General features: G+C 43.6%; 2 protein-coding genes across 2 annotated transcripts in view; both read left to right on the top strand.

Moving 5' to 3' along the window:
- The window catches only part of LOC128782878 (transportin-1-like), a 150,986-nt gene extending 131,428 nt beyond the window's left edge, over positions 1-19,558 (top strand). Inside the window, exon 24 of the mRNA XM_053933382.1 lies at positions 17,972-19,558. The gene's annotated coding sequence lies outside the window, so the exon portion shown is untranslated. The remainder of the gene's footprint in view (positions 1-17,971) is intronic.
- A 48,107-nt stretch (positions 19,559-67,665) lies between these two features.
- LOC128782877 (F-BAR domain only protein 2-like) lies at positions 67,666-268,084 on the top strand. The gene is given in 19 exon segments (XM_053933381.1): positions 67,666-67,682; positions 68,133-68,224; positions 105,397-105,471; positions 109,762-109,903; positions 109,987-110,057; positions 110,059-110,137; positions 137,554-137,658; positions 145,818-145,916; positions 147,320-147,416; positions 220,337-220,381; positions 222,634-222,706; positions 239,915-240,009; positions 250,179-250,290; positions 253,244-253,399; positions 255,943-256,075; positions 257,479-257,678; positions 266,012-266,076; positions 267,668-267,832; positions 268,062-268,084. Coding segments are annotated over 19 exon segments (1,830 nt in total). The 5' UTR covers positions 67,666-67,679.
- The last annotated feature ends 20,274 nt before the right edge of the window (positions 268,085-288,358 follow it).

Raw genomic sequence — 288,358 nt, 5'->3', positions numbered from 1 at the left:
CCACGGTATCTCTGGGTGTACTCTGCGCTTGCGCCCTCTGTTGCTAGGGGGTCTTCTTTTACTCTCTGGTGGTCGTTTGAGGAAGGCTCCTCTCTTCTTCCTCGGTGAAAGTCCACTGCCTTGTAATGATCTTTTCCATATAAGGTTATATGTTATATGCACCTAAGTTCTAGTTACACAATCAGCTTAAGTAATCAACATACTAGCTAGTTTCTGTCTGGCGGTTTTCTGTTATCTACACAAGGCTTCTCCTTTGGTTTCTGTCTTGATGAACAAAGAGTCTTTTCTAACTTATCACAGTGTCCTCTTGGGAACCTGTGGAAAGGCTGCCTCTCTGCCCAAAAATCCCAGAATATATCTAGGTGGGAATGCTTAGCTTCTCCCCCCTGTGCAGAGCATCTCAAAATGGGCTGATGTCATTCTGAGTCATGCCGTGGGTCCTTGATCACCTGTTAAACAGAAACAGCTCCTGGAGGGAGTTATCTCTGAGTCATGTGCCAAGACATTGATGGGCCCATTAATCGGAGAAAAGGAAAACTGCCTAGAAGACAACTGCTACACAGATGGCGATAGAAAACATCCTGATTTTCAATCTTGGACAATAGCATATGTCTTTCGTGTTATGAACATGAAGGCAAGATAAAAGCAAAAAAATACGTGACAAAACAATAAATTTATACTAAGTAAAAATAAATCAGATAATATGTATAATTAGTAGTACATGAAAAATAGAATGGTGACTTAAAACAATGCATTATCAATTGCTTAAATATTATACTATTACTTAGAGTCTGTAGTAATTGGTGTGAAAAATGCCAATCACTTGTTTTATTAAATTTTAAAAGTTTATTAGTAATAAAATAGTTATAAAAATAGTAATACAGTTAGAGTAATAAAAATTTGGACAATTAGGATTAGGACACTACAAGACAATAAAAAGCAAAGAATTACAGATGTCTGGATGTTTTTGGGCACTAAGATGCCAAAATCATGCCTTGTGAACAAAGGAATAACCCTTAAAAGCAATAGTCTGTTGCATATTCATATATCTCATACATGATGCATAAATTCCTTGCAAATTAAGAATTTTTCTGGTTTTTGTCAACTTTTTCCCGTTAATCCTGGTGGTCCCATAAAGACGGAAAGAAGGTGGAAGAATGTTTGTCTTTTCCAATAAGGAGGCAGTAACTCTTTATGTGTCCTGTCGCTGTTATCTCTGTGCGAAGAATTTCTTGATTATCTCATCTCTTTCTTGAGCTAGTTAAAAAGTATCTTACATAGCATAGTTTCTATTTTAACATTATGTTATAACCGAAAACTATATTTAACACACTACTTAAGAGAATTATACAGCATAACTTTCTAACATAACACATATAATATTCATTTAAATATTTGCGAAAAGCCAATCATAAAATACGCATTTTTCACAATCGGCAAGCTTCATTTTAAAGTGAGGGCTTGGAGAACTATTCCTGGGTAAGTTTTCCAAGTTCACTTTAAAAGGAGGTTTAGCTTTTATAGGTCAAAATTTGGCAAGTCAAAATGACTTGAGTATAGTTTTGGTGTAGAAAACACTTGGGTTTATTCGTATATTTCTCGACTAGTTAAGGCTAGGACTTGGCCAGGGCCCAGGCCCTAACTGGAAGAGGCTCTTGAATATATTCTAAAAACCTCTTAGTAATAGTAGTTAGGAAAGTTCTTTAAAATAATACGTGTCTTATAAATAGCTATACAACAATATGTGAAGGTTTGTAAAGCAGCTGGCTTTGTCATTTATCTTCGCTAAATAGTAACAAAAAAGGCATTAAACAGCTTACAACTGATATCAATCATAGTATAAAATTGTTACTCATTCTTCAGTACCACTTATAAATAATAAAATAAAAAATTGTTCCTATTTGTATAACAAAATAGTTTTATCTCATAATTTAAATGAGCAAATTTTGACAAAAATTCATTCAGGCTTTATGTCATTCCCTTGTATAGCAAAGAAATTATATCTTATAATTCAAACAGGTATACTTTAACAAAACTTAAAATCAAATTCACTAAAACTTAAATTCAGTAAATCATAACAAAAATATATTTAACAGAACTTAAAGTTAATAACCCTGAGACTAAACAAAAATTAATCTTAGCAAGAATTAACTCATTTAAATTCTATTATTACAAAAAAGTTATGGAAAATTTGTCATATAACAGTTAAACACTAAGGTAATTGTGAAAAACACCAATCACGTGGTTTTTAAAATTTTTAAAGTTTAATAATAATAAAATGGTTATAAAAATAGTAATACAATTAGGGTAATAAAAATTTAGAGTTAGGACAATTACAAGACAATAAAAAGCAAAGAATTACGGACGTCCGGATGCTCTCAGGCCCTTAAGCCCGATAAGCATGCCTTGTGAACAAAGGAATAACCTTAAAAGCAATAGTCTGTTGCATATTCATACATCCCATACATGATGCATAAATTCCTTGCAAATTAAGAGCTTTTCTGGTTTTTGTCAACTTCTTCTCCTTAATCCTGGTGGTTCCATAAAGACGGAAAGAAGGTAGAAGAATGTTTGTCTTTTCCGATAAGGAGGCTGTAACTCTTTATGGGCCCCGCCACTGCCATCTCTGTGCGAAGAATTTCTTGATTATCTCATCTCTTTCTTGAGCTAGTTAAAAAGTATCTTACATAGTATAGTTTCTATTTTAACATTGTGTTATAACCTAAAAATACATTTAACACACTACTTGAGAGAATTAATACAGCATAACTTTCCAACATTACACATATAATATTCATTGTAACATTTGCGAAAAGCCAATCATAAAATATGCATTTTTCACAATCCCTCCTCTTATTCTTTATAAATCATTTGGCTTGAGCAATATTTCTTATCCACTTGCATTCTTTGGACTCTGTTGGTAATTAAATAAAACATGGGATTAAACAAGGAAGAAACATCAAAACAGTTGTAACACATAAACGGAAGTATCCTAATCCACCATCCCATTCTCAATACATTACCCCACCAGTTAGTTTTTGACCTTGTTTTCCCATTTTTGGACTGATACCTGGGTTATAATTTTTTTATTATATCCTTTGTTTTTCCCAGGATGACCTCCCTATTGTCATCTGTTTTCAACAATCTGATATATTAAACTTTCCACAAACACCCCCTTCGACAGCCAATAAATAGTCTAAAGCCAACCTATTCTGATACACTACAGTTTTTGTTTGGCTTTGCTGACTCGATATTAATTTCAGTGCCTGAGCGGCTTTGTTTGTTATCATCTTTATAACTACTTGGAGTCCTATAATACTATTCAGTATATAATTTGGGGTCAATATAGAGCTAGATTGCTGTGCTGGTATCACCTTTTTTTTTTACTAATTGCCTTTTTACTGAATCTTGGACTATATCTCTGAGATCAAATGTAAAACAAATCCATCTCTCTCCTTTTGGACATTCAATGCCCCATCTATTACCGCTTTTTCCTAAGTTCCTTGTAATCTTGTATTTTTCCCCATTTTGCCTGCAGGTACTTAATTTGGATGGGTCATAACAGTGGCTGTTGACATGGGTGTGTGTAACAAAAAAGGAACGTTGGTTTCTTTCCATGTAATACTTTCTGTAACATTTGTGACACGATCTTGCTGGTATCTCGAAAGGTAAAAGACAACAAATGAGAGACAGAAACAGGAATAACAGAGGTCTGGTATGGCTTATACCCCCACCTCCCCTGCCTATGGAGTTGCTTCCCATAGCAGGTATGTGTGATCTTCTCGGTGGCGAGTACAGTGGTCAATCCAGGCTTGCCCTCTGTTTCCCTTATCACTCCTTTTGATTAATTTTTTTTTTTAGGCAAGTCCTTTTTGACACTCCTTAACTGTGGTTTCCCACCCTTCCTCAGGTATCTCTCAGTCAACAGGCACTGATAATCCCTATCCACAAAACAAAGTTATTACTTCAGTTGTTTTGAATTCTATCTGTATAGCGGATAGATTCAGTACTCAATACCTCTTGCAATGAGAACATAGATTCTGTGAGCTCCAATACCACTTATTCCCATAATTTAAACATTTACTTATAACCCAGCTAGCATGTCCAGTAATGGGATGAATCAAATGAAGTATACAGTATAGTATTAACGCTAATTTCCCTTCTTCCCTGTACAAGTCGCAGGCTAACGCCAGAATATAAGAACTCTTTGACTAAAACAGTCCCGATCCTCCTGTTTGAAGTGGCAGTATTCCTCTCCCAAGGAGGTATCGGAAGTGTCTCAGGGCTTATTCAGGCAGTGCTTAAAACCAGTGATGTAAGCTTTGCCTTATTTCTCAGTTAGGTGTTATTCTTTGTACCTTCCTTGGATCATTTGGGTCTTCCCAAACTGTTACCACCCAGTCCCAGTTGAAAGTCAATTTGGTTTCACCCGGTTTAGATGTGATAGTCCATTCCTCAAGTTTCTTCACAAGTTCTTTGATTTTGCTGGCATGAATTCACCCTCTTTCTGTGATTCGGATTGCTGCTTTAGTAGTACCTGGAAAGGACTTCTTAATAACACAGTGTTAAAAGAAAGACAATACTGCATTAACTTTTACCATTAGTTTTCTTCAAAGCTTCCTGGGTTTAACTAAACTGTTTTTCTACAGCTGCCTCTTGTATCCAGCTGTGTTAATAGCTGCAGAGGCCAATTTTTCTTCCTGTGAGCTATAATTAGTTAACACAAGATGTATCACATCTCTTGCTTTTTACTTTTTGGGTGACATTTAACTGTTTTAGCCTTACAGACCCATTCTTTAGAACAAAAGCCTCCTCTTCTTAACAACAACAAAAAAAAACAGAAAAAAAATCTTGTCAAAAAAACCTACTTTGTGAGGTTTTGGAGTGCCAACTATTTTTGCTTTAATCCTTATCTCTTCTTTTTCACAGCTTTGCGTTTAACTCTGTTCTTGGCCTCTCCTCCTACCCTGTTGTCACTCTACCTAGCGGGGGAGAACTTACAGACAGCCACGGGCATGGTGACTTTCTCTCTCTTTCTCTCCCTTTCTCTCTTCACATTTCAACATCTACATTCCAACATCAGTCCACCTTCCAACATCAGTCTTCATTCTAACATCTCGGAGAGGTGAGTCTGCCAATCACCCCTTCCCCCTTTTTCAACTTCTTTACAAATTAAATTACCTTTGTTATATGTGTTCTGCAAGCATGCAATTCACAGCACCCTTCCCTTAGGCTACTAGCTGGTCACAGCTGACACAGTGCTAAAACTAAAGACTTGCTTTGCTATCACAATTTTTCCATTCACAAGCTTGAAAAGGTCGCAGGAACAAGATAAACAACAACTTACTTCCAAAGTGACCCTGCCTGCACTAAAAAATTTAAGGAAGTGTTAGTTAGTGTAATACAATTTGCAACGAAGACAAGGTTTGATTTGGGAAGGGCATCTGAGGACACAGAGTATGAGTTTTACAAATCCATATTTTGAAGAGGAAATGGACAAAATATGAATACAGTGGGGGGACAGCAAGTAAGGAATTCGTCTCTGCAATACTCTCCCTTTGACTGCCAGGATACATTGTCTAAAGAGGTTCCTGTGGTACAAACAATAACTGGATGGGAAGAGGCACTCTTGAATTTAAACCTTAATGTCATAATAGGAAACAGCACCTGAGCACTGCAGTGGTGAAGCATCTTGCCTGCAAACTCACCAGAGGCAAGCGACTGCTGCCATGCTGCAGGGCTACCTGCAGCACAGAGGGAATCATGGCCAAGCCCTCCCTGCAGGCCTGGATAAACCACACAAGGAACCCACAACTTCCTCACAGCTCTCCAACTCACTCAAGAAATAAAACCTACAGCAAGCAGAGACCCCCCCCCCACCATCTTTTTTATGTGTGTGTCACACACCCACAGTAATGCTGAAAGTAACAAATTAACAGCTTCCATTAGAAGATACTGAAACCTTTTTTTCGTCTAGCTTTGTAGGTTCCCTTTTATATATGTAGCCACCTCCAATTCTGGGTAAAAAAATGAGCCTTATTTTTCAGAAGTGCTATGTATGCACAACTCTAGCTGCTGTTCCAGGTGCACTGCAAGTAATCAGTACTTCCAGAAAAGCTAACAAACAAACAAAACAAAAACTAAGACAGCAAAAACACCTTTGGGTACCTGAAAAAGGACTGGCTGGAAGGAAAAATGTTTCTCATTGACCTACTAATCAGCTGGTGTTACCTTTAGTTTAACTTTACACACTGAGAACCACTTGATTGAATAGCCTTGCCTCGACTCAAAATAAATTAAAACCAGGTTTTGCTATGTCACAGCTGTAAACTAGTTTTTCAATCCTAGAGTACAGCAAGTTATGTATTTCAAGATGAAAAATCACAATGCAAATTGGAATAAATAGTTTAAACTACTTGTACACAGCAAAGGAAAAAGAATTAGCTGAATCAACAGCTCAATGAAGACATCTGGTCCATATGAAGCATCCTCCCCTATTTCCTTCTCCAGCCCAAACTTCCTTGTTAATTTTTCTTTATCCTCTTGGCCTAATTTTAAAACTCTAGCTGTCATCTTCCCATCTTCTGGGATAACCCCTATTCCTAATTTCACTTGTAAATCTCGTCCTAATAAGTTGCTACCCTCCCCTGGGACTAATAAGACATCCCTTATTTAAAATTTAGTTTCTCCCTCAATTGCCATATTTTTAATGACAGGAACTGTGAAACTCTCTTCTCTTGCCCCTGTTACTTTACAGTATTTTTGCTCACACTTTAACTTTTTGGAATATTTAACAGACAGGTTCTTTCTGCCCCTGTGTCTACCACAAATTCCAATTCTTCTTCTTGGGGACCCACTTTTAAAGTCATCACAGGCTCCAGATGGTATTTGTCCCCTAGAAAATAGAGCCTTTGACACCCCTATTCTTCCTCTGTGTTCATCTCTTTGAAGATTTTCAGATCTTTTGCCCGTTTAGGACAGTCCCTCTTATAATGTCCTTTGCCCTGACAGTAAAAACAGACATTCCTGGAATGCTCCTGAGGCTTGGTTTGTATTGGGGTTTTATTCTTTTCTGTTCCCCTGTCTCTACAACCGTCATATCTAGGAGAAGTGCCTGTGTGTTTTTGATTTTTCTTGTAATTGTTTTCTCTCATGGTGACTGCCATAATTTTTGCGTTCTGTTTTGCTTTTTCCTCATCTCTCCGGGCATAAACTTTCTGAGCTTCCTTCAATAAGTCATCTAATGGTTTATCATGCCAATCCTCAATTTTTTCTAATTTCTTTCTAATATCTGGCCAAGCATTTGTAACAAAGTAAATTCTTAACAAAGCTTTTCCCACATCAGTTTCAGGATCTATTCCAGAATATTGTTTTATATTTCTCCTAAGTCTGTCTAACCATTCAGTTGGGGTCTCTTCTTTCCCCTGCTGTGCCTCAAAAGCTGTTTTCCTCGAGGTGCTGCCCCTTTGGGCCTGTCGGGCAGCCGCGAGCAGCGATGGGGGGGCCGGTACCGAAGCGGCGGGCGGCGAAAGAGAGAGCGGGGGGGACTGCTGCGGGCAGCGGGGCGGGAACCTGCAGAGCCGCCGCCGCGGGCAGCGAACTCGCGCCTGGGACAGAAATTGGGGCATGAACACGCGGCAAGCCAGGATCTGGGGTAGGCGCTGGGACCGGGACAGGCACCAACACCAGGGCCGGCGGAGCTGAAGGGAGCAGCTCGCTAGGACCTGAAACCGGCGCTGGGGCCGCAGGTGGTGCAGGCGCGAATGGGAAGGGAGGGGGTAGAACTTGTAAAGGATCCCATTCTTTTTCTTTTCCTCTTTTTCCCTCTTGCTCCCCTCCCTTCTCCTTCCCTTTTTTTCTTTTCTTGTTTTGTTTCGGGGATTTCTGCTACCTTAAAGTTTTTTATTTTCCTAAAATCCCCTGTCCAACATGTGGCATATTCTCTTTCTTCTGGATTAAACGGTTCCTTTGAGTTTACAAATACATTTAGAGCCTGACAAATCCATCTTTCAAAAGAACCATATCTAGGCCAATAAACGTGGTCAGATCTTATTTCCTTTGTTGGCCATTCAAGCATACAAAATTGTATCATCTTTTCTTTGTCCTTTTTTCTTGTACAAGGGTTATTTTCCCAGTTGGCTAACATAACTCCCAGGGGACTATCTTGGGGTATCTCTGTTGATAATTTCTTACTCCTGGATTTCTGTCCCGTTTTTCAAGATCTTATCTATTCACCCCCTGTCTCTGTTTTTCACTTTCCTCTCACTACCTAAATACCACTTTTCTTTCGACTATATTGTCAAAAAACCTCCTTTTTCTCACACTACTTTTCAATACAATACAGTTTCCTCCGAGGAACTATAATAAAGCTTAAAATAAACAATCTACATTACATATACTTTCATTCGTCCACATTCACTCAACTTTATTTTTCACTTACTCTTACACACAACGAAACAACCACAACAAGGTACCTTTTATTTTTCATCACACCTATTACACTTTTAGGTGTCCCTGGCCAGTCCCGGTGTTCTTGGATACCCCTCAATCCAGCTCTGTTGTTCCCAACCCCAGATCCTCTCAGGCTTATCCTCAAACCGGCAAAATTTTTACTCAATCCTGGGTGCTCTCGAATATTAATATCTCAACCCAGCAAATTTAATTCTGGGTACTCTCGAATAATAATATCTCAACCCAGCAAACTTCATTCTGGGTACTCTCGAATATTAATATCTCAACCCAGCAAACTTAATTCTGGGTGCTCTTGGAATATTAATCCATCAACCCAGCAGGTTTAATCCTGGATGTTCTTGGGCATGCTTATCCCTCAATCCAGCAGAATTTTTAGGGGCCCCTCCCACACATTTTACCTTTTATTTTTCCCCAATAGATTATGCCAAGAAAACCCTCTTTTTACCTTTTATTATTTTTTTCTTCCCAATTAATTACCTTTTATTTCCCCCCCCCCCCACCAAGGGGTCCCACTTTTTCCCTGAGACCCAGTCCCAGTTTCCCCGGGGGAGGGGGGATTCTCTCACTCTTTTTATCACTCGCTTCGTCTCTTTACTGGCCGCTTTTCTCGCGAAAAAAGACGGAAACGCAGCATGGGAAACTACTGCTCTCGCTTAGCAGGTCTGGGATAACCAGCCCGCCTCTCATTCACACACATTCATCCCCCTTTATCCGCCCCGTCCCAACAAATACGTGTACACTTTAGTCTTAGGGGCTAATTACCGCGGTTTTAGGGAATCCCTTCCCTTTTCTTTGTCTTATTGTTTCCTTTTGTCCATCGGATCCTAACCTGCGTCTGTCGGTCACACCAGGGGAGCACAGTGAGGCTGCCTAACAGGGCAGGACGCGTCTCCCTCACTCTGACTCTCCTAAGGCACCGGCAGAGAGGTGTTAAGAACCATCCTCTGCTACCATAATTGTGAAAAACGCCAATCACTTGGTTTTTAAAATTTTTAAAGTTTAATAATAATAAAATGTTTATAAAAATAGTAATACAATTAGAGTAATAAAACTTTAGAGTTAGGACAATTACAAGACAATAAAAAGCAAAGAATTACGGACGTCTGGATGCTCTCGGGCCCTTAAGCCCGATAAGCATGCCTTGTGAACAAAGGAATAACCTTAAAAGCAATAGCCTGTTGCATATTCCTACATCCCATACATGATGCATAAATTCCTTGCAAAATAAGAGCTTTTCTGGTTTTTGTCAACTTCTTCTCCTTAATCCTGGTTGAAATGAACAGGGCTAATGCCTTTATTAATGTTCAGCTCTTTATTAAAAAGATCAGCTGGGCAGGGGGCTCGACGCAGAGCTCGCCCCCGCGGTTGTAGCTTTCCCAGGCAGCCGGAAGGAAGGAGGCGCGCAGAGCCGGTCACTGGAGTCCCGAGCAGCAGCTGTCCTTTCTCCTTCCTTGTGGCACACCGGTGGCCCGAGGATGAGGAGGCGTGGTGTGCAGAGTCTGTTGCTGAAGTCCAGAACAACAGCTGTCCCCGCTCCTTCCGTGGTGGCAGCACCAGGGCTCTCTGTCTCTATCTCCCTGCTTCTCAGAGCCTAATATAGTCTGTTCTCTCTTAGGTGATGGCGACGGTTAAAAGCCAGTCAGGGGATGTGTTTCCCTCTTCCTCAGCTAGGGCATTTATCTAGACTCCTCTATTGTGTTCAGTTTTTGATTTATATTCATTTTTATCTCCTAAAAATACTCCCATGATCCTAAGGGGTTTTTTATTTGCATGTTAGTCCCAGAATGGCAGCGTGGAGGGGTGGGAGGCCAGGTAGTTTAGAGAAAACAAACAGAGCAATTAGCTAATTAGCATTTCAATATCGGTACTTAGCTAGAGTTAGTAGTTTTCTTTTAGTGTTGCCATGGGAACTAGGAAAGCCCTGCCCGCGTCTCTGGGGAACACCTGGAAACTGTTCATAACACTGGTGGTTCCATAAAGACGGAGAGAAGGTGGAAGAATGTTTGTCTTTTCCGATAAGGAGGCCGTAACTCTTTATGGGCCCCGCCACTGCCATCTCTGTGTGAAGAATTTCTTGATTATCTCATCTCTTCCTTGAGCTAGTTAAAAAGTATCTTACATAGTATAGTTTCTATTTTAACATTGTGTTATAACCTAAAGATACATTTAACACACTACTTGAGAGAATTAATACAGCATAGCTTTCCAACATTACACATATAATATTCATTGTAACATTTGCGAAAAGCCAATCATAAAATATGCATTTTTCACAGTAATTATGCAAGTGAACAACTGTATTGAAATTGTAGCAACATGAATTTACTGTAAGAATTAAACTCTTGTAGCTTTTAAAGATTGCTTGTGTGATAGATTTAAGTTCGGCTTAATAAAAATAATGGGATATAAACACTGAAGGCTAAAACAATAAAAATTTAGTTATATAGTACTAAATAGCTGTACCAAAAGATTCACATTAAAATTACTTTGTTAAAAAGGAAAGCAACTGGTAATATAACGGGTTTGACTAAAGCGAGGTGTCCCTCAGGGCCTTTAATTTGCACTAAGTGTTGGCTCTGCAGGCTCTGGCTATTCCCACCCATGCCTGAGAGCACCTGAGGCACAATCGTTAATGGCCAATCACTGGGCCATTGGCTTTTTGAGATAACAGTCACATCTGCACCACTATCAAGGAGTCCTGTTAAAATTATGTCCCTGCCTTTCAGAGTCACTTTGCATTGGCATGTGGGATGCTGAGATGTAATACATTGTGTCCAAAAAATCTGTGTGACCTCTATGGAACCAAACCCCCCTCCCCTCTGTTCAGCTATCGGGGGTGCAGATAGGGGTGCTGCCGGGACAAGTATGAGTTGGGCTATATTGCTCTCTGCCGGGACCACACAGGGCAGCTGGGGGGTCCAAGCCATGATCATTATTTCCCCAACTGACTCAATGACCCGTGGCAGCACAAACAACCCTGGTACTGAGGTAGATGATCTGCCTATAAGGAAAGCGTGGTTACCAGGTTTTAAGGGTCCATAGATTCCTATAGGGAGACAAAAAACTGAGCAATCAGACAACTTTACCGTGTTATTGGTTGATATGTCCAGTCCTGCACTGCCTGGAGTGGCTGCACATAGGTTGGCGACAGTCTGGTGGGGGCTGCTTGTGGTCCGGCAAAGGCTGCTTGGGGCGGCGACTGGGCTGAGGCTTGTGGGGGTCTGCTCTGAGGCATCGGCTGGGGCATCTGTGTCTTTGCGTGGTGGTGCTCCGCACTTTGGCTCCGGTTTCCTGATATCGGAACATTTTTTCCTCACCCTTTTTGGAACAGTCCTTTTTCAAATGCCCAGATTTCCCGCAACCAAAGCACGTTCGGGGGTCCTCCTACTTAAGAGCCTTTTTCTTTAATTGCATCCAGTTATCATGAGGGTCAAGAGGGAATAGATCAGTCTCATAATCTGAATCTATTGGTTCTGGATCAAAGGGCTCCCCCTCCTCCTCACTGCTAGAGCTGAGGTCAGCAATATAAACTGCTAACGACTGTGAGAAAGGATGCCTTCCCCTCCTTTGTCTGGGCATGGGTGAGGTTGATGACTGCGGCCCTCTTCAGTATCAGAGGTGCCAGTTTCAAGTGGGCAGGGAGAGACAGAGTGAGGAGAGACAGAGCAGGGTGGGGGGCCTTGGCGGTATCTGCAGAGGATACAGCCTGAGACTGCTCTTGCTTTTTGTTATATATGAAAAATTATCCAGCCGAATTTAAAAAAAAAATTTAAAAAATTATTTTAGCAATAGAGATCTAACTTAGCCAGCCACAAGGAAAAGGACAGTGCCGAGCCCGGGATCGGCACTGGGTGCGAGACACAGAGATCAGCCTCAGCAGAGGTTTCCCCCTATGCTCCCACACCACCATCCTGGTACAAGCGATCTTTATAGGGAAAATTTTGCCTGAAGCCAGGATTTCGGCATTCAGTCCTTTGTTTCATTCAGAGTCCCATAAGTTGATGAGATTTCCTTCTCAGCGACAAGGTAGAACAATTCGAAGTCCGTTGTCGTTGAAACTCTTGATGAAATTTACGGGAACACGGTATTCACATGTCTCGGCCCGGGGGGATGTTCCTGATGTCCATCTCAGGTCGTTCACACGATGATCAGCGCCTGGGTGTCTCCATATCGCTTCAGATAAGGCCCATCTCCTGGCGAGCCACATCCTTTTGCTTGTGAATCGGGTTTCAACACACACCTGGTTTTGCCTGAGAAGGGGGGCTTCTAATGCAAAAGGGTACATTCTAACAATTATTTAATATTATATATATCATGCTAAAAATGGCGCGAATTATACCTGTTGCATATAACACGTTTTCAATGTCTCAAAAATTATTCTCCAGGACGGGAGCATACACATTGCTGGCTCATATCCCGTAGTAGCTAAATCATAGAGCTTCACCCCCACATCATCCCAAACAGCAGTTGTAAAAATAGAGGAGTCCAGGTTTGGCAAAAATTTGCCATGTTTCACAAGCAAAGCACACATTACTTCAAAAACGCCTCTCTTCTTTAGACATACTTTGTCCTACGTTTCCCCTGGCTCACCTCCTTTCTCCGTGGTGGGATTGTTTTGGGCCCGCTCCTGGTTCTCGCACCAGCACTTCCAGTTCCAGGGGACTCATCGACTGCAGCCAGATAGGCTGTTCCTTGCTGTCATGGTTGGGCACTGGCGCAATGCCAGCGTCCCTATGAAAATGCACCTTTTCTAAATAAATGTTGTGAGATGTTATTAGGAATAGAGCAGAGCAGGCCTAAGCTTAATAACAAAGGGAAAAAAACTTTATTAAACTACTACTAATACAGAAAACACATAAACTAAATCTAGGATGAAGACCTTTTAAACCACCCCTCCTCTTCTTAATTCTAAAAATACCTAGCCATGAAACATCACCCGGGATTCTTGATTAAATTACCACTTTTCAGGTAATCTATACTTAAACTATCAAGGGAGAGAGAAGTCTCTCTTGCACTACAGACCCCCCAGGAAACACAGCTGCTCCCCTGTGTTTCCCTGTCACACATGGCAACTGCCCGGAAAGAAAAAAAAATCTGCCAGTGTGACACTCTCTATTCTATGTCACAGTGCTTTCACCACCGTGCATGGACAGACTGCTCATAGGGCTCCTTCAAGGATGCTTTGCTACGGACTCAAAAATACAACTGTTCAGTTTCTCATCTTAGGACTACAGTCCCCCCCATTTTCCCCTGGGGCTGAGGGGTCTAAAAACAGGACTCATCTTCTTCCCGAAGACAGAGGGTATCACTATTCCTTCTTTAGCTTTTTTCGTTTCTCACTATTCTTGTGCTGTTTGAAGCTGAAACAGGTCTCTCTGGGTCACCACTGCATCCTTCTAAAATGCAGTCTCTATTGTAGGAGATTTTGGTTCAGTCTATGGCTAACAAGAAAAGTCTAGCTAAAAGCTACTTCATCATCTCCTCCTACTTAAATATTTCTTCTTTTAACATCTCAAGTCTTGGACTATCTCTCTTTTACTACAAATTAAGGAGGAGTAATATTTTTAAAAAGCCCTCATTTCCTGGAAAGGGTTAAACGTTCAGACTCCTTGGACGGCTGATATCTCAGTCCGGTGTTCTGCCGCCTCCCACGCTGGACATTCCCCCCCTTCTCTTTTTCTTCTGCCGGCAAATTTCTAGGTGCCGCCAGGCTCTCTGTCGCTTTCTCTCTTGGGGGGGGGGAACAAAGGCATCTCTGCTCTTTTCTACCCTTTTGTCCAGGAGCTGGCTCGGTTCCAGACTCTCAGCCTCTCGGCCTACCTGGACAAGGCCACGTGGCTTCCCCTCCCCCACCCAGCCCGTAGCTGGGCAGGGGAGCGTCTGCACTCTCTGAGGACTGGAACTAAAAAAGAGAGTTCCCCTGGGAGTTCTTGCTTTTAACCCCCTGTGTTCTCAGAGGCGTGTCCATACTTTCAGTGGTCACTCCAGGTGCCAATATCTAAACCTGACCACTGATTGGTTTGACCCAACTTCCTGGAAAAAATTCACTTCTATGTCAAAGCACGACACTTGCTCCTCACGTGGGGCACCAATTATCGGTGATGGAGAGAGACAGGGAGACTGTTGATCAGAATTCGAATTTATTGTGGACTACGTATGTTTATATACTATTCTAGGAAGGCTAGTAATTTTTTACTACAATGATTGGTTTATCATCACATAAACAAAATTATACATTTTGCAACGTCTCTTGCTTGCAGAAGTTGATTCTTCTTTTCCTGTCAGCCAGTCTTGATTCAGTCTTCAAAGATCTGTCTGTTCTTGCCAAGGCATCCTAATTATCAGATCTCTTATTCTAATCAGGTCCAAAGTACTTCACAGCGCCTTGGAGACTCTTCCAAGGTAGATGCCACTCACTCACTCACTCCCTCTCCTTTCACCTTCCCCTTCCCATTTCAGGGATGGAGTTGAGAATTGGAGGCACAAAAATGTGAAAATCACAGGTCCAGATAAGAACAATTTACTGGAAACAGCAATGAGATAAGGAAACAGTAACACCAACATTATTAATAACAAAAGGTATAAGACAAAGAAATCATTTACATAGAAAGTCAAACAATGCTGGATCATTTCACCTGCCACTGGAAAGGAGAGAGTGCCACTGGCTGGAAAGGAGAGAGTCCCTACTCCCTTCACAAGTGAGGTGAGATGATATCAAATAACATTAGGGTCTGGGCATGCCCCCCTGCCGGCTACTGTAAAAAATTACCCTGTCCTGGCCAAAACTAGGACACAGTGATGCCATACCTCAGGGACTGGGCCAAGGGTTTGAACTCCTCTTGCTTGTTCCTCATTCTGTGCGCATTGGTACAGAAACATTTCAAGTGTGGTTCACTGTAGCCAATACGTTGTGTGGCAGATTGAAGAATCTCACTGGCACTCAGTCCCTCAGATTTGGGTGTGCCATCCCACTGATCATCTCTGACAAGCCTGGTTTTGTCCCTTTCCCCATTTCAGTCTAGTTAAAGCTCTATCAATGAGCCCCACTAACTCCAGTGCAAAAATCCTTTTTCCCCTCTGAGAAAAATGCATGCTGTCAGGTGTAAGCAGGCCTGGTGTTGTATGTAATCTGTAACTTTCCTGACTGTAGACATTAATGTTTTGTGCATGCTGATGTGTTTAATATTTCCGTGTTCCACTTTATGCACCAATTCATAATTGTTATAGTTCTGTCTGGAGAATGATTCAACTTCAGAAAAGAACAGTGATTGTGCACTCTAGAATATTTTTATTCTTATACCACCTTGCTTTGTATGCTGTTTGTTCACAATGTATAAATCAAGCTTTCCACATGTAGTGTGATACTGTGAAGAGATTATTATACTACCCAGAAAAAGAGGGCAAATTATGTTTATGCATTCAGTCTTTATATAAATTTAATACTTGCTCTAGAATTTTTATGCTGAAATTATGTGAGTGAATCATTCAATTCTGTTGTATTGTTGAATGGACAACTATTTAAAAGACAGCCTAAGATTTGTCAGTCAGTGACATAAGAAATTGAATTACATTTTTATCTGAAAAATTGATAAAAATGAATCATTTTCAAGCATTTACATATTTATAAATTAGGCAATTTTAGTTCTGAAATAAGTGAGTTTTTTCATCCTAATGGAGAGGATTCCAAAGTGGTAAAATTGGCAATTAGTCTCAGCCATAATGGCTCCTCAGTACAAAACATCTTGTTTAATCCATCTAAAAGTGAAATTGTTAGGTTAGTATAAGGTATGTTTAATATTCTTTCTCTAACTACCTGTAGTGGGTTCCGTGTTGGTTAATCACTAGTGTATTTATTAGAATGTGCTTACTTATTTTCTGTTGTGATATAGGATTAGGAGAAAGGTAAAGTAGGCTCAAAACTTTAAAAGGGTATAACAAGAAATTTATTAACAGTAACTAAAAGAAAAAGTAATAGGATCCAAAACAAAACTTTCTGGATACTTCTCTTACCCCTAGAACTTTTTCTTTCTCAATGACAATGTAAAGAAACAAAACTTAAAATTTCACTTAGTTTATCACTTTTAGAATAGTCTTTCTTTAGTTTACCTAGGGAGAGAAGTCTCTTTTGTTAATGTTATGGAGACTTCTCCACAAGAAAACAGTTTTCTCGTGGCTTTCAATTCTCAGGAATAGCAGCCACCCGGGAAAATTTGCAATCATGAAATCCCTCTCATTTTCTACAAGTTTTTCTCATAGTTGTGTTTATGGTTTATGTCAACTTATGGGGTACTGTTTTAAAGATGAGTTGTTTAAAGGCAAAGGTTCTTATTATCTATCTCTGAAATCACTTTCTTTTTGGGGGCACAGGATTTTCATCACTCTTTTCTCCTTCTCTGTTCAAACTTATAGGATCACAGCTACTTTAACATTTGCTTACTTATCATGGAGTTTTTTGTTCGATATTTACAATTTGAACACTTTTATCTCCTCATACCTTCATGCGTTATAGGGAAAGCTTTTCTCTATAGCTTTATAAGAGGATTTTAGCCCCAAGATGAAGGCATCTCCTCATCCCTCCCATCTGGGACTTGACTTTTTCTTCATTGACTTCAGTGTTTTCATGTTGTTCTTCTATATTGTCTGCCTTTTGTTATTTTCTCTCACTCGAGGGAGGATTGAAGTAATGAAAGAGTTAATATCTCGCCCGGAGCTTGCAGATGGTCACCTGACCCCAGTTGGGTTTGGTAGCTTGCGGCGGGAACTGCAGCCAGGGGGAGACTGATGGCGTTCTCCTCTCCCCTGCCCGGTGGTTGTGGATGAATCTCAACGGTGGTAGAATTTTGGCCGAGCCGGCCCGGCCCGGGGCTGTTCCTTGGGGCTGGCAGACTCAGCTCGGCCCCGGGCTGGCGGCGGGCTGGCCCAGCAGCAAGATGTTAGAAATCACAGCCATGGCCCGGCCCGGTCCGGCAGCTGATGGTGGGGGCCCAGCGGGCGCCCCGCGGCAGGGGCCATCCGGCCTCAGCCTGGCCGAGACAGGGGCTGGGCCGGCCGTATTACCTGGTTGCCGGAACGGAAAGTTCTCGGGTTTCTTTCGTCTTTAACATGTGTTTTTTACAGAGGCGTGTACAGCTTCCTAGTAGCAGGAAGCTTTGCATCACTTCCGTAAATGCCTCTCATGCAAAACCACCACATTACCTCATAATCTTGTACTAAAAAGGCACAGGCTTGTTAGAATATATAGGACTGCTTTTATCTTAAATCTAAGCCACAATAGTGGAATTGTCAGTCTAACTTTAAAGTAAATGGTGTTGTTTAATGAATTTATTTGGTACAAATGGGCTCTTTCCTTAAAAGAGAAAATCTAGGCTTAAATTTGTTTTTGCATTAAAGGTTGGCACCTACCCCTTAAAAAAGGCAAAAAGCTCTTTGTTTATGCACTGATCTGTCAGTTAAGGTTCAAGATAAGATTTAACTATACCTCTATATTTTCCTTTTACAGGTCCTTCAGTCTGGGAGACTATGAGGGAGACTCTGCACCCAGGGAAAATGTTACCCTTTACTGGGGGGAAGGGTAAACCAGTAGGGAATACAGTACAGTCCCAACCCTACTGGGAGGGGTGGGAGGGAGGTGTTGCTGTCACTGTATTAAGTCGATGTTGGGAAATGTTTTAACATCTGGAGCCTTTGTCGGTGGAAATAGTCTCCTATTACAACTCTGCACTGGATGTGAAGAAGAAAAAAAGTCTATTAACAAAACAGCACATTCTGGATTATTGTGGGGAATTGTACCGAAATAAGAACCATATAATTCAACCATAGGGATACATAAAGAGAAAAACTATTTTACGCACAATAAAGGAAACCTACAAATTGAGGTCACAGACAGTAAAAGGCTTTCTTTTTTCAATGTTTTTTTTTAAGTAAGGATTTTCTACATTATTTCATCCTGCTTAATGGGACTCCTAGATAATTTGCATGTTAATGAATAACTCAAATTAAATTAGTACAGTTAAAATGCAGCTTGTGTCAGTATTAGGAGCAGGCACTTGCAGTGTACAATATAGAAACCCTGTCGAAAATTAATAGAGGTTAAGCTGGACAAAATGAAGTAACCTGCAAGCTGCAAATGAGTCACTCACTCCTTTCATTTTTGGGGTAAGGGGAGGGACAAATCAAAGGAAAGAGTCACATCTTAATTTTTGCATTTAAAAAAATTAAAGTAGCATCATTTGGTTATTGTAATTAATTAGCTTTAATTTCTAGAGTAAGGCATTATTCTTAACATGCAGTGTAAGGTTCAGGCATGCATTCTGGCTCATAGTGATCAGAGGTAATTTAAATTAGTGGGAAAGTAGCATGCTTGCATCACATAGAATGAAATTGGTATACATTTACCTCTACGTGGCATCAGTCTTATGTTGCAGTTTACCAATTCAATATAGCCCTGCAGTTAAAATTATTTTTCTGAGATTCTGTGGATCTTATTTTTATTAAGAATATAGTTATAAAGTACTGTAGTTAACAATTAGGCCTTAAAATACCTTTTTAGGATCTGTTAAGATTAAGATTCATATCGTATTGTGTGTAACCTGCACAATGTGGAAAGCTGATATAACTGTGCAAAATATTTGCCTCTGTGCTGTCAGTGTGATGTGCTTTCTGCATGGTTATATGCTAGTGATTTTTAGCAGAATCTCTAAAAATTATTTACATGGTAAGACCTGTTAAAGGCTGCATAAATGTTAATTCGCACATAAAGACAATTGTAGAAGTTGATGACAGTTGCTATATTTGTGTTTATTCCCACTCAATGTATTACCTTTTATGCTTAATTTTTGTTCACAGCATGATCTTAGAGATGTTTAAGTTAGTGGATGTAATACAGGGTATCTATAATGTATTGGCATGTGTTGGTGGCCCTTTGTGATATAATTAAATGCACAAGGGTGCAAGTTTAAAGCTAAAGAGTGAAAGTTGGTTTGGATCCTCTTCATTTCATTTGTTTAGCTTTTCTGTTGATTTTTTTCTTTTTTTCCTCTACTTACATGTATTCCTGTGAATAAATCTTTGTTAAAGTAATCCTTTACTTTTCTTTCAATGTGTTTTTTCTTATGTACTGTGAAGGTGAAATCCTAACTGGTAAACTTGATCTTGTGTTTATCTGAAAATGGCAAGTCTCTATTTAGATTGCCTAAAGTGTATCCCATGATGTTAAAGGAAAATGGAGAGACTTAACTGTGCTGGTCAGAGGTGAAACTGCAGCTTTCCATTTTTCAAGTGCTGCATAATTAACCTGCAAAACAAAACTAAGCCATAACAGCCTTTTTATAGATTTCTTTTCTCACCTTTGCATTGCAAAATTGGTTATTGGATAACAGTTTGGGGTTTGGGTTTTTTTGGTGTTTTGTGGTTTGTTTGTGGGGGATTTTTTGTTTTGTTTGTTTGCAGTTGTTGTGTAGTATTTTTTATGAACTTGCTACTCTTTGCATGGTTCTGTTCTTTGAGTGTTAAATGATGTAGCCATTGCACTGAAGTTTGAGCTGTATGACTGTGGACTTATAAATGCTGTTATGCTGTTTTAAAAATTGGGGGGGGTTACATGCACATTTTAAATGTGTCCCGCTCTCCACCCCATCCTTTTTTTTATTTTTGTGGCTTTGCAAATATGAATGGATTATGCCTGAAGAATAGTTTGAACATGTACTGTATGAAGTACATTCACTAATGCTTAGTACATAGTATTTATTCAAATTGGTCAAATTTGCATATGATAACTTCCTTTCAAATTACATTGCTTTGGTAGCAAATACAAAATTCTTTTTTAACTAATAGCACTGAAGAAAATTTGTAAGAGTTTTAGTCACTAAAAAAACTGAAATCAATTTTGGAAGAAGAAAAAAAAAAACAGTAGGATATTATTTTAGACACAAATTGGCTATAGTTTTGAGTGCATTTGAACATTAGGGAAGAGTTTCAGAGAAATGACATTAAAACAAACTGTAGAATAGAAAAGCTACCTAAATAATACTGTAGCATTACAGCTAGAATCTGGGTTTAACTAACCTGTTTAAATTTCAGAAAGCCCCTTTAACCAAATAAACCCACTTCACCTCACATTACCTTAGGATACCGCTTTTGTACATAGTATTTTAATAGGTATTTGTACAGATATGAACTGATCTAGTATAACAGCAAAGAAAATAATTAAGGCAGAAATAAACAGTACTGACAAAATAGTCTGTTGTATCAGTAAGTTCCCTTGTGGTATATTTTAAAGCAAATAAACTATATTCCTAATGCATAATATAGTGCAGAGATTTGCAGAAACCATTTCAAGTCTAATCTGAGGCAAGAAAAGTTCGGAATCAGCATTAACAGTTATAATTCAATTATTGCATCATGGGATAAATAAAAAGCATTTCAATTCTTGTAGTGTAGGCTTGGCAGTTCTTGAATGTTGACTGAATGTTTATATTGGTAGAATTGTGAGTTTGTTACGTTCCAGTGTTTCTGCCTCTTGGCATGCTAAAAGTACGGCTTGATTTGCTCCTTACATACTGAATAAAGTGCTGTTAGTCTGCTAAGCTACAAAAATAGCAGCTGCTAAGTAATGGTGTAGATTTTCTACTTGAATAGTTTTGTTGTAGGAGCCTCAGGAGGTCAGTGTTTACTGTTTTACATATGTCTTTTTCCTGTTTTACGTTTACCTTTTTGAAGGATTCAGAGTGAAGAAAAGCTGCTGATCAACCTAAATTGATAACAGAAAGGGTATTTAAAATCCTTATAAAATACATCTTTTTGGCAGTTCTAAATTGCTGTGAAATTATATGTTCAATACTAAATTTTTTTTCTTTATACATTCAGGAAACAACTATTTTCATTTAGGAAAGACTTATTAGAATAGTTCATTATTCTAAACAGGACAAGAAAATATAATCAATTTTATAATTTTTTTCCAAAGCTTGATTATTTTCTAAATTGGTGAATATGTATATATTTAAACTGTAATGAGCTAATTCTTATGCTTTTGTTTATTGCTCCTTAAAGCTTGTACTCAAAAGATCAGTTTTGGAAGAATGAGTTTAAAATTTATAACAATTATAATTTTTAAAAGTTATGAAACAGCATAAGTTTTGTAACTAGAATTGGTGATACACTGTGGATTTGGTGGGGTTTTTTTAGAACTTTTATGTAAACATCAATTTTATTTACTTATACTGCATATATTGTATAATAATAAAATGTATATTTTAAAACTTCAAGTAGTTTTACTCAAGTGAAACTCATTGCTACTTAGAAATATTCAAATACTAGCTTTATCTCAGGTGAATACTCTTGTACCCTTTTTGTTCAGAACACATGCTTATAAAAATGTGTCAATTATATCAGTTTATGTATTTCATATTACAGAGCTCCTCTGTCTTAAACTTACTCTAAATTAACCTTCTACTGTTGGACAATAATGACTTTTGCTTCACCTATTTTATTCATATTGAATGTATTAACAGATAAAAGTGCAAAAATCTTCTTCCCTTGAGGAGAATGCATCCATATTCAAACAACTGAAATATTTCTTGAAAAATGCTTTTAAGTAACATTGTGTTAGAAATCTTTTCTTTCAGATTTTGTCAAGGAAAGAAGTTGCAAATTAAGACGAATTGCTTTGATGGTCTCTCTTTTATGAGCATAAATGCATAAAGCTTCTACATAGGGTCTGAAGGATAACTTTTTATCTTAGATAAAGTTTAAGCTCTACAGTGAAATGACTGCTGTAAATTACAAAACATTCTGCAGTTACTTCAGGTAGATACTGATATGGTTTGCATACATATTTGTGATATATTACATATTTCCAGTAACCTCATCTTGAAGTAAGTAAAGCTTGATCAGTAGCTGTGTATTTCACTCACCTATGCATTCACCAGAATGACTTGCACCATCAGTCTACTTTTTTTTTGGTCTGACACTGATGCTTGCTCTTTGCATGTAATGGTTGGAGCAAGCCAGTTTTGGAAAATTAGTTTAAATTGAAAACTCTGAGGTGAATACTCTTGTTGCTTGCCTTGTAGAGTATATTCTCCTAAAATAATAAGGATACTTACTTGAATGTATTTGTGAGGGCAGTTAAAATGTCTCTATAAAAGGTAGATCCCTGTCTGGTGTTAGACTATCCTTTTTAAGTAAGTCAAGTCTGCATCTCAAAGAATTCAGTGCTTATAGTATATCACTTTTCTATAAGCTGGTTCTATTATGCTACTTTCACCTAAGGTATCTAATTGCTTACTTTGCGTGAACAACAAAACTGAGAAGGCCTAGGTGATCTTTGTGGGAAAGCGATTAGAAAAAAGAGATGGGTATAAGCAGGTTTCTCTGTCTGTTGAAATCTTCATTGTAATACTTTCTTTTTTCATGGGAAGAAATAGGTAGCTATGTATTGCTGACTTACTAATACTGAGCACATCTAAAATTTTCAATTGGATGCAGTATAGAAAATAAATTAAAGATGACTGATCTTTCTGCTGACAACTTAGGTTGTATGAGTTTTGCTTAAAAGCTTTAAAACTGATGTTTCTGTATCTGCCACAATGTTGGAATGTATCCTTCAAACATATCCTCCTGCAGCCTTTTAAACTGTACTAAATTGAGTGATATTTCTTGAAGTCTGCCTATTTGCTAACAGAACTTCCTTTAAATAGAATATTGTTTTAATTTTTGATAAGCTGCTGAATTTTAGAGCTTTTGGGGCCACCAAATATTTTGAATCATGCAGAGCATATATATTGTACTGTAGTAATTTTGTATCTACATTTGTAAGATGTGACATAATAGATGTGGATGGCAATCACTGCTTGACTATGTTAATAAAGTCGTTAAAATATATATGTTGCATTCCAATTTTTAATGATAGATGAAAATGTCATGTTCAGCTTGTGTTTTGTCTGACTCAGTATGTACTCTTCTGGTTCACACATGTAAGTTCTGGAGTCTCTTGAATAAGGAGGATTTTAATTTTTTGTGAATGAAAATAATCTTTGGATAAGTTAAGGTCAGTTCAGTTTAGATATTTTATGCTGCTTGGGGGCCGATAAATGTAGACATAGGAGGTTTACCTGAGCTGAAATTAATGTTCATGGGGTGATACTGGTAACTGCTCTACTACTGAGAAGTTACATTGCCTATATTTTTGTTTGAAACAGCTGAGACTAGCTAGCTAAATCTGGCCAAATGAGGATGTTGTCCTGTAATAAACGCCAATCACTTGCTTTAAAAATTTATAAAAGTTTAATAAAAATAAAATGGTTATAAAAATAATAATACAAGTATAGTAATAAAGGTTAGACAATTAGAATTAGGACAATTAATGAGACAATAACAGCAAAGAGTTACAGCCCAGACTGGGTACCTCTTTCTGGACAAAATGAGCCAGGAAAAAGGACCCTGTTAAAAGAGAATTTACCCCTTAAGAGGGGTAACCTGTTGCATATACAAAACACTTCATGATTATGCATATATTTTATTTAAAACAAGAAATTCGTCTGGTACTTGTCAAAAAGTTTCTGTTAATCCCCAGGCGCCTTCGAGTCTAAGTCAGGCTCTTGAGGAAGTTTGTTTCTGTTGATAAGGAAAGCCATAAATTCCTCTCCTCTGGAAAATGTAGGGGTTTCTGTAATTGTTATCTCTGTGCGAAGAATTTCTTGATTATCTTATCTCACACACATAGTTTCTATTTTAACTACTAAAGCTTAATTTTAATTACAAAACTACATTAACTCTATTATTAAAATGTTAATACAGCATAACTTTCCAACATTACACATATAATATTCATTGTAACATTTGCGAAAAGCCAATCATAAAATATGCATTTTTCACAGTCCCAAATATAGATTCTACCCAGTGTGCAAGAAGCCAATCCACATGTCTGCATAGAGATGGGTGCTGGGTGATGAATCCACAAAGCTGGCACACCTTCAGTATGCTAGTTACCTGCTTCCATAAACTTCAAACATTGAATGATCATAACCTGCAGTATATGTAACAATCTAAAACTACATACATTGGTGTCATGATTTTGCATGAGAAACATTTAGAGAAGTGATGCAAAACTTCCAACCACTAGAAAGCTAGACACGCCTCTGTGAAAAACCCATGTTAAAAGACGAAAGAAACCCGGGAACTTCCTCTTTCCCTTCCGGCTGCGAGCGAAATCACACGGCTGGGCGGCCCCTGCCACGGGGGGTCGGGCCGGACGGCCCTGCCGCGGGGCTGGACCCTCTTCCCCCCGGACCGCCTGCTTACCCCCCCCATCAGCTACCAAGCAAGGAGAGAGGGGTGCCATGGGGCCAGATAGAACCAGCCTGACTAACATCTAGCTGCTTACTAAAACCCCTCCCAGCCCCCGAGAGCAGCCCCGGGTCAACACCGAGATTTTACCCCCATAGAAGTTACCCGCAACCATCAGGCAGGGGGAAGGAGAAGGCACCCCCCACACACACACACACCCGGAGTGCTGCTGCTACTAGGTTCTAGCCTGGCTAATTAGATCCGAGCCACCCCCCCCCCAGCCGCAGCTCCCACCGTCTGTAACACCCAGCCCGACCGGGGTCAAGTTGACCATCTACAAGCTCCAAACAAAATGCTAACCCTTTCAGTGCTTCAATCCTCCCTCAAGTAAGAGAAAAGAACAAGATACAAACATGTAAAAGAACATGAAGACATCATAGTCAGTGAGAAAAAAGTTAAGTCCCAGATAAGAGGGATGAAGAGATGCCTTGATTTTAGAGCTGAAATCCTCTTGTAAGCTATAGAGAAAAAACTCTTTTCCCTATAACACATGAAACTATGAAAAGATGAAAGGTTCAAATTGATATCAAGCAAAGGCCTCCATGCAAAGTAAACAGATATTAAAGTAGCTGTGATCCCATGAGAAGTTTGAACAGAGAAAAAGTAGTCCTGTACCCCCAAGAGATCTCTGTTGCCAGAGATAAAGATAATTTTTAAAATAGATAATGAGAACTTTTATCTTTGACCAACTCATCTTTAAAACAATACTCCATAAGTCAACATAGCCCATAAACAAGCTGTGGGAAGGCTTGTAGAAAATGGGAGAGACTTCACAATAGCAGATTTCCCCCAGGGAGCTGCTATTCATGACCAAATTGAGAACCACAAAGAAACTGTGTTTCGTCTTATAGAGAAGTCTCCATAAAATTAACAAGAAAGACTTCTCTCTCTAAGTAAACTGAAAAAAAGGACTATTTTAGAAGTCATAAACTGACTGAAAATTTTGTTTCTTTACATTGTCAGTAGAAAAGGTTGTGAGAAGAATTGTTCTGAAAGATTTATCTTGATTCTTACTACTTTTTTCTTTTAGTTACTGTTTATAAAATTTTCTTTATACCCTTTTGTTGGGGAAGATGAAACAGGAAAGCCTTATAAATATGACTGCCTGGCAAAAGATTTTGAGAATATGGAAACTATAAGCGAGATTGAAATGATATCAAGCTTTGAGATACCAAGACTTAGTTACTGAACAACTGGAAAACAATAGTATGGCCGGCTGTCCTGGTTTAGGGCAAATTTGGGAGAAAACCTCTGGAAGGAGCCCCCAGAAAGCAAACGCCCATGGCCCCTCCCCCCACCTGGTTCGGGAAGAATTTCCTCAGAGAGAAGTGGGAAAAAACCTGTTTATTTAACAAGCAAAGCACTCCCCAGCACAAAAAAAAAAATGAACAACACCAGATGACAAAAACTCTTTCATCACTCTGAAGAGATGACAAATTCAGAAAGTCTCTCCTGGGAGTGGTCGCTCAGTTATCGGTCTCCAGCGCTGGGGATGGCTGCTGCAGGTGTTTCCCAGGTCCCAGTCTGGAGCAGGTTTGAATGGTATTCAGGAAAGGGAAAGAAAACAGTCCAGGGAAAAAAAAGTGGACTGCGTAGCTAAACTAACTAATAAGCAAAAGCAAGGCCAAAAGCAAAAAGCAGGAGCGAGAGCAAAGTGAAAGCAAGCAAGCCAGCAAGCAAGCCCTAGCCTTCCTCCTAGACACCGACTGTGGAGGGAGGTGAGCCAGCTGATAACAAGACAAAAGAAATCTTCACTTTTCGGAGCCAGTCCTGAAGGCACAGAACATAACATCAAGCATAAACAGAACACACGATTGGGGATACAAGCACCATAATGTCACCCTAGGACACCAGCTGAAGGTAATCCCCTTTTGATTAAACAGTACCCTCTGCTTGCAGACAGGTCCAAGGGTCAGAGCAGACCCTAGTAGCTTGGCAGAAGGGGTCCAAAGAGTAGTTTTTAGGGTTTAAAATGTAACACGGTATGGTAATGTAATGATTCTTATAGGCTGTATGTAAATGCTATAGGATTTGTATATTGTATTAGATTGGTTAGTGAAAATTAGAATATTCAGCACAGAAGAAGATTTATTGTATTGTAACGGGAACTTCTCTCTCTTGCCTCTCTTGCCCTCTTGCTCCTCTCTTGCTCTCTTGCTCTTTTGGGTCTTTCTTTCGGGCTCCTCTTTCAGGCCTGCTCAGAGCTGCGGCTGGCAGCTCCAAACAGGGCCCCTGTACCCACACCCTTTGCAATAAACCACAAGTTCCAAGACCTGGCTTCAGAGATCTCTCGTCTCCATCCATCCCGATCGTCCTACACACCGTCACTCCTACACCCTTTTGAAGTTTTAAGCCTACTTTACCTTTCTCCTAATCCTATCTCATAGCAGTAAGTACATTAGTGATTAACCAACACCAAATCCCACCACACTCTTTAGTGCATTAGCCGAGAAATCTTAAAATTAAAGAAAATCTTAAATTAACAAACCAAAACCACTACACAAAATTAGTGTTTCTGCCCAGTTTCGAACTGAAACTATCACAGTTGGCTAAACATTTTTTCACTTTCACTTAAAGACACAGTACCCATTTATTTTATCACACATGCTCTATAGGGAAGGAGCTTATGTGAGTAAGGGGCTTCTATAGATGTGAATTTTGCTATGCTGGTTATCTGACTAAAGTTAGAACAAAAGTTCAAGCCAAAGACTTGTTTGGTCTTATCAATAGTTTGTTCCTGCATTATCTCCTTGTTTGGTAAATTTATGGTGCCATCCTCCTCTGCTGCTCACTTATTGAGTAGATGTATGGTGTTATATTGTTCTCACTTTTCAGTGGGACCTTGTGGCGTCATTCTCATTACTTGTGTTTGTCAATAGTTAAGTAAAAATTGGAATAAGCTAAAACTAAATGAAAATTATTCAAGACCTTGAACCAAATCTTGCAATGGTCTTATTCTAATTTTATCTAGCTTTTATGGGGTGATAATGCAAACTGTTTAAAGGTCTGTTCTTAAACTTATTTATCTTCCTGATACAGAAGTCTCTAAAATGAAAGTATGAAACTAACAGTAGTAGCTCCCTGTACAAAATTTACCCATGTTAATTTGATTGTTTATATTTGCTTCCAGGTGGTCAATAACATAAACAATCTAGACAACTACATGTCTAGCACAGGGACCTTCTGTATTGTAACAAATTCAATAAAATACATTATCATGATATAACTACTGAGTAAATTCATAATAAAATGTATAGTAGAAATTAGTTGCTGCATATTTGGCTGAAAGTCTGCTTAAATAAGGACTTTGATTTCTGCCTCCAGAAAGAGAAGACCATGGAATAGATGCTGACAGCACAGTAAGTGTGTAGAGACCGAGTTGATTAGAAAAGAGATCAGTTCCTGTTGGCTATAAGACATGAGTAAACCAGTGACTGGGAAGGCAGGGTGTAGTTTTTGTTTTGTCTTCATTCAAATAGCCCTCTCCACTCCCATTCTGTCATGGGGTACTTGTGTTAGAGCATGCTGCTGTCAAGGGGGAATTTGAACAAAACATGTGACTATTGACTCAGGCCTGAGTCTGAGCTTAATTACTACTTCTATATACAAACAAGATGAGTAGAGTAAGTACTAGCATCTTAAATGAAAAGAATGTTATCATAGAATCAGAATTACTTGTGTTAGAAGGGACCTTAAAGATCATCTAGTTCCAACCCCCCACCATGGGCAGGAACACCTTCCACTATCCCAGGTTGCTCCAAGCCCCATCCAACCTGGTCTTGAACCCTTCCAGGGACAGGGCATCCACATCTCTGGGCAACCTGTTCCAGTGGCACACTACCCTCTGAGTAATTAATTTCTTCTTAACTTCTAATCTAAATCTCTCTTCTTTTAGTTTAAAACCATTCCTCCTTGTCTTTTCACTATCTGCCTATGTAAAAAGTTGTGCTCTCTCTTTATATTAAATATATTTATGTCATATCACTCTTCTTATATCCAGCAGCACTTAAAGTAAGGCAATCAGTAATCTAGGACTTTCTTAACCAGCCCAATCACAAAAGGAATAGTGTGCATAATAGGATTGTCCTTAGTAAGGATTTTTCAGTATGTGCTACTTTAGAGACAGATGACAAGATCAGCATACAGAATATAGGGAGGCAAAATTTAAGAGCAGCTCTTTGTTGCTGGTAGAACTCATTATTAAATGAGAGGGCTGGGCAATCACCAACTGTATGAAGTTCAACAAAGAAAAGTGCAACATTCTGCACCTGGGATGGGGGAACCCTACATGTACAGACTGGGGAATGAGATGCTGGAAAGCAACACCGTGGAAAGGGACCTGGGGGTCCTGGTCAGTGGGTAGTTGGATTTGAGTCAGCAGTACCCTGGCAGCCAGGAGGGCCAACTGTATCCTGGGATGCATCAGGCACAGCATTGCCAGCCAGGCAAGGGAGGGGATTGTTCTGCTCTGCTCTGCACTGGTGCAGCCTCACCTCTAGTCCTGTGTGCAGTTTTGGTCACCACAATATAAGAAAGATATAAAGCTATTAGAGAGAGTCCAAAGGATGGCAACAAAGATGGTAAAGGGTCTAGAGGGGAAGCCATACGAGGAGTGGCTGAGGTAACTTGGCTTGTTCAGCCTGGAGGAGACTGAGGTCAGACCTCATTGCAGTCTACAGCTTCCTCATGAGGGGAAGAGGAGGGGCAGGCACTGATCTCTTCTCTCTAGTGACCAGTGACAGAACCCGAGGGAATGGCATGAAGCTGTGTCAGGGGAGGTTTAGGTTGGATATCTGGGAAAGGTTCTTCACCAAGGGAAGTGGTCACAGCACCAAGCCTGCCAGAGTTCAAGAAGTGTTTGGACAATGTTCTCAGGCACATGGTATGATTCTTGGGGTGTCCTGTGCAGGACCAGGACATGGACTTGATCCTGATGGGTCCCTTCCAACTCAGGATATTCTTTGATTATATAATTGTATATGGATTTCAAGAGAAAGTTTGCTCCTGAAGAAATTAATTTTTTTGAGGGTAATTCCAGTGTGGCTTAATATAACTACTGAGCCCAATCTTCATCCTTTATCAAAATAATTTTCTAGGTAACTGAATATATGCTGCAGGATGCCTTTAAGTTCAAGGCTAAGATTTTGCATTTCATTCTGATTTTTGTGGAAAGCTGTTGTTGAAAACCCAAGAATGGGTTTGATACCTGTGTGATGATAGATTGTTGCAGCACTGGAGTAGTTGCTGCACATCTTGATGTAGCAGTAGATAAAGGATTGCTATATACCTTTGAAAATGTGAAAGATGTGGACTTCTCTCTGAAATGTAGAAGTGAATCTGATTCTCCTTCCTTCATCGCATAGTATTTGTCCATGTAAAAGGTATTTGGGAAAAGAATCCCAAAGCTTCAGCTCTGATCATGCAGCTTTTGTCTCATTGTTTGCCCTGTTGTATATCTTTACAGATAGCAAGACAGACTGCAAAAAGTACTATAGTAATGTCTTCCATAAGGCTAAGATAATTATAATGCAGGCTGCTTACTTATGTCAAACAAACAGATACATAATGTACTTTTTTTTTTTAATGTAGTCCTATAGCATGTTGTTATTGTTTAAAATACACATGCTTACTCCTATTATCAAAAGAGAGAGATCCAGATCTAGGTCTTGAGACTTTTAAAGAAGTTTTAACTATGAAAGGAGTCTGGAAGTTTTTTCTGTTTTGGCATTGGCAACTTAGCAAACTTTGCATATACCAAAACTTTGGGAGAATGTTCCTAGAAAGAAAGGAACTCCTAAAGTTACCATGGAGCTACAGGAAGTGGTGTACTAAAGGTATAGCCAGTTACCAGTGATTGTTATACCAATTAAAAATGATATTGTTCATCTTTCATGAACATATCTTTGGTAAAGATAGTTGAAATTTCATAATGTAGAATGAGTCATACTGACTTATATCAGTAATACTGATTTGGCTGTCTTAAGTTTACCCTAATATTTTTTTGCCTGATGAATTTGTATAGTCCTGTAAACTTTTGAACTCCATTTTTCCTAACCACTTGACTTTCATGGAAGTTTTTAAGTAACATAAATTTGACATAAGTTGTGGATTCATCAGATTCTTCGGGATGACTTTAATGTTCTGCTATATGCCTTACCTAGTATCTTGCAGCACAAAGGGCAAAGGACATCAGTGTTAAGATGGGAGCTAGGGGAGATTCTCAAACCAGAACTGATAGAATTTCCCTTGAGGGGGAACCCAACATAGAATATGATATTCTTACTTTTTTTTTTATCTTGGATAAAGCTTTGTGCTGACAAAATCATAAATAAAATTTTGATAAAACAGTTAACCACTGGTGTGCCTAGGACTGTGAGCTGCAGCCCCTTACATCATTACTTAGATCTGGACCACTATTTTCAGTTAATAATGAAAAACTACTGCTGTCTTGAACATTGAATTATCTTCTTAAGGTAGAATAAGGAAGTCTTTGGTGTCTCAGAAAGAGACCAGTAGTGCTGACTCTCTTATGAAGAATATCTAAAGATATTCTTACTGAAAAGCAGCAGCCCAGGTACAGACTGGCCGCAGACAGCAATTCAATGGATCTGTATTCCAGCAATCAATATGATCCAAATTGGCTAATAATCCACATCAAGCCAAAGAAGAGTCTGGAAAACTGAACTATCATTGAAGCAGATAAAGGTTTGAAGTAAACAGTTTCTTCAGACTCTGACTTTAGATGAAGTGTATACTTTTTAGGAGCCTGTCACTGAAACTGTAAAATACTGTAAGAGTAGGTACTAGAGAGGGTAAGCTACATTTTGTTAATAAAGTGCCTAGTAGTCATCAAATGCCTTGAAAGATCTTATCATATTGTAACTGAAAGTTGGGAATAAAACTCTCTAACACTCTAATTTCAGTATTAGAAAGCGTCATTCCTTTACTTTGGCACCAGACATGCAGGGGATCTCCCCTCCTATCACACATACCACAGCCATCTAACAGACTAGTTTATATCTATGTAACTAATGCATATTCATTACATTTTCTGAAACTCATACATATATGCTAAACATGCTTGCAAATTCATTTGCATATTTAAATCACTTTTCAGAGCTTATTTGCATTAGAGTAGGGGGTCTTTTGAGGGTCTCTGTTGGTCAAGTCACTCCTTAGTGGTAACTGAATATTTTAGAGGGATTTTAACTCAAGATTTCAGTGTGCCTTATGCAAGTATATTCATACTTCTATAGAGATCAGAGTTTCATACTTCTAAACTGCAGTAGTGATTTACTAAAATATGAATATCGATCTAATATTGATATCCAACTGAGATGGACAAAAACTCTCTAAGAGTTTAAAGTTAGAAAGTGTATGTTTTATTACAACGGCCGGGCAGTACATGGGATAATTCCCTAATGCGGACTGCAAAGATCACAGGTATTACAAAGCCTTTTTATTTACAGAAGTCTTGAATACACAAAATATGAATGCATATTCATATCCCTGTCACTTCCTCTGCTCTGCTTCATATGCTAATTGGCAAAAAGGCTATTAAGCATGCGTAGTTTTGTTCCCTGAAATGAGTCGGGGGTCCATTTTGGGGAGGGGTCTCCAAAAGAAGAAGTAAAATAAGTCTTCCTCGTTCTGACCTTTCTACCTTTCCCATGCATACATGACAAATGAGTCCTTGTGGTTTTCCTGTGTTCAATGGATTCCTCAAGTATAGGAAGTCTGCAACTGTTTTTGTGTCCCTGAAATCTGTTTATCACATTCTGGTTTTCATGATAAGCACAGCTACCCAAACATAAAGTTGACAATCAATGAGTTAATAGATCTGGCTACTGTTACCTATTAACAAAGCCTATTTATCTACTTCCGCTAACTCAGCAACATCTAATTTAACTATCATCTTAACTTTCCTAAAATTCTGAATTCTTCAAAATTAATGTCTCAGTAGGGCCAATGCTCTGGGTATGCGGTAGCCGTTCCTTCACCCGGGGGAATGCGACACGCCTGCGCAGGAGCCACGGCGCCTGACGGCAGCTGAGCACATGCACGGGACTTGGGGTTGTGAAGCTGTGTGGAAGGAGGCAGTTCCATCGTAACAGGAAGGTTGGTGCGCCGTGGCGGCTCCTGTTTCTCTGTTGCGTCTCGGTGGCTGAGGCTGGGCTCGCTCAGGGCTGTGGCAGCGGGGTGATGATGGCGTACTTCGTGGAGAGCTTCTGGGTAGGGAAGTGCCGCGAGCCGGTTCCTCCGTGTCGCGAATCGGACAGGAAGGGCACGCTGCGGTTCAGCGCAGTGCAGAGCAGCCGGCGTACTTTTTGCAGGAGCAACTTCGACTCTTACGTCACCTTGGGGACTGGGTTTGGGCCTTGCCGCGGGGAGTGCGGTGGAGGGATGGGGATTGCTGTTCTCACTGCGGCCTTCTCTGCCTCCTTCGCCTGCCGCGCTTAGCCTCTCCTCGGCCAGGCTGGGCCGTGGGGGAAGCGCCCTGCCCGGTGCAGTGCTCAGGGGCCCATTAGGGAGAAACAATGGGGGAAAGGGTTTGCTGGTCCAAGAGATGTGTAGCTACGAGGAGGACAGCATTCGCTAGGGGGTCTTAACACTTGCAGCCACTGGTGCATAGATGGGGCTTCTACTGCAGTCTGATCTCTCTTCGTTGTCTCCCATACAATGCAGTTGTTTGGGGGAACGGCATTAACTGTAACAACTTACACAGTTCTTTCATGTCAAAGCAAAACTGCGTCTCGGAACTTTATACTTCTGTACTGACAACTCAGTTCTATCTGCATGACAGAAGGTACAGTCTGAACAGCAGTCAACTAGAGAAACTACACTTTCCAGTCTGTTTTAGAAACATAATTTGTTAGTAATTTCTGTGCAAATATTTATATTTTAATTGGATAGTTATACATGGGGGAAAAACGTAAAATCTGGATTTGGATTATTGATCCTTGCATGAAATGAAACTTGTTTTCATTGTGACTGTAGCTGGTTTGAAACATTAAAGTGTTCTTGTAAGTAATTTCCATTATACATAGCTAGGTTTTGTCATTTTGAGTATACTCATACTGGTACAGTATTCATTATCTTTCACTTACTGTTTTCTTAGCACTACTTGGGAACTGTTGCATAAGCTTTGACATAAGTTTGATTTTTTTTTTTTTAAACTGACTGGTGCAGGCACCCTTGTTAATTGTGAGTCTATTAAAATGCTTCAGGTCAACCAAAATAAACCACTTTTTAAGCCAGTCAGTATAATTGTTTTAGGTTTTGTAAGTTCTATATATAGCTGAGATTGGTCTCTCTGTAATGCTGTACCATGCTCTGAAAATTCTGGGATATAAAAATGTGTTAAAAATAATGAATCAAAAATAATTTAATTTTATCTTTTTAATTGCTGATGTTACCTGTAGATTTTTGAGAAATGGTTGTGAGGAAGATTCCTTTCTTTTCAAGTTCTTTTGTAACATGTGGCTGTGTCCAGGGTTAATTATTGTGAAGATGCTCACTCTATTACGACACATTCTCTTATGCACTTATGTGATATGAGTGATAATTGTTATAAATGAGCAATGATCCAGCCGAATTAAAAAAATAAAAAAATTATTTTAGCAATAGAGATCTAACTTAGCCAGCCACAAGGAAAAGGACAGTGCCGAGCCCGGGATTGGCGCTGGGTGCGAGACACAGAGATCAGCCTCAGCAGAGGTTTCCCCCTATGCTCCCACACCACCATCCTGGTACAAGCGATCTTTATAGGGAAAATTTTGCCTGAAGCCAGGATTTCGGCATTCAGTCCTTTGTTTCATTCAAAGTCCCATAAGTTGATGAGATTTCCTTCTTGGCGACAAGGCAGAGCAATTCGAAGTCCATTGTCGTTGAAACTCTTGATGAAATTTACGGGAACACGGTATTCACATGTCTCGGCCCGGGGGGATGTTCCTGATGTCCATCTCGGGTCGTTAACGCGATGATCAGTGCCTGGGTGTCTCCATATCGCTTCAGATAAGGCCCATCTCCTGGCGAACCACATCCTTTTGCTTGTGAATCGGGTTTCAACATACACCTGGTTTTGCCTGAGAAGGGGGGGGGGGCTTCTAATGCAAAAGGGTACATTCTAACAATTATTTAATATTATATATCATGCAAAAAAATGGCGCGAATTATACCTATTACATATAACAATAATGAAACTTGTCTTGTTTCCACCTGGAGTTCCATTCACATATTTACATGGTGCTACTCTTCTACTTGGCATACAGTTGGATGCTCTGTTTCAAGAGAGCTGTTGTGCAATATTTGCTCAGTCTCTTCCCTTCGTGTGTCTATTTAGCATGAGTTGGCAACTTTTCATCTTTTTGTTGAACATAAATATTTTTCATTATCTAGAGGTAGATAAAATATCTATTCTTCATATACATAGAATTTCTCTGGAGATTATTTTTATTTAAATTATTGCAGCTGGAAGAAGAAAATTGAAATTGCCAGGTTGCTTTTGTGTTCAGACTTCTCAAAACTTTCAGAACTGAAAATATGTTGCCAGTATAAACATCGGGTGACTATTTTTTAAAAAAAATTTGATGCTCTCAATTTTATGTAGCTCTTTTGGTCACTTGGTAATTGAAAATTACTGTTAGCTAGCTTTCAAAAATATTACACCATAATATTAATCAGAGGAATATTTTCATCTATGCAGGGTCAATTAAGTCATTGCCTAGGTGGAATGTATGAAACATGTGTTACATATTTGAAACTGCAGCAAGCAACAACAGTTTTAAACAAAATGTGATATTTATCAGAGCATCTAAAATGAGTTTAAATTTACCTGGAGTTAGATGAATGAAAAGAAGTTGACAATACAAATGAACAAACAATAATGACTAGTATATGTCTTTCTACATTTTTGGGTAAAGAGAAGATTGGTTTTGGTTGATATTTGAAACTTTCATTTTAGAATCACAGGAACGTACACCCAGTTTATTGATCTGTTGCACTAAATTTTGTAAATAATTATTAAATGGGGTATCTTTTAAGCAGCATAAATCAAATCTTGTAGTTGTTGAAAAGTTGTACCTAGTTACAACAAATACTTTATTTCACCCATATGAGGGAGTTGTGTATATTGGTGCAACTCTGGAACAACTCTAGAATTTTCTTGATACGGACAAACTTTTTCTGCCAAAAGGACTTCTATGCCACTATCACTTATCTGTATTAGTATTCTTACATGCATGATCTGTTGGCCAGGGGTGTGTGGTTTTGTTTTGTTGTTTTTTTTTTTCATTCTGCTATCTGACAGAATAGTATGGGTAGTACTTTTACGTGTAAATCTAGATGTAGGACAGCTTCTCTGGAGCTGACCAAAACAAGAGTCAAAGGATACCAATTTTTCAATTCTCACCCTAGCAATTGAAGCAAGTAATTATTTCCTACATTCATTCTTTTCTAGGCTTTTCCTATTTAGAGTTTATCTAACAAGAGAGGATGGGTTTTTTGGTCATATTTCATTGATATATCATGTTTGTTGTAGGCAGTTGTAAGGCTTAACTAGGGTTTGGAAACTTAATTAGGAGATTATCCAGTTTTCATTTTATGACAATTTTAAGTAAATTAGGAACCTAAACTTTTTATGGTTGATTGCCACTTCCAAATGTTGCAGTTGGAATACTTGTCTGCTTGTTTCCTGGAGAATAAGTTGTGGGCTTGGTAGGCTATTTTAAAAAGAGGATTAAGCAGGTTATTTATTTATAATCAAAAGTATAGTTTTTTCTCAGTCTGATTTATTCAGTGAAATGTGCTTATATGGTCATGTTTAAAGGGTTGAATAAAGATGATTGTGAATGTTTAACCACTGCTAATGCACATTATAAAAGCATAGGTCAAAATGATAGTAATTCAATTACTGTCAAATGTTTCTTTACTTGCTGAACTGTCTGAACTTCTCTCATCAAGCTTTTGCAGTTTGACCAAAGACCAAGGGCCACAAACCTGATGAGAGAGCTGGAGCACCTTTGTTATGGACACAGGCTGAGAGTTGAGGCTGTTCAGCCTGGAGAAGAGATGGCTCTGGGGGGACCTTAGAGCACCTTTCAGTGCCTAAAGGGGCTCCAAGAGAGCTGGAGAGGGACTTTTCACAAAGGCCTGTAGTGACAGAACAAGGGGGAATAGCTTCACACAGATGGAGGGGCAGGGTTAGATTAGCTATTAGGAAGAAATCCTTTACTGTGAATGTGGTGAGGCCTTGGCACAGGTTGCCCAGAGAAGCTGTGGATGCCCCATCCCTGGAAGTGTTCAAAGCCAGGTTGGATGGGGGTCTGAGCAACCTGGTCTAGTGGAAAGTGTCCCTGCCCATGGCAAGGAGTTGGAACTAGATGACCTTCAAGGTCCCTTCCAACCCAAACCATTCTGTGATTTCATAAAAATAATGTGTTTGAGAACTGCATGTTCCTTTCATTTTTTCATCTACACTGTTTTTTCTGTGCAATCATGTAGTGGTTTTGGTTAGCCAATTTGAGATTTCTTGGCTAACGCACTAATTAGTGTGGTGGGTTCAGTGTTAGCTAATCACTAGTGTACTTATTAGAATGTATTTACTTATTTTTTGTTGTGAGATAGGATTGGGAGAAAGGTAAAGCAGGCTCAAAACTTTAAAAGGGTATAAAGAAAAAAATTATTAACAGTAACTAAAAGAAAGAGTAATAAGAATCAGAACAAAACTTTCAGAACACTTCTACTCCCCCCACAACCTTTTCTTTCTCACTCACAACGCACAGAAACAATTCAGTTAGTTAAGCACTACTGGTGATGCTGAGAGAGACGGGGAGACTGAAAGATGGTCAGAATCCAAATTTATTGTGGACTACATATGCTTATATACTATTCTAGGAAGGCTAGTAATGTTTTACTACAATGATTTGGTTAATCATCCCATAAACAAACTTATGCATTTTACAATATCTCTTGCTTGCAGAAGTCTTGATGTAATTTTCTTTTCCAGTAAGTCAGTCTGATTTAAACTTATTGCAATCTTCAAAGCTGTTTGTTCTTGCCAAGGCATCCTGATTATCAGATCTCTTATGCTAATGAGGTCCAAAGTACATAATCTGTCTTGTGTGTCCCAATATCTCCCCCTTCTCTTTTCAACCAAAAATACTCCTTTAATGGCCTTATTAATTAATCTCTGAACACATTGAAACAAGCAAGGTCGCATGATTAATACAATTATTATCAAAATCATCACATACATACCCATCTTAAAAAGAATCTTTTAGCTAAGGTGTTGAACTCCAGCCACTAAATAGGTTATTGGCAGCTGCAGAGGGGACATTACTGGATTTAGAAGGTTTGCCAGAAGTATAATTGCACCAAAAGGTTTGATTCTTATACACGTGGTGATAGGGAGAAACATTTTAAAAATTTTAGACTGATTTCTTCCCATGTATTTAAAATTAACACAAAAATCCATGTTTCACAGAACACAGGAGCTCTAATTCTTAGGGCTCCAAGGGTACTTCAGGAGGGTAAGGGATTAAATTTGATCTGATTTGATTTGCTTTCAAAAGTTTTAGTGTAAATATTAGTGTAAAGTTTTTGAGCAGCTATATTCCCCCCTAATTTTTTTTGTTCATTTAAACCGTGTATTTTTCGTTATGAACATGAAGGCAACACAAAAGCATAAGAATATGTAACAAAACAGACTTATACTAAGTAAAAAGAAATCAGATAATATATACAATTAGTAGTACATGAAAAATAGACTGGTGATTTGAAACAATGCATTATCAATTTCTTAAATATTGTACTATTACTTAGAGTCTGTAGCAATTGGCGGGCTTTAGTTTAAAGTGAAGGCTTAGAGAACTATTTCCGGGTAAGTTTGACAAGTTCACTTTAAAAGGAGGCTTAGCTTTTATAGGTCGAAATTTGGCAAGTCAAAATGACTTGAGTATAGTTTTGGTGTAGAAAACACTTGGGTTTATTGGTATATTTCTCGACTAGTTAAGGCTAGGACTTGGCCAGGGCCCAGGCCTTAACTGGAAGAGGGTCTTTAATATATTTTAAAAACCTCTTAGTAAAAGTAGTTAGAAAAGTTCTTTAAAATAATATGTCTTATAAATAGCTATGCAACAATATGTAAAGGTTTGTAAAGCAGATGGCTTTGTAATTTCTCTTTAGCTAAATAGTAGTAAAACAAAAAAGGCATTAAACAGCTTACAACTGATAGCAATCATAATATAAAATTGTTACTCATTCTTTAGTAGTACTTTTAAAAAATAATAAGCAAAAATTGTTCTTATTTCTATAACAAAATAGCTGTATCTCGTAATTTAATTGAGCAAATTTGTATAAAATTAATTTAGGCTTTATGTCATTCACTTGTATAACAAAAATACATCTTATCATTCAAACAGGTATATTTCAATGAAATTTTAAATCAACTTCACTAAAACTACAGTAAAACATAACAAAAATATACTTAAAAGAACTTAAAGTTAACATCACTGAGACTAAACAAAATCAATCTTAAGAAGAATTAACTCATTTAAACTCTATTATTACAAAAAGGGTACTGAAAATTTGTCATATAGCAATTAAAAATCAAGGTAAGCAACAACTGTTCTGAAAAATTTGCAATACAATTACTTTGTTAAAACTGTGGAGTAGAAGTAAGCAACTAATAAAGCTGACAGTAGAGTTTATATACTAATTATAGTTAAGTCTCAAATAACTACTACAAATAAAGTCCAAAGTTTGTCTTGTATGTGTTATAGATGGATAATGAGATTATTGACTCTTGCAATTAAGGGATGAATATTGTGTGAATATTAAGAGAAGCTTTATTGATGTATAGTTATGTTATTGTAGTTTAGATGTCCTCTGTTCTCCCCATAGTTCCCTTCCCCCCTCCCCCCCCCGCCCTGTAGTGTTGCCATCAGACAGCCTGGGTTGCCTAGGACAGGTAGAAAGAAGGCGTGCACATGTGCCCCTTACATGGGGTAGTTGGGAATGGAAAAGCTTGTTGGTAGGGGGGCACGGCATGACAACACCTGACCCTCCAATCAAGTTGCAAGAAAGCAGTCTCCACCAATAAATGGCAAAGAAGACTTGACTGACAGATTTTGGGAGGGGCCAGGGTTGGCTGATGCAACCCCCAGGAGTATAAAAGACTGAGCATCCATCTTGAAGATGAACCGGCCATGTGATAGGCAGCCTTATTTAGTCCTTTGCTGAAATTTTGTTAAGGTTTGTTATAGGCAAAAATTGACCCAGCCGAATTAAAACAAGAAAAAATAATTTTTATTATAAAGATCAAATTCTATCTGAGCCAGCCACAAAGAAAAGGACAGTGCTGAGCCCGGGATTGGCGCTGGGTGAGACACAGGTTCAACCACTCTAGCAGAGGGTCTCTCCTATGCTTCACACCACCCGTTCTGCGTGAGCAGTTCTTATACAGTTTATTTTACTTGAGGCCAGGATTTTGGTGATCAGCCTTTTCTTTCCATTCAAAGTCCCACATATTCACAAAGTCCCTTTCCTCTGCTCTGGGTTGAACAATCCGAGGTCTGACCCCCACCAAAGATAGGGAATTTATTTTTCAAACTCCTCTTTCTCCTGTTTAAGGTCTTGTATAAGGGAGCCCCTAGTGAACTGCGCTCAGAACAAGGGACAGTAAAGAAAACAGGTCTTATTAATCCTACCGTACATGATCCCTTCCATCGCTGAGGTAACTCGCTGTATGCCTTCTTTCCACAAATCCAATACAAGCCATTCGGGACTTTCCACTTAGTTTTTGTGCTTTCAGGCTCTTTCCAGAATTTACTTAATTCATTTAAGGACTGGTAGGGGTGAGCTCCAGGGCTTTTGTTCCAACAGAGTCCGATCTTATCACTCCATTCACACTGACCCCCTTTTTCTCGACTCCAGTATCCTGTCGGACTTTCTGGCTGCCAGATCCGGCTTTTATTAAAAGAATTCACAGTTAAAGTGGATATACATGGGGTGTATCCCACCACTTCAGTGTATTCTTTCCCTTCCCGGCTAAGGCAGAATATTCCAATTACTCTTTTGTCCAAAATCCATCCCTCAAGCCTCTGAACTATTCTTGGGGTTTTGGTATCCTCCCATTTTAACAGTTGCTCCGGTGCTAAACCCTCACCTTTCCATGGCCACTTCTCTGCGGACTTGAGTCCTCCGCAGATCCAACAATTAGTCAGACCTAATTCCGTGGCAATTTCTTGCATCAGATCTACAAATAAATTTTGATCTGATGCGGGTAAGCTCCCGTTAGTGTATTGTTTCTCTAGCTGGTCATATTGTTCACTTAAGGTTTTTAACTTTTCCTGTTCCATTCTTCTCTTTCTTACCTCTGCCTCCTGTCTTTTTAACTCTTGTGTGACATGTTTTATCTTGCTTTCTGGGTCCACCCCTTCCCTATTCTTTGAAAAACAAAATATTCTGTCACACTGGAAGCAAGCTCTGTCATCTCGATCTCCTAAAAGATCAAGGATAACAGGTTCATTTCCGAGGGACTTCTTGCTCTCATAGTTCAAATTCTTCCCCACCCAGTATGTCTTACCCCCCATTACACACATTCTTAACTGATTGTTGTCATAGCACAGGGGGTTTGCCTGGAAATAAGCTACAAACACAGATTCCATTTTTCCCCCAACCCATACAGTACGGTTGCACTTATCACAGGCTGAGAGGGACACAGGTTCAGCACTCCTCTTATGCATTTTATGTATTGGCTGCCCGTCCTTAGGGGTCGCTCCTTGCAAATAGAATTTGGTTCTTTTTATTTTGTTTTCCCCCTGTTGAGTGCCATCCTGGGAACAAAGTTCCTTTGCTCCATCCCTGCCGCAGTTTCTTGGGGCTGGGGATGTCGGAACCTTCAACTCCCCCTGTCCTTCTCGGACAGCCAGTACGCTTTGTCCGCACCTACCGTTGGGGCACCGCCCCTCCAGGTCGGAAGTGTTACTTATTGGCGTACTAATGTTGAGGCACGTTGCTAGACTCTGGTACATTCCTCTGCCTATACCAATGCCCACCGGGTAGCAACCAGCGGCAGGGCAACCCATCTTCTTGGCAGCAGGAATAGTTTCCTGTGATTTCATGCCAGGACCGAGCCGCATACCTCCGTTTGAAAATGCCCCACCAGTGTAACTTAACAGCGTCTGTGCTGCAGGGGACCTTGTTTAGCCTTCGGCACTCAACAGCAATGATTCGGGCCTTTGACCGTAGTTTACCCCTTAGCCCGTCCTGAAATAAGCAAAACCAAATTGCAGAATCTTGCTCGATTATCCCCAATCTCGTAACGAGCCCTTAGACATGGCTAGTCAAGTACTGTTCCTGTTCCTGACACTTATCACACAACCCTCCCAGCCAGTTTCCCCTTCTGCAGTGCTTCACCCAAACCTCGCCCCAATATTCACAAATAAAATGCACAAATGGGTAGCATACACAATCTGGTACAGAGCACCTTATCAGGTCCCTATCAGTCATTTACTTGGCCAGCGCAGGGTTAATTTCAGGTCTCCCGGGGGGGAGGTGACTCTCCACTCTGGTGTCCCTTCCCAGAGTTCAATCTTCTTCACTCGTGATGCGTGTGATTGCCGTATCTGTGGTCAGTAGGACGAGAAAGGGGCCTTCCCAGTGAGGTGTTAGTGTAGCCTCCCTCCATGTTTTTATGAGTACCTTGTCCCCAGGTTGTCTTTTGTGCATGGAGAAACCTAAGGGGGTGTTTTGCATTATTATTCCTTGTTTCCGTAATTCCTGAAGGTTCTTGTTTATGGCTATAAGGTAGGGCTGTAGCTGCCCATCCTCTATGTTTGGATGTCCCACCAGCATGCCATGTTCATAAGGCATTCCATATAACATTTCAAAAGGGGAGAGCCCCGTCTCAGAGTGTGGCATAGTCCGAATGTTTAACAGAGCTAAGGGGAGGCATTTTACCCAGGACATTTTGGTTTCCATAATTAATTTTGCCAGTTGGGCTTTTAATGTTTGGTTCATTCTTTCAACTTGTCCGGAGCTCTGGGGGTGCCATGGGGTGTGATACTCCCAGCGGATTCCCAGAACCTCGGCCAGTTGCTTAATCACGTTTGAGGTGAAGTGTGTCCCTTTATCTGAGTCTATACAATTTCCTGCCCCAAATCGAGGTATGATCTCTTCCAGTAGGAACCTCGATACTGTTTGGGCTGTAGCCCCGGAGCATGGAAAAGCTTCTACCCAATGGGTCAGCTTATCCACTATAACCAATAAGAATTTATATCTCCCCACTTTACGTAAATCGGTAAAATCAACCTGAATCCTCTCAAAAGGTCAGTATGCTATAGGGTGGCTTCCCAATGCCCCCTGCCGGGTTTTTGCCCGCTTAACTTTTTGGCAAATCAGACACCCCTATACCTCTTGTTTTGCCAATTCATAGATTCCTTTACACACAAAGAATTTTAGGAATTGTTCTGCGAGTGCCTGGGCCCCCCAATGTGTCTGTTTGTGCAACCTCCCCAGTATTTTTCTGGTATAATCTTTGGACAGTAATTCCCTCCCATCTGGTAATAGCCACTTACCTTGTCTCAGCTGACCCCCAATCTTCTGGTATCCTTCAATCTCCTTCTGAGAAGGATGGGGGGGTATTCTCGGACTACCCCTTCCCCGATCTCTGGACTGCTTACCTTCAGTAAAGCTGTGCTCTTTGCCTCCTTATCTGCTAGGTGGTTTCCTCGGGTTCTGAACTGCATCCTGGTCTGATGTCCTTTTACGTGGACTATGGCAATTGCCTCCGGCCCCCTGATGGCCGCCAAGATTTTCCTGATTATTTCCTCATGCACCAGCCCTCGCCCACGGGTATTAAGCAGTCCCCTTTCCTCCCAAATTTTCCCAAAGGTGTGTACTACTCCAAATGCATATTTCGAATCTGTGAAGATTGTTCCCCTTTTCCCTTTTGGTTTCTGTAAAGCCCTATATACTGCATAGAGCTCACATGCTTGGGCTGACCAGCTGGCACTCAGGGGTCCTGATTCTACCACCTCCCCAGTTTTTCCATTTATTACAGCATACCCAGATTTCCTTTTCCCATCCACAACCCTTGCTGACCCGTCCACAAACCATTTTTCCCCATCTTCTAGTTCTTCCTCTTCTAAGTCAGGTCTGATTCTGGTTTGTAACTCCACTACCTCAGCACAATTATGAGAAGGAACTCCTGTGGCTTCCCCAAACATGAACTGGGCAGGATTTTGTGCCGAAGTAGTCCATAGCTCCAAATCATGAGAGCGAATAAGGATGGCTTCATATATCAGGAGCCTAGCGTCTGTCAGCCACTTATCCGCCTTCTGCTGTAAAATGCTCCTTACATTGTGGGGGGTGTAGACTACTAATGAGGCCCCAAAGGTTACTTTCTTGGCCTCTTCTACTAAGATTGCCACTGCCACAATGGCTTGCAGGCAAGTGGGCCACCCCCTGCTCACAGGGTCCAGGAGTTTTGATACAAACCCAACCGGCTTTCTGGCCCCCGCCCAGTCCTGAGTTAGGACTTCATGGGCAGTGTGATTGCTAACATCCATAAATAATTGGAAGGGCCTTTTTACATCTGGGAGGCTTAATACTGGGGCTGCCATGAGGGTTTCCTTTAATTCCTTGAAGCCCTCCTCATCCTGTTTTGTCCACTTAAGCCTGTCTGTGGTAAGCTTCTCGTAAGGAAATCTTACCATCTCGCTGTAACCTTCAATCCATTGCCTGCAGTAACCCAAGAGCCCCAGTAGTTGTCTGACTTCCCTCTTTGTTTGTGGTGGAGGCAAGGTGAGGATCCCTGCTACCCTGTCTGGGTCTAGTTTCTTTTTGCCTTTTGTTAGCTAATGTCCGAGGTATTTCACCTCGGGCTCCATGAACTGTAGTTTACACTTTGAAACCTTCAGCCCCTTTTCTCCCAGAAAATTTAACAAAGCTATAGTGCCAGCCCTTACATCATCCTCTTTGGGACCAGCTACCAGCAGATCATCCACATATTGCAGTAATTTGGTCCCCTGTACTGGCACAAACTCACTCAATAGTTTTTCAAGGGCCTGACCGAAGAGATTTGGTGAATCAACAAACCCTTGTGGCAGGGTGGTCCACCTTAGTTGCTGCTTCCTTTTTGTCTCCGGGTCCTCCGACTGGAAGGCAAAATAGTCCCGACTTTCTTTGGCTAAAGGACAAGTCCAGAAGGCATCTTTTAAATCTATGACACTATACCAAGTGTACTCCGGAGATATGTTATTTAACAAGGTGTAGGGGTTTGAGATCATAGGGAACAAGGCTTTTGTTCTCCGATTTACGGCCCTCAGGTCCTGCACCAGCTGGTAATTCCCATCTGATTTTTGCACTGCCAGTATAGGGGTGTTATGCCTCGACATACAAGGCTCCAGCATACCCCTTTTTACTAAATCCTCTATTATAGGTTTTAATCCCCGTCTGCCTTCCAGGGGGATGGAATATTGTTTGATCCATATAGGATCCCCCGGCCTCTTAATCTCAATGTGTATGGGTTCCATATCCAACCTCCCTGCCTCCCCTTGAGTGTGCCAGACCCTGAGGTTTATTTCTTTTTCATCCTCAACAGGTAAATTATATAGACTCACTGTGAGCTGTGATTCCTGTGCAATTAGACTTATTCCTAGGGCTACCATCAAGTCCTGCCCCAATAAATTATAGTCCGCTTCTTCTACTAATAAGATATTCCCGAGGCAGATTTTATTTTCAGATTCTATTTCCACATCTTTTAGTATTGGTACCTTGAAAGGTTCCCCCTTTGCCCCAATAACCACCATTGAATCTTTACTTTTTGTACACCCGTATTGTGGCCTAGTGTCCCAGGGGTCCGTCCGGCCCCCCGGGCAGCAGCCGCCGTAGGCCGTAGGTGTCCTGGATAGCGCTGTGCTGATGAGGTGCAGCCTGTCTGGGCCCTCAGGCTAGCTTCCAGCCGCAGGCAACTTTAGCGAGCAATTGTGGAGTGATTTCAGCTCTAGTGAGTTCAGCTCTTAGTGATTTCAGCTCGCAGCTCGCTATGTGCCTCGGCAGACGCAGGGATGGAGAGAGGAGAAGCCTGTATGGAATTCCGCAGCAGTGCCCTGCAAAGGGTTCCAGTGACAGCTCTTCTGCTGAACTGGGCAGAGGTGGGGGTTTAAGTAGGCTACTGGGGGATTGGAAATTGTCCAATGTCTAGGGTTGAGGAGAATACGACCTATAGCCTTACAGAGAGATAACAAGGGTCTGATGGTGGAAGAGGGGCTGCTCTGGTCCACTCATCATGACTCTGCATTTCTTATCTTAGGCTAGTGACCGCCATGGAGGCCTTTCAGGGCCTCTGACTGCTACACATCCGGGCTGCAGTTTTTGGACCGTGGTCCTTTCTGCCCCTGAATCAACCAAAAAAACCAACTCCTGTTTCTGGGGTCCTACTTTCAGCTTTATCAAGGGCTCTCCAGGTGTTCTGGACCCCAAGTTATAGAGCCCCTGTCACCTCTAATCCTCCTGAAAAATGGTTTCATCCTTTATTCTTTTCTTGCATTCCCTCTTAAAGTTTCCCCTCTGCAGTAAAAGCACTCAGGGCCACTTACCTGTTTGCTTGCGTCCTTCTTTGGCTTTCCTTGGGGCCAATGAGCTTGTGCTGGCTTCCCCGGGGCTTGACTTGCTCCTGTTTTTGGGCTTCCCTGACCGCCACTACCAACACCCTTGCCTGTGCCTTTTGCCTCTCATCCTCTCGTCTCATATAAATCTTCTGGGCTTCCCTCAGTAACTTCTGCATGCTTTTCTCTTGTCAATTTTCTATTTTCTCTAATTTCTTCCGAATATCCTCCCATGATTTGGCCACAAATTGGGTTTTTAACAAAATTCCCCCTACAGGAGAGTTAGGGTCCATCCCCGAATACATTTGGAGGCTTTTCCTATGCCTCTCTAGCCATTCGGTGGGCGTCTCGTCCCTCCCTTGACACTCCCCCAACGCTTTACTGATGTTTTGTCCCTTTGGCACAGCCCCCCGGATACCTTGTATTACCATGTTCCTCAGTCCTAGAATTTTGAGTCGGTCCTCCTCCGCCTGGGCATTCCACTGTGGCCTCTGTTCCGGCCATTTCGCGTCCCCACTCCCACCCTGGGGGTTCCTGAATTCCCAGTCCTTTATAGCAGCCTGTCTTATCATATCCCGCTCTTTGGCATTGAACAAGGACCTTAGTATAACGGTGATATCATCATATGAATAAATGCTCTTTCCCAAGAACTCATCCAACCTCTCTGCCACTTCCAGAGGGTCATCCATTAATTTTCCCATTTCCCTCTTAAAAGCTCTCACATCCCCCGTGTTAATCGGTACGTTTACATATCCGATAACTCCTGGAGCCGTGGGTACTTCCCTTAGGGGGTAGAGGTTGGGTCTATCATCCTAACCCTCATCTGTATTATCCCTCCTCGTTTTCCGCCGGGTTCTACTGGCGGGAGGAGATGCGGATCCCCCAGTGTGAAGTCTGTGGCTAAAGTCACCCATGTGTTGTGTGGGGAGGGGAGGTTGGGAAGGTCCTGGTGCATCCGAAACCGCCGGTGCCGAAGGCTGTGTATTAAGTGGCGGTGCAGATACCTGTGTGGGTTGCGATGGCGGGCCTGCTGAGGCGGGTGTGGGGGCTTGTGCTTGAGGAGGAGGGACCTGATATGGTGGCGGGAGATTCTCTAGGGGTTCCCACGCATTGCTAGGACTTACCTTGTTGCCAGAGGTCTTAACCGGGAATAGCCTTGTACTGGCATATTCCCATAACCTAGCGTATTCCATTTCCTCACTGTCCGGCCCGTTTTCCCCGTATAGATAGTCAAATAGGGCTTGGCACATTCTAGTGTCAAAAGTGCCATGCATGGGCCAAAACATGCACTTCCTGATTTCCAGGCCCCCCCATACTTCTACACAATAATAGATCTTTTTCTCCTTTAACTTCCTCTGCCTTGCAGGAAACTCCTCCCAATGTTCTAACATCCATCCCAAGGGGCTTTCCCTCGGGATTTCGGGCACCCCGTCCCTTTTTCCCTTGTTCGACTTCCCTAATTTCTCTGGGGTTTTTCCCTGGATCTTACTTTTCTTTTGACCCATTTTTAAAATTTCCTTACCATACCTCTGTGTTGACCCCCGAAAATGACTCCAAAACCAACCGGCTATCACTGCGCGTGTGACTTGGTCCTCTCCCGACCGAGTCTTATCAGCCTACTAGCCACACAGCGAACCGATCTGTGGGTTTTTGGCTGATAAAAATTAGCTCTCTTACCTCTTTTTTTCCAGACTCCCAAGTCCCAGGTTGAAGGGGTTTTTCCAATCCTCGAGTATCTGAGAACGCTCCTTCCTCCTCTGATCCTCCCGTGACCAAACCCCTCAACCCCCCTTTTGAGTTGCAGGTTTTATTATGTGATGTGAGTTCACCTGATTTCAATCGCTTTCCCCACAACCAACCACTTTCCTCGCAGAAGAGTGGAACTGCGATTTTGGGGTCTGCCCTCGCCCCGTGACGATGTCACATCTCACACACACGTCTGATCACACCCCACTCAACCACGCGATATTTACGGTCCTTTTTCCCACGTGGATTCTTCGTGCACGTAGATTTTTATGAGTGAAAAAGTTGCTGCTGCGGCTTCAGAGGTTCCGACTCCAAATATCCGAGAGCTCTGGGCCCGTTTATCCCTTTCTGATTGTGGCTTTCCCTTTGGCTTTTAGTTCGGAGTCTGATTGGTTCCACGGGTTTCACGATCCCATCCGGCCGCTGAAATCAGCGGGGTGCCACCCAGACCGAGGACAGGGAGCCCTTGGATGGCCCAAGTCAGATCACGTCTTGGGGTCACCAAGATTGTTATAGGTAAAAATTGACCCAGCCGAATTAAAACAAGAAAAAAAAAATTATTATAAAGATCAAATTCTATCTGAGCCAGCCACAAAGAAAAGGACAGTGCTGAGCCCGGGATTGGCGCTGGGTGAGACACAGGTTCAACCACTCTAGCAGAGGGTCTCTCCTATGCTTCACACCACCCGTTCTGCGTGAGCAGTTCTTATACAGTTTATTTTGCTTGAGGCTGGGATTTCGGTGATCAGCCTTTTCTTTCCATTCAAAGTCCCACATATTCATAAAGTCCCGTTTCTCTGCGCCGGGTTGAGCAATCTGAGGTCCAGGAAGCGATGTACATCGATGATGGAGTTAGGGAACCTGACATTGAGATGCATCTCCCGGAGATTCCAGCGATTCCAATCTCGGGTACTTGTCATCGCTTGTGCGTTCCTAGATTATCTCAAGAAATGGCCCATCTCCAAGTGAGCCACTTGTATTAACTTGTAAATGAAGCCTTGTCTACAATGGTTTCGACATATATGAGACAGCCCCCCCCCCCTTTGCCCTGGCTCGCTTGCTTTGTGTCTATATTTAATCATATAAAAACTCCTATCCATATATCACTTTATAGGCACGAATTATGCCTATTACACATAACAGGTTTAATAAACCTTTTAAAATTTCTTAAGTGAGCAGTTCTCTCTCACATATGTGAGCTAAAGAATCTTGAATTTACGACTTATCTAATTACTCTCAGTGAACTATGCAGTTTTGCTATGTTACTAATATGTAGGAAGACACCACTTTTACACAAACACCTTAGAATTTTTCTAGCACAAATCCTGTTAAAAATCGCAAATCACAAGTTACTAAAATTAGGAGGCAAATTTTAACACTGGCTGGTGCCAGGCGAGGGGGCCCACACCCCCTGCAGCAGCTTTTAAAGATTGCTTGTAGGATAGATTTAAGTTGGGCTGAATAAATGTAACGGGATATAAACACTGAAGTCTAAAACAATAAAAATTTAGTTATATAGTACTAAATAGCTGTACCAAAAGTTTCACAATAAAATTACTTTGTTAATAACACAAGTAACTGTAGCAGAAACGGTTTGACTAAGCTATCACTCAGGGCTTTAAATTTGTATCAAGTGTCGCTTTGATAGCTGGGCTGCTCCTTCCAATGCTTGAAAGTGCCTGAGTGTCCTAGTTTAGGGCAAAATTTGGGAGAAGACCTCCAGAAGGAGCCCCCAGAAAGCAAACCCCCCACGGCCCCTCCCCCCACCTGGCTCGGGAAGGATTTCCTCAGAGAGAAATGGAAAAAAACCGTGTTTATTTAACAAGCAAAACACTCCCCAATACAAAAAAGACAACACCAGATGACAAAACCCTTTCACTGTTCTGAAGAGATGACAAATTCAGAAAGTCTCTCCTGGGAGTGGTCGCCCAACTATCAGTCTCCGGCACTGGGGATGGCTGCTGCAGGTCACAAAAATGCAGACTCTCGGTGTTTCTTGATGTTTCCCAGGTCCAGGTCCAGAGCAGGTTCAGATGATATTCAGGAAAGGGAAGGGAAAAAGAAACAGTCCAGGGTAAAAATTGGACTGCCTAGCTAAACTAACTAATAAACAAAAGCAAAAGCAAGCAAGCAAGCAAGCAAGCCAAGCCAGCCAAGCCTTTCCTAGACACAGACCATGGGGTGTTGGGGAAGATGAAATAGCAAGGCCCTATAAATATGATGGCCTGGCAAAAGAATCAGAGAATACAGATATTGAGATGAAAACAAGGTTTGAAATACCAAACCTTAATCACTGAGCATCTCGAAAACAATAATGCAGCCAAGCTGAAAGCAATCCCCCCTTCTGATAGATCCTAAGGTCAGATGGAATGTCCTGTCTCACTCCCCAATGTATGGTTCATCCCATACCTGTAACCCTCCCCTGAAGTATCAGGTGTCTGTAACCCCATTGGCCCAAGTCCTGTCCCAGCCCACCTTGAAGCCCCTGATAAGGTGTGGCCGAGGGACCGGACGCTCTCTCTTGGACCTTCCTCCTGGGACAGTCACCTGGGACTCTCTCTCTCTCTCTCTCTCTCTCTCCCCCCGCTCTCCCTGGGCCTGCCACGAGTTGCGGCTAGCAACTCTAAGCAGGGCCCTTCATCCTTTACAATAAACCATATGTTCTAAAGACCGGGCTTCAGAGATCCCTCATCACCACACATCCAAACCGTCCTGGAGCCCAGCAGTCCCCGCAATGGGGGGAGGTGAGCCGGCTGATAACAGGACAAAACAATCCTTCTCTTTCAGAGTCAGTCCTGAAGGCACAGAACATAATATCAGGCATGAACAGAACACACGATTTGGGATACAAGCACCATACCGTCACCCTAGGACACTGAGGCACTTCAGCCAGGAACCATTGTGGGGGTGTCACAATGACTCCTATACAAAATATGAATGCATAAAAATTCCCCACTGTGTTAACACATCCCTCCCCCACAAAACCAGGGGGACAGATGGCACAAAAGTTTTAACTGTGGCTATCTGGCCATCGGGCCCTGTTATTTGCAAAAAGTGTTGGCTTTGCAAGTTTTGACTATTCCCACACAGCCAGAGAGTACCTGAGGCACAGTCATTAATGGCCAATCACTGGGCCATTGGCTTTTTGAGATAACAGTCACATCTGCACCTCTATCAAGGAGTCCTGTTAAAATTATGTCCCTGCCTTTCAGAGTCACTTTGCATTGGCATGTGGGTGCTGAGATGTAATACATTGTGTCCAAAAAGTCTGTGTGACCCCTGTGGAACCAAACCCCCCTCCCCTCTGTTCAGCTATCGAGGGTGCAGATAGGGGTGCTGCCGAGACAAGTATGAGTTGGGCTATATTGCTCCCTGCCGGGACCACACAGGGCAGCTGGGGGGTCCAAGCCATCATCATTATTTCCCCAAACAAGTCAGAGTCAATTACTCCTGGCAGTACAAACAACCTTGGTATCAAGGTAGATGATCTACCTATAAGCAAAGTTGGTAAGCCAACTAAACAGGTGGAAAAGGGGTTGTCAGGGGTGGCTACTGACAGACACAGGGTTTCCTGCTTGGTGATATTTAAGGGAGCTGCCAGGGCATGTAGAAAAAAAATTAGGGAGGCTCAGTTTGAACTTAACTTGGCAACTTTTGTTAAAAATAATAAAAAAAGTTTTTACAAATATACTAATAGTAAAAGGAAGGCTATAACCGACCTCTGTTCCTTATTGGATGAGGCAGGCAACCTAGTAACTAAAGATGAGGAAAAGGCGGAAATGCTTAATGCCTTCTTCGCCTCAATCTTTAGTGGTAAGACAGCTTGTCCTCAAGACAACTGTCCTCAGGGGTCGGTAGGTGATGCCAAGGAGCAGAATGGTCCCCCTGTTATCCAGGAGGAGGCAGTCAGAGAACTGCTGGGACACTTGGATATTTATAAATCAATGGGACCAGATGGGATCCACCCTAGGGTGATGAGGGAGCTGGCAGATGAGCTTGCGAAGCCGCTCTCCATCATTTATCAAGAGTCATGGCTCACTGATGAAGTCCCAGATGATTGGAAGCTGGCCAATGTAACACCCGTTTACAAAAAAGGTAGGAAGGAGGATCCTGGTAATTACAGGCCAGTTAGCCTGACCTCAGTACCAGGTAAGATAATAGAACAATTCATACTGAGTGCTATCACACAACACTTACAGGATGGCCAGGGTATCAGACCCAGTCAACATGGGTTTACAAAGGGTAGGTCATGTCTGACCAACCTCATCTCCTTCTATGACCAGGTGGCCTGTCTGGTGGATGCAGGAAAGGCTGTGGATGTTGTCTATTTAGACTTCAGCAAGGCCTTTGATACTGTCTCCCACAGCACACTCCTGGAAAAGCTGGCAGCCCACAGCTTGGACAGGAGCACTCTTCGTTGGGTTAGGAACTGGCTGGATGGCTGGGCCCAGAGAGTGGTGGTGAACGGTGCTGCATCCAGCTGGCAGCCAGTCACCAGTGGTGTCCCTCAGGGCTCTGTACTGGGACCAGTTCTATTTAATATTTTTATAGACAACATGGATGAGGGTATCGAGTCCTTCATTAGTAAATTTGCAGACAACACTAAGCTGGGAGCTTGTGTTGATCTATTGGAAGGAAGAAGGGCTCTGCAGAGAGACTTAGATTGGTTGGATGGATGGGCAGAGTCCAACAGCATGAATTTTAATAAGTCTAAGTGCTGAGTTCTACATTTTGGCCACAAAAATCCCCTACAACATTACAAGCTGGGGACAGTGTGGCTGGACAGTGTTCAGGCGGTAAGGGACCTGGGGGTGCTGGTCGACAGCCAGTTGAATATGAGCCAGCAATGTGCCTTGGTGGCCAAGAAGGCCAATGGCATCCTGGCCTGCATTAGGAATTGTGTGACCAGCAGGAGCAGGGAGGTCATTCTTCCCCTTTACTTGGCGCTGGTGAGACCGCATCTTGGGTACTGTGTCCAGTTCTGGCCCCCTCAGTTTAGGAAGGACATTGAGATGCTTGAGCGCGTCCAGAGGAGGGCAACAAGATTGGTGAGAGGCTTGGAACACAAGCCCTATGAGGAACATTTGAAGGAGCTGGGGTTGTTTAGCTTGGAGAAGAGGAGACTTAGAGGTGACCTTATTGCTCTCTACAACTTCCTGAAGGGAGGTTGTAGACAGGTGGGGGTCAGTCTCTTCCCCTGGGCAGCAACTGTCAGAACAAGAGGACACAGTCTCAAGCTACATCAGGGATGGTACAGGTTGGATATTAGGAAGAAATTTTTCACTGAAAGAATAATAAAGTACTGGAGTTGTCTTCCCAGGGAGGTGGTAGAATCACCATCCCTGGATGTGTTTAAAAAAAGACTGGACATGGCACTTGGTGCTATAGTCTAGTTGAGGTGTTAAGGCATAGGTTGGACTTGATGATCTTAGAGGTCTCTTCCAACCTCATTATTCTGTGATTCTGTGATTCTGTCATTCTGTGATATTCACTAATATAACCCAGACATTTTTCTTTGGCTGTGGGACTTCTCAGGTCTTAGCGAGGAGCATGGCATCAATCAGGATGGCTGTAGCGAACAGGAGTCTTTTAAGAGTCATGTCCGGCAGAACAACCTACAGATTAAAGTCAAAAATTAATAATGCTTAAGGAGTTAAGAAAACAGTGGCATTAATCAGCAGTAGGTAGGAGGTGAGGGATGGCTATTTGCAAGCCTCAAGGTGTCTTTACTGCAAGTTCTTCTCAGGGTTCCTCCTGTAGAGCTTCTTGGTGATCTTGCAGAGGCTGCAGATATGGCTTGATGTTCTTTGCTGGAACCCACCAAGGTCATTTACCTGTAGAGATACAAGCATACCCTTTTCCCCAAGTAATCAGAGGAAAGGGTCCCATAATTTGGCCTGTTTCAAGATCTTTAATTAACACTGGTGGTCTCTCTTTAAATTGTGCCTGCATTGTATTAGAAAAATGCCTGATAACTGGGGGATTTGCTTCCATAAAGGAATTATTCAAAAAATTAAATACATATGTGGCCTTAGCAAGCATTTCAACTGAGGATAACATTTCTATTTCTCTTTTTTTGTTGTTCCAGCAGGCGTTTAAAAGACCCATGTGTTCTTTCAATAATTTATTGGCCTGTGGGAGAGTGTGGAATGTCTGTGATATGTTTGATTCCCCACAGATTAAAAAAATGCTGCATTCTCTGGGAGACATAGGCAGGTCCATTATCTGTTTTTATTTCTTGTGGGATGCCTAGAGTTGAAAATGCTCGTAGGAAATGTTTTAATAACATCTTTTGCCACTTCACTTATGTGAGCAGAGGCAAAGATTGTTCCTGAGAAAGTGTCTATTGAAACATGTATATATTTAAAGTGACCAAAAGATGCATAATGGGTTACATTGCTCTGCCAAATTTGTAAACTGTGAAGCCCTCTAGGATTTACTCCTGCCCCAGTAGATGGCAGAGAATATTTTTGGCAGTCAGGGAATGTAATGACAATGGCTCTAGCTTGATCTTTGGTGATATTAAACATGCATATTAGGGCAGGTGCATTTTGGTGCAAGAATGCATGGCTGAGCCGTGCTTACTCGAAGATGTTTGGAATTGTAGTATGTATGGTCATAGCCAGGGTATCAGCTTGTGTGGGTATTCTCAGCTCAGTCGGAGAGAAAGAGAAAGGTTTTCTAACCAGGCAAGAGCCTGGGAAACAGTTGGGAAAGAATGTAAATAATTCTCTAATCTATCTTGTTATTCACATTGTTTATAGATATGTTCTGCTACTGTGCGTCATTCACTGCACACCAATGGTGTGACATGTTTTTACTCTAAGACCAATGAAATTAGTCTTCTCGATTGCCGGAGCCTTCCCCGGCTTGGGGTGACTCCGGATGGTGGTAAAGTCTCTCCTCCAACCCGTGCCTTCAAAGAAAGACTCAGTAGTCTTCAGTCGTCCGGTCTCAAGGCAGTTTATTGCATGTTATCTCAAGGCACACAGACTCCCTGACATTGTCCCTGACTCTGTCTGTCCCCGTCTCTGGCTGTCTCCCGTCTCCCCTCCCCGAGGGGCTGGTGCCATCTTTTATATCACACATTACGTATTAGGTGTTTATAGTTTTTCCCCAATGCCTACTACCTATGTTGAACAGTGACTTTCTACTCTAAACCAATCTGTGAGTGCCAACATCACCAAGAACATGGAGAATAGGAAGAAGAAAGAAGGAGGACAGGGCACGCCCAAATCCCTCCATCTTAGAACTTCTGACCCCCATGTACAAAACTCAGACCCCCCTGTACAAGGCCTAAAACCCCCCTGTACAGCACTCAAAAATCCTACCTTTCACTTTGTGACTACTTCTATTATAATATCTAAACTTTTGTGATTTCTTGTTCTTCCTGTAAGGTTGGTAAATTGTTCCATGGGTCAAGCTCAAAACCACAGGGGTCCCTGGCCGCCTGCCAGGGTCTCAGAGGCTTCTGCCCTGGGCCCAGAACATCCAAGAGTGTCTGAGGGACACCTTGGGTTCCGACATCTCCCCCTCCTGTTTGCACCAAAAAGACCTGTCTTGCCACTTTGTCCATGACCCGCCGAGTGCATAGAAAAATGCACGGCAGAACAAGCAGGAGAACTAGAAACCCTGTAAGAATATAAAATGCTATCTTCAAAAGCTCCCTCCACAATGGTGAGAGACTAAAAAGGTTGATGAAATCATCCCACCATGATCCTGTAACCTTTTGCAATTTGTTGATGCTATTTTGCATTTGTTTTATGTTTTCATGGATAGATTTCGAATGATCAGACAAGTTCATGCAGCACATTCCCTCAAATTCTTCACACCCATGTCCGTGTGATAGCAGTAAATAATCAATTGCCGCCCTGTTCTGAAGTGTTGCTTGTCTCGCACTGTCGATATCTGTTAACATGTCGCTCAGTGCAGAGGAAATGGCACGAGTGTGTTTGCTCAACCAACACGCTATGTGGTCCAATTGTGTCAAGGCCACCCCCGATGCTGCTTGGGGTGAGAAAATTGCTACTGCAATTCTCCGAGCCTTGTCCCAGGTATAAACCTCATCATCACAATTTGGGCCATATTGTTCAATGGATCTTATTTTTCTGTGTGACTGTTCCCTCAAAATTTTCAAATTGGGTGTTATCAATGAGAGTTCTCCAATGCTGCATGGACCGCCCCTGATTTTTGCAGGGATAGCAGGCCAAATTCTGTCCCCACAAATCAAGAAAATTCCTTTTGGTAAAACGGTTGGATTCTGGAGGGATAGTTTGCTCATCATCTTGGTGTAATTGCACCAGGATGATGCATTTCTGTAAAAAAGCTGGTTTGGAGTGACATCTATCGTGTGGTTATCTGTCTCTGTCACTCCCGATGGGTTGAATATGATGCAAAATTTCATTCTTGTTGACCCAAAAATGTCCAATTCCTGGGGTTCGAAATGAGCCACAGGAAGGAACTGTGTCCAGACATGCCATCCTTCCATAGGATCCGAAAAAGATTTCAGAACCTTTGGAGGGATGTTTTTTGGGATCGGCCATTCCTTCACCGGCACACCTACCAAACATGTCGAGAATGGTTTCCCTGGCCTTGAATGAGTCAGACAAATGCTGTCCAGACCTGCTGCCTTTGCCAAAGTTTCCCACACATTTCCCTTTGGCTGTCTCATGGTAAAATGTGCCCTATTGCTCATGGCAACAGGCAAAAGAATGAAGCACATGAACACTATCTGTCTGAACCCCATGCCCATGTCCTCACTCTCTGCGAGAAACCTTGCAGTGCAGCAACACCCGAATGACACTCGAGTCCCAAGAAGAACCCCAAGTCTCTGAGTTATCAATCGTTGTTTGATGAGATGTTTGCAGCGCCGTTGTCTGCCTTCGTTTGCGTGCCCGCGTCTTTGCTTCTTGGATCTGCGTCCGCTTGCGTCTGCACCCGGTAAGGTTTCACGTGCCTTGCTGACACCCACTTCAGTCCTCGCCCTGTGGAGACACAAGCGAAACCCTTGCCCCAAGTGATTAGTGTGAATGGGCCTTCGATTTGTCCTGTCTCTGGGTTTCGGATCAGAACTAAAGGATTTTCCCTTAGCTTTGCTTGCATGCTGTTCGTGAAGTGCCTGATAATTGGTGGAGTGGGCTCTGAGAAAGAGCCATTTAAAAAATTCAACACATACAGAGCTTTGTTCAACCGCATATAAGGTGTTGCACCTGCCTCCCCCCTTTTCTGTTTATCCAAAAGGGATTTCAGGGTATGATGTGTTCTTTCAATGATTGCTTGACCTGTGGGAGAATGAGGAATACCGAAAATGTGTTTGACTCCCCATCTTTTCAAGAATCTGTCAAGCACTTTGCCTGTGTAGGTTGGTCCATTATCTGTTTTTATTTCTTGTGGCACCCCTAATGATGCAAATGCTTGTAAAAAGTGTCTGCAGGCATGTTCTGCGGTTTCCCCTGTATGTAATGATGCAAATGTTGCCCCTGAGAATGTATCAACTGAAACATGGATGTTTTTGAGCCGCCCAAAAGATGGGTATTTTGTGACATCAGTTTGCCACAGCTGGAGACTTTGCAATCCTCTTGGATTGACTGCTCCTGTGGATGCAGGTGGCTGTACAAGTTGACAATCTGGGCAAGCACTGATGATTTCCTTCGCCTGGCTTTTTGAAAGGCGAAAGGATTCCATCAATGCTTGAGCATTTTGATGGAAGAATGCATGGCTCAATTTTGCTTGCTCAAAAATGTCTGGCAATGTCTGCAAGATGGGCATTGTGAGCTTGTCTGCGCGAGCATTCCCTTCTGCCAAAAACCCTGGAAGTGAGGAATGCGCCCTGATATGTGTAACAAAGTATCCGTGTTCCCTATTTTCTAGGATTGTTCTCATGCATAATAAATATGAATATAAGATTTCATTATCTGTGTGTTTCAACAGTGATCCCTCCAATCGTTTGATCACATTCGCAACATATGCTGAGTCTGTGATCAGATTGAGAGGTTCCGGAAACAACTGGAAAGCCCTGACCACTGCTGCCAATTCTACAATTTGTGGTGAACCCTGCACTGTCTTGATGCCTGATTCCCATTCCTCTGTTTTTGGGTTTTGCCATGTGATCACTGATTTGTGGGTTTTCCCTGAACCATCAGTGAACACTGTCACACCTTCCACTGGTTCCTGACTTATTTTTGGTTTTTCTCTAAAACTTATTTTTGCATTTAGCATTCTGTGAGGTGGGAAATGAACTGTACAAACCCCTGAATACCCTAACAACGCAATGGAGATATCTTGTGATTTTTGCATTGCCCATTCAAAATAATCTTTCTTTAAAGGTAAATGAATGATTGAGAAATCCCTGCCTGACATTGTCAGCAACCTTGTTCTTGCTTTGATGATGATCTGAGCCATCATCTCTAAATTTGTGAGAATTGTTTTTGAGGGCCTATAAGCTAAAAAAACCCACTCTATCATCAGTAGAGGGTCTCCTTGAGATGAATCCCATTGAAAAATCAACCCATACAGTTGTGTTGTTTCCCCCAACACTGCTAAGTGGAAAGGCAGCGATTCCGCAAAACGATGTGCCTGTCTGTGTTGAATCATGTCTGTGATCTTTTCAAGATCTTTCCGTGCTTCAGGTGTGAGAGTCCTGGGAAATTTGATGTTATTGTCTCCTCTCAGGAGATCGAGCAGTGATGAAATGTCATCATTTGTGATTCCCAAGATCGGTCTCATCCAGTTGATCTCCCCCAAAAGCTGTTGTAAATCCTGCAGATTGGCGATTTTCGTGTTGATCTCCAGTTTTTGTGGCCTTATTGTTTGCTTTGTGATCTTTCATCCCAGATATTTCCAAGGCGCAATTTCTTGTATTTTTGAGGTACTAATTTCCATTCCTGCCTTTTGAACTTCTGCGATCACACAATCGCGGACTCTCTGCAACTCCGGTTTTGTTGGTGCCGCGATGAGCAAATCATCCATGTAATGAACAATTTTTGTTTTCGGATGTTTCTCCCGCGCTGGACGCAAAGCTTGAGCCACATACCATTGACAGATGGTCGGAGAATTTTTGAGACCCTGTGGAAGAACGGTCCAATGGTATCTTTGCAGGGGTTCCTCCCTGTTGAAACTTGGGACGGAAAATGCAAAACGTGGAGCATCATCTGGATGAAGCGGAATGCTGAAAAAACAGTCCTTGAGATCGATGATGACAAGCGACCAATCTCTCGGGATCATTGAGAGAGATGGAAGCCCTAGCTGGAGCGGCCCCATATCTTCGATGACCTCGTTGATCCTCCTAAGATCGTGAAGCAGCCTCCAAGATCCTGAAGTTTTCTTGTGAATGACAAACACTGGGGAATTCCATGGGCTATTTGTTGGTTTGATGTGTCCCTTCTGCAGCTGTTCCTGGACTAACTTTTTCAATGCACTCAATTTCTTTCGTTCAAGGGGCCACTGATCCACCCAAACAGGATCATTGGTTTTCCAAGTCAATTTCAAAGTGGTGAGTGCCACAGTGACCCCTGTTAAAAATCCAATTCCAATCTCATTCCCCACTGTGCTAAGAGGTCTCTTCCCCACACTGTAATGGGTTTTTGCACAATGAAAGGACGAATGATTGCTGCTTTTCTTCCTGGACCTGTGACGACGATTGCGTTCTCACTCTGCATGCATAGAGAACTTCCTCCTATGCCTGCGAGAGAACCCAAAGGTACGGTCAAGTCCCATTCCTGGGGCCAAAAAATGTATGAAATAACTGTGACGTCTGCCCCTGTGTCGAGCATCCCTGTAATGACGACTGTCTTTTCGTTGCAAGTCAACCGACAAGTAACGATGGGTCGGTCTCGGCTCAAATGTTTCACCCAGGATGCATGTACTTCCGCTTGATCACTAGAAAAGAAGCCTTGCCTGTCAAGCACTGGCATAATTTGTTTTTCTGCATGGGACGGCAAAGCCATGGCCTGGGCTATCGGTGTATTTTTTGGAATTGTCAAAGGTGGTTGAAGGGCTTTTGCCGTGACCATCAGCTCCTCTTTGTAGTTTGCTGAAATCAAGGATGGATAAACAACAAGTCCAAGAATACTGCTTCTGTCCCTGGCCATTATCAAAAAATCTTGCCTTTTCCAGGAAGTCCCAGTTACACCCGTGGGTATCACCGTGTGGCTGTTGTCCAAAAAACACGTCAATTTGGTGGTTGCCAGTACACATTGGAATCCGGGTGGTACCAAGTCTGGGTCGCTGGGGATTTTGGAGATTGTTCTGCTGAGGGGATCTGCTTGTTCTTCTCCGAGGGTTGCTCCTGCTGGTTTTGTGTCACCGCCATGATTTGTGTCGGAGCGCGCTGGCGATGATTCGCGCTCTTCTTCCCGTTTCCCGAATGCGGTAGAGGTTTTCCGTCCACATCTGTCTGCGAATGGCATTCACTCGCAAGATGCCTTCCTCTCCTGCATCGAGGACAAAGATCTGGTGATTTATTGAATTTTGCAAATTGTGGGCATTTCTTTTTAATATGTCCTTGTGCCCCACATCCAAAACATCGCCTCCCTGTGTTGCCACTGTTCTTTGTGTAATCTGCAAGAACCTCCTTGACACTGTTCTTAATCTGCTCTCCTAACTCTTCTTTCACGATGGATGCTACATGTTGTGGTGTCCCCACCTTGCTGCATGCCTCTATTATGTCTGCCAAGGTGGCCTGATGTGGCATCAGGCTGATGATCCGCCTGCATTCCGGGTTGGCATTGGAAAACGCAAGGCTTTTGATCAAATGTGGTTTCGCTCCCTCTTCGACTACTTGTCGTTCCACTGCTTGGGAAAGACGATCCACAAATGAGGAGAATGGCTCCGAAGGACCCTGCTTGATCTCCGTGTAGATGCTGTCCTGGACTCCCGCCGGAGCAATCTGTAGGATTGCTCTCCGTGCCGCCTCCTTGATGTCGCTGAGCACGTTCCGTGGGAGCCTCACCGCTTGTTGAATCGGGTCGTCTTCGGGAGGATCACCAGCAAGCTGCACCATGGTGAGGTTCGCGTTTGGTCCGCCCTGGTATCTGGCTCTCAGCTCCTCCAGGGATCTCCTCCATGCCTTTTGCCATACAAGAGCCTGGGTGTCTGTAAGAACTGATGTTGCAAGATATTTAAGATCATAGGGTGTTAAATCATACATACCAAAAATGCTCTTCAACATTTGTTTGAAGTACGGTGATGACAACCCGTTGTCTCGGATGGCTTTAGCTAAGTCTTTGATCGCACCACGATCCAGGCGTTCCCACCTTGGGTTTTGTCCCTGAGCATCATAGCTCACTGGCATCATGATGTTTCCCGAGCCCTGCAATAAACCTTTTTCCTTTTCTAATTCTGCTCGAATGTCCTGCCAGTCTAGCTTTGCGTTCGGTAAAGCTGGAAATTTTGTGGGTACTTGCCTGTAGAGTGGAGTTATTTGTTGTGATCGAGGCTTTGGTGCAGCAGAACTCACCGACATCTGTGGCATCTGCAAGGATGAGGGCTGGGTGATTGCGGATGAGAATGGAACATCTGCTGCAGAGGAAAACACATGGCTGCCCTGTATTGTTTGAGAAATTTTCGAAAGATGAGTCAGCAGCTCCGAATGTGACTCCAAGGCTGTGGTCAGATACTGTAAAAGAAACTCAACAACTCCTTTTGATATTATAATTGACTCTCCCTGACGTGAGGAATCAGCAGACCTTAATGTTGGAATTGTCCAGACTGGGATACCCTCCGAAGCAGTAATACATACAGTATCATCCTGTTGCTGCGCCTCAGCAGGAGTGTCCTGAGTCTCATGCCGTTCTGGAATCAGCGAAGGTTCCTGCTGTCGTGCAGGTGTAGTCTTCCTCGCCCTAGACTTCTTCTTATATAAAACTGGAAAAAAGTGTTGCAATGTTACAGACCCACCACTGGGTGGCGCAATGGCTTGGGCAACCGGCTCCGGCAAAACCTCCTGCAATATTGCAGTCCCGCCACTAGGTGGCGCTGTCGTCTGACCGGCTGAGGTCGGCACTGCAAAAGACTCGGACGTTTGTTCCCCTATCTGTATCTCTGATAAATCCCTGTGCAATTCTTGTAACAATTGATTTACACTTGCAAATCCCGCAGTCTGGGATGTCGACTCTCGCTGTATCAACTGTTTCAACTTTACAATGTCTGAGACTGGCTGGGATTGGCTGTGGGCACAGACTGAGTGCGCATGAGTCGATTGCCGTGGGAACGGTGTGGAGGCGGTGCCCTGGTAAACGTTTGCACCCTGGACACGCCCCATCCCTGCCTGTGTCACCACGGGGGTGTGGACACTCCCGCCCCGGCCCTGGCCGCGCCTCCTTGCTTTTTCCAGCGCAGCCGCGATCTCGGGAGCGCTCTCATCCTCCCCGAGACTGACGTCGCCACCTTCCCGATCCCACTCCGGCTCTGATGTATCCACCCCATACTGCCCATCACTGGGACATGCCTCTCCTGACTCTGCGCCAACGCCCACAACCCGGGCGCGTCCCTTCCGTCCCGTCTGTGCTCGTGTCGCGCCCGCCGCACGCGAGGTGCCCTCCCCCGCCCCGGCTTCTGGGTTTCGCGTCTCCATTCCACGCATGCGCGTTGCCGCTGCCGCGAGACGAGCCGTAGTTTTTCGCTCTGTCTCGGCCTGCTGCCTGGCCAACGCCGCTGCTGTGGTTTGGGAGCCTTCACCCTGTGCCTGCCGGGCGGCTGCCGCTACGGCAGCGCGGGCTCTCGCCATGGCACGCGTCACGGGACCCTCAGGACGCACGACCGCCGCGCCCGCATCCCCCGCCTTCTCACTGGTCCCCTTTGCCCTCACAGTCCCCCCCGCTCTCCCTGGCGCCGCGGGCTGTTGCAAACTGCCCGCCGCCGCTGCTGCGAGAGACGGCTCCCCCTCCTCTCTGGGTTCTACACTCCCATCTGCACCTTCCCCAGCCTGTGCTGCTACAGCCCCCCCCCCGTGAGTGTAGACTCGGGGTATTCCCGATCTCCTCCCTCACCGAGGGTGACAACTATCCCCGGCTGATCTGCAACCGACTGAGGGGTTTCTGCATCGGAGGACCCTAGAGATTCTGGGGGTTCAGGGGAATCTGAGGACCTGTGGGAATCCGGGGATCCTGGGCGTGCTGGAAAATCATCCCCTTGCTTTTCCACAGGAAGCGATTCTGCTTCCTCTTGATCTGTGGTGAAGAGAGCTGCCCCATGCTGCTGGCTGGGCAATTCTCCCTGTGCTCCTCCAGGAGCCTGAGCTATTTGGTGTAAAACAAGAGACCCCTTGCCGCGTTGTGAAAACGACTCCAACATTATTCTCGCGGAAGGTAAAAGTTTTGCGGCATTCTTATCTCTTTTTGTGGCCAGATAATGCAAATGCCTATTGATCTCTTGCCAGAAATTTGGTTCGAACAAGAGATGTGTCTCTATGTGCGGGTAATTACACCGCACCCACAACAACAGAGCCTTTAGCTCTTTTGGAGCCATCTCCACAGGATGTGTGGATGCCACCCTCTGTAGGGCTGACAAAACTTGGATCTGCTCTTGGGAGTATCCCCCCCCCATGTTCTTAATCTCAACCAATCTCACCAAAAACCGAGTCAGCGCAAGGTCGGTCCGGAGATGATCCTGATTACTGTGCAGCAGCTCACAGGCGAGAAATTCCAGGCGCGCTTCTGGTTTTTCTCCTCTCCGGGCTGTCCTTGGGATGATTTGTTTTGGTGAAGGTCAGGATGTTTCGTCTGGAGCTGTCCGCTCTCTCTCTCCTCGGAGTCTTCAGGGTGTGCCTGTTTCTCAGGTGGAAGTTGGAGGTCGTCTGGTAAATTAGTCTCTTGTCAGTGCCCACCCAGGGACGCCAGATGCCGGAGCCTTCCCCGGCTTGGGGTGACTCCGGATGGTGGTAAAGTCTCTCCTCCAACCCGTGCCTTCAAAGAAAGACTCAGTAGTCTTCAGTCGTCCGGTCTCAAGGCAGTTTATTGCATGTTATCTCAAGGCACACAGACTCCCTGACATTGTCCCTGACTCTGGCTGTCCCCGTCTCTGGCTGTCTCCCGTCTCCCCTCCCCGAGGGGCTGGTGCCATCTTTTATATCACACATTACGTATTAGGTGTTTATAGTTTTTCCCCAATGCCTACTACCTATGTTGAACAGTGACTTTCTACTCTAAACCAATCTGTGAGTGCCAACATCACCAAGAACATGGAGAATAGGAAGAAGAAAGAAGGAGGACAGGGCACGCCCAAATCCCTCCATCTTAGAACTTCTGACCCCCATGTACAAAACTCAGACCCCCCTGTACAAGGCCTAAAACCCCCCTGTACAGCACTCAAAAATCCTACCTTTCACTTTGTGACTACTTCTATTATAATATCTAAACTTTTGTGATTTCTTGTTCTTCCTGTAAGGTTGGTAAATTGTTCCATGGGTCAAGCTCAAAACCACAGGGGTCCCTGGCCGCCTGCCAGGGTCTCAGAGGCTTCTGCCCTGGGCCCAGAACATCCAAGAGTGTCTGAGGGACACCTTGGGTTCCGACACTCGATGTTCTCTATATATAGAGTGGTACATTTGAAATAAGCAGAGAGTTCATTTTCTTAGCCTTCTGATCTGGAGTCCTCTGTTCCCGTCCTGCTCAACAGCGTCAAGCTTGTCTATTACGTTCTGCTAGAAATCCTGGCGAGGAAGTGTGAGAACGAATGTGCATAACAAAATAGGGATGCTGTCTCTGAGAAAGAATAGAAATTAAAGTTTTAAGCAAAGAGTATAACTGATCATTAGAAACTGTCTTTAGGTACGAATTTTCAGCTCTCTCGACAATGCCTGCAACATAAGCAGAATCAGTTACCAGGTTAAAAGGACATGTGAACTTAGAAAAAGCTCTAACAACCGCAGCTAATTCAACTATTTGGGGTGAACCTTCTACTGTTTCCATGTCATATTCCCAATCATGTGTTACAGGGTTTTGCCAGGTTATAACAGATTTATGGGACTGTCCTGATCCATCAGTGAAGATGGTTAGTGCATCAAGGGGTACGACACTTTTTAAAGGTTTAGGAATCATGCTAAGGGAGGAATGCAGCAGCCTATGGTTTGGGGTAATGGATTGAAATTTGCCCAGTAATTTTTTTGAGTGCAATTTGCAAGCATTCTGATTGTTATAATAGCCAATCTAAATATGGAGTAGTTGTGGGTAGGAATATAGTAGAGAAATCTTTTGCTGCAAGAGAAAATAAGCATGACCTGGCTCTTATAACAACCTGAGCTATCATCTCTGGCTTTGTTGTTATAGTTTTACTAAGCTGGTGGGGTAGAAAAACCCATTCTAAAATTAACAAAGGATCAGATGCCTCAGGGTCCCATTGAAAGATTAAGGCATAGGGTTGGAGTCCCTTTCCCAAAACAGCTAGCAGTAATGGTAAGTTTGGATTTATCCTGTGTGCCTGATGAGTTTGAACGGCATGGGATACCTTATCTAAGGTATCCCTTGCCTCGTCTGTTAGCTGCCTAGGTGAATTTAATTCAGAATCCCCCCTTAACAAAGCAAACAACGGAACCAAATCTTTGTTAGTAATTCCCAGCAGAGATCTGACCCAATTAGTTGTTCCCCAAAGTTTTTGTAAATCATGGAACATTTCTGGTTTCTCATTTAGTTGCAATGGCTGGTGCTGTACAGTCTGAGAAAGAATTTTGAGTCCCAAATATTTCCAGGGTGATGTTTGTTGTGTCTTTTCCTCTGCGATGGTCAGTCCTGCCTGTTGGATAGCTGTGACGATGGCTTTTAAAGTTTTATCTAAAGATAGATCATTTTCAGCTGCAATAAGTATATCATCCATATAATGGTAAATAATTGCTTGTGAATGATCTTGGCGAACTGGAGCTAAAACTTCAGCCACAAACCATTGGCATGTGGTTGGTGAATTTTTCATGCCTTGGGGTAGTACCATACAGTGGTACCTCTGGAGAGATGCCTGTCTCTTAAGGCTTGGAATTGAAAATGCAAATCGAGGGGCATCATTGGGGTGAAGGGGAATGTCAAGGAAACAGTCTTTTAAATCGAGAACAGTCAATTTCCATTCCTTAGGGATTATGACAGGGGATGGCAGACCAGGTTGTAACTTGCCCATGTCTTTGATGACCTCATTAATTTTACGTAGGTCCTATAAGAGCTGCCACTTATTGCTGTTTCGTTTTTGGATGACAAAGACGGGTGTATTCCATGGGCTTGTGGTCGGTATTATGTGACCCTTTTGGAGTTGTTCTTGCACTAGAGACTTAAGCATGATGAGTTTTGCTTCAGGGAGGGGCCTTTTTGATCAATCCACATGGGTTTATCCATTTTTCAAGTTAATTTCAGGATGTCATGCTGTTCAATGGCTCCAATTAAAAATTTGTTTCTAGGCTCATTCCCCACTGGGACAAAATGTCTCTTCCCCACAAAATTACAAATGGTCTGGTGGTAACAATGACGCCTTCAGGTCCCTCGAACTTAACTAGCTGCATACTCCTCAGGCTGTCACTGGTACCTCCAATCCCTGCTAGCATTCCTGGAGCAGGTGTAAGAGTCCAGTCGGGAGGCCACTTGGACTGTGAGATGACCGTCACATCTGCACTTGTGTCAACGAGTCCTGCGAGAACAATCTTTTTGGTGTTAAGTTCTAGAGTACAGGTTAGTTGAGGTCGATTGAGGCTTATTATCCTAGTCCACATTACTAAGGACTCTGGTGTGTTGTTAGAGTCCTGTTTGGGGAGCAAAATCACTTGAGCAATTACCAGTCCCTGGGGGATAAAGCAAGGTGGGTCAGGGCACATGGCTAACACAGTGATTTCTTGTTGCGATGTCACTGATAACACAGAGGGTAGCACAAAAAAATCCCTTGGTCTTTGATCTGCACTTTCCCAAAATTAACAGTTCACAGGTCTGATCTTTGGGCCCAAACTTACCTGTTGATATGGACATGGTGTATTTATTCTGTATCATGATGAACTGTGATTAGAGCTCTGTATCCATCACTTAACACATTTTAGTAGTCGACACAGGTCATGGTGCTGCAGTGATCTGGATCATTGGTCTTTATTTACTAGCTTTATTTTTAAGCTGTATAATTTCCCTGATCAGGTGTGCCTTATGGCTGCACAAACATTTTTTTCCAGAATAAAAAGGACAGAAATTGAGAAATTGAGTCGTGCCTGACCAAATCTTTCACTGGAGATGTAGAGCTGCCATTGTGAAAAGTCCAAGATTCTGTTTCTCATCCTTTTTTTACCTTCAAACATGAACATGCATGCAATTTTCCTGAGGGTGTGCTTCTGGGTCTAGTAGCAGCAGTGTTATGCATCTGAAGCGTTTGGAAGGCAGGAGGGGAATGGATAGTTTGATAGGAAAACTCTTCTAGTAGCAGTGTTATGCTGTGCCTTGCCTCACTTTCATTTATTGTTGCTTTCTTCTTTTCAGGGGGAAGGTCACCATGGTGCCAGAGATGATAAGCTGGCTGAATTTATTAATCAGTATTTTGGGCAGTGTCTTAGTTTTAATGGTAAGATATGCCTTACTGATGGAAAAGTGGTTTATGTTTTGAAACTAAAGTTAAGAATAGACAAAGGGGAGTTACCTATGAGAAGGAAGAAGTTAATGATCTTTACCAGTTTAAAAAAAAAAACCAGAAATATCCATGAAGTATGAAGAACTGGGGAGGTGGGAATTTTAGTTCATGGGAAATAAGGAAAAATACGAGGGAATGCAGTATTAAGAATGTGTTTAATGAGATGGGAAGTGAAAGAATACAAGACCTGTAGAAAACTAGAAAATAAATGGCTTTAAATATAGTCTAGAAATATGTAATCAAAGAGTTGTCATTCACAGGGTGGTAGTGGCTGCTAAGGTGAAAATGCATATTTATATTATTAAAATTCATATTTCTATACTTTCTGTAGTTGTTTTAGCTTGTGATTCACAGTTCTGCTTTCTTTTTGTTATTAATCATTAGGGGGAAAGGAACAGTGGCTTTGATGTCCTCTATCACAACATGAAACATGGACATTTGTCAACAAAAGACTTGGCCGACTTTATAAGAGAAAGGTAAGTATTCATCCTTGCTAATCCTGTCTCTTTAATATACAGTTTGTGTTTTTTATTTAAGTTTATCATTATGTATTACAGTAACACACAAAACATAAAAAGCAGTGGGCATTTTGAAATCTCTCCTATCCTACAAGAATATTTGGGTTTATTCCATTCACTTAGAACTGAATAATGATTTCTAAGTCACTGATTAGTAACTTCTAATAACAAGCTTCTAATTTTTAGGTTTGAATTAAAAGATAAGTAAAAAGCAATAAATATCACAGTAGGTGTCCATTAGTTTATTTAAATTAATCACAAATTTTCATCATGTTCGGAAGAAAAGCAATAATTTAAGTAGAAAAAATTGACCATAGATGTAGAATTAGGATATTAGCAAGTTCTATTATGATCTTAAAAACTTATACTTTTTGATTAAGGTTTTGAGAAACTAGGTTGGTTAAAGAAAAGGGAGTGATACCTATGGACAAGAAAATAATTTGCAGAAAATAACCCAGGTCGTTCTTTATGGGATGAATAGGACAGAACTGAAATCTGAAAATGTGACAACTTCCTAAACAGATCTTCTTTATAGAAGATGACTCCTGCTGCTACTTTGAACATAAGAATGTCTGTTCTGGATGAAATGAATGATATGTCTGCTTCAGAATTCTGCCTTACTCAGTTAGCAATACCAGATAATACATGGAAAAAACATGCAAGAGACTAATTGAGGACCTGTTTCAGTGAAGGTTTCTTGCAGTAAAAGCTGTCAAAATAACCAGCCTTTGTTTTCTGAAATTTTCCATCAAAACTTTAGTTTTAGCCCAAAATAGACCTCAATGAAGAATTTATTTTTAAATTTCCACAAAATGTAACCACCATCGATCTGACAGATACTCAGTGACACTGACATTTGTGTGGTTTCTATGTGAGTTTAAATGGAGACAATGACAAAAATCTTTCCACTAAGTGAAACAGGTGAATTCCAGAGTCCACGTGATGGGAAGTCTCCTGTTGGAAGGACTGCACAAACCAAGGAATGTTGTTTCAAGAATCCCTGATTCCAGAGAACACATTATGAAGCCAGATAGGTATCCGGATTTAGTGGATTCTGGATTTAGTGGAGGGATATCATGCTGTTGATGCTTAGTATGAAATGTTTAGGGCTTCATGAGCTGTGAAAAATGTTTTTTTTTTTCCTAAACTGCTTTTAATATTGACTGTTAAAAAAGTTTGCCTTGTGTTATCTTTGTGTATGCCTGGATCTTTCCTTTGAAACCTGCTTTAATTCTTGTAATCAGTCTTTTTATATATATATACATATAGTAATAAGTCATAGACTTAAGCTGTACATCACCTGGAGACATGTAATTTTATTAGTTTTATATCTGTTGTTTTGATTCATCTCCACATTTAGATCAGAAGTTTGCTTGCTCACTCTTCTTATCTCCATTAAATTGTATTCTTTGGGCATGCTTCATTTTATTCATACTGATCCTAAGGTTAAAGATCTTATGTAAATGGGTAAAAATAACTTGATGCTGTCTGTCTTGGATTCTTTATTATGGTGACATAAATAAAACTTGACAGTTCATTCTACACAAAATTACCAGTAAAAAGAATGTGGCATTCTAGTTTATTTTTCATTCTATCAGTTTCTTCAAATGCAATTTTAAATGAGACGTGCCTTTACAATCAATAAATATTTGGACTTTTCTCCACATATTAAAAATGTTTTAGCTGAAATTTCTGAGATCAAGAAAGGTAGTTTCTCTTGTGAATAGATCAGGACATGCCAGAGATGTGCAACCATCTTATCTACAGCATTTTTTTGTAAAATATATGAAAAATTTTAGTTCTAATTACCACACTGAGATTCACTAGAATCTTAGCACTAAATTTTAATTTCTTTGATAAGGCTTCAGTATACTTCCTTAAGAACAACTTGCCCTGGAATTAGAAAATATCTGTGATGTAGACTCGGAGCAATAATTTCAGACCTTCCCTGTGATCCTCTCTGTATGAGATATTAAGCATGATATCTATGATATCTGTTCCGTTGTGTCTTCTTCAGCTCTGCTTTACTGATCCATTAGGTATGCCAGGCTGCCATTAAAAAAAAAAAATTGAATGCCAAATAGATGCTTCTTTTCAAGGCAAGGGTGCATTGCTGATCAATCTTAGACTAAGCTAGTGACACCTTGTGGCATATAGTTTGTAGTTTCAAAGAAATAGATGGACTTTAAATATTTGGTGTCCTTGCTTTAGTGAAAATATTTGAGTGTCCATATCTAGGCAGTGACATCCTTCCACGACCACTGTGAGGTTACTGCAGTATGTCAGTCTTATTTCCCAGGAAATAAATATGATTCAGTAGCACACATTTATTCATGTGGGTCAAATTCTTGATCTCAGAGTTTGTATTGGGCAGTACTTCAACAGTGTTTTGCAACAGTTTGATTGTCTTGACTGTATTGTTTTGCATCTTTGTTCATTGCAAAGAAATGAAGAGATGTTGCTGACAATTATCTGTTCCCCTCCTGTAATCTGAATATTATTGTGCAGTACTCTTTTCTCCTAGAAATGTGTAAGTAGATGAGCAAGATATATTAGGAACATCCTAGATCTAGTGTTTTTATGCACTACTTAAACCTCATTTTCTGATCTGCTCCCTATTGTGTTGGATTTGCACAGCCTGGTTTTTAATAGTGGGGGGGCACAGAGGTGACTTCTGTGAGAAGCTGCTAAAGCTTGCACCATGTTGTCACAGTTTGACACTGGCGCAATGCCAGCGCCCTTATGAAAATATACCTTCTTAAAATAAATGCTGTGAGATGTGATCATGAACAGAGTAGAGTAGGCTTAAGCTTAGAAATAAAGGAAAAAAGAACTTTATTAAGCTACTTCTACTATCAAAGACGCACACACTAAATCCAGAATGAAGACTCTCTAAAACACTCTTCCTCCCCCTAATTTCTAAAAAACTACAGTAAGACACTACTCGGGATTCTTGATTAAGTTGCCACTCTTCAGATAATCAATACTCAGTCTTTTAAAGGAGAGAGGAGTCTCTCTTGTACCATAGACTTTCCAGGAAACACAGTTGTCACCTCCTGTGTTTCCATGTCACACATGGCAACCGCCCGGAGAAAATCAGCCAGTGTGACACTCTCTTTTCTGTGTCACAGTGCTCTCACTACTGTGCATGGACAGACTGCTCATAGGGCTCTTTTAAGGATGCTTTGCTATGGACTAAAAGAGACAACAGTTCAGTTTTCCATCTTGGGACTACAGTCCCCCCCCATTTCTTCCTCCCCTGGGGCTGAGGGTCCCAAGAACAGAGATTATCTTTTTCCTGAAGACAGAGGGCATCACTACACTGTCTTCAGCTTTCCTCTGTTCTCTCTACTCTTGTGTTGGTAGTTGCTGAAACAGGTCTCTTGGCTTACTATTGCACCTCTCTAAAATGCAGTCTCTGTTGCAGGAAAATTTGGTTCAGTCTATGGCTAACAAGAAAAGTCTAGCCACAAGCCACTCCATCATCTCCTCCTACTAAAAAATTCCTTCTTCTAACATCTCAGATCTCAGACTGTCTCTCTTCTACTTCAAATTGAGGAGGATTAATATTTTACAAAGCCTTCATTTCCCAGGAAAGGGTTAAAAGTCTCAGACTCCCTGGACAGCTGAAATCTCTGCCCAGAACTCTAACTCACACACTGGTCACCTCCCCCTGCCCCTTCTTCTGCTTTGCCAGCAAGTTCTAGGTACCGTCAAACTCTCTGTCTCTTTCTTTCTGTGGGGAGGGGAACAAAGGCATCTCTGTTTCTCTCCACCTTTCTGTCTGCAGGACCTAGCTCAGTTCCAGTCCTTTAGTCCTCTAGGCCTACCTCCCTCAGGCCGCATGGCTTCCCCTCCCCCACCCAGCCCATGGCTGGGCAGGGGAGAGTCTGCACTCTCTGACGACCAAAACTAAAGAGTCAGTTTCCCTAGGAGTTCTTGCTTTTAACCCCCTGTGTTCTCAGAAGTGTGCCTATACTTTCAGTGGTCACTTTAAGTACTAATATCCAAACCTGACCACTGATTAGTTTAACCCAACTTTCTGAAAAAATTCACTTCCATGTCAAACCACAACACATGTCTGGCAGAGCCAATCCCTGATGGCTCTGAAGATGGACATGCTGTTGGCCAAGGCTGGGCCAATTAGAGATGTTGGTAATGCCTCTGTGATAACATATTTAAGAAGAAAATCAAAACAAAGAGGGGCACTGTTAATTCCAGCTAGAGAAGAGGAGGAGGTGAGAACATGTGAGGGAAACAACATGGAGACACCAAAGTCAGTGGAGAAGGAGGAGGAGGTGCTCCAGGCTCTGGAGCCAAGATTCCTCTGCAGGCTGTGGTGGGAACCATGGTAAAGCAGCTTGTCCCCCTGCAGCACATGGGGATCCGAGTTTGGGACAAATTTGGAAGGGAACTTCCAAAGGGATGATTCCCTGAAGGGCAAAATTCAGCGACCCTTCCCCCCACCTGTGTCGCTGTTGAGGCAGGACGGGGATGAATATGACTCCAGATCAGAAGGCAAGAAAGATCTGTTTATTAACAAGTACTTTGTTCTTTTATAGAGAACATTGTGAGGACCAACTTGATTGGTCCTAGAGTAAAAACATCTCACAGCATTGGTGCACTATGAATAGCACACGGTGATAGAACATATCTATAAGCAATATGAACAGAGAGAGAGATAATAATTGTTTACATTCCTCTCGGACTTTTTCCCAGGCTTAGCCTGGTAGAATCTCTCTCCTTTTCTCTGACTGAACTGAGAATATCTATACACCTGTTTGGGAGATGAACCTCCTTTGAGAAAAGTGGAAAAAACTGTTTATTTAACAAGCAGAGTATTCATAAACATGAGAAAATGAATAATATTAAACAATGGAACCTCTCGTTGTTCTGAAGAGATGGCAAATTCAGAGAGAGTTCTTTTTGTGGGGTGTAGCTTGGCTTGCTCAGTCTCTTGTCAGTCCCTCCTGTGCTGGAAAATGCTGCATCCCGGGCCCTGGTGGGCCACAGGTGTGAGCTCACGGTGTTTTTCTGGGTTTTTGGTCCAAAGCAGGACTGAACAGTTACAAGAAAAAGAAAAGCCACAGTCCAGGAAACTTCTCTGTCCCACTAGCTAAAAAAACTAACTAAAAGCAAGAGAGAGCTCACTCCTGTTGTCTGTGCTGCAGACAACGCAGTCTGTGAGAAAGAATGCGGGAGAGCAAGTGCAGTTTCTGCAGGTGAACTTCTCTCCCCTTTGCTCTCAAAACCAGTCTTAAAGGCACAGAATCACAGCTTCACTAGGTTGGAAGAGACCTTCAAGATCAAGTCCAACCCATGCCCTAACACCACCTCAACTAAACCATGGCATCAATTGCCATATCCAGTCTTTTTTTAAACACATCCAGGGATGGTGATTCCAACACCTTCCTGGGCAGACCATTCCAATACTTTATCACTCTTTCTGTAAAAAACTTTTTCCGAATATCCAACCTATATTTCCCTTGGCACAGCTTAAGACTGTGTCCTCTTGTTCTGTCAGTTTCTGCCTGGAGAAAGAGACCAACCCCCACCTGACTACAACCACCTTTCAGGAAGTTGTAGAGAGTGATAAGGTCACCTCTGAGTCTCCTTTTCTCCAGGCTAAACAACCCCAGCCCCATCAATCATTCCTCATAGGGCTGGTGTTCCAAGCTCCTCACCAGCCTTGTTGCCCTCCCCTGGACGCGCTCAAGCATCTCAACATCCTTCCTAAACTGAGGGGCCCAGAACTGGACACAGTACTCAAGGTGCAGCCTCACTAGTGCCAAGTACAAGGGACAAACTGATGCATTGAGAAGGCTGACCTAGAACATAGGCTAGACAGAGTTAAAGAATAAAGTAGGTATTTATTAAAAGGCCTTAATGGATACACCTTGGGCAGTACAAGAGCTTGTTCGGAGCTACACCCAAGATGAACCCCAAATGGTCACTGTCGCACTACGACATGAAATAACTCACTCATTCACACTAGATGCAAAAGAGGGAAAAGAGAGGAAGTTTATTCCTGACCTCGCAATATATAGAATTCCAAAAGTGACAGTGGATTGGAGGATCAAATTGCCACCTCTCCAACCACACTGGTCAAACCAACAGCCCATCAATTCTCTCCTCCCACAAAGAAGAATGCAAAACAATCATTATTTACATGAACAGTGCGTGAGAAACTCCAGTAGAAATATGTAAACATCAGAAGGCATAGAAAACTTTTAAAAGAACAGGGCGACATCTCACCCTTTTTCCGTTAAAAAAAGAAAAAGAAAAATTAACAATGTTAAAAGGGAAAAAAATTGAACAATGTTCAGTGTTCACTCGTGGAGGAATCATCGGAGTGATCACTCACATTGTCTGCATCTGAGTCATCACTCAATGATTCATCCACGTGATAACTTTCAGTTTGGTCACGGTTTCCATTTTGCCTGTCAGCTGGATTCTGTCTCTGCGGTCGCAGGTCAGGACGAACACACTTCGAAGGTACCCAGCATACCCCAGTATCTGTGGATATGCACGCATACCCACGCCCCAAAGCAATAAGGTCATAGGGACCTTCCCACTGTTTGGTGACTAAATTCCGTACCCGAACCTTCACTCAAGGCTGATGTGTCTTGTCCGAAGCCTGCAACGAAAGGAGATGATTCAAAATGACAGGGTTATTTGAATTCTGCGGCACAGTAAGATGATTGATGGTATACAAAGCTTTTGCCAACCGACTGTGCGGGGTTTCACCCTGCATTCCCCGTTTTTGTTTTTAAAGAACCCACTTCAGAGTACCATGAGCACATTCTACAATAGCTTGACCAGTCAGAGAATGAGGGATACCAAACTTGTGCGACACACCCCACGACTGCAGGAACTGCCGCACCTTCTGCGATGTGTAAGCAGGACCACTGTCAATTTTCACAGCAGAAGGTATGCCCAGAACGGCAAAGGCCTGCCTCCAGTGGGCAAAGACATCGCGGGCCTTTTCTCCAGTGTGAGCAGAAGACCACATCACAGAAGAGCACATGTCCACAGTGACATGCAGATACTTGAGCCGGCCAAACTGGGCAATCTGGGTGACATCAGTCTGCCAAAGCTGCAAGGCCCTAAGGCCTCTGGGGTTTACCCCTGCTGGCAAAGGCGCAGCAAGCGCATGACAGTTGTCACACAACTCGACAATGTCACGAGCCTCAGTTGGCATCAGCTGAAACTGCTTCCGCAAGGTATGTGCGTTCTGATGGAAAAACCCATGCAATGCCTTGGCCTGCACGAGTGTGTCTGGCTGAGGTGCTACCTATGCTGCGTTAGCCAACTTGTCAGCCCTCGCATAACCTTCTGCTACAAACCCTGGCAAACTGGTGTGACTCCTTACATGCAGAACGTAGTATGGATGAACCCGGGCCTGAATGGCACACCACAAGGTCTTCAGTCAATGAAACAAGGCAGGATTACTGACCTCCTTCAAAACTGAATAACCCAACCGCTGTGCAATGTCAGCCACATAGGCAGAATCCGTGACCAAATTGAAAGGTTCCTGGGAAAATTTCTCAAATGCCATGACAGCAGCCCTCAGTTCAACCAATTCGGCTGACCCATCCTCACGACCTTCCAGAACCTGCCACTCAGATCCATCCCTCCAAGTAACAATGACCTTCCCTGTCTTCCCAGAACCATCAGTGAAGATGGTCCTTGCACTGGCTCCTGACTATTTTTGGGCTGCAAAGAGATTTGTGTGAATTTCACCACCTGCAGTAGCTTGTGGCTGGGCAAATGATAAGTGATCTGCCATGAAAAGTTTTCCAGAGCACTTTGCAGGGACACAGTGTGCAAAGCTAAAGTCAAAATCCTCCCACTGTACCAGGAGTATGATCTTTGTGGGATCCGCACTCATCAATTGCAAACACGATTGCCGGCATTTGATTATCAAGCGAGCAATTAGCTCAAAAAATGTGGTTGCTGTCTTCTGCGGCTGATGGGGCAGGAAAACCCATTCCAAGATGTGCAAGGGATCGGACCATTTGTCACTCCATTGGTCAATGATGCCTGTGGGATGCGAATTTGGAGTGGTAATGAACACAGTGACATCAACGGAAGGATCAATGCGATAAACCTGGTAAGCAGAAACAGCTTGCTGAACCTCCTCCAGCACCTGACATGCCTCAGGGGTCAATGTGTGAGGCAACTTTAAATCAGAGTCTCCCTTTAACAAATCAAACAGAGGAGACAGTTGTGCATTGGTCAGTCCCAAGTATGGACGTAACCAAGTGATGACACCTACCTGCGGCGTCGCACTCTTTCTTCCAGGTCCGGAGTAGCTCCGGCGCCGCCTCCCCCTGGACGCCTGGGTCCGCCGCTTCTCTCCTGCGTGCCGCTGCTGCTGGCACGCCGGTCAGGGTCTGCTGTGTTCTGTCGCCCGCGCGAGGGTCCGAGGCAAAGAGGGAAGGAATGTCCAAATCACCCAAAAAGGAAAGTGGGAAGGCTTTATTGTCGCAGAGAGCTGCGGTGGGGGGGGGGGGGTAGCGACCCGTGCTTCCCACTCCACGTGGGGGAAATGGCGCCGGGACCCAGGAAGGAGCAGGATGATATAGGGGATGTGATAGGGAGGGCAGACGCCCCCCTGCCCAAATGGTGTGGGTGCCGTGGTGATAACGTGAGACAGCGACCAACCGAAACATCGCAGGGATGGACACTGAGCTTCGGGTTGAGTGGGATCGTGGGAATGGGGCAGCGGACACGGGATTCCAGGGGCCGGACGGGGGAGTGGTCACAGGAGTGGCAGGGGGGAAAACCCAACGGCAGGCAGCCTGGGGCTAGACACCGTGGCGGGGGGGAAGACACGGGGGATGTACGAGGATACATAGAACTCAGCTAGCTAACACAAATAAGAACCCCTAATCTAAACCCAATCTCAGGATGCAACACCTACCAATTTCTGGGCATCATTCAGTGTCTTCACCGAATGCACAAATTGCACCTCCTGGTGTCGGATTGTCCGTTCCAGAATTTTGACTCCAAAATACTTCCAAGGAGGTTGCTGTTGAACCTTTTCTAGAGCCACCTGCAGCCCATGAGAATGCAAAGCATCGAGCAACTAAGGCTGTATCCTCAGCAGCTCATCCTGGGTGGACTCAGCCACCAAAATGTCGTCCATATAGTGATAAAGATGGGCATCAGGAAACTGCTTGCAAACTGCAGACAAGGCATGGGGCCACATACCATTGACATATGGCAGGAGAATTTCGCATGCCCTGGGGCAAAAACTTCCATTGATATCGCTGTGCAGGCTCAGCATTGTTGATTGCTGGCACCTAGAAGGCAAATTTTGGTCTGTCATCAGTATGCAAAAGAATTGTAAAAAAACAATCCTTCAAATCCACAATGAGGATCGGCCAATCTGCAGGAAGCATGGTAGGTGATGGCATGCCTGTCTGCAATGTTCCCATGCTTTCCATCACGGCATTGACCTTTCGGAGGTCTTGTAACAACCTCCACTTCCCAGATTTTTTCTTTATGCAGAAGACAGTAGTGTTCTAGGGACTGGTAGAAGGCTCCAGATGACACCAGATTTTGAAGGGGGACTAATTTGTCTTGAGGGAAGGGCCACTGGTTCTCCCAGGTGGGTTTGTCCACCAGACACCATAAAGTAGGTGTAGGGCACTCTGCACCCTTCATCGCAGTGGCCCCCATCAAAAATCCGTCCCGATGCGCACCCCCCACGCGGATAGAACATCCCTCCCCCAGAGGTTAACACTAGTTGAAATAGCATGAGGCCGAATCATGGCCGTCTGTCCCTCTGGGCTCGCGATCAGCACGGGCTGCTGGCTCAGGTAGCAATGCACTGTTCCTCCCAATCCCACAGTAGATGTCTCCACCGGATCCAAGGGCCACTCCAGGGGCCAGGCGGCAAGGGAGAGAACTGTGATGTCCATGCCGCTCTCAAGAAGCTTGCAGAGACAGATCTCCAGCAGCATTGCACCAGGGATGGACAGGGTACACAGCATCTTGGGATGTTTTTCGGTCAGGACAGCAAACCAGCAAACTTGTGGCGGCCCAGTGGATCCAAAGCCGCCATCACCTTGCGACCGATCAACTGTCCTGTGAACAGAAGACTTAAAAGGCAAAAGTTAAGCAATTTGTGTCCCTTTTGGGATAGTGACGGGGGGGGGTGGGTGTGGAGACCAATGCACAAATCTTTCCCGTGAAATTTGCAGTCCTACGTGTGCAATGATGCCCTGAAGGGTGGCACTAGATCTCCCCATAAGGAGAGCACTCATGCCCTCACCCAAGCGACCAAAGGCATCCAGGGGAACCTTGTGTATTTTGCAAGAATCTATGACAACTGTTGCTGCGGTGCAGACATCAACACCTGCTGAGCCGCAGGTGCTGGCTGCAAGCCGGCTAAGCAGACCTCCATCGGCACTGGGGCTTGGACAGAAGCTTGTGTCTGGGCACATCTCCCCTTTGCGCTCTGCTTCCTGTTTCCCGAGCCCAGCAACGCCTTGCCATTAGCATGCACAGTTGCCTAACAGACATTTGCAGTATGGTTTGGCCTTCCACACTGACCACACAAAAACAGGGGAGTTGTGACCTGCTGTACCTTCTTTCTCCGTTTCTTGCTGGCCTGAGCATTCTCCTGCTGTCGCTGCCTGCCCTGTGGCATCACCCAGACTGGCTGCACTGCAGTAGCCACGGCAGGCTGCACAGCAGTAGTCAAGGCAGCCATCTTATGACCTGAGGTGCTGTCATGGTTTGACACTGGTGCAATGCCAGCGCCCCCATGAAAATGCATCTTCTCCAAATAAATGCTGTGAGATGTTATCAGGAACAGAGCAGAGCAGGCCCAAGCTTAATAACAAAGGGGAAAAACTTTATTAAACTACTACTAATACAGAAAACACATAAACAAAATCCAGGATGAAGACCTTTTAAAACACCCCTCCTCCTCCCAATTCCTAAAACACCCACCATGAAACATCACCCGGGATTCCTGATCAAATTACCACCCTTCAGATAATCAATACTCAAACTATCAAGGGAGAGAGAAGTCTCTCTTGCACCACAGACCCCCCAGGAAACACAGTTGCCACACCCTGTGTTTCCCTGTCACACATGGCAACCGCCTGGAGAAAATCTGCTAGTGTGACACTCTCCTTTCCATGTCACAGTGCTCTCACCATCGTGCATGGACAGACTGCTCATAGGGCTCCTTTAAGGATGCTTTGCCACGGACCCAAAGATACAACAGTTCAGCTCCTCATCCTGGGACTACAGTCCCCCCCATTTTCCCCTGGGGCCAAGGGTCCAAGAACAGGAATCATCTTCTTCCCAAAGACAGAGGGCATCACCATTCCCTCCTCAACTTTCTTCTGTTCTTGCCATTCCTGTGCTTTTAGAAGCCGAAGCAGGTCTCCTTGGGTCACCACTGCATCCCCCTAAAATGCAGTCTCTATTGCAGGAGATTTTGGTTCAGTCCATGGCTAACAAGAAAAGTCCAGCCAAAAGCTACTTCATCATCTCCTCCCACCTGAATATTTCTTCTTCTAACATCTCAGGTCCCGGACCGTCTCTCTTCCACTACAAATCAAGGAGGAGTAATATTTTACAAAGCCCTCATTTCCTGGAAAGAGTTAAAAGTTCAGACTCCCTGGATGGCTGATATCTCGGTCCAGCGTTCCGTCTCCCACGCTGGGCATCACCCCCCCCCCCCCCCTTCTCCTTCTCCTCTGCCAGCAAATTTCCAGGTGCCGCCAGGCTCTCTGTCACTTTCCCTCTGGTGGGGGGGGGGGGGGAGGGGAACAAAGGCATCTCTGCTTCTCTCCACCCTTCCGTCCGCAGGAGCTGGCTCGGTTCCAGACCCTCAGCCCCTCGGCCTACCTGGACAAGGCCGCGTGGCTTCCCCTCCCCAACCCAGCCTGAGGCTGGGCAGGGGAGAGTCTGCACTCTCTGACGACCGGAACCAAAAGAGACAGTTCCCCTGGGAGTTCTTGCTTTTAACCCCCTGTGTTCTCAGAGGCGTGTCCATACTTTCAGTGGTCACTCCAGGTGCCAATATCCAAACCTGACCACTGATTGGTTTGACCCAACTTCCTGGAAAAAATTCACTTCCATGTCAAACCACGACAGGTGCCTACCTTAGCACAGGCGTCTGCCATCTGAGGGACAGAAGGATCACCAGGAAGAGCCTCTATGATTCTCCTACAATTGGCATTGCAGTTACTTCTCGCAAGGTGTTTAAGCAAAAGCTTCCTTGCCTGAGGATCTCCCACCTGCTTCTCCACAGAGGCAGACAGACTGTCTGCAAATAGTAGGAAAGACTCATCAGCTCCCTGGACAACAGTCACAAATGACTCCTTTGGAGCAGCCACTTCTATGGTCTGAATCAACGCTGCCATGCCTGTTGTCTGGCACTGATCCAGAACCAGGGGAGCAAAGCCAGCCTGCCCCTGAGGATCAGCATAATTGCCTGTGCCTAGCAGCACATCAGTGCCAATCACACGTCTGGGATCCTGTTGGCCCAACATAGCATTTCGCTTCACTGCTCTGACTGCCAGCTGAGTCCATTTAGACTCAAAAAGGTCGTATTCTACAGGCTGAAAAAGAACATGAGCCAAGCTTCGAATATCATAAGGTGTCAGTAAACCAGCAGCAAACACTCGAAGCATCTGCATGACTTCCACAGAGCCTAGACCATATTTTCCAACCTTATCATGGAGTTCCATCAAAGCTTTCAATGGTAAAGGCTGATGGGCGTTATGAGCAACGCCCCTGAGCACAGGGAAAGCCTGGAGACCCCCTGGTAAGGCGGCAGCACCTGCTAAGTCTCATCCCGTGGACTCCACAGGGACAGAAGCAGATGCCTGACTGGGAATTGGCTCAACACCACCCGATATTGGATCCCCTGCAGCATCAGCAGGGCCAGAGCAGCCAGCTCTGCACCTCGGGAGGCTACACACAGAGGCACAATCAAGCACATACTCGTCCTTAGCTTTGACTTCCCACCAAAACCACTCGTGTTCCCTCAGACGTACAGTCACCTGACACGGCGGAAGTGTCGACAAGGCCGAGGAAGAAGACCCACGGCCCCAGGGAAGCACAGGTCTCCTGCCGTCCGCGTCACCTTTTGCGGCAAAGGTAAGCACCGCAGTGCCTTCACTCACTGCAGCCCCGGTACCTGCAGGAGGGATGGGCGGCGGAAACGTGCCAGCCCCCGCCGGGGCCCCCCCAGGGCCACCCTCCCTTGGCACGGGGGAGAACGTTGCGCAGAGAGAGATGCAGCTCACAGAGCCGCGCCATTGCTCTGCGCCCCGGCCACAGGGCCCGGCACAGGCTGTGCAGGGACAGGGCTGTCAGGCACCATACCCAAAAGAGTCCCGCCTGTGTCGCGGAAGCCCATAGCAGACATTGTCTCACGGGGGTAGAGTGGGCCGGGCCACCTGCCCACCAGGACAGGGTCCAATAGAAAGTCGACCAATGTCCCGCCTCCTGCATCTTCCTCTGTCTGTGCGTGCCCGGCAGGGTGCGCAGACACAGAATCCATCAATTACGTCGACCCTGAACGGGAGAGTGGTGGGGGAGCAGCTGACTCCGCTCCTACCGCCTCCAAGGGACACGTTGTGGAAACCCCGCAGTTTGGACAAAGTGTTGTCACCGAATCAGGCTCCAGCAGAGGTGGAGGCTGAGCCAGGGGCTCCCCGTATTCCCCAAACACCGGAAAGGCACGGAGAGAGGGTGTTTCAGCCCCGCTCCACCGCCCCCCTGGCACAGAAAGGGACGGGGTCGTCACCGCCGACTCCACAGGACCCCCAGTGGCCCGCGGGGCTCAGCCCATCCGCTGGCCGGGAGCCCAATCCACCCCAGAGGAATCAGAGTTGTGATCCGAGCTGGAACTGTCACCCAGCGCAGCGTCCTGGGGGAAGGGGAAGGCACCGATCCGCGCAAAGACTCAAGATTCACCTCAGCCTCCGAAAAGACTTCAGCATCACCCTGTTCAAAGGCTGGGGCGCTGGAGTCCTGCCAAAGACTATCAATCTGTCTCCATTTCAGCAGCATTGCCACCATGCCTGCACTATAACCAGCAGAGAGAAAGCCCATGAGGTGTTCTCCTAGGAGACCCCACGCCTCCCTGGAGAACGCCTTCTCAGGGGTTGAAAAGAACCCATGATCTTTGCCCCAGTAAAACAGTTGTTTAAAGCCATCCCAAAGAACAGAAGCCCTCTTTTGCTCAAGAAGAGCTTTCCAGACATCCAAGACCAGGAAGTCCTCCATAGAAATCACAGGGGTTGCCCTTACCAGAAGCACTGCAGGCAAACAGGAAAGCAGGAAGGCTGAGAAGGAAAAAAGGCAGAAAGAATTAGAGAGAGGGTCAAGAATTAAAAGACCTCACCCACGGCTGTCCTACACACGGCGGCCACCAGATGTTGCACTACAACACGAAATAACTCACACATTCACGCTAGATGCAAAAGAGGGAAAAGAGAGGAAGTTTATTCCTGACCTCGCAATACATAGAATTCCAAAAGTGACAGTGGATTGGAGGATCAATTTGGCACGTCTCCAACCACACTGGTCAAACCAACAGTCCATCAATTCTCTCCTCCCACAAAGAAGAATGGAAAACAATCATTATTTACATGGCAGTGCATGAGAAACTCCAGTAGAAATATGTAAACATCAGAAGGCATAGAAAGCTTTTAAAAGAACAGGGCGACAGGTCACAAAAATGGATGACCGATCACAAGGTCTCATACCCCTATAAGTTTTGGTCCATTTGCATATTGGAGTTAGTTGTCCAATTACAGCTTTAGGTTATGAAGTTCCATCCTCCTTGTTTTTCTTTCTTCAATTCACCGTTGTTTATAGTTTTTGGGCCTGGAGCTTGTAACGATTGTCCTTAGTCAAGGTGGAAAAGGATTGTTTTGTCAGCCTACCCTGTGAAGAGAACTTGCCAACACTCAACATGAAGCCCAAAGCTACACACCAAAGCAGCACAGAATCTGAAAAACATGAAAACTAAAACTTAAGGCATCAGAATTACTTCCCTGGTCCTGCTGTCCACACTATTCCTGATACAGGCCAAGATGCCATTTGCCTTCTTGGCCACCAGGGCACACTGCTGGCTCATGTTCAGCTAGCTGTCGATCAGTACCCCCAGGTCCCTTTCTGCCTGGGCACTGTCCAGCCACACCGTCCCCAGCCTATAGTGTTGCAGAGGGTTATTGTGGCCAAAATGCAGGACTCGGCACTTGGACTTATTAAATGTCATCTTCTTGGATTCTGCCCATCCATTCAACCGTTCCAGGTATCTTTGTAGACCCCTCCTACCTTCCAACAGATCTACACATCCTTAGTGTAATCTGCAAATTTACTAATGAAAGACTTAATGCCCTCATCCATATCATTAATAAAAATATTGAACAGAACCAGCCCCAGCACAGACCCCTGAGGGACACCACTGGTGACTGGCTACCAAGTGGATGCAGCAGTGTTTACCACCACTCTCTGGGCCTGGCCATCCAGCCAGTTCCTAACCCAGAAAAGAGTGTACCTGTCCAAGCTGTGGGCTGCCAGCTTTTCCAGGAGTGTGCTGTGGGAGACAGTGTCAAAGGCCTTGCTGAAGTCCAAATAGACAACATCCACAGCCTTTCCTGCATCCACCAGGTGGGTCACCTGGTCATAAAAGGAGACTAGGTTGGTCAAACACGGCCTACCCCTCCTAAACCCATGCTGGCTGGGTCTGATACCCTGGCCATCCTGTAAGTGCTGCATAATGACATTCAATATAAACTGCTCTATTACCTTACCTGGTACTGAGGTCAGGCTAACTGGCTTATAGTTACAAGTATCCTCCTTCCTACCCTTTTTGTGAATGGGTGTTACATTGGCCAGCTTCCAGTCATCTGGAACTTCATCAGTGAGCCAGGACTGTTGGTAAATGATGGAGAGCAGCTTCACAAGCTCATCTTCCAGCTCCCTCATCATCCTGGGATGGATCCCATCTGGTCCCATTGATTTATGAACATCCAAGTGTCCCAGCAGTTCTCTGACTGCCTCCTCCTGGATAACAGGGGGACCATTCTGCTCCCTGACACCATCTACCAACCCAGGAAGACAGTTGTCCTGAGTACAAGCCGTCTTCCCACTAAAGACTGAGGCGAAGCAGGCGTTAAGCACTTCAGCCTTCTCATCTGCAGTTACTAAGTTCCCTCCCATATCCAATAGAGGACAAAGGTTGGTCTTACCCTTTATTTTACTATTAATCTATACGTAAAAACATTTTTATTATCCTTTACAAAAGTGTACAAATTAGGTTTGAACTGAGATTTGGCCTCTTTATTTTTTTTCTACATGCCCTAGCAACCCCTTAAATACTTCCTGAGAGACCTGACCCTCCTTCCAAAGATGATACATCCTCTTTTTATTCCTAAGTTCCTTCAAAACTTCGTTGCCTATCCAGGCTGGATGTTTGCCTCATTGATTCATCTTTCAGCACACAGGGACAGTCTGTTCCTGTGCCTTCAAGATCTCTGTTTTGAAACACGCCCACCTTTCCTGGACTCCTTTGTTTTTAAGGCCTGCTTCCCACGGAACTCTCTGAATAAGTCTCCTACATAGGCCAAAGACTACCCTCCAGAAGTCCAATGTAAAAGTCTTATTGGTGTTCCTCCTGATTTCACCAAATATCAAGAACTATGTCATAATCACTATGCCCCAAGCAGACTCCAACCACCACATCTCCCGCCAGCCCATCTCCATTTGCAAACAACAGGTCTAACATAGTCCCTCCCCTGCTGGGCTCACTCACCAGCTGCAACCACAAGTTGTCCTCCACACACTCTAAGAACTTCCTGGACTGCCTCTTTTCCGTTGTATTAAGTTCCCAGCAGATGTCTGGTAGGTTAAAGTCACCTACAAGAACAAGGACTGGTGATCCTGAAACATTGTCCTGCTGCTTATAGAATAAGTTGTCCACTTCTTCTTCCTGGTTGGGTGGTCGATAACACACTCCCAGTAGGATGTCAGCCTTGTTGGCCTTCCCCTTAATTCTCACCTATAGGCATTCAAATTCACCGTCACTAGTTTCAATATCCATGGCATCAAAAGCCTCCCTAATATAAATTCAATATCCAGCATGAGCAGAACAGACAATTGGGGATATCATAAAGTCACCCTAGGACAACAGGGGATGCAGAGGTCCACCTGCAGCCCTTTGGGGGAGGTGCCTACATCAGAGTGGGTAGATGCCTGGAGGAGGCTGTGATCCAGCGGAAGACCTGGTGGAGAGAGGAGGCCCCTGCTTCCAAGCTGGAGCAGCCTGTCCTTGGAGGACTGCACCCCATGGAAGAGTGACCCATATCGCAGCAGTTTTGGAAAGACTGCTGCTCATGAGATTGGACCCATGCTGGAGAAGTTCACGGAGAACTGTGTCCCGTGGGATGGGACCCCACAGCATAGCAGGGCAAAGACTCCTCTCCGAGAGCAGCAGATGAAAACCTCGGGTGACTAACTGACCAAAACCCCCACGCCCTGTTTCCTGCATTGTCGGTGGGAAGGAGGGAGGGTGTCCTGTCTTGTGAGATAAGCATATATTCCATTTGCCATCTGTCGGAGGTGGGGCAGATATCTTCTGTTAAGTTGGGCAGTTTTCTTATCTCTTCCAAGAACAATGTCTCCCCCCGGGGAAATATCTTCTGTTAATGGGCCATTGAATGGCTCACTGCATGACTGATAAAGTTACATCATCCCATTGTGAGATGCTCAACCCAGAGGGAGGAGCCAAGCATCCCTACCTGCATAAAATCAGCATTTTTTGAGACATCAGATCAGCCTCTTCACTGGATTCCCAGAGGAAGACCAGGCCCATCTACTCTATCACCAGACCTTCAGAGAAAACTATACCCTTCTACGGGATCACTGCTTCGGCCACATTTCATCTGCCACTCCAGGAGGAGCAGCCACCATTTAACTGGACTATCACCAACACCCTGACTCCTCAGGGTGTCAGGTTTCTGACTCTATCAGTAGTTTTGTTTGTACTAATTACTTTTTTTATTATTATTATTTAGTTTTTTTTCCTAGTAAATAACTGTTATTCCCATTCCCATATCTTTGCCTGAGAGCCTTTTTATTTTGAAATTGTGGTAATTCGGAGGGAGGGGGTTTAACTTTTCCATTTCACAGGAGGCCCTTGCCTTCCTTCACAGACTCCTGTCTTTTCAAACCAAGACAGAGGGGTTGGGGAAGGAAAAGATGTTTTTAAGGGCTTATTTTACTTCTCATTATCCTCCTCTGATTCTGTTGTTAATAAATTCACTTTGTACCTCGAAGTTGAGCCTGTTTTGCCCTTGGAGTATTTTCTCCCAGTCTTTATCTCACCTCATGAACCATTCATTATTTTTTTCTCTCCTTTGCCCAACTGTGGCAGGGGAGGGTGAGTGAGTGACTTTCGTAGGTGCCTGGCTTTTGGCCAGTGTCAAACCACGACACCTATGAAAACTAAACTTGCACATATTTGCAATTTCTTCATTTCTCCCATTCCTTCTGAACATATTGACCAGTTTTATTCACATATGGAGGAATAGGAGAGTGAAAACTGAAAATTTCTGGCTAGGTAAAGGAGAGACATCTCATTTGGTGATGATAATTCCAAAAAGTTGGAGTACTGTCAAACATTATATACAATTGTCAGCCTGTCAGTCAGCATTGCTAGAGTCTCCAGAAGAATAACCAAAATATTTGCTTTATTTTAAGGGAGTGGCATAAATGAGAGAGAGGAAAGATGCTTGAGTATATTTGGATGTACAGACTGCTTAGGGCACAAAGGACATGTCTGAATGAACTCTGAAAAAAAAAAACCTGGATCTTCCTAGAAGGAGCAGAAGATTTCCCCTTTGGATGTGTTCAGTTAATCAATACCAATTCAGTTTTTAAGTGTGGTGTTTCAGATTTTTGATTTTTGAGTGTTTGTTAATGGGTTAGTACTAAAAGAAATGAGGGACAATTGGATCTATGGTTCTTTAGTGCCTTTTGTCCAGCTATTCTGCTACTGTTAATGGGAAAGACTTCCTCGGTCAGTAGTTATTGCTTTCTAGGTGGTTCAGATATGTCTCCTGAATGAGCAGATTGTCTGTCACAAAATTCATTCTATGTTGACAAATCTTCAGGGGGGGCAGAATATCTGCTTAAATGTAGGTATCTTTGTTCTAGTCTTGATAAAGCATGTAGAAAATATATTTTTAAAGAAGTTAACATATAAGATTATGATTCCCTTGCAGTGTTTTTTTTTTTTTTTTTTGATTTGTTGTGGTGGGTTTTTTTTTTTCTTTAAATACTGGTAAGATTTTGTAGGTGAACTGTCTTTTGTGCATTTAACACCTTAAATGTTTAAGAAACTGCTGTGCTCAACTAGGAACTGAATAGGGATTGTTGACTTTTCTACAGAAGTCTTTCAAACATTTTTTTGCACGAGTTGGCTATAAGTGTCATAAAAAAACACCAAACTTCTTGATCAGAACAATCTGACAATGCACATATTCATTTCAGTTTAAATTTTTAACAGATTCCAAAGACCAATTTGCAAATCAGTGAAAATTAATTTACTCAGATGTTCATAGTGTGTTACCAGTACATCAGAATGCTCTGGGAAGTCAACTGATAAAACAGATGTAGATATACATGCTACACTGATTAGCAACAGTGTGTTTTGATTATTAGTCTTTGTAATCATTGTATGTAGATAATATGTAGTAAGTTAGGGAACTCCAGTTTTGTGGAGATTGCTGCAAAGAAAGGTATGGATTTTGGTCAGAAATCTTGTGTTTAAAAGAACCCAAAACACAGAGTTCTCAAATCTATAAAACTCTGATAGAAACTACTGTTAATTAAGCAAAATATATTGTTCATCATGGTAATTTAAAAAAGTGTCACTTCCTGGTTATTGTGATTTAAGCCCAGCTGGCAACTAATGTTTTTTCTAATGTTTTCATTGCAAATATATTTGATTTTGTTGCTTTGTAAATCCCTGGTATTTTGACAGTGTTAGGTTTGTGATTGTTATGCCACTGTGTTCTGACTCTTACTAAGGAATGTTAAATGCAGAAGGGAACAGCAGAGAGTATAGGAAGGAAGAAATTTTACAAGTCTCTTGCAAGTCTTGAGCCCTGATATGGTTACAAAGCCAGGGACTGGAGCATTGGTTTTGAATATTTGATACCACTCACATCACTGCTGGGGTGTGTGGTTTCAGTAGGAAAGGCTTGGGGACCAGAAGCCAGAAGGGGGCCATCTTGCCTTGTAGTCTTCGGGGAGAAGGTATCGGGGACAGTTTAGCAGACCTAGCTCCTCTCAGCCACTGGTGGTCCCTTTCCCATTCCTCCAAGCTATGGCTTTTGTGGTTTGGTGCTGAAGGACAGTGATGGTGAGCCCAAGACTGGGCTCCGAGAAAAAGAAACAATGAGAGAGTGCCAGCGGCCCATAGCAGAGCCCAGCTGACCCTTGTGAAGCCCAAGTCACAGCAGAGCCCAGACAAGCCACATGAAGTCCAAGCCTCAGTGGAGCCCAGCCAAGCCATGTGGAGCCCAAGCCGCAGTCACCACTGCCACGGGATTGGTTGCTATTTTTCCTTTGTTTGGAGATTATGTCAGGTGCTGTCTTTGGGGAGTGTTCTTCTTTGTTCCCAGTGGTACATTCTTCTTTCTGGGTAGGGCATCTTCTTTTTGTGTACTTTTTGCTATTGATGTCAGTATTGTTATTTGTGATTTTAGTAAATTGGTATTTTAATTTATAATCTCTCCATATTGTCCCTTCATTGTCGGAGGGGATGGGGGAAAGGGGAGTGACTTTTTTAGAGTTTAGTTTCCCTGTTGGTTCTCAAAACCAGCACATCAATTAGCACCTCAATGTGGGGCATGAGAGAGAAGGTAAAAGTGGTCAAAGCATTTGTGTATTAGGTCCAGAACTCCCTGGTTAACATGTTGCTCGGTCTGTTCATGTGGGTGTTGCTCCTAGTCCTGTATCTATTCCCATATGTGCTCTTCGTGATAACATTTGTCAACATAGGGACAGGGATCAGGATTGCTCTGGTAATGTACTGTGTGATGTTGATTTATGACATGCTAACATCAAGGGCAATGAGGGCTATTTAGGATGTGTATTTAGTGTTGTTTGCCTGCCCGGGCCTTGGCTGCTACCTCTGGGGATTCATTAATGATTGTACCCAGCCTGTTGGGGGAACAGGAGAGGATTATTTATCCCAGCCTTCCATGTCCTTCTCCTCCTTCAGGTCTGCTACAACAGTTTTTGAGAATGTTGAATTCTCTCTGGATTTTAAGGACAGCATAATCTTGTTGTTAGTTCTGCTGTGTCTCCTCTGTATGGTCTACAACATGTTTAGAGACAGGACAAAGATTTGTACGGAGGTTGTCCAGAGGCCTGCCCTGGGGGTGGATAGTCATGAGTGGCATGGAATGTGGGAGTACACAAGCCAGTATTTGGAGGACTTCTCCAGTGGTTTTGAAGTTCACCCCTGAACAACTACAGGACCCTGTTAAAGTGTTAAAATGTGTGAAGGAAAAATGCTGTGGCAGTTTCAGAGGTGTGGAGTTATGCAACATGCTGGGCCCTGACCACTGCCTACCAGACACTGCTTGTTATGGCACAGCACCTTCAGGAGAGGGGAAGGAAACCAGATCAGCAAGCACTGTGGCCACTCAAACTGCAGCTGAACCAGAGGGACAGCCCAAGCCAGTAGCAGTCGCCCCTATTCAGAAGAGGAAATCCAAGATCAAATCACTTTGCGTACTGAGGGATGAAGAGGATGCAGGACCCTCACAACCAGTGGAAGAGAAAGGGCCAGAGATAATCACCCAATCCCTATCCTTGGGTAAATTGCACGGTATGTGGAAAGATTTCAACCACCAGCTTGATTAAAAATTGACCCAGCTGAATTAAAAAAAAGAAAAAATAATTTTTATTATAAAGATCAAATTCTATCTGAGCCAGCCACAAAGAAAAGGACAGTGCCAAGCCCGGGATCGGCACTGGGTGAGACACAGGTTCAACCATTCTAGCAGAGGGTCTCTCCTATGCTTCACACCACCCGTCCTGTGCGAGCAGTTTTTATACAGTTTATTTTGCTTGAGGCTGGGATTTCGGTGATCAGCCTTTTCTTTCCATTCAAAGTCCCACATATTCATAAAGTCTCTTTTCTCTGCTCCGGGTTGAGCAATCTGAGATCCGGGAAGCAATGTACATCGATGATGGAGTTACGGGAACCTGACATTGACATGCATCTCCCGGAGATTCCAGCGATTCCAATCTCGGGTACTTGGTGGGATCGCTTGTGCGTTCCTAGATTATCTCAAGAAACGGCCCATCTCCGAGTGACTTGTAAATGAAGCCTTGTCTACAATGGTTTCGACATACATGAGGCAGCCCCCCCCCCCTTGCCCTGGCTCGCTTGCTTTGTGTCTATATTTAATAATATAAAAACTCCTTTCCATATATCACTCTATAGGCACGAATTATGCCTATTACACATAACAGATTTGATTGGTTATTTAGTTAATACATTTCACCTGATTGGCTAATTAACAAGACGCCCTTCTTATAAACAATCTTTGAGAAAAACAAGAAAACAGAGAGTAGGAAAACATCACCTGCATGTTGTTTATAATAATAAGCTATAATTGTTTATCTTCAACTCCCTAAAGCCTCTCAGGCCGATTCTGAGAAAACTTATCTAGTTTTCTCGCTCTCTGACCAGGCTGTCACATCCACACAGGGGGATCCCAACAACTGACTGTACTGAAAGCTGAAGTAAGCCCTGACCAGGAAACAGTGGCAAAAACACCCCCTTGTGACTGGACCAGAGGCTCTGTGTATCCTTGGCATAGATTACCTCAGGAGCAGGTATTTCAAAGACCAAAAAGGACATAATTGGGTGTGGATGTGAAAATGAGATAAGTTTTCCCATGGCAGACTTGTGAGAATTTTAGGGAGTTGTAGAGAAACTATGATAGCTTGTTATTGTAAACAACCTGCAGGTGGTGTTTTTCTACTCTTTGTTTTTCTCTTCTTCTCAAGAATTGTTTGTGAGAAAAGTGTTTTTGTTAATTAGCCAATCAGGTAGAATGTGTCGGGTCAGTCTATAAAGAGAAGATTTTTTCGCATTAAAGCTGCTGTTGTGCAAACCCGCCTTCTTGGAGTCTGTGCCGCTTTCTTATTCAGTAGCAACAACTGGGCTTTAGGGATAACTGCTGTGGAGACCGAAGCAACACAGATTAATACTGTGCCTGGCCTCTCATAAGACCCTTCTGCTATGGGAGTGCTGAGGGTTGACGAACAACAAATACTGATTGCTGCAACAGCAGTGCATCATTGGCAATACCACACCAAGCAGGACTCGATGATTCCCATCCATGAGATGATTAGTGAACTGGAGAGCCAAAGAGTGGTCAGCAAGACTTGCTCACCCTTTAATAGCCCCATATGGCCTGTGTGTAAATCTAATGGAGAGTGGAGACTGACAGTGGACTATCAAGGCCTGATCCGAGTCACACCACCACTGAATGCTGCCATACCAGACATGCTGGAGCTTGAGTACAAGCTGGAGTCCAAGGCAGCAAAGTAGTGCCACCACTGACATTGCTAATGCGTTTTTCTCCATTCCTGTAGCAGCAGAATGCAGGCCACAATTTGGTTTCACCTGGAGCAGTGTCCAGTACACCTGGAACCGACTTTCCCAGGGGTGGAAGCACAGCCCCACCATTTGCCATGGACTGATCCAGGCTGTACTGGAAAAGGGTGAGGCTCCAGAACACTTACAGTACACTGATGATATCATCATATAGGGAAACATGGTAGAGGAAATTTTTGAGAAAAGCAGAGAAGATAATCCCAATCTTCCTGGAGGCTGGTTTTGCCAAAAAGCAAAGTAAGGTCCAGGAACCTGCCTAGGAAATCCAGTTTTTAGGAGTAAAATGGCAAGATGGATGTCATCAGATTCCAATGGATGTGGTCAACAAAATAGCAGCTATGTCCCCACTGACCAGCAAGAAGGAAACACAGGATTCCCTAGGCACTGTGGATTTTTGGAGGATGCATATTCCAGATTACAGTCAGATTGTAATCCCTCTCTATCATGTGTGTTGGAGGTTAAAATTTTTCCTTTTTTTTTTCTTTTCTTTCTCTCAGTGAATTTTGTCCCATTTGTTGCCTAAGAGATGGGAACAACCAATACTTACGAGACAAAAGAAGTGGCCAAGGTGGGGGGAAGGGTGCAGCCTCTTAGCTTGAAGGCTTTCTCTTGGGAAGTGCAGAGATACCACAAGATTTTGCCGGGGGGTCAGGGGGCTGGGGTCCGCTCCTCCCTCTCTCGCTCTCAGGATTGGAGTGGAGAGGTGTGGTTTTGGTTCCAGACTGTTGCTGCCCAGAGGATTCACTGCCACTGCAGAGTTTTCGTCCTGCACGGCTTCTACTTACTGTGGGTGAGCTTCCACTTGCAAGAGCAGCTGTTTAACTGGGACACGTGAGCTGTTTAACAGCTCATGCCACAGCGCCCCCTGCAGCCACGGGGGAATAATCACACCTGCCCTGCCTGGCCAAGAGCCAACAGTGCCCCTGCCAGCTGTGGTCATAACTACACCAAAGGGGAAACTGCTTGACAGCCGAGAGACAGCTGTTAATGGGTTTCTGTTTTCTTTGTTGTTGGTGCTGTTGTTGTTTGTTTGCCTTGTCGTCTATACTTATAGTCTAGTAAAGAACTGTTGGGGTTTAGGATTTTTCCTTTTGCTTCTTTCTCTCAGGGAATTTTCTCCCATTTTGTTGCTAAGGAACAATAACAACCGGGTATTTAAGAGAGACAAAAGAAGTTGCCACAGCTCAGGGGAGGGGTGCAGCTGGCTATTCTCTCTCTTTACCTGGGGGTTTCTCTGGGAAAGGCAGAGATACTGCAAGAATTGGGCTGGGAAAAGGGGTTGGGTGCAGCTCCTAGCTCTCTTCCTGTGATCTCCGCATTTGGAAAGGAGAGAGGCTGCAGTTGCTGTGGGATGAATTCCTTACCACTGCAGGGTTCCGTCTCCTGCTGCCTTTCTTCTACCGTGAATGGAGCTCTGCTCATAAGAGCAGCTGTTGCAATGGGACCTTATTAACACCCTACCACACCAAACAGAGGACTCTTCACCATCTGATCGGGTGCCTCAGGGGAAACCCCGGGATCCATGAGCCCCTTCCCCCCCCCCCCTCCCCCAAGGGAGACTCTCTGCCATGTTCAGGAGCCAGGCTGCTGCTGCCCAGCCCCCTGCCATTTCTTTGCCACTGCTTCAGTTTTTCTACTACACTGTAGCCCTTCACCCTCTGCCTGCCGGGACATCTCACAGTTCCAGCTACAGCTGCGGAGTTTCTGATACATCTCATCTGCCACCCTGAGATTTTGCTCATTCCTGCTGTTCCAGCTTGCTGCTTCTGAGGGTCCTGCTGGGGCACTGGGATCGACTGTTCCTGGGGGTTTGTAAAGCAAGTTTTTTTTCCCATTCCTTCCCATCTCAGTCAAGCAGCCATAAACTGCATGCTCACCAAGCTCACACTGGAGCGCCCCCTGCAGCTATGGGGGAATCATTGCACCTGCCCTGCCCCCCAGGAGACTGCCAGTGCCCCTGCCAGCTCTGACCATAACTACACCAAAAGGGAAATTGCTTAAAGAGCAGGGAAGAGACTGTTTATTGGGTTTTCTAGGTTTTTCCTTTTGTTTGTTGTTGCTGCCATTGTTGTTGTTGTTTGCCTTGTTATACATACACATACTAGTAAAGAACTGTTATTCCTCTTTCCATATCTTTGCCTGAAAGCCCCATAATTTCAAAGTTATAATAATTTGGAGGGAAGAGGGTTACATTTCCCATTCCAAGGGAGGTTCCCTCCTTCCTTGGCAGACACCTGTCCTTCAAACCAGGACAATACGATGTGAAAGAAGAATGGTTTCAAGTTGGACCCTGAATAACAACAAGCTTTTGAAAAAATTAAACAGGAGATTATTCATGCAGCAGCCCTTGGGTCAGTCAGGACAGGACAAAATGTGAAAAATGTACTCTACACCACAGCGAGGGAGAATGGTCCTTCCTGAAGCCTCTGGAAAAGAGTACCTGGAAAGACTTGAGGATGAGCCCTGGGGTTCTGGAGTCCAGGATACAAAGGATCTGAGGCCTGCTACACCCCAACTGAAAAGGAGATCCCAAAAGCTTATGAAGAGGTTCAAGCTGCCTCAGAAGTGATTGGCACTAAAGCACAGATCCTCCTGGCACCTTTACTGCCAGTGCTGGGCTGGATGTTCAAAGGAACGGTCCCTTCCACATCATTCCACTAATGCCACATGGAGCAAGTAGATCGCTCTCATCACACAGTGAGTTCAGATGGGAAATCCGAAGCACCCAGGGATCTTGGACATCATCATGAACTGGCCTGAAGGTGAAAATTTTGGACTCATATCAGAAGAGGAAGAGGAGCAGGTAACACATGCATAGAAGGCCCCACCATATAACCCAGCTACCAGAAAATGAAAAGGGATATACTCTCTTCACTGATGATTCTTGCTATATATTGTAAGGATACTTCAAAAAAGGAAAGCTGCCATATGGAGTCCTACACGATGACTCATAGAAGTGTGATAAATTGAGGCGAATAATTTGATTCAGCCTTTTTAAGGTCAATTAGAATTTATTAATTACAGCAAGCAGTAGCAAGCAAAACAGCGCTGGGTGGGTAGGGGTCTCCTAACCGCCCCTCCTGCAGTGTCCCACACTGCAGTGCCCCACACCCCACTCCCTTATTCAGTTTCTTTTTATAGTTTCTTGGAGGTTTCTTCATTCGTGTCTTTTTGCGATAGCGGTGTGCGTAGCTTGAGCATCTCTCTGCGTCGTTTCTGCGTTGTGTCGAGGCAGGTGATCGCTGATTTCACAATCGGCTCCGGACAGTGATGGGCGTACCTGGAGCACTCCTACGTTGTCTAGTCCGGTAGCCGTTGCCTGGTGGTCGCTGATTTCATAATCAGCTCCGGCCATCCCCCGACATCCTTAGCCTGTGTCTGCAAAAAAGCTAAGAAAAGCTCCCTATATGGTGATTAATCATACTTGTGATCTTGCGGTTTTGCAATATGTCTATAGCCTTGCGGTTTGTAGCAGTTGCTTTTTTATTGTCCTCCCCTATCTCCTAACAAGCAGGCTAGTCCCTTATACTTTAATTTTTATATTTCCTCCTTTAATATTCCAATTCTTTTGATGAACAAACAAGTTACCACAGTTTATCACAATCCCCCATTTTCTCTTTTACCATTTTGTTCATCAAATCGCTTTGCTGCTTCGTAGGCTAGAAGTAAAGTGTTCAGCATTGTCCTGACTAGAAACACCACTAGGACAGAGCAATAGAAAACTAATAATTTGCCAATAAGGGTGGAGTCCTAGCCTTGTTTTTGTTACGTAATATCCTGTTTTCCCCTTTTTGGCTTGCTGCTCCCTTGGTGTTTCGGAGGCACTTAGACTGGTCCTTTGAGGGATCCTAGTACTCGGCTGGCAATAGTTGGAGCATTTCAGCATTGTTCCACTTAGAGGGGGCTTGGCCTTTTCCTCTCTGCCTCGCTCGCCGACTCGGGTGCTTCGAGCCGCGAGGTAAACCATCTTCTCGGCAGCAGCAGTACTCGCCTGAGCGTCCCCTTTTCCGCTCCTGCCTAGCCCTGTACTGTTCCCAGTTCTTATCTTTGACCAGAGGTGGGTTGCAAGGAATCCCCTTCAGTTCCTTTCGACAACACCCTTTTATTATCTGAGCAGCAAATGGAGTGGGCTCGTTAGTATGAAAACAAGAATATTTCCCACCACTCAGATCCAAAACTGACCCACCGATTTTCCAATTCTCCCATCCTTAGCACAGTTTCAGTTAGTTTTCGCTGAGTTTTATAGCACTCAGTACAAACCCCAATTGGTGGTCTTCCCCTCTGGCAATGGACCCACCACCGTTCTTGGCAAATTTTACATATAAAGCACAAAAAAGGATAACAATCTCCACAACCTTCCTTATTACAAATCACTATATAGTCTTTAGCTAGTTTGTAATTGTATCCCTTTGCTTCCCCTTATGGTTGATTTGGATAATGTCCACAGAGTTCATTAGTTTTTCTTAAGAGTCACTTTCAAGTTCCCAGGCTGGCTAGTCACTCTCCACTGGTTATTTGTGGCAACCGGGCCTTTCACTCGGCTGGCGTGAGTCCACCCCTTTTCGGCCGTCCTGACTGCCGTTTCTGTGGTAAGCAAAACAAGAAAAGGACCTTCCCCACATGGAGTTAAGGAATCTTCCTTCCAAGACTTAATAAGTACTTGATCCCCTGGTTTTATCTTATGGATTGTGATATCCAGAGGTGGTCTCTGTGCCAACACTCCTTTCTTCCTCAATTCCTGCCTTCTGCTCATATTTTGGGTAATGTAGAATTTAATATGAGAATCTTTTAGGCAGGGGTGATCTGTGGGGGCTTCCATATCATAAGGCATTCCAAATAGCATTTCAAATGGGGAGATTCCCACATCAGTTCGGGGTTGAGTTCGAATGTTCAATAAGGCAAGAGGTAGGCACTTAACCCATGACATTTTTGTTTCCAGCATTAACTTTGTGAGTTGTTTTTTTATTTCTCCATTCATTCTTTCCACCCTCCCCGAGCTCTGTGGATGCCATGGGGTGTGATATTTCCATTGAGTCCCCAAAGCTGTCAGGACATCTTTTGCAATTTTAGAGGTGAAATGGGGTCCCCGGTCTGAGTCTAAACACTCAATTAATCCATACCGGGGGATAATTTGCTCTAATAATACTTTTACCACAGTGTTCGAAGTAGCTCGGGCCATAGGATAAGCTTCCACGTAATGGGTTAAGTGGTCTACCAGTACCAATAGATATTTATACCTCCCCACTTTTGGTAATTCTGTAAAACCTATTTGTATATGTGAAAAGGGTCGTTGTGCCAGTTCCCTTCCGCCCATTGGTCTTTCTCTTAATTGTTGTTTATTTATTTTTTTTTGACAGGTTAAACATTGTTGGGTTACCTGTTTTGCAAGATTATAGACCCCTATACACATATATTTAATTGCAAATTGGTCAACCAGGGCTTGAATTCCCCAGTGGGTTTTCCTATGGATTGCTTGCAGGACCCTCATTGCTATTCCTTTTGGGAGTACCTCCCGCCCGTCCGGTAGTATCCACTTGCCTCCCTCTTTTTCCTTCACCCCCATTTGGTTTAATTTTTGTTTTTCCTGTACCATGAAGGCTAACACATGGTTAATGGGTCCATGGAACCGGCAATGTTTGTCTTGGGGGTTATCACAGGCACACTGTATCGAATCAATCCCGTATGCATCCCAACAAGCCCAACATGGTTCTTCCTCTAAGTCAGCTCCAAAAGTGGAGCAATCTTCCCTTTGTGTGACCCCCCCCCCACTTATATGGTTTTAAAATCATTAGAGGTGCCTTTCTCGCCTCCTGGTCGGCTAAGTTATTTCCCCGTACTGAGTTTCCCATATAGAAACTGGGCTGGATTTTGTAAGCTTGTGGTTTCAATACTTAACCTAGGAGAAGAAATTAGGATGCCTTCATACTTTAGGAGTCTGGCATCTGTCATCCATTTATCCGCTTTTTGTTGTAGTACTCCACGGATGTTATGAGGAGATAAAACCTTCAGTTCACTCCCAAAAGTTATCTTTCCTGCTTCTTCTACCAAAAGGGCAGCAGCCACTATCGATTGCAGACAGGCAGGCCACCCTCGACTAACAGGATCGAGAAGCTTTGAAAGATATGCCACTGGTTTCTTTCCTCCAGCCCATTCCCGGGCTAACACCCCGTATGCCACCCCTTCCTTGACATTAATGAATAAAAAGAATGGTCTTTTTAGATCCGGGAGGCTGAGAACCGGGGCATTGACCAGTTCAGGTTTTTTTTTAATTATTTTAACCGGGTCTCATCCTCGGAGCTCCATTTTAATAGCCCATCTGTTGTTAATTTTTCATACAGAAATTTAACTTTCCCACTAAAATTTTCAATCCATTGTCTGCAATACCCAAAAAGTCCCAGTAACTGTCGAACCTGCCTTTTAGTTTTTGGAGCTTCCAGGGAAAGTATTCCCTGGACTCTATCAGTATCCAATTTCTTAGTCCCCTGAGTCAGCCAGTGTCCGAGGTATTTAACTTCCTCTTCCACGAATTGTAATTTCGACTTTGAAACTTTGAGTCCCTTAAGGCTTGAATAATTTAGGAGTTTTATAGTTTCTTCCCTTACTTTTTCTTCTTCTTTCCCTGCAATTAATAAATCATCTACGTATTGTAGAAGCACAATCCCCTCCCCCTGTGAATATTCTGCTAATATTTGTTCCAGAGCTTGCCCAAACAAATTTGGGGATTCGGTAAACCCCTGGGGAAGGACTGTCCACCTCAGTTGTTGTTTTCTATGTGTATCCGGGTCTTCCCATTCAAAAGCAAAATAATCTCTAGAAGTTTCCTTAAGGGGACAGGCCCAAAAAAGCATCTTTAAGATCTATTACACTATACCACTGGTTTTCTGGGCCAAGTTGGCTTAAAATAGTATGTGGATTGGCTACGACCGGGAATCTTTCAACTGTTCTTTTATTGATTTCCCGCAAGTCATGCACCAATCTGTAACTGCCATTCGGTTTCTTTACCGGCAGAATGGGGGTATTGAAAGGGGACATGCAGGGTTCTAAAAGTCCCTTTTCCAAAAGTCTCTTTATTTCTGTTTTTAGTCCTTCCCTCCCCTCTTTGGGTATGGGATATTGCCGAATCCTGACAGGGATTTCTGGGTTCCTGATAGTTACCTCAAAGGGTTCAATATTTAATTTCCCCACACTGTCGGGGGTATACCAAACTTCTGGGTTAATCTTTTTCTCGTCTTCAGCCCGGAGAGGATATAGTTTTACTGTTAGTTCTCCCTTTTTTGCCTCTATCCCTATCCCCAACTCGACCATCAAATCTCTCCCTAATAGATTACAATCTGCTTCTGGAACTAGTAAAAATGACCCAATTCCTAATTTAGAATCACTTTCTAAGAGTACATCCTTAATTACAGGTACTCCAAAGGGTTCCCCTTTGGCCCCAATCACCTGTATTATCTCAGGTGAAATCTTACACCCTTGGGGAAGGGTCTGGACGGTTGATCTCTCCGCCCCTGAGTCCACAAGGAACTCATATTCTTGTTGCTGGGGACCTATCTTTAATTTTACCAGGGGCTCTGTTCTTTCCCTTGTCCCCAGCAGATAGAGCCCCCGACCCCCCTAATCTTCTTTGAACTGTTCCTCATCAGCAATCTTCTGCCGGCACTCTTTCCTTATGTGTCCCTTCTTCCCACAATAGAAACAGACAATGCTCTCTCCACCTCTCGACTTCCCCTCAAACCGACTTCGCTGGACGTCAGTCCGACCTCTGGACTGACCTCCAGTTCCCCTTTGGGGATTCTGTTGTCCCCCCCCACTGCTGCTAACACGATTCCAGACTGCTTTTTAAAACTCTCATCCTCTCTCCCAACACACACCTTTTGAGCCTCTCACAACAACTCATCCAATCCTCTCGCCTGCCATCCTTTTAATTTCTCCAACTTCTTCCGAATGTCTACCCAAGAATTGACTACAAAATGCACCTTCAAAAGTGTCTCCCCTTCTGGGGTATTGGGGTCCACCCCTGAATACAACTGGAAAGCTTTCTTCAATCTCTCCCACTATCCAAAGAGCTGCATATTCACTCTCCTCTTGGTTAAAGGGCTCTTTGGAGTTAATATATATATATATTTAGAGCTTGACAGATCCAATCCTCAAACGACCCAAACATGGGAAAATACAGCTGGTCTTCCCTTATTTGTTTACCTCCCCAAATTTCCATACAATAATGGATCATTTTAACCTTATCTTTTCCTTTTCTAGAAGGAAAGGCATCCCAATACTCTACCATTAAGCCTAGTGGAAGTTTTACTGAGATTCTCCCACCCATGGGTTCAGCAGATTTACTTTTTCTCTGACCCATCTTCTAGAGTGCCTTCTCACACTCAACACAAACAATACAACAGTCGCTTCCCCCAATTCGTGGCCCACTCCGTCGCCGGATATGGGAAACGCACTACTATGGGGTCCACACTCACTTGGGGTATCTGAGCTGCCAGTTCCCCTCTCACACACATGTTCGCATTTGCTACACTCCAGGACTCCACCCCTGACCGAGCGACCGAGCAGACCGGACTACTCACGTCTTTCCGGCACCTCCGTTTCTCAACCGGGGCTTCGCCCTGTGTGTCTTCTTATTCACCTCAATCACCCCGGGACTACACACCCCTAAACGACTCTTAAAGACCCCGTTTCCAGGGTCGAGGCTTTGTCCCTTTCACATGCACTCCGGAGCCCGCTTGTACGGGGCCCACCGTCTTTTTCACACGCACACGCATTCCGGAGCCCGCTTGTACGGGGCCCACCGAGCACATACACTTATACTAAATTAGTAAGCCGAAACTTGGGGAAGTTTCTCCGGGGATCCCCTGCCCCAGGAACTTTGACGCAGTCCACCTCCACGTCTAGGTTAGGCCCGCTTGCTCTCCTCCTAACCCAGGAGCCTCCCCACCGAGGGTAACTCGACGCCGAGGGGGGTGCAGCTCCCCTCCTCCTACGTCCCCCAACCCTGGATGCTCTTGGAACATTAGTCCCTCAATCCAGCAGGTTTGAATCAACCCTGGATGCTCTTGGAATATTAATCCCTCAATCCAGCAGGTTTTAATCAACCCTGGAAAAAGGAGGCCCACCACCCACCGGGAAAAGAGGCCCACCGGGGGCTACTTACGCGTCCTGCGTGTTCACTCTTCCGCGGTTCTTCGTGCACAAAGATTAACGGGGGTACCTTTGCTTGCTACTGAGTTTTAGGTTCGTCGGTAAAGGCCCAAGGAGGAAGCCCCCCTTAGGTCCACCGCAAAAAGGCGGTGGGGCGCCTCACCCTAGTGGGGCCTCCCTCCCGGGTTTCCTTTATCCGAGTCACGGCACCAAATTGCGATAAATTGAGGCGAATAATTTGATTCAGCCTTTTTAAGGTCAATTAGAATTTTATTAATTACAGCAAGCAGTAGCAAGCAAAACAGCGCTGGGTGGGTAGGGGTCTCCTAACCGCCCCTCCTGCAGTGTCCCACACTGCAGTGCCCCACACCCCACTCCCTTATTCAGTTTCTTTTTATAGTTTCTTGGAGGTTTCTTCATTCGTGTCTTTTTGCGATAGCGGTGTGCGTAGCTTGAGCATCTCTCTGCGTCGTGTCTGCGTTGTGTCGAGGCAGGTGATCGCTGATTTCACAATCGGCTCCGGACAGTGATGGGCGTACCTGGAGCACTCCTACGTTGTCTAGTCCGGTAGCCGTTGCCTGGTGGTCGCTGATTTCATAATCAGCTCCGGCCATCCCCCGACATCCTTAGCCTGTGTCTTCAAAAAAGCTAAGAAAAGCTCCCTATATGGTGATTAATCATACTTGTGATCTTGCGGTTTTGCAATATGTCTATAGCCTTGCGGTTTGTAGCAGTTGCTTTTTTATTGTCCTCCCCTATCTCCTAACAAGCAGGCTAGTCCCTTATACTTTAATTTTTATATTTCCTCCTTTAATATTCCAATTCTTTTGATGAACAAACAAGTTACCACAGTTTATCACAGAAGCTATTGAGGGACAAGTTGGATCAAGTCAAGTTGCAGAGCTGAAAGACATCCAGATGTCTTTAGATATTGCTGAAAGAGAGAAATGGCTAACACTTAACATTGATTCCTGGATGGTAGCAAATGCTCTTTTGGGGTGGCTGGAAGAATGGAAAAAGACCAATTGTCAGCATAGAGGGAAACTCATCTGGGCTGCTGAATTCTGGCAAGACCTCACTGCCCAGGTAGAGAAGTTAACTGTGAAAGTATGTCATGTAGTTGCACATGTACCTAAGAGCTGGGCTACTGAAGAACATCTCAGCAATGGACAAGTAGATAACGCTGCCAAGATTAAAGTATTGCAGGTAGATCTTGATTGGCAACACAAGGGAGATACATTTCTGGCTCGATGGGCCCATGACACCTCAGGTCATCAGAGAAGAGCTGCAACATAGAGATGGGCTCATTATTGAGGGGTGGACTTAACCATGGACACTATCTCCCAGGTTATCCATAACTGTGAAACATGTGCTGCAGTCAAGGAGGCTGAGCAGGTAAAGCCCCTGTGGTATGGTGGTTGATGGTCAAAATATGGGAAGGCCCTGCAGACTGATTATGTCACACTCCTGCTAACCTGCCAAGGCAAGCGGTCTGTTCTGACAGTGGTGGAAAGAACCACTGGATGGCTGGAGACATACCCTGTGCCTCACACCACTTCCTAGAACACCATCCTGGGCCCTGAAAAGCAAGTCCTGTGGTGACATGGCAGCCCTGCAAGTATTGAGTCAGACAGTGGGACTCATTTCAAAAATAGCCTCATAGACACCTGGGCCAAAGAACATGGCATTGAGTGGATGTATCACATTCCGTATCATGCACCAGCCTCTGGAAAAATTGAACAATATAATGGACTGTTAAAAACCACATTGAAAGCAATGGGTGGTGAAACCTTCAAACACTGGGATTTACATTTAGCAAAGGCCACCTGGATAGTTGACACTGGAGGCTCTACCAATCAAGCTGACCCTGACCAATCAGAAGCCCTACATACTGTAGAAGGAGATAACATCCCCATGGTGCATATGAGGAATGTGTTAGGAAATACAGTTTGGATTAGTCCTGCCTCAAGCAAAGGCAAGCCCATCTATGGGATTGTTTTTGCTCAAGGACCTGGATGCATTTAGTGGGTAATACAGAGGGACAGTGAAACATGTTGTATACCTCAGGGTGATTTGACTTTGTGTGAGAACAGCCTGTAATATTGAATTGCATATGTAATTCTGGTTTCTGAATGACTCAGTGTCCTAGGGTGACGGTATGGTGCTTGTATCCCAAATCGTGTGTTCTGTTTATGCCTGATATTATGTTCTGTGCCTTCAGGACTGACTCTGAAAGTGAAGGATTGTTTTGTCTTGTTATCAGCCGGCTCACCTCCCCCCATGGTCTGTGTCTAGGAGAGGCTTGGCTGGCTTGGCTTGCTTGCTTGCTTGCTTGGTTGCTTGCTGGCTTGCTTGCTTTTGCTTTTGCTTTTGCTTATTAGTTAGTTTAGCTAAGCAGTCCAATTTTTACCCTGGACTGTTTCTTTTTCCCTTCCCTTTCCTGAATATCATCTGAACCTGCTCTGGACCTGGACCTGGGAAACATCAAGAAACACCGAGAGTCTGCATTTTGTGACCTGCAGCAGCCATCCCCAGTGCCGGAGACTGATAGCTGGGCGACCACTCCCAGGAGAGACTTTCTGAATTTGTCATCTCTTCAGAACGGTGAAAGGGTTTTGTCATCTGGTGTTGTTTTTTTGTATTGGGGAGTGTTTTGCTTGTTAAATAAACAGGTTTTTTCCATTTCTCTTTGAGGAAATCCTTCCCGAGCCAGGTGGGGGAGGGGCCGTGGGGGGTTTGCTTTCTGAGGGCTCCTTCTGGAGGTCTTCTCCCAAAATTTGCCCTAAACTAGGACTGTATGTTGTAAATACCATGGACAATGAGTATGGACTGCTCCAGTTATACCATCCATGGACTAAATGAACTCTACAAAGATTTTGGGGGGATGATCAGTGACTATTGAAATCATACCTGTGCCTGTGCATAGTTATATGTGTGCGCATATATATGTATATAGTTGAAAGGTGTAAATCTGGGCATGATGTAGATGGTATAGAATAAGTGGTGGATAATGTTATGGTTTCAAAGCTAGGGGATGGAGCTTTGGTGTTTAATATTTGATACCACCTATGTCACTGCTAGGAGGTGTGGTTTCATCAGGAAAGGCTGAAGGCCAGATGCTGGAAAAGGTATTGGGGACAGCCCAGCAGACCTAGTCCCTCTTTGCCACTGGCAGTCCCTTTCCCATTCCTCTGGTCTACAGCTTTTGTGGTTTGCGGCTGGAGGACAGCGATGGTGAGCCCAAGATGCCACTTTGAGGAAAAAAAAGAGTGGTAGTGGCATGTAGTAGAGCCCAGCTGAGCTGTGTGAAGCCCAAGCCACAACAATGCCCAGCTGAGCTGAGTGGAGCCAAGCTGTAGCTGCAGCCACAAACCAACGGCGCAGCTGCCACTACCATGGGATTGGTTGCCAATTTTTAATTTGTTTGGAGATCCATGTCAGGTGCTGTCTTTGGGTGATAAGGACAGTAGAACAGAACAGCATAGCTTTGGAGAAATAAAGAATGTAACTTAGGCATACAGAAGTTATGCAAAACAATATTGCACTTATTCAAAAGTGGGGATTGAGGAACAGCCACCTAAAAAGGACACCAGACATTGATGACAGATTCCAAAGAACCATATAAGGACTAAGAGGTATGACAATGTCAAATAAAGTAAAACATATAAAGCAACTAAGTGGGGATAGCTAATGAATATGTAATCAGAGTGTAGAATAAAAACTCTGTTTACCCGACACTCAAGGCACTCAGGGGGAGGATCCTCCGAGTAACCAGCACTGCAATAAAGAATGCCTGCCTTCTAATGCTCAAAACTGTGTTAGAAAGTTTCTCTCTCTGGCCTATTTCAGTATCATGAGAAGTGTTTTTCTTTGTTCCTGGCGTTAAATTCCTTTTTGTGGGTAAGGCATCTTCTTTTTATGTATTTTTTTATATTGATGCCATTGTTATTTGTGATTTTAGTAAATTGTTATTTTAACTTATAATCTCTCCCTATTGTCTCTTCATTGTCTGAGGGGGTGGGGGAAAGGGAGTAGTTTATTTGGAGTTTAGTTTCCTCATTGGTTGTGAAAGCCAGCAGAAGCCCTTAGGTTTTATTTGTTTCTGTTCCCTGCAACCTTCTATCAATGTTCTTAGATTATTTTTAAAATATATTTCTGTGGTTTTACATATCGTTGTTGAGTGGAGTAATTTTCAGTTAAAAATTCCTATGCTTTGCATCTTTAGAGTGCCTATTCATTTTTCTTTAAATATCTTCACAATTTCAATTATGCTTTTGATTGCTTTCTTTGACAGGGCTGCAATAGAGGAGACATATTCAAGATCAATGACAAAACTAGCCAAATCAGTGAGCAATTACACACAACTTGGGTAAGTCTGTAGAAGAGAGAAATAGTTTAACATGTTAAGCATCAAGTTTGATTCTATTTTATTGATGATGTTCAAGGTACTATAACTTTTCTACATTTAATGATTCTTAGTTTTTCAGTTACTGTGCAGCTATGCAAAATATCACACAGCTATGAAAAACAAGACTGTATAGTTCTTTATTCACAGTTTAAAAAAACCAACTCAAACCAAACAGCCCAACACCATGGAGGAGTTGCCTGTTCCTCTGTGTTTAAGGTTGAGGTTTTTTCAGACATAATAAAGAATGTGATTTTCTATTCTGTGTTCCCAAGCCTATGGCAATTAATTTGAAGAAAGAACTTATGCTCTGCAAATGTGACAGTGAATTTTTTTATTATTTCTACTTTTTCAAGTGTTTTCTCTGTCCTTGGACATGTTAAGAACAAGAGTTTTCAATATATTTACTCCATAGCTTAATTAAAATTTAATGCACAGGATATATTTTTTAAAAATTGAATGTTAATGATTTTTTTAAAATTAGAAATATTATGCCAACAGTTCAGACTTCTTACATGAGGCTAAAGATTATTTTTATTTGTAGTAATCACACCTAGAAATGTGGAGAGCTTTCCTCACTGGATAATCTGATACTAGTTGTTGCTGCTCTTCAAAGGTTCTGTATTTTCATGTTAGTTATAACATTAGTGCTTTAAAGGTTATACATAGTATTGATTTTTCAGCCACACTGACCTAGAAATTGAAGTAGGAGTGTATCTTTATAATAGCTGGAGAAGTCCATGCAGTATAGAAATCTGAATCTGAAGAACTACCTGTCTTTCACCTTCCTCTACCATATGGTTAACCCTGTGGCCGTAATGATGTAAGACAACTGAAAACTTAATTAGTCAAGTAACTTTTGGGTTCTTTTCACTATTCAAGTATGAACATAAAAATACCTGTACATGTTCAATTTTTTGAGCTGCTCTTGTATCATCTTTAGGAATATGATTTGTCATTATTGTGTTGCTGATGGAGAAGAATAAGTTAATTTGCTGCATTTTAATCAATAGAATCAACACAGGTAAAACATATAACACTGAAAAATTAAGTAAGATGCCAAGTACATTTAAAACATCAAATAATATTTATAGCAGTTGCTGGGTTTTTTATTTGCTTCAGTTTTAGGAACAGAACTGAAATTTTGTAGACATGTCAGTTACACTGTAGCACTATTTTGAAAAAAATATAATCAACAAAGGAAAAAAACCCCACAGAATAATTAGGGTTGAAAGGGACCGCAGGAGATCATACCAACCAACCCCCCTGCTAAGGCAGGGTCACCTAGAGCAGGTTACACAGGAACACATCCAGGTGGATTTTGAATGCCTTGAGAGAGGGAGACTCCACGACCTCCCTGGGCAGCCTGTTCCAGTGCTCTGCCACTCTCAATGGAAAGAAGTTCTTCCTTATGTTGAGGTATAACTTCTTGTGTTTTAGTTTATGGCCATTGCTCCTTGTCCTGTCACTGGGAACCACTGAAATGAGTCTGACGCAATCCTATTGGCACTTGCCTTTGAGATATTTATATGTATTGATGAGATGCCCTCTCAATCTTCTCTAGACTAAAGTGGCCCAGCTCCTACAGTCTCTCCTAAGAATGATGCTCCAGACCCCTCATCATCTTTGTGGCCTCTGCTGGACCCTCTCCAGTAGTTCCTTGTCTTTCTTATACTGATGAGTCCAGAACTGGACACAGTACTCCAGGTGTGGCCTCACTGAGGCTAAATAGAGGGGCAGGATCACCTCCTTCACCCTGCTGGCCACACTCTTCCCAATGCACCCCATTATACCATTTTCCCTTGTGGCCGCAAGGGCACACTGCTGGCTCATGGTCAATTTGTCATCCACCAAGACTCCCACATCCTTCTCCACAGAGCTGATTTCTAGTAGGTCAGCACCCAATCTATACTGGTACTTGAGGTTATTCCTCTTCAGGTGTAGGACCCTACACTTGTCCTTGTTGAACCTCACTAGGTTTTTCTCTATCTAGCTCTCCAGCCTATCAAGGTCTTGCTGAATGGCAGCACAGCCTTCAGGTGTATCAGATACTCCTCTCCGTTTTGAATCAGCAGCAAACTTGCAGAGGGTATATTCTATCCCATTGTCCAGGTCCTTGATAAACAAATTGAATAAGACTGGACCCAGTATTGATCCATGGGGAATGCCACTGACTACAGGCCTCCAACTGGATTCTACTCTGCTGATCACAACCCTCTGAGCTCTGACATTAAGCCAGTTCTTGATCCACCTCATTGTCCATTCATCTAATTTACGAGGATGTTATGGGACACTGTCTTAGGTTGCAAATGTAAGATGTGGCTGGGGGTGTACATTCTACTGCCATCTGTTAGAGGTGGGGCAGTTGTCTTCTGTTAATTGGACCACCTGTTAAAACCAGGTGGAGCAGTTTTCTTTATCTCTTCCACAACCAATCCTCCAGGAAATATCTTCTGTTAAGTCTGCCATTGAGTGTCACTGCATGACTGATAAAATTACATCATCCCATTGTGAGATGCTCTGCCCAGGGGGAGGAGTCAAGCATTCCTACCTGGATATAATTGGAGATTTGGAACACCACAGGCAGCCTTTTCCCACTGGATTCCCAGAGGAGCAGCTTTCTTTTCCACTGGATTCCCAGATGAACACCAGGCCCATCTACACCACCACTGGACCTTCAGAGAAAAACTACACCCTTCTACAGGATCACTGCTTCAACAAAACCACATTTGTCACTCCAGGATGACTGCAGCCACCATTTATTTGGACTGTTACCAACCAACACTCTGACCAACAGGGTGTCAAGTCACATTCTGACTCTGTCAGTGTTGTTTTGTATTACTGCATTTTTTTTAAATTATTTTTCCTAATATAGAACTGTTATTCCTACTCCCATATCTTTGCCTGAGAGCCTCTTAATTTCAAAATTATAATAATTCGGAAGGAGGGGGTTCACAGTTTCCATGTCACGAGAGGCTCCCACCTTCCTTAGCAGACACCTGTCTTTTCAAACCAAGACAGAGACAGTGTCAAATGCCTTGCTGAAGTTAAGGTAGACAACATTTACTGTTCCCCCCTCATCAACCCGTTCTGCCATGTCATCATAGAAGGCTGTCAGATTGGTCATGCATGATTTCCCCTCAGTGAATCCTCGCTGACTACTTCTGATGGTTTTCTTTTCTTCTACATGCTTGGAGATGACCTCGAGAATGATCTGTTCTATCACCTTTCTAGGGATGGAGGTGAGGCTGCCTGGTCAATAGCTTCCTGGGTCCTCCTTCTTGCCCCTTTTGAAAATGGGAGTAACGTTGGGCTTCCTCCAGTCATTGGGCACCTCCTCCATTCTCCATGAATTTTCCAAGATGATGGAGAGTGGCTGAGCAACAACATATGCCAACTCTCTCAGCCATGGGTTCACCCCATCAAGGCCCATAGATTTATGGCTGTTGAGCCTGTTTAGCCAATCTCTAACCCAACCCTCTACGGCCAGGGGGAAGTCTTCCATTCTCCAGCCTTCTTTTACCTCCAAGGTCTGGGATTCCTGAGGGCCATCCTCAGCAGTAAAACTGAGGCAAAGTGGCATCCAGTAATTCCACCTTCTCTGTGTCTTCCATTGCCAGGACATCCATCTAATTCAGCAGCAGACCCACATTTTCCCTAATCTTCCTTTTGCTGCTGATGTTCTTGTAGAAGCCCTTTTTGTTGTCCTTGATATCCCTTATCAGACTCAATTCCAAGTGGGCATTGGCCTTCCTCATTGCATCCCTGCATATCCTGATGATGTTCCTATAGTCCTTCCATGTGGCCTGTCCCTTTTTCCACATCCCATAAAGTTCTTTCTTCCATTTGAGATTTGCTAGAAGTTTCCTGCTCATCCATGCATGTCTCCTGCCCCTTTTGCCTGACTTCTTGCTCATGGGGATACACTGCTCTCAAGCTTGGAGGAAATGGTACTTAGATATTGACCAGTTCTCTTGGACTCCTTCTCTAGAGCCCTATCCCATGCAATTCCTTGAAGCAGGTCCCTGAAGAGGTAGAGACTAGGTCTCCAGAAATTCAGGGTTCTAGTCCTGCTTACTGCTTTGCTTCCTCCACACAGGATCCTGAGTTCCACCATCTCATGGTTGCTACAGCCAAGGCTGCCACCAGCCTTCCTATCTTCAACCAGTCCCTCCTGGTTAGTACAAGTCCAGGTTTTAGTACAAATCCAGATGAGCATTATACTTTGTATTATTTTTTGTCCCCTCAATCTAGGACATTTGCACCAGTTTGGGATGTTTTCAAAATCTCAACAGAAAAACTGGCAAGCTGTCACTTGGACCTCATGCGGAGATTACAAGAGCTAATAAAAGAAGTTCATAAGTATGGAGATGAACAAATCAAAACTTATAAAAAGGTTATTAATTATTTTTCTTATGCATGACCAATGACTTTTTAATGTTAATTTTTTTTTTTTGACAAGTATGTGATATTTGGCAGACTAAAGAAGATGTTTCATGAACACTAGAAGCAGTGCAAAATATTCAAAGTATCACTCAGGCCTTACAGAAAACAGGAAAACTACAATGCAAAGTTTGTCGAACAAGAACGTTTGAAAAAGGAAGGAGCAACACAGAGAGAAATTGATAAGGTAGTTCTGTGACATCTTACTTAAATTTATTGTATTGTCAATCTGTAACATTCACTTTGTACTAATGAAATGCTCAAAAAGGACTAAAAGTGGTTATGGCTATTTCATAATGTGCATGCTGCTTTGAATGCTTGGTGATGTTTTGTTTACACTTCCTTATCTGTTCTAACTGCACTGCAGTTTTAATTCTTTATTTTGTAATTACCTGCATCATATGATAATTTTGTTCAGTGGCCTTTACAAAAATTGTATGTTTCAGCTTCTGTTTTCAGATGGATTTTATTAAGTAAATATGCAAACATTCAATGCCTTTGTTCATTAATTAATGAGCAGGAAGTTTTGTGTTGTCTCTTCAAGTGAGATAAAGCAGCTAATTATGGGAGTATTTGAAGTCTGTTTCATTGGGAAGAAAAACAAGTTAACATTACTTTCAATGATAATTTAAGAGGTTTCAGTAACATGGACCAAAACTCCAAGGGATTGCATTTAGTACTCTTCTTGGGTCATGGGGGAGCTTGATCCATTTATAGAATCACAACATGTTTATGGTTGGAAGGGACCTTAAAGAAGATTTGAGTGTCCCACCCCTAGAAGTGTTCAAGGTCAGGTTGGATGGGCGTCTCAGCAATCTGGCCTAGTGGAAGGTATCCCTGCCCATGGCAGGAGGGCTGAAACTGGATGATCTTTAAGGTCCCTTCCAACCCAAACCATTCCATGACTTCTGGAGGTCATCTTGTCCAATCCCCCTGCTCAGGCAGGATCACCTAGGGCCTGCTGCCCTGGACCGTGACTAGATGGCTTTGAAAATCTCCAAGGATAGACGTTCCATAATCTCCCCGGACACACTGTTCCAGTGCTCAGTCAACCTTACAGGAAAAAAAAAGTGTTTCCTGATGTTCAGGTGGAAGCTCCCATGTCTCAGTCTGTGCTCATTGCCACATGTCCTGTCACTGAGCACCACTGAAAACAGCCTGTCTCTCCTCTTTGCACTCTCCCTTCAGGTATTTACATGCATTGGCAAGATCTCCCCAGAGCCTTCTCTTCTCCAGGCTGAATAGCCCCAGCTTTCTCAGCTTTTCCTCATGGGAGAGATGCTCCAGTCCCTTGATTATCTTTTTGGTCTGTTGCTGAACTCTTTTTAGTATGTCCATGTCTCTCTTTAAGTACATTAATAGCAAGAGGAGGTCTAAAGAAAACATTGGACTGATACTTGATGAAGATGGTCATCTGACTAATAGGGATGGAGAAAAAGTGGAGGTATTCAGTGCTTCCCCTACCTGCCAGTCTTTAATAATACTGATGGGTGACTGGGCAGTCCAAGATCTGAGTCAGAGGACCATGACTGTGGGAACAGTGCCTTTCCATTTGTGGACACTGAAATTGTGAGAGACCAGCTGTATCAGCTGAATGTTCATAAGTCCACAGTGCCTGATGGGATTCGTCTCAGAAGGAGCTAGTAGATGTTACAGCAGGACCCCTCTCCATCATCTACCAAAGGTCTGGGGAGTCTGAGGAGGTGCCTACTCACCAGAAGCTAGTCAACATTATTCCAATTTACAAAAAAGATGAGAGGGAAGACCTAGGGATCAATAGACCTGTTAGTCTAACCTCAGTATCTGGTAAAATTACGGGAAGATTGTACTGGGTACTATTGAAAGGCATTTCAAGGACAATGCAAGCAGGCACAGCCAACATGGGCTCACAAAGTGAAAGTTCTGTTTAACTAATTTGATCTCCTACAATAAAGTCACCCACCTAGTAGATAAAGGAAAGGCGGTTGATGTAGCTTTCTGTGTGTAGTATGGGGACCTTATCTCCTCCCACAGTATGTAGGGATTTTATTTGGGCAGGACCAGGGCAGTTAGCAGGTCCTCTGGTGTTAACCATCCAAGTGGCTTCTGTTAAATTTGCATCTCAATGCTTCCATGCCCCATTGCCCAGTGGTCTCAATATAGTCTTTAACAGTCTCAATCTTTCCAAAGTGGGTAATAAGGGATGTTATATATCTACTCAATACCATGTTTCTTTGCCCAGGAGTTTATGAGGTTATTTCAGAAATGAGGCCCATAGTCTGATTCAATTCTTTCTGAGGTACCATGTCACCACAAAATGTGCCTTACAAGACCTGAGATGGTGTTTAGGAAGTGGCATGGTTTACAAGGTGTGTTTCCAGCCAACCAATATCTGCTTCCATCATGGTGAGTATGTAGCTCTTGCCTTGGCAGTGGCAGTGGTGGCTCTTGTCATGGCAGTGGTCCAATAGAGTCAATTTGCTAGGTGTAGTGGGTTGACCACTGGCCAAATGCCAGTGCACTCACGAAAATCATCTACTCATCTTCCTCTGCTATAATTGGAGCAGAGGAGGCGAAAAAAAACCCAGTTAAAATAAAGTGCATAGGGTTGAGATAAGGATTAGGAGAAAAGTCTTCAAGGACAAGACAGGCTCAAAACTTTAAAAGGTATAAAGAAAACTTTATTAACTGAATTAAAAGAAGAATGATAAGAACTAAAATAAACTTTTAGAACACCTTTCCTCCCCCCAACCCCTCTTTCTTTCTCACTGACAATGCAAAGAGACAAAACCCAGGATATTCAGTCAGTTTATCACTTCTAAAAAGTATCCTTCTTCAGTTCACTTAGGGAGAGGAGTCTCTTTTGCTAGGACATAGAATTCTTCCCACTACTTACAGTTCTCCTGTGGTTTTAATTTCATGACTAAAAAGTCCGCCTGGTACCTGCTCACAGCGTGAAAGTCCCTCCCATTGACTTGTCAGTCTTCCCACAACTGCTGTCGAGGGCCACTGGCTTATGGGGTACAATTTTTAAGGATGAACTGTTGTAATCTAGAAGCAGAGTCCTATCTCTGAAAGCAAAAGTTGTCTCTCTCTCTCTCTCTCTGTTCAAGTCAGATCACAGCTTTTTCAGCATCTATATTCTCCAGTTCTCATGGGCTGCGGGTGAATGCTGCATCCCCTCATATGCCTTATGAATTACAGGGAAATAGTCTGGTGTACTATAGTCTTCACCATTGTTTGCAGAAGAATTTCTGCTCCGAGGCTTGAAGCATCTCCTCTTCCTCTTCCCTCTCCACTGACCTTGGTGCTTCCATGTTGTTCTTCTCATGTCTTCACCTTTTTCTTTTCTCTGATTCTGGAGAGAATTGGTGTCTGTAGGTTTGTCTGTTCTCAAGCTCTGTTAATTCAAAAAACTATAAAGTTCTGCAGTGCTGAAAAGGTTAATCTTGTCCAAGCTTTGCGTCGGGGAATTGCCTCTTGCTGTTGGTGACGTGATCTTTGCTGGGCAGCAGCCGCGGAGCTGCTTGTGGTGTTGATTTTGGCTGCATAATTACTCGTCGCTCCAGGATGACTTCCCAGTGGCAGAAATCTCGGCAGCTGTGCTGGGGGGCTGCGCCGGGGCCCAGTGGCTCCCCCCCTCCCCTCAGCTGCAGGAGCCCCCAGGCAGAATCTCAGCAGTTTAGCTGGTTTTTGCCAGGACAGCTCGGCTTGGGGCCCAGCAGCGGGGCAGGGCCCAGCCTGTCCTGGGGCCTGCTGGGCCCACCAGCCACCTCTTCAAGGGCAGAAAGAAAAAAATGAATTTCCTGCATTTTCTTCCTTCTTAAATATGGTCTCATAGAGGTGTTTCTAGCTTCTCAAATTGGCTTAGCAGTGTGCCAATTCTCAGAGCTAGCCAGCAATTGGCTTTTGCCAGGCACAGAGGAAGCTGTTAAGCAGCTTCTCTCAGAGAATTACTTCCGTAGCTGATTTATTCCTCTTCACCAAACATTCAATTAATGCAAAACCAGGACACTAGGCCTCGCCATATTGGAAACCCAGCCACGGCCCTGTATTCCAGGGAGATTTCACTTGCATGGTTTGCTTAATTGCAGCACGTTTCACATTTGTAAATAACCTGTGTGATGGCCTCCATGGTCAGGTCCACTCCTCAATCATGAGCCCATCTGTATGTTGCATCCCTTCTTAGATGTCCTGTTGTTTCATGGGCCCCTTGGGCTATAAATAGCTCATCCTTTCACTCCCAGTCTAAGTCAACCTGACCTATTCCAATCTTAGCAGCCTTATCTACCTGTTTGTTGTTCTGATGTTCTTCAGTGTCATGACTTTTGGGTGCTTGAACATCTACATGACATACCTTCAGAGCCATGTTTTCTACTGGTGCAGCGATGTCCTACCACAATGCAGCAGTCCAGATGGGTTTACTTTTGCACTGCCAATTGGTCTTCTTCCACTGCTGCAGCCACCCCCCATGAGGAATTAGCCACCATCCAGGAGTCAGTATAGAGTACAAGCCACTTTTGTCATTCAGCAATTTCTAGGGCTAGTTGGATGGCTTTCACTTCTGCAAACTGACTCCACACAGCAGCTTTCCACCTCCGATGGTTTCCTACCATGACAGGATCCATCAGTAAATAGAGTATAACCTCTTTTGTCTTCCAATAACTTGTTATATGGTAGTGCTTCTTGGAAGCAACATTATCAGTACATTATCCCTTCCAGGATTCCTGGGCTGTTGGGTTTTCCCAGTCAAGCTTGCTGCATGATCAATGCTACCCACTTACTCCATGTAGTGCTGGTTGCATGATGTGCCATGGGGATGTTTCCTTTGAACAGCCAGTGTAGCATGGGCAGTCGTAGTGCCAAGAGGAAACATGCTTCTGTCCCAGCAATTCCTGAGGTGGTTTGAACCCCCTCATTGGCTGCTAATATCTCTTTTTCAGTTGAAGTGTACTGGGATTCTGATCCTTAAAACCTCTGCTCCAAAACCTTAATGGTTGACCTCAGGTTTTTCCTGATGTCCTTTGACAGAGGCTCCAAGTGAGACCATGGTCCCCAGCTGCAGTGTAGAGTATGTTTTGCAAGGCTGGTCCTGTCCAAACAGACCCAAGAGCTACCACACAAACTATTTCCTGTTCGATCTGCTCAAAGGCCTGTTGTTGCTCACGGCCCTACTCAAAATAGTTCTTCTTCCAGGTCACTCGATAGACGGTGCTCACAAGCTGACTATAACCTGGAATGTGCATTCTCCAGAACCCCACAAGGTCTAGGAAAGCTTGTGTTTCCTCTATGTTATCTGGTAGAGGCCTAGTTGCTATCTCGTTGCCAACATCCATAGGGATGTGACAATGTCCATCCTACCATTTTATTCCCTAAAACTGGATCTCCTATGCAGGTCCCTTGACCTTGCTTCTTGTTATGGTGAAATCAGCTTTCAGAATGTTATAGGTAAAAATTAATTGAGCTGAATTTAATATTTAATAAAAATAGATTTTTATTTCTCGACCGAGATTAGGTCTGAGATAGCCACAATCCAATCAAAAAGGTCAGTGCTGAGCCCGGGTATCGGCACTGGGTGAGACACAGGTCCGACCTCTACAGCATAGGGTCTCCTATGTTCACACCGACAGTCCCGTCCAAGCAGCTTTTATACAGTTTATTCTGCCTGAGGCAGAGTCCCTTTTCTTCCTTTCAGAGCCCCACATATTCATGTGGGTTCCTTTCTCCACGACGTCCGGGGGAGTGATGTACGTCCATGACTGAGTTCCCGGAATCCGGCATTGAGATGTATCTCTCTGATGGCTCCGGCTATCTCAATCTTAGATATTTATCATGTATTCATCGCCCGGGAGTTCCTCAGATCACCTTGGAGAGCGATCCATCTCCAGGCTGGCTACATTCATTCGTTTGCAAATGAGGTTCTCCTTCCTCTTGTCCACGGTGGTTTCAACACACTGTGAAGCAATCTCCTGACTCTGGCTTGCATGCTTAAAATCTTTTATAAGAATATTTCTCACCAGCATAACATATTATATACATATCTTTTTATACGCACGAATTATCCAAGTTACACATAACAAGAATTTGAATTATTCCTTTTCCATTCTCAAACACTTCTGATTTGTTGCCCCACACAATGATGTCACTGATGTATTGCAGATGTTTAGGGGCATCACCATGTTCCAGTGCAGTCTGAATCAGTTCATGGCAGATGGCTGGGCTGTGTTTCCACCCTTGGGGCAGTCAATTCCAGGTGTATTGGACACCCCTCCAAGTGAAAGCAAACTGCCCTGCATTCTGCTGCCAGAGGGACTGAGAAAAATGCATTAGCGATATCAATTGTGGCACCATTTGGCTGCCTTTGACTCCAGCTCATACTGAAGTTCCAACATGTCCAGTATGGCAGCACTCAGGTGGTGTTATACTTTGTTCGAGCCATGATAGTCTACTGTTAGTCTCCATTCTCCATTAGACTTTCCCACTGGACATATGGGGCTATTAAAAGGCAAGTGAGTCTTCCTGAGCACTCCTTGGCTCTCCAGTTGATGGATCAGTTCATGGATGGGGAGCCAGAGAGTCTCGGTGCAATACTGCTGGTGCACTGGCCTGGTAGCAATTGGCACCTGCTATTCTTCTGCTTGCAACAATCCCAGAATGAAGAGATCTTCTGAGAGGCCAGGAAGGGTAGATAACTGCTTGATCTTGTCTGTATTCATAGTAGCTACACCAAAAGCCCATCGATACCCCTTTGGATCCTTGAATTACCCTCTCCTGAGATAGTTGATGTCAAGGATACAAGGGGCCTCTGGGCCAGTCACAGTGGGGTGCTTTTTCCATTTGTCCCCTGTTAAACTCCCCTCAGCTTCCAATACAGACAACTTCTGGCATGCCCCTGTCACTCCAGAGATCCAGATGGGTTCTACACTCCAGTGCCTTGGTGGCATCAGTGTGCACTGTGCACCAATATGTTGCCTTTTTGAGCCCTAAAATCAAGAGCCAAACAAGGTTAGGTGATAAAAAGCAGTTACCATTTTAATGAAGGTCCCTCCAGGTGCACAACATGCCGAAAATGTGCAGAAGATGCACATGTGACATAGGGCACATACAGTTTTATAAGTTTAGCAAATTAGCATAATTGACAAGAATCCCCATTTAGAAACACAGGTTACTGGTGGTACCAATATTGAGAACGGGATGTGCCCTGGCTTGTCTGGCCCCTGCTGCTGAACCAAATAGCAGCAACTGTGGTGTTTCACCCCAGAGACACCTTTGGCTAGCTGGATGTTGCAGATGGACGCGTGGAGACAAGTCCAGGCAAGCCGGTGCTCAGGTGGTGGCAGGATGGGGCTTCCTCTCACAGAGGGTCTGCTCCTCAGGTTTCTCTCCACCGGAGAAGCCTTTAAGGCTGTGGTGAAGGGAAGGAGTCGGTTCTGATGGAGGGTTTAATCCAGAGCTTTTATTCTGGCCCACAGGCCTCTGAATCCAGTCACAGCTCCATCAGAACTCCTGGACCGCGTGGTTCCCCTCTCTTTTACCTGAGGGAGGGGGGAAAGGATAGGGAGCCCACCAACCGGGTACAGGAGAGGAGGTTTCAAGGGACAAAGGACACCTGGATGGTCCAATGCCCCCCTGGGGGTGGAGGGCATCTTTTGAATCTGCCCAATCACTCGACACCCTTTCTGGAATTCCAGGAGTGACAGACAGTGCTCAGCAGGGGTCAGGGTGGGGAAAGGAGGAAATCCTCAGGGGGGAAGCCCGGGGTTCGGGGGTAAACCATGAAATCACACTGCAACAACAGGTGATGAAATAATTCCCTCTCTTGGTTCAACCCCTTCTGAAACCCCCCTTCCTTGCTGGTTGCATATGGGAAAGTGTCTTGGAAAGGTGTCTTGTCCTTGATTCCCATAAGAAGTGAGATTAGAACTGGCCCTCAGGAATTTGTTTGTCTAATAGGAAAAGTACCAAAATTAGGAAACTATATAATAACACTTAAAAATACAGATGTTGAATGGTGGGTGCTGCTGCTTATTATCTGTTCCAAACAAACCTCTCCTGTAGAAAAGCAGGCTGGGTTAACATTCAGGCAATGCAGTCAGACCCCCACACAACACTCACCATAGCTGGCTCAGCAAGAGAGGCAAGAAAGGCTCTTTTTGCAAGGTTTTATTCCAGCAGAGTGTATCACACGTGGCTGAAGGGGACCCGGTGAGAAAGAGAACAACCACGTGGTGCAGGCAGCTTAAGAAGGGGAAGGGGTGGGGGGTGGAGCTAAGGGCAGGGCAAAGGAGATTGGTCTCTAGGGGAGGGAGGGCAGCCACCAGTGGTACCAAGCCAGTGAGGGGACAAGGAAAGGGGAAACCCGGGGAAGTCCATGTGGGAGTCTGTCTTTTCCCCCCAGGAGGACTACTCTATGGTAGGTAGTCACTGCCGTTGCCAGGGCAGAGGACTTGGGAATTGACTGAGAGGAGAGAGTTCATGGGATGCTACAAACAGTGTACAGAGCTATGAATATATATGAAGATTATATAAAAAAGGAAAAATAATTTTGGCATCAGTATCTACTAAAACTTTATACTTCTGTGAATCTGATGTGCCAGGCTATTGAATCCACACAGTCCAGTATGCCCAGCCATCCTTTTCCTCCTCCTGGCTGAAGACAGGGACCCTCTATTCCTGTTCCTGGTCAGAGTATTCACTGTCTGACCCTTGTAGTGTCAGACCGGAAGTCCCCTCACCAGGTTCAAAGGAGGTAATTTCAGTTCTTTGATTTGCGGAAAAACTCCACAATTCGTAAAAGTTGTAAAGTAGGTATGTATTTATTCAGTGCTGGGCACATGCGGGATTGCTCCACAAAGGGATGTGCACCTCCCGAGAATTCAACCCCTCTTTTATCCACTAAAATGTTGCATATGCATTAAGTTTTGCAATAGGTTCATGCATATTCAAATCCTAGCCCAGCCCAGCCCCACTTTGTATTAAAATTAGCTTATCAGTCCTTCTGCGCTTGGACAGAGCTCTCTGGTGGTCATCAGGTGGTCCTATGGGATGAAGTCATGACTCTTCCTCGAGGATGAACTTTTTACCCCGTCCTTCTATGCGTGCCCCCTTGGTCTCTTGTCTGTAGCCCAACCTCAGTTCTGGTCTCCGCTGGTTTCAAGGTTCAAGGAGCCCTTCTTATCTCTCTCCAGCTTAGAAACTCACATTCTTTTCACCTTGTTTGGAATAGAAGACTCTTCTTATCAGGGCCTTGCATTCCTTTGTTCATCTCTGCAGGCCTTTTTGAGCACAGCAAGTCACAGACTAAGCAAGTTAAATATTGCATTTCATCTAAAACAGCTATCCTAAATCCAAAATTAATTTCTACTCTAAGTTAATTTATGACCCCCATGTCTCATTCTTTTATGTCTGGGAGATTGCTGATTGCCTTCTTGTCTCTCTGGGGCAACTACACTGAAAGCCTTCTTGGGTGATCCTTTCTCAACAGCTCTCTTCCTTCTCAGTCCATGGACACAGGCTTCCAGCTTTAAGGTGGGCTCACCATCCTATTTCCTCATGTCCTCCCCCGGGCTTGCAGAAAGAGTCAGAATTCACCACATGGCCTGTGCCTGGGGCTTCCTTTCCCTCTGGCCAGGGCAGGAGAGGACTGATTTCTTGGGGTGCCCCTGACAGCTGAGGTGCTTGCCCAGGGGGATGAGGAAGGACAGAGATTTTCTTCAAAGTTTTAGAGCCAGGAAGACTCTCTGTGGCTGATGTATCCATTTCTGGGTAATACATTGCTGCCAAGCTGCTGGAATATGATGCTGGGGCACTTTGAATCACCTTCCTCCACATGGCCATTGTGCAAGGGACATCCTCTGGATCTTTAGAGACATTAAAAATTTTTAGATCACTACAGATGACTTACAGCACTGCTAATTCTCTCAAGTACTGGATACCTTCATCTGCAGTGGTCCACTTTCCTAGGGAGTTCACAAGATCTTACTTAAATGGATATCTTGCCCACATGCTTAAGAGGAGTCATCTCCAGAGACTGCAAATTACTGCCTCCTTTACAATTATGCTCTCAATTCCCCAGTCTCTAGCAAGGGATCCCAGCTGTTGCGCTTCATGACCTTCCAGCTGCTGACTGTCAGCTCCATTATCCCAGCATTAAAGCAGCCAGGCAGAAATCCACTCACCTGGCTGGTGGCTGTTATCTTGCTGCATGTCTCAAAGTTCTGATGAGGTCAGGGACTGAGTAACCACTGTTTCCTGTTTGAATTGTCTCACTCCTTTCTTCAGTTTCTTTGTTGAAGGACCAGCTTTGTGATCAGACCCTTCTTTCCTCATTCTTTTCCTTCTTCTTCTTCCTCTTCTTCCTCTTCCTCTCCATCTTCCTCCTTCTCCTCCCCCTTTCTAATCAATGATATAGACCTCTCCTTGTCCACCTTTTCTTTTTCACTACTGCAGCAATTACTGTAGTTGCTGTGGTTTGAGTCCCTGTCTCAGCTATAGTGTCCTGAAATGCAGTTTTGGTTCCTGCCTCAACTACAGTTCTCTCAGACTACCAAGCTATGGCTCCATAGACACAGGGCAGGCCCCAGTACAGGGCGAGAAGCTGCTGGTTTTCATTGGGGTAAGCAAGGCACCCTTTTATCAGTTTGTTAGGGTTCATTGCCTGTTCAAGTGTAAAGTCCCAGTTAATGGGAGGTGATAACTGCCCTAGGAAACTTCTCAAATCCTTCCACACACACTGCCACCCAGGAACTGGATGCCTCAGGCTGCATTTCAGTATGGCCTCACTGAAGAGTCATCTCTTACAGGAGGGCGACACCACATTCCACAAACATTGTAATATGCCAACAATATTTATTAGTAATATCAAATAAATCATGTAAGGGTGAACAAGGACCTCTGGAGCCTGCATAATAAAACCATCCACATTAGACCCAGGTAGGGAGAGGGAGATGTATTCCCTCATCTTTTTCACAAGACAGTTCCCACAGCACAAGGCTGTCAATGCCAGGGCAAATCACAGAGCCATTGTCTGTATTAACATGTTCCCAAATTCAGCAAAAAAAGAGGTAAGTGATGTAGCTGACAAACTCCATGTCCTGCACAGGAGCTTGTTACTCGATAGCTACTATTACTATAGCATGTAATATATATATAACTGCCTTTGTCTCACCCTATGTCGGGTGCCACAAGGACTGTGGTGAGTTGGCCTTGGCTGGATGCCAAGTGCCCACCAAGCCACTCTATTGCTCCTCTCCTCAGCTGGGGGAGGGGGAGAAAATATAGCGAAAGGTTGTAGGTCAAAATAAGGATGGGGGAGATCACTCATCAGTTACAGTCACAGGCAAAACAGACTTGACTTGGGGAAATTAACTGAATTTATTACCAGTCAAATCAGAGCAGGATAATGAGAAGCAAAACAATTTCTAAAAACACCTTTTCCCCACTGGGCTTAACTTAATTCCTGATTCTCTTCCTCCTCCCTGCCAGTGGCACATCAAGATAAGGAAAGTTAGTTCATTATGTGAAAAATGCCAATCACTTGTTTTAAAATTTTAAAAGTTTAATAGTAATAAAATGGTTATAAAAATAGAGTAATAAGAATTTGGACAATCAGAGTTAGGACAATAAAGGACAATAAAAAACAAAGAAATACAGATAGTCCAGGTGCCTTCCTAGGGCAATTTAGCCCTGAAAGCACACATGTTAACAAAGGATTAGCCCTTAAAAGCAGTAGCCTGTTGCATATTCATATATCTCATACATGATGCATAAATTCTTCTCAAACAAAGGGTGTTCTCTGGTTATTGTCAACTTCTTCCCCTTAATCCTGGAGAAGAGGTGGAAGGATGTTTGTCTTTTCCAATAAGGAGGCAGTAACTCTTTAGGTGTCTTGTTGCTGTTATCTCTGTGTGAAGAATTTCTTGATTATCTCATCCCTTTCTTGAGTTAGTTAAAAAAATATCTTACATTGCATAGTTTCTATTTTAACATTATATTATAACTTAAAACTATATCTACCACACTACTTAAAAAGGATTAATACAGTACTATAAAATAACTTTTCATCATAACACATACAGTATTCAGTTTAATATTTACGAAGAGCCAATCATTTAATATGCATTTTTCACAATTATGTGTTGTTTCTGCTGCTGCTTCCTCCTCAGGGAGAGGATTCCTTCCCCTGCTTCAGTGTGGGATCCCTCTCACAGGAGACAGTCCTCAATGAACTCCTTCCCACAGGCTGCAGATTTTCACGAACTGCTCCAACATAGGTCACTTTCCATGGTGTGCAGTCCATCAGGAACAGGCTGCTCCAGCATGAGTCCTCCATGGGGCCATAGGTCCTGTGAGGAGCCTGCTTCAGTGCAGGCTTCCCACAGGATGACGGCCACCTTCAGACATCCACCTACTTTGGCATGAATCTCCTCTGAAGGTGGATCTCTGCTCCTTCATGAATTTCCATGGGCTGCAGGGACACAGCTGCTTCACCATGGTCTGCACCACAGGTTGCAGGGGAATCTTTGCTCTGGTGCCTGGAGCACCTCCTCCCGCTCCTTCTCCACTGACCTCAGTGTCTGCAGAGATGTTCCTCTCACATACTGTTACTCCGCTCTTGTCTGGCTGCAATTACTTCTGCGGCATAACTTTTTTTTCCCTTCTTAAATATGTTACCCCAGAGGCTTTACTACCATCTTTTATTGGCTTGGCCTTGGCCAGTGGAGGGTCTGTCTTGGACCCGGCTGGCATTGGCTGTGTCAGATATGGCGGAAGCTTCCAGCAGCTTCTCACAGAAGCCACCCCTGTAGCCTCCCCACTACCAAAACCTTGCCATGCAAACCTAATACTCCCTTGCAGCATCCTTCTGGACAAGTTGTCCAACTGTGGGATGAGCAGGTTCATGATGCACTGGGTGAAGAACTGACTGAAGAGCAGGGTTCAAAGGGTTGCAGTGAATGATGCTACATCTGGCTGGTGACCGGTCGCTAGCAGTGTTCCTCAGGGCTCAGTTCTAGGGCCATATCTGTTCAATATATTTATCAATGATCTGCAGGCAGGAGTTGAATGCACCATTAGCATGTTTGCTGATGATACCAAACTGGGAAATGCTGTTGACTCTCTCGGGGGACAAGAGTCCTTGCAGAGGGATCTGGATATATTGGAGCATTGTGCTATGATTACTGGAATGAAATTTAATAAATCAAAATGCCGGATTCTGCACCTGAGACAGAGAAATGACGGGCTCAAGTATAAATTGGGAGAGGAGTGGCTGGAGAGCAGCCCTGCAGAAAGGGATCTGAGGGTACTGGTTGGCAGCAGGCTCAGTGTGTGTCAGCAGTGAGCCCTGGCAGCCAAGAGGGCAAACTGTGTTCTTGGGTGCATCAAACACAAAAGAACCAGCTGGTCAAGAGGTGATTATCTCACTGTATTCAGTGCTGGTGTGGCCCCACCTTGAGTGCTGTGTGCAGTTCTAGGCCCCACCATTTAAGAAGAATGTGAAGGTCCTTGAATGCATTCAGAGGAGAGCAACCAAGCTGGTGAAAGGGCTGGAAGGCATGTCCTGTGAGGAGTGGCTGAGGACTCTGGGTTTGTCTAGTTTGAAGAAAAGGAGGCCGCAGGGTGACCTCATGGCTCTCTGCAGCTCCCTGAGAAGGGGAAGTGGAGAAGGAGGTGCTGAACTCTTCTCCCTGGGATCCAGTGACAGTATGCATGGTAATAGTTCACAGCTGTGCCAGGGGAAGTTCAGGCTGGACCTAAGGAAGCATTTTTTACCAAGAGGGTGGTCAAACACTGGAATGGGCTTCCTAGAGAGGTGATCGATGCCCCAAGCCTATCAGTGTTTAAGAGGCATTTGGACAATGCCATTAACATTATGCTGTAACTTTTCATCAGCCCTGAAGTGGTCAGGCATTTGAATTAGATGAGTGCTTTAGGTTCCTTCCAATTGAATTGTTCTATTCTATTGTATCGGGGAGCCCAGAACTGGACACGGGACTCAGGTGTGGCCTCACCTCCCTCGACTTGGTGGCAACATTGTAACTTTTTCCAGTTTTCACAAAATGAAGTAGTAGAGGAAACAAGTTATCTTTCCCTGCCTCTAATGATGTCTTCTCTTATTCATAGAATCATTAAAGTTGGAAAAAACCTTTAAGATCATCAAGTCCAACCATCAACCTAGCACCACCACCATGTTCACCATGTTCTAAAATGCCATATCCACATATTTTTGAACACTTTCAGGGATGATAACTCTACCATTTTCCTGGGCAGTCTTTTCCAATGCTTTACAACCCTTTCAGTGAAAAAAAAAATTCCTAATATCCAATCTAAACCTCCTCTGGTGGAACTTGAGTCTGTTTCCTCTCATCCTGTTACTTGTTACCTGGGAGAACAGACTGAGCCCTGCTTCGCTACAACCTTCTTTCAGGTAGTTGTAGAGAGTGATAAGGTCCTCCTGAGTCTCCTTTTCTCTAGGCTGAGCCCACTAAGCTCCCTAAGCTTCTCCTCATCAGACTTGTGCTCCAGACCCTTCTCCAGCTCTGTTGCCTTCTCTGGACATGTTCCAGCACTTCATTGTCTTCTTGCAGTGAGGGGCCCAAAACTGAACAAAGTACTTGAGGTGTGGCCTCACCAGTGCCAAGTACAGGGGAAGAAATACTTCCCTAGTCCTGCTGGCCGCACTATTTCTGATGCAAGCCAGGATGCCATTGGCATTCTTGGACACCTGGTCACACGCTGGCTCATGTTCAGACATTGTCAACCAGCACCCCCAGGTCCTTTTTTGCCAGGCAGCTTTCCAGACACTCTTCCTCTAGCCTGTAGCACTGCAGGGGGTTGTTGTGATCCAAGTACAGGACCTGGCACTTGGCCTTGTTGAAACTCATACAATTGGCCTTGGCCCATTGATTCAGCCTGTCCAGATCACTCTGTAGAACCTTCCTACCCTCCAGCAGATCAACACTCCTGCCTGACTTGGTGTTACCTGTGAACTTACTGAGGGTACACTTGATCCCTTCCTCCAGGTCATCGATGAAGATATTAAACAGGACTGGCCCCAGTACTGAGCCCTGGGGAACACCACTAGTGACCAGGTGCCAACTGGATGTAGCACTATTCACCACCACTCTCCAGGCCTGGCCATCCAGCCAGTTTTTTACCGAGCTGAGATTACACCTGTCCACACCATGAGCAGCCAATTTCTCCAGGAGAATACTGTGGGAAACAGTGTCAAAGGCTTTACTGAAGTCCAGGCAGACAACATTCACAGCCCTTCTGCCATCCACTAAGTGGGTCACCTGGTCAGAAGGAGATCAGGTTGGTCAAGCAGGACCTGCCTTTCATAAACTCATGCTGGCTGGGCCTCATTCCATGGTTGTTCTGAACATGCCGTATGATGGCAGTCAAGATGGTCAGCTCCATGACCTTACCTGACACCAAGGTCAGGCTGACAGGCCAGTACTTCCCTGGATCTTCCTTCTGAAACTCCTTATAGATTGACATCATGTCACAGTAGAGACAGAAAAGATACTTATTTCTTCATACACAATAGCCAATCTTTATTCTTCATAGCTCATATTTATATGGTTTTCTAAAGGCATCGTATTTAACTCTAATTGGTTAGTAACTTATGGCAATTCAGTTCATTGGTTAGTAGTTACTAGTGTACGTGTCTGTGAAAAACTTTCCTCTCTTAACGATGTTTACATTTTTGTTTCCTAAATAGAAGATGTTTCACAGGGGTAAAGTCTTTCTTCTCACAGGTGCAAATTCCTTTCTCACGGGAACTTATCAGGCTAGCTGTTAGCTGTCCTTAGTTGAAGTAGCAGGCCTGAGCCATGATTTTACAAGGGTAACAAGGCTCTTATTTTATAAGGCTTTACCTATATGCAACAGACATCACATTTGCTAACTCAGTCACCTGGAACCTCCCTGGTTGACCAGGACTGAATGATTGACTAAATGATTGAAAGTGACTTGGTGAGCTCTTCTGCCAACTCCCTCAGTACCCCTGAGTGGATCCCATCTGGCTCCATGGACTTGTGGGTGTCTAAGTTGTGGCAAGCACATTTCTCTCTCTCTCAGGATTTTTTATTGAGGTGCACAGAGAGAAATGAAAGAGAAAACAATTTCTATTTCTGCTCCATGTTTTTCTCTTGTGGAATGTGTTTGGAGAATTGTTTACCTGGAGTGAGCTCTTGGTTGGATCATGGTGGATTGTTTGGGCCTGAGAGCCAATCGGATCCACCTGTGTCTGGGCTCTGGAGAACAGGGTCACGAGTTGTGAGTTAGTTAGATATGATAGTTAGAGAAAGTAGCATGTAGTATTTAGTATCCTCTTTTATATAGCATATTAATGTGTTATAACATAATTATAATAAAGCAATCATTTAGCCTTCTGAAATGGAGTTAGACATCATCATTCTTCCCATTGGGTTCGCCGACGTCAACAACACTAAGTGGCACAACAGGTCACTGATCATTCTCTCCTGGATTATGGGGGCTTCATTCTGCTCCCTCTCTGACTTCCAGCTCAGGGGATGAGTACTGTCCTGGTTTAGGGCAAATTTTGGGAGGAAACCTCTGAAGGGGTCTCCTCTAAAAAACAGATTTCAGCGGCCCCTCCCTCAACCAGTTCGGGAGAAAAATCTCCTTGGAGAAAAGTGGAAAAAACTGTTTATTTAACAAGCAAAGTGCGAAAAACGCCAATCACTTGTTTTAAAATTTTAAAAGTTTAATAGTAATAAAATAGTTATAAAAACAGTAATAAAAATTAGAGTAATAAGAATTTGGACAATCAGAGTTAGGACAATAAAGGACAATAAAAGCAAAGAATTACAGATGTCTGGATGCTCTTGGGCACTAAGCCACAAAAAGCATGCCTTGTGAACAAAGGATTAACCCTTAAAAGCAATAGCCTGTTGCATATTCATATATCTCATACATGATGCATAAATTCCTTGCAAACTAGGGATTTTTCTGTTTTTTGTCAACTTTTTCCCTTTAATCCTGGTGGCTCCTAAAAGACGGAGAGGAGGTAGAAGGATGTTTCTCTTTTCTGATAAGGAGGCCGTAACTCCTAGTTGTCTTGTTGCTGTTATCTCTGTGTGAAGAATTTCTTGATTATCTCATCCCTTTCTTGGGCTAGTAAAAAAATATCTATTAGTTTCTATTATAACATTATGTTCTAACCTAAAACTATATCTACCACACTACTTAAAAAGGATTAATACAGTACTACAAAATAACTTTCCAACATAACACATATAGTATTCAATTTAATATTTGCGAAGAGCCAATCATTTAACATGCATTTTTCACACAAAGTACTGGCAAACATGAAAAAAATTACTAATATTGAACCATAAAACCTCTCGTTGCTCTGAAGATATGGTAGATTCAGAGAGAGTCCTGTAGTTCAGAGAGAGTCCTTTATGTGGATGTGTCTTGGCTCAGCTCTTTCTCTGTCCCTGCAGGGCTTGGGTGTCTCTCCGGGGCTCGGATTCGGTGTCCCGGCTGCAATGCAGCTTGGGGGGCCCCCGGGCGATAGACCTGGTGTTCCTGGACCGAACAATAGCGGAACAGTTTAAAAAAAACTTCTGGCCTCAGCTAGGTAGAAAAAAATAACTAAAAGCAAAGGAGAGCTCTCTCCCGCTGTCCGTGCTGCAGACATCACAGTCCATGAGAAAAAAAAAATCCAGGGGAGTAAAATGAAGCTTCTGCAGACAAACTGCGTGCAGCTTCTCCCCCCGCCCCTTCGCCCTCTCTGTCTCTCTGGGCCTAGCTTAAAACTACAGGACCCATTTCTGGGCAAGAGAACAGAGGATGAGGATACCATCATCATAAAATCACCCCAGGAGAAGTACCCTGAGAACAACTGATCCTGGTATTAAAGACTGAGGCAAAGAAGACATTAAGTACTTCGGCCTTTTCTTCATCCTTTGTCACTATGTTTCTCCCCACATCCAACAAAGGATGGAGATTCTTCTTGGCTCTCCTTTTTTTGCTGATGTATTTGTAGAAACACTTTTTATGTCTAAGGTGGCAGTTCTTCTGGCCCCCCTCCTTACTTCTCTGAGAAGTGAAAACTCTGATTCCTCTTGATTTCCTGGTTGATGTTTCTCCATGTGAACAAGCGATAACACTATTCTTAGTCACGATTTTCTTTTTTTTTTTCTCTTGAAAATTACATAATATAACTATATATTTTCTGAGTACATTTAATTTTAATTCATTTGAAAATTATCGATAGTGGTCAGCTTTATAAGTAATTCCATGTGAAAATTAGTTGCCATTTTCCCTGTGGGACACATGAAATTTTTTAAAAAGAGCTGAGTATTTAAGAATATTTCAGATCCTGGGTTCTGAGGCAGAGTTGGTTTATTTCAGCTCGAGCTGGTGCCTCCAGAGAGGGACCATGACAAAGAAATTCTTTATACCTTCATATTCTGTGCCCCCAGTCTTCACATGCCCTGCACGCTCCTCTTGGTCCAATGGCGATTTATAGTCTGGGGTCTTCTAGAACTTCATTGGATTCTTTCTCCATGTCCATGTAGCCAGGCCATTAACTGCTCTTATCTTCCAGCTTGGGCCAGCCTTGAGGCCCTCCAGGGTCTCAACTCTTATCTGAAGGTATCCAGTCTTTCTCTGTTTCCTCCCCTGCATAGCCATTCATGCTGACAGAGTTCATTTAGAGTTCACCTATGCCAAGCTTTGAGCAGGGCCCACTCGTGCTACGCTGTGAGAAAGTTACAATTAAACTATAGAATCACAGAATCATAGAATATGCTGAGTTGGAAGAGACCTACAAAGATCATCAATTCCAACTCCTGGCCCCGCTCAGGACACCCCAAAAATCATACAATGTGCCTAGGAGTATTTTCCAAACGCTTCTTGAACTCTGGCAGACTTAGTGCTGTGACTACTTCCCTGGGGAGCCTGTTTTGGTGCTCAACCACTCTCTGGGTGAAGAACCTTTTCTTAATATCCAACATAAACCTCCCCTCATTCAGCTTCATGCTGTTTCCTCAAGTCCTGTCACTTGTCACAGAGAGATCAGTGCCTGCCCTCCCACTTGCGCTTGTGAGGATGTTGAAGACTGCAATGAGGTCACCCCTCAGTCTCCTCTTCTCCAGGCTGAACAGACCAAGGTGACCTCAGCTGCTCCCCATACAGCTTCCCCTCCAGACTCTTCACCATTCTTGGGGCCCTCCTTTGGATGCGCTCTAATAGTTGAAATGTCTTTCTTATATGGTAGCGCCACTTAAACCTACACAATTAATTTCTAATATTTCTAATATTGTATAAGTAAATTTATTTTAATCCCCAGTGGTGACAAAAGCAATTCAGAGCTAGAACAAATAATAAATACCTTATTGATGTCATTAACAATTCATAAATATTTCTGAGTTACAACTGATGGGAATTTTCAATGAGATAAATAAAATAGGCATGTTGAACACAAGCTACAAAAAGGCTGATGTTCTAGGCAAGCAGTTTTTATTTTAATTTGTGGAAATAGCAAGATTATAAAAATTTTGAAAAACTTCATCTTGTGTTTGCTATGCTGTGGACTTTGAAAATCACTTTTTCTCTACCAAAAAAAATCATTGAGTTTTGTTGTCCATGTACTATTGGGATTCTCCTGTATTTCTTTTTGTCTTTTAGGAATATTAAGTCCACAAAAAGAACATTTTGATTTATTTGCAACAAACAAGGAAACAAATTAAAAATTTACAAAACCAAAAAGGACTATTATAAACAACTCTGTTCTGCATAAACTTGGTCCTCAGTATGTTCTGCATTAACTTCATTTTCAAATCTCTCTTAAAATTTCCATTGACAGAACACCTGTACTTTTGAATATCTTTTCCCTTATATTTCTCCCTTCACTTCTAAGAAAACTGTACTGCCTTGTGTTTTTTACCATTACCTCTTTCAGAATTTCCCTAATAACTGTTTGTTCTGTATTCCAGCCCTGTTCTCTTCCTGCTTTTCTGGCGCAGATCTAAGTATTTGACATGAGCTATTTAGTTAACTCTGATAATAAAAACAAATTAAATAATGTCCTAGGGTGACGTTATGGTGCTTGTATCCCCAATCGTGTGTTCTGTTTATGCCTGGTATTATGTTCTGTGCCTGTGGAGTTGTGTTTTTAGGTTCCACTGTATGTATGTTCAAAATGGTTTATCCCTCTGTACCCCCCTTGTGCCTTTTTGGTTCATCCCAGGTTTTCCCATCAGCACCTGTGTGTCCATCAATCCCAAAAACCCTGACTCATGCCCCTGACCCCTCCCAGGTGACTTGTCCACCCTTCCCCTTTGTCTGGAGGCTTCTGCCGGGGTCGCTGGGTGACTGGACAATGGCCTGGGGTCCCTCCCCTCCTCCCTCCTAAGTGGATACCCCGGTTGCCCTTCCCTCAGAGGGCCACTCCCATGACTTCTCCCATTGGCTGATCGGGTTTCCCTGCCCACCCTATATCAGGGCCTGCTCGAGGCCCAGAGCTCACTGTCTTCTGGGACTTTTTCGAGTGCTGTTGGGCTCTGGGGCTCTCCTCGGAGTCACAATAAATCTTGGACCTATCCCCAGAAGAGTGTCGTCTTTTTCCTTGCCAGTGGGATCAGCAGTGTCCTCGGACCCACGAAGGCACTCTCTAAAGCCCTGCTGTGTTCAGCCTCTCGCTGCCCTATCGACCCGAAAAGAGTTATTAGTTAGTTTAGCTAGGCAGTCCAATTTTTACCCTGGACTGGTTTTTTTTTCCCCTTTCCCTTTCCCTTTCCCTTTCCCTTTCCCTTTCCCTTTCCTGAATATCATCTGAACCTGCTCCGGACCGGGACCTGGGAAACACCAAGAAACACCGAGAGCCTGCATTTTGTGATCTGCAGCAGCCATCCCCAGCACCGGAGACCAAGAACTGGGCGACCGCTCCCAGGAGAGACTTTCTGAATTTGTCATCTCTTCAGAGCGGTGAAAGAGTTTTGTCATCGGGTGTTGTTTTTTGTATTGGGGAGTGTTTTGCTTGTTGAATAAACAGGTTTTTCTCCACTTCTCTCTAAGGAAATTCTTCCCGAACCAGGTGGGGGAGGGGCTGTGGGGAGTTTGCTTTCTGGGGGCTCCTTCTGGAGGTTTTCTCCCAAATTTGCCCTAAACTAGGACAAATATTTATTCCACCCCTTATCTCCAAATCGTCAACATAACTACCAAACATCATGTAAAAACATCAAGTAAAACTTCCATCTTTCACTTACTCAAACACATTTCCTTCCATCTCAATTGCTCAAACCTATGACACTTAGACATGTCCTTCTATCTCACTTGCTCAAACCTTCAACACTTACACATTTTCTTCTGTCTCATGTCTGTGTGGTTTAATGTACAAACAATGGCAGTAACATCCAGCAAACAGTGATCTTTGCATATGAGTCTCACCCCACAATCAGGTCTCCCTGAGGTACACATCGTGTTGTTCCATCTCTCTGCATTATCCACCATGTACAACCTGGTCCCTGAGCAAAGACAATCCCACGAATGGGTTTGTCTGTACTCGAGACAGAATTGATCCACACTGTCTTCCCTAACAAACCTCTGATATGTGCCACTGGGAGTTTATCTCCGTCTGCTATATTCAGGGACTCAGACTGGGCAGGACCTGCTCGATTGGTGGAACCTCAGCTGTTAACTAACCAGGTGGCCTTTGCCAAATGCTGCTCCCAGTTTTTGAAAGATCCCCCACCCAATGCTTTCAAGGTGGTTTTTAACAGTCCATTGTACCTCTCCACTTTGCCTGCAGCTGATGCATGGTAGGGGATATGGTACACCCACTCACAATGTCATGTTCCCTAGCCCAGGAGTTGATAAGGCTATTCTGAAAATGAGTCCCGCTGTCTGACTCAATTCTCTCAGGCGTACCATGCCTCCAAAGGACCTGCTTTTCAAGGCCCAGGATGGTGTTACGGGCTGTAGCATGAGACACAGGGTAGGTTTCCAACCATCCCGTGGTGGCTTCCAGCATTGTGAGCACGTAGCGCTTGCCTTGGTGTGTCTGGGGCAGTGTGATGTAGTCAATCTGCCAGGCCTCCCCATACTTGTACTTGGACCACCGTCCCCATACCATAGGGGCTTCACTCACTTGGCCTGTTTGATGGCAGCACACGTCTCACAGTCATGGATAACCTGAGAAATGCTGTCCATGGTTAAATCCACCCCTCGGTCTCGTGCCCACTTATAGGTGGCATCTCTACCCTGATGGCCTGAGGCATCATGGGCCCATTGTGCTAGGAACAACTCCCCCTTGTGTTGCCAGTCTAAATCTATCTTTGACACCCCTATCTTTGCAGCCTGATCTACCTGCTGATTGTTTTGCTGCTTTTCATTAGCTCTACTCTTGGGGACATGGGCATCTGCATGGCAAACCTTCACAGGTAGTTTCTCTACCCGGGTAGCAATGTCTTTCCATTCTTCCGCAGCCCAAATTTGTTTTCCTCTACGCTGCCAGTTAGCCTCTTTCCATCTCTCCAGCCATCCCCACAGAGCATTGGCTACCATCCATGAATCAGTGTAGAGGTAGAGCTTTGGCCACTTCTCCCTTTCTGCAATGTCTAGGGCCACTTGAACGGCTTTGAGTTCAGCAAGTTGGCTTGATCCACCCTCTCTTTCAGTGGCCTCTGTGACCCATCGTGTGGGGATCCATACGGCTGCTTTCCACTTCCGATTCATCCCTACAATGCAACAGGAACCGTCAGTGAAAAGAGCATAGTGTGTTTCCTCTGCTGGCAGTTGGTTGTAGGGTGGAGCTTCTTCAGCCCGTGTCACTGGTTCTTGTTCTTCATCTGTGACACCAAAACTTTCACCTTCAGGCCAATTCATAATTACTTCCAAAATCCCAGGGCAATTCAGTTTACCAATACAGGCACGCTGCGTGATGAGAGCAATCCACTTGCTCCATGTAGCACTGGTGGCATGGTGGGTGAAGGGAACCTTTCCTCTGAACATCCACCCCAGCACTGGTAGTTGGGGTGCCAGGAGGAGTTGCGCTTCTGTACCAGTCACCTCTGAGGTGGCTTGGACTCCTTCGTAGGTGGCCAAAATTTCCTTCTCTGTTGGGGTGTAGTTGGCTTCAGACCCTCTGTAGCTCCGACTCCAAAATCCTAGCGGTTGGCCTCGAGTGTCATCAGGCACCTTCTGCCAAAGGCTCCAGGACAGACCATGGCTCCCGGCTGCAGAGTAGAGCACGTTCTTCGCATCTGGTCCCGTCCTGACTGGGCCAAGGGCTACTGCATGAGCAATTTCCTGCTTAATCTGGGCAAAAGCTTGTTGCTGCTCAGGGCCCCAATGGAAATCGTTCTTCTTGCGGGTGACCAGGTAAAGAGGGCTCACGATCTGGCTATACTCAGGAATGTGCATTCTCCAAAAGCCTATGGCGCCTCAGAAAGCTTGCATTTCCTTCTTATTGGTTGGTGGGGACTTAGCTGTGATCTTCTTGATAACATCCGTAGGAATCTGACACCGTCCATCTTGCCACTTCACTCCCAAGAACTGGATCTCTTGGGCAGGTACTTTGATTTTACTCTTCTTGATGGTGAAACCAGCTTCCAGGAGGATTCGGATGATTTTCTCTCCTTTCTCAAACACTTCTGCTGCTGTGTTCCCCCACACAATAATATCATCAATATACTGTAGATGTTCTGAAGCCTCACCCTTTTCTAGTGCAGTCTGGTTCCAGGTATACTGCACTCCCCTCCACGTAAAGGCAAACTGAGGCCTGCATTCTGCTGCCAGAGGAATGGAGAAAAATGCATTAGCAATGTCAATAGTGGCATACCACTTTGCTGCCTTGGAGTCCAGCTCATATTGGAGTTCCAGCATGTCCGGCACAGCAGCGTTCAGTGGTGGAGTCACTTCGTTCAGTGCACGGTAGTCCACTGTAAATCTCCATTCTCCTTCAGATTTACACACAGGCCAGATGGGGCTGTTGAAGGGTGAGTGGGTTTTGCTGACCACCCCTTGGCTCTCCCACTCTCGAATCATCTTATGGATGGGAGCCACAGCATCTCGAGTTGTTCTGTACTGTCGGCGATGCACTGTTGAACTGGCAATTGGTACCTTTTGCTCTTCTCCCTTCAGAAGTCCTACTGTAGTTGGATTCTCGGACAGTACAGGCAAGGTGTTCAATTGCTGGACGCCCTCTGTCACTACAGCTGCTATCCCAAATGCCCACCTGAGTCCTTTTGGGTCTTTAAAATACCCCCTTCGGAGGTAATGTATGCCCAAAATGCATGGGGCCTCTGGGCCAGTCACAATAGGGTGTTTTTTCCACTCATTTCCAGTCAGGCTCACCTCAGCTTCCACCAAGGTAAAGTCCTGTGATCCCCCTGTCACGCCAGCAATGGAGACAGATTCTGTTCCCACATGTCTTGATGGGACTAATGTGCATTGCGCACCAGTATTGACCAAAGCCTTATATTTTTGTGGTTCTGATGTGCCAGGCCAATGAATCCACACAGTCCAGAAAACATGGTTTTCCCTTGCCTCTACCTGGCTAGAGGCAGGGCCCCTCTAAGCCTGGTTATCCTTCTTTCCTTGGGCATATGTCTTAGAGGTTCCTTCCAGGGGATCAGACATATCATCATCATCATCATACCTGGAGGCTTGGCTATGGGCAATTGGGGCTGCTTTCCTTTTGGTGGAACTTCCTCTCTGAGTCTTGCCTTCCTTCAATTCACGCACCCATTGTGCCAGAGCAGCAGTAGATTTTCCATCCCATCTCCTCATGTTTTCTCCACAATCACGCAGGAAGAACCACAGCTCAGCTCGTGGGATGTACCTTCTCTCCCCATCTGGGGAACGTCTGCGTTGGATACCAGGGCCTCTAATTTGTACTGCTGAGATTTGGAGAAGGTCCTCTTTAATCTCCTCCCTGAGTTTCTTATGATTCTCCTGTATCTTATCTTCTAATTTCTGCAGACATGCTTCCACTGCTGCGATTCTGGCATGTGTTGGGCCATGTACAGCATCTGCATATGTTCGGAGTTTCTTTGCCATATCAAGCATGTTCTCATCCCTCTCATCCCGCTTCATTATTGCTAAAGCAGAAGCGTATTCATGTGGCCCAAGCCGTACAAGTTTTCGCCACATCACAGATGTACATGGTACAAAGTCCGGATTCCTAGTTGTTATGTCATCTGAGAAGATAATCTCTGCCACTGCCATTTCTCTCAGGCGTTGGATCCCTTGTTCTATAGTCTTCCACTGGGTCTGCTGCATATAAAGATCATCTGCACACAGGTGTCTTTGTGCTACACTTTCCAGGACCTGTGCCCAGAGGCTGTGAGGATTAGCCCCCTTCATCATTCCTTGGTCAATGACAGGATCATGTGACAGGGATCCCAAATGCCTTGCTTCAGTGCCATCCAGAATTGTAGCCTCGCCTGCAGCATCCCAAAGACGGACCAACCAACTAATTATAGACTCATCAGGTTGTCGAGTGTAATCCTTTCTCAGATCACGGAGGTCCTTTAGGGAAAAGGACTCAATACTGGCCTCTGATCTTATACCAGTTGCTTTGACTCCAGATTTTATGTCAGGAGGCGTTGAGGGTCCTTCTCCTGCATCATAATCATCATCGTCATCCACTGGTCAATCGGTCTTGTCTGTGCACTTTCCACTTCTCGTGCTAGTAGCAACAGCCATTGGTTGAGGCTTACAGTCTGGTTTAGCTGCTGGCTTCGAGCCTGGGCTGTTGGCTGCAGCCTGAGTGGCTGGGATAGCTGCTGGTTTATTTCCCTGCCCCCCTTCCTCTGTCTGCTGCCCTACAGTATCTAGCAGAGTGCGATAAGCATATGCCAGGGCCCAGCTCACTGCAATGATCTTTTTCTCCTTAGGTGTATCATGGCACTTCTCTTTCAGGTACTTTGCCACCTCAGCTGGGTTCTGAATTTGTTCACATGGAAAGTCCCAGACTATAGGGTCAGAAAACTCCTTTAGGATTTGGCCCATATCCTCCCATTTCCCACGCCACTCAGGATTTCTCACACCTGGGTCTACTCCTGGGTCAGGGGTCTCATCAGCCCTTCTAGAAATCTCAGCCCTCATTCTAGAGAAGCTGTAGACTGTATAGAGAAAGCTTACCAAATTAAATACCAGAAAGATGGTTTCTTTAACATTCAGGGGGAACTGAACATTCTCCAATAGGGATGTAACAGATTCAGAGGAGAAGAAGGAAAGCAAAGGCTGAAAAGCCTCATCTCCTGCTTCTCCTCTAACAAACTGGGTGCACAGCCATAACCATGAACCATACATTCCTGGAACAGACTCCAGCACCTTTATAAAACCTCCTGCAAGCCATTACAACCAAGCCTAGCCTGATGGATATTCTGGTCAGTGCCCCTCTACTGCAAAAACTATGTATTAGGGACAATACCGGAGCTATTTCTGGATAAGAAAATAAACCTAGGGACCATAGAGGTATTATGACCACAAAAAACCCTAGGGACCAGAAACACATGCAGGCCTGCACCCCAAGAGACATTATGAATTCAAACAACATAGCCAGTAACTGCTCTATACCAGCCCAGAGTAATTGCAACCAAAATATGATTAGAACAGGGTTTTTTCCACACTCGAGCCCTGAGTTGGGCGCCAAAATATTTGTCCTAGTTTAGGGCAAATTTGGGAGAAAACCTCCAGGAGGAGCCCCCAGAAAGCAAACTCCCCACAGCCCCTCCCTCACCTGGTTTGGGAAGAATTTCCTTAGAGAGAAGTGGAGAAAAACCTGTTTATTCAACAAGCAAAACACTCCCCAATACAAAAAACAACACCTGATGACAAAACTCTTTCACCGCTCTGAAGAGATGACAAATTCAGAAAGTCTCTCCTGGGAGCGGTCGCCCAGTTCTCGGTCTCCGGTGCTGGGGATGGCTGCTGCAGATCACAAAATGCAGGCTCTCGGTGTTTCTTGGTGTTTCCCAGGTCCCGGTCCGGAGCTGGTTCAGATGATATTCAGGAAAGGGAAAGGGAAAGGGAAAGGGAAAGGGAAAGGGAAAGGGAAAGGGAAAGGGAAAGGGAAAAAAAAAACCAGTCCAGGGTAAAAATTGGACTGCCTAGCTAAACTAACTAATAAGCAAAAGCAAAAGCAAGGGCAAAGCGAAAGCAAGAAAGCCAGCAAGCAATCAAGCCTAGCCTCTCCTAGACACAGACTATGGGGGGAGGTGTGCCGGCTGATAACAAGAGAAAACAAATCTTCACTTTTCAGAGTCAGTCCTGAAGGCACAGAACATAATATCAGGCATAAACAGAACACACGATTGGGGATACAAGCACCATAACGTCACCCGAGGACAAATATTTATTTCGAAATAAGTATAACAGTCATTACTGATAAGAGGAAGGTATTTAAATGAGGCAATTGCTTTGTTACCTTTTTATGTGGTTTACATATAGATTTAAATAGGAATCTAATGGCTTAAATCAATTATTTAGTGGTGAAATTTTGTTATGAAACTTCACTGTTTGGTATGCCCCTGAACATTTTTGTAGGTCATTCTAGGCTTTCTCTTAATAGTGACTTTAAAATTCTTGGATCATGTTGGATGTGTGACATTTGACACTTTTTTTTTTTTTACTAATCTATAGGCTGCAGTTAAATTGAAAAAAGCTACAGATACCTATAAACTGTATGTGGAGAAATATGCGGCAGTTAAATCTGCTTTTGAACAGAAGATGACCGGAAGTGCACAGGTAAGTGTTATATTAAATGACTTTCCTTTAGAATAAATTAATCTGTTTTATTTTACCTCTCTAATGATATCTGAAATTAAAGCTTTTGAAAAATTGGTTCAAGATAGAATGATCTCCATGGGAAATTGATATGAACAATAATGTCAGAAGTAATATGTCTGAAGGGCAAACACTGATCATGTATGTTGTGATGACAGTGTCCTTGAATGACACAGTTGAACACTAGCACTCTGAAAGACTTTTTTATGAAGAAAACTTTTGAAAGTATTGTAGATACATTGAGATCATGTGGGAAATTTTGTGAATTGCTGGAGAGATAAATTCATTCATAGGAGTTTAAAAACTGAGATCCATCATGTTTTCATTATCATTCTGGCAAAACACTTCAGTAACAGCTTGTGAAAGTGACTTTCCAGGGTTTATGTGAGGTGGTCAAAAGCACATATACTCAAAATTTTGGTTTTGTTTTTTTAAAGCTGTTTAAATCTGTATTTCAGAGGATATCAAGTTCTCTGTATTATTTCATGTGCTGCTGCTTGTTATGTTTTAAAGTTTCTTTTTCAAATTTTTTGATTTTGTTGATTACCTTGCTCTGGAAGTTACTGAACCCTCACTGAAATAGATCCTGTGAATGGTTCTGATTCACTTCAGAGCAAATTCAGTCAGGTTGATTTAAATCTTTATTTAGTCTCAAAAAAGCTGTCTGCTATCTATTCATTACCTTACAAGAAAGAGATTGTGTTTATAGCAGTTGACTTACTGCTCTCTAAAACAATAAGATAAAAATTACCAAATATTACGTTAATAGACTGGACTTGCTAAAATTGCACTTCAAACTTGTCTATAACAAGCAAGAAAGCTTTTGTTTAGAACCGACAGAAGATAAACATGAAAAGTATTTGAAATAGATTTTATTGTCAGTGAAGGAAAATTTAGGATATTTTAGCAAGAAAATTAGCTGGGCTTTTCATAATATCTTAAAAATTCATTTGAATAATTCTCTGCAACAAAATAATGAAAAAAGTAGCAGGTTCTTTTGTATCCAGAGACTGAATATGAAGATGCTTTTTGTTCAGCTTTATTTCTGTTATTAGGTAGGCATGAGTTATTTAAAACAGGCTGAGGTGTAGAGAAAATAAATCTTTTTACTATACCAGATCTTACAGCTGGAAAAATGTGGCCATACTTTTGGGCTGTTTTGTTTTTCAATACAGAAATTATATAAATTTATGTCTCACTGCAAACCAGACTTGCATAAATAATCTTAGTTCATTAACTGCAACAACCCTTTTACTCATAATTTAAATTTTCACTTAATATGATAACGGACACCTGGAAACTCTGAATACCTTCCACAGCTATCCATATTGGAAATGAAAATTGGTATTCTATCAGTCTAAGTCCTATCTGTGAACTCTGTTTTAAGTATAATGGTGTAGCTGCATCTACAGTTTGGTTGCAGGGGGGGTACTTTAAAGATGATGCAATAGGAAAAATAACACTTGTGAATATCATAGAATGGCCCGGATTGGAAAGGACCTTAAAGATCATCTAGTTCAAACCCCTTGCCATGGGCAAAAGCACCTTGCACAGATCAGGTTGTTCAGAGCCCTGTCCAGCCTGGCCTTGAACACTTCCAGGGATGAGGCATCCACAGCTTCTCTGAGCAACCTGTGCCAGTGCCTCACCACCCTCAGAGTGAAGAATTTTTTCCTAATATCTAATCTAAACCTACTGTCCCTCAGTTTGAAACCATTCCCCTTTGTCTTGTCACTACGTGTTCTTATAAAAAGTCTCTCCATCTTTCTTGCAGACTCCCTTCAGGTACTCAAAGGCCACAATTAGGTCACCCTGAAACCTTCTCTTCTCCAGGCTGAACAAACCCAACTCCCTTAGCCTTTTCTCATAGGAAAGGTGATCCATCCCTCTAATCATCTTGGTGGCCTCCTCTGGACTCCTTCCCACAGGTCCATGTCCTTCCTGTGCTGTGGCTCCCAGAGCTGGATGCAATACTCTAGGTGGGGTCTCAGAAGAGCAGAGGGGCAGAATCCCCTCCCTTGACCTGCTGACCAGGCTGCTTTTGATGCAGCCCAGGATACAATTGGCTTTCTAGGCTGCAAGCACACATTGTCATCTCATGTCCAGCCTTTCATCCACCAGCACCCTCAAGTCCTTCTTGGCAGGGCTGCTCTCAATCCATTCATCCCCCAGCCTGCATGATACCAGGGATTGCCCCAACTCAGGTGCAGCACCAGCACTTGGTCTTGTTTAACCTCATGAGGTTTCTGTAGGTCCAGTTCTTGAGCTTGTCCAGGTCCCTCTGGATGGCATCCTGTCTTTCAGGTGTGTCAGTTGCACCACTTAGCTTGGTGTCATCTGCAAATTTGATGAGGATGCATTCAATTCCACTGTCTATGTCACTGATGAAGACACTGAATAGCCCTGGCCCTAATATGGGCTCCTGAGGGACACCACTTGTCACTGATGTCCATTGGAATTCTGAGCCATTGATCACTTCCCTTGATTCATGAAAAAACTCCACAACTCTTAAAAGTTGTAAAGTAGCTATATATTTATTCAGTGCCAGGCACATGCGGGATCGCTCCACAAAGGCATGTGCACCTCCTGAGAATTCAACCTCTCTTTTATCTGCTAAAATGTTGCATATGCATTAAGTTTTGCAATAGGTTCATGCATATTCATATCCTAGCCCAACCCAGCCCTGCTTCGTATTAAAATTAGCTTATCAGTCCTTCTGGGCTTGCACAGAGCTCTCTGGTGGTCATCTGGTGGTTGCACAGGAGGAAGTAAATGGTCTTCCTCAAGGATGAACTTTTCACCCCGTCCTTCTATGCATGCTCTTTTGGTCTCTTGGCTGTAGCCCAACCTTAGTGATGGTTTGCGCTGATTTCAGGGTCTGAGGAGCCTCTCTTATGTCCCTCCAGCTTGGAAGTTCACATTCCTTTCACCTTGTTTGGGATAGAAGACTGTTCTTATCAGGGCCTTGCATTCCTTTGTTCATCTTTGCAGGCCTTTCTGAGCACAGCAAGTTACAGGCTAAGCAAGTTAAACAGCACACTTCATCTAAAACAACTATCCTAAATCCGAAATTAATTTCTACTCTAAGTTAATTTCTAACCCCCATGTCTCACCCTCTGGATGCAACCATCCAACCACTTTCTTATCCATCTAACAGTCCACCTATCGAATCCATCCCTCTCCAATTTAGCGAGAAGAATGTTGTGAGGGACTGTGTCCAAGGTTTTACAGAAGTCCAGATAAATGACATCCGCAGCCCTTTCCTTGTCCACTGATGTAGTTGCTCCATCATAGAAGGCCACAGGTTGGTGTGGCAGGTTTTGCCCTTGGTGAAGCTGTGCTGGCTGTCCTGAATCACCTCCCTGTCCTCCATATGCCTTAGCAGAGCTTCTAGGAGGATCTGTTCCATGGTCTTCCCAGGCACAGAGGTGATGCTCATAGGTCAGCAGTTCCCAGGATCCTCCTTTCAACCCTTTTTAAAGATGGGTATAATGTTTCCCCTTTTCCAGTCACCTGGAACTTTACCTGACTGCCATGGCTTTTCAGATATCATGGAGAGTGACTTGGCAACTACATCAGCCAATTTCCTTATGACTCTGGGATGCATCTCATTGTGTCTCATAGACTTATGTATGTTCAGGTTCCTCAGGTGGTTATAAACCTGATCTTCACTTACAGTGGTGGAGACTTGGTTTCCCCAGTCCCCATCTTGCTGTGCATCCACTTGAGAGGTGTGGGAAGAGAGGTTGCTATCAAAGACTGAGGAAAAAAAGTTGTTGAGCATCTTAGCCTTTTCCTCATCTTTTGTTTCCAGTTCACCAGCGTTGGGTTTTGGGGGAGATATGCCTTCTTTGACTTTCCTTTTCTAGTTGACATACCTGTAGAAGCCCTTCTTGTTATTCTTTGTGTTCCTTGGCACATTGAGTTCCAGTTTTGCCTTGGTCTTCGTAACCCCATCCCTACACAATCCAACTTCATTTTTATACTCTTCCCAGGTCACTTGTCCTTGTTTCCACTGCCTGTGCATTTGTTCCTTTCCCTTTAGATTGACCAGCAGGTTGCTACTTAGCCATGTTGATCTCTTGCCTTCCTTGCCCAATTTCTTGCTCCTGGGGATCACAACCTCTAGTTCTCTATGAAAGACTTCCTTAAAGGTCTGCCAGCTGTTCCACTCCCCTGTCCCTGAGGGCAGTCTCCCAAGGGATCCTATTGACTATCTCCTTGAAGAACTGAAGGTTTGTTTTCCTAAAAGTCAGGGACCTAACTTTCCTCCTTACCTGACCCTTGTCCCTTAGGACTGCAAACTCCACCAGTGCATAATCACTGCAGCCCAGGCTGCCTCCAGTTTTGACATCCCCAATTAGTTTGCTTACATTGGTGACCATCAGATCCAGTATCGCATTCCCTCTGGTAGGGTTGTCTATTACCTGGCTCAAGAAGTTATCCTCCATGCATTCCAGTAATCTCCTGGATTGCCTACAGCTCTCCTTGCTACTTTCCCAGCAGATGCCAAGGTGGTTGAAGTCCCCTGGCAGGACAAGAGCCTGTGAGCGCTATGCCTCCTGCAGCTGGAGCAAGATGGCTTCATCAATAGGCTCCTCTTGGTCAGGCAGCCTGTAGTAGACATTAACCACTAAGTTCTCTTTGTTGCTTTGATCTGATTCTTACCCTCAGGCTTTCAACCTGTTTGTGGCTGTTCTTCAGAGACAACTCTTCACACTCAATCCAGCTGTTGATGTAGAGGGGAACCCCTCCACCTCTCCTTCCTCCCCTGAACAGCCTGGAACCATTGATAGCCACACTCCAGTCACGGGATTCATCCCACCAAGTTTCAGTAATGGCAACAAGATCATAGCTTTCTAGCAGTGTGGTGGCTTTCAGCTCCTCCTGTTTGTTGTCCATGCCACATGCATTGGTGTAAAGGCACCTCAGCTAGGCTGTCAGCTGTGTCACCTTCCTAGAGGATCACCCTTTAATTCCTTTGAGATAATTCTCTGGTGTTTCCCTGTTGGCTTCTGTTACCTCAGGAGTCCCTGTCTCATCTCCGTAAAACTGCAAGTGTGTTCCAGTGCAGCCAGCACATTTCAGAATCATGGGCAAAAGACCCTCACTAGCACCCTGTGCCAATCAATCACAACCTAGATTATCTTAATTTGCAGTACATCTCACATTATATATACTAATTCTAAAAACAAAATAAGTGAACAATGTGAACATTCTCAGCTGTTTCAGTGCAAAACCAGTTGGCTTAACTTTAAATCTGTTTTAGACCATTCAGATAAAATTTTTCTGAGGATGCAAACACCTTGACATGCTGGGGCTATATTCTAGGTAATCATGTAGCAACATCCTCACTTAACTGTCCTCTTTTCGTAGTTAAACTCCACCAATACTGTTCTATAAATTTTACATTTTTTCCTTTATTCTAATTTATTAAATTTCCTGCTATTATCAAAGTGACATGGCTTGTGATATATTTTTTGAGAAGTTGAAATTAGAAACATGATCTTCCTAATATTAAATTGCAGATTATGTGGTTTTTTTCTGCAATAAACATGGAAGGATTTTTATTATTAAAGACATAGGAAAATATAATTCACTTTCTGTTTCAGATATTGGATTTGGCAGAAATTCTTCATGTTGAAAGTTTTTCTGAATAAAACTATAGTTGCATTATACAATTGCTATGCACTTGTTATGAAAACATCTCATTTGTCAGTTATTTCACCTTTTTAGAAGCTTTTTTTATAAACACAGTGCAGTCAGTTATTGGAATGAAACAAATAACTGGAAGTGCTAAGTTATTCTTTGAAAGTCCTGTCTTAAATAGAACTGAGTGCAGTTGACTAGATAACTGCTGTTGAGCAGTTTTTATATACATAAAGTTCAAAAATGAGTAATAATTCTTCACATTTTAAAACCTACAGGAAAATGTACATATTTATAAAAAGGAATAATGCTTGCTTATGCTGTGTATGATGAGTTGAATAAAGAACCTATGGATGACTTTTCATTTTTATTGTAGCTTAAAATGCTAAGAATTGACTTGCATTTATTGGGTCATTAACATTACAGATTTGTTTCAGTACATCTTTTCAAAATGGACTGATCTTTCAAAAGTGAAAGTAAACAATTTGGGTAATGATTATAGCTGGTTGTATTATAGTACCTAGATAGCCTTAGTCTTTGATCAGACCTGTCTGTGTTATCTCCTGTGCAAGGCCGAGATGACAAAAGACAAAAAAAAAAAATCTCTGAATGGCTGGTTGCTTTGATATACACTATAGAGAAGAGTTTAAAGGAGAATGTTTTGCAGAGTTTTATGGAGACCTCAAACCAAACATGAAGGAAGTGGCATTGGCATAATCTCAAAAGTTGACTTTGAGTTTAGGTAAAGATTAGGTAGTTGTGGTTTAACTCCAGCTGGCAACTAAGTACCATGCAGCCACCCACTCTCTCCTCCTTCCCTGGTGGAATGGTGAGGAGAATTGGAAAAAGGTAAAACCTATGTTGAGATAAGAACAGTTTAATAATTGAAAAAAATAAAATATTACATACCATATTATTATTGTTATATCCCTTTGGCCAGTTCGAGTCAGCTGTCCTGGCTGTGCTCCCTCCCAGCTTCTTGTGCAGTTCCTCACTGGCAGAGCCTGAGACACTGAAAAGCCCTTAACTCAGGGTAAGCACTGCTCAGCAACAACCAAAACATTAGTGTATTATCAGCATTATTCTCATACTGAATCCAAAACACAGCACTGTACCAGCTACTGAGAAGAAATGAACTCTTATCCCAGATGAAATCAGGACAGTAGTGAAAATAGGCTGGAACATCACATTGCGTACAGATGTCGACACCCTGATAGTGGTTGAGAGTAGATATTATAGAGATGGGCCATAGATAGCTTTGAAAGTAAAATAATACAGCTTATGTAATCAAGCAGTCAGTAAAAGAAATAACATCCTAGAATAGGCTACAGAGGATGACCACTTGAGGAAAAGAAAAATTTATCTGCTTGATTGATGGCTAGAGAGAGGCATATAAGTATGACAAAAGAAAGAAAGGCTGAGAGCTTAGAAGAGAGATTTGATTTGTCTGTATGAAGTGGTACTTGTTTGTGAATCAAGAGTACCAGGAGGTATGAAATGTGAAGAGATGATCTTCAGAAAACCCTGGAAAAGTTGGAGAGAAGATTAAGTGGTGCTCCAAAGTTTGGACAGTTACAGAAGTAGGAAGATAACTAGGACAGACCTGGAGTAAAACACGGATTTCAAGATGATTATGGTTTGCTGTTGGAAAGGATGATCTTTTTAGTTCTGATCTTTGTCTAGGAAAGTGTAATTGAAAATTATTTGAAAATTATTTTAATTATTTCCAAGTGACACTGGAAATTATTTTAAAATGGGTGTCAGGTGAAAGCCTGGGTAAGGTCGAACAGGAGGGCAAGTTTATTCGTTAAGTTGGTTAGAGCATGGTGTTATTAACACCAAGGTTGCAGGTTTGATCCCTGTATAGGCCATTCACTTCGGAGTTGGACTTGATAATCCTTGTGCATTCTTTCCAACTCAGAATATTTTGTGATCCTGAATTCCAGACAAACTGCAAAGCTTTTATACAGTGAGTTAAAAGATCAAACAAATGAATCACATTTAAAGAAGCAAAGGATATAGATTTAACTGAAGAAACATAAAGTATGTGTATATTGTGAGCCGGAAAAGAGGGTGATGAAGAGTTGCAAAACAGATTCAGAAATGGGATTTCTGGAGTTAGATAAATAAACTAAACTCTTCAGATATGAAAAAAAGTTATGTTGTTTTTTTTTAATTAACATCCTTCAATCCTATTTTCTTTTGGTAGAAATAAGTCAGACTAAAAAAATCAAGATAGGTGAAGGTTTAAAGAGTAAATAGAAAAGTTGGATAATGCCTCTAAAAGGTTATAATAAAGTATATTATTTCATAACTATGAATTCTGCACCTTCTTTTCGTCAACATTGTCATTACCGTGATCAAAATCTGAAAAAACCCTGGTTTTCTGTTTATTATATTTCTTAAAATGTAAGGTTTAGTTTTTTTAATAATTATTTTCATTATGAATAACTGTTTGTATTGGTTTACAGAAATTTCAAGACATTGAAGAAACACATCTTCTTCATATGAAAGATATTATAGAATCATTGTCAAATAGCATAAAAGAAATTAATTTGCAAATAGAAGAGGTAATTTTTACCTTATCATTTGTTTGGATCATGCTACATATATTTCTTAACTCTTAAATGGAACATTTCTTACTGTGTTTGTGGTGATTGCAGGATCATATCTTTCAAATTATTGTAGATTTAAAAACCAGTATGAGTAGGTGATAGACAGAAATGATCTACAGCATTCAAAAGACTTTGAAGCAGATATGGTTCTTTTTACCACAGATATCAAACATTGTGCAAGTATTCAACTTGTTTATGAGATGTCTGAAGGAGATTGAAACATCTACTAAATTGCTGTTTTGGTCTTTTGTGATGTTTCTACATGTGTATTTTCTTTTGTTATTCAAGCTTCTCTGAATTTTTTTATTAAATGGGTCATCCTCTAATTTTGTTCATTGTATTGCAAATCTTTTTAATATCTAAATTCAACATAACCTGAATCTTTTATTGATTCCTGGAGTAGTTATAAGTTCAGTATCACAAATTTTACAGAATAAGACTGAATAATTGTTACATTTGGTGTAAACCAAAAAGAATATATTGATTGACAAATTTGAATTCTTTTCCCTAGATATTAATTAGCATTCATTTCAAACATTTCAGGATACTTGTGCTTTTCTTTAATTAAAACTTGAAATTATATCATTCTGAAAACTTCAAATTTTTGTATGCTTTGGTTTTTATGAGCAAAAGACCTTCAGTAACAGTACTGAAAGAAGCTTTTATAGTGTCTTTTCTCTAGATGCAAGTTGGTTTAATTAATAATATTTATAAGTAGTCCTTAATTTTTGATGTTCTGAAATGTAGGTTTATTTGTATACACCTAATTTGAGTCACTGTTTTCCTTGGCTTTGAGGTTTTCTGCTAATGAATGGTAGTTGCAAGGGTCATGCTATTTATTTCTAAAACATATACATACTGCCTTGCTGGAAAATCTTCTTATTAACCATGTGGTTGTTCCTTTGTCAGACTAAAAAACATTACAAGGGTAATGCTTTTACTCAAGCAGGTGGGGATTGTGAGAATACAGTAGTAATAGTTTACACCCTTAAGTGGTGCTGGCTTAAGAGACATTGTAGTGGGAGATGTTGTGGACAAATTCAGAAAATTATGGATTACAAAACTGGCTTAGATAGAAGAAATGGAAGCAAATCTTAAATGCATCATCAAGCTGTATTCTTTCATTCCTCATTTGCATCTATATCTTAAATACCTTTGCTAATACTAAAGCAAAGAAGGGATTTCCGTGGTAAAATACCTGCAAATATTTGGAAGCCCTGTAATATATTTTAAAGGCAAGTATTTTGAACCCTAACTCTAGAGAAAACCACATTTTAAAGATGATTACATTCTTTCAATTACTGGTTTTAAAATTCCTTTTGTGGAGTGTATTCTCTTTTTTTTTTTTTTTTTGACAGGTACATGAAGAGTTTATTGATAATATGACAAATACTACAGTTAAGAGTTTAATACAGACATTTTCTGAGTCAAAAGGAACTGGCAAGGAAAGACCTCGTAAGAGATAAAAAATAACAGTGTAGGAAATGTTAATATAAAAACTGTAGATTTCCACTCCTAAGAAAAGGGCAAACCCTATTTGTTAATGTTTTATAGGGGTAATGTACTTACAATTTCAAATTCTTAGAATTAATTATCTTTGATATTAAATGATTCATGGAATTTTATCAACACAATTTCATAGAGTCCTAAAAATGGTTTGGGTTTGAAGGAACTTCAAACATCATCTAGTTCCAACTCCCTGCTATGGACAGAAACACCTTCCACTAGACAAGGTTGCTCCAAGCCCTATCCTGCCTGGCCTTGAACACTTCCAGGAATGGGGCATCCACAGTTTCTCTGGGCAACCCGTGCCAGGGCCTCACCACCCTCACAGTAAAGAATTTCTTCCTAATATCTAATCTAAACCTTCCCTCTGGCAGTTTGAAGCCATTCCCCCTTGTCCTGTCACTACAGGCCTTTGTGAAATGTCCCTGTCCAGCTCTCTTGTAGTCCCTTTAGGTACTGGAAGGTGATATAAGGTCTCCTCAAAGCCTTCTCTTCTCCAGGCTGAACAGCCCCAACTCTCTCAGTCTGTTTTCATAGCAGAGGAGCTCCAGCCTTCTGATCATCTTGGTGGCCTCCTCTGGACTTGCTCCAACAGGTCCATGTTTTTCTTGTGTTGGGGACCCCAGAGCTGGATGCAGTGCTCAGGTGGGGGTCTCACCAGAGCAGAGGGGCAGAATCCCTTCCCTTGACCTGTTGACCAAGCCACTTTGAATGCCACGGCCCAGGTGTTATGAATGAGTGCTTTAAAATCACTTAAAGAATCACTGGCAAAGGTATCAGTAAAAACATTTAATATAAAAGCGACAGCACAACAAAGTTCATTGGCAAGGTTTACTCTGCTACTTACTAGATGGTTATGACACCCCCAGGAAAAACAACAAGCAAAAAATTCAGAGTGAATCAATCCAAACCAAAATAAACCAAAAAATATCTATGTGGAGGGGTGTGGGAGTGTGTGTATGTGAGAGAGACAAAAGGATAGAAAGGGTAAGGATAAAAAGAAATACAGCCTAATGGTCCAACAGCACATAACAGCATTTAAACTTAACAGTACTTATCCTGACTTATAACTTAAGTTAAACAATTTACCAAAGGATTCATATAGGATTTACTATACTGCAACAGTACCTTTCTTACAGGCCTAACTTACAAATCTATAGTGTTATGAACAGTTTCCAGGTGTTCCCCAGAGACGCGGGCAGGGCTTTCCTAGTTCCCATGGCAACACTAAAAGAAAACTACTAACTCTAGCCAAGTACCGATATTGAAATGCTAATTAGCCAATTGCTCTGTTTGTTTTCTCTAAACTACCTGGCCTCCCACCCCTCCACGCTGCCATTCTGGGACTAACATGCAAATAAAAACCCCTTAGGATCATGGGAGTATTTTTAGGAGATAAAAATGAATATAAATCAAAAACTGAACACAATAGAGGAGTCTAGATAAATGCCCTAGCTGAGGAAGAGGGAAACACATCCCCTGACTGGCTTTTAACCGTCGCCATCACCTAAGAAGGAACATACTATATTAGGCTCTGAGAAGCAGGGCGATAGACAGAGAGAGAGCCCTGGTGCTGCCACCACGGAAGGAGCGGGGACAGCTGTTGTTCTGGACTTCAGCAACAGACTCTGCACGCCACGCCTCCTCATCCTCGGGCCACCGGTGTGCCACAAGGAAGGAGAAAGGACAGCTGCTGCTCGGGACTCCAGTGACCGGCTCTGCGCGCCTCCTTCCTTCCGGCTGCCTGGGAAAGCTACAACCGCGGGGGCGAGCTCTGCGTCGAGCCCCCTGCCCAGCTGATCTTTTTAATAAAGAGCTGAACATTAATAAAGGCATTAGCCCTGTTCATTTCAATTTGGGGGCTCGTCCGGGATAGCCACGCCCAAAGAGGACCCCCGGACAGCTGGACAGCTCGACCACCTGCTTCGAGGGACCCTCGGGAGTCGCTGGCTACCTTCGGACCCTAGGATCAGCGTGAGACGAGCAACACAGAGGAGCATCGGATGGGTAAGAAAAACCGGGAGACGAGCGAATGAGTGAGTGAGTGAGACGGGGGCCGGCAGCTCGGACCCCCGAAGTGAGAGGGGCCCGCTAGTACCGCGTTTCCGGACTCCTGCGAAGGGGCCGGCCGGGAACGGGGGGAAGCGAGTGGAATAGAGGAGCGACTGAGGCGTCTCCTTAGAAGTAAAGCAGGCCCTCCTCCGAGCGTGTGGAGGTGCCCTATGGGCAAAGTAAGTCCCTGTCAATCAGGGCAAGGGGAATATCCCCAGCAGGGCAGGTGGGATGTGGAGGTCCTGGAGGACATGTCCCCGGCGCTGGCAGGATGGGATAGGACGGCAGGTGGGATATCACTGGCCGGTAGGGCGGGCTGTCCTAGCAGGCAGGAGTGACATGTACCTGGCAGGCAGAGGGCATGTACCTGGCAGACAGAGAGCATGTCCCTGACAGGCAAAAGGCATGTCCCTGCCAGGCAGGACAGGACAACAGGGCAGGTGGAATGTCCAAGCAGGCAGGAGCGTCATGTCCCCCGGGCAGAGGGCATGTCCCCGCCAGGCAGGACAGGATAACAGGCATGTAGGGCGGGATGTCCTAGCAAGCAGGAGCAGCAAGTCCTGCCAGGCAGAGGGCATGTCCACAGCAGGCAGGACAGGATAACAGGGCAGGTAGGATGTCCATGGCAGGCATAGATGGAGGTCCCCATCAGAGCAGATAGGGGGGAATGTCCCTGGAAGGCAGGGCAGGATGTCCCCGTCAGAGCAGGCATTAACCCGAGTAAGCAGAAAGGCAAGAAGGCAAGCAAGCCTAGTAGGGTCAGGCAAGGGGGCTTGGCCGGAGTTCGAGTGTAAGGCTCGGCAGGACGTTCGACCTTACCTCGGCAGGGAGACCAAGCTTCCCAAGCCTAGTAGGAGAGTCAGGCAAGGGGGCTTGGCCGGAGTTCGAGTGTAAGGCTCGGCAGGACGTTCGACCTTACCTCGGCAGGGAGACCAAGCTTCCCAAGCCTAGTAGGAGAGTCAGGCAAGGGGACTTGGCCGGAGTTCGAGTGTAAGGCTCGGCAGGACGTTCGACCTTACCTCGGCAGGGAGACCAAGCTTCCCAAGCCTAGTAGGAGAGTCAGGCAAGGGGGCTTGGCTGGAGTTCGAGTGTAAGGCTCGGCAGGACGTTCGACCTTACCTCGGCAGGGAGACCAAGCTTCCCAAGCCTAGTAGGGTCAGGCAAGGGGGCTTGGCCGGAGTTCGAGTGTAAGGCTCGGCAGGACGTTCGACCTTACCTCGGCAGGGAGACCAAGCTTCCCAAGCCTAGTAGGGTCAGGCAAGGGGGCTTGGCCGGAGTTCGAGTGTAAGGCTCGGCAGGACGTTCGACCTTACCTCGGCAGGGAGACCAAGCTTCCCAAGCCTAGTAGGGTCAGGCAAGGGGGCTTGGCCGGAGTTCGAGTGTAAGGCTCGGCAGGACGTTCGACCTTACCTCGGCAGGGAGACCAAGCTTCCCAAGCCTAGTAGGGTCAGGCAAGGGGGCTTGGCCGGAGTTCGAGTGTAAGGCTCGGCAGGACGTTCGACCTTACCTCGGCAGGGAGACCAAGCTTCCCAAGCCTAGTAGGGTCAGGCAAGGGGGCTTGGCCAGAGTTCGAGTGTAAGGCTCGGCAGGACGTTCGACCTTACCTCGGCAGGGAGACCAAGCTTCCCAAGCCTAGTAGGGTCAGGCAAGGGGGCTTGGCCGGAGTTCGAGTGTAAGGCTCGGCAGGACGTTCGACCTTACCTCGGCAGGGAGACCAAGCTTCCCAAGCCTAGTAGGGTCAGGCAAGGGGGCTTGGCCGGAGTTCGAGTGTAAGGCTCGGCAGGACGTTCGACCTTACCTCGGCAGGGAGACCAAGCTTCCCAAGCCTAGTAGGGTCAGGCAAGGGGGCTTGGCCGGAGTTCGAGTGTAAGGCTCGGCAGGACGTTCGACCTTACCTCGGCAGGGAGACCAAGCTTCCCAAGCCTAGTAGGGTCAGGCAAGGGGGCTTGGCCGGAGTTCGAGTGTAAGGCTCGGCAGGACGTTCGACCTTACCTCGGCAGGGAGACCAAGCTTCCCAAGCCTAGTAGGGTCAGGCAAGGGGGCTTGGCCGGAGTTCGAGTGTAAGGCTCGGCAGGACGTTCGACCTTACCTCGGCAGGGAGACCAAGCTTCCCAAGCCTAGTAGGAGAGTCAGGCAAGGGGGCTTGGCCGGAGTTCGAGTGTAAGGCTCGGCAGGACATTCGACCTTACCTTGGCAGGGAGACCAAGCTTCCCAAGCCTAGTAGGAGAGTCAGGCAAGGGGGCTTGGCCGGAGTTCGAGTGTAAGGCTCGGCAGGACGTTCGACCTTACCTTGGCAGGGAGACCAAGCTTCCCAAGCCTAGTAAGAAGGTTAGGCAAAAGGCCAAGTAAGAGTTTGGGCAGGACTTAGCAGCGGTACAAGGCTAGAAAGTCCATCAAGGAGTTCAAAACTTAATCCAAAGAGAAAAAGTACAGAAGACAATAGATGAGAGTGTGACTAGTGATTGTCCTGGCCAAGAGACAATGTAAAGTGCCAAGAGGGGAATTTAGTTAAAAGAGATTAAGTTTAGTCAAGTGATTCAAAATACGAAGTTGGGAAGGGTCAGATGAGCTTTAGCTGCCTGTCAGTATATTCCATTTTAGATAGAAGCACCCTATTTTTTTTAGTTTTGAGGCCTGAAATTGGGAAGAGGTTATAGCAAAGGAGCAAATCCTTCCAAAGCAAAGAGAATTCCCCCTAACAGCCCCTTGATATAGAACAACTATCTCATGCAGCTTGCTGGCTGGAGAATTTTATAAATAATGAGACTGTGAGAATATGCAAGTTACAAAGAAATAGAGAGGAAAACAAAGGGAATAGAGAGGGGGAGACTAGAAAAATAATGGAATGGGACCCCCTCGATTGCCTGTCCCCTTCTGCTCCTGTTACTTCTCCAACAGTTTCCCCAGTTGGTCCTTCAGCCCCTCCTATTGAGTCCCTGATTCCTTTCCCCCGTTTTCCCACCTCTGTTTCATCGCCCCTTCCCTTAGTTTCCTCAACCATCTCCCCAACTCCCTCTTCCCCTTCTCCAGCTGGAGTTTCCTTGCCTCCTCCCACCTGGGAGCTGAGGCCACCTTTGCCCAGGGTTGGTTCATCACCTGGCATGCCCCCTGGCCTCCAGTGTCTGTCTCCACTACTATTTCCCTGCCTGGTGTCTTAGAAAAAGGGCCGTATGGTGGCACCCAATCCAAAGCACCAAGGGTGGAGGGGCTCTTTCCCGTTAGAGGGGTTCCTGTGGGTAGAGCAGCTGGGGGAGTTAGGTTTGTGGATGCACCTTTGGCAGTTTCCAAAGTCCGGGGATTTGGGAAAGAGCTAAGAAATTTAGTGGAAGACCCCGTTGGAATATCTAGCCAGTTGGACCAATTTCTAGGGCTGAGTATTTGTACCTGGGGAGACCTGAGCTATTCTAAGCATTCTGTTCTTTCTGAGAAAGGTCCAGATGATCTGAGCGGCAGGGGTGAAGATATGGGAAAGAGAGGGTGGATTGGGGCCCCCAGGGAACCAGGGGATGCCCTTGGTGGACCCCAACTGGAGTCCCAGCCAACAAGAAGGTAGGCAAAACATGAGAGACTATAGGGCCCTCATGATAAGAGGGATCAAAGAGTACCCATAGGGGAAGCAACACGAAATTGGCCTTTGATGGTACTCAGGAGAAGGATGAGACCCCAGCAATTTGGCTTAACCAACTAAAACGAAATTTCCAGTTATATTCACATATAGACCCAGATAGCCCAGAGGGTCAAGTCCTCTTAAAGGTCTAGTTTGCCACCAAATCCTGACCCGATATTAGACAAAACCCAGAAAAGATAGAGGACTGGCAAGCAAAGAACATCAATGAGTTGCTCAAAGAAGCCCTAAGAATGTATTTAAGTGGGAAAGTAATCGCAGCAGCAGCAGCTATCCTGATAAAAGAAGCCCAAAAATTGACTCTGCAAGGGAAAATTAAAGTCCACACCCCCCATGATCTCAAAACAGTGCTAAGCCAAAAAGCTCAGCAATGGTTGACTGACTCTAGAATATTGAGGTATGAGATCATCTTAATGAACACAGGGGACTTAGAGTTAGTCACCTCCAAATGTCTAAACCCTGCACAATTTCTTACCGGAGAACCCCTAGCAGATCTAGAACATGATTGTGTTGAACTCATAAATCTACAGACCAAAGTGAGAGAGGATTTAGAAGATGTACCCTTGCCATACGGGAGATCCCTTTTTATAGATGGGTCCTCAAGAGTAGTAGGAGGGAAAAGAGCCTCAGGATATGCTGTCATAGATGGGGAGGACATGAAAGTCACGGAAAAAGGGAAACTGCCCTCGAACTGGTCAGCCCAGTGTTGTGAAGTCTATGCTTTGAAAAGAGGACTAGATCTGTTAAAGGGAGATCAAGGAACTATTTACACAGACTCGCAATATGCGTTTGGGATCATCCATACCTTTGGAAAAATTTGGGAGGAACGTGGCTACTTAAACTCAAAAGGGAAGAACCTAGTACATGAGAAACTGATAAAACTAGTATTAGAATCCTTACAAAAGCCCGCAGAGATAGCTGTGGTGCATATAAACGGACATCAGAAAGGACACACACGTGAAGAAAAGGGAAACCGATTAGCAGATCAGATCGCTAAAGAAGCAGCCTTAGACCCAAGAAACCCAGTAAAAGCCTTTAAAATAGAAGTAGGACCAAGTAGAGAAAGAAAAAAAGAAGAGCCGAGATTCAGTGAAAAAGAATTAAAAACAATAAAAGAGCTAGAATTACATCAAGGGAAACAAGGAGAATGGTTAACTCCTGATGGGCGTAGGTTCCTAAATAAAGCCCTAGCTCGAAGGGTGCTAGTAGAGTTACACGAATTAACCCACTGGGGAATCCAAGGTTTGTGCGACCACTTTTTACGGGAAAATTTATGCCTTGGAGTTTATGATCTGGCAAAAGCAGTCACAAGAGGGTGTGCGATTTGCCTGAAAACTGACCAAAAGGTAATGAGAAAAATTGCGTATGGGGGAGGAAAAATTGCTTTGAGACCTTTTCAAAACATACAAGTAGATTTCACTGAAATGCCCTCTGTGCAGGGGTACAAACATTTACTAGTGATCGTAGATCATCTCACTCACTGGGTGGAGGCCTTCCCAACCAGAAAAGAAACTGCGCAGGAAGTTGCAAGAATAATCCTAGAAAACATCATACCACGATACGGGCTGGTCAATAACATTGACTCGGACCGAGGTCCACATTTTGTTGCTCAAACTTTGCATCAAGTAACAAAAGCCCTGGGGATAAGGTGGAGATTACACACCCCATGGCATCCTCAGAGCTCTGGAAGAGTAGAAAGGATGAATAGAACCCTTAAAAATGTGTTAACTAAATTAATTGAAGAAACAAAAATGAATTGGCTCAGGTGTTTACCTCTCGCTCTCTTGCGCATCAGAACCAGACCTCGGTCCGACATGAGGGTCTCTCCGTATGAAATGATGTTTGGACTCCCTTTTTTAATCACCCCTTTCAGTACAGCAGATTATCTGGAAGGGGAGGCAGCAACCCAGAAATATCTAGAGGTCATAGGAAAACCCCTAGAAGGCCTCAGGAAGAAGGGGTATCTTCCCCAAACCTCCTCTCTAGACACCAATGCGCACAACATCAGTCCTGGGGATTGGGTGTTGATAAAGTCCTGGAACACTACCACTCCATTAACCCCCAAATTCGAAGGACCTTTCCAGGTACTACTCACCACACACACTGCAGTGCGGACCCAAGAAAAAGGCTGGACCCACGTCACCAGAGTCAAAGGACCAGTGCCACCCCCGGATGCCGGACCAGACCCAACAGCGTCACCCGCCTCCTCTTGTGCATGGACAGTAATTAAGAAACCAGAGGACCTAAAATTAACTTTAAGGAAGACTTGCTAGAGACTGATATACAGTAAGGTGTTAAGAACTGTTTCTGAGTTAAAGTACCATAGAAAAGGTTTAAGTACTTGGTAATTGTTTAATAAGACTAAGTGTCCTTTAGCCAAAGGAGTTACAACTTGGTTTCTAAAGAACACTAGAATTACCCTCAGGCCTGAGTAAAAGCATACAAATGCCAAAAGAAGTTAGCCCTCAAAAGACTGTAAGTTGATGCGGGCTTAAGCCCGATCAAAGAAGTAGAGGAGGGATTTGTTATGAACAGTTTCCAGGTGTTCCCCAGAGACGCGGGCAGGGCTTTCCTAGTTCCCATGGCAACACTAAAAGAAAACTACTAACTCTAGCCAAGTACCGATATTGAAATGCTAATTAGCCAATTGCTCTGTTTGTTTTCTCTAAACTACCTGGCCTCCCACCCCTCCACGCTGCCATTCTGGGACTAACATGCAAATAAAAACCCCTTAGGATCATGGGAGTATTTTTAGGAGATAAAAATGAATATAAATCAAAAACTGAACACAATAGAGGAGTCTAGATAAATGCCCTAGCTGAGGAAGAGGGAAACACATCCCCTGACTGGCTTTTAACCGTCGCCATCACCTAAGAAGGAACATACTATATTAGGCTCTGAGAAGCAGGGCGATAGACAGAGAGAGAGCCCTGGTGCTGCCACCACGGAAGGAGCGGGGACAGCTGTTGTTCTGGACTTCAGCAACAGACTCTGCACGCCACGCCTCCTCATCCTCGGGCCACCGGTGTGCCACAAGGAAGGAGAAAGGACAGCTGCTGCTCGGGACTCCAGTGACCGGCTCTGCGCGCCTCCTTCCTTCCGGCTGCCTGGGAAAGCTACAACCGCGGGGGCGAGCTCTGCGTCGAGCCCCCTGCCCAGCTGATCTTTTTAATAAAGAGCTGAACATTAATAAAGGCATTAGCCCTGTTCATTTCATATAGTACTTAATTTCAGAGAGCAGTGTTTCTCCCACATTTGCTATAGCATATGCACACTTACATGCACACAGATATAAAGAGTCTGTACAAGGTACCTGTGAAAAATACCTCTCAAAGGTAGTGAAATACTGACTTCTCAATGGGAAAAGGGTTGAGGGAGGTCTTATCACTCTCTATACCTGAAAGGAGGTTGTAGTCAGCTGGGGGTCGGTCTCTTCTCCCAGGCAACCACTGACAGAACAAGAGGATACAGTCTTAAGCTGTGTCAGGGGAAGTTTAGGTTAGATGTCAGGAAAAAATTCTTCACTGAAAGAGTGATTGGGCACTGGAATCATCGGCCCGGGGAGGTGGTGGAGTCACCGTCCCTGGATGTGTTACAAAAAAAGACTGGAGATGGCACTCAGTGCCATAGTTTAGTTGATGAGGAGGTGTTAGGTCATAGGTTGGACTTGATGATCTCAAAGGTCTTTTCCAACCTAGTTCATTATGTGATTCTGTGTTCTGTGATTCTGTATCAGCCCAGGATTCACCATTGTTCGGCGATCCTCCGAGTATAGCAAACTTAAGAGTTCACTAGCTCTCAGAGGTCCCACTCAGGGAGGTTGCTGGTTGCAGCTGCTGCAAGCCAGGAGAGCTCAAAAGATCTTACTTTGGACTGCTGTTTATAGGGTTGCAAGAGAGTGGGCTTTGGTTATAACAGTGTTTCATCCTAGCCTCACTTTAAGTCATAAACTTTCTTTGAAAGTGTGAGAACAAAAATATCGTTCCACTTGGGTTGTTATTCAGGCAAAAAAGTTTCCAAGGCTGTTCATTAAGAAAACCCCAGATGCTCATTAGCCAGCACTAGTTCCTGGGAGCAGACTGTTTCTGATAAGCTCAAGAGGAGCTGAGCCCAGGTCCTGTTTATCAAGGCTGAGGCCTAATGAGCATTTCTCACATCATGGCGGGGAGCGGGGGGAGGATGCACCACCATAAGCTACCCTGTGACTAAAGTCAAGTTCTCTTGCCCCACAGAGTGGTGGTATGGTCACCTCTTGCCTCTTTGCCTATAAACAGAGATTTAATTATGTTGCAATTATAAATTCAGGGAAATTTTTTAACAGGTTATGTACTTTTTTTTTTTTTTACTTCTTTGAACACGATGGAACAATATTATCCATGCAAAGAGGTCTGTGTGACAGTGTTACCTGTCTAGCCAGTATCCACACTAATGTATAGGACAATATTCAACAATGAGCATAATATGTCCAAAAATCAGCAAGATTACAATAGAATGCAACATTAGATCTAGAATTCCTGTTGTGGTTGGTGACCACCTGAACAAAATGTCCCACTTGTGATGTTCTCCATCTCTCATCACTCTTTCCAAGACATGGTGTGTCACTTCTGTATCGTGATGTGTGGCAGCAGCTCTCTGGCTACAGAGAGCGGCACACAAGTTTCTGAGGCATCACCTGAGAAAGGCTGTGAGATCAGAGAAAAGAATGATAAATAATTTTTATCTTAACTTGCTGCACCTGTTATTGTGAACATGTGGAATGTGTTATGGAGATTTGTTTACCAAAGGGTAGTTTCTTAATTAGCCAATGGTGATGGTGTTTGGATTAGAGGACCAATTAGGTCCAGGTGTATCGTAACTGTCTATAAAAGCAATGGGTTTCTTAATAATGATATAATATAATAAAGAGATTGATCAGCCTTCTGTGAATCATGGAGTCTATGCTAATTATTACCAGTTCAGGGATGCCTTGCAATGACAGTGATGAACAGTGATTAGGGTTCTGTGTCCATTGTTTCAGACATGTTTCAGTAGTTGGCACGGGTTGCCGTGCTCCAGTAATTTTTTCACTGGTGTAAGGTTCATTCCAATGGGTGGAGGGAAGTAATTCTTCATAGGATCTGTAGGCAGATTGTAGTAATTCATGGGTTGTGACAGGAGCTGAAAAGTGGAAGTTGCATCCCCTAATTCAGGAAAAATTGCAAAACAAATGTTCGAGTGATTGCCCATTTCTATGGTGGTGTGGTCTATAAGTATGGAATCACAAATTGTTCTCATACAAACACAACCTTTTCCAACGTACACAAGCACAGTTTCAAGGATTTCATCAGGGTGTATTTCAAAATGACAAACATTTTGTTCAGTGTCAAGTCAAATGTCTCAGGCCTTAATTGTGTTACTGTCACAAATAAATCCCTGTTCTTGCACAACACATGCATCAACGTTGACAGTTTGCCACTTGTTCCCATTTTTGGGGGGCCATACTCTATGTTGTATTGGATAGAGTATAGTTCCGTGGTGATTTAACCCCAGTGCAATTATTGGGTATATAGGGTATACCAAAGTACTGCGTATTGTTAAAACAAAAGCTGTGGCTTTACTGTTGGTAGGGTCATAGGTGAAGTTAACTAGACACCACCAGGATTAAAACTCTCTTTCAATTTTTTTTGTATTGTCCCAGATTATCTTATGAATTTCAGTGGGCAGTGTACCTTCATAGCCCTCTCTTATAATTGCTGCTGCAGTAAATTGTATCCACAATTGAGCTTGGATGCAGTTAAGAGCATAAGAAGTATTGGTTTGGGCTGCACCGAGAGCATTCACTATCAGCTGGTGATCCTTTTCATCAGTTCTTTCCAAGTGAGGTAATATATCTGATGAGCTGTAGCAGGCAGAGGCCCTGCAAGGCCTCCCTGGCGGTCACTCGCCTAAGATAAGAAATGCATAGTCATGATGAGTGGACCAAAGCAGCCCCTCTTCTGCCCTCAGACCCTTGTTATCTCTCTGTAAGGCTATAGGTCGTATTCTCCTCAACCCTGGCTATTGGACAATTTCCAACACCCTAGAATCCTACATAAACCCCATCTCTGCCCAATTTGGCAGAAGAGCTGTCACTGGAAACCTTCGCAGGAGCTGCCAATAAAAGACACCACTGTGGAACTCCATACAGGCTTCTCCTCTCTCTATCCCTGCATCTGCCGAGGCACATAGCGAGCAATGAACTGAAATCACTAAGAGCTGAATTCACCAGAGCTGAAATCACTCCAGAGTTGCTCGCTAAGTTGCGTGCAGCCAGGAGCTAGCCCGAGGGCCCAGACAGGCTGAGCTATTAGCACAGCGCTATCCGGGATACCTACGGCGGCAGCTGCCCAGGGGGCCGGACGGACCCCTGGGACCCCAGGTCAGCATAATGAGCCATTGATTAGTTCCTAATGCAAATAAGATTGTAATGGATGTTTAAATGGGTATAGGTCACTTGTTACTGAGTTTATTTTGTTTGCTAGGACTTCAGCAGCCATGCTATTTAATACTCCTAATCCTGTCCCCAGCATACTAGTCATATCTCTCCTTGATCATTTTGGAGAGGTGAAGGTGCGTGCATGCAACCATGCCAACCACCCTGCATAGGATGTAGACAGGAATGGTGAGCAGGCAGGTTTGATTGCAGAGATATTGATTTGCATTGATAATTCCAATTGTTTGATGGACCATTGTTACGGTCCAGTTTAATAGTTATTAGAAATGTCACTGCCTGAATTAAGGTGCAAATGAGACCATATGCCAAAGTCAATAGTATGGGTTTTATTTAACAATAAAAATGAGACAGCGAGAAAAAGAAAAAATAGAAGCGAAAGAAGTAGAGAAGAGGCAGGGGGACAAAGACAGATTAAAGAAAATATCACCACTTCATGGATCCCAATGATGCTCCATTGATCCTCTCCAGCTAGTCTTCTTGGTGGTGAAGGTCCCCTGAAAAGCATAAAATCCAATCGATTAATATATGCTCAGGCCAGGTGGGAATGCTGCGGTACCTTCCTTTGGGCAGGGGGAGGGGGGAGAGCAGTTTGACAGTCTCTTGCAGCAGACTCTGAATCTGTTGCATCACTTTTCTTCACATGCAATGTTGTGGTCCAAGGCCTCAGGAATAAGTTTTGGGAGCACTTTGGGGGCTCTTAGATGAATTATGGCACCCCATCAGCTGTGTCTCATGTGAATGTACCATGGATGTGGCCTGTGGGGTTGGGGGTTTCACAGCTGGGCTGATTTGTGTAAGGGAGGATGGGTGTTCAGTGCCTCTGACCAGAGGTTTTGCCAGACACTCGAAACCTCCTCCCCCGGCCCTCAATTGGGGGGGAGTCTGTGTAAACCTGGCCTTTGTGGGCTGTGGTCTCCCCCACCCTGCTATGGTGGAGCAGAAACGAAGAGGGAGCTTGTCAAGTTCTGTACACAGTGGTGACCGCTATATAGACTTGATGAGGGTGTAAAATGGCCAGCAAGTGTTACACTGGACTATGAAACATTATTGCAGCTAATGCTCTTCCTGTGCTGTGAACAAAAGTGGCAGGAAGTGGCTTATGCTGATATGTTTTTCACTCCTAGGAATCACCCTGAGTGGCAAAGAGATTGTGGAATGAGGCCACCTTCTGACCCGCTAGTACTGGCTTTGGAAAAAGATAATAAAACCAATAAAGCAAAGCCCAAACAGTGTTGTAGTGCATGCTCAATAAATCAGAGGTGCACACATCCTGACAAAGTATAAGAAAATGAAGTTTATGATTAAGCATCATTCCCCTGATTGGGCGGACCTCCAGGTATTGCTAGATGCTCTAACAGAGACAGAGAAGCAATTAGTTTTGAAAGTAGCTGGGGATTTGGCTGAGGATGATTGTAGAACAACAGAAGAAGATGTTAAAGATGCATTTCCCCTTCAAGACCCAGGCTGGAATCCTAATGATGATGAAGGGTTAAAGCAGCTAAGGAGGTACCAGGGACTGATAGTAAAAGGGCTGGAAAGAGCAATCCCTAAAACCATAAACGGGTCAGCCTTATATGCTATCAAACAGGGCCCCTCTCAAACACCCTCTGGATTTTTAGATCACCTGCGAGATGCCATGCGCCGACACACCACCTTGGACCTGGATAGGAAGAAGGGACACAGCAATTACTAAATTTATTTTTAGGTCAATCTATAGGAGACATCAGGCGAAAACTCCAGAAGATCCAGGGCCAAAACAGCTGGAACTTAGAGACTTTATTGGATGAGGCGTGGAGAGTTTTTAGTAATCGGGAAGAAGGATATAAACTGGGGAACAAGGAAAAAGAAGTGAAATTTCTAATAGACACAGGGGCAACTTTTTCAGTGCTGAATAAGACCCTAATACCTGTAACCAATGACTGTGTTATGGTAAAGGGGGCAACTGGCCAATCTGAAAGAGCTTATTTTTGTAAACCACTGAAGTATAAATTGGGGAAACAGTGGGGAATTCATCAATTCTTCTACATGCCTAATGCTCCATCTGCCCTTTTGGGCAGATCTGCTGGAGCAGCTGGAAGCAAGAATAATATTCAAAAATGGGGAAATTAGTTTGGAGGTAAAAGATCAACAATATGTAGAACTGTTAAGTTTAATGCTAATAACCAAAGAAATTTAAGTTGCAAAGGAAGAGGAAAACTTTAAGAAAATAATGGATCAGGTATTTCCTGGGGTGTGGGCTTCTGATATACCAGGAAAAGCTAAGAATTCACTACCAGTGCAAGTCAAGCTCAAAGAGGGAGGACAGCTGGTAAAGATTAAACAATACCCTCTTAAGAAGGAAGATAGAAAAGGGATTAGTCCAATTATTGAAAACTTTTTGCAGATAGGACTACTGAGAGAGTGTCAATCTGAATTTAATACTCCTATTTTGCCAGTGAAAAAGCCCGATGGGTCATACAGGTTAGTACAAGACTTAAGGGCTGTTAACTGGGTATAACTGAAGACTTATACCCAGTAGGTGCCAACCCTTATATCCTATTAACCCGTTTAACACCTGAATTAACCTGGTTTACTGTTCTAGATTTAAAGGATGCTTTCTTTTGTCTACCTCTCCACAAAGCCAGCCAGAAAATTTTTGCATTTGAGTGGGAAAGCCCTAAATCTGGACGTAGAACACAGCTCACATGGTGCGTACTACTGCAGGGTTATAATAACTCGCCCATTATATTTGGAGAGCAGCTTGCAAAGGATTTGGAGTCCTGGGAACCTCCTCCAGGAGAAGGACAGCTCCTTCAGTATGTGGATGACCTCTTAATAGCCACCCAGACTCAGGAAGCATGTCTGGACTGGATGGAAAGCCTCCTAAACTTTCTGGGCCTGCAAGGGTACCGAGTATCCCAAAAGAAGGCTCAACTGGTAAAGCAGACAGTTATTTACCTGGGCTGTGAAATGAGTACTGGACAAAGGACCTTGGGACAAGATCGCAAATATGCAATATGCCAGATCCCAAGCCACAGACTGAAAGAACTCTGAACTTTTCTGGGCATGACAGGGTGGTGCAGACGATGGATTTATAACTACGGGTTACTTGCTAAACCACTGTATGCCTTGATCATGGAAGGGAGCAGGGATCTCCAATGGACAAAAGAAGCAACTCGATCCTTCGACCAGCTAAAGAAGGCCCTCATGTCAGCACCAGCCTTGGGACTTCCAGACATGAGTAAGCCATTCTTTTTGTTTTCTCACGAGAAGCAAGGAATTGCTTTGGGAATACTAGCACAAAACCTAGGCCTGTACTGGAGGGTAGTTGCCTACCTCTCCAAACAGCTGGATACAGCAGCTAAGGGATGGCCAGGGTGCCTCAGAGCCGTTGCAGCAGTAGCAGTGAATATTCAAGAGGCACGAAAATTTACCCTAGGCCAGAAGATGACTGTGCTAGTATCCCACACAGTGTCTGCAGTCCTGGAAGCGAAAGGGGGACATTGGCTCTCCCCACATATATTTCTGAAGTACCAAGCCATACTGGTAGAACAAGACGATGTTGAAATTTTGGTAACTAACATTGTGAACCCAGCTTCCTTCCTCAGTGGGAGTATTGGAGAACCGGTAATCCATGACTGCCTGGAGACCATCGAAGCCACCTACTCCAGTTGTCTGGATCTGAAGGATACCCTGCTTGAGAATGCCGAAACCTGGTTTATGGATGGAAGTGCACCAAAAAGTGAGCTCTGAACTAGAAGAGGGAAACATGCTGGCAGATAGGGAGGCAAAAAACGCAGCAAAATGTGAGATACCTGATGACACAGTAGAGGCAGCATTGATTCCAGATGGAAAAAATTCTATTGAAGGTAAGCCAATATACAATAAGAAGGATAAGAAACTTATTAAGGTAGAACATTTGTCTCATCATTGGTGGGATGTGCTTTTTGGGTGGTCACCGACAGCAACCGGTATACTGAATGCCTTAGTCCACCCTATAATTGTGTTGCTTATTTTGGTTAGCATAAGTTTAGTGTTATCTGTTGTAACACTGGTTTGGAATCGGAGGATGCTACGACGAGTGGCAGCCTTAACATCACTATCAAAGGCATATGGCTTGGTCTTGAGAGACACTAGCTGTACGTCTTGGGTAGATGAGGAAGACTCTGTATACTGAGTAAAGGAATTTACTCATTTCAAAGAAGAAGTGGGGAATGAGACATTAATTTTGAAGAATTCAGAATTTTAGGAAAGTTAAGATGATAGTTAAATTAGATGTTGCTGAGTTAGCGGAAGTAGATAAATAGGCTTTGCTCATAGGTAACAGTAGCTGGATCTATTAACTCATTGCTTGTCAACTTTATGTTTGGGTAGCTGTGCTTATCATGAGAAACAGAATGTGATAAACAGATTTCAGGGACATGAAAACAGTTGCAGACTTCCCATACTTGAGGAATCCATTGAACACAGGAAAACCACAAGGATTCATTTGTCACGTATGCACTGAAAAGGTAGAAAGGTCAGAACGAGGAAGACTTATTTTACTTCTTCTTTTGGAGACCCCTCCCCAAAATGGACCCCCAACTAATTTCAGGGAACAAAACTACGCATGCTTAATAGCCTTTTTGCCAATTAGCATATGAAGCGGAGCAGAGGAAGTGACAGGGATATGAATATGCATTCATATTTTGTGCATTCAAGACTTCTGTAAGTAAAAAGACTTTGTAAGACCTGTGATTTTTGCAGTGCGCATTAGGGAATTATCCCACGTACTGCCTGGCCGTTGTAATAAAACATACACTTTCTAACTTTAAACTGTTAGAGAGTTTTTGTCCATCTCAGTTGGATATCGATATTAGATCAATATTCATATTTTAGTAAATCATTAGTAGCACATGAAAAATAGAATGGTGATTTAAAGCAATGCATTATCAATTGCTTAAATATTGTACTATTACTTAGAGTCTGTAGTAATTGGCAAGCTTCATTTTAAAGTGAGGACTTGGAGAACTATTCCCGGGTAAGTTTTCCAAGTTTATTTTAAAAGGAGGCTTAGCTATTATAGGTCAAAATTTGGCAAGTCAAAATGACTTTAGTATAGTTTTGGTGCAGAAAACACTTGTGTTTATTGGTATATTTCTCCACTAGTTAAGACTGGGACTTGGCCAAGGTCCAGGCCTTAACTGGAAGAATCTCTTTAATATATTCTAAAAACCTCTTAGTAATAGTAGTTAGGAAAGTTCTTTAAAATAATACATGCCTTATAAATAGCTATACAACAATATGTTAAGGTTTTTAAAGCAGCGGACTTTGTAATTTCTCTTTAGCTAAACAGTAGTAAAACAAAAGGCATTAAACAGATTGCAACTGATAGCAGTCATAATATAAAATTGTTACTCATTCTTCAGTACTACTTATAAAAAATAAAAAGTAAAAATTGTTCTTATTTCTATAACAAAATAGTTGTATCTCGTAATTTAAATGAGCACATTTTGACAAAAATTCATTCAGGCTTTATGTTATTCACTTGTATAGTAAAAGAATTATATCTTATAATTCAAACAGGTATACTTTAACAAAACTTAAAATCAACTTCACTTAAACTTAACTTCAGTAAAACATAACAAAAAATATACATAAAAGAACTAAAAGTTAGCATCACTGAGACTAAACAAAGATTAATCTTAAAGAGAATTAGCTTATTTAAACTCCATTATTATAAAAAGTTACTGAAAATTTGTCATACAGCAGTTAAACATTAAGGTAAATAACAACTGTCATGAAAAATTTGCAATAAAATTACCTTGTTAAAACTATGGAGTAAAAAGCAAGCACCTAATAAAGCTGACAGTGGAGTTTTATATACTAATTATAGTTAAGTCTCAAATAACTACTGCAAATAAAGTTCAAAATTTGTCTTGAATGTGAGCCAAAGAATGTTGAATTTATAACTTAGCTAATTACTCTTAGTGAACCATGTAGTCTTGATATGTTATGAATATGTAGTGTTATAGGTAAAAATTGACCCAGCCGAATTAAAAAAAGAAAAAATAATTTTTATTATAAAGATCAAATTCTATCTGAGCCAGCCACAAAGAAAAGGACAGTGCCAAGCCCGGGATCGGCACTGGGTGAGACACAGGTTCAACCACTCTAGCAGAGGGTCTCCTGTGCTTCACACCACCCGTTCTGCGTGAGCAGTTTTTATACAGTTTATTTTGCTTGAGGCCGGGATTTCGGTGATCAGCCTTTTCTTTCCATTCAAAGTCCCACATATTCATAAAGTCTCTTTTCTCTGTGCCGGGTTGAACAATCCGAGGACCAGGAAGCGATGTACATCGATGATGGAGTTACAGGAACCCGACATTGAGATGCATCCCCCGGAGATTCCAGCGATTCCAATCTCGGGTAGTTGTTGGGACGATCATCAATCATCCCTTGTGGTTCCTAGATTATCTCAAGAAATGGCCCATCTCCGAGCGAGCCACTTGTATTAACTTGTAAATGAAGCCTTGTCTACAATGGTTTCGACATACTTGAGACAGCCCCCCCCCTTTTCCCTGGCTCGCTTGCTTTGTGTTTATATTTAATCATATAAAAAATTCCTACCCATATATCGCTTTATAGGAGCAAATTATGCCTATTACACATAACAGTAAGAAGACACCACTTTTACACAACACCTTTGGATTTTTCTAGTAACAATCCTATTAAAAATCACAAATCACAAGTTATTAAAATTAGAAGGTAAATTTTAACACAGTTCGGATAGTATGCAACATCAGTTGGTATTTTGATGTGCTATAGCTTCAGCATGCCGTGCAGGTTAGACCGTGCTGGCTGGTGCCAGGCGGGGGGCCGCACCCCCTGCAGCAGCTTTTAAAGATTGCTTGTATGACAGATTTAAGTTTGAAATAATAAAAGTAATGGAATATAAACACTGAAGGCTAAACCAATAAAAATTTAGTTTCATAATACTAAATAGCTGTACTGAAAGATTCAAAACAAAATACATTGTTAAAAAGGCAAGTAACTGTAAATGTAACCGGTTTGACTACTGTGAGGTTTCCCTCAGGGCTTTAAATTTGTATTGTGTCGCTTTTGATATCTGGGCTGCTCCTTCCAATGCTTGAAAGCGCCTGGGGCACTTCAGCCAGGGACCATTGTGGGGGTGTTGAGTGTCCCATTTGTTATGAACAGTTTCCGCGTGTTCCCCAGAGACGCGGGCAGGGCCTTCCTAGTTCCCATGGCAACACTAAAAAAACTACTAACTCTAGCTAAGTACCGATATTGAAATGCTAATTAGCTAATTGCTCTGTTTGTTTTCTCTAAACTACCTGGAGATAACTGGCCTCCCACCCCTCCACGCTTCCACTCTGGGACTAACATGCAAATAAAAACCCCTTAGGATCATGGGAGTATTTTTAGGAGATAAAGAGGAATATAAATCAAAAACTGAACACAATAGAGGAGTCTAGACAAATGCCCTAGCTGAGGAAGAGGGAAACACATCCCCTGATTGACTTTTAACCATCGCCATCACCTAAGAAAGAACAGACTATATTAGGCTCTGAGAAGCAGGGAGATAGGGACAGAGAGCCCTGGTGCTGCCACCACGGAAGGAGTGGGGACAGCTGTTGTTCTGGACTTCAGCAACAGACTCTGCACACCACACCTCCTCATCCTCGGGCCACCGGTGTGCCACAAGGAAAGGAGAAAGACAGCTACTGCTTGGGACTCCAGTGACCGACTCTGCACGCCTCCTTCCTTTCGGCTGCCTGGGAAAGCTACGACCGCGGGGGCGGGCTCTGCGTCGAGCCCCCTGCCCAGCTGATCTTTTTAATAAAGAGCTGAACATTAATAAAGGCATTAGCCCTGTTCATTTCACCAATGACTCCTATACAAAATCTGAATGCATAAAATTTCCCCACTGTGTTAACACATACCTCCCCCCCAAAACCAGGGGGACAGACAGCACAAAAGGTTTAACTGTGGCTATCCACCCATCAGGCCCTGTGATTTGCACCAAGTGTTGGCTTTGCAAGCTTTGACTATTCCCACACAGCCAGAGAGTACCTGAGGCACAGTCGGTAATCACTGGGCCATTGGCTTTTTGAGATAACAGTCACATCTGCATCAGTATCAATGAGTCCTGTTAAAATTATGTCCCTGCCTTTCAGAGTCACTTTGCATTGGCATGTGGAATGCTGAGATGCAATACATTGTGCTCAAAAAAACTTTGGGATCCCTGTGGAACCAAACTCCCCTTCCCTCTATTCAGCTATCAGGGGCGCAGATAGGGGTGCTGCTGGGAAAAGTATGTATTGAGCTATATGGCTCCCAGCTGGGATTACACAGGGCGTCTGGTGGGTCCAAGCCATGATCTTAATTCCCCCAACCGAGTCAGAGTCAATAGCCCCAGGGAGAGCAAACAATCCTGTTATCAAAGTGGATGATCTGCCCAAAAGCAATGCATGCATATGCTGTCCAGGTGGTCTGAAAACTCCTGTGGGAAGTAAATGAACAGATGAATCAAGTAACGTTACTGTGTTGGAGGTTGCCAGGTCCAGTCCTGTACTCCCTGGTGTGGCGGGTTGTAAATCAGAGACAGTCCGGCCAGGGCTGCTTGTGGTCTGGTGAAGGCTGCTTGGGGCGGCAGCTGGGCTTGTGATAAGTTAGAAAAGACTCTTTGTTCATCAGGACAAAAAGGGGAAAGCCTTGTGTAAATAACAGGAAGCCAAAGGGGAAGCCTTGTGTAGGTAACAGGATTTGAGCTTAGACGCATATAACATATAACCTTATATGGAAAAGACCATTACAGGGCCGTGGACTTTCATCGAGGAAGAAGAGAGGAGCCTTCCTCCAGCGACCACCAGAGAGTAGAAGACGACCCCCTAGCAACAGAGGGCACAAGTGCAGAGTACATCCAGAGATACCGCGGACACGGAAGGAAGAGAGTATAAAAAGACTCTGGGGAGGGGGAAACGGGGTGCGCCGTTTGCGGAGCAGGGACTCCCCGGCTGCACCCAGTGCTGTTTGCTTGCCATCGCTTGCTGTAATCAATAAATTTCTTATTGACCCTCGAAAGGCTGAACAAATTATTCGCCTCAATTTATAACAGGCTGAGGCTTGTGGTGGTCCGCTCTGAGGCATCGGTTGGGGCATTTGTGTCTTCGCATGGCGCCGTCCCATGCTTTGGCTCCAGTTTCCCAATATTGGACGCCCTTCAAAATCATACTTGGACTGACATTGATTAGCATAATGCCTCCCCTTATGGCACCGAGGGCAAATACCGGGAGTTTTGGATCTGGTCTTCCCCTTTTTGGAACAGTCCTTTTAAAAATGTCAAGATTTCCCGCAACCAAAGCACGTTCGGGGGTCCTCCTTCTTAAGAGCTTTTTTCTTTAATTGCATCCAGTTATCATGAGGGTCAGGAGGGAATAGATCAGTCTCATAATCTGAATCTATCGGTCCTGGATCAAAGGGCTCCCCCTCCTCCTCACTGCTAGAGCTGAGGTCAGCAATATGAACAGCTAACGACTGTGAGAAAGGATGCCTTCCCCTCCTTTGTCTGGGCAGGGGTGAGGTTGATGACTGCGGCCCTCTTCAGTATCAGAGGTGCCAGTTTCAAGTGGGCAGGGAGAGTCAGGGTGAGGAGAGACAGAGCAGGGTGAGGGGCCGGCAGTATCTGCCGAGGATACATCATGAGACTGCTCTTGCTTTTTCAATGTCTCAAAAATTATTCTCCAGAACAGAAGCATACACATTTCTGACTCATATCCCGTAGTAGCTAAATCATAGAGCTTCACTCCCACATCATCCCAAACAGCAGTTGTAAAAATAGAGGAGTCCAGGTTTGGCAAAAATTTGCCATGTTTCACAAGCAAAGCAAGCATTAGTTCAAAAACACCTCTCTTCTTTAGATATACGTTGTCTTATGTTTCCCCTGGCTCACCTCCTTTCTTTGTGGTGAGATTGTTTTGGGCCTGCTCCTGGTTCTCGCACCAGCACTTCCAGTTCCAGGGGGCTCGCCGATTGCAGCCAGATAGGCTGTTCCTTGCTCCTCACGTGAGGCACCAATTATCAGCGATGGAGAGAGGCGGGGAGACTGAGTTGTGGTGATCAGAATCTGAATTTATTGTGGACTGTGTATGCTTATATACTATTCTAAGAAGGCTAGTAAGTTTTTACTACAATGACTGGGTTAATCATCACATAAACAAACATACATTTTGCAATATCTCTTGCTTGCAGAAGTTGATGTACTTTTATTTTCCGTTCAGTCAGTCTGATATAAACTTCAGCTAGTCTTGATTCAATCTTCAAAGCTGTTTGTTCTTGCCAAGGCATCCTGATTATCAAATCTGTTATGCTAATCAGGTCCAAAGTCCAACAGGGGTTGGCTTCTGTGGTTGTAGCTTATTTATACAGTTTTTTGCTATAATGGGCAAGACTCCTTCATTACAATGTTTAAGGCACGAACCATTTCAGTCTCTGACAACCATGACGGATTAAAGAACACTTGCTGACCTGAATTTTTGATGGCATAGGGTTCAATTTTTGAAATTTTTGGAGATAAGGTTTTACCAATCTTATCAGGAGCCTGGGAGGTAGTGGCATGCATTGTGACGGTTAAATTAGTTTTTCTCGTGCCAATATACATTAGCCCAGTTACAGCTGTGGATACGTTATACCTCCACATGCTACTACTTCCCTTTCCATATTTTGTTTCAATGTCATGCTCACAAAGCAGCCACAGGTCATGTAACATCTGTTCTGTTTCTCGAAGGAGGTATATTGGAAACTAAGTAAATTTCCCCTTCAGTGGTTGGAGGTTGTGTTTCACAGATTATAGTGAAATTTCCCTCTGCCAAATCCATGTTATTAGATGGAGCTCCTAAATTTGTACAATTTTATTGTAGCAGGGCATCTCTGATGCTGTAATAATTAGCATTGACTCCATGGTTCCAGAAGGCTGATCAATTGCTTTATTATACTATACTATACTATACTATACTTTTTCAGAAAAACTCATTGCCCTTACAGACATTCCGATACAGTCAGAATGTTAGCATTCAGGAACACACATAATCACGGGATATGATTATATGCAGGTGCTTTTATTGTAGAGCTCTGGGAATCAGGGGTACACACCCAAATCTGACTCTGACATGGCTTTCGAGCTGAACATATTTTATATTCTATCGTTATATAACTTACATATTAATTATTAAACTTATATTGTTTTATTGTATACATTGACTTTATTCAAGCATGAGTTTCTTGTGATCTTTCTCAAGCCCCTGACCACAGTTTCTCATTATTATTCTTACGATTAAACAGTAATTATATCAAATTACTAAACAATCATCACATCTAACAATTATACCATTTATCATATACTAGCTACACAGGTGCAGTTCTAGCAAGTACAAGGCCTATACTTTCCCAGGGTATTTTCCCAGGGCCTACTAAGCTTAATTTTCCTTCTAACTCCCCAAATCCCCATGATTTTAAAACCATTTTACTATCAAGACCAGATTGGTCCTTGAATCCAAAACACCATCACCATTGGCCAATTAAGAAATCACCCTTTGGTAAACAAATCTCCATAACACATTCCACATGCTCACAACAACAGGTGCAGCAAGTGAAGATAAGAATTGTTTCTCATTCTTTTCTCTGATCTTCTCACAGCCTTCCCCAGGACAATGCCTGGGAAAGTTGTGCCTGCTCTCTGTGGCCAGAGAGCTGTGGCCACAGAATTATAGCTTGTTTCATTAGCAATTGTCATTGAAATGCATTCAGGCTCAAGTGTGGCTACAACTGTTACCATAGTGACCATTACAGATAGGAAAAGTGAGGGTCTCTATCCCATGGGTTGGCTTGGTGATGTATGTGCTCAGCCTGGTTCATTCTGATGCTGATTTCTTCTGTGAGAAGAATAAGCAGTCCTTTGATCTTCAGTGGAGACCTGCTGTTATCATACCCAGTATTATTTTCTGAAAAAGTTAAATAAAACAAGTCTCGGCAGGATTTTCCCAGACAGGTCACCCCATGAAAAGGAAGGAAAAGTCCACTGTGCACTAATTCTATGTTTTGTACCACTGTTGTCAGTAGCTTCCCAAGCAAGTGGGCCATGAGGTTTAGTCAGGGTCATAGGCACAGTTCCACAGTTTGTGGTAATTTTACCATAACAGGTTGTCCTGGTTGTAATGCTGTCAGATGTTCCCCTTTGATGAAAGGTGGAGCACTTTATTTGGGTTTTACAAAGAATGCTTGGCTCACAGGGCTCCCTGTAGATCCATACTGATTATTTAGTTGCTGAAGTATTCTGGGAACTCCAGCATCCCATCCACTCATTTGTGGTTTAAGGCTCTTTCTCAATAGGCCATTAGCTCTTTCTATGATTCCATTTGACTGGGGATAATATGGGGTGTGAAATACCCATTGAATTCTTTCCTGTTTGGCCCATTGCTGTACCTCCTTATAGGAGAAATGTGAGCCATTATCACTTTAGATGGTATCAGGAGTAGGTAGACTTGAGAACCAAGATGACAGTTCCATCTGACCATTGGCCTTTTCTGTCTTTTGGCATTTAGCTGCCATGAGTAGGCCCGAGACTACCTTCACACCTGTGAGGATGTATCAGTATCCTGCATCGGGTCTGAGTGGCCTGATGTAGTCAGTTTGCCATGCAGACCATAAAGCTTTGCCTTTACTGATGTGTAGGGGTGGTGCTTTAGCAGGGTGATCTAATTGTAATTTTAATCTACACTGAGGGCATTCTGTAAGAATAGTTTCATAGGTTTTCCTGTTATGGGGATATCCTGGTTTATAAGACAGGTAACTGTTAGGGAAGGCAGAAAAGCTTCCCTTAGAATGGAGAATGTAAACCCTTTCCCTCCAAATTATTAGAATTTTGAAATTAAGGGGTTCTTAGGCAAAGATATGGGAATAGGAATAACAGTTCTTTACTAGTGTGTATAATAAAGCAAACAAACAACTATGGCATTAACAATAAACAGAACCCAGAACCCAGTAACAGCCTTTTTGGCTGCAGCACTTTCCCCTTTGGTGTAGTTACAGTCACAGCCGGCAGGGGCGCTGGCAAGCTCCCAGTGGACAGAGTAGGTGTGGTGATCCCCACATGTCTGCAGGGGGTGCTCCAGCACGGGCTCATGGAGCACGTGGTAATGGTGGCTTTGTCCGAGACGGGAAGGGACAGAAAAGAGGCTTTGCTTCACAAACCCCTGTGGCAGCCGATCCCAGTGCCCCAAGCAGGACTCTTGGAAGCAGCAGGCTGGAAAGGCAGGAGGGAGCAGAAATCCAGGGGCAGTGAACAAGAATGTCCCAAAACTCCACAATAAATAGCTGGAACCTGCAGGGCGTCCTGGCAGGGCAGGGGGATGTGGGGTGCAACAGCAGAAGAAATGTTCCCCACTGGGTTATGGTGGTGGTAGCAAAACTCCCCTTCTTTTCAAGCCACAGGTCCGACCATCCTCGGTAGGAGAAGGCAGCAGGGACAGAGTCTCGCAGTGGTGGCAAATTCGAAACTCCCAAAAACTAAAGGTGTTCCCCCTTCCCACCCATCTCAAGCACCTAGCCATCAGTTTCCATTACCAACTCAATGGGAAGAAATTTCACAGGTGATAAGGAAAGAACAGGAAAAAAAAAAAACCCCAAACAACCCCCAGCAGGGGCCAACCTTTGCTCTGTGCAACAAAATAAAGTGCTTCTCTATCAGTGTGACCTAATTTCTGATGTAACCATTCTCCTAATCAGTACCATTCCTGATTTGAGGAGTCTTCTATCTTTATTTCCTTGATTTTAGTTAATTCCTGCAACTTTCTATTCAAGTTTGTGGCTGGTTTGTTATCCTTGGCATGGTCTTTAACTCTAAACCAGGACACCATCCTATTCTGAATTATGTTTTTCTGGCTATATTTAATAATAATTGCCAGTCTTAAGATCTCCAAAGGGGAGGTCTATTTACTTCTCCATTTAGTGATTCCCATAGGCAGAGCCACTGGGTAGCACCAGCCTAAACAGCACAGGAGTCCACACAGATTATTTTTGCTCCATTCTGAGCTGCTCAAACAACTGCTCTTAACTCTCCTACTTGTCTACTACCTTCACCTTCTGTTTGTTTGTTTGCGTGGATTTTTGATGCAACAGCCTTGTATTGCCATTGACCATTTACCCTTTTTGCTGAGGCAACAGTGAACCAAATATCTTCTCTTGGCATCCTCTCAGCAAGGGGAGGTGCATCTAAAATTGATGAGGGTTTAAAGGTTGTTGTAATGTTGCAATGGATCTGCATTTATAGTAATTTATAATTTAGAAACTTTAGTAGGTCCTTCTCTTAATTTCATTCTTTCTGCAACTGCCATTATGTAGGCATACTATTTCCTGACTAGATTTTTGTGTAACTTCTGGGGTAGTATACCCCTTTTAAAATAGATTCCAGCAAATTTAATGGTCCTCTGGTTTGTACAGGCTGTTCCTGATGTATCTTCTCAGCTTGTTTCCTTGCTTAAAGTCCCTTTTCCCATTCAGAATATCTCTATTCTGTCTCTTTAAATGCAATCTAACTAAATACTAAAGGTCTCTTTGGTCCATCAGGGCCAGTTTGAAACCAGTTACAGGAAGTACCATGCTCTACAAAACCCCATTCTGCTATAATAGGATCATGGGGGTGTACTGGTCCCAGTGACTGATGTGTTTTTAATTCCAGTATTAGGATTCTGACTGCCTCCTCATGTTCTGAATTTCATTATCACTGTTTTCCTTTTCGTAAAAGTGAATACTGAGGGCAAGCAATGATAGAAAATCCAGGTACATGTTTTCTCCAATAGCCTAAAGTTCCCATTAAATGTTATAATTATTTCTTTGATTGGATCATCTGTATTTGTTTTATTTCTTTTCAAGTGTCTGGAGGAACTGTTCCCAAAAATTCAGTAAAAATAAAAAACTCCTTAACACCAATCTATCATTAAAAAGCAGGAATTCTTTATTCATCTGGATGTATGAGGGGATATCTCCTCTGAAATACCATGCATGCTGAGTACAGGAAAGTTCCTGTTTATATATTATATTTTACATACATATTCATTGATTGTCCCAGAATAAACATATATATGGTAATCATTTCCACAAAATCATTAGCATATTTTCCCTCCCTGCATGCATTCTTCTGTCCTGGGGGTCTCTTTGGTGGGCCCTAGTGGTCAGGGACCCCAAAGTTATAGCTGACTGCTTGGTGAATTGGTAAAGTTGGCAGAAACTGGGGCTGGTTGCTTTCCAGTTCTTCTTACACAATGGGCATTGTGAAATTCCTTGGGCCAGTGGGATTTGAAGCATAAACATTGTGTTAGCTCACCAGGTGTAGACAATTTTTCATCAGGCAACATCTTCCCCCTTTGAGGCTTGTGAAGCTTGTCTTCTTTTCAAGCCTTCATATGCCTGACTTTGCTTTTTTACTACCATCATATAAGTTCCTCGCATTGCATTAGCAATCATGTTTTTTATGCATCTTAAAGCATGTATCATAATCACAATTATTACTATGATCACAATTATACTTTGCAAAAGTGAGACCAACCAACCACTCAGAGAAAATGCAACTCCTTTAAATATTTTATTTAACCAGTTACTTTCTAATCCTGCCCTTTATTCTGTGCTGGATGCAGCATCCGATTTTATCCTTTCTATCTGATCATCCAGTTTAGCAGTCACATTTGGAATGTGCACACAAGACTTGTTGTTTAAATTCAGGTAACCACATACTCCATGTTCATGTAACAGCAATAGGTCTTAAGCCAATCTATTCTGTAAGGTCATTTTAGTTGTGGCTTGCAATTGTTCATTTATTTCAGCAAACCTCAATTGAGTTGCATTTGCTAAAGTTTCCAGTTGTAGAGTCAAATTGTGTATGGCTGGTCTGTTCCTAAAGGTAAATGTTTGAGGAGGAGTAAAGATGGATTCTTAAATCCATCCCACTATAGCTGCCATACTGGGATGTTTGTAAGTTTCATCACATTTAACTTTTCCCCATAGTTGGGTATCCAATGGTGACTCCTTCCATAAGGGACATGACATTAATACTCCTAGTGTCCGTTGTACTCTTGATTCTCCTAAGGGCAAATGTATGGTCCAAATTCCATTACTTCCTACCCATACTGTGGGTCCTGATGATTTTACCTTGTCCTGCTGACAGTCTATACTTCTCCATGTTTCATTGTTTGTTAGATAAGACCAGGTGTCATTAAAAAAGGTAGAATAATTTCTACAAACACATCTGAACCTTAAAGCCTGGGCCAAAGTCATGAGCTGCTGTACCTCAGGATTCCTACTAGTATAAGTGAATATTTGAGTGCGATTCCACTTTTCCTTTGCCCTTGGATCCTTTTTCCTTGACTTTATTAAATCAGGATGTTTTATACGGACCTGTAAGGGGTCCTCTGGGAGGCCTGGACTCACTTTCCAGTCCAGACACCACTCAACTGGCTGGATATAATCCCACTGTCCTGTCTGAGGGCTATTCCATATTTCTGGTATTTCGCTTCCCCAACTGGTATTAGTGCAATCTGTCTGCTGATAGATATTTCCTGAAGTTGTTTTCAGATCTGGTTTTGAGATATTACAATTCTCAATGGTATTGTTCTCATGTGCCCATTGTAAGTGTTATAAGGAAAAATTAATCAAGCCAAATTTAATATTTAATAAAAAATATATTTTTATTACGTGACCAAAATTCGGTCCAAGATAGCCACAATCCAACCAAAAAGGTCAGTGCCGATCCCGGGTATTGGCGCTGGGTGAGACACAGATTCGACCGCTAGAGCATAGGGTCTCCTATGTTCACACCGACCGTTCCGTCTGAGCAGTTTTTATGCAGTTTATTCTGCCCGAGGCAGAGTCCCTTTTCTTCCTTTCAGAATTTCACATATTCATGTGGAGTTCTTTCTCTGTGATGAACAGAACAAAACCATGTCCGGGAGTGATGTACATCCATGATTAAGTTCCTGGAATCCGGTATTGAGATGTATCTCACCAATGGCTACAGCTATCTCAATCTTAGATATTTATCACGTATTCATCGTCCAGGCGTTCCTCCTTCCTGGGATCACCTTGGAGAACGACCCATCTCCGGGCTGGCTACGTTTATTCGTTTGCAAATGAGGTTCTCCTTCCTCTTGTCCACGGTGGTTTTGACACACTGTGATTCAATCTCCGACACTGACTCATGCACTTAAAAATCTTTTATAAGAATGTTTCTCACCAGCATACTATATATAAGATATATATATCATTTTATATGCACGAATTATCCAATATACACATAACATTCCCTCCCCTTGTACATAAACACATTAATTCATGCTTTTTCTAAAAATTTCTACATGATTACGTGTGAATTTTCCTCTTAACCTGTACATATATCCCATTTTCTAGTTCTTTAGTGCTCAAAAAACTCTTAGTTCCCTCCAGGCTCATCATCCCACTCTTCCTTTGGAATTTCTTGGTGCAGCTTGTAAACATCCCCTTCTCCCTTTATTTGCTCATCGAATCTGGCCAAGGCATCTGCTGCCCTGCTGTGTGGATTTTCCTCCCCTAATTTCATTATTTTAAATACCTGATTTATTTTCCCTGTAACACATTCTGGGTCTGTGGGCATGGCAGCCACCTGCATACCCTGCACTACTGAGTGTATTAGCCTGATAAAGCAGGGTACCAGGCAGGGCAGGAATATGATTCCAGCTATTGAACACAATACAAAGAATATCACCTTTTTCCACCAAGCTCTGTCAAACAAATGGTCCCACCAGGATGCTTGGAGAATGGAATTCCATTTTTGTACTGGGACATGTGCTACCCTTTTAATTTTGGTCGCCAGGCCTCTGATGGTCTCTCTATAATCATTGATCTCTATGCAACACTCTGATTCACTAAATTTCCCACAGACTCTCCCTTCCTCGGCTAGCAAATAGTCTAGGGCTATCCTGTTTTAATACATGAAGGCTCTCATTTGGGAGTGTTGTTTGGATAGCAGCTTGAGGGCATCTGAGGTGTGGTTCGAAACAATCACTACCACTGCCTGGAGCCTTATTAGCTGGTTTAACAGATAAATCAGGGTCCTATATCCCCAACTTCCATCCTGGGCCCATGTTGCAGGACTATAATATTCTATTATTCTCTCCGCAGGCCACTCCTCCTCACCCCAGGTCTGACCCCCACCAAAAATAGGGAATTTCTTTTTCACTTCCCTTCTCTTTCTACTCAAGGTTTCATATAAGGGGGCCCCTAGTGAGCTGCGTTCTGATCGGGGCAGTGTAAAGAAAACAGGCCTTATTAATCCCACAGTGCATGACCCTTTCCACCGTTGAGGTAGTTCACTGTATGCTTTCTTCCTGCAAATCCAATATAAACCATTGGGGGCTTTCCATCTAACTTTTGTGTTTTCGGGCTCATTCCAGTACCCTCTTAATTCATCTAAGGATTAGTAAGGATTAGCTCCAGAGCTTTTGTTCTAGCAGACTCCAATCTTATCACTCCACTCGCATTTGGCCCCTTTTTCTCGGCTCCAGTACCCTGCTGGGTTTTCTGGCTGCCAGATCTTGCTTTTGTTAGAGGAGTTTACCATTAAAGTGGATACACACGGACTGTATCCCACTATTTCATTATACTCCTTTCCCTCCCTGCTAATGCAAAACGTTCCAATTATCCTCTTGTCTAAAACCCATCCCTCAGGTCTCTGAATTATCCTCGAGGTTTTAGCATTATCCCATTTTAGGAGTTGCTCCAGAGCTAAACTTTCACCTTTCCAAGGCCATTTTTCAGCGGACTTGAGCCCTCTGCAAATCCAACAACTGGATAATCCCAATTCTGTTGCAATTTCCTGCATCAGATCTACAAATAGGTTTTGGTCTGAGGCAGGTAAACCCTAATCAGTATATTGTTTTTCTAGCTGATCATATTGTAAAAAAGGGTTCTCAACCTTTCTTGTTCCATCCTTCTTTTTCTCATCTCTGCCTCCTGTCTTTTTAGTTCCTGTGCTACCTGTTTTATTTTACTCTCAGGGTCTACTCCCTCTTTATTCCTTGAGAAACAGAATATCCTGTCATATTGCAGACAAACCTTGTCATCTTGATCCTCTAAAAGGTCAAGGATAACTGGCTCATTTTTGAGGGACAATTTGTTCTCATATTTTAAATTCCTTCTGACCCAGTATGTTTTTCCTCCCATCACACACATTCCCAATTGATTACTATCATAACACGGTAGGTTAGCCTGAAAATAAGCTACAAATACTGATTCCATTTTCCCCCTAATCCATACTGTGCAGTTACATTTGTCACAGACTGGGACAGATATTTGTTCAACATTCCTCTTATGTATCTTGTGCTCTGACTGCCTGCCCATCCTTAGAGGTCGCCCTCTGTAACACTTCATCTTTTCTTTTAGTCTGCATATCCCCTGCTGAGTGCCATTTATGGGACAGTGCCTGCTTATCTTACCCTCGCTGCAGTTCCTTGGGGCTGGAAATGTCGTAGCCTCCGATTCCCCTCGTCCTCTCCGGACAGTCTGTATGCATTGTCCGCACCTGTTGCCAGGGCCTCGCACCTCCGTGTTGGGCGAGTTATCCAAGTGCATACTAGTCTTGAGGCACGTTGCTAGACTCAGGTTCATCAGGATCCCCACTATTAATATTCCTCTGCCTCTGCCTAAGCCCACTGGGTTGCCACCAGCAGCGAGGTAAGCCATCTTCTTGGCAGCAAGAATAGTCTTCTGTGGTTTCATACCTGGACCGAGCTGCACACCTCCGTTTAAAGATGCCCCACCTTGATAGTTTAACTCTATCTGCGCTGCAGGGTACTTTGTTTAACCTCTGACACTCAACAGTAATGATTTGAGCTTTTGATCTTAGTTTTCCCCTCAGCCCGTTTTTGAACAAGCGAAACCAGCCAGGAGTCTACTTTGATTATCCCCAGACTAGTGGCAAGCTCTAAGACCCAGTTAGTCAGGCACAGTTCCCCTTCTAGGCACTTATCACATAAACCCTTTGGCTAATATCCCCTTCTACAGTGTGTGACCCAAACCTCGTTACAGTACTCGCATTTGAAATGTGTAAATGGATAACATTCACAATCAGGTTCAGTGCACCTTATCAGATCCCTATCAGTCATTTACTTGGCCGACACAAGGTTATCATCAGGTTTCCAGGGGGAGAGGTGACTTTCCACTCTGGCGTCTCTTCCAGGTGCCCGACCTTCTTCACTTGAGACACGTGTGTCCAACCCTTTTCTGCCGTTTGTATTGCTGTATCTGTAGTTAAGAGGACAAGAAAAGGGCCTTCCCAGTGAGGGGACAGGGAGGCCTCTATACAGGTTTTTATGAGCACTTTGTCCCCAGGTTGTACTTTATGTATGGAAAAACCCAAAGGGGTACTTTGTGTTATTATTCCCTGCTTCCGCAATTCCTGCAGATTCTTGCTTATGGCTATGAGATATCCTCGGGTGCCCCACTGGCATACCATGTTCATATGGCATCCCATACAGCATTTCAAATGGTGACAGTCCAGTCTCAGAATGAGGCATGGTCCAGATATTTAGCAGGGCTAAGGGGAGGCACTTTAACCAGGACATTTTTGTTTCCAAAATCAGTTTTGCCAATTGAGCCTTTAATGTTTGATTCATTCTTTCAACTTGTCCAGAACTCTGAGGATGCCACGGGGTGTGGTATTCCCACTGGATCCCTAGAGCGTCAGCTAGCTGTCTAATGATTTTCGAGGTGAAGTGTGTCCCTTGGTCCGAATCTATGCATTTTACTAACCCATATCAGGGTATGATTTCTTCCAGTAGAAACTTCGATACTTCCTGAGCCATAGCCCAAGAGCTTGGGAGGGCTTCTACCCAGTGGGTTAGTTTGTCCACTATTACCAATAAAAATTGATATCTCTCCACCTTAAGCAAATCGGTGAAGTCTACCTGAATTCTTTTGAAAGGCTGATATGCCACTGGGCGACTTCCCAATGCCACCTGCCATGTTTTTGCCCGATTAACTTTTTGACAAATCATACACCCCTGCACCTCTTGTTTCGCCAATTCATAAATCCCTTTACACCCGAATAATCTCAGGAATTGCTCTGCCAGGGTCTGGGCTCCCCAGTGTCTGTTGATGTAATCTCCCCAGGATTTTTCTGGTATAGTCTTTAGACAACAGCTCCCTCCCGTCTGGTAATTTCCACTTACCTCTTTCTAGCTGGCCTCCTATTTTTTCGTACCCCTCAATTTCTTTCGGGGAAGGGTGTGGGGGATATTCCTGGACCTCCCCTTCCTCGATTTCCGGGGTACTTACCTTCAGCAAAGCCGTGCTTTTGGCTTCTTTATCTGCTAAGTTATTCCCTCAGGTCTTGAACTGCATTCCTGTTTGGTGACTTTTCACGTGGACTATCACAATTGCCTCTGGCCCCCTTATAGCCTTTAAGATTTGCCTGATTATTTCTTCATGCACTAATCCTTGTCCCCAAGTATTGAGTAACCCTCTTTCTTCCCAGATCTTTCTGAAAGTATGTACCACCCCAAATGCATATTTTGAATCTGTGAAGATTGTTCCCTTTTTCCCTTTTAATTTCCGCAGGGCCCTTAATACTGCATACAGTTCACAAGCTTGTGCTGACCATCTGGCATTCAGGGGTCCTGATTCTACTACTTCCTCTGTTTTGCCATCTACTACTGCATAACCTGATTTCCTTTTCCCATCTATGACTCTCACAGAACCATCTACAAACCATTTCCCCCCTTCTTTTAACTCTTCTTCTAAATCTGGTCTTATTTTGGTTTGCAGCTCCACCACTTCAGCACAATCATGGGTAGGCACTCCTGTGGCTTCCCCAAACAGGAACTGAGCGGGATTTTGTGCCGAGGTTGTCCGCAATTCCAAATCCTGGGAGTGGATCAATATAGCCTCATATTTTAGAAGTGTGGCGTCAGTCAGCCACTTGTCTGCCTTTTGCTGCAAAATACTCCTTACACTGTGCGAGGTGTAGACTACCAATGGTTCTCTGAAGGTCACCTTCTTAGCATCCTCTACCAATACTGCCACTGCTACAATTGCTTGTAAGCAAGTAGGCCACGCCCTGCTTACAGGGTCTAAAAGTTTTGATACATATCCCACCGGTTTCTTGGCCCCTGCCCAGTCCGGAGTTAATACTCCATGGGCAGTGTGATTACAGACGTCCACGAATAGCTGAAAAGGTCTCTTTACATCAGGGAGACTCAACACCGGATCTGCCATGAGGGTTTCCTTCAACTCCTTGAAACCCTCTTCATCCTGCTCTGTCCACTTTAGCCTATCTGTGGTAAGCTTCTCATAAAGAAGCCTTACCATCTCGCTGTATCTCTCAATCTATTGCCTGCAGTACCCTAGAAGTCCCAGCATCTGCCTGACCTCCCTTTTTGTTCATGGAGGAGGCAAGGTGATAATCCCTGCTATCCTGTCCGGATCTAATTTCTTCTTACCTTTTGTTAACCAGTGTCCTAGGTACTTGACCTCAGGCTCTGTGAACTGTAATTTAGATTTCGAGACCTTCAATCCTTTTTCTCCCAAAAAGTTAAATAATGCTATAGTACCTGCCCATATGTCCTCCTCTTTGGGACCGGCCACCAGTAGGTCATCTACATATTGCAGTAATTTGGTCCCTTCAACTGGCACAAATTCACTTAATAGTTTTTCAAGGGCCTGGCCGAATAGGTTTGGTGAATGTACAAAGCCCTGAGGCAAGGATGTCCACCTTAGTTGTTGTTTTCTATTTGTTTCCGGATCTTCCCATTGAAATGCAAAATAGTCTTGGCATTCCCTGGCTAATGGGCAAGTCCAGAAGGCATCCTTTAAATCTATTACACTGTACCAGTTGTCCTCCGGAGATATGTTATTGAATAGTGTATAAGGGTTCGAGACTGTAGGAAACAAGGTTTTTGTCCTCTGATTTACTGCCCTCAAATCTTGTACCAGCCTGTAACTACCATCCGTCTTCTGCACTGCTAAGATAGGTGTGTTGTGTCTTGACATGCACGGTTCCTGTGTGCCTTTCCTTATTAGGTCTTCTATTACAGGTTTTAGTCCTTTCCTACCTTCCATGGGAATGGGGTACTGTTTAATCCTGATTGGATCCTCCAGTCTCTTGATCTCAATGTGGATTGGCATATGAATATATGCTATTCCCCAAGAATTCATCCAGCTGCTCTGATACCCCCAGAGGGTCATCCATTAATTTTCCCATTTCCTTTTTAAAGGCTTTCATGTCCCCCGTGTTAATCAGCACGTTTATGTACCCAATGATTCCGGGAGCGGTTGGTACCTCCCTTAGAGGGTAAAGATTGGGTCTATCTCTTTCCTCCTCACTATCATCGTTTTCTCTCCGCATCTTACGCCGTGTTCTGCTGGCTGGGGGAAAAGCAGTCTCCCCGGCTGGAGGTGTGTGTCCGAAATGGTCTGTCTGTTGTTGCGGTTGCGGTGGGGGCTGGGAAGGATCCTGTGGGTTCGGCAACGCCGGAGCCAAAGGCTGTGTGATAAGTGGCGGTGCCTGTGCCCGTGCGGATAACCCGCCGATGCAGGCATGGGAGCCTGAGCCTGAGGAGGAGGAATCTGATATGGAGGTGGAAGATTGTCCAAAGGCTCCCAAGTTTCACCTTGGTTTACCTTACTGCCATAAGTTTTGACCGGGAATAGCCTTGCACCAGCATATTCCTACAATCTGGCATAGTCCCTCTTTTCACTATACAGCCCACTCTCTTTGTATACACAATCAGATAATGCTTGACGCATCCTTGCATCAGAAGTGCCAAACATAGGCCAAAATAGATATTTCCCAATTTCTCTTTTCCCCCATACCTCCACACAATAGTGAATAATTTTCTCCTTAGATTTCCTCCGTCTCTCGGGGCAGTCTTCCCAATGTTCTAGCATCCATCCCAATGGGATGTCCCTTGGGATTTCGGGCAAACAGTCCCTCTGCCCCTTTCTAGGTTTACCCTGGGTTTTTCCCTGAATCTTACTCTTCCTCTATCCCATTTCTTTAAGATTCTCTTCCCGTAATTCCTCAAACGAAGTCCTTAAAGAAATCCTAGTTGGTACCATGGTTCTATTCTATTCCCTATTCCGATTAAATGTGCCAGCCTATTAGTCGCACAGTGAACTGATCTGTGGACTTGTGGCTGATAATGAGCTCTCTTACCTTTTCCCCGGACTTCCAAAGTCCTGGACCGAAGAGGTTTACCAGTTCTCAAACACCCGAGAACATACCCTTCTTCCTCGATCTGCCCATAATCGAACCCCTTGAACTCCCCGAGTTACAGGCTTTACGCGTGAGATGAGTTTACCCAGTTTTATACGCTTCCCCTGCGACCGACCACTTTCCTCGCGAAAGAGAGGAACTGCGATCTTGTGGGCAGCACTTGCCTTGTGACAGTGTCACGTCTCACACACGCGCTCGATTACACCTCACTCAACCACACGATACTTGCGGTCCTTTTCCCGCGTGGATTCTTCGTGCACGTAGATTTTAAGAGTGAAAAAATTAGCTGTGGCCTCAGAGATTCTGCTCCAAGTTTGCGAGAGCTCCGGGCCCGTTTTTATCCCCTTTTTGATACTGGCTCTGGCTCTGAGTTCGAGATCTGATTCGTTCTGCGGGGTCTCCCAATCCTGTCCGACTGCCGAAATCGGCGGAGCGCCACCCGGACTAAAGAAGGGGAATCCCTGGACACCTAAATCAGATAATGTCGGGGTCACCAAGATTGTTATAAGTAAAAATTAATCGAGTAAAATTTAATATTTAATAAAAAATAGATTTTTATTACGTGACCGAAATTCGGTCCGAGATAGCCACAATCCAATCAAAAAGGGTCAGTGCTGAGCCCGGGTATCGGCGCTGGGTGAGACACAGGTCCAACTGCTACAGCATAGGGTCTCCTATGTTCACACCGACTGTCCTGTCCGAGCGGTTTTTATACAGTTTATTCTGCCCGAGGCAGAGTTCCTTTTCTTCCTTTCAGAATTTCACATATTCATGTGGATCTCTTTCTCTGCCATGAACAGAACAAAACCATGTCCGAGGATTGATGTACATCCATGACTGAGTTCCTGGAATCCGGTATTGAGATGTATCTCTCTGATGGCTCCGGCTATCTCAATCTTAGATAATGATCATGTATTCATTGTCCAGGAGTTCCTCGGATCATCTTGGAGAACGACCCATCTCCGGGCTGGCTGCGTTTATTCGTTTGCAAATGAGGTTCTCCTTCCTCTTGTCCACGGTGGTTTCGACACACTGTGATGCAATCTCTGGCACTGACTTGTGCGCTTAAAAATCTTTTATAAGAATGCTTCTTACCAGCATACTATATATAAGATATATATATCATTTTATACGCACGAATTATCCCATATACACATAACATAAGGAACATTCTTCTTCCATCCCTGTCCAATTGGCATGGATGCCATTTTTTTCCCACATGTGTTCCCAAATTTTTGTCAAATTACTGACTAAAGCTCCCCACAGAACTGGATTTCCTGCAGAGGTTGGTGTTGGCAAGCTAGGTCTTATAGAAGTTACATTTTGTAATCTGCCAAAATCTTGCACTAACTTTAAGACCACATTTCTCTTCCCAGAGATTAACAACACAGTTTCTATTATTATTATGAATATGCAATTATTTATCGTCTTCATCTAGATCCAATAGAAAATCATATCCTATACCTAAACCAGTATTTATATATTAAAAAAATCCACTGTGTTAGTCAGTCTTGTTTCTGCTGTGGTTTTTGTGTGGTTGTTGATTTAACCTGCATGTGATGAGCCCAGGGTTCAATTCCTTCCATCCTGAATGCAGTGTAGGTTACCAGGAGGACTTGGAAAAGTCCTTTTCACTTTTCCTTCAAGGGATCAGATTTCTAAGTCTTTACATAAACAAAATCCCCAGGTTGGTATGGGTGAACAGGTGTATCCAAAGCAACTGGTCGCAATAGGGTTGTAAACCAATGGAGTCCAGCAAGAATCTTTCCTAAAGAAATCAAGTATAGATTTAAATCTGTTTCTCCCTCTGAATGTATTTCTTTGATAATTGATGGTGTTTGATAGGGCCATCCATACAGCAATTCATAGGAACATAGTTTAGGTTTTGACCCTGACTGAATTCTGACTGGCCAAAGAGACAGAGGAAGGATCTGTGGCCATTTAAAAGAGGTTTCTTGGCACATTTTACTAATTTGTTGTTTTGGGGTGATTTTATGATGATACTCAATTCCCTTATCATCTGCTCTATGCACAGAAACAGCTGCTGTAGTTTTAAGGTGGGTCCGGGGAAGGGGCAGGAGTCTTGGGGCTCTTGCGAGGGCTTTGTTCAAAGCCTCACTCCTAGGAGTGCTTGGGTGTGGTGCAGACCAGCATTACTTTGTTGCTTAGCTAGATTGGTCTTTTGTTAGCTTAGGCAAGAAGGTTTTTTCCCCTTTCCCTGGCCTGTGACAGCAATCCTTCAGCGGTTTTTGTTTTTTCTTGATTTGTTCATCTTGGTTTTGGTCCAAGATCAGATAATCCACAGGAGACACTCAGCCGGGACCGTGGGAGCCGCTTTGCTCGGCTCCAGACCTTGGCAAAAGCTGAACCAACAAGAGAAAGGACACCAAAATCCACCAGCTTCATCTGCTGTGAGGAGGAGACCAATGCCAGAGGTTCAACAGTTTTGCCCAGGCTGCTGCATGAACTTATTTCCTTCCCTGTGACAAAAATCGGGCACCATTTTGTTCCCCCTGCCACACAGCCAGTCAGCTTGTTTCTTCCCCTGGCATTCTGGTTTTTTTTTGTTCTGCTGTGGGTGTGTGTGTGGGGTGAGGTTCTGACGGTTCAATATCTAGCATTTATTGATTTTTTCCCCTGTGCTGTGCAGGCACTTTGTCAATAAATAGTTGGGGTTTTTTTTCACTTTCACCCACTGGTATTCATTTTTCTCACTGGCAGAAAATGGATTGCTGAAGCCCTTTTTCTTTAGAGGAAATGCTCATTCCAGAGCGTTTTCTCCTAAATTTGTCTCTACACTGTGACATTTGTCGTTTCAAAGTCTGATTCATCCTTTCCACTTTCCCACTCGACTGTGAGGGCCAAGGGGTGTATAAGTCCCATTTTATACTCAGGGTTTTGCTCAGCTCTCCTGATTCTTAGTGACTTGTAGTATTTTTGCTAAGCATTGATCCCCACTGTCATAATTAGACTTAAATTCAGATATGTAAAGTTGTTTATGTGGTACTAACACTAGGATGCCTTTTTCAGCTACTCCTCAAGCTGCTTTGTCTGCCAGTTTGTTTCCCGACATAACAATAGTTTGTCCAGATTGATGTGCTTTGCAATGCATCACTGACACCTCATTTGGTTTTTGAATTTCTTGCAAAAGTTGTAAAATTTCTTGTGTTTAATAGATGATCCTTGAGCTGATAGCAGTACCTTTTCCTTCCATATAGCTCCATGGACATGAATCACACCAAATGCATATCTAGAATCAGTCCAAATATTCACTCTTTTGTCTGCTGCCAAATTCAATGCTTGTTTTAGTGCTATTTTCTCTGCTTTTTGGGCTGATGCATTAATTGGTAAAGATCAAGCTTCTAATAGATAGCAGTCACCACTGCGTATCCTGCCATCCATCTTCCATCTTTTATGAAAATGCTGCCATCTGTAATTAATTCTTAATCAGGATTTTCTATTGGTTTATCCCACAAATCAGTTCTGCTGGAATATACCTGTTCAATAGTTTGGAGACAATCATGTGTCATGGCTCCCTCATCCACTGCCTTTGGATCAAGAAACACAGCTGGATTAGTGGCTGCTATTGTCTTCAATTCCACGTCATCCTGTTCCAAAAGCACAACTTGGTATTTGAGCATCCTGCTGGGGGATAGCAAATGCCCCGTCTTTTGCTCTAATATAGATCTCACCATGTGAGGGACAAAAAGAGTTATATGCTGTCCAGTCATGGGCTTCCTAGCCTCTTTGATCAGTAGAACAATTGCAGCAATCACTCACAAGCATCCTGGCCATCCTTTACTCACGTTGCCCAGCTGTTTAGAGAAATAGGCCACAGGAGTCCTCCAGGTTCCCAGCTTTTGTGTCAGGACCCCAAGGGCTAAATGTTGTCTCTCATGTATAAACAGTTCAAAGGGCTTGGTTAAATCAGGAAACCCTAATGCAGGTGCTGTCGTTAATGACTTTTACAGTTCTCAGAAGGCAGTTTGGGACTCAGGAGTCCACACTAATTGTCCTCCCTTTGGCTCTTTTAGAGGTTCATAGAGAGACTTCACTAAAAGTCCATCGTTTAATATCTGCAACCAGCACTACCTGACCACTCCTAGAAAGCCTCATAATTCTCAGATGTTCCCAGGTTCTGGAGTTTGGCAGATTGCTTCTTTTCTGTCAAGGCCCAGTAATCTCTGCCTTTGAGCGATCCCCAAGCCCAAATAGCTCACCGTTGCCTTTCCTACTTGAGCTTTTCTTTTAATTATTGTGTAACCATTCTGTCACATAAAGTTCAACAGACTTATGGTCATTTGTAGGCATTGGTGTTGGATCTCTGCTGTCAGCAGAATGTCATCCACATACTGTAAAACGTCTCCTTCAGTGTTATTTTCTTACATTCTAATTTTTTTGCTAGTTGATTTCCAAATATTGTTGGACTATTCTTAAATCCCTGTGGTAGGATGGTCCAGGTTAACTGGACTTTGCATCCAGAGGTGGGACTTTCCCATTCAAAAGCAAATATTGCTTGACTTTTTCCTCCAAGGTTATGCAGAAAAAGGCATCCTTAAGATCAGTCACTGTAAACCATTTATAGTCCCCTTTCAGTGCTGTCAAGAGTGCGTATGGATTAGCTACTACTGGATTAATATCAGATACTTTTTATAAATGGCCCTTAAATCTTGCACTAACCTATATTCCCCATTTTGCTTTTTAACTGGTAATATTGGTGTGTTATATTCTGATTCACAGTCCTTCAAAAACCCATATTCTAAAAATTTTTCTATAAGTTTCTCCAACCCTTTCCTCACTTCCCATTTAATAGAGATTTTCCTTGGCCCTCCTTTTCATTATAAAGTATTTAGAAAAACACTTTTTATTATCTTTCACAACATTGACCAGATTGAGTTCTAGCTGAACTTTTGCCTTTCTAATTTTCTCTCTACATGACTACCAGTTACTACTGATAATTGTAGCTATTTATGCTTCCACTATAGTTTCTTCTTTTTCAAAAGGAGTGCTATCACCATACTATAGGGTTTTTTTAACTTGAATTTAAAACACAGGTGGATTTGGTCAAGTCTTAAGCATCTCTAGAGGCTATATATCAGCTAGGCTGATATATAAGCCTGAGAATGTAACAAAAAGTAGTCAGAAATTCAGTGATCATTGTGGAACTGTGTACTTGTAGAATTAGATTTAAAGATACAGTATTACTTCAATGTTTTCCCCTCAGATTGGCCTGATATCAGGCCAGTTGTTAAATTTTCTGTCCTTCGTCATCTTTTTGGTAAAGTAGTGCTGACCAAATCCATGAACTAACATTTGCTCAAGGCAATCTGGTACTCACATGCTAAATATGCCATAAACATGTTATTTACCTCAGAAACAGTAAAACAACCATTCATCTTTATTCTGCATTCATTCAAATAAGCTATGCTTGAATTTGGGGATTTTTCTTATTTTTTACTTCTAGAATAAAAAAGTCATTTTCCAGGAAAAAAATAATTTCTCCTTATCTTTTTAGAAAAGCATTTCTCTTTTTTGAACAGACAATAAAAATGGGAGTTGGTGTTAGATGGTGTTAGAAAGACTAATGTTGAGAAAATATATTTTGATTTCCTGCTTTCTAAATTAGAAAGCTTAAAAATTGCTGATAAACATGAAACAGGTTCAGATTACAGCAGGATAAAGATTTCTTATACATTTGTGTACTCACAGAATTGACCTTTGTGATACAGCTTAATATCTAAACACTAAAAACCATCATTTGTTTTATCAGCAGAATCAATTGAAGCTAAAACAGTCGAAATTCCACTGGTATCAAGTTGATCATTAGGAATTGCTGTCTGCCTTTTGTGCTGTCAGAAAACATGACCTGTTTTGCTATGAAGAAATAGCAGAATGATGGTTGGTCTACATAATTTGAGAGAAAGGTTAAATAAACTTTCTACTGCAAAAACAATTTAGAAGTGACATGCTGCAAGGGAGAGGTCAGAATGAGTATTGATATCCAGCTGAGCTGTCAACTGGCACTGAGCCAGACACACAAAGCTTTGCCATTTGAAGCATATGTAGTTTTAAGAAAAAATTGCCCTCCTTTCATGCATGATCTGTACTGACAAACTTCAGTTTTTAACAAAAACAAGTATATGATTTAGTGTTGCACTTGTAACTACAAGTACATATTTATAGAATTTTTAAAAGCTTTTGTTTGAAACAGATATGTTAATGTTTATATGTATCCATGTGTGTGTGTAAATTGAACCCTTAGGATGAGGATGAATGGCAGATACTTTTTTTGAGTGCCTGAATATTTCCAGTTTTTGAAAATTAAATGTAGTTAATAAAAATATATGCTTGAATGGGATAACATTTCTTCCTGTCATGCATACTCCCCCTTAAAGTATAAGTGAGACAGGTTCCAAAAGCAGATACAAATATAAAATAGTTTCTAGTTCATTTGTTGAGTTTTTGATTTGTTTTACCTTTTTAGCTGGGCAGGATTTTTCCAGTTCATTTATATACTTTTTGGGGGCTCTTTTTCAGGGTATAGCATTATATTATGTTTTTCTTTTTAACAATTGTAGTTAGCCTTTGTATTTGCCTTGTTTAAGAATCCAAACATCAAAATGTTTCCCCCCCTATTGAGGAAAGTGCAAATTATTTTATTCTTTTGACCTTAGCAAAACCTGTATCTTCCCAATGACTGCCTCTCACTATACTAGAGATAAGTTTTGTAACTGTTTTCAAGATAGTTGACAAAGAACTAGCTGTCTTCAAGACAATTGGTGTCACTTTGTAGATAAATTAAGTAGGGGGTATAAATTTTTTATTTATAAACCCTCTTCTGTAGTTGCCTTGTGTATATCTGAAAATACTGTTCTCATAGATGTGGGCTAAATATCTATTAGGGTACTGTATTATAAATAAAAGTGAAATTGTATCCATGTATTTGCAATTTCTTCATCTTTGAATAAGATCAGTATCCCCTCATTGCTAGCCATTCACTTTTATTGTCATGAAAGTCACATCTCTTGTAACAAGAAAAACAGTACATATATTTTCCCAGTCTGAGATGCATCCTGAGCTACAGACTCATGTTTGCTTAGTTTATGCATGCCACTCATTGTATTTTGTTAGAATAATTTGAAATAAAAATGGTCCATTTATTCAAATTACCTTTCCCATCTTCTGCTCTGGGAAACTAAAGCTTCCTCATTTTCAAAAGCCTAACAACTTCCCCACTTCTGATTTATTTGCTTTATTCTTTTGTCAAATAGCAGCTGTCTTCTTCAATGTGCCTATAAAACCATAATTTATTTGTCTTTTCTTCATGTCCTTATCTGTCCTGACTGGTGGAATGCTGTGAGCTGCAGAAGCTTTCCCTGGAAAGTGTTTTAGGATGATGCTTGGTGGGAATGTTTATATACAATCAGATGAGCTCACTAAATTTTTGAGGCCCGCTTCCTTTGGAGAATATTAAACTCTCATTAGCATCCTGATAGCTAGGTATGTATCCTTAAGTGATTGAAATCTCACTAGATATTCAATTCTCTTTCTAAGAGCTAATCTTCATTTATGCACTATTTTTTTTCTATCCTGTGTGTGTACAGCACAAAACGAAACAGATCAAAGACCCGAAAAATGGGATGAGATTATAAGCCATCCCCAAGACACATGGCAACATCTAGATTGTCCTTTTCAGTGCTTTGGGCTATGATGCATCAGGGACTCCAGAGACATCCCCAGATCCCTCAGCCACTCTTAATAAGATTTGTGTTCTAGACCCATTGTCACGAATGAGTGGTTTAGCCACTTAAAGAAACACTATCGAAAGTATTGGAAAAAGAGAAGTTTAATTTGGGTTTGTGAAAAAGTGACTTTGCACAGTTCTATGGCAAGGTTCACTCTATTGCTTACTGCAACAGATTAAAGCATATAAAGGAAGATCAAACTAGAAGTAATTTGGAATGATTTACACAGAAACCAGGAATGCAAAAGGGGTAAGGGTGCAAAGGATATGGATGCAAAGATAATAGATTCACACACACACAGGCAAAACCATGTTTACACCTATTTTTACATGTGTAAATGTACCTATCAAAAACTCCCCTCAGGTTCAGTGAAATATGTCAATTCCCTTTGTGTTTCCCAACAGGTAAGGGTTGCACTTGGAGGAGCATGGAGATGGGGGATATCAGCCTAGGCCTCATCATCAGTGATGGTCCTTTGACTATCACAAACTTGAGAGTTTGTGAACTCTGAGAGGCCCCACTTAGAGGGAGGTGCTGACTCAGCCCACTGCAGTCCAGGAGAGCTCAAAGGGCCTCACTCAGGACTGCTGTTTATAGTGTCACCAAATCACAGAATCATTTAGGTTAGAAAAGACCTCTGAGATCACTGAGTCCAACCTTTGACTGATTACCATGTTGTCATGATTAGCTTTAGTCATCAGTAAGTTTCCCTCTTGGACATAACCCAAGCTGGTAACTATTGGCCTTTTTTTCCCAGAAAGTCCAGGAACAATGGTATTGTTCCTCTCAGGGTATGATTCATGTAAATGGTTTACCAAGGCTACAAAGGATAGCTGCTTATCCTTTGTTTCCCACCTTTTTTGGGCAGATGTTTGCAGCATCACGCTCTTTCTCCCAGGTCCAGAACAGCTCTGGTGCCCTTCGGTGCTGCCTCCCCCGGACGCCCGGGTCCGCCGCTTCTCTCCCGCGTGCCGCCGCTGTTGGCACGCCGGTCGGGGTCTGCCGGGTTCTGTCGCCCGCGCGAGGGTCTGAGGCAAAGAGGGAAGGAATGTCCAGATCACCCACAAGGAAGGCGGGAAGGCTTTATTGTCGCGGAGAGCTGCGGTGGGGGGGTAGCAACCCGCGCTTCCCACTCCACGTGGGGGAAATGGCGCCGGGACCCGTGAAGGAGCGGGATGATATAGGGGATATGATAGGTAGGGCAGACGCCCCCCACCCCCAATCGGTGCGGGTGCCGCGGTGATGACATAAGACAGCGACCAATCCGGACACCGCAGGGGCGGACACTGAGCCTCGGGCTGAGTGGGATCGTGGGGATGGGGCGGCGGACACGGGGTTCCCGGGGCTGGACGGGGGAGTGGTCACAGGAGTGGCAGAGGGGAAAGCCCAAAAGCAGGCAGCCTGGGGCTAGACACCATGGCGGGGGGGGGGGGGGGGAGGGGAACCACACGGGGGAAGCACAAGGGTACACAAGACTCGGCTTGCTAACACAAATAAGAACCCCTAAAACCCAATCCCAGGATGCAACAATTCCCTGTTTTTCAAAATATAAAAAAGAAGAACGGCTGCTTGATCTTCTTCGCTCAGCTTCTGCTCTTGGTGTTTCAGCTGCTGCAACGGCTGCCCTTTGCAGATGGAGAGGGCTTGCTGTGAAGACGCTGGGGGTGGTTCCTCTTGGGGTGTTTGGGGATAGGGGAACTGGAACACACAGACTAGAGTGTCTGGAAGGTTTTTCTGGGGCTTTGGGGAAAAGCAATTTTTAAAGAGACTGTAGGGTCCTTTTTCCTTTTGCATCGCCTGCGGTTTGATGCAACCCCCCGATTGGTGGGGTCATCTGCCGCACTCACAGGCACCCTGATGTCTTGAACTACCACCTGCACAATTACTTGATAAATCACATCTCCCCTTAAGGTGCTGTGGCCTGCCTTATTTTTATCTTCACGCGAGGCAGATGCGCGTTGTTTTTGCAGTTTTTTGGGGGAATGGGGTCTCCCTCCCCCCCCCCCCCCCCCCCCCCCCCCCACTGTCCCTGGGGGTGCCCTCCCCAAAAATGGACATTAGATAACAAAATGTCCCCTCCGATTGCAGTGGAAGCACTGGCATCTTGATGGAGGCTGCTTTGGACCAGCGTTCTTTGGAGGCACAGCATCCAAGGCAACCACGTGGCTTCTGGGCCTTTTAGGGATCTCAAGCTGTGTGTCAGTGTTCATGGATGCTGCTTCCGAGACAAACTTGTCCTGGGCTTCTGACCCCTCCACATGCCTCTCAGCTGCCACCTCGACCCATTGCACGGAATCTGGAAAATGCTCAGAAACCCGCCTCTGCTTCCCCCTCTCCCTGCTTCCCTCCCTCCCGGGTCTCCGGGAACCATAGGAATGCAGAGTCGGGGGCTCTTGCTCCCCCCTCCCTCCTCTTCCCTCCCTCCCGGCTCTCTGGGAACCATGGGAATGTGGAGGCAGGGGCTCCGATTCCCCCCCCTTTCCCCTCCTGCCCCGACATCCAGGGTCCATGGGAACTTGGAGGTAGGGGTTCCTGCTCCTCCCTCCCCCGTCTTCCCTCCCGCCCGGACTTCTGGGACCCATGGGAAGATGGGGACAGGGTGCAGGGAACAGGACAGGGGCTGCCTCCCTCAGGCAGCAGGGCAGAGATGGCAGAGCTCTCCCCGGTGGGGGAGGGCGGAGTCGATGACTCAGCAGGGAGGACATGCAAAGGACTGGAGGGAACGCCCACTCAAGGGGGAACAATGGGTAAGGGAGTAACCTGACCTCCCAAGGGGGTGGCGCCCACGCCCACAGGGAGGCAGGTGGGGGTTGGGTCAAAGGTGGGGATACAGGGAACAAAGGACAGAAAGGGGTTGTGGGAAGAAGAGGCCCTGCCATGTGGCTGCCCTCCATCTTGGGAAGACAAAGGGATCGAGCACGTGGCCTTGGCCTCCTCAGGGAGACAAAGGAAGGGGTTTAAAGAAACAGAGCAGCGCGCGGCAGCTCTAGAACCGGGATTTTCAGCAGGGAAAAAGAGATTGGAAAAGGGGTTTAGGGTCAGTTCCTCAGCGAAGTAGCCAATTTTCCTAAGGCAGGGGTGCCGGGGGAGCTTGGGGGAGCCAGGAGCACGGCCCTGCGCCTTAAAATGGCAGAGGACTCCCCCCTGCCCACCCAGGTTAGGGGAAGAAAGGGTAGGAAAGGAAGATGGGGAAACACGTTCAGGGGAATCCACAAATAAGAACCCCTAAAACCCAATCCCAGGATGCAACAGATGTTGTTTCTGATTTTTCCTACCTTTACCATACAAGTGCTCCTGGTACAACCAGGGTGTGCCTCGTGGACCGACTGGTACCATCAAGGGATGCTTCACTGCTCAACTGGAGCTTCTGAGATTGTAGACCAGGCCCAAGGATGAGGGGAAAGGAGGGGGTGATGGGTATATACCACCACAACCCTTCACCAGCTTCAGTGCCCTACTTTGGACATGCTCCAGGACCTCAATGTCTTTCCTGTAGTGAGGACCCCAAGTTGGAACACAGGACATTTTCCTGAGTTTCCTGCCTCTTCTTCCAAAGTTAGTAAACTCTCCTTTTTTTTCCTGAGTTCCAGCAAAATGTCTCTGTTCAGTCAGGCTGGTCATCTTCCCTACTGGCTCGTCATTTGGTACATGGGGACAGCCTGCTCCTGCACCTTGAAAATTTCTTTCTTGAAGTGTCCAGCCTTCCTGGACCCCTTTTCCCTTCAGGACTGCCTCTCAAGGGACTCTCTCAACCAGTATCCTAAACAGGCCAAAGTCTGCCCTCCAGGAGTCCAAAGGAACAGTTCTGCTGGCACCCTCCCTTACTTCTCTAAGAAGTCTCATTAATTTTGTGACTGCTGTGCCCAAGATGGCCTCCAACCATCACATCATCCACCAGTCCTCTGTTCATAAACAACAGATCCAGCAGGGCACCTCCTCTGGTTGATTCACTCACCAGTTGTGTCAGGAAGTTCTCTTCCACACACTCCAGCAACCTCCTGGACTGTTTTCTCTTTGATGTGTTGTATTTCCAGCAGACGTCTGGTAAGTTGAAATCCCCCATGAGAACAAGGGCCAGCAATCGTGAGACTTCTCCCAGCTGCTTATAGAATATTTCATCTGCCTCCTCATGCTGGTTGAGTGGTCTGTATCAAACTCCCACCAGGATATCTGCCTTGTTGGCTTCACCCCTGATCCTTACCCATAAACACTTGACCCTTTCATCACCACTGGCAAGCTCTAGGCAGTCAAAACACTCCCTAACACACAGGGGCTACCCTGCTCTGCTACCTCTCTTGCCTTGCCTGTCCCTTCTGAAGAGTTTATAGGCATCCATTGTAGCATTCCAGTTGTGTAAGTCATCCCACCATGTCTCCATGATGGCAACTATATCATAGTGTTTTCCAGTTGTGCAATGTTTGTTGCTCCTCCTGTTTGTTGTCCATGCTACATGCATTTGTGTACATGCACTTCAGCTGGGCTATTGATCTGGCCATCTTTTTAGGGGGAGAAGCCCTCATTCCCATGTGATTCTTTTCAGGCACTTCCATAGTTTCTGATAAATCAATAACCCCTGTGTCTTTGCTGCCACATAGATCTCCATTCCCTACCTCCACTGAGATGGCAGAGCAAAGGACCTTGCTAGCACACCCCTCAGTCACATGCCTCCCCCCCCCCCTTCCCCCAGCTTACCTGTAGCAAGCTTGGTTTTATCCCTTTCCTCCTTCAAAGACTGTTTAAAGCTCTTTCAATGAGCCCTACTAACTCCTGTGCAAAGATCCTTTTCTTCCTTTGAGACAGGTGAACCCAGCAGGCCTGGTGTTGTATAGACTGACCCATCATCACGGTTTCACTTCCATGTCAAACCACGACACCCATGATCAAGGACCCCCAAAGTTCTGCTAGTGACACCACACTTGGTGCCAGGTATTGAGTTGCTGGCTCTTCCTGATTCTTCCTTATTCATTTCTTGTGACTGGAAGGATAGAGGAGAACACTACTTGTGCCTCTGATCCCTTAAGCAGTCGTCTCAGTGCCCTGAAGGCTCTCTTGATGACCCTCAGACTTCTTGTTGCAACCTCATTGCTGCATACCTGAAAAATCAATACTGGATAATAATCTGAGGACTGTACTGGGTAGGAAGCTTTCTCTTCACATCTTTAATGCCCCAGGGAGGCAGCAGACTTCCTTAAGGAGTGGGTCTGATCTTTATATGGTACCTTCTGTTCCCTTCAGAAGGGAGTCTACTATCAGAATAACCTGTATTTTTTTTCTTTATGCAATGCTGTTGTCACAGGTGTTATTTATCATTCTTGCAGTAAAACAGCTAGTAAATTCAAGGGAAGGAGAGAGGGTGTGTGGGGAAAAGGGACTTGTTTATTAACTCTGTTCATTTTGGTGAAGCATAAAATAGGCTAATAGATATCATTAAGAAGAAAGCATATTTAAAATTTCCAAGTTGACTTCGTAGACAAAAGTGGGACCTGCTTACTGAAACATTTTGTGTGGCTTCCATCTCATTACTATCTCTGCCAGTTCTTCAATAACTGAGAGGTTTTCAGATTGTGTTTTATAGTCTTCCCTATGAGAAAAGAATACATTATTGCATGAGCAAGGTGAAGTTTTGGGAGGTAAGCTGGCCTCTGTTAAATCAAATTAAAAATACTAATCTGATCATCATATCTCTGTGTGTTTCAGTACTAAACATGAGTATTTGTCTCTTATCAAGCTGTAAATAAAACACTCTCAAAGACAAATGTTAGGCAACTGCAATGGACAAAATACAGAAAGTTTGTGTTAAAGAAAATCTTTGCTTTCTTCTGTTAGAAGTGAAGGTTAAAGATATTGATCTGAAATAAGGATTGGTTTTACTTGAGCCTGGATTATTCATATATATTTAATTATTAGCATGAGAGTCTTGAAAGTTTGGGGGTCAGTCTTAATAGCTGAGAAGGGTAAAGAAACTTAAATGGCATTTAAGACTGCTTTGAGATTGGCCTTTTGATATTCTGCCCTCAAGAGCTTCATTTGGAGGCTAAACAACTACGTTATGATGAAAGGGATGTTGATGGATTCTATTTCCAGGTTATTTTACCGGCAGGGAAAATGTTGCAGACTCGGTCTTAATTACAATAAATAAAAGTCATTACTTTGAGCACATCTTTTTTATTTTTTTTTTTTTAATTATTAAATCTCTGCAAGTTTTAAGAGAAAATATTCGGTAGAGTCCACCCAATGTCTAGAATAATTACATTTGTTTAAAAGCAGTGAGTATCAAGTTAACTCATCAGATTCTCAATTGTCTTTCTATTTGTTTGACTTAAGCATATCTTTTTTATTTGCAGTTTGAGAAATTATCTGAAAATGTAGTGCTTATACTGAATTAAACATAGATTTATGCTGCAGGAGTTAAATATACATGTTGGGTGTGATGCATGAAAGACGAGACACACTAGCAGAGGTGCAAGTGAATCTTATTTATTCACAAAGCACATTAGGTTTTATACCCCTAAAGCAAATGCTATATTTAGCTACAGGCTAAAAGTTTAATCACAGTTCTACAATAAATCTGTCCTCTCGATATCTTCTATTATTGTTTCCAGAGTCACAGGCCAGTAGACCATGAAGACCGTTCTGTTTGAATTTCTTCACATTCTAGTAGAAATGGTGTCTTGTTCCTGTTCAACCCATTCAACCTGTTCAGAGACACGGGTCAGCTGCCACCACTGCTATTCTCTGTGTAACTCTTTCCTGCTAACATCCCTCAAGCAAACATTTGTTACCCCAACATTTCCCCCTTCTCTTTTTCTTGACGTCATGTACAAAGCAAGTGCAATCATAACTTGTTTTTGTGTGCCTTTAACAGCTCTGATTTTTTTTTTTGAAAAGGACAAGACAGAAAATTAAAAAATATATCACTGCCAGACAATCCAATAAACCCCCAAACTTGTAAATTTATTCCTGAAAACAAATTTTTCTGATTTAGCCAAGAGAGATAATTTTTTTAAGTCTGTCAGTACCTTTTGTTCTGCCAGTTTGCAAAGCTCTGAGTTGATCTTTTAACTGAGTGTGACATGAGTGAATATCTTGTCTTAAAGTTTTATCAAAGGCTCCTTGGAGGTGGTTTTTGACTGTTTGCCAGTTTTGTTCCGTTTCGTTCCATAAAAGAGGAGTGACACATAGTGAGTTATGAATGTGTTCCCAATTGCAATGTAAGGATATGTGGGTTTTTTGAGTCTCAACTCTTTTGCCAATCCACAAAAGAGCGCTTTCCAAGACATCTAATCTGGTCATTATTTCCTTGTCACTTTGCTCTTATGTTTGTAACTCTTTCATAATATTGGTTAAAGCTTGTCCCACGGTGTGGGCAGTTTGAATGGAATTAGTTAAAGCTGCAACAGCCACAAAGGCTGTAGTTTATATTATTACAGCAGAAATTATGGCAAAAATCAACCAACCCAGAAATTTGTGAACTCGTTTCTTACTCTTTTGGATTTCCTCTTGGAATAGTTGAGCCAATTGTGAAAGACCATCTTGTCCTTCCCAAGTCCGAGTCAGATTTACAGGTACCCAAATTTCCAGTTTTCTTTTAAAGGGAAGAACAGAAAAATTATTCATCTTTTCATTGGTTACACATGATTTAAAGACAAAAGAATTAGCAGATAAAAAATACAAACCATTCCTATATTCAATTGAAAGATCATTAGCTAAAGCAAAAACATACAGGTGTGAAGTACAAGTCATTAGTGATTGTTTCTTTGGCAATGTCAAATTTCTGATGGTACGGTTCTTAACCAAGTTCACCTGATATACCGTATTACCAAAAGCAGGTAACAACATCTTCCAGAAATGCTTATGAACACGTGATTGATTACTATCTAGATAATACTGAATCAATGATCTGGCCATTCCACCATCATGCCAAACAATACTGCAGTTTGCCTTTTGGAACGGGAGGATGGTTATATTTGTCCCCTTTTCTCTAAGGACACCATGTAGTCCCCAGTCAATTACTCTCCCATACTGTAAGAATTGTTGTTGTAGTTGTTGTCCTATACATTATGTCCATTCCAAATGTCGTAAATTGGAAATGGATGTAAAACAACATTTGGGAAAATGAGGTGTAGTGGCATCCACAGAATTGTTGGAGGTAGACAGAATGGTCAGCAATGTAATAGCAGTCAAAGTTTTTACCATTCCCGAGGATACATATATTAAATGTAATTGCATAGAAAAATTAGCACAAGGTAAGGAGAAAAAGGTGTTTGTTTGATTCCACATTAAGCATGTAGGCAGTAAATCAGTAACATAAGAAGCATTGGTAACACGTGTATTTACAACATCCTGATCTAGGGGAGGAAGCCAAGTTCCTCCTACCCATTTCATTCCATTGTTGCTGAGGGGAGTTTCTGGATCCCACCAGTTCAGAGGGCAAAACAGTGGTGGCTCAAGAATGTGTGCCCAGTAGATTCTTCCTTCCACCACTTGATGGCAGTATAGCAGTAGAAGGACAGCAAGATTCATTGTTGTCATCCTTAGCTGCATTTGATGTATCTCACCAGAAGCCAATATGGTCCTGTGGGCAAAGAAACACACCCATAACCTCTCCCCCAAGCTAACAGTGGAACTGGACCTTTCCACTGACCGCTGTGTACATCTTTGTATGTAGCTTCTGGGTGAACTCCTTCTCCATCAGTTGTCTGACCTAGGTGCCTTTGATGTGCCATTAGGTCATCCCTAGTGGAAAGATTCAAAAAATTTAAAACATAGGTTGCTTTGTTAAGCTGCTCTTGAGGTATGGAGCATACCTACCAGATTTCCCCTTTTTTGTTTCTGTAGCATGTTTTTCAACGTGTAATGTGCCATTTCCACTATGACTTGCCCTGTTGGAGAATGGGCAATACCTGCAACATGTTGGATCCCCCAACTGTGGAAAAAATCTTGTGTTTTTCAAGGTGTATGTGCAGGTCCGTTATCTACTTTTATCTGTTGAAGGACCCCCATAGTAGTAAAAGTATGCAGCCAATGTCAGGTGGCATCTCTCGATTTCTCACCTTTGTGAGCTGATGCTACTATGAAACCTGAAAAAGTATCAATGGAAATATGCACATATTTTAAAATCCCAAAACTCGATATGTGGGTAACATCTGTTTGCCAAATGTCATTAGGTTTTAATCCTCGTGGGTTTGTATCTAATGTTTGTGGTAAGAAAAAAGTCTGCTGACATTGTGAATAAGTATTCACTATATCTCAATCTTGTTGCAAGGTCAAGCCAAATTGTTTAGCCAATGCTTGGACATTTTGATGACAGAAATCATGAAAAATTTTTGCCTGCCCTAACTTTTGTGGTATAGTGACTTGTCATGGCAAGAGCATCTGCTATTGCATTACCTTCCACTTTAGGGCCAGGCAGACTGGTGTGTGATCTAAGGTGCAGAATGTAATATTCATGAGACCTGTGAAGTAAAAAGTTATACAAAGTGATTAATAATACAAAAAGATCTTTGTTAGAAACTTCCTTCAAGAATGAATGCTCTGTTCTCTTGATGATTCCTGTAGCATAAAGAGAATCACAAACAATGTTAATATGTTTCTGTGAAAAGTGATTAAATGCTTCTACCACGGCCACTAGTTTGACTAACTGGGTAGATCTGGGTTGGAAGGTTATTAAGTGTTTCCACTGTCCTGTATCATTTCTCCTCAGGGTCACAGCTTTGTATGTTTTCCCTGATCCATCAGTGAAAACAGTTTTTGCATCAGGGATAGGTGTCTTTGTAAGTGATGCAGTTGGAAGGGAAGTTCTTTAAAATATTGCAACAATGCATGTCAAGGCACTGAGTGAATAAACTGTCCATTATAGTCTGCAAGAGCAATTTGAAATGACAGTGAATCCTTGAAAAGATTCTCTAATTCTGCTGCAGTAATAGGGAGATGTACTACTGCCGGATCATATCCTATCAGGCTCTTACATCAGAGTCGTCCCATCGACAGCAGTCAAATAATTATTTCAAGTTGAATGATTATAGTTTTTGAAAAGGTGTGTGGCAAGAAAATCCATTTTAATAACCAGAGATTATGTTCTTGCACATCACGTTGGCCAATAAGAGCATAGGGTTGGAAAAATTGTAAAATCAGGATCAGCCACAATGGCATATCTGGCTTTTGATATGTGGCAAAGGACTTATTGATTTTATCACTTATAGTCTCTAAAGTCTTTTGGGCAGTTCTTGTCAATTGCCTAAGAGAAGAGAGATCTGGGTCCCCTTTTAACAATTGAAATAAAGGAGATAATTCTTCAGTTGTAATTCTCAGCAGATGGTGAATCCAATTAATGGTGCCCAATAACTTTTGCAAGTCATTCAGCATGTGTATGTTGGTTTTTAAAGTTACCAGCTGTGGAGTGACTGTTGTTTTGAGTAGTTTAAAGCCCAAGTATTTCCAAGGAGGTTCTGTTTGAATTTTGTCTGTGGCTATGCACAGACCTCTGCTGGTCAGTGTCATTTTTAAAGCTGCAAAACAATCACTCAATAACGTTATGCTGTCGGAGGCAATTAAAATATCATTCATATAGTGATACAGCAAAATAGATGGATATTTTTGCCATATTGGTTGTGTTGCTGAATGGATGCCAAACTGACAAATAGTTGGACTGTTTTTCATACCCTGGGATAGGACAACCCAGTGGTATTGTTCCATGGGGGTTTCATGATTGACAGATGGTAAAGAAAAGGCAAATTTAGGTGCGCCTCCAGGATGTAAAGGAATTGTGAGAAAACAGTGTCTTAAATCAATTATTGCCAATTCCCAATGTTCTGGAATAATTGTGGGACTAGGTATTCCTGGTTGTAATGACCCCATAAGTGACATGGCTGCATTGACTACCCTGAGATCCTGTAAAAGTCTCCACTTTCCTGATTTCTTAGGGATAATGAAAATAGGTGTATTCCATGGGCTGGTGGAAGGGACTATGTGACCCAATTGTAATTGTTCCTGTAGAAGGATTCGGCCTTGATGAAGCTGCTCACCTCTTAGGGGCCACTGATTGATCCAGATGGGCTTTTCTCTAAGCCAGATCAGTTTCAAGAGTGGCATTTCATCGGTGGCCCCTATCAAATATGCGCTGTAATGATCAAGACCCACTGAGTCAGTAGATCTGGCCCCCACAAAGTGCCCAGGATCAGAGTACATACGGCTGCAAGGTGGCTATCTTGCCTTCTGGTCCAACGATGCATAGGTCTTTGGCCGATCGCCACAGTATCTGTTGTTCGCCAAGTCCAACGACAATCGCTGTAGAGGGTGCCACGGGCCAGTCAGGAGGCCACTCCTTCTGTGCTGTGATGGATACATTGGCTCCAGTATCAACCAGTCCTGTAAAAGACTTAGAGTCTATTTGGCAGGTGAGTAATGGCTGTTGTGTTCCAATTACTTTGGACCAAAAGATCTGAGGAACATCTGTGCTTCCAAAGCTCCCATTGTTTCGTTGCTGCTGCAATATTGGCACTGGACAAGAAATTGCTGGCAACGGTATGACTTATGCCAAGTGACTCCCCTGAGGCATGGCACAAGGGAGGTTAGGAGCCCAAGCCATAATTTTAATTTCCCCTTTCTAATTTGCATCAGTAATTCCCAGTAAAATAAACAGTCCAGTTTGAGTGGTAGAAGAACAACCCAATTATAAAGCGTGAGTTTGAAATGGTAGTGGACCAAAACCAGCAGTGGGTAATAGATGAACAGAAGTGTAATTTAAGACTGTGGTAGAGCTGATGGTCAGGTCCAGGCCGGAACTGCCTGGGGTGCCCCTTGCCAGACCTGAATTTGCATTGGAGGTTGGCTGAAGTGGGCCCTGCTGGGTTGAGGGACAGCAGCCTGCACGCCCCTGTTCGAGTTTCCCTGTTTTTGGAGTGGGTTGCCATCCTTGTCGTACTTAGAGTGGCATTTGTTACTCCAATGAAAGCCTTTTCTGCAGCAAGGGCAGGGTTTGTTTGGCTTTTTTATTAGTTTTCTGTCCCTTTGGGCATTGCTTTCTAACATGCCCTTCTTCTCTGCATGCAAAGCATTTAACAGCTGCTTTAGCTGCCTGCCATTGCTGAGCGATTGCTGGAGCAATTGGTTCTGCTCTATATTGTTCTGAGCTGATATTAGCACATGCTTTGATGCAATCAGCAAGTTCAACATCTGTATGGTTGCATATCAGATCTTTTACAGTCATTAGCATTCTCATAAGCAAGGGAATTTAAAACAGCATCGGCTGTTGCTTGCATTTCAATTTGGCGCCTGATGGCTGATTGCAATTGATCAATAAGGGTAATATATGGTTCCTAGGGAGCTTGACGAATGGCGGCAAAACCAGGCTCTAAATTTTTTGTATCAGGTACCTTTTGTAGTGCACACAAGGCGATAACTGTGCTTTGTTCCCAAGCCTGCGGTTGTAATTGGAGTTGAGCACAAGCAGTAGCATACATGCTGGTACCCAGAGAGCTGGGGTGCCGTGATATTAATTTTTGGGTGCTGATTACCGTTATTCAATGCCTGGGTTTGAGCCAAATCTATGAATTCTGTCCACCACACAGAGTATTGCCCACCCCCCCATTAAAACTGTTTTAAAGCGAAATTTCCAGTCTACCAGTAACATGGTATGCAATTCAGGTATAGCATCTATTAAATTCACAGTAAAGGAGGAATGCAAGCCGTTTTCCTTCACCAATTTCCTTAGTTCTTTAACCATTTCTTATGACCACGTTTCATGATGTGGATTTTGATTGCAATATATAACAGGCATTGCTTGTAAAAATACAGTATGTCCTTCCTGTAAAGCCCTTCTGTGGTAGCTATGTATAAACCTTTCTGGCTCGGGATCAGTGGGTGAAATGTCCTCATAACTGTGAGAGGAAATAGATGTGGCATGAGAAGGAGGGTGGGTAGGTGAGATGGTTGCAGCCACTTTTCGGTATGCTGTCTGTAATATTTCTTCCATGCTAGAAGCGGTGACTGCCATGGCACGTACAGGGGTTAGAGGAGGGTATAAATCTGGTTCTTGGTCAGGGTCGACTGGTCTGGGATCAAAAGGATCCTGGCCTTCTGCATCACCCTCCTCAGAAGGAGAGGATAGCGGTGCATCTAAAAGGACACCATCCACTTCCTTAAATTGTTGCAAGGCAGAATAGATCACACGCCAAGTAACAATATCATCGGAGTGAACGTCATGGTGAATGACCTGACAAGTTTGTAAGCATTCACCAACTTTTTGCCAATTAATAAATTCATAAGAACCATCAGAGGGGTACCAGGGGCAATTTTGACGGATCCAGATGAGTAAAGATATGAGTTTTTGAGGTAGTACTTTAAATCCTTGCTCCCTGGTAATGGGCAACAAAGTCTTTATGAAGTTTGTGAGATTTGGTTGTGCTTTGGCCCATGATTAAAGACAAAATTACTTCCTGACTGCTTGCTTTGGCTAACCTTGGTCTATAGCCAGTGATGATAGGAGCTCCTCAGTGATTGATCAGGCACAACCAGCTGATTCAGTTGGGGTGCATCACCGGACTGGATGACCACAGCAGTATTCAGGCCACGTTGGGTGCCATTTGTGATGTATGAAAGATGAGACACACTAGCAGAGGTGCAAGTGAATCTTATTTATTCACAAAGTGCATCAGGTTTTATACCCCTAAAGCAAATGCTATATTTAGCTACAGGCTAAAAGCTTAATCACAGTTATACAATGAATCTGCCCTCTTGACATCTTCTATTATTCTTTCCAGAGTCACAGGCCAGTAGACCATGAAGACCATTCTGTTTTAAATTTCTTCACATTCTAGTAGAAATGGTGTTGTTATTGTTCGGCCCATTCAACCTGTTCAGAGACATGGGTCAGCTGCTGCTGCTGCTGTTCCCTGTGTAACTCTTTCCTGCTTACATCCCTCAAGCAAACATTTGATACCACAACATTGGAAGTTACATTACAAATAGAAACATTTGAGGTAATTAATTCGTATTTGATTCATGCAGTTAAACCCAGTCATGTAATTCACAATGCTAATTCACAGCTCAATTATTTTTTACTTTCATTGTGACATCTCTAATTGCAGCACAATGATTTGCTATGTTCTACTACATAAAAACAATCTGAAGCTTGTATCTAAAATCTGTTTATATCAGCTATTTATTTAAAGACTATGACATATTCACTAGAAACACTGGAAAATGCTTGCAAGTACACCTTTTATAGTGGATGTGCTAGAATAATTTTATTTTCATAATAAAGATAAATCAGAGTACTTATTAGCATGTGTGTTTTGGGAAGTGAAAGTAATTTCTGTATTTGAGGTTTCCACAATCTATTTGCTTCAGTTGCTTGTAGATAAATTTTCAATATTTCTCTCTCACTTGAAGTAGTTGCATAAGGTGCAATGATGGGGGAGGGACTTGATGATCTTCAAGGTCTTTTCCAACCTTAACAATTCTATGGTTCTAATGAGGGTTAGGACTGCCCTTTGCAATGACAACAGACTGTGTCCTTGTGTCAACTTGTCACGAATCCTGATTTAGGATCCTGCCAACTATGCCATTTTGTTGTTAATGGGCAATTTAGATTGCTTAAAGACCTGCAGTCTAAGGTATCGACAAAGGTGGCTTTATTGAAATATGATGCTATAATAGTGTGACTTAACAAAGTTTGATGGCAAGGTTTGCTCTATTACTGTACTGCACAAAGGATTTAACAGTGGTTCAAAACTACCAAGACGGAATCAAAGTTACCAAGGTAAAAACTTAGTGCTCTATATTAGAAGATGTACAGTTGGTAAGAGGTCTCAACCTTGAGTAGCATCCTGGAGAGACATCCCAGCCCAAGGGGCGATCACTGCCATGCAGTCAGCTACTTAGCAGGGACAGCTCAAAGAAGGCTCACTTACACTGTCATATTTATGGAATGAAGTGGTTGGCTTGTATTCAATTCTCATAAAATGTGAAAAGTATGTATGAGACTCCTTGTACTACCTGCTATTCATGTGTTAATCACATGATTGGTGTTCTAAGCACATATGCATTGATGCTTACTGGGTCACTCTGCCCCTTTGTAGGTTTTCAGAGAACAGATAAGAACTAGATAAACTCTTGGCCTGTCTACAACTCAGGCCATTTATGTCCTTCTGAGCCTGTACCAAACTACTACTAGTTCAGCCAAGGAGTTGAGTGCATCCAACCTCTTGCTTCCAAGTGTTCAGACAGAACTTCCAAGAGGAAGGTAGGGTCTAGATCATGTGATGGCCTCGTGTTTGGCCTTAAATACCCTTTGGCCTTCCTGGGCCCTTCCCTCAGGTGGGACTTCTGGTCATTTGGCCACTCAGGAGCTGGGTTAGTATTACAGCCTGGGGTTCCCGGGGTCCATCCAACCCCGGCTGCTGTAGGTGTCCCAGATAGTGATGTCCAGCTAAGCACAACCTGTCCAGGTCCCTCAGGCTAGCTCCCAGCTGCAGGCAATCTTAGCAAGCAGCTCAGCTCTTAAGTGAGATCAGGTCTTTGGTGAATTCAGCTCTTCAGTGATTTCAGCTCTTTGCTTGCTAAGGTGCCCCGGGCAGACGCAGGGGGAGAGAGAGGAGAAGGCTGTATGAGGTTCCACAGCGGTGTCTTTATTGGCAGCTCCTGTGAAGGGTTTCAGTGACAGCTCTTCTGCCGAACTGGGCAGAAATGGGGGTTTATAAAGGGTACAGGGGTTTTAGGAATCGGTCCAATAGTAAGGGTCGTGGCAAATGTGACCTATGGTCTTATAGAGACATAACAAGGGTCTGAAGGCGGAAGAGGAGCTACTTTGGTCCACTCATCATGACTAGGCATTTCTTATTTTAGGCAAGTGACCGCCAGGAAGGCCTTGCAGGGCCTCTGACTGCTACAACTCCACTTTCTGTATTTAGTAAAAAGGCGTTCCCAATAGTTCTTTTAAACCAATGGACAAGGCATGAGAATATAGCTAATATACTGACAATTACAATGAAAATCCACAAAATTCCCTTAACCAAAGATGCAACCCATCCCATTAATCCCCATTGACCGAAAATGTCATTGACCCAGTCTGGGTTGTTTTCTACTTTTAAGTCCTTCACAAGTTCCTTCAGTTTCTGGATGTTTGAGTGGATGGATTCCAAGCGTGAAGAGCGATTGAAGCAACACATCCCTTCAAAGTCTTGGCAGCCAGTAGGAAGTCAATTGCTGCTCGATTCTGAAGTGATGCATGTCTTGTGGTTTCTTCTTCCTTTAAAAGATCGCTTAGGGCGGCAGATGTAGTGTTGGCCTGCTTATTGAGCCAGCACCCTAAGTGATTTATGTCACCAAGGGCTTTAGCTGCAGCTACCCATGGTAGGAATAGGGAGACTGCAACCTTTTTTGGTTTGTTCCAGTCATAAAATCTTGGATTGCAGTTTTCATCTAAGGATTGGGCTTTTGATAGGGAGATAGGGAATATAAGCAAAATTTGTTATCTTTATGGTGGGAGGGGAGGGTTTTCTCCCTTGTTCCTTTCCTCCTTTCCTTCCCCCCCCCCTTTTTTTTTTTTTCTCTATAAGCTAAGGATGGGGGAGTGGGGATACGGTTAGGGGTTTTTGGTAAGAGTTGAGAAAGGGAAGCAATAGGGCTTTTTAGGGTAAAAAAGGGGTAATAACATCATTCAGAGAACAGTTTGTGTTCAGGCTGTGTCTGGCTTATGGCTTGACTGCTACAGCAGAATGTTGTTCAGCTTTATGTTTTGTCTGCTGTCGTGTGATGGGACGGTCTTTTCTTCAGTATGTGGACATCCGGCAATGCCTTTGTCTCCAGGCAGAACTTGTCTGCTTTTGAGGAGGTCTTGTATTTGACTCAGGGGAATTCTTGTCACTGTTTGTGGGAGCAGCGTTTGCAGTGCCTAGGTATGGTTTTATGCTTTTTCCTGGGTACAATCTTGGGCCAGATGGTAGTAGAACACACGCATACCCTCTACCCCAAGTAATCAACTGGAAAGGCCCAGCAATTTGATGTGTTTCTGGGTCCTTCACTAACACAGGTGGTTTCTCAGTGAGCTTTGCTTGGGTGGTATTTGCAAAGTGGCGAAGTATTGGCGGGTCAGGCTCTGATGTTGTACCATTTAGGAAACTGATGATGTAGAGAGCCTTTCAAAGTCTTTCAATTGGAGATATGATTTTTTGTTTCTCTTCGGTGCTGATTGAGGGCTCTTTTGAGGGTTTGATATGTCCTCTCTACGACTGATTGTCCTGTGGGATTTGCTGGTATGCCTTTCTTGTGTTCTATTCCCCACTCACTGAAGAACTCTCTTAATTTTCGAGAGGTATAGGCAGGTCCATTATCTGTTTTGATTTGTTTTGGTATTCCCAGAGTAACAAATGCAAGGAGGAAATGCTTTATGGTGTGCTGTGTAGTTTCTCCTGGATGAGCTGATGCAAATATTGCTCCAGAAAGTGTATCGACTGGTACATGCACGTATTTTGACCTTCCAAAAGGTGGGCAGTGAGTTACATCTGTCTGCCAGAGCTGGCAGCTGTTCAGGCCTCGGGGATTGAGTCCTGTCCCTGTAGATGGTATCTGGTAATTTTGGCAATTCGGGCATGTGGCGACAACAGCTTTTGCTTGATCTTTTGAAAGCTTGAACATTCTGATAAGGGCAGGTATAGTTTGATGATGAAATGCGTGTGACAACTTTGCCTGGGCAAAGATGTCAGGAACGTTAGCAGTTTCTATTGCCATGGTCAATGCGTCTGCTTTCCTGTTCCCTCCTGTGATGATACCTGGGAGGTCGGTGTGTGATCATTATATGGTAGGGTTGCTTCCTGTGAGAGATTAAGCGTGTTAATGCTGAAATCAATTGGTATAACTTTGGATTGGGAATCTCTTTGAGAAGAGCGTGCTCTGCTCTCATACCTATACCTTCAACATATGCCAAATCTGTGACCAGATTAAAGGGTTCGTCTTAGAATTTCTCAAAGGCTCTGACAACAGCTGCTAACTCTGCAATCTGTGGAGATCCCTCCACTATTTGGGTGTCAGATTCCCATTTTTGGGTCTTAGGGTCCTTCCAGGTCATTACAGACTTGTGGGATGACCCTGAGCCGTCTGTAAAAATTGTTAGAGCTTTGAGAGGTGTTTTACTTTGGACTAATTTTGGGGTCAGATTAAAGGCTGCATCACGATTAAAAAGTTTATGTTTTGGGATATGGATGGAAATTTGGCCTCTATAGATATCTAGGGCGAACTGGAGATTTTCATTGGTCTGGAACAAATGCTCCAGGTCCCAAGTGGCCAGTGGCAAATATATGCATGTGAACGCACACCCAGCAAGGGAGCGGAGGCGAGTTCTGGCTTTTTTTATTAAATGTCCCATGATTTCCTGGAGGGTGGTAATTTTCCTTGAAGGTTGGTTGTTTGTAAAGATCCATTCCAGTATCAATAAAGGGTCTCAGAGTTGAAGATCCCATTGGAAAATCAGTCCATAGAACTGGGGTGCTTTTCCGAGAATGATGAATTGGAAAGGCAGGTTGGGCTCGAAGCGATGGGCTTGGCGTGAAGACAGGGCTTCTTGGACCTTGGTGATGGTGTTGCAGGCTTCTGTTGTGAGCGTGCATAGAGAGTCTAGGTCTTCGTTGCTACAGAGAAGGTTGAAGAGGGGGGCAAGGTCCTCTGTTGTAATTCCTAGCAAGGGACATAGCCAGTTGATGGATCCGCACAGACTGCGTAAGTCTCTCAGGGCTTTTGGGTCGTCTCGGATGGCGAGCTGCTGGGTTACAATGGTCCTTTCCCAGATACGGAATCCAAGATAAGTCCACGGGTTGGTGTACTGTATTTTGTCCTCACGGATCTTGAATCCTGCTTTTTCTATGGTTTCAATTGTCCCTTTAACTGCTTTTTCTAAGTAAGTTTTTTCTGATGCACAGACCACGATATCAACCATATAGTGGTAGATGATTGCCTTTGGAAATAGGTTCCAAACAGGAGACAGAATGTGAGCAACGTACCACTGGCATATAGTGGGCGAGATTTTTAATCCTTGGGGAAGATTACACCAATGATATCTTTTGAGTGGAGCCTCTCTGTTAAGAGAGGGAATGGAGAAAGCAAACCGTGGAGCGTCCTGGGGGTGCAGTGGAATGCTGAAGAAAGTCTTTAATATCTGTGATGACAAGTGTCCAGTCTCGAGGCAGCATGGATGGTGAAGGCAGTCCAGGCTGGAGGGGGTGCATATCCTCGATGAACTCATTGATTTTGCAAAGGTCGTGGAGGAACCTCCACCTGTCCGTCCCAGGTTTTTGCAGTACAAAGACTGGAGAGTTCCAAGGGCTGGTGGTCTCAACAATGTGACCTTTAGCGAGCTGTTCTTCCACAATGGCTTGTAGTGTGCGCAGTTTTACTTTAGAGAGGGGCCACTGATTGATCCAGATCGGGTCATGGTGTTTCCAGGTGAGCTGAAGGGTATCTGGTTGTACGCACTCCTCAGTGGCCCCAGTCAGAAATCCCGACTGGGAATACGTCGGGAAGCTCCCCATTGGGATAGAGCATCTCTGTCCCAAACGGTGATGGGGGCCCTTACCAGAAATGGGCGGATGGTTGCCAACTTGCCTTCAGGCCCTTCGACGAGGATGTTGTGCTTGCTCCGCATAGACACTGTGGCTCCACCGATCCCTGAAATCATTCCTGCTACCTGTTGTAGTTCCCAGTGTGCTGGCCATTCTGAGCGAGTGGTGATGGTCACGTCCGTACTGGTGTCCAGCATCCCTGGTAGGTGGATCTTTTCTCCTCTGTAGGATAGACCACACTCGATGGTAGGCTTACTTGGTCCCACAACTTGTGCCCACATTGCTGTAGGGTTGAGAGGAAGCTGTTCCCTGTGATTCTTTGGGAGTAGAAAGGCTTGTGCGATTGGAGTTCCCCGTGACAGGAAAAATGGTAATTCTGTGCAGCACAGCTGGACCGAGATTTCTTGTCCCGGGTGCACTGTTTGTACTTCTGGAACAACAAAGATTTCCTCTGGGCCATGGAGAGTGTCACATATAATTAAAATGTTAAAAGGACCACCTTTTGGCCCATGCTTGCCTGTGGGAACACGATAAACATCCTTATTATTAAAGTCTATGGACAAAGCAGTTACCAAGTGGCGCCGTGTTCCCATCTGTATCGCTCCGTGGGTTGTATCCTCTCCATGTGACCTGGAATCTGCTGGGATGATGCATAGTTGGGTCCGGAAGGCTTTTGATCTGTTGTCTTTGCACAGGGCCTGGCCACGATCTGCTGGAAGTTTCCCAAACGCTGCTGGTATCACTGCTGATTCTGGGGTCTTTGGTAGGTGTTACGGGGGTTTCAGGTAGGTGACCTGTCTGGACAGTCTTTTATAAAATGTCCGAAGTCTCCACAGTGATAGTAGCAGGCCTGGTCTTCGGAAGTTACTACTGCAAATGCACCAGAAACTCCTTCTGCAACACCCTTAGCAACTGCTTGGGTCACTGTGTTTTCAGTGGACATATGACGTGTACAGCTTTCCACCATTTGCTCTATGGTGGGTTCTGTATCCCAAGGTAGGGCCCTCAGAATTGTTTTACATTGTTCATTTGCATTTGACAAGGCAAGCTTGCACAACAGTTCTTTTCTTGCCTCTGTGCTCTCTGTTGGGGAAGATGAAATAGCAAAGCCCTATAAATATGATGGCCTGGCAAAAGAATCAGAGAATACAGATATTGAGATGAAAACAAGGTTTGAAATACCAAACCTTAATCACTGAGCATCTCAAAAACAATAATACAGCCAAGCTGAAAGCAATCCCCCTTTCTGATGATCTAAAAGGTCAAATGGAATGTTCTGTATCACCCCCCAATGTATGGTTCATCCCATACCTGTAACCCTCCCCTGAAGTATCAGGTATCTGTAACCCCATTGGCCCAAGTCCTGTCCCAGCCCACCTTGAATCCCCCTGATAAGGTGTGGCCGAGGGACCAGACGCTCTCTTGGACCTTCCTTTTGGGACGCCCACCTGGCACCCTCTCTCTCTCTCTCCCTCTCTCTCTTTCTCCACTCTCCCTGGGCCTGCCACAAGTTGCGGCTAGCAACTCCAAGAAAGGCCCTTCACCCTTTACAATAAACTATATGTTCTAAAGACCTGGCATCAGAGATCCCTCATCACCACCCATCCAAACCGTCCAGGAGCCCAGCCGTCCCCGCAGATTGGCGCCCAACGCGGAAGACCGACCCCCACAGACGGGCAACCACATGTGTCTGAAGACCTCTTCAGCTTTTCTACCTGTGGGAGACTTCTCCATGGACAGTAACTAAATAACCAGTTGTAGCCTCCTAATCGGTGTCGTGAGCACGGCGTATCGTTGCTGAGCAGCGTGAAAGCTGGAGCTCTATAACTTTGCCGAGGCAATCCTCGAGCACAGGGATTCGTTACCACGTAGCGAGTACCTGCAGCTCTCGGAGGAATTCGCCTGGCAATCCTCGAGCATAGGCAGCCGCTGCTGCGCGGCAGCTACCTAGAGCTCTCTGAGGAACCTCGCCATGGCACCCCGCCACGTGCACCGAGCACAGGCGAGCACTGCTCTGCACTGCCCGCACTGAAGCTCTGAGTGGAGTCTGGAGGCCCCGAGCACGGAAAGACGTTCCTGAGCGACGCCTGAAACCGGAGCTCTGAGGGGGACCTCAAGCAGAGTCCTGAGCGCCGACTGGAGTGCCTGGCCAGCCCCCCACGTCGGAGTTCTGAGTGAGGACCCTGCCCCTGCAATATCGAGGTGAGCTACACTGGTGTAAAAATGGGACAATCCCACTCTGCCCCTGATCGGGATCTCTATAAGGAACTTAAGCATTCTTTACGCTGCAGTACCAGTACTTTACCTAAGCAAGAGCTAAAAAACCTTTTAGAATGGACTCTAGTTAACTTCCCGAATGCGGACCACTCAGCCGTCTTTACCAGAGACTTTTGGGACTCAGCTGGAAATAGACTCTTTAATAATAACTCACACCGGGATTTGACTGGCGTTGACCTTCTCCCGGCGTGCAGAGCCTTGGTTGAGCTGTTTGCTGCACAGCAGAAGCCCGCGGCAGCCACTCAGCCGGACCACGCTGTCCCTGAAAATCCCCTCCACGCTGCCGTGGGTCCGCAACGGGGCACGCCCCCTGCCTTCCCCCCGCGCCACGCGGCTTCGGCGTCCGCGGCCCCTCCCCCCGCCCTCGCGGTCGTGGCACTGGTTGCCCCAGCCCCCCCACCGGATCCCATGGCCCCTCCCGCCGCTCCCTCCATCCCCGCACCCCCCATTCCGTTCACCCCTGCCGTTCCGGTTGCCGCAGTTCACCCCCCCCCCACTCCGGACCCATCATGTCGGGCCCCTCCTCTGCCTCCGCCCCAGCGAGCCCGCCCACCAATGTAATCGCGGTAACACCCGCTGCTGGCACCGCACCGGCCCCGCCCCCCCTTCCCCCGCGACCCCGGCTGTACCCCCCCCCCCCCCGCGAGTCCCGCCACTCCCCCAGCCATGTGCTGTGGGTCCGTAGTCACCGCCATCGCCGGCCTCCTGCAGAGTCACGCGGCCACGCTTTTGCAAGCAGCGCAGGTTCCCCTCGCTGCCGCGGCGCTGGCGCTGCCTGACATCCCGCATGCATCCGCTGTTCCTTCGCCGCCGCTGCCTTTTGCCGATTCCGGATCTACCGTGCTGACCACGACAGCGTCTTTTGTGCCGCGGGACGGAGCGGTCCAGCCCACCAAGCCGCCCCGTGCCTCCCGCGCTGTGGCTCCCCCACTGTTGTCACCACCCCCATCTGACATCCCCAGTGCAACGGTCCCGTGCCTCCCCGACCGCCCGGCCCCTGCCCCAGCCCAGCTTGCGAGCTACTAGTGGCTGAGTTCTGCGGCACAGACGCCGGCTGGCCCTCCATGCCCTGTCCCCGCTCCGTGGCTATCCCTAGCAAGCCCTCCCGTTCCTGCCACCGCTGTGGCTACGCCGGGGACCACGGTGTCATGGTTTGACACTGGCGCAATGCCAGCGTCTCCATGAAAATGCACTTTCCCTAAATAAATGCTGTGAGATGTTATCAGGAACAGAGCAGAGCAGGCCCAAGCTTAATAACAAAGGGAAAAAAAACTTTATTAAACTACTACTAATACAAAAAACACATAAACTAAATTTAGGATGAAGACTTTTTAAAACACCCCTCCTCCTCCCAATTTCCAAAAACACCCAGCCATGAAACATCACCCGGGATTCCTGATCAAATTACCACCCTTCAGGTAATCCATACTCAAACTATCAAGGGAGAGAGAAGTCTCTCTTGCACCACAGACCCCCCAGGAAACACAGCTGCTACCCTGTGTTTCCCTGCCACACATGGCAACCGCCCGGGAAAAAAAAATCGGCCAGTGTGACACTTTCCATTCCATGTCACAGTGCTCTCACCACCGTGCATGGACAGACTGCTCATAGGGCTCCTTTAAGGATGCTTTGCCACGGACCCAAAGATACAACAGTTCAGTTTCTCATCCTGGGACTACAGTCCCCCCCATTTTCCCCTGGGGCCGAGGGGTCCAAAAACAGGACTCATCTTCTTCCCGAAGACAGAGGGTATCACCATTCCCTCTTCAGCTTTCTTCGTTTCTCGCCATTCTTGTGCTGTTCGAAGCTGAAACAGGTCTCCCTGGGTCACCACTGCATCCCCCTAAAATGCAGTCTGTATTGCAGGAGATTTTGGTTCAGTCCATGGCTAATAAGAAAAGTTCAGCCAAAAGCTACTCCATCATCTCCTCCCACCTAAATATTTCTTCTTCTAACATGTCAGGTCCCGGACTATCTCTCTTCTACTACAAATCAAGGAGGAGTAATACTTTTAAAAAACCCTCATTTCCTGGAAAGGGTTAAACGTTCAGACTCCCTGGACGGCTGATATCTCGGTCCGGTGTTCCATCTCCCACGCTGGACATTCCCCCCCCTTCTCCTCTGCTGGCAAATTTCCAGGTGCCGCCAGGCTCTCTGTCTCTTTTGCTCTTGGGGGGGGCGGGCGGGGAACAAAGGCATCTCCACTTCTCTCCACCCTTCCATCCACAGGAGCTGGCTCGGTTCCAGACCCTCAGCCCCTCGGCCTACCTGGACAAGGCCGCGTGGCTTCCCCTCCCCCACCCAGCCTGAGGCTGGGCAGGGGAGAGTCTGCACTCTCTGACGACTGGAACCAAAAGAGAGAGTTCTCCTGGGAGTTCTTGCTTTTAACCCCCTGTGTTCTCAGAGGCGTGTCCATACTTTCAGTGGTCACTCCAGGTGCCAATATCCAAACCTGACCACTGATTGGTTTGACCCGACTTCCTGGGAAAAATTCACTTCCATGTCAAACCACGACACACGGCCACCACCGGGATCGCGACAGCAGCCCAGCCCTCTGCCCCTGCACCCCCCAGTGCACCCCTGCCTGCGGCGCCACTGCCGGCTCGGAGTGCCGCGGCACCGCCGTGGCCTGACCTGTCCCCATCGCGTAGTGGCGCTCCGGGGCTTCACGCCGCAGCGCTGCCATCCCCTACGGGCGGCAACGCCCTGGCGTTCCCTTCTGTGGCCACAGACGTGGTCCCTGCTGCGCTCCCTGAGGCGGCCGCCATGATGCCTCACCATGCGGATCCCATGACACGCCCCCCGCATGCGCAGTCCCTGCGACCCTCGGAAGACCTGCCTCACACCACGACACCACTGCCCCCCCACGCCGCCTCCGCCACGCCTTTGATCCAGCCTCCCAGTTCCCACACGCTCCATGCTGCAGTCTACCCCCAGCCGACATCACTGTGCTCTCCCACGCCAGCACCGCCGCTCCCAATTCCAGCCTCAGGACACCAGCCCGCGCCGCCACAACTTCCGGGTTCACCGCATCTACAAGTGTCTCCGCCCACACCACCAGCCCAGCCAGATTCTGTTACTGCCTCATCACAATGAGCCCCCACTGCAACGCGCCTCGCACAGCCTCTGGAAACCCCAACGCTACAGCCACCAGCAGTTCCTGCGCAGCTGCAGCCTCCAGCCACCCTTCACCTGCCTCCATCGCCACTGAGTACCGTGCCTCCTCCCCCCGTGTCCCTGCCGCTGCCACCGCATCCTGCACCTGACCCAAGCAGGACTGGACTACAACCAAGCACACAAACCATGCAACGAGAAGGGGGAGGGTCGAATGTTACAGCCACTTGGACAAATACAGGACACATAGAGAACTGTGTTGCATTTCCAAATGCCAACCCTCTTAATGCTGAAAAGTCACCAGCATCAATCGCAAATTCAGAAAATCCCCAGAAAAGTTTTGATAATCTTCAACTGACAGACTGGCATGAAATCACACGTGACATTTGCAAAGAGGAAAGCCTAAACCCTATAGCACTGCCTGTGATATTCAGCCAGCAAGCCGGTGGGCCCAGAACTTGGACAGCTATCCCATCTCATGAGGTGAAAGAATTGCGAAAAGCAATAAAGGACAATGGTATCTCCTCTCCATATTTTAGACAACTGCTGAAAAGTACCCTGGAAGGACATACACTCACACCAAATGACTGTAAAAATCTTGCTGGTATAATTCTTACAGACTCACAGTATATACTATGGGAACTTAAATGGAAGAGACTGCTTACAGGGGTACTAAACACTTATAGACAATGTACTGATGCAGACCTCCGTGCCCTCACCCTGTCTAAGCTAAGAGGTGACCCACCTGATGACCAGAATGAAATCAAGTGAATTTACCCAGAATGGTGTTAGATGACATCAAAAAGATGGCTCGCAAAGCTTTTTTGCAAGTTCAGCCTGCAGGAACTTTTGAAAAAGCCTACAATCTAATTAGTCAAGAGTCATCTGAACCATTCACCTCATTTGTGGACCGGGTGATCCAAGCAGCAGAGAGACAATGTGGCGATGATATAGCCCGTCCAATAGTGATACGGGACATCATTGAAAATAATGCAAACGCGGAATGCAAGAGAGTCATCAAAGCCCTGGGAAAAGAAAGACCTACAGTGCCTGAAATGATTGATGCCTGCAACAAAATTGGGAGCCCACAGCATGTAGCAACAGTTCGAGTAAATGAACTTGGAGAAACTCTAGGAGAGAAAACTGAAAGGGTTCTTACAGCACAGGTAGCACAAGCAAAAGCACAGGCGGCACAAGCAGAAGCATGAGACCAAAAACTTACTGAAATCCTAACTGCCTTGCATCTAAGGTCCCAGCAAAGAACGTGAAGCCCGCTGACACCCTCACATCAGCCAGTACTTCCACAAGTACAAGCCGAGAAGCAAGCACCCAGACCTGAGCTGCGCAGAATCATCAGGAGAAAGTGATCTGCCAGGAACAGCTCAAGAAAAGAATGAAGTTTTATTGTTTGCGCGCGTGCATGTTGCTTTTGTTCTTTTGTTCTAGTGTTTGATAATGTTTTTAATTGTCTTTTCCAATGCCTTTCCCATAGCATATATTCTGCTGGGGAAAGAAGTCAGTGAGCAATGTTTTTAACATGGTGAGGTATCAAAAGATGTGCCGAGAAGAGAGGCACGGCTGTGGGGGTGGGGGGAGTCGCGGTGGGCTGCACAGAGGTGTTGGAGTGAGACGGGACAGACCCGATAGAAACCGACGCAGTTACACCCAAACATTGAGCAGGGGGACGGTGCAAGCAGCATGCCGTGTATTGCGCAACTGGGAGAGCGGAATACGCACTTGCCGCGTCTGGGGGGGCAGCCGAGGGGTGGGTGGGCTCCGTGCTCTCCGTGGGCGCGGAGAGGGTGGGTGGGTGCAGCGCGATTTCCGTGTTCCCCTTGCCAGGAAGTGTGGCTGAGGGTAAGGCGGTCCCAGGACAGGCGTTAGGACAAGGAGAAAGCAGAGGATAGGATTCAGAGATGGAGAGAGGAATGTTATCTGGCAAATTAGCATTTGAAGAGACAGTGTCTGGTGAGGGAGATAAGGATGGAATGCCCTGAGCAGGGGAAGTCTGCAGAGAAATTGAGCTCTTTATATTTGTCTTTTCAACCGCTTTAGTAATAGTGTGAAAGAGAGGTAGAAACCGAGTTACAGAAAAGTCTTCATTAGTTTGGAGAGTGTATATTCTTGTCCCTACTGTGTCCCAAAAAGAATCTAAACCAATAGTGTGTGTGTTAGTGTCTGGAAACTGGGAAATAATCCATTTTATAATTTTTTTCAAGTTAGCTTTTGAAAGACTGCTTTTAGAGAAAGAGAAGCTGTTAACAGGATTTCTAGGATTTGTAAATAAAAGTCTCTCTCGTTCTGGGATCGTTTTAATTTACTAGGTTTTGATCCCATTCCAGTATAGTTCCCTTACCCCCCCCCCAGCAGTAGGAAAGAAGAAAAAAAAAAAAAAAAAAAACTCAAAAAAGGACCCAAGGTAAAAGAGCACCAAAAAGGCTGTTTTAAAACTTACACTTCTTCAGCCGAATGTGGGTCAAGGACTGCTGGGTGGGTGGTCTGCCGTGTCCAACTCCTGAGGATCTCATCCCAGATGGCAATATGCAGGTTCGTCAGACACCTCTTCTGATAACTTCTTCTATAACAGAGAACTTATCTTCAGGAGGTTGTAGCAAGCCAAGGCAGTGGCAATTCAAGAATTCTGCTCCCTGGGGTGCAGGACACCAATACTCCAGTTCGGTCACCACATATTGTGGCCTGGGGTTCCCGGGGTCCATCCGACCCCGGTTGCCATATGTGTCCCGGATAGTGATGTCCAGCTAAGCACAACCTGTCCAGGTCCCTCAGGCTAGCTCCCAGCTGCAGGCAATCTTAGCAAGCAGCTCAGCTCTTAAGTGAGATCAGGTCTTTGGTGAATTCAGCTCTTCAGTGATTTCAGTTCTTTGCTTGCTAAGGTGCCCCAGGCAGACGCAGGGGGAGAGAGAGGAGAAGGCTGTTTGAGGTTCCACAGCGGTGTCTTTATTGGCAGCTCCTGTGAAGGGTTTCAGTGACAGCTCTTCTGCCGAACTGGGCAGAAATGGGGGTTTATAAAGGGTACAGGGGTTTTAGGAATTGGTCCAATAGTAAGGGTCAAGGCAAATATGACCTATGGTCTTACAGAGAGATAACAAGGGTCTGCAGGTGGAAGAAGGGCTACTTTGGTCCAGTCATCATGACTAGGCATTTCTTATCTTAGGCCAGTGACCGCCAGGGAAGCCTTGCAGGGCCTGTGGCTGCTACAGGTTAGGGCCTCCAGGGATGGGTGTGGAGCACTGCCTCCACTATGCCCATGACTGGCACCACCACAGGGCTGGGATACTGTCTCTAGTGCGGGGTGGGGGGGGGAAGTTTACTATCTCGCCTGGGCAAGGCCCGACCTGCCCCCTCCCCCCCACACATGCACTCCAAAATGTCTCGAGACATCAATCTTTCCAGTCTCTCACATATATTATAGATGAAATTTTGAATCAGAAAAGAAATAAGAAATTTTTCATGTGGTTGTAATAATATTGAAAATTAAATTGTATTTAGACAGTGTACAGTAGTATTTTAGTTTTTTCAGTATGAGAGAAGGAAAATATTTAATGATTCACTGTACATGTATGATTTTTGACCATTGGCAGAGAAATTGTGGTTTTCAGTTGGCACCTATATTTTTATTTATACTGTTTAGTAGTTTCAGGAAATATTAATATTTGTTAAAATATCTTAGGGTTTGACCTTCATTTGAGATTAAATTTAACCTAATGTTTATCTTTGTTTTTATTTCTTTAAGGCCCTATTGAATTTCAGGAATGTAACACATCCAGTGCAGTTGAAGGTGAGTTGTTGTAGCATAGTTATTTACCTAAGAATCCTGTAGATAGGACATGAGGGTGAGGAGAGAAGGATAGTCACATGTTAATTTCTATATTCCAATAGACCAAAAAGCTGGGTTTTTTTTAAGAAACAAAATTACATGGAAATGAAACCTACAATACTTTATGAGGGTAAGTTTAGATTAGCTATGAGGAAGAAATTATTTGCTGTGAGGATGGTGAGGTGCTGGCACAGGTTGCCCAGGAAAGCTGTGGCTGCCCCATCCCTGGAAGTGTTCAAGGCCAGGTTAGATGGGGCTTGGAGCAACCTGGTCTAGCAGAAGGTGTCCTTGCCCATGGCATAGGGTTGGAACTAGATGATCTTTAAGGTCCTTTCCAATCCAAACCATTCTGGGTTTCCATGATAAGCCTTTTGACTGAAGCAAAGGAGATGCATGTTCAGAAACTACTCTCACATTCCATTTGTCATTGTTTTGAGCAGGATATAACACAGAAAGGATCTAAATCCCAGACTAGCATTTAAAAATAATTTTGAAGCAATTTTTTCTCTATTAAACTATAAGATATGGCTGAATTTATAGCTACCTGATTTGTGTGAAATTTTGAGTTATTTCACCCTGAAAATTTCTAAAAGAGATTCCCTATGTGCTGTGTAATGCATTTCTGTAAATGGGAATACTGAGGGTTTTTTAATGACGTGCTCAAATTGTCCATTGTTAAATTATAGAAAACAAATTATTTCCACCATTTTGCTTAAAGGCTTGAAGTAGGTAGTATCTTACATCAAAATAAAACTGAAGACTAGTTGGATTGGATGCTTGCACTTGGTCATTTTGTTTCAAGTTTGGCAGTCTACTTTGATTCAGCAAAAAATGGGGACAGAAGCAAACATGGCAGTAAGTCTGATGGAATATTTAAATTTATTTTTAGTATATGAAATGGATATGAAAGCAAACTTTTTTCTTTACTAAAGCTACACATATCCCGTACTAAAAATAAGGAAGAAAAGATAGAGAGAAGGCACATTTCCAGACTCAGTGGAAGCCAGCATTAGAGCTGGCTACAGCACTGGGAAATAATGAACTCAGCATCAGCTGGGAAGCCAAGAGATGTTAGGTTTTACAGGACCAAGATCCTACTTTTTAGGAGAGACAGGGGCTTGCAGGTATCAAGAAAATGCAGGGAAATAAGAACAGGGTAGAACTGCAGTAGCTGAGAGAGACAGGATTCAGTTTCTGACCCAAGTCCATTAGCTATTCAGGATTGGCTGGATCAATAGCTCCTGTTGAGCTTCTGTGAACAGAGACCCTTTCCTCAAATCTGGCAGTGCATCCATCTTCCATAAAATAAGTGGCAGTCTAGCATACCCAGCTTGGATAATTGGATGTAAAATAAAGATGAGTTTTATAAAGGCTTATGTTATTAATGTGTTGCTTGAACCATATTTTACATTTTTTTATGAAGCTGATGTGTTTTAACCTCAGTAGGCAACTCAGCCCCACAGAGCCACTTACTCTCCTCCGGTGGGATGAGGAATAGAATCAGAAGGGTAAAAGTGAGAAACCTAGTGGGTTGAGACAAGACAGTTTAGTAGGAAAACAAAAGCTGTGTGTGTAAAAAAAGCAAACCAAGGAATTAATTCACTCACTTCCCATGTGCAGACAGGTGTTCAGCCACCTCTGTGGGAGCAGGGCTTCATCATGCATAGCAATGAGAAGACAAATGCCATCACTCTGAACATCCCCTTTTTCTCCTCCTTCCCCTAGCGTTATTACTGAACATGATACTATAGGGTCTGGAATATCCTTGTGGTCAGTTGCAGTCAGCTGTCCGAGCTGTGTTCTCTCCCAACTTCTTGTGTACCCCCAGCCTAACCACTGGTCGGGTGGAATGAGAAGCAGAAAAGGCCTTGGCTCTGTGTAAGCCCTGTGCAGCAGTAATGAAAACATCCCTGTGTTATCATCACTGTTTCGAGGACAAATACAAAACACAGCCCCATACCAGCCACTGTGAATTAAATTAACTCTCTTCCAGCCCAAACTGGCACATTATGCTACTGAACAACATAATGGAATAATTTTCTCTTATTCTTTTGTTCACTTAGTTTAGCTCCATACCTACCTCCACTGTTAGATTTTTGTATCACTTGTCATTGCAGCATTTAAAAGGTCTTGGCACTGGTATGCACCAGTGTCTGACATTGACATATATACTCATTTATTTGATCTTTAGATTAAAAGTGTTTGCTTCACAGGGATAAAACCACGAAAGAGGAAGCCATTTGGTTTATCAGGGATTATGAAAAAAGAAAAAGACACTGAGTCCATGTAAGTATATTTCCAGGTTGAAACCTTGTCATATATGAAAACTAGCTGATGTGTAACAAAAAAATGGCTTTATAACAGAAGTTTAGAGGAGCGCCATGAATATTAAAACATTGCATCTATTTAACATTTTTCTAACTAAGGATCTTAAGGAAACCTACTCGTGTTCATTCTGTCCTCTGCAGAGGTAAGTAGTTATCCCTTGTTTGACATTTCAACATTGTAGATAATACGATTTTTATGTGTACTTCTCTATAAATACTAGCTCTGTATGTGGAAAAAATACTGTATGTCTGTGTTTGCAGAATTGAAGCATTATTTATTTTTTAGAAAAACTTTTGTGTTCTGCATAGAAAGACAGAAGAAACTTTGCAGTTTTTTTCAGTAAATCATGTGCACATTGATTTCTGAAAGACCATCACTCTAACTCATGATTGATATCCCACCATGACAAGTTGACCCTGGTTGGATGCCAGGTGCCCACCAAAGCTGCCCTTACACTCCCCTCCTCAGCTAGACTGGGGAGAGAAAATATAACAAAAGGTTCATGAGTTGAGATAAGGACAGGGAGAATCACTCACCAATTGCCGTAACAGTCAAAACAAACTTGACTTGGAGAAATTAATTGACTTTATTACCAATCTAATCAGTGTAGGATAATGAGGATAAACCAAATTGTAAAACACCTTCCCCTCACCCCTCCCTTCTTTCCAGGCTCAACTTCACTCATAATTTTTTCTACCTCCTCCCCACAGGGGAACAGGGAAGGGGGGTCTGTACTAGTCTGAAAGCAAACCAGCAGGAGATTCCAAGTCAGAAGTACAATTTAATAGGAAAATTACAATAAAGGCAATAATACAGAAACACTGGCTTAAACTGACAGAGTCAGAATACAACCTGTCGCCCTATTGGTCAGGTGGTGGTAGCAGTCCGATTAGATGGTGGCTACAGTCCAATTGGGATGATGGATGTGGTTTTGTTGAAGTGGTGATCTTGTAGAAAGGTCTGGTCTTTCTCTGGAGGCCCAGTGGTAGTTATCAAGCTCTTGTCCTCTGGAAATCCAGTGGGTAGTGCCCCCATAGTGTTCCAAGCCTCAGATTATATACAGGTCAGAATGTCTGGTTCCTCCCCCCGGGTGAGGCACTTCACAATGGGATAATATAATACTATGAGTCATGCTGAGATACCTTGATGGCCCATTAGCAGAGATGGCCACCTCAGGGTCCCAGCTGTTTCCCCGGAGGGTGTTATCAGGGCAGAGTCATGGAGAAGATAAAGGACACTGGTTGCAGATGGGGGGTGCTAGTTTTCTTTAAGTTAGCTCCAGCCCTGCAGTGTCAGCCTCCCTGCTCCTTTTTGACCTGACTGAATCCAGTTCCATGTCGCTGCCACATTGTGGGATGGTCCCAAGCAGCGGCAGCAAAAGGGTCAAAAAAACCCAAACCAGCAGTGTCAGACAAGCCCCCGTCCCCTCCTCAGTAAGTGGCAGGTGGCTGGAAAACCTTGTGGAGTGGGTCGGACTTCCTGGAGTGGCATGGCAGCTGTGGGAGTGGCTGGAACTCGTGGACACTGGGTCCAACTCCTCCTGGGCAAACGCCAGGTCCAAACCCTCCTTGGTGAAACCGCAGGCAGTGGGACTAAAACGTACTGTGAAATTCGCCAAAAACCAGTTTTGGTTTGTGAAATGCAACCTCACGGGTTGCAACTCGAAGATGTGAGAAATGAAGCCCACTCCTCAGCTGAATTTTAAAAAATTGAATAAAGGATAATAAAGAACCAAATCAATAAAGCAAAAGCAACAGCACTGGGTGTGTAGCCGTAGCCAGAGGCACACTGGCTAACCATAGCAAACCTTCTTATATACCCTTTCTATTGCATCAGTCAAATACATATTCATAAACAATTATACATATTGAAACATTTCTTCAAGCTAGTTTGCATATTGCAGGAACTTTTTAGCATGGCCCCTTCTCTGATCCGCATTTTTAGAGCATGTGCAGTAATCTTGGTTGTGGTTTCTTAGGTTGAAAATGCAAGATGTGGTTGGGGGTGTGTATTCTATTGCCATCTGTTAGAACCAGGTGGGGGAGTTATCTTCTGTTAATTGGGCCACCTGTTAAAACCAGGTGGAGCAGTTTTCTTTATCTCTTCCATGACCCATCCTGCCTCCGGGGAGATATCTTCTGTTAATGGGCCACTGAGTTTCACTGCATGACTGATAAAATTTCATCATCCCATTGTGAGATGCTCTGCCCAGGGGGAGGAACCAAGCGTTCCTACCTGGATATAATCAGAGATTTGGAACACCACAGGCAGCCTTTTCCCACTGGATTCGCAGAGGAGCAGCTTTCTTTTCCACTGGATTCCCAGAGGAATACCAGGCCCATCTACACCACCACTGGACCTACAGAGAAAAATTACACCCTTCTACAGGATCACTGCTTCAACAGAACCACATTTGCCACTCCATGAGGACTGCAGCCACCATTTAATAGAACTGCTACCAACACCCTGACCAACAGGGTGTCAGGTCGTATTCTGACTCTGTCAGTGTTGGTTTTTATTACTGCATTTTTATTTTTATTTTTCCTAATAAAGATCTGTTATTCCTACTTCCATATCTTTGCCTGAGAGCCCCTTAATTTTAAAATTATAGTAATCCGAACAGAGGGGGTTTACATTTTCCATTTTAAGAGAGGCTCCCACCTTCCTTAGCAGACACGTCTTTTCGAACCAAGACATGTGGTTTTGAGGGTCATGTGTCACCTCCGCACAATGGCCCCCTGTTCCATGGTTTCAGCAGGTGACAGTTATTGATAGTTGAAGTAGCAGTAGCAGGTGTCCCCATCACATCTGTTCCTCAAATGTTATCTGACCACGCAGACGGTTTAGCTATTTTAGTTTTTGCAAGTTAACTACAAGTACTGTAAATCAATATCAGGTACTTCACAGATGTCTGAGTTATTTTAATTATTGCCAGTTAGCTACAAAAATAAAAGCATTAGTCATTATTTCACAACTATAGCTACTTCTGCAAAAGTTAGCATTATATTATAATGCACAACATATAGCATTCACTTTAATATTTGGGAAAGCCAAAACTATGATATGTGTTTATCACAAAGACGTGCCCAAGGCAACCCCGAAGAGAACAAAAGACAACTCTCTGTGTGTGCGTTTCCTCTTTTTAAAGTGACTCAGGACCTCCTCCTTTCCATGAACTGGGGTAAAGCACTCCAGTTCTGCTTCTGGTCCCCGGGTCTCAAAGAGACAGTAAAACAGACTGTAGATGTGTCACCAAAACTGCAAGAAAAACAAAAACTGCCCAGCAACATTTTTTGTATTAAAGAATCAAGGCATTACTTTATTCTGGCCAGGATGTTGTTCTGGCCAGGATGTGCAAGAGAAATAATTTCATCCACACATTGCCTGGGTTGTGCAAAGAAAATCCTTCTATCACACATCCTTTTTACCAGATTTTTCACATATTTGTGCAGTCAAAACCCAGAGAAATTCATTAGTTCAATGTTCATTTGTCCCCAATAACACAGTTCTTAGTATTTGGTTTCCTATTGGTTATTGATCCCTTAGCCTTCGATGTTAATTAGGTTCTCATTCTTTTTTCTCTTATCTCTCTTTTTTTCAGGCCAGGTGTCTCGAACTATGCCAGGGATTATGTTTGGAGTTGATGTTTGTTTATGATCGTTAATGGTCATTATTTTTTGTGTATCTTCTGTGCTACTCCCAGTTTGTTGAGATGTTTAATGTCATCACGCCTTGAGTGATCAAACAGTCCTTTGAAAAGAAACTTTAAATTCTTTTCCCTGGGGCAAAGGTGAAAAACACCCCTGACTAAAGTAATATTAAAAGTGTTATACTTGGTATCATTTCCTACAGATGTTTCGCAGAAAATATGGAGTACACATGTTTGTGTCACCTAGGTGTCACGGGAAGAGCGGAAGCTTCAGACAAGCCCTGCCTTAGCCTCAGATTTCGGCAACAATTTAAATTTAAGGAATCACTCTTGTCCGCAAGTACTAATCATGGCAAAACAGATCTATTTATGGAAATGAATTATTTATTAAACAGACAAGCGGTAACAGATGAAAGATCTTAATCAGAATTACTATACAGTATAAAACTAAAAACTACTAGTCGATTATAGCATAACATAAAGCAGTGCACTGTATCAAGGTACCTGTCATAGTCGGGGAGATGAAGAGACAACACGACATCAGAATTCATACAGCACAGAGAGTTTTAAGGACGTTCACAGCTCTTTTATAGGCTATTCAAAAGATGCCACGTTCAAACCTGATTGGCTATGATTTCCTTACCACCTAGTTCACTGGCCAGTAGCTACCTGCTTACTTTTTTGTCAGGGATTGGCTGGCATCCACTCTGTAGCTAAATCCCTCCTTCTCTCAGTACAGCCCACAGTCCATCTGCTGCCGTCATAGTTCCCCCTTTCTGTTTTCAAAAAATAAAAGCCGTGTTCATCATCTCTCTGCAGGGCTTCTTGCAGAAAGGACAACAAACACGGTAAAAGGAGAATGAAATTTTTCACTAAACTCTTCAAGCTTAATCTTTCTAGTTATTGGTGTGTTTCATCAAAATTTTTATGATCATGTCCAAGAGCTACCAAAGGCACAATTCTACTGGGTGGCACACCACAGCTTAATTACTTAAAACTTAAAACTTGAATGTTATACATAAACTAACTCAAAAACTGCCAGGGCTCACCCCCAGATTGTGGTGACCCCGAGAGGTGGAAAAGTCTCTCTTCCAACCTGTGCCTTCAAAGAAAGACTCAGTAGTCTTCAGTCGTCCGGTCTCAAGGTAGTTTATTGTATGTTATCTAAAAGATTTTCTTCCTGAACTGCTGCGGTCCATTCAGCAGGTCAGACAAAGGCACGCACACACACACTGATGCTGTCTCTGACACCATCTGACTGCCCAAAGGGCTGGTGCCATCTTTTATATCATACATTACGTGTTAAATGTTTATAGTTTTTCCCCAATGCCTATTACCTATATTGAATGGTGACTTTCTACTTTAAACCAATCTGTGAGTGCCAACATCACCATGAACATGGAGGTTAGGAAGGAGAAAGAAAGAAGACAGGGCACGCCCAAATCCCTCCATCTTAGAACTTCTGACCCTCATGTACAAAACTCAGACCCCTCTGTACAAGTCCTAAAACCCCCCTGTACAGCACTCAAAGATTCTTCCTTTCACTTTGTGACTACTTCTACTATAATATCTAAACTTTTGTGATTTCTTGTTCTTCCTGCAAGGTTGGTAAATTGTTCCATGGATCAGATTCAAAGCCACAGGGTTTCCGGCTGCATGCCAGGGTCTCAAATGCTTCTAACCTGGGCCCGGAACATCCAAGAGTGTCTGAGGGACACTTTGGGTTCTGACAAAAAACAATCAGAGTTAACATTTAAAACTATCAGAGGTAGCATTTCTTTTTGCTAGTAATGTCCTTAAAGTGTCCTACTCTTGAGGTCCAGGTGAAGTCACAGGTGAGTTGTCATCCCAAAGGTCTCAGATTTCCATCCAGCTGGTGCAGAGGGTTGTTTTGGTCACTGCTCTATGGCATCTGCTGAGGGGCCATCAGGGAGGCGTTGTTGGTTGCAGTCCAGAGCAGAGCGTAGAGCAGGTCGCACACACTGAGCAGGTACCCATCAAATACTGGCATCTGTGGAAATATATGCATACCTGCGCCCCCAAGTGACAAGATCCCAAGGGCCTTCCCATTTGTTAGTAATGAGGTCTCGTACCAATACCTTAGGTTTAGGTAACTGGACGTTACTAGAGGACTGTAATGATAAGAAATTATTTAAGATGACAGGGTTTTGGGAGTTTTGCAATATTGTTAGATGGTTTAAAGTGTACAGGGCTTTGGCCACCCTACTCTGTGGAATCTCACCACACATCCCCCTTTTCTGTTTTTCAAGGACATGCTTTACAGTTCCATGTGCACGTTTAACAATTGTTTGTCCTGTAGGGCAATGAGGAATACCTGTGTGGTGTGATACACCCTAGAGTTGTAAAAACTGTCGAGTGTTCTGTGATATGCATGCAGGATGATTATCAGTTTTTATAGTGTGAGGGATGCCTAGGGCAGCAAAGGCTAGTCACCAATGTGCGATGGCACCATGACTTCTTTTTCCAGTGTGAACTGAGGGCCATATGGCAGATGAAAAAGTGTCTATTGAAACGTGAACATATTTTAAGTGACTAAATTCTGAAATGTGTGTGACATCTGTTTGTTAAACTTGTAAGGCTCGTAGACCATGGGGGTTAACCCCCATCTGCAGTGGTGCAGTGTGGCCTTGACAATCAGCACAAGTGTTAACAATATTGAGTGCCTCTGTATTTGTTAACAAGAATTGTCATTGTAGAGCTCAAACACCTTGATGGAAAATGGCATGTGATGCTCTTGCTTGTGCTAGCATATCTGGCTGTGGCACTGTCCAGGCAGGGCTAGATAGCCAATCAGCCTGCGCATTACCTTCAGCAATAAAGCCTGGCAAGTTTGTATGACTCTGAATATGCAAAATGTAGTAAGGACATGTTCTGGCTTGGATTGTGTGCCATAAAGTTTTTAGCAATTTAAATGAAGCAGCATTACCAATTTCTTTTAGCAGTGCTTGGTCTAATCTTTGTGTGATGTCTATAACATAGGTGGAATAGGTCACAATATTTAAAGGAACATGAGGAAAATGTTAAAAAGCCATGGCTACAGTATGTAATTTAAGTAACTGAGGTGATCTACTATTGTGACCTCCTAGTGTCTGCCAGCTGTTATCATCTTTCCAGGTCATGATGGCTTTTGCTGTTTTTCCAGACCCATCAGTGAAAACTTTGAGACTTTTCAGGGGTGTGTGCTTGTGCAGTGGTTTCAGGGATAACACAGTGGTCTCGCTTAATCACAACAATTTGTGGCTGGGTAAGTGATAGGCAATTTTCCCTGTATAGTTTTGCAAAGTACTTTGTAGTGGTGTTCTATTTGCAAAGCACCATTCAGAATATTCCTGTTGTACTGGTATAACAATTTTTGAGGGGTCTTAGCATTTAACTGAAAACACCTTAGACGGCATTTGATAATTAACTGTGCAAGTAGTTCAAAAATAGTAGGTGCTGTCTTTTTAGGTCAGTGGGGCAAAAAGATCTATTCTAAAATGTGTAGTGAGTCAGACCACTGTGTGTCCCATTGCCCACTGATTCCTGTAGGATTGTCTGTAGGATTGTCTCAGTTTGGAAAGACAGGTGTCTGCTAAAGAGGGCAGGAGCCTCCCCTGAAATGGAAAAATGTAGACCCCTTCCCTCCGAATCGTTATAAATTTGAAATTAAGAGGGGCTCTCTGGCAAAAATATGGAAGCAGGAATAACAGTTATTTTTTAGGGAATAAAATAAAAAGATAAAATAAACAATGCAGTAAGCTAGAACAACACTGACAGAGTCAGAATACAACCTGACACCCTGTTGGACAGGGTGTTGATAGCAGTCCAATTGGAATTGTGGCTGCAGTCCTTCTGGAGTGTCAGGTGTGGTTCTGTTGGAGTAGTGATCCTGTAGAAAAGGGTGTAGTCTTCCTCTGAAGAGGCAGTGGAAGAGGCAGCTGTTCCTCTGGGAAAATCCAGAACAGAAAAAGCTGTGCTGGTGCACCAGAATCTCAAGACTATATGCAGGTAGGAATGCTTGGCTCCTCTCTCTGGTCAGAGCATCTCACAATGGGATGTTATAGTTCTTATCAGTCATGCAGTGACATTCAGTAGCCCATTATCAGCAGATGTCTCCCCAGAGGGAGGATTGATTGTGGAAGAGATAAGGGAAAACTGCCCACTTAAGACAACTGGCACACAGATGGCAAATAGAATACATCTTGCTTTTCAATCTAGGACAAGGATGTAAATCAACAATGACAATTAACACTGTAATACAAACTTCAGGACATATCTGGTAAATTTGTCTGTCCATTATGGCCTGCTCTACTGTTTCAAGAGCAGTTTCTGCCTCTGGAGTTAATTCTCTTGGAGAGGTTAACTCAGGGTCACCTTCGAGAATATTGAACAGGGGTGATAACTGTGGAGTGGTTAAGCCTAAATAGGGTCTTACCCAGTTTATGATACCCAAAAGTTTTTGTGCATCATTCAAAATTTGAATTTTGGTTGAAAATTGAACTGTTTGCGGCTGTATTGTTTGATCTAATATTTTAACTCCCAGGTGCTTCCATGGGGGTTGCTGCTGCACCTTTTTTGGTGTGACTTGCAGCCCAAACTCATGTAGTGCTTGCATAAATTTTGGCCGAATCTGCACAAGGCCTTCTTTGGTTGGGGTTGCTATCAATATGTCATTCATATAATGGTAACAGTATGCTTTTGGGAATTGCTCTCTCAGTATGGAGAGTGCTTGTGCAACATACTATTGGCAGATCGTTGGGCTATTTTTCATACTTCTTGGTAGCACTTTTCATTGGTATTGCTCGACTGACGCTGCACGATTGATGGAAGGCACTGTGAAAGCAAACTTTGGGATAGCATCAGAGTGCAAAGGAATAGTAAAAAACCAGTTTTTTAAATCAACAGTTAAAATGTCCCAGTTAGCGGGTATCATGATAGGAGATGGCATTCCAGGTTGTAAAGCACCCATACTTTCCATAACTGCATTCATTTTCCTTAGGTCATGGAGTAATTGCCATTTACCTGATTTTTTAAAAATTATGAATACAGGAGTGTTCCACGGACTTGCCGATGGCTCGATATGTCCTTGATCTAATTTTTCCTGAACTAGGAATTTAAGGACATTTAATTATTCATTTTCAAGGGGCCACTGATGAAGCCACACAGGTTGGTCAGTAAGCCACTTCAAGGCCAATGTAGGGTGCTTTATGCCCTTTAGCACAGTGGCCCCGGTTAAAAATCCGTTCCTACCCGAACTCCCCACACTGACAAAACATCCTTTCTCCACAAGTTGAGTGGCGCGGCAGTGACATAGGTATGGATTGTGGCTATCTGTCCCTCTGGATTCTTGACTAACACCAGTTTACTGCTTAAGTAACTCTGTGTGGTGCCCCTAAGGCCAGTAATAGGAGATCCCACAGCTGTGGTAGGCCAGGATTGGGGCCATGTGTTAGCAGATATGATGGTGACATCTGCTTTGGTGTCAATCATCCCACTAACCTTTATGTGGGATGGAGTTGCGTGAGGCATTGTAAGTGCACAAACCATGTTTGGTCTCCAATTGGAAATGACCTGAGTCCAGTACACTTGAGGCTCTCTGCGGTAGATAGGGACAGGCGAATGGAAAATCTCGGGATGTGACGGAAAGCAAGACCCTTCCCCCCTCATCCTGCTATAGGTAATCAATCACCCCTGAAGCATGCAGCCCCTCCTAACTCCAGTAGTTTTCCACTCCTTACTAACCCTAGCCGGACCCACCGTCCCCCTTTGACATAGTAAGACCCCCTTGACTATTTAACCTCACGAGATGAGATAATAAACGCCATTTGACCATCCACCACATTGGTGTCTGTGCATGTCAGTGGACCGAGTGACCCGGGAGAGGCCGGGTCGCCGTGCTGTGTCTTGAAACCAGGTCGCCTGCCTTCTCAGCAGAAGGCGACAGCTCTCCCATTGATCTTAAGCCTCCGTCTCCTTGCAGCTTTGAATCTGTTTTAGGAACACAAGACTTAAAAGGAATGAGTTGGGCAATGCGAGTTTTAGCTGGGATATTCATAGGAGGGGTAGGTGTTGACACCATGGCACAAATCTGTCCTGTGTAGTCAGCATATATAACACCTGGATGAACAAAAATGCTTTGTAGTGTTGCACTTGATCTTCCTAACAGTAGTGCACTCAGTCTTTTCCCTATAGGCCCATGAGCTTCAAGAGGGACTTTATGCACTTTTAATGAGGCTATAGTTATTGTACTGTCTGTGGAAACATCTATTCCAACTGAGCCTTTTGTTCTCCCTGTGAGCTGGTCACATAGGCTCGGGTTGGGGGACAGGAAGGTGTTTGTGTCTTCGTGTGCTTCTCTTGTGTGCTTGGGTTCCAGTTTCCCTGGTTGCTGAGAGATTCCCCATTAATGTGGAATTTGTATCTACAGTCCTTGGCAAAATGACTAGGTCTTCCACATCGGTGACAGTTTGCTACTATAGGCCCAGTCTCTTGTTTTTGGCATGACCCCAAATGAGTTGGACTTGCAGGGACAACTTGCTTTTGTGTGGTTTTGTTGCCCCTTTCCATAGGATTGGCGTGACACTTTTACAGCAGCTGCAAGAGAATTGGCTAACAAGTCCATGCTGTATGATTCAGTTCCAACCTTAGCACATGCATTAATCATTTCCTCTGAGGATGGATTTTCTTTGGGTAATAAATGTATAGCTTTTCTGCAGTCCTCATTTGCATTATCTCATGCCAGTTGCAATATTAATTGATTCCTTGCATCGCTGTTTGTTATTTGCTTTTCCATAGCATCTTGTAAACGTTCTATGAATTGCATATATAATTTCTTGAGGCCTTGTTTTATGCTTGAATACCTTTGCATTGGAACAGACATATTTACAATTTTCATCAGGGCTCACATTCCTGAGTCTCTTGCCTGTGCTAATATTGAGGGATTTAAACGTGCTTGCATTTGTGGACTTTCAATGAGGGGCAGTCCCATGAGTTGAAAAAACCCTGACCCAAAGCATGGGTCTTGCTGTGAAACCTCTGAGGTTTGCAGTGCCTGCTCTTCTGCATAACATCTCCAGGTGGATTCAAACATCATGTATTGCACTGGAGTACAGAGGAATTTAGCAATTTGCTTCCTGTCAAAAGGAGTTAATTCACTGGCAGTTATAAAACGAAGCATATTTGCAACTGCAGGAGACCCCAGTTCATGTTTAGTAGCCAATTGGCATAGCTCAGAGAGGACTTGCTAATTAAAAGGGATATGTCTATCAGGGGCGGTCTTACTACCTCACAGGACTGGGAATGCTGCAATTGTCCTGCCCCCTTGCTGCCAGTCCTCCAATGATAGCGAAGGCATGGGCACAGAAATTTGGTCGGCCCCCTCGATATCCCCACTTGCAACCACTATCCATTTTACCTCCTTCCAGAAGCTAACTGGATCATGTGCAGGGGTGGTACCTGATAGAAGTGGGGATGGAGCTGGTACCAGCAGTGCGGCAGAGGCTTCGTCTCGGGGGTCAGCAGAAGGGTAGTAGCTCGGGTTGCCTCTGTGGGGGTCTCACATATCCATTAGTGATATGAGTCCTTCAGGCTGTTCAAGCCTTGTTGCAGGCACAGTGGGGCACAGTGCAATGTGGCTGCAGGCTCCAGCTGTGCACTGCTGGCACTTCTGGGTTTGGGAGCTGCTTGGCTTCTGGGTTCCGGCGCACTTCTGGGTTCTGGCGCTCTTCCAGATTCTGGCAGGTGCAGCCAGGGCGACCCTGGCCGCTGTGCAGGTGCCTCTGATGCCAGCGGCTCAGCAGTCACTGCACGGGCTGTGCAGCTGCATTCAGTGCCCATGGTGGAGGGGGGCTCTGGCCTCGATAGTGTGGCGCGCTAGCACTGTGGGGCTAGGGACCTCCCCCTCTAGCTGCTCCTCCAGCGTGCCTGGTGCGGCATATTTTCCCCTGTGGACTGTCCCCCGCTCTCCACCATCTCAGGATGTTTCAGCGGGCTGTACCCATGGCACGTGGGCTCCACCATCTTGAGCAGGCAGCTCCCGCGCCACGTGACGTCCGCCATCTTGGGGGAGTGGCACTTGCGTTTTTGCTTTTATTAATTTTAACGTATCCATCAATATCTTCCAGGTAGTTAAAACACTTCTAGCAATTTTTTCGCCTCTAGAGGCAGAGTCAAAAATCAATTGGCCGACTTGTTCCCAGATTTTAACACTGAAGGCGACATCTGTGGTGATTTGTATACCTTGGCTCCTGCAAAACTGTAGTAAAGTCTCTAGAGCTTCTTCATCATGCTCAACCCTTCTTTTACTTAAGATCAGAGTCCAAGTATTCACTATAGCTTTGTCCTCTGCTGAAATTTGACTACCCATGTCCCCAGCAGTGGCTTACCCTTTTTATGTCCTCATCTGGATGATCACAGGTCCTCAGCTGTCGGCAGCTCTCCAGCTACCTTCCTCACACAGCTCTCTGGGCTGTTTTTCTCTCACGGGTCTGGCTGCTTTTCTTTTGCAGCTCTGGCTGTATTTTCCTCACAGCTCTCGGCTGTCCCTCTCTGGTGCTCTGTCTCTTTTCTTTTCTTGTGGCTTGGTTATCATGTCGGGGTACACCAAATATCACGGTCGGGGGAGATGGAGAGATGACATGACATCAGAGTTCATACAGCAGATAGAGTTTTAATGGCGTGCACAGCTCTTATATAGGCTATTCAAAAGACTCTACATTTGAACCTGATTGGCTATGATTTGGTTACCACCCAGCTCACTGACCAATAGCTACCTGCTTACTTTTTTGTCAGGGACTGCCTGGCATCCGCTCTCTGTAGCCAAATCCCTCTTCCTCTCAGCTGGTGCCGTCATAGGTACCTATATTAAAGCTAGCAAAAGAAATAGTATTGATTAGGAGTCAAATGTAACTTAACACTGAAATGGTGATAATGTACACAGAGCCCTTATACTTAACCTCCTGGGGAGTAACCGCAAAGCAGGCATCCCTGCTCAGGGGAGAAACTCCACACATTTCCAGGGAATGTGTAGAAGATTTCTGCTTTGTGAAAGTTTGGTGTTGCTTTTATAGCTTTAAAGAGAATGGATGTCAGTCAGTCAAAAATCCAGCTTATCTTGCCAGATCTCACTTTGGCAGTTTGGACATGCCAGACCAATACTAACCCCATGGTGCCAAAATAACTCACTACAAGACAGTTTGTTCTGTTTGATTTACCTGATAACAGATAAGCTCTTTGGGGATTGAGATGCCCTGCTACACTAGGTCACATAGGACACTTTCCCTCTAGCCCCTTCACCATCTTCATGGCCCTCCTTTGGATGCTCTCTAATAGCTTTATATATTTCTTATATTGTGTCACCCAAAACTGCACACAGTACTTGAGGTGAGGCTGCATCAATGCAGAGTAAAGCAGGACAATCACCTCCCTCAAGTGGCTGGTGATGATGTGCCAGATGCACCCCAGGACATGGTTAGCCCTCCTGGCTGCCAGGGCACTGCTGACTCATATTCAATTTGCTGTTGACCAGGACCCCCAGGTCCCTTTCCACAGTGCTGCTTTCCAGCCTCTCATCCCCGAGTCTACACACACAACCAGGACTACCCCATCCCAGGTGCATAATCTGGTGAATCGTTAAAACAGAAAATCACAAAGACTTTCTAGCTAGTCAAAGTTAGAAAGTGGTATGTTTATTATGCTGGCGGGTGGCACCGTGGGGGTCATCTCTGAGCTATGTGACTGCGCTGTACAAGGATTTTTGCCTTCTATTTATTTCCTAAAATAATACATATGCACAACCCCAGTACCTCTCATCTCCGCTTTGTATTAAAATGAGGTTATTAGTCTTTTATGCGTGCACAATTCTTCTCTTGAATTGGGTCAGTGGCTTCAAATTGGGTCAGTGGTGCCAGGGATGAAGTCAGGAAGGTTTTCGTTAGGTGTCTATGACCCTCTGGCACGATCTCGGGCTCCCTGCTTCATGATGGATTGACATAGGGTCCAGGTGCTGGGCATTGTTCTACTGGTTTCAATATGTTCTTATAATGGTTCACTTGCTTCACTTCCTTCTACAAATAAGCTCATAATATAACAATTAATTTTAGTTTAAACATCTAATAATCATTAACCTATCATTGGCATATCTAACTTCAATATGAATTGGTTCTAACCTTCAGCTAAAATTTTAACCCTTTAAAATCATGATTCATTGGCACTTTGTTAAACTTCATATGGTTGGTTATTGCCCAGTCCTCTTAATTTGTCTAGGTCTTTCTGTGATGCCTCTGCCTTCAAGGGAGTCAACAGCTCCTCCCAATTTAGTATCATCTCAGTATACTTTCAAGTCCTATATCCAAGTCATTTATCAAGATGTTGAAGAAAACCAGCCCTAAGATGGAGTCCTGTGGAACCCCACCCAGGTCACCACCCTGATGTAATAATCAGTATAATCCTTTGTGCTCAAGCTGTGAGCCAGTTACTCACCCACTGCATGATATGGTTATCCAGCTGAATGCTGGACATTTTGTCCAGACAGATCCTGTGAGTGACAGTATTGAAAGCTTTACTGAAATCTCAAAAGATGACATCAACTGGCTTTCCTTGATCAACTAGGTGGGCTACCTTATCATAAAAAGAAACTAGGTTTAACCAGCAGGACTTTCCCCTCATGAAGCTGTGTTGGCTGTGACCAATGACTACTGTCCCTCAGGTGTTTGTCAGTAGCACCCTGTGCTGGTTTAAAACCTAGCTAGAAAATTAAACCCACTCAAGCTGCTCCCTTTTCCCCCTGCCCCTTCTGAAAATGGAGGAACACTAGGAGAGGCTATAAGTTGGAATCACAGTTTACTGAAAAAATCACAATAACCACAACAATATTAATAAAAGAGTGTACAAAAGAGAAAGAGTCTTACACACAAAAGTGTATTCACCACCAAACAAACAAAAGTGCTTCCTGAAGACAGTGTCCAGTGTAGTTTCCTAGATAACGGCAAAATGGTGACTGGCCCTGGGCTGGGGCTATATGGTATTTGGAAACAACAAAAACCAATATATCAGGGAGGCTATTGTGGCTTACCTTCCCTCCGCCCACGCCCCCAAAACCAGTGGAAAGCAGTGACAAAACAAAACCTGGAGAGTTAGTTTGCCCAAATAAGGAGTTGTGATGATGAAATGCTGACTTTGCACTGCCCCACAGGGCTTGGGCCTCCCTGCAGGAGCTCTCTCCGAGGTGGTAGTGACAGCGGTGTGGATGTGGGGGCTGTCTCTCCAGGGTGGTGTTGACAGCGTGGCAGCAGTGACAGCAATCCTGGTCCCACACCCTCTCCGAAGCAAGCCCAGCAAAAAATGAAGAATTTTGTTTTCAGCCTCGGCTTTTTCCCTGCAGAAACCACAGCCCCCAGTGGTGATGAGAGTGGTATCAAATAGACAGCACAAAAAACTTCACCCCCTTGTCTCTGTACCTAGGTGTCATGGTTTGACACTGGCGCAATGCCAGCGCCCCCATGAAAATGCACCTTCCCCAAATAAATGCTGTGAGATGTTATCAGGAACAGAGCAGAGCAGGCCCAAACTTAATAACAAAGGGAAAAAAAACTTTATTAAACTACTACTACTACAGAAAACACATAAACAAAATCCAGGATGAAGACCTTTTAAAACACCCCTCCTCCTCCCAATTCCTAAAACACCCACCGTGAAACATCACCTGGGATTCCTGATCAAATTACCACCCTTCAGATAATCAATACTCAAGCTATCAAGAGAGAGAGAAGCCTCTCTTGCACCACAGACCCCCCAGGAAACACAGTTGCCACCTCCTGTGTTTCCCTGTCACACATGGCAACCGCCTGGAAAAAAAATCTGCCAGTGTGACACTCTCCTTTCCATGTCACAGTGCTCTCACCACCGTGCATGGACAGACTGCTCATAGGGCTCCTTTAAGGATGCTTTGCCACGGACCCAAAGATACAACAGTTCAGCTCCTCATCTTGGGACTACCGTCCCCCCCATTTTCCCCTGGGGCCAAGGGTCCAAGAACAGAGATCATCTTCTTTCCCGAAGACAGAGGGCATCACCATTCCCTCCTCAGCTTTCTTCTGTTCTTGCCATTCCTGTGCTGTTAGAAGCTGAAGCAGGTCTCCTTGGGTCACCACTGCATCCCCCTAAAATGCAGTCTCTATTGCAGGAGATTTTGGTTCAGTCCATGGCTAACAAGAAAAGTACAGCCAAAAGCTACTTCATCATCTCCTCCCACCTAAATATTTCTTCTTATAACATGTCAGGTCCCGGACTGTCTCTCTTCCACTACAAATCAAAGAGGAGTAATATTTTACAAAGCCCTCATTTCCTGGAAAGGGTTAAATGTTCAGACTCCCCGGACGGCTGATATCTCGGTCCAGCATCCCGTCTCCCATGCTGGGCACCATCCCCCCCCCCCCCCTTCCTCCCCCTTTCTCCTTCTCCTCTGCCGGCCAATTTCCAGGTGCCGCCAGGCTCTCTGTCACTTTCCCTCTGGGGGGGGGGGGGGGGGAACAAAGGCATCTCCGCTTCTCTCCACCCTTCCATCCACAGGAGCTGGCTTGGTTCCAGACCTTCAGCCCCTCGGCCTACCTGGACAAGGCCGCGTGGCTTCCCCTCCCCCACCCAGCCTGAGGCTGGGCAGGGGAGAGTCTGCACTCTCTGACGACTGGAACCAAAGACACAGTTCCCCTGGGAGTTCTTGCTTTTAACCCCCTGTGTTCTCAGAGGCGTGTCCATACTTTCAGTGGTCACTCCAGGTGCCAATATCCAAACCTGACCACTGATTGGTTTGACCCAACTTCCTGGAAAAAATTCACTTCCATGTCAAACCACGACACTAGGACACTCCCAGAATAATATTTTCCATAATTTTACCAGGCACAGAATTGAGACTGACAGGCCTGTAGTTTCCAGGGTCAGACTTCTCGCTCTTCTTGAAAATTGGGACAATGTTTGCCAGCTTCCAGTCCACTGGGACCTCTCCAGATTCCTAAGACTATTCAAAAATCATTGAGAGAGTTCTCACAATGACATCAGCCGGCTCTTTGAGTAGCCTGGGATGAATCCTATTAGGCCCCATAGACATATAGGGATACAGCTGAAGCAGCAGATCCCTCACAATTTCAGGGTCATCTAGGAGTTTTATCATTCTCACAGCCATAGTCCTCCAGCTCAAGGCTCTGAGACCCCCAGAGCCCATCATCAGTGTTGAAGACCAAAGCAAAGAAAGCATTGAACACCTCTGCTTGGTCTCTCTCCCTGTTTGTGAGGTGACCATCCTCATTCTGTAATGGGGCGATGTTATTTCTACACTGGCCTTTGCTATTGATGTATTTATAAAAAGCTCTTTTTATTGTCCACCACATTTCTGCCCAGCTTCAACTTCAGTCAAGCTTTAGCCACATAAATTTTCTCCCCACAGTGGCAAGCAACATCTCTGTATTCCTTCCATGTCACCTGACCTTTCTTCCACTGGCCATATACTTTTTTTTTTGCCTTAGCTCCAGAAGAAGATCCCTGCTCAGCCAAGCCGGCCTTCTGCCTCACCTGCTTGACTTCAGACACTTGGGAATTGCCTGCTTCTGTGCCCTTAGGAGTTGGTGCTTAAAATGTGACCAGCACTGAGGGACCCCAGCATCTGCAAAAACATTTTCCCAAGGGACCTTACTCATTAATTCCCTGAGCAGCCTGAAGTTTTCTCTCCTCATGTCCAGAGTTGAGGTTTTGCTGGCACTTTTCCTCCTGTAACCGGAGATTTTAAACTCAATCACCTTGTGATTACTGTGGCCAGGACAGTTGCCAATCACCACTCATGTGACCTTCTTTGTTAACAAGCAACAAATCAAGGAGGTCACCTTTCCTTGTCAGTTCCCTTAGTACCTGTACCATGAAGTTATCATCTAGGTATTTTAGGAATCTTCTGGCCCGGGTTTTACTAGCTGTGTGGTGTTCCCAGTGTGATAAGTTAGAAAAGACTCTTTGTTCATCAAGACAGAAAGAAGAAGCCTTGTGTAGATAACAGAAAATCAAAGGAGAAGCCTTGTGTAGATAACAGAAAACCGCCAGACAGAAACTAGTTAGTATGTTAAGCTGGTTGTGTAATTAGAACTTAGGTGCATATGGAAAAGACCATTGCAGGGCCGTGGACTTTTGCCGGGGAAGAAGAGAGGAGCTTCCCTCGGGTGACCAACAGAGAGTAGAAGACAACCCCCTAGCAACAGAAGGCGCAAGCGCAGAGTACACCCAGAGATACCGCGGCCCCGGGACAAAAAAAAGTATAAAAAGACTGTGGGAAGGGGGAAAACGGTGTGTGGGCCGTTTTGCGGAGCGGGGACTCCCCGGCTGCACCCAGCGCTGTTTGCTTGCCATCGCTTGCTGTAATCAATAAATTTCTGATTGACTCTTGAAAGGCTGAACAAATTATTCGCCTCTATTTATAACACCAGTAAACATCTGGCAAGTTGAAGCCCCCCATAAGGACAAGAGCAGTTGATTTGAAGGTGTCCCTTAGTTTCCTGAAGAATAATTCATCAGCATCATTGTCCTGGCTAGGAGGTCTATAGTCGACTCCCAGGATGACATCCACATTATTTGTTTGTCCTTTGATTCTTACCCAGAGGCTCTCAACTGTGCTATTGCCAACTGCAAGCTACCTACATTCCAGCCCCTCCAGTACATACAATACCAACCCCTCACCTAGCCTGCCCATCACTCTTGAAAAGCCTATAAAGGTCCATCAGGGCACACCAGTCACAGGACTCATCCCACCAGGTTTCACTTATGCCAAGGATGCCTGTTGGGGGTTAGGATTTTTCCTTTTCTTTCTCCTAGGGAATTTTCTCCCATTTGTTGCTAAGAGACAATAATTACCCATACTTAAGAGAGACAAAAGATATAGCCAAGGAGGAGGGGGAAGAGTGCAGCTGCCTGAACTATGGTAGCTGAGGGACATTCTCTTGGGAAGGGCAGAGAGATTTTTTTTGGCTGGGGGGAAGGGGCTGGGCTCAGCTACTCCCGCTCTCCCACTCTCGGCATCAGCATGGGAGGAGGACGGTCAAGCTGTTGCTTACTGTGGGGAGAATTCACTGTCACCGCTGGAGCCCAGTCCTGTACTGCTTCTTCCATACTGTGGGTGAGCCTTTACTCATAAGAGCAGCTGTTGGACTGGGACCTTATTAACACCCTACCTCACTAGAAAGGACTATCACCATCTACTCGGGTGCCTCAGGGGAAAACCCGGGACCCTGAGCCCCCTCCCCCCTCTGAGGGAGCCTGTTCCAGATGCCTTCAGGAGCCCAGCTGCCGCTGCCTAGCCCCACCGTTTCTCTGTCACTGCTCCAGGTTTTTTCCTACACTGTAGCCCCGCACCCCCTGCCTGCCGGGACACCCTGTTATAAATTGAGGCAAATAATTTGTTCAGCCTTTCGAGAGTCAATCAGAAATTTATTGATTACAGCAAGCGATGGCAAGCAAACAGCGCTGGGTGCAGCTGGGGAGTCCCTGCTCCGCAAACAGCTCACACCGTTTCCCCCTCCCCAGAGTCTTTTAATACTCTCTTACTTCCATGTCCGCGGTATCTCTGGATGTACTCTGCGCTTGCGCCCTCTGTTGCTAGGGGGTCTTCTTCTACTCTCTGGTGGTCTCTGGAGGAAGGCTCCTCTCTTCTTCCTCGATGAAAGTCCACGACCCTGTAATGGTCTTTTCCATATAAGGTTATATGTTATATACATCTCAGCTCAAATCCTGTTACCTACACAAGGCTTCCCCTTTGGCTTCCTGTTATTTACACAAGGCTTTCCCCTTTTTGTCCTGATGAACAAAGAGCCTTTTCTAACTTATCACAACCCCACGGCTCCTGCTACAGCTGCGGAGTTTCTGATACATTTTATTTGCTATTCCGGGATCTGCTTGCCTCTGCCATTCTAGCTTGCTGCTTCTGAAGTTCCTGCCACAGCTTATTTCGCTATCCGGAGGGACAGTAGGACTGGTGATCCCTGTGAGGTTGTAGAGGAAGCCCCTTTTCCATCTCTTCCAATGGCTGCGCCAACCATTACCCACGTGAGAGAGGTGTCTGAGCTTGTGCCACAGTGCCCCCTGGCTGGGAGCCAACAGCCCCCTGCTGGCTGTGACCATAACTACACCAAAGGGGAAAGTGCCTGACAGCTGAGAGAAGGCTGTGGTTGGGTTTCTGGTTTTGTTTGTTGTTGCTGCCATTGTTGGTTGGTTGTTTGCCTTGTGTGCTGGTTTTGCAATAACTGATTTTTGGTGAAGAGGGAAAAAGCCACAGAAGTGATTCTGTGTGAGGAACTGCTAGCAGCTTCCTCTAAGCCTGGCAAAACCAATCATTGGCAAGCTCTGAGAACTGGCACACTGCTGAGCCAATTCGAAAAGCTGGTAATGCTTTGATAACATATTTAAAAACTAAAAAAAACACGGGAAGCTCTCTTGCTCCCTGCTCTCTACAGAGGAGTAGGGGGGCCAGCCAGGCCCCTCTCCTTGGCGGGGCCAGCTGGGGCCCCTTCCCAGATGGGGCCGCTGGGCCCTGTCCTGGTGCAGCCACTGGGCCATGCTACTGGGGGCCATCCCAGCGCCACGAGCAACCATGCGGTCAGGACGGTGCCATGCTGTCGCGGTTGTCTCAACATGGCTCGCAATTGACTTTATTTACTTAGCCACTTTTAACCAGCCATGCTGCAGACAGAAAGCCAAAAATGGTGGTGGCAGCTTTTCGTTATTCAGCGCCCCACATGAAGAAAAGGCACGGAGTAGAGCTGGCAGCCAGCGTGGCTTGCACAGTGCTAGTGGAGACCACATGACCAATAGAGAAGCCCGGTGAGCGATTCCCCGATTACAGAGCCTGGATAGGATCAACCTTTCAGCTCTGCAAAACTCTATAAAAATGGTTTCCATTGATAGACCTTGAGAACAAACGAACCTACGAACGCCAATTCTCTCTCAAGTCAGGAAAAAGGAAAAAGTGAGGACACGTGAGGAGAACAACATGGTGACACTAAGGTTGGTGCAAAAGAGGGAGGGGGAGGAGGAAGTGCTCCGAGCATCAGAGCTGAGATTCTTCTGCAAGCCATGGTGAGGACTATAATACAACAGTTTCCCTGTAATTCATGAAGTGCATGGGGGCATGCAGCATTCACCTGCAGCCCATGAGAAAAAGGCACTTGTGCTGTAGTGTGTGGATGCTGAAAAGCTGTGATGTGGTGAGAGGCTTGAACAGAGAGAGAGAGAACCCTTGCTTTCAGAGATAGAGGAAGAGGATCCTTGCTTTTATACTAGAACAGCTCATCCTTAAAAACTGCACCCCATAAGCTAAATGGCCCACAAAAAGCAGTTGTGAGAAGACTGCAAGCTGTGGAAAGAACTTCACGTTGCAAGCAGGTTCTGCGCAGACTGTTAGCCATGAAAATTAAAACCACATTGGCAAAGTTCACAGAGAACTGTTTCCCCTAGGAAAGACCCCATGGCAGAGCAAAAGAGACTCCTCTCCCTAAGTGAACTGAAAAAAGATTTTTAGCAGTGACAAACAGACTAAAAATACCATGTTTTGTCTCCCTGCACTGTTGGTGGCAAGGAAAGAAGGGCTGGGGGGGGGGGAAGGTCTTCCAACAGTTTATTTTTAGTTCTCATTATCCTCTTTTAATTCTGTTAATAAATTTTTCTTTATATCTTTTAATTTTTAAGCCTGTTTTGCCCTTAAAGTGCTTTTCTCCTAATCCTTATCTGACCCCATGAGTTTTCTTCCCCCTCCTCAGCTTAACTATAGCAGAAGAAAATGAATAAATTGTTTTAATAGGTGCACTGGCATTTGGCCAGTGTCAACCCATCACAACTTGTTATACATATACATACTAGTAAAGAACTGTTATTTTTTTTCCTATATCTTTGACTGAAAGCCCCTTAATTTCAAATTTATGATAATTTGTAAGGAAGGGGGTTGTATTTTTCCATTCCAAGGGAGGTTCCCACCTTCCTTGGTAGACACCTGTCTTCCAAACCAAGACAATGCCATATCTTGGGGACTGGTCCAAGGCTTCAAGCTCCTCTTGCTTGTTCCTCATGATGTGCATGTTGGTACAGAAACATTTCAAGTGTGGTTCACCGTAGCTGACACCTCATGGAGCAGATTGAAGGATCTTGCTGGCACTCAGCCCCTCAAATTTTAGTGTGCCATCCCATTGCTTATCATTGGCAAGCCTAATTTTGTCCCTTTCCCCCTTCCAATCTACTTAAATCTCTATTAATTTGCCCTGCTAGCTCCTGTGCCAGTAGACCTGGTGTTATATAGACCATGCCATGGTCAAAAAGACCAAAAATTTTCAAATAATGCCAGCCTTGGAGCCATGTGTTGATCTGATCTGTCTGCCTGTTCCTTTTGATATTCTTCCATGCTACTGGAAGGATCAAGGAAAACACTTCATGTCCTCCTGATCCTTCAACCAATCATCCCAAGGCCCTGAAATCCATTTGATTGCACTTGGACTTCTCTTTGTTATCTCATCACTGCTGACATAAAGAACCGGTGATGCCTTAAAGACCTAGAAATAAAACAACACACTTTCAAGACAATATTAGTATAGGAGGCAATATAAAGGCTAGTCTTTATTGAAGGCCTGCAAGGGGCAGATATGGAAAATGCCCACCCCCACATGGGGTGAATACAGTTTTATAAGTTTAGAAAATTAGCATAATTGACAAAAATCCCCAGTTATATACATAAGTAATGAGGTAATTCTCCCTTTTGGTTCCACCTCTTACTGTAGCCCCCCCTTTAGATAGGAACTAAACTTTTTTTAATGAAAATGTGTCTTGAAGAGCTGGTTTCAACCTTGGCTGCCAGGAAGAACCAAGACAGGATAGGGGCCTTGGACATCCTGGTTTGGAGCCTCTGGAATGTGTTTTGTCTTTCTGCCTATCAGGGTAGGGAAAAGGTAGGGAAAAGTATGGGGGCTAGCTAGGAACTATATAACTATACAACAATAGAACTACAAATATATATGAAGGAAATATCAAAGCAAAAATCATTCTGGCATCACCAATAATGGTTAATAATCAGAGTGCCATACTAGACTAGAGAGTTTTCTAGTAACGTCCCTTACCTGAGCCCTTGGGAGGCAGTAGACTTCCCTGTGGATTGGGTCCAGTCGGCATATTGGACCCTCTGTTCCCCTTAGAAGGGAGTCACCTATGGCAACTACCCTTCTTTTTTTCAAACATATGAGGTCATGATGCGAGGGGTAGGCTGTCTTGCCCCAGGTGGCACCTCTATCCCAGAAGGACAGTCATCCACCTCATCAGCTGACTGTCCTTCTAGTTCCAGGGTCTCATACCTATTGTAAAAGGTGCCAGTCCTACTTGTCATCTTCAAGTTTTCAGGAGAAGTGATGCCTTGGAGTGGCTACCTGGAACAGAGGCTAGACAAGATTAAGAGAATAAAAGCAGGTATCTATTAAAGGCCTTCAATAGGTACACCTTGGGCAGTCAAAGCTTCCAAGAGTCTACAACCAAGATGGACGATGGTCATGAGTTTTTCATACAGATATAAGTTTTGTCCATTTACATATTGGGGGTTAATCCTCCAATTACAGCTTCGGGTAATGAAGTCAAGTCAGTTTGCTCTCCTCAATTCACTTTTGTTTATACTTTTTGGGGCCTGAGACAGTAGGGTGTCCTTGAGTTTCAGGCCTAGAGAGATTGTTTTGTCTGAATAAAATGGGAGAACAGTAGGTGACAAACTATGGAGTTTGAGAGTTATACCCTAAAGCAGTAAAGGATCTGAAAAATATAAAAGCTAAATCCTAAGGCATCAGAAGGAGGAGCCTACTTCCTAGTACAGTCAGTGGTTAGCTTCCAGCTTTCATATTCAACAGACCTTTAACTTAATGCTTGACAGGGTTCTGAGCCCACCTGCATGTCCACTGCAAGGGGAGGTCGAGAGTCCTGAGATTGTAGCATCTCTGAGAATAACCTATCACTCTCACTCATTCTCATGGATGCTTCACAGCCTGTTCACTTCCTCCTGTAGTTCCTTCACCTGGTGACACAGCTCATCAACAGCAACATACCTTCTGCAGAAGGAATTATTGTCAGCCCCAGCCTCACGAAGAGGTATCAGGCACTCCCAGCAACCTGAGACCTGGAGAGCTACATTTACCATCACGTCTGTCTGGGTTGAAGCCTCTGACACAGATGGTGCAGGGACTCCTGCTACAGGGGAATGAGCTCTGTGACATGTCAAAACCATACCTGAGGGACCATATGCTTAGTAAGACTGGGGATGAAAAGATCTCTATGCCATTCTTCACCAATTACTGAGTCTGTTTACTGCCTCTGCTAGCTGCTCCTGTCAGACAGGAGACCTTCCTGCTAGCTCTGCCTGCATGAACTGCCACAGAAACTGCTGTCCCATGCCCTGTTAACAGAGCTGGTTGCTTCTGCTCCCTATAAGCCCTTTATGAGAGAGTGGGAACAGCTGCTGGTTGTCACTGCTGTGACTGCCACTGAACAGTCACTACTGGCTCTGCCCACATTGATTCAGCTGTTCTAGGGCAACCTGTCAGCTCCACGTGTATCTTGGCGCTCTCCTGCATTTCCCCTGGCTCTAGAAACTTGCCCTGCTCACTGTGAACCCCTGCTCCGCTGCGAACCCCTGCTCCGCTGTGAACCCCTGCAAATGAGGATGTATTGGTTTGACATGGCCTGATTTGTGGCAGTGGGGGGGGGGCACAGAGATGGCTTCTGTGAGAAGCTGCTAGAAGCCTCCACCATGTCTGGCGGAGCCAATCCCTGATGCTTCTGAAGATGGACATGCTGCTGGCCAAACCTGGGCCAATTAAAGAGGTTGGTTACACCTCTGTGATAACATATTTAAGAAGAAAATCAAAATAAAGTGGGGTATGTGCCGTTTTTTTCTAGTCAGAGAAGAGGACGAGGTGAGAACATGTGAGGGAAACAACAAGGTGACACCAAGGTCAGTGAAAAAGGAGGGGGAAGAGGTGCTCCAGGTGCCAGAGCCGAGATTCCTCTGCAGGCCGTGGTGATGACCATGGTGAAGCAGGCTGTCCCCCTGCAGCTCATAGGTCCACAGGGGATGCAGAGATCCACCCACAGCCTGTGGGGGAGGTGTTCACACCAGAGCAGGTGGATTAATGCTCAGGTATTTCTGAATGTTACTGATGCCAAGGATTCCTCACTCAGGTTCAGCACCTCAGAAGAGTATCCGCACAGCTTCTATTAGGAGTTCTGCATTGAAAGCAATGCAGCTGTTTACACCCTGTTCAGGACCAAAGATAGTAAAGTCTATGTAGCCTTAGCTGTTGCTGTGCTGGCACAGTTCAGTGTCCACCAGTTTCTCAAATGTTGAGAAGTATCATAGAAAGATAACTGATATTTTGGTTGCCAGAGTCCATCCAGGCTCACTTCCGCAGGCCTCTGCACTGGTGCCAAGGAACTAGAAATTGGTGGCAGCAGCATCAATAGCCCCAGCTGTATGTGTGTTATTGGAGACAGTGACAGAGGGAAATTGTGAGGTGAGGGAGGAGGTAAGGAGGTGTGCACTAACACAGGGGTTTGACATGGTTATTAACCTGGCCTAGCAAAAATAAACAAAGCCAGTTTCACCTGCATTGATTGTATGAATTAAATAGTCCTGGCGACCTGGATAGGGCAGTGCAGATGGCATGAGGATATACTCTGCACTACTGTCTCTGTTCTTTTGGCTTTTACACAATCCAGTGTTTCTCTTATCCCATTTATTCTGAATAATTGAGCGTTAACTATAATTATCTTGTTTCAAATGAGCTTGTAGGCATGCATAATTGAATTTCTTTTATGCTTTAGCCTTGTTTTCATTTGCAATGGGTTTTTTTTAATTAATTAAATTGTATAACACTTATAACATCTATTTTTTCTTGAAATACTTTGTTTTCTTGCCATGTTTTGTTTCATTTACATGTAAAAGAGTATGATCTTTTGATTGGAACACTTCCTACAATTGAAAAACTTTATGAGACACCACCAGGTATTGTACTAGAAGCAGAGTTACATGTTACCTAAACATCCTTATGTACTACTACAGTTAATAATATTGTATTTATTTTGAAACAAATCTCTCCAGCTATTTCTGGTGTCTGGCAGATACAAGTAGCTTGAAAACTCATGTACTTGAGTTATATGTTGCTGAAATCACCAACACTTGATATAGTCACTTTTATGCAACACAATTTTCCATCTATTCCCCCCTCCCCCACCAACAAGCTGAAAATTGGTCTCTCTTGATTCTTCAGTTTTTCATTACTACATTCTTGGAAGAAAAATAAATATATTTTTACTTTGACAATCTTCATTCTCATAAGACAAGGAGATAAAACCATTTCTGTATTTCTAAATAACACAAGGCTTTGAAGATACAGATAATAAAGAAAGTATTTTAAAATACATTTCATTTTTATGGCAGCAGTATAGCCAATAATAAAATTTCCTGAATCATTGTTCCTAAACTGAACTAAAACAATTTGATCAGACTTTTATTTGCTCTTTTTATGGCCAATGATGCTGTCTTTTATTTTGCACTTTGGCAACCTCTTTGAGTGTGTCAATGCAACTGTTTGCATGTTTGTGTCATTAGCTGTCGTGCCAGCACAGCTGAAGGGTTGTTAACAGTGGTTGGGGCTGAGGCAGGTGGCAGAGCATCAAAGCCAGATTTGCTGGTGCTGCCGAAGGTCTCAGAACTGGACCTGTGAGCTTGACTGCAGCCTAAAATACCACGAGTCCACCGTGGCACAGCTCTTTGACATCCTGTCCTGAGAACTTGCAGCAAGCATCTGGTACAAGCTGTTTCACCAGTGGTACAAAAAAATTAGTAAGATGCTTTCTACTACGCTATTGCACTAATAAAATGATAGAACTTCAAGTGCTGTCTCTTAGAGTCAGTACACATATAAAACACTACTGAAAAGTAAAATCCCATGACAAATGCTTTTGTTAATTTGCATTTGACATTTTAGTAATTTCAAAAGGCTTTAGCTGAGGTCTGAGTTACTTTTTATAGTTATGCATTGTAAATTTGTTGTGTAGGCACAGATGCATGAATGCTGACACTGTCCTGGTAATTATTTTTCTCATAAACTGATACATATTTCCAGGTACCTCCAAGGTACTCCCAGAATCTTTACTAGGTAAACATTAGAAAATTAGGAAAATATTTCTCCAACAATTTCTATTTTGAAATTGCAATCTTTGTTGTCTGAGATAGTTAAAAGAATGTTCAACAGTTCACTTATGTGGGGTAATATTAATGTATGTGCATTTATGTTCATACATACACCAACTGAATTCTTTGCATTTCTGTGACTATTTTATCATACATTTTTCCATACTATAAGTATATAGTAGGGACTTTTTTTAAAGTATTGAAGTTAACATCTAATTTTCTTTGGATCTGTTGACTTCAGTTTCATCAGTAGCCATTTTAATGCAGCGTTCCTCTGTCTCATCTGTATTTCCTTGTGCCTGTCCATTTACAAAATGTCATATTGATAGTCTTGTTTTTTTATGCTGCTAAGCAGTGTTTTGATGGTGTGATTGTACTGTATTACATTTATATTTTTCAACATGCTTTTCAAGTAATATTTCAGACTCTGTTGTGATCATGATGGTAGTAACCTCTCGTAAAAATGACAGGTGTAGTCAACCATTCTGAAATCTGTCACTAAGCTTTTTGAAAATTAAACCTATACACTGTATGTATTCTAGGTGTTTCACGTGGTCCCAGCCCTGTCAGACTTGGAAACCAGGACATCGTGCCTGTTGCAGTAGCCTTTACTGAATCTGTTAACGCCTACTTTAAAGGAACAGATCCCACAAAGTTAGTTAAATAGTAAATTGTTTTGAATGTAATAAGTTACAATAAAATAATTCACTGGTTGTACTTTTAATATTTTGGGGAAATATATATACACATTAGAAGGTGGATTCACAGGATTTTTTCCCCTGATATAACTGACATCAGTGACTTATCACTTTCTATTGGCCTGCATCTGACTAGGAGTTCATATATCCCTGCTTTACAAAAATGTGTTTAGTAAGAAAAACAAAAATAAGAAGGGTTTCTACTACAGTCAGGTAGGTGCTGCATGTAAATTTGGACAGCTTAAAAGTACCTCATTCCCTCTGTCATACTGCTTGATATACTACTTAGGCCTTGCCTAAGCACAGTTCTGTTATGTTTTCAAAGCCTGAAAAATAACCACCCATACTACTGTATGCTTAACCAGCTAAACATTTTTCTTATTTCATCTGACTTCCAAATTGAAAGTGATAATACATTTTTATTGTGCCACATTACCCTCATTTGAAATTGATTTTAGAATCATAGAATATGCTGAGTTGGAAGGGACCCATCAGGATAATTGAGTCCAACTCCTGGCCTTGCACAGGATCATCCCAAAAATCACACCATGTGCCTGAGAGCATTGTTCAAACACTTCTCAAACTCTGTCAGGCTTGGTGCTGTGGCCACTTCCCTGGGAAGCCTGTTCCAGTGCCCAACCATCCTCTGGGTGAAGAACCCTCTTCTAATATCCAACCTAAACCTCCCCTAACACAACTTGAGGCCATTCCCTCGGGTCCTGTCCTGGTGCTGTCCCTCCACTTCCCCTCGTGAGGATATTGAAGACCACAGTATCTCCCCTCAGTCTCCTCTTCTCCAGGCTGAACAGACCAAGTGACCTCAGCCACTCCTCTTTATGGCTTCCCCTCTAGGCCCTTTACCATCTTCATGGCCCTCCTTTGGACTCTCTTTTATAGCTTAATGTCTTTCTTATATTGTGACAACCAAAACTGCACACAGGACTCAAGGTGAGGCCACACCAGTGCAGAGCAGAATGGGACAATGCCCTCCCTTGACTGGCTGTCAATGCTGTGCTTGATGCACCTCGAGACACGGTTGGTTCTCCTGGCTGCCAGGACACTGCTGACTCATTCAACTTGCCATAGAGCAGGACCCCCAGGTCCCTTTCTATGGTGCTGCTCTCCAGCATCTCATTCCCAAGTCTATACACACAACCAGGGTTGCCCCATTCCATGTGCAGAATCCAGCACCTGCCCTTGTTAAACTTCATACAGTTGGTGATTGCCCATCTCTCTAATTTGTCAAGGTCTCTCTGCCTTCAAGGGAGTTGACAGCTCCTCCCAATTTAGTGTTGTTGGCAAATTTACTTAGTATTCCTTTGAGTCCTGTGTCCTGATTGTTAATGATGTTGAAGAGAACTGGGCTGAGGACAGAGCCCTGTGGAACCTCACTAGTGACCAGTCACCAGACTGATGTTACCTCATTTACTAAAACCCTTTGTGCCTGACCCATGAGCCAGTTGCTCACCCATCACATAACATGGTTATCCAGATGTGTGCTGGACATTTTGTGCAGAAGGATCCTGTGAGAGACTGCATCAAAAGCTTTGCTTGAAGTCCAAAAAGATTATATCTACTAGCTTTCCTGGATCAACTAGGTCGGTTACTTTGCCATAGAAGGAAATCAGGTTTGACAAGCAGGACTTTCCCCTCATGAAGCCGTGCTGGCTGTGACTGATGACTGCGTTGGTCTCCCACTGTTTTTCAATGCCTCCCAGAATAATCTTTTCCATGATTTTACCAGGTACTGAAGTGAGACTGACAGGCCTGTAGTTTCCGGGGTCCTCCTTCTTGCCCTTCTTGAAAATTGGGACAATGTTATCCAGCCTTCAGTCAGATGGGACCTCTCCAGATTCCCAAGAGCACTCAAAAATCACCAAGAGAGGCTTTGCGATGACATCAGCCCACTCTTTGAGGATTCTCAAATGAATCCCATCAGGCCCCATAGATTTGTAAGGATCCATCTGGAACAGCAGATCCCGCACAAGTTCAGGGTCAACTGGGAGTTGATAATTTTTGCAGTCATGGTCCTTCATCTCAGGGCACTGAGACTGCCTTGGTCCATCATCAGTGTTTTAAGTGTTAAACACCTCTGCCTTGTCCATGTCCCTGTTTGTGAGATGACCATCATCATTCTGTAACAGGGGGATATTATTTCTGCACTCTTTTGAAATTAAGATATTTGAAAAAACTGATCATCTAGTTTTAACTCCCCTGCCATGGGCAGGGACATCTTCCACTAGACCAGGTTATTCTGAGCCCCATCCAGTCTGGCCTTTAACACCTCCAGGGATGAGGAGTCCACAACCTCTCTGGGCAACCAGTTCCAGTGCCTCACCATCCTGACAGTAAAGAATTTCTTCTTAATATCTAACCTAAACTTACCCTCCTTCAGCTTAAGACCATTCCCCCTTGTCCTATCACTACATGATCTTGTAAAAAGTTTCTCTCCAGCTCTCTTGGAACCCCTTCAGGTACTGGAAGGTGCTATAACGTCTCTCTGAAGCCTTCTGTTCTCCAGGCTGAACAGCCCTAGCTCTCAGCCTGTTTTCATAGCAAAGGTGCTCCAGCCCTCAGAGCATCTTCATGGCCTCCTCTGGGCTCGCTCCAACAGGTCCACATCTTTCTTGTGTTGGGGGCCACAGAACTGTACGCAGTTCTCAGATGGGGTCCCACAAGAGTGGAGTAGAGGGGCAGAATCACCTCCCATGACCTGCTGGTCATGCCTCTTTTGATGCAGCCCAGGATACAGCTGGCTTTCTGGGCTGCAAGTGCACACTGCCAAGTCTGCCTATTTTCTGCTTTGAAATCAGCTCATCAGATTGTAAAAGTATGATTGATTTAAAATTAATATCAAAACTAGGCAGTTAATGAGTTGCAATAAAATTGATATTTTCATTCTCTTCTAGATATATTGTGAAGATCACTGGTGATATGACATTATCATTCCCAAGTGGGATTATTAAAGTCTTTACCAGCAACCCATCTCCAGCAGTGCTCTGCTTCAGGGTAAAAAATACAAGCAAACTAGAGCACATTCTTCCAAATGCACAACTTGTGTACAGGTTCTGTATTTTTATTTAATATAATAGTAAAGTACATGAATTTTAAAATGTGAATTTTTGTATATGTAAATCAATTCTCTACAATCTTGATTTGCTTATACATAATTTTCTGAACTAATCTTGTTTAACTCGGTTTCTTTTCACTGCTACCATTAAAAATTTCAAAGATTACTGGACTTGAAACATGCTGAATATAACAGGAAACAAAAATAGTTTTTCATTTTAGCTGTGTTTTTACACACATTTAATAAATAAAATGGTTTAAGAAACATTTTAAAAACAACCAAAAACATTTTTCTAATCAAACTATATGAACAATATAACTAATATAACTACAGAGAAAAATTGCCAAAAATAGGACGCACTGTCATATGGGTTTCTTTATACAATAATAACAATGGTTTCATTTGTCAGTTATTAGCATAGGTTTTAAGGTGTATCATTTCTGTGGTAGATCAGATCCATTACAAAACTGTACCTCTCAAGTGTATAGCAGCATGCTTAGGAGAATTCTTAAGAAGAAAAGCTGCTGGTTGAGTATAATAATAAAGTAATTATTTGGTCATCTTTTCAAAAAAAAAAAAAAGAAAAAAAAAGCAGATATCTGTTTCAGCTGAGCACTTTCCATTTCATTTATTGGAAAAATTATTTGAAACAATCAAATCACATTTATCCATTCTTTTCTATTAATTTTATTGTGATAATTCATACTTAATGCAAAGAATGATTCATACAGAATTAAATTTGTCATTCTTTGACATGACAGTTTATAATTGAAATGTTAGCAGAGCTGTATCTGACAGTGAATTCTACTGAAAAATTATATTTTGGAAAAAAGTAAAAATGTCTAGTATTCTTTTCTGAGTATTGTAACACTTCACCTCTAATTAGAAAGGATGCATGCACTGGATATTTATGAAATTAAACCTATATGGTAATAATTTGACATTTCATATACTGCAATGACTATCATTTGCTTAGTATTTATAGAGATGAAACTTTTTAATGTGATTGATACTTGTGGAGACGTCAGAATTTCTGAAGGAGAAAACAGAAGGATTTTGCTACTGATTTCATTTGTTTACATTTTGGAAGGCCTCTGTTATAAGTGTTTATCTATATATTTTACTGAAAATGGAAATTGCATTAATGACAACACTGTATTGAGAACCAAATTCTAAGTAAATTGGACAGGCTACTGGTATGTAAATAACTGTTCTGGCACATTCAAACCATTGCAGTCATATTTACTGTATTCCAGGTGCTTCTTTTCAGCTTTCATTCTGCATGCACTTTCTGCATGCCTCCTTGGGGATTGGTGTGATGCCTTAAGTTTTAGCTTTTATATTTTTCAGATCCTGTACTGCATTAGTGTACAACTCTGAACTGCATATAAAGTGTTAGTAAGTTCTCTTCACATTTTGGTCAGACAAAACAATCTTTCCAGGCCTGAGAACCAAGGACACTATCTGCCTCAGGCCCTGGAAAGTATAAACAGAAGTGAATTGAGGGGGAGCAAACTGGGGGAATGTGACTTCATTACTTGAAGCTATACTTGGACAATTAACCTCTGATATGCAAATAGACCAAACTTATATCTCCTTGAAAAACTCACGACTGTCGTCCATCTCAGGCGTAGCCGCTGCGAGGCTTTTGCACTGCCCAAGGTGTATCTATTGAAAGCCTTTAATAAATACCTACTTTATTCTCTAACTCTCTCTAGCCTCTGTTCTAAGTATCCACTCCAAGGCATCTGGTGCAGTTCCTCTATGTATCCACAGATGATCTATGGAGCTCTGATTCTTAAGTGATTTGAATTTTGCTTCTGAATCAGTTTTCTTAAAAGCTTCATCCTTATTAAAAAGTAAACCTGATGCCACCAGAACTGAAAATATTCTTGAGTTGCAAAACACCTTTTCATGTTCCAGTAGTTCCCAACCAGGATTTTGCTTCTGTTGTCATGTGTACTCTTAGCTACATATAGAAATTATATAATAAATTGTTACTAAGATTAAATGTAGCTATAAGTATCTGAGAAACTTTTAACTGAAAATATTTTGAAAGCTTACACTATAAATAAATGAAAGTGTGGTAACACTTTCAGCACAAATTTTAATTCAATGCATTAGTGAAGCTGTCATAACAAAAGCTAACCATGATTCTAGGATTTATTCCAAATTGGATAACATTCCTCTTCAAACACCACTTTCATTCCCACCTCCCATACATTCTCATGTCACCTGACTGTATTAAAATTGTTTTTTATTAAATGTAAAATCCAAATTTGGCATTCACTCCATCTTGTGAAGCAGATCAGTGCAGGAAACTCACTGCTCAACAACCTGGAAGGAGAAGTTTTTTGAGCTACAACTGTTAATTTGTCTTACTATTTAGGAAGATACAATTAGGTGTTATAAAGCATTAGAACAAATTCTTGTTTGGAACAATAAAGAAGGGGAAAGATCTAGTCTTAATTTTTTAGACATAAGAAATAATAAAACTCAGTGTTGATTTTTGATTCCTACCTTTCTTTTTCTTTGTAGTGATCAGTCACAAAGTGACTCTAGTACTAAGGATTTTTGGGTGAACATGCAAGCCATAACTGTCTACCTCAAGAAATTATCAGAGCACAATCCATCTGCATCCTATTATAATGTGGATGTTTTAAATTATCAGGTAAACACTTTTTTCCCTTTGGAATTTTTTTAAGAACTCTGGTCTATACAGAAATTATAAGAATTGTTCTTTGCCTGTTTGAATGCAAATGAATTGGCATCTCTCATCTAGACCAGTTCTGAGTGCATCACTGTTTTCAGTGCCTCGGCTCTGCCAAGGCTGAGTGAATTCATGTTATGCCTTCATGACATTCCCTGTTCATTCGTGACCTGTTTCAGCTTGCTGACCCTTTGATACAATTCATGTGTATAAACTTCAAACACTAACTATTTCATAATGAAGTTAAGTTTTTCCTGAATTTAGGGGGTTTGGTCAGGATTTGAGTTTGTAATTGTATTCTATTTTGATTTTGTAATTGCATATTTTTGGAATGCTGTAACTAATCAATTTTAATATATGGAGATGCATAATATTCTCACCTCTCACAATATAATGGAACAACTCATCCTGGGAACCACTTAGAGGCACATGAAAGCCAAGAAGGTCATTGGGAGTAGTCAGCATGGCTTCACCAAGGGAAAGCCAGGCTTGACCAATCTGATAACTGTCTGTGATGAAATGACTGGCCTGGTAAATGAGGGGAGAGCAGTGGATATTGTCTACCTATGTCATTGTTGAGGCAGTCACGACACAAAGCAGAGACATTAAGCAGTCTTCTGATGTCAACTCTTTATTATGGAAATGGCTGACCTTTTATACACTTTCTAATTGTTTATACTTCTTCTATCCTAACTATTGGCCACAATAATTCAACATAACACCATTGGTGAAAAGTAACAGTGACTTCAGCTAACTTTCTTGTCCAGCTGCAAAATTCCCTCCTTATATTTCTTCAGTTCCTCTCTTCTCTTGGACTCCTGGGTAACAGCCTTGAAGAGAGCTCCTTATCAGCTTCTTCTTGCTTCTCAGTTTCTTCTCGCTCCTTTAGCTAACAGGCCCGCTGTTAGCCCCTTCCACATACCTAGACTTCAGGAAGGCTTTTGGCACTCATCCTTATAGAGAAGCTGATGAAGTGTGGGCTAGATTAGCAGACAGCAAGGGGGATTGAAAACTGGCTGAACAGCCAGGCCCAGAGGATGATGGTCAGTGTCATAAGGCCTAGTTGAAGACTAAAAAAAAAACTGTTTTGACTTATGAAAGCCAGAACAGGAATGAGCCTTGTGGGCCAGAGGTAGTTTAAACCTTTTAAAAATTATTTAAATATTTTTTTTTAAAAAAACCAACGGGAATTACTTTAGGCTATAACAATCTTCAGAATTCTAAGATTAAGGGCACAGAGGTCAATTGTTTTATTGTTTTTTTGGTCATTTGTCAGGATTTATACTCATTACCATCTTTCCCTAATTCTGCCCAAAATAGGAATATTTTAATTAAGAACTTTTCAATGGTTTATTCTTTTACAGGTATCTTCAAATGGCATCCAGTCCACTCCCTTGGATCTTGCAACTTACTGGAAATGCAATGCTAGCACTACTGATGTGAGAATGGATTATAAATATAATCCAGAGTCTATGAATGTGCCTAGTATGCTGTCTAATGTGCAGGTTGTGGTACCAGTAGATGGTGGAGTAAAAAACATGCAATCACTTCCACCAGCAAAATGGTAATATTAATGCTTTTTTTTTTTATTATTTCAAATTCATTTCAGAGTATTCATTAGTGTCAGCCTGAAAAATGTCACCAGAAGAAACAGATAATTTTTTTCCTCTTGATAAAATGCATGGTATCAGATGTTTTGGACATTTTCTGGTCCAAAACAGATCATGTACAGCCAATTCACATAGACTAAAATGATATTATATGCACCCATTCCAACTGTGCAATGATACAAACATTTCTGAATACAAGCATTTCTGAAATTTCCAATGTTTGCTTTCTTTTTGCCAATAGACAGGATAGATATTTTAAATAACATGAATTGAAACAAAAATATCTTCATGGCTAAAAAACATATATCTGTGTGTGTATGTATTAAACATATAAAGATATATAAGTTATATAGAGAGAGAGTAGAAGAAATGCAGTTCTTAAAAATATTTCTTGGTGGTTCTAGCTTAAAAATTGGCTTATAATTTAAATAATTTTTAAAACAAACTTCAGTAGATGAGGAGCTCTTCACGAGCCAGGTAGCACTGTCTCTCAATTCAAATGTCATGCTGATTATTATATGACTCACACCTACCTGGCCCCATCTTCTAAGCCTGCAGACCATTTGCAGCAGCAATTGAAAGTGAGACATCTCAGAAAATTGTTTCTACGAGTTTGTGAAAACAGCAGAGGATAGCAGGGCTAGGCAATGTGACATACTTGGAGCAAAAGGTGAGCAGAATTCAATCACTGTGCCTATGGTTTGGCAGTGCATAGGTACTTGCCCAGCTGTAATGAAATTCCTGGACTGTTTATTTTCAAGAGGAACAAGAGGGTCATTTCAACATGAAGGTTAAGAGGACAAAGAATACCAAGTTTTGGGAAGTCAGGCTTTGTTAACCTTATTACTTATAGATACATTTACCTTATAAAGCAAAGTTCAGAAATAAAATAAGCCTGGTGTATTTATCAGAAAGGTTCTGATGTTTCTGGAGGCAATACGCTTAAATGTGTCAATTGGACAAAGTGGTAATACAATATCATTTTAAGTGTAAAAAATCCTGTCAAGATGGAATCTTTCTTGACTTAATATTTCAAGGGAGCAATACTGTGGGAGGGGTTCCTGCTCTCTCTTGGGAGGCAGCAACAGTTTAGAAATCAGCTGCTGCTCTCCACCCCAGAAGAGCTGTCCATCAATGTTTAGCATACTCCCCAGTTCCAGAAAGTTCAGTTATTCTGTTACCCCCCATTGGCTCCTGTTAGAATACCACTCCTCCTCTGTACCCTGATTAGTTCTCTGTATGTCACCCCACTCTGTCTCCCCCCTTTACCCGTTGCCCGTTGGCTGTTCTGTACCCTAACCACTCCTACTCCTTTGCCCTTAATACCCAGCCCCGCCTTTCCTCGGGGCTTCCGGAGCTGGCTCCCTTCTGGAGAGTTTGTGCCCCCCGTTTCTCCCTCCTGTTCCTGCGACACTCCTGAAATAAAGCCTCTAGGAATAAAGCCACTTCGGAGCCCTCTCGTCCTTACGGTGGAGCTATCCGGGTCCCGCCACATCCTCCCCGCGGACCAGTCCTCTGAGGGTTTCCCCCGGACAGGCTGGGCACCCGGGTGAAGCCCGGAGGACTTGTATTTTAATACAAGTGGCGTCCCGAACACGGCAACCACTGCCCTGGTCACCGAGGAGCGTCTCCCGTGAGCGTCCGGATCCGTGACCCCGCGCTCCGGGACTTCAAGCGCCGTTTGCCGCCGCTTCCAGGGGCAGCTGTACTTCGATTGTTAGAAGGCTTTTGCCTCCTGGCGCTGCTGACAACTCGTGGATATCCGACCCTGCAGCTTCGGGGGAAGCGCCGGATTTCACGAGATCGGCAGCACTCCACCGCCCCGCCACAGCTTTCTTCTTTTCGCCGCGTCCCGGTGTTGGTGAGTTTCGCTGCTCGAGGTGAGCAGCCGACGCAGGCTCTTTCTTTTCTTTTCTCCTTTTGCTTTGGCCGGGGATCTTTCTTGCAGCGGGAAAAATGGGCAACCGCCTTTCCCCTGCACGACGGGAGTTTTATATCCAAGTTAAGTCCGCCCTTGTGTTGGGGAATGTTTCATTTAAAAAAGGGGTTTTAAAATCTTTTGTTAAATTTATTTTCGAACACTTTCCTGACATCTCCATGGACGATGTCTTTTCTGTTTCGTTTTGGGGGAAAGTTGGACGTTACATTTATGATGTTCAAGTTACGGGGAATTTTAAAGTGGGGAGATTTTTTCCAATTTATGATTCCATTTTTAAGTTAGTTAAATCGGAAGGGGAAAGTTTGGGTCCCAGTTCTCCTACCCCTCATTCCGCCTCCCCCGCTCCTAACCCCACTTCCCCTAAGGATGGATCGGGAGACAGATCCTGCCAGAATGAGGCACAGGGTTGCTGCCGTCTCCCTGCTGCCTCCCGTCCCACCCTGTCCTCTTCTTGTGTTGGGACTGGCCACCCCAGCACGAGCCCTACCCACTCCCTCGTTCCACGAGTCCCTGACCCCAGTTGTATCCCCAGTTGTCATGGTTGTTCCAATGCTGTTTTAATACCTCAAAATGGCGACGGCCTCGTGGCCGGTCGCCACACAGCACAAAAGGGCACCTCCTCCTCCTCACCCCCTCGGGTTCCCGCCACTGTAACATCTCCGCCCCCTCCATCGGTTGCCGCCCCCGCGTCGGGTCCCGCCCCCCATCACGCGTCGATTTCAGTGACGTCGAGACCCTCCCATCCTGCCTCCTTGACCACACCCCTGGGTGGGCCCCTGGTGGGTGGGACAGGCCTGCCGGAAGGCCACGCCCCGGTGGGTGGGTCAGGCCACGCCCCATCTCATGCCGCCCCCGGTTCCCACGCCACCGGAACCGAAAGTAGGCCCAGCCGGAAGCAGGCCATCTTGGCCTGCAGGGTCTTCTGGCACCGGGACCCACCGGCAAGGGGGAGGCTCCGCGCCCTAGCCCGTCCTGCCTCATCCTCGGAAGAGGATGAGGACAGTGATAACCCCCGGCAAACAATCAAGCCGGGGGAGGGCTGGGCCCGGATCCGGGCCGAGGCCATTAAGGATGGGGACCTAGATCTCGCAAGGGATCTAGGTCCATTTGCGGCACCAGTTGTGCATAAGAGGGGAAAAGAGCCGAGGTAGGAACAGTTACCATACGTGGAAGTGAAGGAGTTGAGGAGAGCGGCCAAGGATTATGGGAGAAATTCTCCCTTCTTTAAAAATGTTTTAGACCTTACCTTTTCGGGACATTGCCTTGTACAACATGACCTTCACTATATAGCGAAGGCCCTGCTGTCCCCCACAGAATTCCTTCTGTGGGAGATACATTGGAAAAAATTGATTAAGCCTCTCCTAACAAAGTATGATCTCAGGGAGGTGTTAGGAGATGGTGCGGAGGGACTTGAAGCTTTGGCAGGGGACGGGGAATTTAGCAGACCTGAGGACCAAATCCTCCTTCCCGAGAATTTGTTAAGTGACATAAGGGGCGCTGGGAAGGAGGCACTGCTGAAAATCCCCGATGGTACCACCCCTCTCCAAAACTTTTCATCAGTTCTTCAAGGCCCTGATGAAACTTTTATCAAGTTTGTGGACAGGTTAAAGGAGGCCATCGACAGGCAGATTGAGAACGTCGAGGCCCGAGAAGAACTTCTGCGAAAGATGGCCCTGACCAATGCCAACCCGGAGACCAAGAAGATCCTGAGGGCTCTTCCCCAGGATCTGGAGCCTACCATCGCTAAGATGGTAGAGGCATGCACCAAGGCGACTTTGATGGAGCAGACAGTGGCATTTGCGGTGAGCAAAGGGGTGGGGGAGGCGATGGTAGACCTGATGAACACTCGCTGTTTCGGCTGTGGCCAGTTGGGCCACATCCAAGCGAACTGCCCACACTGGCCGCCAGATAGGTCTTACCACCCCTACAACTCCTCCCCGAGACCAACATACAGGAATCCCCGCTTCCATCGGCCGGGAAACGGAAGGCAGAGCGCGGTGATGGGCCGCGCCATGACACCAAATGGCCCATCCCAGCGCCCAGGGCTGCCATCTCTCCCGGAGAACCACGGCCCCAGCGGTACACTTCTCCGGACGTCCACAGCCAGGAGGACGGGCTCTGGCTCCTCAGAAGAACCAGGCAACTGAACTGCGCCCGTCGCCAAGTCCTCCGGACCAGCCTTCACGTCATGTTTCCAGATGAGGACTTGGTTCGCGTCTCGGCGGGATTCCTGCCACCACCCTACTGTGACTACCCCACCACTGTTTTGCTGTCAGGAGACACTGCCAACACGCCGGATGACCTCACCATCATCCCAGAGGTCGTCTACTTCGAGCCGGGGACAGAGCTCACCGTCTCCGTGGTATGTTACCAGCCTCCATTCTCCTTGCCTAAGGGGTCTCCTTTAGCTCTTTGCTACATCTTGCATGTCCACACAGAAGACACCGGCATGGACCTTTTAACAGACCTTTTTTCGGATTTGGACTCTTCGGCCTTTCTTGTGCAAAACGTAAGCAGACAGAGACCTATTATTAAGACTTCTTTTGTTTTACAGGGAAAGTCCATCTCACTAGACCTGATGGCAGACACTGGCGCGGATGTCACCATCATTCCCCAGGCAGAGTGGCCTCGCGACTGGGAGCTGGTGTCCCCTTGTGGCACAATCTGTGGCGTGGGAGGTGCTGTCAATTCCCGCCGGAGCAAACATCTGGTATGTGTGGAGGGGCCGGAGGGTCAAGTTGCCACGATTAAGCCTTTTGTGGTAGCTTCCAACATCAAATTGTTAGGTAGGGACGTTTTGTCCCAATGGGGTGCCCGACTTGACATCCCTAGTCCTGCGTGGGATTTTTAGTCTGGGCCACTGCGGAGCGCGCCTCCCCACCGCTCAATTGGAAAACAGACACACCGGTGTGGGTGGACCAGTGGCCCTTACCATCTGAAAAATTAAAGGCGCTCAATGAACTTGTGGAGGAGCAGGTGCGCCTGGGGCATTTAATACCTTCCACCAGCCCCTGGAACACACCTGTCTTTGTGATTAAGAAACCCGGCAAGGACAGGTGGCGCCTGCTCCAAGACCTACGCAGGGTTAATGATGTCCTCGAAGATATGGGCCCCTTGCAACCAGGCCTTCCCTCTCCCTCCATGCTGCCCCAGGATTGGCAGCTTGCAATCCTTGACATCAAGGATTGCTTCTTTAACATCCCTTTGTATCCCGGAGATGCTCCCAGATTCGCCTTCTCGGTTCCCTCCATCAACCGAGGAGAGCCATATAAACGCTATCAGTGGACCACTCTGCCCCAGGGATTGAAAAATTCCCCTGTGCTCTGCCAAACTTTTGTGGCTCAGGTCCTTTCCCCGGTCCGTCACCTCTTTCCCGAGGCAATCTTTTTGCACTACATGGATGACATTTTAATTTGCGCCGCTGACGCGACCTACTTGAAAGCGGCCTTGGAAAAGACAATAAAGACCATCAAGGACTCAGGATTCCAAATTGCGGAGGAAAAGATCCAGCTGTCATCCCCCTGGAAATATTTAGGCTTCCTAATCACGGGAAGAACCGTCGCGCCCCAGTCCCTCACCATCAAGGACAACCCTCAAACCCTGCAGGACTTGCAGCAGCTCTGCGGCAACATCACGTGGATCCGACCGCTCCTAGGACTCACCACAGAGGAGCTGTCACCGCTGTTCCAACTGCTGAAAGGCGACGGCGACCTGGCATCCCCACGCCATCTCACCCCGGATGCCCGTGAGGCCCTGGAGAGAGTCGCGGCTGCCATCAAGTCCCGCCAGGCACATCGGGTCGTGCGGTCCCTCCCCATCAACTGTGCCATCTTAGAGGGTATGGCTGTGTCTCCACAGAACAGGGCCCCAGGTGTATCCCAGGCAAGTTTATAAAACCATACCGGGAAGACATCGTGAAGGAAAGCCACCCCCCGACCACTCCCCCGAGACGACAGCTCCAGCGGAGACCACCGTCGCCTGGAGTCAGAGGAAAAGGAAGGGGAGCAGACCCATCGACGCCACCACAAGGACTCTGATAACTAATCGATACTTCCCTCCAGCTTGGACAGTTTACCCCCTGACCCCATCCCCAACCATTCCTTACCCTTTCCCGTCCTACCACTTTCCGCGCCCCTCTTACCCTCACACCTGACCCCACATTTTTCTGTTTCAATGTTAATTTAAACGGGGGAGGATGGGGATTTGAGGGGACCCTTGGTCTTACTTCTTTTTGTATGTCTGAGTTATTAGATTACCGACCACCCAGATGGCAATTACATCAGCCAGAACACCCCGCAGCGACTGGCTTCCTGCAGCTGCCTTCGTCACCATCTTATGGCTCCACCTGGCAGGAAGCTGGCTCGTGCCACAGCCCAAGGAAAACGTCTGGGTCACGCTGGCAAAGTCTATAGGACAAGAACAGCTTTGCATGGCCATGGGCAGTGTAGACAATCCGTTGTCTACATGCCTGGTGGGAGTCCCCCTGTCCGAAAATGATTTTCCGTTCACAGGGATGAAACTCAACCCAGCGGACTCCTGGATGAGTTGGATGAGGACACTACCACAGGCACCACAGGAACCCCAGGAATTGGATCTACTGGGGTCCACAAGGGTCCACTTTTGTATTCGGTTTTATACTAAGGCCCCACAACCAAAACCAGGGCAAAACATCAAAGACGTAACACCAGCAAATAGAAAATACATCAATGAGTGGTGCAATTACACAAGCCCTGTGTTGTCCAAGTCCTACCCATTCCCTAAGGAGCTCCCTCGGGGTGTGTTTCTCATCTGTGGGGACAGGGCGTGGGCTGGGATCCCCTCCAATACCAAAGGGGGTCCCTGTAGCCTTGGCAAGCTTACGACGCTAACCCCCAACAAAACCCAAATTCTGGATTGGAAGAAGAAAAGTCAACTGGCACGCAAAAAGCGATCGTATGGTGAATTTGACCCAAATTGCGATTCCAAAATTTATGATTGGAGTGAGGGAAAGAGGGTTGCCGCTTCTATTTTTCTACCATGGTACGCGGCAGCGAAAGCCCTCGGTGAGATTTCTCACCTGGGGTGTTGGATGAGTAAGCAGGCCAATGCTACGTCTGCCGCATTATCAGACCTCTTGGCAGAGGAAGAGACCACCAGGCATGCCACCTTACAGAACAGAGCGGCCATCGAATTTCTGCTGCTCGCCCACGGCCATAGCTGCGAGGACTTTGAAGGGATGTGCTACTTCGATCTGACATCGAAGAGCACATCCATCCAAGCCAACATCCAGCGGATCCAGGCGTTAGTCAAAGACTTAAAGACTGAAACCAGGGCTGTGGACGCGGTGAACAAGACCTTCTCCCAGTGGGGTGTTCCTGGGTGGGCCGTGCCAATCGTTAAAGGTTTAATTTGGATTTTGATTATTATTTTCTTAATTTCTGTAGCCTTAACTATCTTTAAGAAAATGTTAACGAGGAACTTGGGGAATGCTTTTTTAATAAATCAGAAAGGGGGAGTTGTGGGAGGGGTTCCTGCTCTCCCTTGGGAGGCAGCAACAGTTTAGAAATCAGCTGCTGCTCTCCACCCCAGAAGAGCTGTCCATCAATGTTTAGCATACTCCCCAGTTCCAGAAAGTTCAGTTATTCTGTTACCCCCCATTGGCTCCTGTTAGAATACCACTCCTCCTCTGTACCCTGATTAGTTCTCTGTATGTCACCCCACTCTGTCTCCCCCCTTTACCCGTTGCCCGTTGGCTGTTCTGTACCCTAACCACTCCTACTCCTTTGCCCTTAATACCCAGCCCCGCCTTTCCTCGGGGCTTCCGGAGCTGGCTCCCTTCTGGAGAGTTTGTGGCCCCCCGTTTCTCCCTCCTGTTCCTGCGACGCTCCTGAAATAAAGCCTCTAGGAATAAAGCCACTTCGGAGCCCTCTCGTCCTTACGGTGGAACTATCCAGGTCCCACCACATCCTCCCCGCGGACCAGTCCTCTGAGGGTTTCCCCCTGGACAGGCTGGGCACCCGGGTGAAGCCCGGAGGACTTGTATTTTAATACAAGTGGCGTCCCGAACACGGCGACCACTGCCCTGGTCACCGAGGAGCGTCTCCCGTGAGCGTCCGGATCCGTGACCCCGCGCTCCAGGACTTCAAGCACCGTTTGCCGTCGCTTCCAGGGGCAGCTGTACTTCGATTGTTAGAAGGCTTTTTCCACAAACTCACTTTAAAATTATGAAATATTTTTATAAACCTCCATTGAGAGATGTAGGTTATAGGCGCATGGTCTGTAAGGTACCAGTGTAAATCTGAGAAAATAATATAAATAACTGAAATTCTAAAAATTGATGCTTATAACTAACCTTCCATTGCCTTACAGGAATGCAGATCAGATGAAAGCTTATTGGAAAATATCTAGCATTTCAGAGAAGTCTGAGAATGGAGGCAAGTTGAACTCTTTTGTTTTCTTGTACAGACAAATGATAGCAGTAAAAAGGTAATCATTTTAGCCTCTATGTCTTCATGCCTGTTTACACTTGCCATATCCTGTTTAACAGTTCACCTTCTTCTCAATGAAATTCCTCCTGAGAGATTCCATTAACAGTGAGATGTAAAAATATTAACTGATTATAAAAAGCAAAATAGTGAAGCCCCTTGAAAGCAGCTAGTGCCACTAAAACAGTTTAGACTGGGCAAGGAAATAATTACATCAGTGCTAGTTGGAAATGAGCAGTTATTGAAAAGGAAATACGTTTAATATCTGTATTCTGATTTTCCACATTTTCTCACATAAAAATTGAGATAAAGTAGGAAAAGGTAAGTGGAAGAACTGGGGAAAAGAAAAAAAAATCCAAAAGTCCTGCACTGAGATAGACTCGACTATAGACAATTCTTCACCAACATTTTTATTATTTTTTTGTTTTGACCATGTACAACTCCAAGAAAAAAATCTATGTACATCTGCTCAGAGTGGTAATTTATATAGCATTTTGTAAGGTACCAATAGTTGTCCTCTGCCCAGCTGCCTTTCCCTGAGGTCCAGTTGATGTTACAGCCCTTGCAGCCATTGCAGATGCAATGTTTTTTTTTGAAACACTTGAATATATGTTTCCTTATTTACAGTGAAAAGAAGTTCCAATTTATCCAAATTATGACAGACCTATTGAAGAAATAGACTTTAAGCCAAGAACAAACCATTGCATAAAACAATTTCATTCATCAATTCCTGCTTTTACCCCAGTAACATTTCAGTTACTAGCTTTCCTTCTCACTTAGCAGTTCCTACTAACTAGTTGTTTTAAATAAATAAAAATACTTGACTTGCACTATTCCATTAATTCATTGTTTAAATCTCTTTTTCCCAGCATATTTTGCAAGAGCAAGAAGAGTCTTGTTTAAGAACTAGAAAAGGAGACCAACAATAATGTTGGGGGGGTTTATGTCTTGCATTGACTAAAAAGGTGTACTTAAAGCAATTTTGAACTATTACTCCTTTTTAATGGCACTGAAGTGAATTTTGCCATTGTCTATGAAAAAGCAACTGGTTTTTGGGAAATGTATTTAATCAAACCTTGCATTTATTAGAAAAATAAGAATTGCTTTCCTCTTGCTAAATTACTGTTCAGCTGCATTTTTTCCAATGGTTTTGTTCATGTGCATTCATTCAGGCATTTAAATATTCTAATGTACTACATACAAGATAAACCAGGAAGCATAAATGATGAGTAAAGGGAACAATCAGGTATTTAATGTAATAGGAGACTACCACATTGTCTGATATACACATTCTTCTATGAGTATAATCTTGTAGAAATGTGTATTGCTTTCCTCTAAATCATTCACTAGTCACTGTCTTAAACAGAGTACTGGAAAAAGAGAGTTGCACTCTCATCTCTTCTGAAAATCTATATAGGACTGCCACTAGGAATAGCTCTTAAAGATCACCATGTTAGTTCTGCTTCTTACTACTAAAAATTCTGGGAGATCACCTTGGTCTTGAAAAACAACCAGCCTTTCAGTTTTGTTATTTTTATAGGTTCTGGATCCCTCAGAGCAAAATTTGAACTTTCAGAAGGACCCAGTAAACCGGCAACACTTGCAGTGCAATTCATTAGTGAAGTAAGCACCCTTTCAGGAATAGATGTAGAGCTAGTAGGCACTGGCTATCGACTTTCCCTCCTTAAGAAGAGATTTGCCTCTGGTAAGACACTGATGTGCTTACATATTCCAATTAATATGATATATAGTGCTAAATTATACATTATGAAACTTCTGAATAAGTGATGCATAAATAATTATTTTCCTCAAAAATGTGGCTGAAAACTGTTTTACTTTTTTTGTTTTCTGTAGTTAGTCAAATTGCTTGCGGAAAAATACTGAAAAAATCTGTTCTATCTACTGATTGCAAAAATCCTACCTTTATTTTTCAGGACGATATATGGCAGACTGCTGATTAACATGTGGAAGTTGTTGCATCAAAGGAGTACAAGAAGCTTGCTCTGCCCTCTCTACTTTTCAAACACTATCTTAACATGCATTATTTTTTTTAATGTTGATCTACTCTGAGGTTTAATCATCAGAACAGAAAATGTACTTTTAAAAGTATTTTTGCAAACTTTTTATTACTTTATAATAGCACTGAAATTAACTTTAATATTGTCTGTAAATGATCATTAATAAATTTATATTTGAAGTCAAAATAATAATCAGTAGTTGTAATTAAAGTATGGAATTGTATGTTATACTGTAAACATTTAACCTAAAAATATGGGAAAGCAAGTAAGAAATTTCAGCTTTCCATAAGCAATATTTATTGTTCAGATTCTTCAACTGCCAGTTTGAAAAGAAAGCAGAGGCAAAGTCTCACAGTTCTTCTATCCACTCAGGCCATAAAACCAGCTGAATTAGAGAAGTGTAAAAAAAAGGTTAACTTACTGCCTGTGTATCGTATATTATTACATAGGGTTTTTTTCTGAAGTGCAATGTGTTACAAAGTTGCAAAAGACAGATGGGATTTACTTCTGCAGCTAGGAAATTTTATGGATGTTGTGATTGTTTGAATCAGTGCTGTAGATTTAATTTATTTTTATATTAATTGAATAACATTTGTGCCTTTAAAAAAACAGCTGTGTCTATCCACTGTTGTTTACATGACTCAATTCCTTTTTCAAATTTTGGCTCTTCAGCGAGAAAGCACAGTGTATAATAGATACAACTTTATAAAAATTCCTTTTACTGGGATTTAGAAAGCAGATTTGCAAAACTGGAGGTTATTTTAAAAGAAGTTTAAAATACTGGTTTACTTCCTCATAGGGTAGTTGCAATAAATGCAGCTGTAGTAAAGGGAGATGCATCATACAGGACTTTGAAACTCTGAGATAGTAACTTTAATGTCACCAAAGATGAAAATCCTGAAAAATCACAGAAGATGGTAAAAGCAAAGAGCATTTCCTTTCACTTGGACTGCAAGCCTTTGGCATTTAAGTGCTTTGAGGGTTCTGTGACGTGAATGCAAACATAATACTTTGGGAGAAATAGCATTTTAGAAGGGTATTTTATAGCAGCAGGATGACAAGTTCTGCCATTTCTATTAGTTTAATTTTTTACCTAAATCCACCAACTTTAGTATTTGTATTGCCATCTAATCTGCTTGCCACAGCCTTAGCACAAGGAAGTGACACATAAATAATGTGTTTTAAAGCAAGTCACTAATTTAGAAAATTTTTAATGTGTGTTATTATCAAGTGGGTTTTTTTAATGATGAAATCAAAAATATTGTGGCAAAATAATTCAGTAACTTACAAGTGGGAATTTTATATGACCTTTTTGAATACCAGTATATTTCAAATTTTCTATTAAAACAATAAAACTTGCTTCAACTAATTCACACAAAATCAGTAATTAATTGCACTGCTGAAACTTTTCAATAAATTAAGCTGCGTAGAAGCTACATAAATTCTAATGTATACTACACACTTTTGCAGATAAGAGTTCCATTATTAGCATTAAGCACATACTGTACTGTAGATTTGATTGGAAGAGTATATTTATGTCTTAACTTGCTAATCTTATTGAATGGCAAATTTCTAACTCATATAAAATGGTACAGCCATTTTACTGAAATCGTAATTGTAATCTGCTTTGCAATCAAACCATATTTAACATGACAATATTTTATTAATGAAACCCCAAAACTGTATTGCTGGTTTTAGTCAAGTATTGTTTTAATTTCTTAATTAAATAAAGCAGTTCTGTTTCAGCCCTTTTCAACTAGGTGATTATACATATATTTGCATTGGGTACAAGTTACAATTTTGGAGCCATACAAGTTTATATAGACTTTTTGTAAAGACATTTTAAAACAATGTAGAAAGTACATGTGTTTGATAAGAAAACCATATGTAACAAGCTGGTTCTTGCTTCTGTATACAGCACTATCCTTTTTAGCTGCCTCCTAAGGAAATTAATTTGTAAACAAAGTTTTAAAAGATCTGAATTTTTATGGATTCTTAGTACATTGGACTGTAAATTGCAGCACACAAGTTTATCTTATAAAAATTGTAAATACTTTAGATTTTTCATAAAACAAATTTAGAAAAAAAATGCACCATAATAAACATGTAATATATAATTTAAATACCATTTTATATTACTTATACTTTCAGTTATTCCCAAAAAGCTTTACGCAATAATAGAACAAACCTATGCCTTTATTGAACATTTTTAAGGTGTTAATTGATTTGTAAGTGATAAGTAGCAGAACTAATCAGAACAGGAAAGACACAGACCTGTTGGAGCAGATCCAGAGAAGGGCCACAGGAATGATCAAAGGGCTGGAGCCCCTCTGCTATGAAGACAGGCTGAGACACTTGTGGTTATTCAACCTGGAGAAGAAAAGGCACTGGGGAGACCTTATTGCAGCCTTTGAGTGTTTCAAGGGGGCTTATAAGAAGGATGGGGACAGACCTTTTAGTTGGGCCTGTAGCAATAGGACAAGGGGTAATGTTTTTAAATTAAAGCAGGGTAGACTCAGACTAGATAGAAGGAAGAAAGTTTTTACAATGAGGATGGTAGACACTATAGCATTCAAGGCCAGGGTGGATGGGGCTCACTAGATCAGGTTGCTCAAAGTCTGGCCTTGTACACTTCCAGGAGTGGGGCATCCACAACAACTCTGGGCAAGCTGTTTCAGTGTCTCACCACGCTCAGAGTAAAGAATTTCTTCCTAATATCTAATCTAAACCTGTCTTCTGGCAGTTTGAAGCCATTCCCCCTCGTCCTATCACTCCATACCCTTGTCCATAGTCCTTCTCTATCTCTCTTGTAGCCCCTTTAGGTACTGGAAGGTGCTATAAGGTCTCCCCAAAGCCTTCTCTTCTCCAGGCTGAACAGTCCCAGCTCTCTCAACCTGTCTCCATAGCAGAGGTGCTCCAGGGTCGCAGTTGAGTAAGAAACAACACAGACTCACCAGAAGGCTGGTTTGCACAGCATAGTACGTCTTTACTTTGGATCCTCTTTTATACATTGTTCTGATACAGATAGACCTGGTTGGTCAATTAATCAATACATTTCACCTGATTGGCTAATTAACAAAATGCCTTCCTTATAAACAATCTTTGAGGAAAAACAAGAAAACAGAGAGTAGGAAAACAACACCTGCAGGTTGTTTATAATAATAAGCTAACATTGTTTATCTTCAACTCGCTGAAGTCTCACAAGCTAATTCTGGGAAAACTTATTTAGTTTTCTCGCTCTCTGACCAGGCTGTCACATCCACACTACAGCCTTTTGATCATCTTCCTGGCCCTCCTCTGGACTCTGACCAGCAGGTCCACATCCTTATGTTGGGGACCCCAGAGTTGGATGCTGTACTCCAGGTGGGGTCTCACGACGGCAGAGTAGAGGGGGACAACCACCTCCCTCAACCTGCTGGCCACACTGCTTTTGATGCAGCCCAGAACGTGGTTGGCTTTGTTCCACATGCACATTGCCAGGTCATGTTGTTATGGATAGAGTGGGAGCTTCAGACAAGCTCGGCCTTGGGCTCAGATTTTATGGCAGTATCTTAAATTTAGGTGGCCTGCACCTAAACCGCTCTAGCTTGCAAGTTCTAAGAATGGCCAATTTGGTCTGTTATAAAATGAGTTATTTATTGAATAGACAGGAGATAACAGACAAGAGGCCTTAAACAGAGTTACTTACTGCACAGTATAAAACCAAAAAGAACTACTAGTATATTACATAAAACAGTGCATGACATTGAGGTACCTATATTAAAGCTAGCAAAGAAATAGTACAGATTAGGAGTCAATGTAATTTACCACCAAAATTACAATAGTGTACACACTGTCCTTTCACTCAACATCTGGAAGAGTAACTGCAAGGCTGGAGTCCCAAACCTTGGGGAAAAGGCTCTATACATTTCCAGGGAATGTGCAGAAGACTTCTTCTTTGCGAAAGTTTGGTGTTGCTTTTATAGTTCGTAAAATGGAATGTCTGTCAGTCAGAAATTCCAGCTTATCTTTCCACATCTTGCTTCCACAACAAGATGTTTGCTGAAAGCATCCATTCCATGGCACCAAAATAACTCAATTCAAGGCAAACTGTCCTGACTGAGTTATTTCATCAAGTCTCATGTGAGGCTCATGTGAGAGCGAGATGCCCAGAGTTATCGCACCAGCTAACAAACAACAGATAAGCTCTTGTGGGGAGGGGCAATGCCCTGCTATACACGTTGAGCTTGTTAACAATCAAAATCCCCCAAGTCCTTCTCCTCAGGGCTGCTCTCTATCCATTCTCCACCCAGTCTGTACTTGTGCTTGGGATTGTCCCGACTCAGGTTAAGGACCTTGCACTTCACATTGTTGAACTTCATGAGGTTGACACAGACCCAGCTCCCAGTCCAGTCCAGGTTCCTCTGAATGGCATCCCTTCCCTCCAGCATGTCAACCGTGCCACACAGCTCAGTGTCATTGGCAAACTTGCTGAGGGTGCACTCAATCCCACTGTCCATGTCACTGACACATGTTAAACAGCACCAGTCCCAACACTGACCCCTGAGGACACCACTCATCACTGGTCCCCACTTTGACATTGAGCTGTTGACCACAACTCTAAGTGTGACTATGATGCCTAAAGAGACTACCTGGAACTCTAGAAAGAGTTAAAGGAATAAAGTAGGTATTTATTGAAAGGCTTTCAAAGGATACACTTTGGGCAGTACAAGAGCCCGGCCGTGGCTCTGCCCAAGATGGACCCAAGATGCAAGATGGATGACCGGTCATGAGTTTTCACACTTTCATAAATTGTGGTCCATTTACATATTGGAGTCAATTGTCCAATTACAGCTTCAGGTTATGAAGTCCCATCCTCCCAGTTTGCTCTCTTCAGTTTGCCATTGTTTATACTTCTTTGCGCCTGAAGCTGCAACGATGTCCTTGGTTCTCAAGCTGGAAAAGGATTGTTTTGCCTAACTACCCTGTGAAGAGAACTTACTAACACTTTATATGAAGTTCAGAGTTACACACTAAGTACAGAATCGGAAAAATATGAAAGCTAACACTTAGAGCATAATTTTGTCTTGGTTTGAAAAGACAGGAGTCTGTGAAAGAAGGCAAGGGCCTCCTGTGAAATGGAAAAGGTAAACCCCCTCCCTCTGAATTACCACAATTTCAAAATAAAAAGGCTGTCAGGCAAAGATATGGGAATGGGAATAACAGTTCTTTACTAGGAAAAAACTAAATAATAATAATAATAATAAAATGTAATTAGTTCAAACAAAACTACTGATAGAGTCAGAAAGCTGACACCCTGAGGAGTCAGGGTGTTGGTGATAGTCCATTTAAATGGTGGCTGCTCCTCCTGGAGTGGCAGATGAAATGCAGCTGAAGCAGTGATCCCGTAGAAGGGTGTAGTTTTCTCTGAAGGTCTGGTGATAGAGTAGATGGGCCTGGTCTTCCTCTGGGAATCTAGTGAAGAGGCTGATCTGATGTCTCAAAAAATGCTGATTTTATGCAGGTAGGGATGCTTGGCTCCTCCCTCTGGGTGGAGTATCTCACAATGGGATGATGTAACTTTCTCAGTCATGCAGTGAGCTATTCAATGGCCCATTAACAGAAGATATCTCCCCGGGGAGAGACATTGTTCTTGGAAGAGATAAGAAAACTGCCCAACTTAACAGAAGATACCTGCCCCACCTCCGACAGATGGCAAATAGAATATATGCTTATCTTACAAGCTAGGACAAATTTCCTCCCTTTAGAGGCTTGACAAGGGCTTTACCTTTTCAAGTCTCTATTCTAAATATCTACTAATAATAGGTATTTAATAACAGATAAGTATCTAACAATAGTAAATCGCTAATAACAGTAAATATCTAACAACAGATAAATATCTAACAGTAACTAAATATCTAAAAATAGATAAGTATCTAATAATAGTAAATGTCTAACAGTAAATATCTAATAATATATAAATATCTAACAATAATAATAATAAACAATTATAAACAATAATAAATATCTAACAGTAGAAATGTCTTGCACAGTCAGCTATCATGAAAGAAGAATAATGACTATTATGAACAGTTCTTTAGGCACAGAAGAGGAATTATTTAAAACATGTTTTCGTCTGCATCAGTCTGTTTTTCCAGTTGTTTCAGGAGCAGAAGCATTCTTCATTCTGGAGTAGTGAATCCAGGGTCCTTTGCCAGCAACTTTGACTGCGGTGAGGGTGGTCAGCAGAACCTGGAATGGTCCTCTCCACTTGGCTTGTAGAGCATCACTGTCCCACCACTTAACATAGACCCAGTCTCCAGGTTGGAACGGATGTGCAGGTGTGTCCAGTCCTATGGGTCTAGATAGTATGATGTATTTCTGGAGCTTCTGCAAAGTGGAACCTAAAGCCATTAGATATCTTTGTAAATCAAGTTTCCCCCTCATATGAATTTTACCTGGAACATGCAGAATCTGATATGGCCTGTCATACAGTATTTCATAGGGACTGATGTTATCCCTCCACCTGGCTGTATGCATATTCTCAGTAAAGCTACAGGAAAGACTTGAATCCATGTCATGGATGTTTCCTGACAAATTTTGCTAATTTGTGTTTTGAAACTCCCATTAATACATTCAACTTTACCACTCGCTTGGGGTCTATAAGGTGTATGCAGATCCCAAGTAATTCCCAAAATCTGGCTAACTTCCTTAACCACTGTTGCAACAAAGCATGGTCCCCTATCTCATGACATCCCCAAGGGAACCCTGAACCTCAGAATTATATGATTGAGCAAAACTTCCTTGTCTCTGTTAGTGCGACAGGGGTAAGCTTCCGGCCATCCACTGAAGGTGTCAGCTAACACCAGTATGTATCGATATCCCTCTTTGCGTGGTAAGTCTGCAAAATCTATTTGCCAGTAATCTCCAGGAAGATCCCTTGCCTTTGTTACTGCTAATATAACACTTTTCCTCATGTCAGGGTTATTTTTACAGCAGATTTCACATTTGCTCACTACTGATTGTACAATATCAGTCATTCCCTTTCCTATTACTACCGTTTTTAGATGTTTAAAAATATTTTCAACCCCAAAATGCGTGTTTTCATGTTCTCTCTGAGCTAGCTCCCAAAGGATCAGGGGTGGGACTACAACCTGATCTGCTGGAGTAACAGCCCATCCACTTTCTGTAATCTTACATTTAAGGAACTTAATTAGTTTGTGGTCTGCTTGGTCATATTTTCAGGTGAACCCTGACAAATCAATATCTTTTTGTGGAATTACTGCAAGAATACCTTTTCCTGCAATCCCTCTTGCTGCTTTATCAGCCAAGTGATTTCCCAATTCTGGAGTGGTTTTCCCTTTTTTGTGACCTCTACAATGCATGATAGCTACTTCTGTGGGTTTTTTAATGATCTCCAAGAGGGCAAGGATCTGTTCAGCATGCTTGATTTCATTACCTTAAGCATTCAGAGGTCCTCTCTCCTTACAGATGGCTCCATGGGCGTGGACATCACTAAATGCATATTTAGAGTCAGTCCATATATTTACCTTCTTTCCTTCACTCAGGTCTAGGGCTCTTGTCAGTGCAATCAGTTCAGCTTTCTGCAATGACACATCTGCTGGCAGAGCCTTTGCCTAGATCACCATGTCCTGTGTGGTCACTGCATAGCTTGTCATTCTTTTGCCATTTTTCATAAAGCTGCTTCCATCTGTAAAAAGCTCCCAATCTGCATTTTCCAGGGGTATGTCTTTCAGGTCTGGTCAGCTGGAATAGACCTCTTCAACTGTCTGCAAACAATCATGTTCAGGCTCATTGTCAATTAACGTGGAGGACAAAAACATAGCAGGGTTAACAACAGAAGTTGTTTTCAAGGTAACATCAACCTGTTCTAATAACAGTGATTGGTATTTAAGCATCTGGTTGCTGGATATCCAATGTCCCCCCTTTTGTTTAAGTACAGCTGCTACAGCATGAGATACATACACTACAATGTGTCACCCGAGGGTGACTTTTCAGACCTCCTGGATCAAGATGACAGTGGCCATCACGGCCTTCAGGCACCCTGGCCAGCCTTGTGCAACATTGTCTACCTGTTTGGAAAAGTAGGCCACAGCCTTCCGTTGGTTCCCAAGGTGCTGTGCTAGTCAGTGTCTCATATGTAAAAATTTCAAAAGGTTTACTTAAGTCTGGCAGTCCCAGTACTGGAGCTAACATTAGAGAGTGTTTCAGCTGTTTAAAAGCTGCTCTAGTGTTTTCAGCCCATATGATAATTCTTTTTTCAGCTGCTTTTATTGCTCCATATCGGGGTTTTACCTGCAGTCTATAATTTACTATCCACAAACAACACCAACCTACCATTTCCAGGAAAGCTTGCATTTCTCTCATGGTATGGGGCTCTGGGAGTCGACAGATGGCTTCTTTCTGTTCTTTGCTGAGCTGTCAGTGTCCACAGAAGATCTCAAGCCCCAAGTAAACTATTGCTTCTTTAGCAATCTGTACTTTGTCTTTAGAAACTCTCTACCCACTCAGTCCCAAGAAGTTTAATAAACTTAGGGTAAACTGTATACAATCATCTCTGGTTCTGGCCACAATCAGGATGTCATCCACATATTGAAGAATAACTCCTTCTGGCTCCTGTCTTTTCCAATCTTCTAATTCCTTTGCTAGCTGGTTTCCAAATATTGTTGGGCTATTCTTGAAACCTTGGGGTAAAACTGTCCAAGTAAGTTGGCTTTTCCTCCCTGTCTCGGGATTTTCCCACTCAAAAGCAAAAATCTCTTGGCTGTTTTTGTGCACAGGAATGCAGAAAAAGGCATCCCTCAGGTCTACAACAGTAAACCACCCTAATTTGTCTGTCAGTGTGGTCAAAAGAGTGCAGGGATTGGCTACCACTGGGTGTATGTCCTCTGTCATTTTGTTAATTCTCTTAAATCTTGTACTAATTGATAATTCTTATTATCTGCTTTCTTAACAGCTAATATTGGCATGCTGAATTTGGGCTCACATTGCACTAGTAACCCATGTTGGAGGAATTTTTCAGTTACAGATGCCAATCGCTTGCGGTTATCTAATTTCAAAGGATATTGTTTTTGTCTTACTGGTGTGGGTCCTGGTTTGAGTGCAGTACTCACTGGTTCTGCCCATTTGGATCTTCCTGGGATGTCACTGGCCCACACTATTGGATTGACCACATTTTCAACTTCAATGGGGATTTCACCACATTTTTCCTGTGTAAAAAGTGCAGTGACTTTGACAAATTTAGATTCAGGAATTGAACCCTGTCATGGTTTTGCATGGGAGACATTTAGGGAATGTACACTCTTTCCCTTTTTAAATTTAATGTCTGCTTCCAATTTATCTAACAAATCTGTCCTCAGCAATGGTTTAGGGGAGTTAGGCATATAGAGGAGTTGATGAGTTACCCAGTGCTCCCCCAGTCTGAATTTTAAAGGTTGGAAGAAAGGCCGTGTTTTGCTTACCCCGGTCAACCCAATAACATGCACAATATCTTGACTCAGTTTCCCTTCTAAGGTGTTTAACACAGAATATGCCACTCCAGCATCTACCAAAAATTTGATGCCATCTTTCCCCAGCTTAGCTATAAGCAAAGGTTCTGCTGAGGGAGAAGCCTTTGGTCCCTATCATTCTGAGCTTGATCTTTGTACTACTGGGAGTTGGGGAACTGGGGATTTTTGTTTCAATGCTGGACAGTCATTCTTCCAATGTCCCCATGTTTTACAATAGGCACACTGATCTTTCTCCTTAGGGGATGTTTTCTTGAGTGACTTTTCCCGAGTTGCCTTCTTACTAGGTTGGGGTCTAACTCTTTCATTTGGGCCCCTGTCTTGAAATACCTTCCAGCCAACTTCTAGCAATTTATCTACATCTCAAACTCTATCTTTTGAAGCTTCCTTCTTATATAATTTTTAGCTTGACCCATAAACAAGAGAACTAGATGTGCTTTACCATCAGCTGATTCAGGATCTAGATCTGTATATTTTATGGCAGTTTCTCTTAACCTATCTAAAAAATCAGTGGGTGATTCATCATAATTTTGCTTTACTTTGCAAGTCTTTGACCAATTTATAGCTTTAGGGACACCATGTTTTAACCCATATACCACAAAACTTTGATATCGTTTTAACCTTGCCATATATCCTGGTGAATTTGGATCCCATCCTGAATTTTCTAATCGAAAAACCTCTGTAACTGTGCCTTGGATGAACCCATTTGCTATACTTGCCTCTATTGGCGATGAAGAGAGATGGGGAGATGTGAGTTTTCGGGCCCCACGCAACTCCCTGAGGGCTCCCCTGGCAGGGGGAAACCCTCCTGAAGCAGTCCTTTGTCAGGAAAAGCAGATGCACAGGACTTTTTTGGTCTTCAGGTTCTTGTTTTATTGTTATCTTATCAAGACTTCAGCACACTGTCTGCACCCAGACCTTGCATGCAGGAAAACAGCACAAAAATGGCTAACAACCTCATGTTGCAAGGCCTTTTAAGTCTAATCAAAAACTAAACTACCCAATTAAGGAGTGACACCTAGATTATTTCCCTTTCTAACCCAATAACTGACCCCTAAAGACCCGCAATGCAGATTTTTCTACCCAATTACAAGATACCACCCAAACCCAAAAAGAAGAAGGAAGAAGAAGAAAGAAGAAAGGAACTCGAGACAACACCCTGTATCCTCCATCTTGTACCCATCTACAATATGCTAAAAATCCTAAAACCTAAATTTCTCACCCATGTGACATACTAAACTACTCTTTACAATCTCTACAATCTATTTCACACTTTTGTGGTCTCTAGTTTACTTTGAAGCTTAGGAGGCCTTCTCCATGAATGAGGGTCAAAGTCAGTGTTTTCCTGGCAGTCAGAGCACCCCAGGGCAGACAGGGAGATATTCCCCTTGCCCTGGGTTCCCACAGGGAGACTCCGATATGGTCAGAAGAATCCAAATTTATTGTGGAATACCTATGCTTATATACTATTTTAGGAAGGCTAGTCATGTTTTACTACAATGATTGGGTTAATCATCACATAAACAAACTTATGCATTTTACAACATGTCTTGCTTGCAGAGTTTGATGTAGTTTTATTTCCCAGTAAGTCCTGATTTAATCTTCTTGCAATCTTTATTTAATCCTCAAAGTTCTGTTTGCTCTTGCCAAGGCATCCTGTTATCAAATCTCTTATGCTAACCAGGTCCAAAGTCCATCATCTGTCTTGTGTGTACCAATATCTCCTCCTCTTTTCAACCAAAAACACTCCTTTAATGGCCTTATTAATTAATCTCTGCACACAGTGAAAGGCATCATGATTAATACAAGTATTATCAAAATTATCACATGCATAATTGTCCTAAAAAAATCTTTTAGCTTGGGTGTCAAACCCCAGCCACTAAATAGGTTATTCGCAGCTGCAGGGGAGGGGCATTACTGGGTTTAGAAGGATTGCCAGAAGTGTAATTACACAAAAAGGTTTGATACTTATACACAGGATGATAGGGAGAAACATTTTAAAAGTTTTAGACTGATTCCTTCCTGTGTGTTTAAAGTTAACATAAAAATCCAATTTCACAGAACCCAGGAGCTCTAAATTCTTGGTGTTCCAAGGGTGTTTCAGGAGGGTAAGGGGTCAAATTTGATTTGAATTGCTTTCAAAATTTTTAGTGTAAATATTAGTGTAAAGTTCTGGAGGAGCTACATTCCCCCTAATTTTTTTGTTTTTCAATAACATTGCTTCTCATTATGAACATGAAGGCAACATAAAAGCAAAACAATAAAAACAATAAACTTATACTAAGAAAAAATAAATCAGATAATACATACAATTAGTAGTACATGAAAAATAGAATGGAGATTTAAAACAATGTAGTATCAATTTCTTAAATATTGTACCATTACTTCGAGTCTATAGTAATTGGCAAGCTTCATTTTTACAGTGAGGGCTTAGAAAATTATTCCTGGGTAAGATTTCCAAGTTCACTTCAAAAGGAGGCTTAGCTATTATAGGTCCAAATTTGGCAAATCCAAATGACTTGAGGATTGTTTTTGTGTAGAAAACACGTGGGTTTATGGGTATGTTTCTCCACCAGTTAAGGCTAGGACTTGGCCAGGGTCCAGGCTTTACCTGGAAGAGTCTCTCTAATCTATTTTAAAAATCTCTTGGTAATAGTAGTTAGAAAAATAATATATGTCTTATAAATAGATGTACAACAATATCTGAAGGTTTGGAAAGCAGATGGTTTTGTCATTTATCTTTAGCTAAATAGTAAAAAAGCATTAAACAGCTTATAACTGATAGCAATAATAATATGAAATTGTTACTCATTCTCCAGTACAACTTATAAAAAATGAAAGACAAAAATTGTTCTTATTTCTATAACAAAATAGCTGTATCTTGTAATTTAATTGAGCAAATTTTGACAAAAAATCATTTAGGCTTTGTGTCATTCACTTGTATAGCAAAGGAATTGTTATAAACGAATCAGTCAATTTAATAATTAAAGGAATTTATTAAATCAAATCAAATCAAATCAAAGCAAAGTTGGAAATGCCACAAGGAAATCAGCACCAAGCCAGGTGATCGGTGCTGGGGGAACTGGGTGCGGACTATGCAGCTCCGTACCCCTGGCAGTTCACAAGGTACTGATTTCACAGGGTCTTTTTTATACTGTTTTCAGACTTAGCGGGATTCTAGGGGGTCTTCCTGTTTTCTTTTTCACATATTAATGCATTTTCTTTTCTTGTGGTGCTTCTAAACAGAGGTTTTCCTGGAATACTCTGATTGCTGAAATCCTATTAGACAGTAATCCCCTCGAATATCTTGTTCTGGCGATGAATATTCATCTTATCGTTCAATGCATATCTTCTAAACAGAATAATCCTTCAGAATACCCATCTTTTGAGACAGGAATTCATCCCGTGTATATTGCTCTTTCCCGTCACTTGGTTCCATTTAAAAGGATGCTGTATTTTTTTAGTCCTGAGCACGAATTTATTCTAAATCATATATTACAATCCCTCCCCTTTTATATTAATTTGTGCTTTTTGTGACAAATTTCACTTAGGCTTGTTCATTACTCATTTTCAATTTCATTTCTAACATTTATAAAATCTAACAACTACATTTCTTAAAATTAACAATCTTTTATATAATAGATTATTCTAATTTTCATAATTTTAAATATCTACTACTGCGTGTATCTTAGAATCCTAATTTTATTACGAGGTAGCTTCAGGTTTGCAATAGCTTCTTAATATGCAAGATATTGGTAAAAAAAAAAATCTCCACACACTTTCTATGTCTGCTACAACTCATCTTTGTTGCTATCCCATGATACTTGTGCTTTACACATTTTATAATTATCTTTGGATTGACGTGTCTGGGCTTCAAACCTAGCTAAAGCTTTAGTGGCTCTACTTTTCCCATCTTCTTCTCTTAGTTTCATTATTCTAGATAACTTGGGCGCTTCCACTGTTTCATGATCTACTGGCATTGCTGCTATTTGCATACTTTGGACAACAGAATGGATTAACCGGATGAAACATTGTATTAGACAGGGTAAAAACAGTAATCCAACTATTGAACATAATATTAAAAACACCACCTTCTTCCACCAAGCTCCTCCTCCTAACAATTGATCCCACCATGACACTTGGAGGATGGAATTCTACTTTTGGACTGGTACATGTGCTAATTTCTTAATCTCTGCAGCAAGATTTTTTATAGTTTCCCTGTAGTCATCAATTTCTACACAGCATTCAGACTCATTAAATTTTCCACAAACCATTTTTCCCCGTCCTCCAATTTCTCTTCCTCTAGGTCTGGCCCTATCTTTGTTTGCAATTCTACCACCTCTGCACAATTATGATTACATCCTTCCACTGCCTTTCTTTTAACTTCCTACATCCTTCTGTTTTTCCTCATCTCTTCTCATATAAACTTTTTATGCTTCTCTCAGTAATTCCTGTAATCCCTTCTCTTGCCAGTTTTCTAATTTCTCAAGTTTTTTCTGTATATCTCCCCAAGATTTCCCTAGAAACTGTGGTTTAAAATGATACCTCCCCTACTGGTGAATTTGGATCAGCCCTGGAATACATTTGCAAACCCTTTCTTAATCTTTCTAACCACTCTGTAGGAGATTCGTCTTTGCCATAGCACTCTCCAAATACTTTGCTAATGTTCTGCCCTCGGGGCACTGCCTCTCGAATTCCTTGTATTATAATGTTCCTTAAATCGACTATATTTTGCCAACCCTCTTCTGTTTGAGCATTCCACCTGGGTCTTTGGTTTGGCCACTTCTGATCTCCGGGTAGATCCTGTGGATTTCAGTGTTCCCATTCCCGTATGCAAGGCTGCCTTATCATCTCTCTTTCCTCAATAGTAAACAAAGTTCTCAATCTGGCTTGCATGTCATCCCATGTATAAACGCAGGTTCCCAGAAACTGGTCTAACCGGTCTGCCACCCCTATGTGATAAGTTGGAAAGGACTCTTTGTTCATCATTAAGGAAACTCAAATAAAGGAGAAGACTTGTGTAGATAACAGAAAACCGCAAGACAGAAACTAGATAGTATGTTGATTACTTAAGCTGATTGTGCAACTAGAACTTAGGTGCATATAACATATAACCTTACATGGAAAAGATCATTACAGGGCCGTGAACTTCCACCGAGAAGGAAGAGAGGACCCTTCCTCAAACGACCACCAGAGAGTAGAAGAGGACCCCCTAGCAACAGAAGGTGCAAGCGCAGAGTACACTCAGAAATACCACGGACACGGAAGAAGAAAGAGTATAAAAGACTGTGGGAAGGGGGGAATGGTGTGAGCCGTTGGTGGAGCGCTGACTCCCCGGCTGCACCCAGCGCTGTTTGCTTGCCATTGTTTGCTGTAACCAATAAATTTCTGATTGACTCTCGAAAGGCTGAACAAATTATTCGCCTCAATTTATAACACCTAGGGGATCATCGATTAAGCTACCCATCTCCTTTCTGAAGGCTCTGATGTCCCAGGTGTTAAGTGGCACATTTACATATCCAATAACTCCCGGAGCAGTTGGTATTTCTCTTAACAGGAGAAGATTGTGTTATAAGTAAAAATTAATCGAGCTGAATTTAATATTTAATAAAAATAGATTTTTATTTCGCGACCAATATTCGGTCCGAGATAGCCACAATAAAATCAAAAAGGTCACTGCTGATCCCGGGTATCGGCACTGGGTGAGACACAGGTCTGACCTCTACACCATAGGGTCTCCTATGTTCACACCCGACCTCCCGTCCGAGCGGTTTTTATACAGTTTATTCTGCCTGAGGCAGAGTCCCTTTTCTTCCTTTCAGAGTCCTACATATTCATGTGGGTTCTTTTCTCCACCACAAACTTAACAAACCATGTCTGGGGAGCGATGTACGTCCATGATTGAGTTCCTGGAATCCAGTACTGAGATGTATCTCTCTGATGGCTCCGGCTATCTCAATCTTAGATATTTATCATGTATTCATCGCCCGGGAGTTCCTCGGATCACCTTGGAGAACGACCCATCTCCAGGCCAGCTACATTCATTTGTTTGCAAATGAGGTTCTCCTCCCTCTTGTCCGCGGTGGTTTCAACACACTGTAAAGCAATCTCCCAACTCTGGCTTGCATGCTTAAAATCTTTATAAGAATATTTCTCACCAGCATAACATATTATATACATATCTTTTTATACGCACAAATTATCCAAGTTACACATAACAATTGTGCCCCCTTTTTGCCTCCTCCTCACCCCCACTGCTTTCACCATCAAGTCCCTCCCTCGTTTCACTCTGTGTTCCTCCCACAGGAGGAGAAAGAACAACCCCGGTGGGGGGGAGGAGGGCAGCCAGTCCCGTAGGCTCCGCAGGCTGGGATGGAGCCCGGGCCGCTGCACCTGCACGGTCTGGGATGGGGGCACAGGGACCAGACGTGAGGCCCGAGGCTGCAGCGCCTGCTGGCCCTCCCCACACCGCTGGCCCGTTTAATAGCGGGGCACCTTCCAATCGGAGGAGAGGACCACATATCCAAAATTGGATCACATCGGGGTCACCAAATTGTTATAAATGAATCAGTCAATTTAATAATTAAAGGAATTCATTAAATCAAATGAAAGTAAAATTGGAAAAACCACAGGGAAATCAGCACCGAGCCAGGCGATCGGTGCTGGGGGAACTGGGTACGGACTATGCAGCTCCGTACCCCTGGCAGTTCACAAGGTACTGATTTCACAGGGTCTTTTTTATACTGTTTTCAGACTTAGCGGGATTCTAGGGGGTCTTCCTGTTTTCTTTGTCACATATTAATGCATTTTCTTTTCTTGTGGTGCCTCTAAACAGAGGTTTTCCCAGAATACTCTGATTGCTGAAATCCTGTTAGACAGTAATCCCCTCGAATATCTTGTTCTGGCGACGAATATTCATCTTATCGTTCAATGCATATCTTCTAAACAGAATAATCCTTCAGAATACCCATCTTTTGAGACAGGAATTCATCCCGTGTATATTGCTCTTTCCCGTCACTTGGTTCCATTTAAAAGGATACTGTATATTTTTAGTCCTGAGCACGAATTTATTCTAAATCATATATTACAGAATTATATCAAATAATTTAAACAGGTATGCTTTAACAAAACTTAAAATCAACTTCACTAAAACTTAACTTCAGTAAAACATAAAAATATATATAAAAGAACTTAACGTTAACATCACTGACACTAAACAAAATTAATCTTAACAAGTGTGAAAAATGCATATTATATGATTGGCTCTTCACAAATATTGAAATGAATACTATATGTGTTATGTTGGAATGTTATGCTGTATTAATCTCTTTTAAGTAGTGTGGTAAATATAGTTTTTAGGCTATAGCATAATATTAAAATAGAACTATGTGATGTAAGATACTTTTTGTAACTAGCTCAAGGAATGGATAAGATAAGAAATTCTTCGCATAGAGATAATGAAACAGATTCTTGGGGTTCACTTGAGTTAACAAAATGAATTAAGCATTTAAATTTTAGCTTGTCGAATTTTGTGTTGAATTTTAACCTTTTACTTAAGAAACCTCTGCCGTGGTACAAAAGGCATAGGAAAATGCAAATTTCTGAAGCTTCTCACATAAAGAACAATACCGGAGGAAGCCAAAGATGCAAAGAACCCAGATAAAGGGGCTCCTCTGTCTCCAAGCCTATCAAGACTGACAGACGTATTCAGATAATCACCAAAGGACCAAAAGTGCACGCACAAAGAGGAAAGTTCAAAAGTTCAGTCATGAGGAAGACCACAATCTTCAGTCTCAGGACCACCGAGAGACCCCCATACGACCACCACAGCAAACCACGCAAGCCCAGAAGGGCGTGGACCTATTTAACATGAGAGGCGAGGACAGGTGGGGCCAGGAGTTGAATATGCATGGAAAAGTTATGTAATGTATTGAATATGAAACACCTTTGTGAATAAAGATGTGGGTCAGACCGAGGCTCGGGGCGCAAGTTTTTGGAGAGCTATCTCACTTGTGCTGGGCGCTGACATACATACCCACTTCATAACTACCCCAGGTTGTGGAGTCTATTTATTTATTCCGCATATCGCTTCAAGAACAGCAACAAGACACTAAGATCTCAAGAGAAGAATTATTGCCTCCTTATCGGGAAGACCCAGACTTCAAGGGACCAACATGATCGATTTACAAGATGAGGGGGGGAGTTAAAATTAAGCAGAAACACCCTTAGTTTGAATAGGAATGTTTGAATCATGTATGAGATATATGAATATGCAATAGGCTATTGCTTTTAAGGGGTAATCCTTTGTTAGCAAGGTGTGCTTTTGTGGCAGAGCAAAAGTGTCCGGACATCCATAATTCTTTGCTTTTTATTGTCTTTTATTGTCCTAACTTTGTCCAAATTCTTACTGTCTGAATTTTTATTGCTATTTTCATTACTATTAAACTTCTAAAATTTTAACACAAGTGAATGGCATTTTTCACAAGAATTAACTTATTTAAAATATTATTACAAAAAGGTTTCTGAAAATTTGTCATACAGCAGTTAAAAATTAAGGTAAATAACAACTGTTCTGAAAAATTTACAATAAAATTACTTTGTTAAAACTATGGAGTAAAAGTAGACAACTAATAAAGATGACAGTGAAGTTTTATATACTAATTACAGTTAAGTCTCAAAAAACTGCTACAAATAACGTTCAAAGTTTGTCTTCAATATGAGCTAAAGAAACTTGAATTTATGAGTTATCTAATTACTCTCAGTAAACCATGCACTTTTGCTATGTTACTAATATGTAGGAAGACACTACCTCTACACAAACACTGAGAAAAATGCATATTTTATGATTGGCTTTTCACAAATATTAAAATGAATATTATATGTGTAATGTTAGAAAGTTATGCTGTATTAATTCTCTTAAGTAGTGTGTTAAATATAGTTTTAGGTTATAACATAATGTTAAAATAGAAACTCTGCAATGTAAGATATTTTTTACTAGCTCAAGAAAAGGGATAAGATAATCAAGAAACTCTTTGCACAGAGATGGCAGTGACAGGGCCCATAAAGAGTTACTGCCTCCTAATTGGAAAAGACAAACATTCTTCCACCTTCTCTCCGTCTTTATGGGACCACCAGGATTAAGGGGAAGAAGTTGACAAGAACCAGAAAAATTCTTAATTTGCAAGGAATTTATGCATCATGTATGAGATATATGAATATGCAACAGGCTATTGCTTTTAAAGGTTATTCCTTTGTTCGCAAGGCATGTTTTGGCAGCTTAGTGCCCAAAAACATCCGGATGTCCATAATTCTTTGCTTTTTATTGTCTTGTAGTGTCCTAATCCTCACTGTCCATGTGAAAATGCATATTTTATGATTGGCTTTTCGCAAATATTAAATTGCATACTATATGTATTATGTTATATTGATTAGAAGTGCTGTATTAACATTTTAATAGTATGGTAAATGTAGATTTGTAGTTAAAATTGAAACTATGTATGTGGGTTTTTTTTAAAAGAATGAGATCCTTGCTTTGAGAAAACAATCCCAAAACACCTAAATCTTCCAGAAAAGAGGAATTTATGGTTCTCCTATCAGAAGGGGACAGGCAATCGAGGGGGTCCCATTCCTTTATTTTTCTAGTCTCCCCCTCTCTATTCCCTTTGTTTTCCTCTCTATTTTTTTGTAACTTGCAAATTCTCACAGTCTCATTATTTATAAAATTCTCCAGCCAGCAAGCTGCATGAGATAGTTGTTCTATATCAAGGGGCTGTTAGGAGGAATTCTCTTTGCTTTGGAAGGATTTGCTCCTTTGCTATAACCTCTTCCCAATTTCAGGCCTCAAAACTAAAAAAAATAGGGTGCTTCTATCTAAAATGGAATATACTGACAGGCAGCTAAAGCTCATCTGACCTTTCCCAACTTCGTATTTTGAATCACTTGACTAAACTTAATCTCTTTTAACTAAATTCCCCTCTTGGCACTTTACATTGTCTCTTGGCCAGGACAATCACTAGTCACACTCTCATCTATTGTCTTCTGTACTTTTTCTCTTTGGATTAAGTTTTGAACTCCTTGATGGACTTTCTAGCCTTGTACCCCTGTTAAGTCCTGCCCAAACTCTTACTTGGCCTTTTGCCTAACCTTCTTACTAGGCTTGGGAAGCTTGGTCTCCATGCCGAGGTAAGGTCGAACGTCCTGCCAAGCCTTACACTCGAACTCCGGCCAAGCCCCCTTGCCTGACCCTACTAGGCTTGGGAAGCTTGGTCTCCCTGCCGAGGTAAGGTCGAACGTCCTGCCGAGCCTTACACTCGAACTCTGGCCAAGCCCCCTTGCCTGACTCTCCTACTAGGCTTGGGAAGCTTGGTCTCCCTGCCGAGGTAAGGTCGAACGTCCTGCCGAGCCTTACACGCGAACTCCGGCCAAGCCCCCTTGCCTGACTCTCCTACTAGGCTTGGGAAGCTTGGTCTCCCTGCCGAGGTAAGGTCGAACGTCCTGCCGAGCCTTACACTCGAACTCCGGCCAAGCCCCCTTGCCTGACCCTACTAGGCTTGGGAAGCTTGGTCTCCCTGCCGAGGTAAGGTCGAACGTCCTGCCGAGCCTTACACTCGAACTCCGGCCAAGTCCCCTTGCCTGACTCTCCTACTAGGCTTGGGAAGCTTGGTCTCCCTGCCGAGGTAAGGTCGAACGTCCTGCCGAGCCTTACAC

Source organism: Vidua chalybeata (genome assembly GCF_026979565.1).
Source record: "Vidua chalybeata isolate OUT-0048 chromosome W unlocalized genomic scaffold, bVidCha1 merged haplotype SUPER_W_unloc_2, whole genome shotgun sequence".
Taxonomy (NCBI): domain Eukaryota; kingdom Metazoa; phylum Chordata; class Aves; order Passeriformes; family Viduidae; genus Vidua; species Vidua chalybeata.
This window is presented reverse-complemented; position numbering and strand designations above follow the sequence as displayed.